The 288,358-nt window shown below is 33.0% G+C and overlaps 23 protein-coding genes and 2 long non-coding RNA genes across 30 annotated transcripts; 15 read left to right on the top strand and 10 right to left on the bottom strand.

Annotated features, from left to right (window-relative positions):
* Positions 1 to 1,112: 1,112 nt before the first annotated feature.
* Positions 1,113 to 6,172, bottom strand: LOC130646198 (dnaJ homolog subfamily B member 1-like). Its single transcript, XM_057452353.1, has 3 exons — positions 5,942 to 6,172; positions 3,308 to 3,491; positions 1,113 to 2,721 (listed from the first exon to the last, which is right to left on the bottom strand). The coding sequence occupies exons 1-3, from the start codon at positions 6,098 to 6,100 to the stop codon at positions 2,063 to 2,065; spliced, it is 1,002 nt and encodes a 333-aa protein (XP_057308336.1). The 5' UTR covers positions 6,101 to 6,172; the 3' UTR covers positions 1,113 to 2,062.
* Positions 6,173 to 9,431: 3,259 nt separating this feature from the next.
* LOC130646196 (ATP-dependent DNA helicase PIF1-like) lies at positions 9,432 to 20,703 on the top strand. The gene is made up of 15 exons (XM_057452349.1): positions 9,432 to 9,615; positions 11,384 to 11,447; positions 12,370 to 12,510; positions 14,694 to 14,792; positions 15,090 to 15,212; positions 15,643 to 15,922; positions 16,043 to 16,080; positions 16,193 to 16,257; positions 16,715 to 16,793; positions 16,875 to 16,908; positions 17,119 to 17,180; positions 18,618 to 18,747; positions 19,226 to 19,332; positions 19,410 to 19,574; positions 19,759 to 20,703. Exons 1-15 carry the CDS (start codon positions 9,552 to 9,554, stop codon positions 20,570 to 20,572), a joined length of 2,265 nt encoding a protein of 754 aa, XP_057308332.1. The 5' UTR covers positions 9,432 to 9,551; the 3' UTR covers positions 20,573 to 20,703.
* An 898-nt stretch (positions 20,704 to 21,601) lies between these two features.
* LOC130646197 (putative aminopeptidase W07G4.4) lies at positions 21,602 to 38,205 on the bottom strand. Of its 3 annotated transcripts, none has more exons than XM_057452352.1 (19): positions 38,065 to 38,205; positions 27,555 to 27,703; positions 27,414 to 27,479; positions 27,216 to 27,298; positions 26,535 to 26,661; positions 25,995 to 26,081; positions 25,860 to 25,903; positions 25,667 to 25,766; positions 25,517 to 25,592; positions 25,354 to 25,436; positions 25,045 to 25,109; positions 24,795 to 24,834; positions 24,650 to 24,725; positions 24,093 to 24,211; positions 23,731 to 23,814; positions 23,604 to 23,661; positions 23,481 to 23,530; positions 22,836 to 22,967; positions 21,602 to 22,085 (listed from the first exon to the last, which is right to left on the bottom strand). In XM_057452352.1, the coding sequence occupies exons 2-19, from the start codon at positions 27,699 to 27,701 to the stop codon at positions 21,957 to 21,959; spliced, it is 1,566 nt and encodes a 521-aa protein (XP_057308335.1). In that variant the 5' UTR covers positions 27,702 to 27,703; positions 38,065 to 38,205; the 3' UTR covers positions 21,602 to 21,956. The 3 variants fall into 3 exon arrangements, with proteins under 3 accessions (XP_057308335.1, XP_057308333.1, XP_057308334.1); XM_057452350.1 differs by lacking the exon at positions 38,065 to 38,205 and adding an exon at positions 35,744 to 35,909; XM_057452351.1 differs by lacking the exon at positions 38,065 to 38,205 and adding an exon at positions 28,247 to 28,269.
* Positions 38,206 to 51,703: 13,498 nt separating this feature from the next.
* Positions 51,704 to 53,855, bottom strand: LOC130646195 (uncharacterized). Its single transcript, XR_008982764.1, has 2 exons — positions 52,933 to 53,855; positions 51,704 to 52,830 (listed from the first exon to the last, which is right to left on the bottom strand). It is a non-coding gene; the product is annotated as an uncharacterized LOC130646195 (long non-coding RNA).
* Positions 53,856 to 74,643: 20,788 nt separating this feature from the next.
* LOC130646194 (uracil-DNA glycosylase-like) lies at positions 74,644 to 87,976 on the top strand. Of its 2 annotated transcripts, XR_008982763.1 has the most exons (10): positions 74,644 to 74,850; positions 77,977 to 78,375; positions 78,453 to 78,504; positions 80,809 to 80,907; positions 80,983 to 81,025; positions 82,136 to 82,224; positions 82,522 to 82,586; positions 83,227 to 83,340; positions 85,515 to 85,693; positions 87,648 to 87,789. XR_008982763.1 is itself a non-coding variant. In XM_057452347.1 (9 exons), the coding sequence occupies exons 2-9, from the start codon at positions 78,007 to 78,009 to the stop codon at positions 87,798 to 87,800; spliced, it is 984 nt and encodes a 327-aa protein (XP_057308330.1). In that variant the 5' UTR covers positions 74,646 to 74,850; positions 77,977 to 78,006; the 3' UTR covers positions 87,801 to 87,976. The 2 variants fall into 2 exon arrangements, 1 of the variants encoding a protein (XP_057308330.1); XM_057452347.1 differs by lacking the exon at positions 85,515 to 85,693 and having other exon boundaries at positions 74,646 to 74,850; positions 87,648 to 87,976.
* Positions 87,977 to 89,020: 1,044 nt separating this feature from the next.
* LOC130646193 (uncharacterized) lies at positions 89,021 to 91,691 on the top strand. Its single transcript, XM_057452346.1, has 2 exons — positions 89,021 to 89,843; positions 90,195 to 91,691. The coding sequence occupies exons 1-2, from the start codon at positions 89,839 to 89,841 to the stop codon at positions 91,309 to 91,311; spliced, it is 1,122 nt and encodes a 373-aa protein (XP_057308329.1). The 5' UTR covers positions 89,021 to 89,838; the 3' UTR covers positions 91,312 to 91,691.
* A 12,443-nt stretch (positions 91,692 to 104,134) lies between these two features.
* Positions 104,135 to 108,047, top strand: LOC130646189 (replication termination factor 2-like). Its single transcript, XM_057452343.1, has 3 exons — positions 104,135 to 104,348; positions 105,889 to 106,073; positions 106,630 to 108,047. The coding sequence occupies exons 1-3, from the start codon at positions 104,176 to 104,178 to the stop codon at positions 107,193 to 107,195; spliced, it is 924 nt and encodes a 307-aa protein (XP_057308326.1). The 5' UTR covers positions 104,135 to 104,175; the 3' UTR covers positions 107,196 to 108,047.
* Positions 108,048 to 109,431: 1,384 nt separating this feature from the next.
* On the bottom strand, positions 109,432 to 114,411 carry LOC130646191 (dihydropteridine reductase-like). The gene is made up of 8 exons (XM_057452345.1): positions 114,229 to 114,411; positions 113,907 to 114,096; positions 113,100 to 113,187; positions 112,956 to 113,008; positions 112,740 to 112,848; positions 112,551 to 112,634; positions 112,325 to 112,472; positions 109,432 to 109,573 (listed from the first exon to the last, which is right to left on the bottom strand). The coding sequence occupies exons 1-7, from the start codon at positions 114,313 to 114,315 to the stop codon at positions 112,367 to 112,369; spliced, it is 717 nt and encodes a 238-aa protein (XP_057308328.1). The 5' UTR covers positions 114,316 to 114,411; the 3' UTR covers positions 109,432 to 109,573; positions 112,325 to 112,366.
* Positions 114,412 to 114,431: 20 nt separating this feature from the next.
* On the top strand, positions 114,432 to 120,575 carry LOC130646190 (ataxin-3-like). Its single transcript, XM_057452344.1, has 3 exons — positions 114,432 to 114,590; positions 119,421 to 119,500; positions 119,625 to 120,575. Exon 3 carries the CDS (start codon positions 119,627 to 119,629, stop codon positions 120,452 to 120,454), a length of 828 nt encoding a protein of 275 aa, XP_057308327.1. The 5' UTR covers positions 114,432 to 114,590; positions 119,421 to 119,500; positions 119,625 to 119,626; the 3' UTR covers positions 120,455 to 120,575.
* A 2,443-nt stretch (positions 120,576 to 123,018) lies between these two features.
* LOC130646188 (sideroflexin-1-like) lies at positions 123,019 to 127,418 on the top strand. Its single transcript, XM_057452342.1, has 11 exons — positions 123,019 to 123,234; positions 123,379 to 123,549; positions 123,920 to 124,018; positions 124,391 to 124,466; positions 124,957 to 125,042; positions 125,126 to 125,186; positions 125,256 to 125,322; positions 125,471 to 125,520; positions 125,852 to 125,901; positions 127,013 to 127,060; positions 127,180 to 127,418. The coding sequence occupies exons 1-11, from the start codon at positions 123,062 to 123,064 to the stop codon at positions 127,274 to 127,276; spliced, it is 978 nt and encodes a 325-aa protein (XP_057308325.1). The 5' UTR covers positions 123,019 to 123,061; the 3' UTR covers positions 127,277 to 127,418.
* Positions 127,419 to 129,066: 1,648 nt separating this feature from the next.
* Positions 129,067 to 135,538, bottom strand: LOC130646187 (transcription factor coe2-like). 2 transcript variants are annotated; one of them, XM_057452341.1, is made up of 14 exons: positions 135,434 to 135,538; positions 134,903 to 135,027; positions 134,392 to 134,609; positions 133,434 to 133,489; positions 133,089 to 133,162; positions 132,310 to 132,378; positions 132,144 to 132,225; positions 131,588 to 131,845; positions 131,375 to 131,501; positions 131,210 to 131,298; positions 130,775 to 131,035; positions 130,446 to 130,665; positions 129,987 to 130,172; positions 129,067 to 129,884 (listed from the first exon to the last, which is right to left on the bottom strand). In XM_057452341.1, exons 1-14 carry the CDS (start codon positions 135,434 to 135,436, stop codon positions 129,823 to 129,825), a joined length of 1,830 nt encoding a protein of 609 aa, XP_057308324.1. In that variant the 5' UTR covers positions 135,437 to 135,538; the 3' UTR covers positions 129,067 to 129,822. The 2 variants fall into 2 exon arrangements, with proteins under 2 accessions (XP_057308324.1, XP_057308323.1); XM_057452340.1 differs by lacking the exon at positions 135,434 to 135,538 and adding an exon at positions 135,200 to 135,355.
* Positions 135,539 to 138,872: 3,334 nt separating this feature from the next.
* On the top strand, positions 138,873 to 140,903 carry LOC130646185 (uncharacterized). Its single transcript, XM_057452337.1, has 2 exons — positions 138,873 to 139,146; positions 139,271 to 140,903. The coding sequence occupies exons 1-2, from the start codon at positions 138,896 to 138,898 to the stop codon at positions 140,688 to 140,690; spliced, it is 1,671 nt and encodes a 556-aa protein (XP_057308320.1). The 5' UTR covers positions 138,873 to 138,895; the 3' UTR covers positions 140,691 to 140,903.
* A 13-nt stretch (positions 140,904 to 140,916) lies between these two features.
* On the bottom strand, positions 140,917 to 143,832 carry LOC130646186 (gamma-glutamyl hydrolase A-like). The gene is made up of 2 exons (XM_057452339.1): positions 143,038 to 143,832; positions 140,917 to 141,398 (listed from the first exon to the last, which is right to left on the bottom strand). The coding sequence occupies exons 1-2, from the start codon at positions 143,729 to 143,731 to the stop codon at positions 141,115 to 141,117; spliced, it is 978 nt and encodes a 325-aa protein (XP_057308322.1). The 5' UTR covers positions 143,732 to 143,832; the 3' UTR covers positions 140,917 to 141,114.
* A 1,030-nt stretch (positions 143,833 to 144,862) lies between these two features.
* Positions 144,863 to 146,242, bottom strand: LOC130646143 (sorting and assembly machinery component 50 homolog A-like). Its single transcript, XM_057452283.1, has one exon. The coding sequence runs from the start codon at positions 146,240 to 146,242 to the stop codon at positions 144,863 to 144,865; it is 1,380 nt and encodes a 459-aa protein (XP_057308266.1).
* A 3,316-nt stretch (positions 146,243 to 149,558) lies between these two features.
* On the top strand, positions 149,559 to 152,098 carry LOC130646183 (uncharacterized). Its single transcript, XM_057452335.1, has 2 exons — positions 149,559 to 150,019; positions 151,145 to 152,098. The coding sequence occupies exons 1-2, from the start codon at positions 149,850 to 149,852 to the stop codon at positions 151,890 to 151,892; spliced, it is 918 nt and encodes a 305-aa protein (XP_057308318.1). The 5' UTR covers positions 149,559 to 149,849; the 3' UTR covers positions 151,893 to 152,098.
* LOC130646176 (protein MMS22-like) lies at positions 151,880 to 198,537 on the bottom strand. Its single transcript, XM_057452328.1, has 25 exons — positions 198,468 to 198,537; positions 195,653 to 195,760; positions 191,954 to 192,023; positions 191,530 to 191,661; positions 191,327 to 191,446; positions 190,140 to 190,345; positions 189,070 to 189,164; positions 188,854 to 188,973; positions 188,123 to 188,189; positions 187,555 to 187,667; positions 186,875 to 186,943; positions 186,559 to 186,669; positions 185,978 to 186,192; positions 184,922 to 185,569; positions 184,260 to 184,782; positions 183,825 to 183,938; positions 183,605 to 183,742; positions 155,005 to 155,051; positions 154,853 to 154,931; positions 154,451 to 154,509; positions 154,204 to 154,298; positions 153,777 to 153,822; positions 153,593 to 153,650; positions 152,107 to 152,243; positions 151,880 to 152,020 (listed from the first exon to the last, which is right to left on the bottom strand). The coding sequence occupies exons 2-25, from the start codon at positions 195,729 to 195,731 to the stop codon at positions 151,975 to 151,977; spliced, it is 3,387 nt and encodes a 1,128-aa protein (XP_057308311.1). The 5' UTR covers positions 195,732 to 195,760; positions 198,468 to 198,537; the 3' UTR covers positions 151,880 to 151,974.
* Positions 198,538 to 199,107: 570 nt separating this feature from the next.
* LOC130646178 (hexosaminidase D-like) lies at positions 199,108 to 253,742 on the top strand. The gene is made up of 3 exons (XM_057452331.1): positions 199,108 to 199,169; positions 250,342 to 250,454; positions 250,886 to 253,742. The coding sequence occupies exons 2-3, from the start codon at positions 250,353 to 250,355 to the stop codon at positions 252,644 to 252,646; spliced, it is 1,863 nt and encodes a 620-aa protein (XP_057308314.1). The 5' UTR covers positions 199,108 to 199,169; positions 250,342 to 250,352; the 3' UTR covers positions 252,647 to 253,742.
* Positions 206,827 to 217,290, top strand: LOC130646180 (5'-nucleotidase domain-containing protein 1-like). The gene is made up of 13 exons (XM_057452333.1): positions 206,827 to 206,999; positions 207,118 to 207,215; positions 212,870 to 212,941; positions 213,049 to 213,158; positions 213,232 to 213,317; positions 213,686 to 213,770; positions 214,591 to 214,765; positions 214,844 to 214,896; positions 215,269 to 215,438; positions 215,772 to 215,900; positions 216,319 to 216,348; positions 216,712 to 216,886; positions 217,101 to 217,290. The coding sequence occupies exons 1-13, from the start codon at positions 206,895 to 206,897 to the stop codon at positions 217,196 to 217,198; spliced, it is 1,386 nt and encodes a 461-aa protein (XP_057308316.1). The 5' UTR covers positions 206,827 to 206,894; the 3' UTR covers positions 217,199 to 217,290.
* On the top strand, positions 223,399 to 231,974 carry LOC130646179 (solute carrier organic anion transporter family member 4C1-like). Its single transcript, XM_057452332.1, has 11 exons — positions 223,399 to 223,501; positions 226,593 to 226,783; positions 227,306 to 227,497; positions 227,772 to 227,984; positions 228,141 to 228,283; positions 228,379 to 228,781; positions 228,967 to 229,144; positions 229,486 to 229,633; positions 230,250 to 230,560; positions 230,785 to 231,002; positions 231,644 to 231,974. The coding sequence occupies exons 2-11, from the start codon at positions 226,594 to 226,596 to the stop codon at positions 231,739 to 231,741; spliced, it is 2,094 nt and encodes a 697-aa protein (XP_057308315.1). The 5' UTR covers positions 223,399 to 223,501; position 226,593; the 3' UTR covers positions 231,742 to 231,974.
* LOC130646177 (nuclear migration protein nudC-like) lies at positions 232,516 to 245,025 on the bottom strand. 2 transcript variants are annotated; one of them, XM_057452330.1, is made up of 13 exons: positions 244,838 to 245,021; positions 241,775 to 241,852; positions 241,628 to 241,672; positions 241,046 to 241,264; positions 237,069 to 237,167; positions 236,271 to 236,288; positions 235,327 to 235,395; positions 234,796 to 234,855; positions 234,354 to 234,419; positions 233,810 to 233,893; positions 233,300 to 233,368; positions 233,151 to 233,200; positions 232,516 to 232,685 (listed from the first exon to the last, which is right to left on the bottom strand). In XM_057452330.1, exons 1-13 carry the CDS (start codon positions 244,904 to 244,906, stop codon positions 232,634 to 232,636), a joined length of 978 nt encoding a protein of 325 aa, XP_057308313.1. In that variant the 5' UTR covers positions 244,907 to 245,021; the 3' UTR covers positions 232,516 to 232,633. The 2 variants fall into 2 exon arrangements, with proteins under 2 accessions (XP_057308313.1, XP_057308312.1); XM_057452329.1 differs by lacking the exons at positions 232,516 to 232,685; positions 233,151 to 233,200; positions 233,300 to 233,368; ... (4 more) ...; positions 236,271 to 236,288; positions 237,069 to 237,167 and adding an exon at positions 238,618 to 240,626 and having other exon boundaries at positions 244,838 to 245,025.
* Positions 253,743 to 254,796: 1,054 nt separating the features above from the next.
* Positions 254,797 to 258,954, top strand: LOC130646181 (4-hydroxy-2-oxoglutarate aldolase, mitochondrial-like). The gene is made up of 7 exons (XM_057452334.1): positions 254,797 to 255,245; positions 255,990 to 256,118; positions 256,671 to 256,798; positions 256,875 to 257,009; positions 257,937 to 258,033; positions 258,136 to 258,269; positions 258,802 to 258,954. The coding sequence occupies exons 1-7, from the start codon at positions 255,026 to 255,028 to the stop codon at positions 258,946 to 258,948; spliced, it is 990 nt and encodes a 329-aa protein (XP_057308317.1). The 5' UTR covers positions 254,797 to 255,025; the 3' UTR covers positions 258,949 to 258,954.
* Positions 258,955 to 261,600: 2,646 nt separating this feature from the next.
* Positions 261,601 to 265,073, top strand: LOC130646184 (uncharacterized). Its single transcript, XM_057452336.1, has 2 exons — positions 261,601 to 263,432; positions 263,982 to 265,073. The coding sequence occupies exons 1-2, from the start codon at positions 262,938 to 262,940 to the stop codon at positions 264,231 to 264,233; spliced, it is 747 nt and encodes a 248-aa protein (XP_057308319.1). The 5' UTR covers positions 261,601 to 262,937; the 3' UTR covers positions 264,234 to 265,073.
* Positions 265,074 to 266,091: 1,018 nt separating this feature from the next.
* Positions 266,092 to 267,310, top strand: LOC130646142 (trace amine-associated receptor 3-like). Its single transcript, XM_057452282.1, has 2 exons — positions 266,092 to 267,182; positions 267,235 to 267,310. Exons 1-2 carry the CDS (start codon positions 266,092 to 266,094, stop codon positions 267,308 to 267,310), a joined length of 1,167 nt encoding a protein of 388 aa, XP_057308265.1.
* A 1,759-nt stretch (positions 267,311 to 269,069) lies between these two features.
* LOC130646325 (uncharacterized) lies at positions 269,070 to 271,188 on the bottom strand. The gene is made up of 2 exons (XR_008982778.1): positions 270,825 to 271,188; positions 269,070 to 269,591 (listed from the first exon to the last, which is right to left on the bottom strand). It is a non-coding gene; the product is annotated as an uncharacterized LOC130646325 (long non-coding RNA).
* A 2,309-nt stretch (positions 271,189 to 273,497) lies between these two features.
* LOC130646141 (uncharacterized) lies at positions 273,498 to 274,586 on the top strand. The gene has a single exon (XM_057452281.1). The coding sequence runs from the start codon at positions 273,498 to 273,500 to the stop codon at positions 274,584 to 274,586; it is 1,089 nt and encodes a 362-aa protein (XP_057308264.1).
* Positions 274,587 to 288,358: the final 13,772 nt, after the last annotated feature.

The following is a 288,358-nucleotide window of genomic DNA, read 5'->3' as shown; positions in this document are numbered from 1 at the left end:
TGAAATATAATTTTTTATCAATATATTTCGTGTGAAAAAAACACAACGAACTGCCAAATAAAATCAATTTCACAAGGATTGCGGATTGAAAGATGTATATACATAACTTGCTTGAAAAAGATGTCTTATTAAATATTTCCGGCACTCAAGTAAGCGCTTATTATGAGCGCACTTATTCGAAGAGATGCGACAAATGGAAAAATCACATTAAGCTTGACCACGTTTATTCAATATTTCTATTCATACACTTTCTAACGTAATATCTGTCACCGCAGCTTTTATAACACGAAACAGTCAATTTTGGTCAAAAAGAATGTTTATATTTTTGTTTATATAACACGATTTTTAAAACTCCAGCCTTAACATGCATAAAGATTTCGTATCTTCGAGTTTTGTTATCCTTTGGGTGTCACCTTTTAAAAAAGCCGGCTAAAGTGACTAAATTTTTGCTAAGTGACTATTGATTTTTTGCCGACTAACAAATCTTATCGATTTTTTTACCGATCACCATGTTTTTCCGACTTTTCTTTTTTGTTTGGCCTTTTTCATTTTTTGCCGATTTTTTACTTCAGCGTCCTTGAAACTATAACGGCAATAAAGAGAAGACGAAAAACAGCCGTGTATCAGTCTCATTTTCTTTTTAAATTTCAAGTGAGCGTATCAGAGAGAGAAAGGAAGACGAGAAGAAAAGAAGTTAGGGAATAAGGTAGAGAAAATGTTCAAATGAAAGAAAATAATCATTGACATTCACGATTAATATAATTTTCATTGTCCTCTTGAAAGTTTTTATTGAAAGAAAAAAAGCTTGAAAATTAAAACTTGAAATGCAAAATAAAGTGACTTTTCGTTTTTGCCCTTTTTCGCGGAAGTTTCTTCCTTTAGACATTTCAATAAAGCAAAACGCAAAAGTTCTTTTACGCGAAATCATAGCCAACTTAAAAAATCTTCCAAGCTTGCAAGCAAATTTAAGGCTCCTACATTCGTTGATATCAAAAAAATTAATGACACATGGCTAGAGATTATACATTACAATCTTTTCCTGTTTGATCCCAATTAGTAAAAGTCCCACCCAACGCGAGTGTACTGTGGTTTAAGCGTGAAAAAAAGATTAATTGTCTAGAAAGAATTTATTCACGCCGTACGTAACCATAAAACGTGTGATGATAACGTACACGTCAACACAAGTTCAAGTGGAACTAAGGAGGAGGCGGTAACCAAATACTTACAAATAAATAAAAAGTAACACTCTTATAAAAACGTCAATCTCGTTCCCAGGGATTCTTTTTCTCTTTCTGATATGTGGCTGGCGCGAAAGAAGTAGTTACTAAGGGAAAAAGAAACCCTGGGGACGAGATTGATAAAAACGTCAGTTTCATTTTCATACGAAACATAAAGAAACGTAATTTTTTGGTACTTAAATTTTAACACAAAAACTTCTTGGTATGAATGGTATTAACACTAGTGTGAGAAAGGTATAATTACAATACTTAACAAAGAATTTTTTCTGATTTCACAAAGCGGTGAAAACAACTGTCAAGATTTTTTTAAGAAACAATGAAAGAAACATGAGGCTGAGATTGATGGTACTGTGAACTGCGATTACTTGCAAAATATTTAAAAAAATTTAGGACGGGAAAACTTACTCTATAAATGCTCTACAAATAAAGCTCTTTCCAAAAAGCATTTCAAAGGAACCAAGTTCTGAAAATATTTAGTTAAGAATTACATAGCTTGAATGTAAAAACTGTTTCTTACGTGTAAAGAAATATTACAGGCGAAGCTCTTAAGGGAAGGTGTTTGTGGAGGAAACTTTTGGGATACAGGGTTACTGTAATATATTCGCATTTTGCAGGAAACTTTTGAGGTAAAAATAAAAAGTAAAAAAAATTGGCGGTTCTGCCAAATTTTCAGCAAAAACTGCAAAAGTTTCTTCTGTAAAAACGTTCTTTTCTTAATGGTTCCACTAAACGAAAATACTTTTGAATAAAAATATAAATTTTAAGTATACTTTATAAATTCGTAACTACAAATGCTAATAGCATTTTCTTTCTTCTAATTTCAACTAATCCGGTAAAATTTGCTTCAGTGAATTTTTCTGATCAGGTGATAAATTTTTCGGGAATAAAATTTCAAACTCTACAATTAGATCTGCTCTCCTTTCAGGTGTTTTTGGGAGGGGCAGACCCTCTTCCTTAATAATCCTTTTTGTAGTCGGAGAAGCTTGGGAAACCTCCACTCCGATATGGCGTCCATCTATCGTCGGTACGTCAACGTGGACACCGGTCAGTGCTTGTTTCAACGAAATTTTATGTCGATAGATTAAATTATTATCTGCGTCTCGAGCGAATGTTTTGTGTGGTTTGTCAACGATTTTGAACACAATATCAGCCGGAGTGCTACCAGATGTTTGATTTCCTTCTTTGGGGAAAGTAATTTTGGTTCCTTCTTTCCATCCTCTTTTTATATTTATTTCCAAAATTTTAGGTTCGGATCTAGTTGTGTTGGTCCCAGGTACAAGAACATTCCGAGTTATTTTCATTTTTTTGGTTGCACCGGTAAAAAGTTCTTCGAAAGTAACCGGTAAATTCTGTTCAACAGCCGGGTCTTTGCGGGAGCCACCCATGCTAGAGAAGGCACTCATGTGCGGCATACCACCCATGCCTCCAATGCCTCCCATACCACCCATGCCTCCACCAAAACTTCCAAAATTTTCAAACATATCTAAAGGTAAATAATATAAGTGAGAAAGAATGTCTGAATGAAAAACTAAATCTAAAACGAAGCATGAAACATTTTCAAAAATCATTTCAAAAAATTTTCAAGGATCAACCATGAGTATTCAATGGTTTTTTAATAAAAACGAAAACAGAAATTTTAACAAGAAAAAAAAATTGTGAGCAGCTTCCATAGCCTGACGGCTTAAAATTAAAAAACAAAAAAAATAAGCAAAATTATTTTTTTAGAAATTTTTCCAATTGTTCAACTTTCCAGCAGTTTTTTAAATTCTTTTCTAGAAGTTTTAAGAAGCTTTCAGGAGTAGTCCTGCTGTGTTGGGAGTACGCAACTCTCAAAGTCCAAACATCCGTACTCAACATGCTCAATTACAATTGCATATATGATTGTAGCGCTTTTAGTTTTTTTATTAGTTGCTAAAAAAGTTGTTCGTTAGCAAACGCTTGAAAGCTGTTAGAGTACAAACATTGTAGCAAGAAAAAAAAATAATGCGCATGCGCAGATGCTACACACTGAGAGCTACAGGCTTTAAACAGTTGCTGCAACATACGCATTTCAAAAAAAAGACAATCACCTTTAAACGGATCTTCGTCTCCAAAGAAGTTGCGGAATGTTTCATGTGGATCAAATCCAGAGAAATTAAAGTCGCCAGGGTTGAATCCGGAAAATTCAGCACCAGAAAATCCTCCAGCTTGTCCTTTCAACCCTTCTTCACCGTACTTGTCATAGATTTCCCTCTTCTTCGGATCACTGAGCACCTTAAATGATAACAAGGTACCAAATGGGTTTGAACACTCACACCACAAAGCAGGAAACCTCAATTTTGTCTCTCAACTGTTGTCCTAGGATTTTATATATTTCGGTTTAGGATGAAATACCCAAATCGTAATTTTTGTCAAATTTTTGATTTTTACATCTTTGGAAAGCTTATAATTTAGAGAGTATTTACTTAAAATAGAAAAATCTAAATTTCTAACAGTAAAAAGATTAAAAAAGGAAAAATATTATAAAACAAACATTTTTTCATTTTTGTTTAAATTTTTGCTTGATAACACCCTGCGTTTTAGGCTGAAGCATTTATAAATATGGAGACAAAACTAAAAAATTAATGTTCTGGGCAAGCTGAGCTCTTAAACATTGTCTGTTTATTTTCTTAAAAATGAATTGTTAAGATTTTATCAATGAAAAGGTACGCTGTATCCTTAATAAAAAAGCATGTTGAACATGATGGTGGCATTGAATTTTTGTGTCACCTATCTATGTGAAAATTGGTCCCAAAATTTATATTATTTTTATAAACAGTTGACGCAGAATAAAGCATGCTTAATATAACCGTTACAAAAAAATATGCTGAACATGACATTAACATAAAAAGTTCATTTTTGTTTGGTGGTATGCTTCAAAAGTTTTACTTTAAGGTGACGGTATACCTTTATTGTATCAAAATATCGAATTTTTTTTATTAGTTATTTATACTAAAAAAGCGACGATCTTTCTAATGGTGAAACTATTTATTTATTTTCCGAAAGGAAATATTGACTTTATCCAAATAAGTAACTTTTTTTTCTGATTGGTTTTTCACACCTCAAATTGAATAAGAGTTAAGGGAGAATGTTTTTTCCTTTCCGAAAAGAAATTACCATCTGAAAAAAAAACCACCTCAAATCTTTCAGTTATAAAAATATATGCCATCCTGTTCTGTTTCTGCAAGTCACAGAAAAATGTTAACCGACGTAAAAAGTTCTATTTCTATGGTATTCTTAGTAAAGTCTTTGTGAATAATAAACTTTAAAAGGACAACCTTCTGAATATTCAGTGCCTTAAAAGTGTGAAGGTATCACCATCGGTATGAGTATGCTTGAAAGGCGTGTTGTTTTTTCCTATACCATCTATTACATTTCAAATCTCTTTTACAAAACTGCAGAAAGTGCTACTGTGCTGAAGCCAACGTGTTTATCTAAAAGCGATTTTATTTTTATTTTTAAAAAATCAACAATTCTCTAAATATTACATCTTAAAGACGAAAGTTGAAGTTAAAAAATGGCTTTTTTAGAAAAAGTAAAAAAACAAAACAATCACAGGGACTTGAGGAAAATTATTAAAAAATTGTTTTTACATACATCTATCACAATTTAAAAGAACCACGAATGAGATTTGGAAATGAAGTAGTTTTGTAAATGAAGTCACTTTTCTGAAGTTTTCACTTTTCTTTTCAAAAATGTCTCTGCACTTTTCAAGAGTTCAAATGTTTCAAATTATTTTTATACCATTTGATAGGTGTTTAAAAATGCTTTTTGGTGACGTATGAATGGATAAACTTTGATTAACTATCACTGAAAAAAATCGCAATTTAAAAAACCATGCTCAAAAGGTATACCGCCACCTTAACAGGGAAGTGGCCCAACATTGAAAATGCGCCAGCTGCACTTTCAACAAAATTATAAAGCAATCCACTCCACCACCCAGAAACGCTTTGAAAATTTTGTGAAATTTTAGCTGACATCAGCAAAAATTAGCAACAAGCTAGCTAAATAACCTAAAATCCGAAGTCAGGTGTAAACATTGACAAGTGAACTTTGAAAAGTAAGGATTCTGTGTTACTTATAGATGAAAAAAAATTATGGATAAAAAAATGCCAAGTGCCATTAAAAATTATAAAGGCTGAAAAAAAACGGCACTTCTTAAAAGACACTAGTCAGGGGATAATTTAATAAACAAACTCTAAAGACAGGAGGGTTTTTTGCTCATATATACTTTTGACTTAAATTAAACTATAATTTCTCACAAGCCTGTTCAATTTTTTTTACTTGTGTTTGGACTGTTGTTTATAAAGAACAGCAAATTTTAAGTAGCATAGGATATATTTAAACTGCGTATAATTGTGTTTTTCATTTCATTAATTTAAGTTTCATTATAACTTAACTAGTTATTTAAACCCATGGAAGAATACACTTAAAAATTTTTTTAAAACTAATTGTGCTTGGTATCACAAAACAGTTTGTTGTTTTTTATTAAAAGACAAACAATCAATTAAAATTTTAACAACAATAATAACAACGTTAAGTACCTGTGACTTTACCAGTGCAATAATATACAAAAACACCTGTCACAGTAACACACATTAAAATTCCCAGCTATAGCTCACTACATAGATATTTTCAGCCATAGAAAATTTTTTTCCTGAAACTGTATATAATATAAAACCTACTTCATATGCCTCACCAACTTCTTTGAAAGTATCTGAAGCACCTGGGTCTTGGTTTTTGTCAGGATGGTACTTCAAAGCAAGTTTACGATATGCTTTCTTTAAATCTGCTTCAGAGACATCTCTTGAAACATTTAAAATTTTGTAGTAATCCTTCCCCATGTCTTTGAGTAATCTTTATAATTAGATCACCTAAATGTTTTTGATCTAAAAATAAGCAATAAGCAAATTTGAATTTAACCTGAGGTATTCTTGCTTTTTTCACATATTTAGCTTGAGATTATTCTTATTTCCTTATCATTTTCAGCCATTTCCAGCTTTATATTGCTCTTATAAAATTGTTTTATTTCAAAGTGTATCTGATTTTGCATAATTTTCTTGTTTACTTAAAACATTTTAAAAAGTTAGTGATAACAAAAATGTATTTCAACAAAACACTTGCCTAGCCTTTGTGTCAATTCCGAAAGATTTACTTAAAAGAAACCAGGAGCAGAAAAGATAAACGCTCCAATTTATACATGGACAAAATATTAATCATTAGCTTTTATTTACTCATATTCAAGCCCTTCCTTAGGATCCTGGGTCTTAGTTTCCAGTATATATAGTATTTTGGAGTATTTGCATTATTTAAATGCAAACTAGATCTAACTGTCAGGGATAACTGCAAATTAGGCTATGTCTTATTAGTCTACGATAGGCTATTTAGGCAATCTATCTCTCCTAATTAGGACATAAACATGATTTTTGTTAATACATTTTTGCTATCAATAACTTTAATATTCACATATATAATTTTTGCTGCCTATCACTGTTTGTTGCATAGTAGCAACAATTTTATCAGCTAAAACCATTCTATAAAACCTCTTACAATCCAAATATATTTATCTTTATTATTTGTGCTGTCAGAAGATATAGTGTTTAGTTTGCTTTGATTTATAAACACATACGCTGTGTTACGACTCCGCTGTTTTACAATCAGGGTTGCCTTTGAATTTTCAACATGGCTGCGCATAGCCTAAATAGTCCATTTCTCGCTAATAAGCCAATGCATCATCATCATCATTCTTGGCTTAACGTCCGTTTTTCATGCTAGTATGGGTTGACCCTCTTCCAATCTGATCTAGACTGTGGATCTAAACTCAACTTCCTCTGTATCAAGTCTGTCCTTATAACCTCCTGCCAAGTCTTTCTTGGTCTGCCTCTGGGCTTTGCCCCAGGAACTATCAAGTCTCTACACTTTCTTATCCAATTATCCCCCTCCATTCTTTCCAAGTGCCCCAGCCAATTCAATCTTCTTATCTGGATAACATCTTTAATTCTACGGAGACTTAGCCTGCTTCTTAGCTCATCTGAACTCTTTCTGTCTCTCAGACTGGCGTTACACATCCACCTAACCATTCTCATATCATTCCTTTCTAAATGGTCAAGATCTTCCTGCTTCACTGCCCATGTCTCACTACCGTACAACATAACACTTCTTACACAGGCCTCATACAACCTACCTTCTAACTCAATTGACAAGACTCTGCTAGTCAACAAAGGAAGTAACTCTCTGAACTTTTTCCAAGCAGAACCTATCCTGCAAGTAACACTTCTTCCAACACCCCCTTCACTGCCCAACATATCACCTAAGTAACAGAAGTTCTCAACTATCTCTAATGAGCCACTGTTGTACATCATTGAAGCTGGAAATACTTCATTCTCTAAAAAAAGAGATCTCACCTTTGCAACACTTGCATACAAACTGAATGTCAGCTCTTAACCTTCCACTAATACTACTGCACTTTTTATGTACCCAATTCTTGCAAGTCTGACAAAAAATTGAGTTACTACCAACCCCTTTCCTGCAAACTTCAGAAGGCCACTTTCCTACTACAAGGTCACACTTGGCTGCAATGCTACTAATCATGACTTTAGACTTTTCTTTGTTCACCCTTAGCCCTTTCTCTTCTAGTCCTTTCTTCCACTTCTCAAACTTTTCAACTAATTCTTCCATCGACTCTGCTATGATAACCAAATCATCTGCATACAATAATTCCCATGGACAACCTGTTCTGAACTCCATCGACAGCGCTTCTAAGACTAGAACAAACAACAAAGGACTAAGTACAGAACCCTTGATGTACACCAACATTTACACTAAGTTCATCACTAAGTGAATTGTTAATCCTGACACAACTTCTAGCATTGCTGTACATAGACTGTACCATCGTAACTAGCCACTCATCCACACCTAATTTTCTTATAGCCCACCGAATAACTTTACGTTGCACTCTATCAAAAGCTTTCTCTATAAAGGCAAAATAGTGATTCTTTCTCTTTCCTAAATACTGGAGCCTGAGTAAAAATATTGCATCTGTAGTGCCAACCTGGAACAAAACCAAATTGCATCTTATCTATATCAATTCTAATGCAAAGACTATTAATGTATAATTTTTAGATACGCAAAGCAAACTATAGGACCAACCAAACTCTGAAGAAAGATGGCACAACTCGACAGCCGGGAGTTGTCTAATAGAGCGTGGGCCCTCATTGGGTCTGCGTAGCTCAAAATGAGCATTAAATACTCTAGGACACTCCATCTAAGCCAGGGCCCCTCCTGCAAATAATAGACAGGGTATATCCCTTGATATTGTTGGTGGGGCTACTAGCAGCCATGTAAAAAAATGCACATCTATCTATCTACAGAGTTTTCAAGATAATCGTGAAAAAAGAAAATGAATCTCTTAAATAAAAGATGATCTTCTAACTAGTCTATGGGAAATCTCATAACTATGCTATCTAGCTACTGCCCAAACTTATTGGGAGTGATAGTTTAATTTGCGGAAATTTGCAGTTGTTGCCCCACTGTCTAACATAATAGAAGCACATCGTTGTGTTGAACAGTGATTTCGTATTTAGTCTATGTGGGAAATGAATGAACCATATAACGGGTAGTTTTACCCCAAACAGGAAAAATGCTAGCTGCTCTAGCTATATATATATATAGCTGCTAGCTTACACTTATCGTGGCAGCTACAATCATGGTAGCTAAAATTATTAAAAAAGGTATTATAACGCTGGTCAGTAAAGCAAAATAAAACATAGGATGCACAGAACAAGAAAAAAAACGGAATAATAGAGGGCTATAAAATAATAAGACAACTCGTTTTCCTATTCTTCTTTTTCTTCTTCTTCTATGCCCTTCCCTTTCGATTTGTAAAAACAGTGTTTTATTTATCTTAAGCTAGCGCAGATGACTTTAAAGTCATTTGCTTCTGTAGACTAATCCCTTTTCACTTTCATTATCTTAGTTTGTCTTACTTACCCAAATTAACAAACTAAAACAACCTAAAGAAGTCAAAAATAGCGGTAAAGTGGCTATAGCGTGATGTATCGGAATCGCACATAAACGTTGCATATTTTGTAAATATTGTTAGGAGATTTTAAAGTCCGAGATCCGCTGTATATACTTGTGAAAAATACATTAAAAAGTAACCCAAAAAGGTAAACAGCAGAACGCGCCACATTATATAGCAAGCTGGAGTTACCGTTTAGATCGGTCAACACATTTTACGATAGGTTTGTGTTCGCTTGTAATGTAGGAAACGATATATTTAGAAGCTTAACAAAAATGTGGAATTCAAAGTCGATGATGATGAAGAATGAAGAAAGTTTAGTTAAACCACAACTTCAAGGTACGTCTACATAGCTAGCTAGCTAGCTAGTTTTCATTTAAAAGAGCATCCGTCCTCCAAGGCTTCAAGGCAATAAACAAACGGTGAACATCAGTGAGGGATGTCAAAGCTTTTCAGTGGCTAAGACCACAAAAATCTGGTAATTTATAGTAATTTGAGCACCAAAGACCAGTCCTCATAATCTATGAAATGCAATACTTAGCACTTACAAAAACTCATTTGTTTTCATAGCTGAAATCACTATTAGGCCATCATCAAAAATATGTTGTATTCGCATCCTCTGACCGACTCCCTTTTGGTAATATAAACCCGAGTCGGTAAGTCAGAAAAAGACCGGGAAAGATATTTTTCAAAAATAATTTTTTTTTCGCCAGAACTAATTCATGCAAAATTGACAAAAACTCACAAAAATTAATTTTGGTAAAAATTAATTCCTTTAGGGCACTCCTGTATTATTCAAGTATTCGCCCGAAAAAATCTGCATAGGCCCGAACAATGCCTGAAAAAAAAGACAGACACTAATATGATTAAAAAAAAATTTGAAAATTAAAATAAACTTACTATGTGGTAGCTAGTTTTTAAAAGAACTGTTTTGATTGTTTTTGATAAAGTTTACTTTATAAATAACTTATATATAAACTTTATTAACTCTTTTCTCTTCAAACGCTTTCTTACCAACTATCGTCCGCATGGTTAGTTACAAGGAATTGCATTTTAGGAATGTCCCGGGCTAGTTCGGAAAAGTGCGGGTGGTTTCGGGGGCAACCGCCAATTTTATTTGAAAAGTCGCCCGATCTCGCCCGTATATATCGGGCTTTTGCGGCTTATCGGCACTCTCTTTCCTGTGGCTACTGACAGTTTACAGGGCGGCAAAAATGGTCTACAAACGATGTCTATACTGTCTTGGCCCTGGGAACGAATTTGCTTGCTTCCATCTTAAAATCCCGGGAAAAATACGGCGACCAACTCATTTTTGCGGGGTCTTCAGGACGCGAACACAACATATTTTTGATGGTGGCCTTACTGGTCCTACTTTTAAATGGCTGGACGTTTTTTTAAAAAAAATTGAACCCACAGGACACCTAGCTAACATGTGCATGTGGATGGGCAAAATCCATGATGCTATCTGATCTTTGCTTGTGAAAAGAATTTGTGTTAGCATTGTGATTGTGATTTTAAGATTCGCAATTTAAGGTTTGCAATGTTCTTATTGGATAAGGATGTTCACAATATATTCTAATGATTTATCATTGTGTGTTTAGAATGAAAATGTGTTGTTTGTTTCTTAAATTTGATGTTCGTAATTTTTTGGACGATTTAAAAGATAAGTTTTTCTAGGCAAGCTTGTAACTGCCCTATATGTTTACTCACAAAATTTAATTGCAAACCGAAATACAGATCCCAAGTTATTGGGTCATTGGCAAAAAATTAAGAGGCCTGGGACGAGCAAACAAGTGTCAATTTGACCAATTCACTTTTAAAATATCCCTGTATTGATAAAGTAGGAATGCACATCCCTTAACAGGTCTAAAATTACTGGTGACAGAAAATGTCAAAATTTGCTATTTCTTAAATATGACATCATATTTTATGCAGCATAAATAAATCTTAAATTCTTTGAATGCGAATATCTTGAATAAAAAGAGTTTTTTTAATAAAAATTAAAAAGACTTTTTAACTAACTTTTTAAGCTTGATAATAAGCGTCCGATATCATTTGATACCTCAGGTTCCCTTTAAAATGTCAACACCTAACTTTTTTCTTTTAGATGCCGAGACAGAAAATCTTTCTTTAGAACAAAAGCTCGCTTTAGAATCTGTAAAAAATGGAAAGTATGGAAAATGATTTTCTTTTTCGCACAACCCTAGAAATCGCAAAAAAGGTACAAGGATTTTATTGAAACCACTATTCGGCGATTTGGTTCAGCTTTGTTGCCATAGTGATGATTGACATTTTGCTTAATTGACGCGTGGCCTTATGGTTAAGGAGTTCACTTCGTAATCACAAGGTCTGTGGTTCAGTCCACAGCGCGGGCATGTTTAGCAAATGCATTTACTACAGCTACGGGTCAACCCATGCCATGTAAGGGAAATAGGGTAGGTATTGCCGGTGTATACTTAATGCATACATTCTGAACGCAGAACCCACATTGATAACAGTGTTTCCAACACTGAAGTGGCTATATCCTGTATAAATATTCGGAATAATAATATAAAATCGCATTTGTGCTACATCCACCATTTTTATAATTTCGCAGGGTGAAAACAAACCTAGTTTGTAGGGGAAAGAATGCTAAAAAATATGGGAATTGAAGAATAATTAGCTAACAAAAGGTAACCACAGTAAAAATTTTGTCTGGAAATGATGCTTAGCTATATACATTTTGCTTCAAAAAATTATCTTTGCTCAAACTTCCTAACATTGTTCTTAAAAATCCAAAATGTGTCTAGTTCTGGACTCTCTTTAAAAATGGGAAACTTTTCACCTCCAAAAAAATTGTTATGATATCAAACTAAATCGCGGAATTCAGAGAGGGCTGTGTGGTGTTTCAATAGAGGGTAGAGGGGGTGGGGGCAGAGGTGGTACCTTTCTGTGGGGTGAATATTTAAGGGTAAGGCTAGATTCCTTGATTTGCGAAAATTACTAATGCTGTAAACCTAAAAGCATTCCTAAAACACTTGATATGTATATTTGTTACAATTATTTATGAAAAAACTTAAATTTTTCACTTTTTCTTTGATTTGTTTTTTATAGAAATGTTTTTATCACTGGCTCTGCAGGTGTTGGAAAATCATATTTATTAAATAGAATAATTAAATCACTTCCCAGATCAATCCATGTTACAGCTAGTACAGGTGTGGCTGCTTGTAACATTGGTGGGACAACCTTGCACAGGTATGCATCTAACTGTATGTATTAGTATGTCATTGTTTATTTCATATTTATTTTATTATTCAAGTAAACATTAGAGCAAAAAATGGACACCTTCTGTTCTGGTGCACAACAAAAAAACAATAATGCATGTACCTGCTGGTTAGACAACCTGTGAATTGAAGTACAATCTTTAGCCCCCTTTTGAATTCATGTCTTCACTTGGCAATTGCTGAAGCGGATGTCAATGTGTGCTGAAGCAAATGCCAAGGAATAAACAAAAGATTTTGATTCACTTGATTGATAATTAGGCTACCTTATTTGCACCTTTGATTAGTGAAAAATCTATTTTACTTGTTAGTCTTCCTGTAAGTTAAATACATGTTTTTTTATAAGCATGACACTTATAACCATATTAGGCTCAAATAGAAAAAAATTTATTGCCCGGCTTTGGAAAATTGTTTTTATGTGTGCTTTTTCTTGTGTTATGGATATTTTAATTAGACAAAGATTTTTCTAATTTTTAGAAGACTTATATAACAATACTATACTGTTCGAACTTGCCTTGTATAATTGTACCTTTAGTTTTGTTGCTGTTTTTTTAAATAGTAGAAACAGGACCATCTTGTCTTATCCCTTATACCTTAAGGATGCGGTAGACCCTTTTGACACATGTTCAGTATATTCAAAATATCTTCTTAACATGTCCCTTTTTAAAAAACATTTTTATATATTATAAAACGTTGATAAATTCCCTACGAGTATATAAGAAAATAAATTTGTTAAAAAAAAACTAGAGTGGAGAAAAAAAATTCCAAACAAAAAAACACCCTCCCTTAAAGTTTTAATAACTCCCCTCCATCAATTTTTTCCTTTAAAAATACCTTGTTGTATTGCTCTTATTCAGCTGTACAATATCTTACTACATCTTTTCAAAAAAATTATTCGTTCTCAAGTTATAATGCATTTTGTCTAAAATACTACATAAATCCACGAATTTACCTTGTTGATGAATCATTCGTCGATAACTTGATAATTATTCAAATTTCTAAATAAAAAAGCAAGAATTTGTAGCCAGATGTGTAACTGTTTCCAAAAAATTTATTTCACCAGTTTTCAATGAAATGGGTGGGAGTTACCAACGCAAACAGGCAATGTATCGGCCAAATTTCTTATGGTACCTGTGCAAAAATGTGGCATTAGAATTTTAATAATTAATGACTCAAAACATTTTCGGTATAGAATTAAAGTAAGTTAAAAATTTGTATTGATAAGTGTGAAACATGGCTTCTAAACGTAAAAATAAAAAGGATGATAATAGAAAAATAAATATTAAAAAAGCAGCATGAAAAGAAAAAGATAAATTAAGTTTTTTAACAGTATAACTTCATTTGTATTTAAAAAATGCAGAATAATTTATACCTTGTTAAAAATAGTGTGCATGGTGAATTATATTTCAATACTTCAAAGTACAGAAATAAAGAAGTGTTTAAATTTGTGACTCATATTCCTGGGAAGATCAAAGATAATGTTATCAAAAAATACATTTTTCCCTGTTTTATCCCACCAAAATAACACATTTTATAATATATTTTTTCAAAAACTTACTGAAAAACTTAGCATAGAAGTTACATCCATGAAAAAAAATTAAAAAATTTTAACTCTAAGGGTCTACTGTATCCTTAAAGCAATGTTTATTAAGGTTCCAATTTTTTGCATAAACCTAATGTCGAATTTTCACTTGCTTATAAAAAACATGTATCCCAACAAAAAATAGTAAAAATAGTTGGTTTTCTAACAACTTCTAACAATAATTGTTGGAAATTTATTAAGGAAAGTATACTGTGTTACATCTTGTGCACTAACGAACCTTTTTTATGTAAGTAGCAGAAATTAGTAGAATAATTTTCTCCAACTGAGAGTATGCTATTGCTAAAAATGCAATATAAATTGTCCTTGTAAAACAGGAGTTTGCTGTTTGGGCAAATGGTGAAGGTTGCTTTAGAATGGAATCATGTTTCGATTTTCTGTTGTTTCGTTTATTCTCATTTTCAATTTTCGGTAAAAGTTTGTGGTCACAAGTTTTACTGTTACTGCATTTTTTTAGCCCAATTTGAAGCACAGTGTGCACCAACTTTTTTTTCTCAAATATTGCATCATGTTTGCATAAGGCAGATTAAATGACATTAGTTTGCTTTTATTTCCAGTTTTGCTGGGATTGGCTTGGGTGATAAAGACGCAGATGTGTTAGCACGTACTATATTAAAATATAAACATGAAGTAAGGCAAAGATGGCAAAACTGCAAGTATGTGTTTGTTGAAACTATATTTTAAAGAATGAGCTTTGCTTTCGTGAAGAGCAGAATTCTAAAGTTTTTCGAATAAACTTTTTAGAATACATATTCTTTTGTTCAGCATTTCGTAAAAAAAATGTGATTCAAAGTAACTAGAAGGAGGGAGACAAATATTTATTAGATGATTAAACATTTTGGAATAGATAGAATTTTATATTCTCCAAAGCTTCTTTCTTTAAAATATACTGCATATTTACGTCATAAACTGTTCTGCACCACTTGTAATCTACTGTTTTGAAAATACTTTAGAGTCTTAGTGATTGATGAAATTTCAATGATTGATGGAAATTTATTCACAAAAGTTGACGAAGTTGCTCGAGCTGTTCGAGGTTGTCCTTATTCTTTTGGTGGTATCCAAGTAATTCTTTGTGGGTAAGATCTTGGCAGAAAATTGCTGACATAAAAACTTCTGAATTGTGTTGACGATTACATATTTATCAGTAGAAATAATGGTTTTGTGTGTTTTAATGGTTGTAACAAATTTGAGAATTCTCTTGGTCAACACAAGTTGAAATGACTGAATCTATGATTTATCTGGTTTGTCACAAATATGAAAGGAAAGACAGTGAAAACAAAAATTAGTGAATCAAAAAATTGCATGCAGGCATTTTGTAAACTGTTACGTAACTGCTTCCGTTCAAGATAAAATAAATCCAGTTTTATAAATTCAATTTCTATCAAGTCTAGAAATTTTGTTACATGTTATTGTTACCACTAAGCATTTACTTGAAAATATAACTATTGTTAAGTTTTATTGAATAAATGTGTTTTTAATATAATATAATTTAATATAATTTTTCAGGGACTTTCTGCAGCTTCCTCCTGTTAAGGAAAATAAATTTGCTTTCGAAACAAAAGAATGGCAAGACCTGATCAATGAAACAATTGTGTTAAAGCAAGTGTTTCGTCAAAAACAAACTGGTTTTGTATCATTGTTGAACAGATTACGTTTGGGACGTATAACTTCCATTGATATGGAAGTGTTGCATTTATGCAGTGGAACAATATTTCTTGATGATGGCATCAAACCCACAAGGTTATATCCACACAGATACAAATGTGAGAAAGAAAATCTTCATGAGGTATATGATATGCATTGTGTTTTAAAAAAGTTTCATTTTCCCAACTGTGTGTATATCTTTTTAAATATCATCTTGCTTGTATTAGTCGCGACATGCTTTTATTTTCTCGTCTTGTTTTAGTTGAGTAAATTACCTGGAAAAACGCATGTTTTTGAAAGGTAAGTAAAAACAACATAAATATTCAAACTATTAATAAATTAGAGGGTTAAATCAGAGGCTATTTTTTTATCTTTAAAACTATATACATTCTCCTGTCAATCTTATTTATAGTGATGACTGGGGATATAACGATGCTTTTTTAGAACAGTTGCAGAAAAATGCGAGATACGCAAAAGGTAATATTTTCTAGAATACACCTCTTTGCAATACATTGTTATGGCATTGTTTACAGATGAAACAATGATGTCAAATGTTCTGTGTATAATCAGTGATTTATGAGGTTAGCCTCACTAAATTCCAGTGGTATACCCTGGCAATTGTTTCTAGGAGATAGCACAAAAGCAGTTTTAGTGTGTATATATACATGTTCAAGCTACAGAATTTAAGATTTTTGCCTAACTAGACAATGGCCCCACGTTGGTGTCAAACTTACGACCTATTGGACATGAGTCGAACCTGACTGAGATAGCAACCCCCAAATCAGTCACGATGAGAATGCAAGCGTTAGAAATATACATTTTACAGCTATTTTTCAGGTTGGCCCCTGTGTTTAGGTTTAAGATCACAACATACAGAATCAAAATTAATCCCCTTTAATAAAAGATTATTGGTTCATTTTCCTCTTTTTTTTAGTATTAGAGCTTAAAGTTGGAGCGCAAGTGATGCTTTTACACAACCGATGTGTTAAATCTGGTTTGGTAAATGGTGCCAGGTGAATAAAATATCAGGTTTGACTATTAATTCCACATGCTCTTTTGGTGGTATTCTTAACGTGAAAATTATATTTTTACAGGGGAGTTGTGATTGGATTTCATTCAGTAAACCAGGTATGTGTTTCTTAGTAACACCTAGTTATCCAGCTAGTTGGTAAATCAATTTTTTCGGTATTCTGGATCACTTTGAAAAAAATCATTAAATGTCCTTATAGTATTATAGTCTTCTCCAAAAATGGAAACATTTTTATTTATACGGCCAGTGCAGTAACCTCTAGAGAAACATGTATTCAATAAAATGTTACTTGCAACTTTTCTTTCCAGGCATGTGATGAGGACGATTGTGAAGAAGATGACAGTGGAGTGATAGGATATCCTATTGTCCGGTAGATACGTTTTTTTTTAATCGGGAAAATATTACTTGGTCATTAAATTCTATAAATGCTGTGTAGCACACATAACTTCTAATTACGCAAATTACGACATCTTTTTCGTGTAGTCCAATGTGCAAAGCTGCTTAATGTACAATCTCTGCAATTTTTTGATATCCATATTATAATACCCGTATGCGTTGACTAAAGTAAGGTTCGGAAAAATGATGTTTACCACCATGAAATTCCTTGTAAGCATTTATTTTGCAGACCCCAAAAAAACTAGTTTAAAAACTTTCAATAATTAACAGATTTGTATTTCCTTGTATCGAGATATAACTGGTCCAATCATCTTTCCCTTAGCCATAATCAACTTTGCTCAGCTCAATATTTACAATATGACAAAAAAATCGGTATAATTTGCAGTGTAACTATTTTTAACTTAAGATATTAGCAAATTTCAAAATAAAGCTTGATAGGGAAAAAAACAAAACGAATATAATATAATCTTAATGGAGGATTTTTTTTAAAAAAAAAAAAGCTGCATTTATTCTCAAATGTAGGTATACTTATCTGATCTGCTTATATTTATCCATGTGTTATTCGCTGCTTGAATTCTTTGATTTGACTTTTCTGGTTGTGATTGCGAAGTTGCCTGCAGATCACAAAAAGGAACAAATTAACATTTACTTTTCAATAGTGTGAATGACAGGTTGTATTTCCAGTTATCAGAAATTGTTTCCTCGGAGAATATAAATATTTTCCTCAAAAAATTATTTTTATGTCCAATAAAGGCAGAACACAAAAACGCAACTCAGCATCAACCACATTTTATTAGTGTAGCTTATATTTCCTGTTAGTTGAAATTGCAAAATTAGGGTAGTATTACTATTGCTACTATTGTTTCATAGGTCTTCATTTGTGACATGCAGTTTCCGCATCTTGTTGTGTTTACTCTCTTAAATTGATAACTTTTTTGAAGATATTAGAACTAAGTCAGACCTAACCTAAGTCATTGTTGGCCAATTTAAGAAAAAAGCCCACGGTTTCAGAAAAGTTCGTCGACACATAAATGGGATTGCATAATCTAATGTGTATATTGAGAAAAGGAAATCGAAATGTAAACAAGCAAAGAGTGAGTAAATGTGGGTGGATGGGACTAAGTGGAGGGGGTAGGGCTGAGTGGATAGTGTAGGGCTGAGTGGATGGGGTAGGGCTGAGTGGATGGGGTGGGGCTAAGTGGAGGGGGTTGAGGGGGGTGGGTACACGGTTTAGTACTACCTAGAGTGTTTTGGAAACTAATCTATTTAGACTTAAACGATCAAAAAAGGAAGAAACATTGCTTTCATAAAGTTGTTTTTATTTTTCCAGCTATTTTTTATGTCCCCAATGAAACATAATAAAGCCAAACTGATTGTTTTATTCTGTTTTTATTAAGCATTCTTTGTTTAGATTTACTAATGGGATGGAGAGGGTAATTTCTACAGACCAATTGTCTGTTTCTGTTGCTGGCAAGACAGTTGCGTACAGAATGCAGGTACCACTTGCGCTGGCATGGGCGGTTAGTATACACAAATCTCAGGTGGGCTTGCTTCCAAAGTTCTTTCATAAATTTCATAGTTTACATTCCTTCCCGATTTAGTATTCGGCCCAACTATGTCTTTTTTGGTTAAAGAATTGCTTTAAGAAAAAAATAGTTAAATATGTTGACCCGTGGATTAATAGTTCAAGAGGCTGATCCGCAAAAAATTAACCTGCAGTTATTCTTTTGATCATTTCAAAACAAAAACGAGATCTCTTGATTTGATATCAGTCAAAATAGAATGAATGAGGCAACGGAATTTTCTCAAAAGTATCACTCTTCTTTAGACGATAGGCTGAGACATCTCAACTTGTGTGCAGGCACACTATCACAAGTTTAAAATACTCTTGTTGTAGTTTTAAAAATGGTCTAAAAGTAGAATTGTAATTCTGTTAAATTATCAACAAAAATTTGGACAATCACGTTTTTTTATGCCAAATCACCCAAACAGTTTATGTCTAACAAAAATTGTTTTTAGGGTATGACATTAGAGCGAATTGATATCGACATTGCGAAAGCGTTTGAACATGGTCAAGCGTATGTGGCTTTATCAAGAGTGACCAGTTTAGATGGGTTGCGATTGCGGTACGGTATGTTATATGTTATCGATCTGTAATGACTTCGATGACGTTATTTTAACTAAATCAATTTTTCTACTTTAGCGATTTCGATCCTGGCAGAATCACGGCCCATCCTAAAGTTATACATTACTACAAAAACATCGATCCGTCTTTGGATAAGTCGGCACAGGAAGGGGTGGAGGAGTTAAAAGCGTTTATTGAGTTGAGGAGAAATCCTGAAAAATACAGAGAATATTTACAAAGTTTGTAAGTTATCTCTGTTGTCTTCTTGAAACATAACCTGAAGATTTTTGGATTTTGGATCGATTCATTACTTATTAGAAAATTATATTCGCATTACATTTTCATTATCACTTTTTTGTTTCTTTTTAATGCAACACTGCAGTAGGTTTAAGAAGAAGAGTGTTCTATGTCCTGGTTGTATTTTTAGAATTCCTGTTAAATGCTCATCTGATACGGATTTTGAGCATAATTACTTCCAACACCAAGTAGAATCTAGTTCTTCTGTGAATCAACCAACAAAATTGTTAAGAATCGAAGATAACAATGTACTGGAGTCTCCTGGAAAATCGACGTACGCAGCAGTTAATGGCGTCTGCAAAAAAATAAAACCGCTAAAAGACATTCCTGTGAATAAACCTGTTTCAAACTCGTCACCAGACTCGGTAGAAACACCCGCGCTACTAAAAGCAGAAGAGAAGTTGGCGAATTGTATATCGGCGCTGGAAGAAATAAAAGTGGCTAATTCAAAGCGCGCGCTTAATTATAATTCTGAAGGGCCTGGATGTTCCAAAAATGATACCATAAATGTGGATGACGATTCAGATTTCGAGTGTGAACAGACTTCTGGTGTGTCAAATGTTGCTGTGCGAAGGTCTACTAGAAAAAGAAAACCTCCCATGAAGTTTAATCACGAGGTAACGATAATTCTTGAAAGCGACGAGGAGGAGGGTGAGAAGAGTACAAGTGATGTGGAACTTTTCGATGAAAAAAGTTGCGAACAAACCGTAAAATCTGCATCGCGAAACAATTCTCACAGCAAACCAAACTTCTTATCGACAATTTGTTCCGATTTATTAGAAATAAGTGAAAAAAAACAAAAACTCGACATGCCGTCATCAGATAAAGACGACGAAAAACGTGTTCAAGCCTTGTTAAAAGAAAAGCATGACTGGATAGAAGAAAAACGAAGGAAAGCTTTAGTAAGAAGATGGCAGTCATTAAAGCGGCAAAGTGTATCGTAGCTTTATCAATGTCATTAATTAGCACATTCATGCACTGTTCGGGGGTGTCCATTGCAACATGTTTTTCGCGTGTAAATAATTTGTACATATTTTTTATACCTTAAGCGCGTGATTACATTCTTGGATAAGAACAGTTATGTTTCTCTTTTTGGCTTTAAAGCTAAATTCACAATTTTTTTTGCGTTGTGACGCGTCTGGACCATGGCGTTGCATTCGGTTTACCGCAGGTCGTTATGGTAAGTAAGTAAGTAACGGGAAGTGTTATCCTCCTTGGGGATTCCATCCTAACGGTTGGCTCTTCTTCCCTCCGACTGTAACTATGTTACATTACCGCCAGAGATACGTATAGCATTGCTCTAACTTGCTTCCCTCCCATACAAGCCGGTTAGCGGTCGCACCAAATGGGCTGATCACACTGCATAGACTCGAACCTGAAACCTTAAGATTGCAAGTTCGAATGCGTTACCACTACACCATCTCCGCTGCTAAGATTGGATGGAATCCCAAACTTACATTAGGCCTTTTTCTTCACCGCATGCTGATAAGAACATGAGGCAGTTTATGTGAACAAGAAAGCGCAAAGGTCACACGGCTAGGTTTGCATTAACTACATTAACAGATGGATTTAGCTCAAGTGTAGAAGTGACTGACAACCGGTTCAAACTAGGTGGATTCCTACAACTTTTATCCAAGGCATTTTACCCTTTCGATTCGAACTCGCTCGTAATTTCAGGAGAATTATACCTGCGAAATAATCTATGCACGGTAATTGCCCTGCAAAAGATTTATATCTGACCAAGGCGATTATAATATTGAGATAAAAATGTTATTCATTGTTGTCAATTAGAATCTTCGCGTAGAAACACGTACGTTGCCCTGCCCTGCAAAAGATCTGACCAAGGCATATATATTAAAAATTTATATCGCGGAATAGGAAAAAATCAGGCAATTACGGGCGTAAGAATAATATCTAATATAAGAATATCTTACAGGGCGTATATCTATATAATAGGGAGAAAACAAGCAGTGTTTAAGATTATTATTATTAGACAATTCAAACAAGACGGTGTGCCAAAAAGAAGTAAATGATCTCATCACACTAATACAGTAAAAGACTTCATTATTTATATCCAAATTATATTTTTAAATTCTAAATTTATATTCTTTTTATATAAAATTTAATATGCGTGATACTTGCGACAGTACTTTTTTTTAAAGAATTTTCGTCATTTCCACCGCCAAACACTCGTAGACAAAAACGTAACTCGGGTCCTTTTCGCTGTGTAAAACGTTACAAGACCAGCGCATAGGGACTTAAAAGGCAGTAACCGAAAATTTTTGCAAGTCGCAAATATTATGATATTAGTTTACTAAAATTCCAATTTTAAAAAGCCTTCATTAATCTTCCGAACGCAATCAAAGGTGCTGCAGTCGGCATGCCAGGGTAAGGTCCTGATGATCCTGCAATATCCACGTGAGAATACTTCAATGGACGGTCAGAATCAATGCCATGCTAACAAAAATTTAAAGATAGTGTTAAATTTACGATGATTAAATTTATGGAAGAAACGCGAAGGTTTAACCCTCTGAAACTTTTCTTAAGGAAAGAAACTTATTTTTGTGATTTGAATGTTTTTTTGTTTTTATTAATAAAACAAGTCCTCTAGCTACTTTTTAAAGCAATTATCAAAATTTTATTCGTCATTTAGTAACTCCAGAGCCATTTTAGCTGTTTCACGAAAATTAAATCAAGCGGGCTTGCCCGTTTACCGAGATCTCGCTTGTTCCTCGTTTTCCTCATATTTTTGCTCATCCGTTTATATGGTCAAACAGGCTGGCTCGGTAAGCGAGATCTATTTCTCAGAGGCGGGATCCTGGTAGGCGGGATGAACATTCTCTCATATAAACAGTAACAAAGCGTACTAGCCCGCCTAGGCGAGATGGTTTATGATGCTCAACTAATTAAAATCTTTTGTTTTGAAAAGTATTTCTTTTGTTCTTAATGTTTTCATTGTTCAGAGCCAGCCCGCCTAAATGAAGTAGTTTTTTTATATATATAAACACAAGTTAAAAGCCAGCCAGTTTACGTAGCCAGCCTGCCTCTATATAAACAGCCCCTTAGAACGTTACCAAAAAACACGAGGGCAAAAAATTATCACGGTGATTCGCACAAAATTTGTAATTAGTTAATTTACTGTTTAAATAAGGTTTTGCAACTAAAGTAAGCCAAGTAAATTTTGTTTAAAAACCGTTCTATATTTACCTTATCGAGTCCAGAAGAGCGAATCATAAAAGCTGCAGGGAATTGGTGGCCACGTGGGGTGCCAGATGATGGTTTGTTGTTACACTGTATGACATCCTCGTATTCATTTCGACCAGCAACGAAATTGTAATCCTGTGCGTAACAAAAATGAGAAGTGGAGAAAATTACAGTCGCGTTTGATACTTCTTAAAGGTAAAAAAATACAAATTTAAAGGGGTTTGCATCCAACAGCATCGATTCGAGAAAAAAGGTTTTGAAAATAAAAGAATAAGTTTTAAGGTTCTTTAACTTTTTAAGGTTAACTCTGCTCACAAACATAATATTTTGTGAAAGGTAAAAGTTTTCTGTTCGCAAAAGTTTATATTCGCAAAGTAAATGACTAGCGAATTGTTTACAAAACGGTAGACAGAAAACTTATTACCCCTTTAACATTTTTACATTCTGTAACGTGGACAATATTTACCCATTCAGAATTTTACGTACATTTCAAGAATATTTTTTAAACCTAAACATGCGAGGATGACTCTTGCCGACCATGTCTAGTCTAGAGAATTACCTTATTTTATTTGTCAAAAATAAAATCCATTCTTAGTGTGCTTCAAATTAACCCATTAACACAACTTGATAAAATGTGTGTTCACTAACCTCTCGTCTCAACATTGAAACTTCAAATGGATTAGAAAGACTTGCGCCAACTAAAAAACAACAAAACAAGATAAGAACTGACACTCGTTCGGAGGAACTTTTAATGCGACACATAGAACATACTTTGTTGAATATGTCTTGCAAATCCCTCTACTTCTGCTGGTCCATTATCTAACACGATCTAAATTATATCCAAATTTCTTTACCTCTCAACAACAACAGCTGACACACTAACATAGGTGATACTTACAGAGTACGCATCACCCATGGCGATGATTGCATGTCCTGTCAAAGTTGCAATTGTAAACAAATGTGGCTTCACTTCTTCCAACGCCTTAAAGGTAAAACTAGTCTTGCTCACATTCTTATTGTTCTTCATAATAAATGTTACATGACCTTCACATCCAAAGTTATTAACTGTGATCTAATTACGTTTCGTAGGCCTTCAACCACAAAAATTTAAGTGTGTGATTTCTTTAAATCATTTTTAAGAACTAATCCACTATAGAAAAGAATATTTTTGTATATGGTCCCACTTAGTTTTCTTAGGCAATCCTCTACATACTATGTAATTACCTATGTGCCCAAAGTCATCAACTGTAATATAACTACCTGTTGTTTTGTGTGATGCAGCGGGTCAGTCATTGCCATTCTACCTTCAGCATCAGTGTTACCAACCCTGACTCGAACACCGGCAGCCGAAGTGATAATTTCGTCAGCAACGTAGGCATCTAATAAGAAAAAAGTAACAAGAACGGTAAGCTCATTATGTGATTTGTGGGCAGTGCGTCGGGCGTTGAAATATTACCAAAATTCCCATGGTTTGTTTGAAGTTTACTAGAGAGGAATGACTATTTCAAATCTATCGAATATTCTAAAAATAATTTAATTATACGGGATATGCCATCATGTTTTACAGTTTATAGGAATATGAAAATACGTAGCGTTCTAACTTTGTTAAATTTGACCGAAGTTAAACGCTACTTGAAGTAATGAAAAATCATATAAACAATCTTTAGAAACACGTCGACCAAAGTGATTGGTCTAAGTTCACTTCGGGTCCAATGTGATCCGTCTCTTAATGAAATGAATTTACTCCCCGTCAAAGCCTAATTTGACCAGAAAATTTCTTGCTGGAAATAGAATAAGAGTACACGAAAAGGACAAACCTGCTCCGATACTATTCCTCACCATAGCCATGCGACCAACAACTTTAACACCCTTGGGCTTCAGGTGAGCTAGCATCTAGAACATAATATTAACAACTGTTAAAAAGATGCTACTTAAGCGACAGCAGACTCAAAAATCACTTACCCCAAATATCCCAGCTACTGTTGCCGCACCACATTTGTCACTGAACAAAAAAAAAAAGACATTTATGTTGCTGTATTGTTGCACCCAAACACAGCACCATATTTTAAATGTTTCAAGGGTGGGGGCACTGTCATTGGGGAGATCCACTTTTGTTTTTCAGTAGTTACTTGTAAAAAAGGGTCAATTTTTTTTTAAAAGGGAAATTCATGTACGCATGATCTCCAACAAATGAAAGTAAAAATATATTTACCGATGCATACCAGCCATATGCCCACCGGCTTTGACATCTGCACCACCGGTATCGTAAGTTACACCCTAAATAGCAAACAAGAAGTTAGAAAATCCTAGAAAGTAAGCCTAATATGTGTGGTTCAGGTAAACACTTAATGTGTGGATAATAGATCTCCATTTGAAAACACAAGTACGCAAAGCATTAAGATATAATTTCCCAATTCCGTGAGTGAGCAAAAATTTTATCAAACTTTTAACTTGTGGTGTTACTCAGATTAAGGTATTAAGGTGTATATTCATATAACAAAAAAGAAGAAGAAAAAACAACCTTTCCCACAAAAAGATAGGTCTCTTTAATTTCATCGCCACAGTATTCTAGGTAGATTATACGACCTCTGTGTCTTTCGATGTCTAAAATACACAAATGGTTTACGCAAAAATAGTAATTTTTCCCTCTTTTTTGTAAAACTGCATTAACAAAATTAACTTACGATCAGCACAGCGGTTAACAGCAGCAAACAGTGGGTAATCTTTCTCAAAAGCATCTTGGCCTTTTGTTACATTTATCTAGAAGAAAGGTTATCTGGTGTATTGTCCAAACTACGAAGACTACATATGCCTAAACTTGTTCAACCTTTCACCTTAATACAAGTATCTTTAAACATTTTTGCAACATATTGCTCCGTCCTTTCTGCAGACATTCGTTCAGGATCAGACCCACCAATATCTCGGGCGATCACTCTACAAAAAAACACGAAAGCATAAAAATATGTGCCGGGTATTTCGAAAAAAACCTTGTGCATAGATTATGAAAGCTAGACATATATTACAAACCGTCCAATTTCGATTCCAACAGCTTTTTCAACCAACGCGTCCCCCTGAAGTTAAACAAAATATATAAAAATTTTATTAAATTAAAGCGTTCCAGAGAACTTAGTCATGAGAACTTGGTCATAATTGACTTTCTACCTCTGTTTTTTTAAGCTCCAACGAGTTGATTCCTAATTTATTAATTTTCGTTGCTTTCTCTGGTTGTGCTTCTCTGACTTCAATTGGCTAAACAAAACATCACATGCAGTTAATTGTTTACAATTTATAGTATTACCTAAAATTTGAGGGTTTCCTGTGTGTAAAATTAACCGAACACAGAAAATCTATAACATAGCCACATCTGGAAATATAATGCAAACATGCAGTAGAATATTTGTATTTCATACGGAACAAAAACTATGTTACTGTAGGGCTTTGTGGAGTTGAGAGACATAGTAAGGCTTTGTAACTCAGCATTTACACAAACTTTGTGTAAACAAGCAGAACACATATTGATTGGACAGTAACATTCAAAAAAAAATCTTCTCCAACTTCTTCTTTTACATTGTTTGTAGGTAGCAGAAATTTTTCATTTCTCGAAATCTAACTTAGATTTCCTAGATAATAAGCATGCCAAAATCCTTTGAAATGAAAGATGAATTAATAACAAGCAAAGACTAAGCAATATTTTTAACTAACCACGTATACAGCTTCACAAGCAGCTAACAAGGACACAAGAAGGGCATCTTTGTACTTTGTCGAAGTTAAATGTTGATCAGCATGATAAACTACCAGCAGTGGTGATTCTTTTCCAGCTCGCAATGCTCTGTAACATGAAATATATACATATAATATAAAAGCTCAAAGTCAGGGCAAAAATAATAATCAATGTCAGGTCATTCTCCTTAATTTTTTGGATATTTATTAAATAAATTCCTAAGTTGGCAAATCAATTTCAGAGAAGTCAATGAATATCTGTAAAGTAGCAGCTCTTCACAGACTAGGCACATTTCTTTAATCGTGCACCTTAAATTAACCTAAAACTAAAATTTTCAAAGTTGACTTACATCTACATTCCTAGTGCTATTTTATACTTTATTCATGTTTGTGTAACATGTTTTGTACACTGTATTGCATGCTGTTTTGTTTTTACCATCCAACATTATTCATAAACACCACATGCACCCAGACTTACAGAGTAAACACAAAACCATGTGGTAAGGGATCAAGTATTGAATGAATAGGACATATGCAGTAACCCGTAAAAAAGCTGTATTTTCATTTATTCAGATATTTTGTATGTAGTCCAAAAATAAGTGACAGGAATGCACCAGAGTCCAAGGTATATATATTCCGTAAAGTTTCCCCATCCCTACTTACCGTTTGATTCCAGCCAATGCAGCATCTTGGTATCTTCTTACGTCATCATAATCACGATTGACTGGGCCAGTGGGAGACCACACCTGACCACAAAAATAAAATTACAAATCTATACTCATTCAGAATGAGCAGTATTTTTCATCAAATTTAATAAGTTTACTGAGCCCTTTTAACTTGAAAACACAACTGTTCCCCTACCATAAATTTGACAGCACCTTCTGCTAAACTAGTTGCTGTTACATTTGATAACACACTTTGATCATTCTAAAAAAATTATTCATGAGTCAGCACCATCAAAAACATGCGGTTAATATCAGCTTTAGAGTTAAATGTATTTACTGCTGACAATGCTTTTATTGCTTGCAAATATGGTTTAGTAAATGCAGCATAATGCTCCTGTTTCAAATTTTCTCCAACAACTACTACAGAGTCGTAAGCATCCGTAATCGCTTCTGCATACTCGATTGTGTAACTTAGACGAGCCATACCTAAGAACAAAAAATCTGGAATACAAACAATATTAAATCCATTATTGAATACTTGTGGTAGAGTTAACTCTTTATATACCAACTCCTCAGTTTGTGGATTGGCTGTTAGATAGAGGTTAACAGTTAAATGGTAATAAGCTGACCTGAACAAACTCCATCACCTGTTGTCCAGGTGACCAAGGAGCACATTTATCAATTAGACATGGTTTGCAGCCAAAAAGTTAGCTAATAGTGCAAAACCACACTTTTTAAAGTCTGGAATAATGCTAAGGCAATCAACAATTAATGTATCTCAGCCATCAAACTAAAGCTGGAGAACTTATACAGATAGCATAGAATACTTCATCCTGACAACAATTTCAAGTACCATACTTTTACAAACACTTTTATTACTTCCTAAGCTAAAAAGAATACTACGAACACAGCCATTGGTGAAGTTGACTTGTTGCTTAACCACAGTGCAACTAATTCTCTGCCCCATTAAAAATAAATCTACTCTCCGAATCATGGTTGCAACCTTATGTAAACATTAAACTTACTAACATATCATAGTTTACCCCAACAAACAGAAGGATGCTGCAACTGTCTACACAGAACTAATGTGTTATCCACTGAGTTCCAGTTATTGGTAAATGATAAATGCAAGAGAGATGAAGTGGTGAGAAGCGACTTTTATAGTTCTATGAACAAAAACCAACAGTTGCAGTTGAAACTGATAAAAAAAGGACAAAGTGTTGACTTTCGGGTATCCCAACGCAAAAAAAGCACAATAAGATTATATGCAAACAAACAGAAAATGGTCCGTGAGTCCATGAATTCAGATCACCTGCCTCAATCAAACTTTGAGCAAATGAAATATAAAAATGAAATAACTGAAATACAATTGGAATTTGTTGTCAACTGATGGAAATACAGGCAGTTTATTCTGTGAAGGTTAAAAATCACTTTAAGGCTTTAAAGAATCTCAGTGACGAAAGAACTGCTGGCACAATATATATATATTTATATCAAAACATAGTTTTACTAGCCTACAAGGAGTCAGGTGAGCCATACATGTCTCTGTTCAAAAACAACAAAAAAAAAGAGAAATTTGTTAGAGACCACTGAAGCATCTGATAATGCTCTTGAGGAAAACCGAAAACTTTTTTCTGCTGATGTCAGCATTTTTCACATGATGTTATCAGAACTTTTAAAATTGTTAAGAAACCATTACCAATATAAAATTGCACTTAATATTTTGGCATTTTATTTTTATTTTCTGTTACAAAAAAAAGCTCTTGTATCATGAAGTTAGGTGTTCTGTGCATTTGTTTATACCAAAACAACAATCCATAGATGAAGAATTAGCACGAACCACACATTTTCTTCTGGTGGTGATGTTAGGATAGTGGCAATAATAGTGACATGAATGACTTATAACATATCTTCCGTTTTTGCACATTAAAATTGACATAAGTACCAACAAAATCCAAGCATTAAAGAGTATATGATGAAGGTAAAAAAATAAAAAGGACAAGCCTGTCAAAAAACAACAAATAAACCTACCAACTTATCAAAATTGCTCTGAATGTCTTTTGATGGAAAATATTAAATTTGAGTTTATTTACTGAAACAAAATGGATTGTTGAACAACACCTTAGATAGGTTGAGAGGAAGTATTTTAACAGCCTGAACTAAATATATATATTCTAAATTTAATTGCCACATTAAGACTGTTAATGATCATACCTAAGAACAACATAATAATAAGGTATATAATAGACGAAAAAGGGTAACTGAACATTTATAAACCACACAAAAAAGAACATAGTTAAGGCTGAAATACACTATCATTTTTCAATGATCATTTTCCAATTATCATTGAAAAGAGACAGTGTATACAGAAAAAAATGTCATTTTTTACACTCTCATTTCCAATGATCCTTAAAAATTAAAAGTTGAACATGTTCAACTTTTAATTTTTCAATGACATTTTTTTCTATTGTTTTAAATCGAATCCATTGTTCTCACACAAATGTTTGTTGCACGTGATATAGGTTTAAGGCGTAAACATAGTTGAAAACAAAGATTTGAACAAGATAATTCACCCGAGAATGAAGACGAAAGAAGCGACTGAAAATTTTATTGAGATTTGGAGAAACCATCCCAGTTTGTGGGATACGGGACAGAAACGAGAAGGGAAGAAGTCACAAGGTATTCAAAGGTATCCCACATGATAAAAACTTCAAAGTTGCCGCTAGTTTCACTTTAGCAGAAATTGGGTCTCGTGAATGCATTGTTTTTTTTTCTCAATGTCAACTTCTATGAGATTAAGGAGCTCATCAAAAATATTCGGCGGCATTCTTAAAAATCGCGTATACTCTTCAATTTCCTCCACGCGCAGTTCATACATGAGAGTATTGTGCCAAGTTCATTTCGACTATTTAACCACGGCTTCACCCATACATTTCTTTGCTTTCTTTTCCTACGTTTGACTCTCTTTTTTAATAATATATACACAGCAACAGCAGTTGCTATTTCTTCTTCAGAGTCCATAAGAAAAACATGCTCAAGTTTTATGTTTTTAATAATAGTGCATTTGCGCCAAAATTTGTCATTTTTGATGTCATTGGAATGTATCATTGAAAAATGATAGTGTATTTCAGCCTTTAGATATTAAACAAATCTGATAATATAAACTGACTGTAAACAAACATGGCGTATATGGTGGTGTGACAGAAAAAATTACATAGGACGATAAAAACTAGTTAAACTTGCGAGAAAAGGTGTGTACACAATTTATATTCCTGCTTATAAAATATAGAGCGCATGATTTAAGCAGTTTGCAATTGAGAATATTTATATAATATTTATATAATTAAGAGATTGTTTTATTTTTTTTTTTAAAAAGCAATTTTTGCATTCAATATATTTGTATTTAAAGATTTTTAGACTGGATTATGTTGCATAAATTAAGTCACATTTGAGAAATAGCATGATATGGGTTGATTTAGAACTGTTAAGACGAGGAAAGGAATTGTTGTTTTCGGTAAAGCAGCTACTAACATTGGTTACTTTAATCAATCAATATTTTTTTTGCTAAAAACACTACAATTTCAAGCTGCAGAAGACGTTTATTCAAATTACTAAAGAAACTTTTGCTTTCAGCTATGATGGATTAAACAGGCCCAAAATTTTGTCAAGCTTATTCGCTAAGTTCTAACTGTGAAAAACACTTATAACATTTTACAAAAAGATGAAAAATTTAAACACTGTTTTAAACAATGTTTATCAAACATAATATACATGCTTTTGAAAAAGAGGATTCATGTAAAATAAAGCTAAAACAAAACATGCATGTTTGCAGAGAAATTCATTGTAAAATGATAGCTCATTCCAGTTAAAATGCGCATACATGCAGCCGACAACAATGGCATACCCATCCTGGGTGTATTCCTTTGTTTGACAGAAATTGACAACACTGGCAGGTTAATTAAAACTCATCAAATAACATAATGTAACAGATGACCCAGGCAAGTGTTTATCAGACAAAAAGCCTCAACTTTATTCTATCCTTTTTTCTAATAATTGGAGAGGCCTCTCCTTTGATCAACCATATCAACTCCTTGATTGAGAGAACTAGACCTCTATACTACAAACAGAGACATTGCAGACATAAGCACTACATCTCCGTTTAAACCTGAAATTAGCTTCCGTCTCAAAGTAAGGCAATTTGAGAACAATTTTAAAATTAGTTACTTGATTACTATGATATTAGTACGTTTAACTACCAACTACAACCAGGTAATTTAAAAAAAATTTTTACCAAGAACTTCTCCTAAAACCAAAAATTCCCAGGGCGTAATCCAGCGTTCTCAGTAGCCGCAGCTATTTCCCAATTAAAATTTATCTCATTTCCCAACTTATTGGAGGAGCCAATTATATTTACTACAAAATATGGGACTTAAGGTGTGAGTATACGAAAAAATGGGTTTTAAAAAATTTTTTTTTCAGTGATTAGATAGAAAAAGATCTGGGCTTTAAAATGGTGCAAAAATATTTTCAAAAAAATGTATTTAAGACAGCTTATTATCCCCCCAAATTTTTTTTTTTCATAAATTACTTTTTTGTTATGTGATAAAGATCAAATATTTGTTCACACGTATTCATCTTGGGTATCAATTTTTACTACTCAATTATGTTCAAGGTTATAAATGATAGCCAACTCAAAGAGGAAAATGATTTTCGTATGTAGTTAAAAGATTCTTTTGAAGTTTTTCTCCTATTTCCCATAAGGATATTTTCTTTTTCTTTTTTGTCTTCCGAAGTTACATATAATTTACTGTGAAAAATATTGCAAAACTAGTTTATAAGTTAACAGCGAATAAAAATGTTCTATCGTCATAAAGCTTTTATATCATCAAAAAAAAAAAATCAAAAAAAATCAAAAAAAAAATACTTGAATCACCAGCTAAAAGAAGATTAAAGCAAAAGGTTTTTACTGCCGATCGTCAAGCTAGCACTAGTCAAAAAGATTTTTGTTTCTAGAGTTTGTTTTTGTTTTATCCATACTCAACTGTTTATAATTGCGAAGGTGAGTGAACAGGTGCAGCATAAACAGAAGATGTGAAAAAAAATTGTTAACAAATAGTCGTTACCATAGTGATAAATTATTATGCAGAAGTATAAGATTTTTGTAAGAAAATAAGCTCTTTTTCACAGTGTTAAATTTTTAAGAGAGTATTTTTTTAAATCTCTTTTACAAAACTATAAAGGATGTGGGGTGGAAAGCACGGTTAGCGTGGAGAGGAATGTTTGATCTAAAACGCTTTTTTTTATTTCTTGAGAATGAGTAGAGCGTGAGTTATGATGAGTTTTCTGACAACTAGAGACTTGTTGTGGGGAAACATGATTAAGGAAAATTGAACTGCGAATGGGGTTTTCCTAAGAAAGCTAGAAAAATGTTTGCTGGCAAGGGTATTATAGAACGGATTTTATCAGCAATAGAAGAGAAAAAATTATTGAATTCATTTGAAATTTGACCAGGATTAGAAGAAACAAAACCATTGATGTTCAGGGAGGTGGGAACAAAGTTATTACTTTGTTTTAGTGAGATAATGGACCTTACACCTTTCCATACATTGGATAAATTATTGAGATTATTATTAAAGATTCCTATAAAAATTACACTTACTTTGCTGGCAAAGAGAAACAATCCTATTACGATATTATATTTTTCTTTATGAATAGCTTTCTGAATAGGATTTCTACAATGCAAAAAGATCTATATAGACGATTTCTAACCTCGATTGAGCGGATGATACCACAGGTCATCCATGGAGAATTGAACTTTTCGCTGTACTTTTTACTTGGGGATTGTTTAAATGGCGCATGGAGATCTAGTAGTTCTTTAATTGCTTTGAAAAAATTATCAAATGTGGCATTAACATTTTGACAAGGTATTTTCAACACATCATCCCAATTAACCTTATCAAGATCATCATGAAAAGCACATTCATTAAAGTTCCTCCAATCACGGCTGCAAATAGGAGTAGGATTATTTACAAGTCTGTCACTCTGATTTAGTACAAGAAATTGCGCAAAGTGATATTACCAGATATAGTACTGGTTTCTGATGATGAACAGAAAATGTTGTCAATTATAGTTTGGAAGAACGATGTAATACGAGTTGGAAGACTGATATGAGGTAATAAGGTAATAAGGAAAAAGAGGAAATAATGTCAAAAAAAGTTAGTAATACTTGGAATAGAAGTAACTTTTAAAAGGTTAGCATTGAAATCACCTAAAAGGATTAATGTTTTATTTTCAAGTGACATCTTTTTCCAGAAGGGGTGTAAGGAGTTAAAATCAGTAAGAGACATACAAGGATGTCTATATATACATCCAACAACAACCAGTTTATTTTTATGTTGGAATTCAATAAATTTTGATTCAAGTTCTTTTGCTCTATATGTAAGAGCATCTAAATCGGGCCAACTAGAATATTTGATATTCTTAGATACATATAGTAGGGCACCACCTTTCCTACCTTCACAGGGAGTATGCTCTAAAGAGTAATTGTTAAGAAAATAGTTTGATGATGGTACATCTTGATGAAATTTTGTTTCAGTTATACCAATGACATCAAACTTGTGATCCAATTCGTCAAGACATTGCTTAAGTTCACCAAAATGTAACGATAAAGAACCAATATTCAAGTGAAAAAAAGAAGTATTTGTGGAATGTGAATTCTCAAAAGAGAATTCATTAGAATTATAGTACTTGCAATTGACTACAGACATATCCGTATGTTCGCTCATAAATTCAAAACAAAACAAAAGCATAGCAAGAAACATTGTTTAAAAATAATACTCTGAGCGAGAAAAAATTTAACGCAAAGGCCATTGAATTTTAACAACAAAACTAATTATAGTAACGCGATTTTAATCTTGATATATTCAAAAAACACAAGCTCCTTTAAAAAATAACAAATCCAATGATCAAAATATTTAAAAAAAACTAATGCTACTTTTAAAACTTTTAGTAATATTTCTTTATCATCGAAACATATTTTTTAACATAAAAGTTCTTTTAAAGCAACGTTTAATAACGCAAACGGAAAAACCCTACGTTTGGGATAAGATTTTGAAAACAAATTAAATTTTAATACCGAAGAAAGAAAAAATCTAAAAATATAACTTTTGACGTTCTGGAAAGAACAAAACACTCATTGTGAGAACATTTGTTTAGATTTTAATACCGTAGAAAGAGTCTAAAAATATAACTTTCGACGCACATAAAAGGTGAAAACGCTTGTTGTGGAAACATTTTGTTCTGGTGAGAATAAAAAGATACAAAGTTAAAAAGTGTTTTTTCTAAAAAATAAATCTTGGAAAAAGAGTTAGTACAAATCAATGTTTTAACATTATTTGAATTTTCTCTTAAAAGATTTAAAAAATGCTTCCAACAAACAATGCTTCTCACTGTCTATTTAAGTTTTCGCACAAATCTTTTATTTAACAAAACTGTCAAACAATGGCTTGCCGTGTCACATTGGTTAGAGTCGATAACATTTTAAATACCTAAAACACTATCTAACGAAGCTTTCCTATCGCTGCTCTTTGTTCTTAAATTTTTAAAATGCGATCTAAAAGAGCATTTCTATCACCGTTTTTCGTTTTTAAACTTTTAAAATGTGATCTAAAAAATCATTTCTATCACCGTTTTTAGTTTTTAAATTTTTAAAACGTGATCTAAAAAACCATTTCTATCGCCGTTTTTCGTTTTTAAACTTTTAAAACGCAATTTCTATCAAAATTAAAGTTTCAATCTTTGTTAAAATATAATTATTTTCTATCGCTTAAAAGCTTTATTTAACGCGCACAACCAACAATGCCTTCTCGTTAGTTTATTTAGTTTCCATGCAAAACTTTTATTTAATAAAACTATTAAACAATGGCTCTTCGTGTCACATTGATAGAGCTGATAACATTTGCAATTATGCTATTGAGAATAGTTATGTTAACACTATTTAACAATAGTTACACACAGTTATAATAAGCTATTTTTTCTTCAAGAATCTTTTGTTTATTATGCGTAAGTTTATGACTTACAAGACTCGCAAGGTAATTAATAAGAACAAAAGACAAACAACTACCACCTCCGAGAAAAAGGTGTGAAACTTGAGCGTACGCGTACGCTTCCATCTGGACTGTACTGTAAATCTTCTAATCTTACTTGAATTTATCTTGTCTGTTGTGAATATCTAAACACTGATGATATACAAATAATCAGGATAATCAGGGTGTAGTAGTCTTTTTAAAAATAAAATGCGTACCACAAAGGTAAACATATATATTTCCCTCATGTTTTTACATGCTACCATCCTTATTTAAGCAATAACCCATCTTTTACACGGATTATTATATATTATTATTATTATTATTATTATTATTATTATTATTATTATCCAGGCTTTTTTTCTTCATGCTAAAACTGGAACATTTATATAAAGCACAACTAAGATGCATTTTGTTTCTTATCTAACTACTTTTTACTAACCTTCAGCACCTTGTATAAGGTTGTTTTCACTCTGCTGCGAAGAACGGAGAATGGTAAAGGGCCCTGGGAATAAAGTTGGTATGGACCCTGCACAAGATTTCCTACCCTGGTTAACATGTGGAGCATAACTTATTTTTTTGCTTGCAAACATAGGGATCTATTCTGACCCAACTTAGAACACGGCCCGTCTTAAGACAGGACGGACCATCTTTGGACACGGTGTCCCATCTTTTGACACGGTGGCCCATCTTTTGACATGCTGCCCCGTCAATTGACGGGCCATGACCAACTTGCGACATGGCGTTAAAAGATGTTTGCATACTTCAAGACTTTGTATTTAACATAAACTAACTCCAATAAAGTGAAAAAACTGAACTGCTCCAACTTTTGCCGAGATATTGTTGTATATGGCTAGCTGAGATTAAATCAAGTTATGCATTTCAAGATTGTTGTGGGTAGCAAAAACAACACTATTGGGCAACTCTTGGTGCAAGACCATATCTGCGAACGCATTTTAAAAAGCAATTAGCTAGAGACTTCCTTGTTGAATGATTGGAGATTTTTATGTGCATAATGACTAGCTAAATAATTATGACTCATATATCAAAATATAACATTTAGCTCAGTGTAATCTCATATTATATATACAGCAGGTAGCTTAACTAAGCTGTTGTTTAAAGGTTACCTCCCGCTAAAAATCAAGTTTAGCTCATATGAAAGATCTTTGAAAGTTGTCTAGAAATCTTTTTATTTTTTTTCAAAAATCTTTATCCGTTCTCGAGATATTTGTCTTAAAAGTAGCGCTAATTATGCGAAATTGTGACGTCATGAATATGCATTGAGCATAATTATGGTAACTAAATAAAAAAAAACTATGTAAAATGTTCAAAACCCGTCAAAGTGAACGGACAGAAAATATTTTTAACTCTATATTGCTTTTCAAAAATGTTAAATTAACTCCCTTGCAGAGCATACTCATGACATCATGCATAATTAGTTAATCTTCTTAGTCCAAATTCTAAAGAACCAATCAAGGATATTCAAATTCCTAGACAACCTTTTAAGCTCTTTCATATGAGCTCAACTTGATTTTTCACGGGAGGTAACCTTTAAGCTATTTTGCTATGTTTATTTTTCAATATAATATTTGATGGAATTATTGCAACTTGACCTATTATGTAACTTGAGAGCGAGAATCGTTTTGGCTGGGGCATCCATGATTGAAATATTTTGTTATATATTCAAGAAACAGAAAAACTGACTATGATTTAAAGAAATATTATAAGTTAATTTATATTTTATGTGATCGGTGAGTCCTTAAGCTCCCATTTGAGCTACAGAAATCTTTTTTGAAATTCCTGCCCAAATGGACAACAGCATTATGTGGGGATCAAACACACAACCACTTGGAAATGAGTCATACGCTTTACCGACTGTGCTACTAATATTTGTAAATTTATGTCTGTGTTTGTTCAATTTTTAAGGAAAAAAATTATGACATTGTATTTGTGTTGCTAATTACTTCAGCTATATTTGTAATAGATTGTATTTAGAGAATTCATGATTTATTTTCCTCTGTATATTTTTTGTTTTCTTCTCCTCTCCTATGACACTGCATTTGTCCACAGTTGGACCAGACCTGTCCTCAATTTTTTTAAAATTTGAAACAGTGTGTTTCCCATGTTACAAGGCTTAACTTTAGTCTGGGAGTCTTCAGACTGACCCATGTTGTAGCTGCAAAAACTGTCAAAAGTTGGATCTGACCTTTTTTTACTACGATTTTTGAAAACACAAGTGCCCTTTGTCAATAGTTGGGCCTGTCCCATCCTATGACACAGTCTTCTAAAAGCATGGGAATTGTTTGTCAATAGTTGGGCCTGTCTTATGACACATTTTCTAAAATTGCAAAAGACCTTTGTGTACAGTTAAGTATGTCTCATCTGATGACACGGCTTTTAAAAGCAAGAGATTCCTTCGTCAATAGTTGGGCCTTACCAACTTCTTAAGACGTATTTGCATACATTTGTCCAAAAGTTAGGCCGGGCTGTCAATAGATGGTTCATCCCAATTGCAAACGCACCGACCTGTCTTTTGACGGGCCGGCCTGTCTAAACACGGGCCAGTCCCGCATCCAAAGTTGGGCCGGTGTCCGTAGTTGGGTCAGAACAGATCTATTCCTATTCTGAAATCTTTTATATATTTTTAGCCAGCCAGTCAGATCAGAGTGAACACATTTGTTAACAAAAAACTCCTGTGCTTTCGTCTTGCAAGACCTCAAGAACATAAGCAAAATTAAATGTAAATAATTTAAATATAGCTACCATTTAAATCACTGGTAAATAAGATCGTCCCCTATGAACCTTCACGCGTAACACTGGCACAAAAGTGAAAGTGTTTCGAGTAGATACCGACAAATTGTAATTATAATTTACAGAACAGAAGAAAACCAAAGTGGGTAAAAGTGTGCAGAATTGTTCCATTCGGAGTGTGCAGCTATACGGAGTACGGCTCCGTATAGGCATGCGTATACGAAGTATAACTTCGTATAGCGACATGTTTACTCCGTATAGACGGAAATATTTAAATATCTCAAGGCCGCGAGCGGCGCGGACAGCTTTGAGAGTATAATGCCGAGACTGGTTTGGCTAGACATTAGCGAATGCAGCATGAGCGTCGAAGTCTAAACTAAGCATTCTAATTAATAATTTACTCTATTCCAGTTTAGAAAATTGTGCCTAAAACAAGCAAATAATTTGTGTAAGAAGAAAAACGTCTAAAATATGAGACAAGCATGCAGGTTACCAATTACCGCAGATAACAGTTCCATCTAATAAAAGTTCGAGTTACCGGGTGTTCGAGTTACCGGCAGTCAAACTGTATGATGTAGTTTACTATTTGCGTTTTGTATATGAAGTTTATTTTTATGATTTCCATTATATTCATTCTAAGCTTTACAACTTTGTTTTGTATGTTTCTATATGCAATAAAACTAACCATGCAATCAATAACTTTTTATTATGTAACTTTAAAATTGTGTACTTTTATACCAGCCTTTGTAAACCTTAACTCATTAACAATACATCGAATTCTGCTCCTACCAAACATGTCACACTCCGCATACTAAGCATCTCACATTCCATATACTAAGCCTGTCACACTCAGTATAGCAATCACGTCACACTCCGTATATCATGCTTCGTATATGAAGCATGTCACAGTCCGTATGGCATACTCCGTATAGAATACTCCGTATGGCATAGTCCGTATAGCATACTCCGTATGGCCTACTCCTGTTAGTAAATTCTGCATACTCCCCATAGCGAATTCTGGATAACATACTCTCGGTATCTCAAAATCTATAGCTATGCCATAATCCTTTTTTTGCAATCAAAATAATGTTCCCACACTCCGTATAACTACAATGTATGTTTACCATGGATAAAAAGTAGGAAAAATGACGTGCTTGTCTTTTTAACTTGTTCTTTATGGTGATTATTTTTTATTTTTTTTCGTAAATAGTTTTAAACAGTCATATATTGCAATATTTCCACTTTAAGAACATTCGTTGGCAAACTCCGTATAGCTAAACCAAACTCCGTATAGCAGCTATACGGAGTATTACTCCGTATAGAAAACACACTCCGTACGTCACAGAATTACTCAAAATTATGTGGTTCTTGCACTCTAACTAAAGGTAAACACTAAAGATCGGGAAGCACTTCATGGAAGGATCCATTTAGTCTGTGAATATGTCGTATCCGACATTGTCGTATTCTTCCAACGACATCCGACACACGACGTTAAGCAATTTATCAACGTCGTAATGTTGTTAGCACATAATACTGCCTAGTATACATACTAGTGCCTAGCATAATATCTTTGTAATATACAGTAATACAGTGTAGTACATAGTAATATCCCGTATTTTACACTGTATTACTTTGTAGTATATTCAGAAATACACTGTAATGCCTTGTAGTATTCGGTAATACACTGTAATACCTTGTAGTATTCAGTAATACACTGTAATACCTTGTAGTATTCGGTAATACACTGTAATACCTTGTAGTATTCAGTAATACACTGTAGTACTTAGTAATATACTGTAATATTGTGTAGTATACAGTAATACACTGTAATATCTTGTAGTATTTAGTAATACACTGTAATACTTTGTAGTATTCGGTAATATACTGTAATACCTTGTAGTATTCGGTAATACACTGTAATACCTTGTAGTATTCAGTAATACACTGTAATACCTTGTAGTATTCGGTAATACACTGTAATACCTTGTAGTACATTGTAATACCTTGTAATATTCGGTAGTATACTGTAATACTTTGTAGTATTCAGTAATACACTGTAATACCTTGTAGTATTCAGTAATACACTGTAATACCTTGTAGTATTCGGTAATACACTGTAATACCTTGTAGTACACTGTAATACCTTGTAATATTCGGTAGTATACTGTAATACCTTGTAGTATTTAGTAATACACTGTAATACCTTGTAGTGTTCAGTAATACACTGTAATACTTTGTAGTATTCAGTAATACACTGTAATACCTTGTAGTATTCAGTAATACACTGTAATACCTTGTAGTATTCGGTAATATACTGTAATGCCTTGTAGTATTCAGTAATACACTGTAATACTTTGTAGTATTCAGTAATACACTGTAGTACTTAGTAATATACTGTAATATTTTGTAGTATTTAGTAATACACTGTAATACTTAGTAATATACTGTAATACCTTGTAGTATTCGGTAATACACTGTAATACCTTGTAGTATTCAGTAATACACTGTAATACCTTGTAGTATTCGGTAATACACTGTAATACCTTGTAGTACACTGTAATACCTTGTAATATTCGGTAGTATACTGTAATACTTTGTAGTATTCAGTAATACACTGTAATACCTTGTAGTATTCAGTAATACACTGTAATACCTTGTAGTATTCGGTAATACACTGTAATACTTTGTAGTACACTGTAATACCTTGTAATATTCGGTAGTATACTGTAATACCTTGTAGTATTTAGTAATACACTGTAATACCTTGTAGTGTTCAGTAATACACTGTAATACTTTGTAGTATTCAGTAATACACTGTAATACCTTGTAGTATTCAGTAATACACTGTAATACCTTGTAGTATTCAGTAATACACTGTAATACTTTGTAGTATTCAGTAATACACTGTAGTACTTAGTAATATACTGTAATATTTTGTAGTATTTAGTAATACACTGTAATACTTAGTAATATACTGTAATACCTTGTAGTATTCGGTAATACACTGTAATACTTTGTAGTATTCAGTAATACACTGTAGTACTTAGTAATATACTGTAATATTTTGTAGTATTCAGTAATACACTGTAATACCTTGTAGTATTCGGTAATACACTGTAGTACTTGTAACATCTAACTGTAATATTTTGTAGTATTTGGTAATACACTGTAATACTTAGTAATATACTGTAATACATGTAATAGATCTTTGACGGTTGCGCAAAGCATTCTGGGTATTTTTTCTTCCCAGCGTGGGCTGGTTCACATATCACATGGAACGTTGGCTGCAGATACAGATGTAGATACGGATACAGATAATCTTTTCTGGGAATGAAAGTTTACAAAAATTGAACTGAATAAATACAAGGAAGTATTAACAAACTATCACAACCAGCAGGGGACCTCTCAAAACAGCCCGAAGGCCAGTTAAAAGATGCGAGTAGGACCCTATGCAAAAAAAATTGTACAAACTTCAATACTGCAAGAGCTCTGATTGCTCATGAGCAAAAAGTAAAAGCCACTGCTGAATATACAATTTGCTTCTGCGTAACATGCGAAAAGACATTTGAATCAGACGATGCGCTGACTTGGAATGTTTGGAAGGGTAAGTCGGTTTAAAATAAATGAAACAAATACCCTTATTTGGTTGGTTCGTTTCTTATGTAATTTCGAATGTTTTTTTTCCTTCGAAATTCGAACTGTATATTCTAATTTAAGTAGTTGTGGAAGGAAATTTGTCATTGATATTCTATCATGTGCAAAATTTGATTATTGCTTTAAGACGAGAATAGAATCCAGGTAATAAAATAGCTACTGACTGGTTTTGATCCTGCCCTGTAAAATACAAAGCCATTTGTCAGACCTTGGAGCATGTGCAATAACTTTGACCTCCAGGAGGAGAAAATCCCTCTGACAACTACAACAAAAAAGCTTAAAAAATGTTCCTTTAAAACAAAACTTTGGCTGCGAGAAAGAGTAAAGCTAAGTCTGTAACCTTAAATTTTGATAAAGCTGGATTTAAAAGCAATCCAGTGCAATTCCCTAGAGACAAAATTAGGGGCCTTCAAAAAAACTTTTGGTTCCCGTTAGCGGGATATCGCCGCTAAGATTTGGACCCCCTCCTCCCTCTTTTAGCAGATTTCTGTCCGTGAAATACATACATTTGGATAAATCTTAGAAGGCTCAGGGGCGTGTTTTGTAGATAAAAGTTATCGGAATTGATGACATGAGACATTATGCTCGCGAACGAAGAATTTTCAGGCCACAAACAAATTTTTGAAATTTCTCAATCGTTCGCGGATTCTTTTTTCAAACTTGAACCCCCCTCCCTCCCTTAGCGCCAATATCCCGCTAACAGGGCCCCAAAAAATTTTTGAAGGCCCCTTAGGGCTCAATTAGGAAACTCTGATTGTATTTCGGCCACAAGAACACAAATATTGCCCTCAACTGTTACTGACACAACTTCAGCTGCCATTCTCCTTTCGGTTTTGCTGTAATGGCAATGTTGATGCTTTGCGCACTTTTTTCCCTTTATTCCGCCTACCCATCCTGTGCCCAAAAGGTACGTGGAAATAATTAAGAAGTGCTAGTATGTTAACTTTGACCTGCTTCTTCTCCTATGCTTAATGCTCTTTTAGCCTTGCATATTTCGATGGATGATATAGGTGAGTATGACCTGAATGTAAAAACAGTGGCAGTGGTCACAATGTCTCCCTTATAAGAATGACCACAAATAAGTCACACATAAGGGTTAAGTCCTGGTGTGTTGTCTTTTTTCTGCATCTTTGCAAGGAAATGATTACATACAACACTTTGTAACTTAGTTTGCCAATCAATATAAGTTTTTTTGCTGTCTACGCATTTGACCAACTCCATTGCTTGCACATGGCTAGTGATCCAGCACGTTGGTTAATGCATAGATGACCTTTTACAGTACATGCATAGTGCCTCATTGCTTCCTTCAACATCATCCTCGCAATCCCTCTTCATCTCGCGTCCAGGACCATGACCTGTTTTTTTTCGTTTCGAGAAAGGGCATTTTGCGTTCACCTCTCCAAATCGGTTGAACAAAGGTTTGTAAATTAGTTGAAGTGGGATGTAATAACTAAAACAGGTAACTACCAGTCTCCACAGAACCAGCAGTCCCTGTAGAACGACCAGAAAACCAACAGCGAACCAGCAGTATCATCACAGAACCACCAATGAATAAATAGTTCCAATATTAAACTTCCACGCCAAAGTGAGCGCAACGAAGCTAATTAAATACATAACAGTCGAAGACCCTACTTTCCACTGGCTATTTCGTGTCCCTCGTACACAAACTAACGGTCCTCGTGCAGGTGAATTTTAAAAATGACTCTCAAAGTGTTATAAACTTCATTCTACGTAAAAAAAATAATCACAATACAAAAAGTCGATCTTTTGTTATTCATTTCATAAAAATTCACGATTTGAATCAGCAAGAAAAGTGTTGTTTTGCTGGAGGTAACATATGTATTTTAGACGCTCGTTAAAAAAAGATGGTCGTCGTATTACCGAGTTCTATGTTCTAGCTATTGTTGTTATCATGGTAATCATTAGCATTCCTGATTGAAATTACCGAAAAAGATTGAAAGGTTGGTTTGTTATTTATTGCGTTGAAGAGTAAATTGCAAGGAAACAGAATGAGTCTTGATTTTTTAATCCCAGAACGGTATAATTTGGATAATATTTCACTAATATAGTGTATACTGTGAATAGATCTGTATTCTTTATTATTGCATAAAGCCATACATCTAAACCTAAAAGATATAATGAACATAATGACAATCTTGCCACTACATTCTCTCTCAATAAAACAAAATCATAAAGTATGTTCAAGAAAAGAAACTGCAAGACGCAGGAACACAATGTAAGAATGCTTTTAAAGTGTCATTTGGCATACTGTTATATTTGTTTTAATTAACCAAAACTTAACGGTATTTCAACTGTTCTCTACCGGATAGTATACGTAGCAGGTTTTCAGCTGAAGCAGTGCCTTTCGTAAGACAGTCAGCAATCTGATCACTTGATTTCGTAAGAATGAGTTCCCCCATTTCTCCTTTTTCAACCATCTCACGAAGTGCACGAATATCAATATACAATCGTTTATCTTCTATGACGTTGGTATTTTTGACTGCTTCCGCAAGTGATTTATTTTCTGATTTACAGATAATTGGTATATCAACTGAAAAAATCTCTTTAATTAGGGATCTGATCAACATAGCATGTTCCGCACCTTCTAAGAGAGCCATGGTTTCCGCACCCATGGCGCTTTTAACAGCCCATTTTAACTTGTGAGATCTCCAAATAATTGGCGGAATTTTGCTTTCACCATGCAGTAGCAGAACAAATCCACCTTGTGAGCCGCCATTAATTAAATTTCCATGTGATGCATCACTGAAAAGTATGAGCGATGATGCTTTAACATCTCCAGTGTTTGAAATAACAATCTTTACTTCAGTTTGCTGCAGATGTTTCAGCTGCTTGTTAGCTCTACGAGCATCAGCAACTGTTCCATGTCTTATGCGAGTGCTTAAATCACAGGCAACGTAAGCAGCATCAGGTCTAGTTTGTTTTGCTGCCCATTGAATTTGACGTGCTTCATATCTTGTAAGTGGAATTGTAGACGTACTATTGGTCAAATTAATTGGTGAAATGTTACTAATGTAATTATGCTGATGAATAATTACTGCACCACACTCTGTTTAATTTCTAATCCCAAAAAGTTAAACGACTTTGAATTCTCTTTACTAAATGAGAATGTCTTACGTAAATGTGCAATGATAGTGTCATGAAACAAATCACTTCCAACGAAGAAGCAATCGTCAACATGACAGCAAATTACACCTTTGAGAGTTTCTTTTCTCCAGAAAAATAATGCATTGTCATAAATGCTTCTTGTAGCTCCAACTTTATCGAATTCGTTAGATAATGTCTCATACCAAGCGCGTGAAGCGTCGCACAAGCCATAAACAGGTGTTTTTAGTTTCCACAACTTGTCTGTGTTAGCTTCTGGTGGTTGAAGAAGATGTACGACTCTATCCATCTTGGCACCTTGAAGAAACCCAGCTTTAATATCAAGACTGTAAAATTTTCCATCCATGGGTTGCACCAATATTACACACAAGACGAAAGTTCTCCTTGTTTACAGTTGGCGAGTCTGTTCGTATACCAATAGTGTCCTCCTCAAAACCTTGTGCCACTAATCGTGCTTTAATTTCTGTTTTCCCATCATGACTTTTCTCAGATATCGCCCAGTGGGTTGTGGTTATGTCTTGCCCTTTGTCTTCAACTTCATCATAAACATTGTAATCACGCCATTTAGTTAATTCTTTATGTTGAGCTTCACTAACATCACATGACGTTTCTACATTATATACTGACTCTGTGTTTACCTTTTCCCAATCCAAAATGTTTTCAAAGTCAATTGATTTCATGGCTTTGGTTTTAACATCTTTAACATTCAACCAATTCTTATATGCTCCAACTCCAGATTTTCCTACTTTACCAGCACGACTAACAACCATAAATTCAGCAAGTTTATTAGTATCAGGATCAATAAACCTAACCCTGTCAATGACTGTTCATTGCGAGGTGTGTTATAAACTTCTTGCTCAATGCTTGATTGATGTGTTGTTTCAACCTGAGCATGGGAAATAGCAGGGATCTCATTTGTATTTACGGCATGATCACTAGGAATGTCATCAAGTACAACTTCTGACGATGTGTTGATATCAAAATCGTTTACGCTTTAAGCAACCCATTCGCTACGCTGTTTGAAATCTCATCAAAGCAATCTTCTTCTTTGGTTGTAGTTTTCTTCACTTGAGGGTTTCCACTTGTGCTTTCCTGACAACTACGGTGTCCCTTCACTGATTGCAAGTGACACTCGAACGTAAGTTCCTCCATGTTTAACAAGGACCTGTTTTCCATCAATGCCAAGGACTACACCAGGTCCTCTCCACTCTTTCTCTCCACGTCGCTTATAGTATACCAATTCACCATTATAAAAATCTGCTGGTAGATGTCCGTGTTTGATGACTGAGTGCTGTTTTAAGATTCACTTTCAATGAATGCTTTGCGAGCAACATGCAGGGCATTCAGATGATTCGCAATTAATTGACTGGGTGTAACTGTTCGAAGAACAGGAGGCTTGGCTGTAAGCACAGATGGGAGATTTGGATTGCGTCCAAATACAAGCTGATTGAGACTGAATCCACGGTTATTATGCAACGCATTCTTGGCACAATTGGCCCATGTAAGTGCATTTTCAACAGAACAACTAGTGTTGTCAACAATTTTCATAATCATATTTTCCAGGATGAAATTATGATGCTCACATACACCATTTGACCATGGAGCTTCTGCTGCTGTTGTACACACTCTGTGTTTAACAGTTCTGCTACATCTCTTTAAGGGGAACTCCAGTAAAAATCACTTTTTTCTTTTTGCTATATACGTGCTCAGAAAGTAGTTACACATCTTTCGTAGCGATCAAGTTTCTATTCTTTGTTTTTCAAAAAAGAAGCTTTTTTTATGGAAGGACATGCCAAATATTTTCAGGGGGTAAATGTACTCATTTTCTTCAATCTTTGTAATGTTTAAGGCTGCATGTGATGCTGATAATGCAGTTTCTAAAACAACTTTGTCAAAACAACTACTTATAAGTCAGTAGCTTCTGCAACGCATTTATGACCTACCATAATCATAAGAATGATTTTTATTTGTACAATATTAATACTCGTGTTTTACCAACTTATCACGACCCGAACATTATTCGATCTTTCTATCACGAATTTGAATGGTCCTCCATCATGGTGAAAATTTCAACGTTACATAAAATTTGTTTGCATTTGTGTGCAAAAAAGCACGTGCGGATGAAAAATATTGCTGAATTGTGAAATAAAAATAAATTGGCTTGTAAAGTAAGAAAGTTTTTTTACTGAAACAAATGATAAAGTTTTTGTGATAAAAAGAATGTTAAAAAAAAGCCAATTAAATATATTTTCTATTTCTTTAAAAAATATTTTACTCAGAACGTTGTTTTGAGTTAGTAGAAGACACCTCGTCACTTTGCATCATTATTAATTTCTCCCTTGTGAGACACAAGAGGTTCGAAGTCGTGTGGCTGTAGCTTTGTAAAGTCTTTTTCATGAAGAGATTATCCTATTCTTTGTTTATCCTAATTATCCTATTCTATGTTTTCTAAGTTAAAATCTTCGTCATTACTACAAGACGTTTTATCAACGAACAATGTAAACACTAAGTAAACAAACTTTTAGAAGGTGTGCTGCTGAGCTCACGGACTGTCTGCACGATGTGACGTATGCCTATTTATTCGGACCTAGTCCTCTCAACTTTACGCAACCTTGCAAATTTATTTAAAATTGAAGATGTTTACAGACCCCATTAAGGTATAAATAAAGATTTTTAACGATTGTAAAAGGTTTATTCTGACATATTTATGTATTGTCTTCTTAAAATAACATTTTTTTCAAATATTTTTTTTCACTGGAGTGCCCCTTTAAGAGCTCATTGTTGAACTCCCCGCCGTTGTCTGAAAAAATCGAGTTTGGTGTGCCAAAAATAGCAACCCAGTGCTTGAGAATTGTGTCTACGATAATTTCCTTATTCTTGGATTTGATAATTGTTGATGCACTGTATCTACAGAACACATCAATCATATGAAGTATGGTTAACTTTTTATGATTAACTGTCAGGAATTTTAGGTCCATGGCAAGGCATTCATTGACATCTGAGGCCATTTGTAGTGAGACAATTGGCCCTTGATCGAGCCTTCATATATATCTACTGCATGTGTCACAAGCGTTTGTAACATTGTCAATTTGCTGAAATAACTCTTTATCTTCAACATTTTCATCTTGGAGAAGAGTTTTCAGTTTGCTGCTGTCTATGGGATGTCCAAACTCTTTGTGAAGCTTTGTAGCTATTTTGCATTTTTCTTCAGGTGATTTTACAGTGAGATCGTTGACTGTGAATATAACTCTGGTGGCATTTACACCAGGAGATGTTTTGTTAACAGCAACTTGCTTAGGTGTAAGAGGTATACAGTAATGGCCATTTGACGTGTGTTGTAAAGGAATGTCTCTTCCAAACATAGTGACTTTATCATTAACAAAATCAAGTTGGCTATTAGCTGCTTTCAGACTCTTTTTTGATAACAATAATGGTAATTCACAATCGACAACATCAGTAAGAATATGGGCTTGCATTCCAGCCATATTAACAGGGATGTTAACTTTTTTAACTGAGGGGAAGCTTCCACCTGGCCCAAATTTAAAGGACTTGTTACTCTTACTTTCAGCTAAAGCTGTCCCTTCTGGCATAGTGTCTATGTAACAGTCAAGCCAATTTTTACCACAAACTGTCAATGAACATCCTGAGTTTAGTAAAGCACAATTCAAAGACTCAGACACAACTTGCTCCATAAAGCATTGTTCCACACCCTTTGCGAAAAACTGCACATGTACTTTATCCTGCCCTTTGCTTCCTTTATTCTTATCAGGACAGTCATTCATGAAATGCATTATAGATTTGCAATGGTGACATTGCAATGGATGTCCATCAGGACCATTAGGGTTGTACTGGCTTCTTTTAGCACTGAAATATTTACCACCTCTGCCACGTCCACGAGTGTTCCAATTGTTAAAACGTCGTCTGTCAAACTTTTGACCATATAATACTTCTTGCTCAACACCAATATCATTACTGTCTCTACTACTTTCACTTTAAGCACATTGATCATAAATGGCTTTTATCTGTTTTTTCATAGAGTCGTATGTGAGGGAAGGAACCGTAGCACGTGTTAGTTCACGTGTAGCTTTCGGTACATGTGCATTTTTTAGTAGTTGATATGCAAGAACTGCAGTTGGTAACTCAATTTTAAAACTCTTAAGTTTTTGATTCAACTGTTCAAATTCATTTACATAATCACCAATCGACATTGTCTTGGAACGGTGAAAGGTCTCAAATTTTTCGTAAGCATTGAACATTGCTTGATCTTCAGTAATGCCATATAGTTCTTTTATTTTATTAACAAGTTTATTTAAACCATCTTCTTCATTCAATTCTTCTTTCGTTAAGGCTGACGTACTTCTGAATTTAAACTCAAATAAACAACTGGTCCTTGTTTCTTCTTTGGAAGTTCTGTAACTACTTCCCATAAAATCCCCATCTTCAGAAAATTGGGGCAATCCATACTTTTGTGCCATCATGATTGTTCCAGTTGCCATCTTCTTAACTAGCCTCTGCTACCAGAATGTGAATAGATCTTTATTCTTAATTATGGCATAAAGCCGTACATATAAACCTAAAAGATATAATGAACATAATGACATATACTACTAATTTATTCTCAATATTCCCGGAAATAAGGGGCGGGATAGTAAATTCTACCGAAATTTTGCAGTTTTTTTTTTTTTTTTTTTTTTTATAAGGCATGGAGCATTTACAGCGATCGCTATTCTGATGATTCCGTCAACTATTGTTTTTTCTCATCAACATTTTCTGGTGGTTCTCAACCAAGACTACTCGTTCTGTCATAGTACTGCCGGTTCGCTGCTGGTTCTCTGGTTGTTCTACGGAGATTGGTGGTTCGCTGCTTGTTCTGTGGTGGTTCTGCGGAGACTAGTCGTTACCTGTTTTAGTTATTACGGAAGTGGGAGCATTGTCCATATTTTTACAACATTTGTATCTGAGGAATAAAAAAAGGGCATGGCATGATTTACATAACTTAGGCATAGCCAAGGATCATTGGACCTTGTTTAATGAAATAGGTATTCAAAAGTATAGATTTCATTGCAATTACAGTGGGACCACTTATCACAATAATTGCTTAAAATTGCATGTCTGTTGTTTTTAACTGGTTTTCCACACACACTACAGGGAAACTGTATCATTTACACTTTAAACAGAAAAAGTAACAAAGAATAAATCGACAAAAAATCGAAAGTAAAAGCGATCACAGAAAATGAGAAAAAAAGAGAAGATAAAAAACATCTACTTACAAGAATTACTCCTGGCACCATTTTAAACTGGAGTTATTACGATAGCAGAGAAGCAGTGATGGGGCCGTTAAGATTGTACCCTTGGAACATCTCATTTAACTGGGATTTATTAAAGATCAAAACTAAAAAGGCGTCTAGGGCCTCAATCTTGACAGTCCCACCAGTGAATCAGAACTAGAGATAAGACTGTCACTGTATAACATATGCACATTGTACCAGGAATTCCATGAAAAAAACAACACGAATGAACCTATATTTGTTAATTTGCGCATGCAATTTTTTATTTTTTATTATTCACTTATGGAGTGGTTTAAAAGTGTTAATATATTAACGAAACACATTGCTTTGTCGTTAGAAGTAACCTATAGCAAATATATACTGCAGGAATACATGACAAAGGGAGGGCTATGTCATACCATGTTGTATTCACTGCGATCATCTACTATTTTGTTTGCTATGTCCATCCGCCCCTCCACATGGCCGCAGACTATATTTTTACGGCAAGTGATATTTTCTCCGTAACGATTGTGTTTTTTACTAAAAGACATTTTTTTTAAACTTCAGTTCCATTTCGATCTTTTGCTCCATACAATTCTTTTTTTGTACGCAGCGTGTCCATAGATGTTTTAAAAAAGATGATATTTCCAATTACTTTTAATTTTTTTTTAAATTTTTTAGAATTTGTGCATATAATGTTTACAAAATCAAGATTTTTAATTTTAAAAATGTTACCACAAGATTTTTAGTTGTGTAAATTCTCAGTGATCTGCTGTTATAAGACCAAAAAGTAACTTTTTGAGGAAAATTATGATTATTGGTATAATTTTCATATAAAAATTGATTCTTCCAGGATACAATTTCTGGCAACAATAAATTTTTAACTGTTAAACGTCATAATACGTAATAAAGCCATGCTATTAATAGTATACATTAACTCTGGAAATTTGCTATTAAAAAGTTTAAATTGATATGTTTTTTTCGGTTATCTGTTGAATAATAATTTTATAAAAAAATTAAAATATTTTTTTGAGAAAAACGTTAGTTTTTTAAATCTGATGTGGTGAAAAGTAGGCCAGAGTTGATTTTTTATATAAACAGAATACTTTTTTTAAATATATTTTCTATCAACATAAAAGGTAGCTAATTCCATACTGAATACATGTTCCAAAAGAGCTAGTGCATTTGCATTTATTGTTGAAAAAAGAGGCAGTGTATGGCATCTTTTCAAAGATATCTGAGTTAAGCATATAATTAACTTTTTGTAGCCTGAGCTAGATTGAATTTTGTTAACGAATTATTTTAATCTTATTTTTTAAAGCAAGAGAATAGTGTTGTGTGCTCACTTAGTAGTAAGAATGCTTTGTCTTAAAAAGTTGTTTTTTACATTTATGATACATTTATCTTTGATGTTAACATGCTTTATTAAATAAAATACCAGTTATGCCAATTGAAATACAATTGCTCAGAAGATATTTTTTGTCTTGTATGAAAGAAATTTGTGAATACTTTAAGGCAAGAAATTCTATTGTTTTTTGCTCACGTGATCAGTATTGAGAAATCTTTAATGTTAGATGTGGTCATGCTGGCTTTATGTTTATTGGTTGATTTTAATTCGGTTTTGCACTGGAAAATTATTAAATAAGAAACTCAATTTTAATATCTCGAAGAAAACTTAGTTAACTAGGCTAGAAATGTCTGAAATCTGGACAATCCTTGTTAAGTTGAGACAGTGTAGAGATATTGCTAACTTGATACCATAATTATTCAAATAAGTAGTCAAATTTTTATTCAGTATATTGACTTTCAGGAGGGTCACATTATATGTACAGGTAATATTGCCAGTTGAAATACCCCTCTCTCTTCAGTGAGCTAATTTCCTACCTTTTTTTATTATTGACTTGTGTTGAAAAATTGAACAAGCAACACCAAATTTCGAAAAATTTTATGACCCATTTCAATTTATTACCACCCCTCATATTAATAATTAATAGCTTTTTCTGCTATGGAACTTATTATGCCAATAATTCAAACAAGCTTCACAGAGTAATTTATTTATTTATCATAAAGATTTACACTTTAGTAATAAGTTACTGCTATAATTGCGTGTTCTGATAAAGAAACCGACAAAGACATACGTATATATAACAAAAAATATACATTGTGACTGAAACAAATAACATAGAAAAACAAAAAATTGAATAACACTTTAGTCTGTAAACTAAACTCATTTCTCCCTTTTTGATATTTTTCAATAAGAGAAGCGTACAAAAAAATTATAGGGCAATAGCGAAAGCAGGGAAGAAAGACAGGTATTTTTTCTAATACCACTCTTGAAAGACTCAAAGATAGGAGTGTTTAAGTAGACGAATCAAGGGTCAAACATACACCGAGAAACAAAATTATAAAAATATCAAAATAATAAAAATTATTTGCAATTAAAATGACTCATGACTCTATTCCTAAAATCTGCGACTGAACCTGTTACCGTATCTCTATGGGCAGTGTATTGAAAATTTTTACATCCGTTATAGAAAAGAAGCCAGATTATTTTGCGAGCTTAAGTTTCACTTTAGGAATAAATAACACTATAGAGTTTTGACAAGTATTTTGACAATGGATTATAACTCTCTAGATCTTTACAAATATTACAACCTAAACATTTCTTTACAAATCCAAAAACATAGTTCAAGTCCAAATCCAGTAAGGTATTTCCAAAATCAAAAATTTCTCTCTAAAGTAAAGTATAATCCAAGTTTAAAATCCAATGCCAATATGTTTATAATGCACAAAGTAGCTACACAATTTTAAATATCTAAATATAAAATGAAGTTACCTTTAACCAAGCATTAATTACTAATTACAGCCTTATAGCTAGCTACAGTACAGTGTCCTAAAAGCATTTTTGGGAGACCTCTAGCTAGCTAGCTAGTTTAAAGGCTTTTAGGATATATTAAGTTGCCTTTATTGTACAAAAAGAAATTAAAAGTACAAATAAGTGCCTAATAAAAGTTTTTTTCAAAATATATATCATAAAATTAGTATCACAAAGATAAAAACAGATATCAAAAATCAAAACTGTCCTGCCGCCAGCAGTTTCACAAGGCAAATGACTGAATAAACGTGAAGTCCAAAGTTCAACTTGCACCACCGAGTTCCGCAAATTCATAATGGCGCATAATCTCCGAAATGGTCTATTCAGAGCTATACGCTATCTTGTGAACTGCCTTGGTCAATTAGTGTTACTAAAAAACCTTTTAGAAATAACTCAACAAATTTTCCTGTTTTGCAAAAAAAATGCTACAGTACTATTTCTTTTTAGGAGTCGAAATACACGCAATATTAGCTAAATCAAATTCTATTTACCCTATTATTAACTAATAGCTATTTTCAACCGGTTATGAGAAAGTCGTAGCGTTCAATGGCTAGAGAGCTTTAAGAACGGGCCTTGTACAGTGCAATATAACTTAACTTCGTAGCAACCATATCGTCGTTATAAATGTAGACAATTAACATTGCCGGTAAAACGTGAAAGATGCAGTCATAACTCAATTTTATATAGCTAGTTACATTATATTAATAACTATGTTTCTCCGAATAGTTTATTTATTTATTTATTCATTTTTTATTCATTCATTTATTTATAATGAATATTTATACAGTATAAAACATCGTCTGCTATTGAAATGTGTCCTATAAATATTAGCAATATTAGTTTTTCTAACAGCTACGAACAAAAAAAGTCCATATACTTTTTTATCATTGTTGTCATGAGGTTTTAGTTTTAAAAATATTAAAAGTTCAAAATCAAATTACACTGCTTCCTATAAACAGCAAAAAAAACATGACACAATTATTTTTCTAAAATATCGTTTTTATTTGTGTATGGATAGTTATCCAAATCTACTGTTTGTTTTAATATCTCTCCTTTGATAAATGTATGTATAGGTGTCCCACATTCCAGCAAACTTACTGTGTTAAGATAAAAAATAAAGTATTCCATGAATTGAGCTGTTAGAACATCTAATTTATTATTTTGTACAAGCGTATTTGCGACTTTTTTCCAAAATCTCCTTTTTAGTGGTGTATGGATGGGCATCAAACATCACTCCTTGTTTAGTGTCTAGCATAAAGTTTTCTACCAGGTTAGCGTGCTGAATATTTTAATTCGCGAGAAGGGTAAATTAAAAAAATGCGTTTTTTAAATGATGCATGTATATCGATAGAATCTCTATTTTTATAAGGTATGGATGGATCTCTCAATTTCTTGGTTGTTTACTAAGGAGAACTAATGTTGTATACACAGGTCTGCTACGACATACTGTATGTTTTTTCCGCCTGAAGGAAGGTTTTGCAAAATTTCCTTTTAATATTGTATGGTGGTATGAATCAGTCTCCCCTGTTCCTGCTTCTTACTGAGTGGGATAAAGTCTTCCTGTGAATTCACATGTTAGGACATCTGATATTATCTAAATCTCCTTTTTAGTAGTGTATGGATGGATATCTAACTTTTTATTCAGCGTGAAAAGCAACTTCCAAAATTCTCATTTTAAATGATGTATGGATGGGTCTCACACTCTCGTGCCTGTTTTCTGAGTGAAATAAAGTCTCGAATTGGCCGACCAAGAGATTTAATACTTCACCTTTCGCGATGTCGTTTTTATCAGATCTCTTTGTTAGGTTGTATTGCAGGATCTTTTGCTCCCTTGCCTGTTTACAGAGTAGAAGAAAGGTTTGTTTATTTGCTTACTAGAACATTGAACATTTCATTTGGTGCGAGAGAGCTTTAACAAAATCTTTGATGTATGCACATGCAATGATATACGCACGCGTGTGCTACTCGCCCTTTCGATTTTTGAATAGAAAAAAGTGATCGTTTGACGTTTTTTTATTCTGTTCTTTTTTTATATTGCGTAAGGTTATTCCCCAAAATACTTTTTTAATGATGAATTGATAGGTTTCGCTACTTGTCTAATTGTTTTTTAATCAGAATAAGCTTTTCCTTGTTTAGCTTCACAATACATTCAATATCGTATTTATTGCGGGAATAGTTTCCTAAATTTTGTTTTTAGTATTGTATGTGTAGGTATGGATGGGCCTGGCTACTTGCCTAAATATTTACCCTAATAGGACATCTTCCCCTATTACTTAATTCAGTTCGCTTGCTTGTGTATTGACTAGAATGAAGTTTCCCCTTGCTTTTTTGTACAGCATGCGTTTTCGAACAAGCTCGTTAAAATTTAGAACAGTTGTACACGTTTCATGTGATCTAAATCGACGAAATGTTAATTCAAGATATTTAGTAGGCCTAAAATTTTAAATTTTGTTCAAGGATGAATTTCACGTTGCAAAATATTAAATGCGTACGATCATGGATGGAGGCGTTGTTTTATAAATGGCAAGCATATGCTATAACCCATTGGGTAATTCATTACTCTGCAAGTAATAAAAGAGAAACAGTTACATTAATACATGTAGTCATGCTGTCGAGCATGGTGATACATACTAACTTTTTGTTGCCCTTCCCTGACCTCTTCCCAGACCTCTTCCCAGGTTAACTTGTATTATGTTTCATAAGTACAACGTCGTCCCGGGTCTAGGTTGTATTTAAATTAACGTGAATTTTTTAAAAAATTTGCCTAAAAAGCAAAAATAGCCGAATACCAGTTGGCTGCAACAAAAGTTTTCAAATAGCTGGCTACACCCTTTACTTTAATAAAAACTTTGGCGAAGTCTAAAGTTTGTTAATTCAAGGAGACAACAGTTTCAATAAACCTGTAATACTTAGCTAGGGTTTTTAACTCACAATTAATTTTGTAACAACAAGCTTTATGATGTGTTTTTATTTGAAGTGACATTGAATTTTGTGAATTCCAAGCAAATGTCTATTGTTGTAAAACCATGAAAGTTATTGGTTCGAATCCAATCCATCTTTGAAGGTGGTAGTTCAAATGGAAGAACAACATGGTGTGCAGTAATTAGTTTCATACTGCAACAAACAATAATCCAAATCAATTCAAAATTTAAAATTCATACAGTTATACCCTTTTTCCGTCTCTTTGTGTGCAAAATTGCGGTGAACAGAATAAGCTCCATTAATCTACAAAAAAATCGAAGGTTCAATTCGATATCGGGGTATTTTAATTATTTTTAATTGCCATTACTAATAAGAACCGCCGTACGCTTTGTTACGCAATCTTTTGTAACCACATCATCAAGTTCTATCCATGCCAGTACCGATAAGTAACGATATGGATGAAATTCTTATTTATCTTTTGCAGCTTTTTTAAAATGGAAACAAATCAGAAATTTAAGCTCTTCGAATTTTCTATCGTGATTAATCAAAAGTTAATGGTTCGACAACGAAGATTTGAACAGTCAGATTTAAATAGTAAAGTTGTTGGGTTGGGTTTTGACAAGGTTTAAAATGTCCTCGTTATGACTTTTTTGACTTCTAAGGGCTTTGTTTTTACAACATCCTCACTATAAAAAACGGACAATATATCGATAATGTAGAATGGATATTATGTCCATATGCACTGGAATGAACGGGCTTCTAAATATTGATATATTGACCATATGTATAAAAAATGGATATAATGATGATTTTTTCAGGAGATCCAAGAATCCATATAATGTAGAGACCTGGTGACCATGTCAGGTCGGAGCGCATCGCTTCTGCGTCTATCCGCTGCACTGCAGGGCGCTCCGCGGTTTACGGACTACTGCATCCTTGTTCCCCACCCTCTACCCTGTTTTCAGACAAGGAAATATAACACTAAGATTTATTTATTTACGCCATCATCGGTATCTACAAACTTGAGAAGCCGTCACTTACACTAGACAGCAGAGGCTGTAGCCAGGATACCCAGCTCAACCTTCCACAACATTTCATATTATAATTTATGGCTGGCCTAGTTATTTAAGCTTTCTTTTATAGAGAAAGAAAAAATGATTATAAGGGTGGTTTGAAGGGACAACGCTGGGTCTCCTGGCCAAATTTATGGCTAGACAGACTGAAAGCCTTTGGAGATGGCCAGCCAGTTAGGCGTGTACAAGAGTTATCTCACCTTCTTTTTTGCCTCCAGCGGTGAGTTAAGGGGCCATTAATTCATACTGTATATTTTACCGTGGTCACTCACAAACAGAGTTGTTTGCCATGGTATAGACAACCGCACCAAACTAAATTGCTTAAAAAGGATAACTATCATAACACAGGAACTCACAGTAGAGTACTAAACACAAAGTAAAAGGCTAAGAGTATAAAATATCAATTGTTTAATAACAATCTATGAAGTTTTCTATAATGGAGGATCATTTGAGACTTAATTAATCAGCATCAGATAGTTTGTTGGGAAAGGTTGCTGAATATTGTTTCATTATTTAAAAAAATGAACGCCGAGCGAATGTAGATTGAAGGTGGTTGTATATCTAGGTAGCTTGTGAGTGAAGTGCAGAAAAATTATATTTCGAGCTAAAAATGATTCCTTCCTGACCAATATAGTGAATTTCAAAAGGAATAATTGAAACAAGGACGTGTTGAAATTTCAATAAACACATTGAAAATGTGTATGTACTTTTCATGAAACAATCGCATAATGGTGCCATGGCGAAAATTTATCTCACAAAATTTAATTTCACTTTTCGAAATTCTTCTTCAATTCAATTCAATCTTGCAAAGTTTCTATGATTAAAGTAGGTAAGATATATTCTATCATCTGAATATATCTTCTCTCTGAAAAAGATCTAGCAAAATGGGAAAGTTGCTCCGTGAAAAATTTAAAAATAACAACAGCTAGCGAAAAGGACAACGACACCTTATTTCATGGGCAGAAGCAATGCATATAAGGACAAACAAGAAACAAAGAAGGCAGATAATAAAAGGAGAATTGAATTACATAGTATGTAAATCTGTGGAGACTCTGATAAAAATTATAAATGTTGAAAATTATATTGTATGGTAGTAAAACTTGAGAGCCAATACTGTTTATGTATAAAATAGAAGTAGAGGGTTTAAATTTTACAACGAATGCTTGATGCTGAAATATTTTACTCAATGTGTTTTTATTTCTAAATATATACAGTATTAGGATATGGTTATTAGAATTAGGGAACATACTATATTTTTATCTCAAAATATACAGATTTTTTTGGCTTGATATTCAAAAACATTTTGTCTGTTGTTTTGAATTTTGGATAGTGAAACAAACTCCAATACATTTTTGTTGATGCATGTTGTGTCATCATACTTTATTTTTTACTTTTTCATATTTGAAGGAACACATTCAATTAGCATTGGATTTATTGGCTACAATGCCGCCATCACAAAACAGTTCTCAACTATGGGTAGACTTCATGAAGTGTCATCCCAATGGATGGAAAATACCGGAATTGATGGTAAGTAGAATTGTTGTTACATTTCTTGTTTATTGTGAAAACATTCGGATAGAGGTACTGTAGGGCTCAAAAAATAGTGGCAACAACGAAAATATTGTTACACAAAAATATCTCCCAATGTATACTACATCGTATTTTTTAAAGGATTGTCGATGAAATTTAAAAGAGTTGTTCTGATTGAATTAGAGCTGTTGAAAAGATGTGAAGAAGAAGTCGGCATACTCAAAAAAGAAATGTCTAGCTACTTGCTTCCTTTTTGCTGCTTGAAGAAACTCTTTACGTTAAGATTTCAATCAAGAACTACGATATTTTCGATTCTCACTTTTACCACACGCTTGTCTTATTCGTACGGAGATTAGAAGACAATGTGAAAGTGCGCGAAAAAACTATAAAAACCCAATTAAAATTAATGTGACGTGACGGGTCTCCATCTCCGAGACGGATCTTCATCGTTTATGTTCAAAACAGTTTTCTTCTTCTCCTCCTCACTCACTCCACGCAGCATGTTCTATTGTTTGTAATCAATTTATATTATCAACTTGTGTCAAGTCATTAAAATATGTTTCTGAACTATAAAGGGAATAAAGAAATTGAGTTTGTTCCAAAGTCTTTTAGCCCGCATTCATTTCATTCTACTTCAATCAAAACTATTAGCTGTATACTATTTCAACTATTTGTAGAATATATTTTTTTAACAAGTACTTATTTGCTTCTTATAATAATACAAGATGTATAGTATACATAAAACTAGCTCACCTCATACGTGGCACTGTATTATATATATTCATTTGTGGAATTAAAATGGAAATCAATCACAATGGGCTATCAAACAGAAAGTGAATGTTTCAAAATATCATTCCGGGCATGCTATGTAATATATTAAAAAGGATGGCCACAAGCTTGATCATATTTTTTTTGAAGTAATCACATAAAAAACTTTCTATATTAACAAAAAGCAATATATAAAGAAGTAGTAATCTTCTTGTGAAACATTCTGTGATGCCACAGATGCTAATGGTTTTGACTTTCGTAGTGCATGAGCATATTTTTTGAAAAAAATAATTATTTGAGGAAACTACAAAGAAAAATTGAGTTACTGTCAGTACAATTATATACATTATGAGAACCATCATAAAACCATTCAATAAACCTGAAAGTATAATTCATAACTTCAGTCTATGAAATACACAAACACATTTCATCAAGAAACTACAACTACAAACTACAATCGTTCAATATATATTAACAATTGTTTCACAAAAAAAACGGATTCTTCTATATTCGAAAGCATAACAGATTAATCCTTAACGAAGACGACGTGATACACGTTTGCCTAAAGTTCATTCCAGTATATGTTAACAAGTTTTAATGATGTGAAACAAAAAAAGGTTTCGTTCAACCAAGAGATAATCGCTATGTACAAAAGTATTCAGGCCTCAATTCATCGAAACAAGACAAGTAGAGTTCGTATATGTGATAATACATTAGACACAATTCATTTCCGGCCAAAATTAGGCGAAACGAGAGAAATCTGCAGGGCTTAACTGATAATGCCATAGACAAGTGCCGACTTCGGTGTTATGAAAGGCCCAATTCACCAAAACAACGGAACCTGCTATGTATGGATTGCTTCTAGAAACAGGACCATTTTCCTAAAATTTTTTTCAACGACCTAGCTCACCGAAACAATCAAATCTATTATGTACGGATTCCTTTTAAAAACAGGATCCTTTTTCTGAATGTTTACCAATGGCTCAATTTACCGAAATAACCGAATCTGTGATGTATGAATTGCTTCTAGAAACAGAAGCTTTTTCGTGAATGCTTAACAATGGGCCAATCCACCGAAACAACTGAATCTGTGATGTATGGATTGCTTCTAGAAACAGGAGCTCTTTCCTGAATGATTATCAAAGGTCTAATTTGCGGAAATAACTGTATCTCTTACTTATCAGAGGCTCGATTTACCAACATAACCGAATGTGTTATGTATGGATTGCTTTTAAAATCGGGAATTCTCACCTGAATATTTTGTGAAGGCAATTTTGCAAATGTTAGCCAACTTTATGTGTATGGATTGCTCCTGACTTGCCAATTCTTTCCTAACTTTTTTGTTAAAGCCTTACAGATGTAAATTTCTTCCGCCCTTAAAGGAAATAAAAATCTGATATTAAAGTACCACATCAAATGCGGTTGATTAACAATTAATATTAAAAATCAAATAGAAGAATAATTTTAACAAAAGAGCTTTGGCTCTTTTGGGATAAGGCAGTTTAGAAGGGGATTAAACACAAGACGACGATAAACATTTGCGTAGATATTTACGCTCCATCTTATAATACAACCACTATGTATATAACACCAAATGTCAATAAGAAAACAAATTAATCAAGTTCAGAGAGCACAGAAAACGAATACAAAAAGTTGTATCCACAAGGTTCCAGCCCTGCTCAGTTTTATGGTACCGCCAAGGTTCACAAGATACCACCTAATTCTACAGTAGCTGACGATTTACCATCACGACCCATCATATCGAATATCGGATCTGCTACTTACAACACATCAAACTACCTCGCGAAATCTTTAACACCGCTGACAAAGTCAACATATACTACTGAAAGCTCTTTAGATTTTATATTATCATTGAAAGGAGAAAAGATACCTCATAATTACAAACTAGTACCTTTTGACGTCACTAGTTTATTCACCAACGTTCCGTTGGAACAAAAGATAGACATAATATTGCAAAAGATATATGCTGAAAAAGTTATAGAAACAAAAATTAAGCGAGAGGAAATGAAACATCTATTAATCTCATGTACAAAACATGTACATTTCAGTTTTAACAACCAACTTATATTCAGGTAGATGGTGTAGCAATGGGCTCGCCTCTAGGACCAGTCCTAGCATATCTTCATGGTTGAGTTGGAGAATGAAATAGTCCCAAAATTAGAAAATTCAGTAAAATTTTGGAAGAAATATGTAGATGACACTGTTAATGAAAACCAGATAAACAATGTGCTGATCACACTTAATAGTTACCATTCGAATATCCAGTGAACATATGAAGTTAAAAACGATAACTACATAGCCTTTCTTGATGTAAAAACACATCTATTTATCGAAAAGACACGAACACTGACATATAAATGCACTAGAATTCATTTGCATCACGCCCATGGAAAGTTGAAACGGTTAAATGGTTGGTGTTGAGAGCGTTTAATATATGCTCTTAATCACAAGATCTGAAATACGAACTAAATCACTTAAAAAATGTGTTTATAAAAAACTTATCCCGAAGCAGTTGTATCTAATGTAATTAATAACACACAGCGAAATTTCAACATTCAAAATGCCGACACTGTTTCTGAAGAAGACACCAATGAATCTCCAATAACACCTTTCATGGTTTTTATTCTGTCAAGTCTGGCTACGGAAAATAAATAAGGTTAATTTCGTTTAAGAAAAACGAATTAGAAAATAATGGTAACTGCTTAGTAAAGCGTCTAACACTTTTAAACAGTTTCTATCAGCCAATGTCAAGCCACGCATTGCTGATCAATGTAAAATGTTATGTTTGCTATTTTCTGTGAAATAGAACCAAGGATGAACACAACATGGTGTTGTGTACAAATATACTTGTCCGGTGGAATAGTGCGATGCTACATACATTGGTGAAACAGCCAGGAGGCTTAATGAAAGATAGACCACCAAAAACGCGATAAGAACTCTCACATCCTAAAACATTCAGTCATTGAGAATTACCAACTTGGTGAACAAAAGAACTTCAGTATTTTGATAGATAATGTTCACCACTTTAAAAAGAAAAAAATAGCTGAGGCCATGTATATTTGTGATAACAGTCCCACGCTTAATGTACAGGGATTATCTGTTCCATTAAAATTGTTTTAAGATAAATATTATTTATAGTCAAGGGGAGGAGTGAATTTGTGCACCGCGCGGTGGACGTTACCCTCACCAACGGTATATAGTTTATATACCTTTGGGTATGCCGTTATGTGTTATATGTTTCGTTAAGTATTGTTTTATACGTCCTCTGTGTATTGCGTAGTTGTTGAAAATTATATTTAAAAAACGTTTGAGATAATTGTAACAATTTACGTTGATAATTGTCTTGTAGTAACAAGACGAAATATCCGTTAAAATAAAATAAAAAATGTCATCATCAATCAAACTTCTCGTATTTATTTTTATTGTGAAGTTATATACCGAATTAATATATAAGACTAATTAAGCAAGAACATATTTGTTAATATCGATCTGCTTGTGCTAAGGCACTTGCCATTGTATAACTGGATGTCAGTTGAGCTTGCTGCAATTTTTGGTTATATAAATTGGCAAAACAGTAACAGCTAGTGGATTTCAATAATCAGTTTCTTCACTAAAAAACAATTAATCTTTAAGAATCTTGCTATTAGATCACAGAAATGTTACACAAAAAAACTTTGGAAATGAATACAATTAATTTGGAAACTATGAATTTTAGGAAAAGTAATAGCAAACAGAGAAATATATCACCTAGCAGTCATAATATGTATTGTAAAGAAACAAATAACAACAACATGATCAACACTAACATTTTATTCCAATACATGGAAAAAGAGTTTGGCAGTACTTTTAAGCTCTATCATGTGTACAGGTAGTGGCATAAAAAGACACCTTAGTCATTAAAGTTACTGCAAAAAAACTTTCATAACAAAAGAACCATCCATTATGTAAATTCTCTTACAATTCTGCCTCAAACCACTGATGGTGATTTATATTTAATGTGGTCTGTGCTCAATGGATTTCAGGATGGACCAGGTTTCCAGTGTTTAGCTCCCATTGCTACAAAAATCTTTATGAAATGACAAACTAACTAGACAATGGGGGGACATTGAACTTATAATCTCAAGTAGAGGAGATGATTCAAACGCTCTACCGACAGAGCTGCACTAAATCCATCATCTTTTTAAGAACTTATGGGAACACGACCTTATATTTGCTGCAATGATTTCCACAACATAGCTTAGTACACCTTTTTTGCTTGACATGACATTCATACTCTTTTTAGAAAGATTGCAGTTCCCGAGCATTAACAAATGCAAAAATAACATTTTGCATTGATTATAATGTTTTGTTAGAAACAGCATCCATACTTTTACTAACAGCGCGTGAAACCGCCACAGCATTGACGCAATTCTTATATTGATTTTCACCACACAGTGTTCTGTTAAAGGCACATAAGACGTATATTGGTTCCATGGTTACAGAACTCTCATGCACACATTCGCTAAAATTTTCAAGAGGGGAAAGCAAATACGCAAATAAGCAAATAAAATCGTATTTGTCATATTATGATAATGAAATAGAGAAAAAAGAGCTAAGTGAGGAGGAACTAGAAGCAGCATTTCATTCTTTGCAAATCAACAAAAGTCCTGGCTTTGATCAAATCAGCAGCAATGTCTTAAAGAACTGTTTCAATGAACTAAAATCTCCACTACTGCATATATTTAATTCATCTCTAATTACAGGCATTGTTCCTAAAAAGTTAAAAATAGCTAGAGTTGTCCCAGTCTTTAAAGCAGGAGAGGTTTGTAAAGTATCTAACTACAGACCAATTTCAATACTCCCTTGCTTCTCGAAGATTTTAGAGAGAATCATGTACAACAGGGTTTATTCTTTCTTGAACAATAACGATATTTTGTATAATAAGCAATTTGGATTTCAAGCAGGTCATTCAACTGATCACGCAATCATTCAGTTGAGTCAGGAAATATTTCAAGCCTTTGATGAGAATAAATTTACAATTGGGGTCTTTATTGATCTCAGTAAGGCATTCGATACAGTCAACCATGAGATTCTATTAGAAAAACTAAAAAATTATGGCATAAGAAATACATATCTCGCATGGTTCAATAACTACCTCTTCGAAAGAAAACAATATATTTCTTATGACGAAGGAAATACTAACTACAGGATTATAACATGTGGAGTACCTCAAGGGTCAATTTTAGGGCCACTGTTGTTTCTTATTTATATCAATGATATATTTAGAGCATCTAGTGTCTTAAATTCAATTTTATTTGCTGATGATACAAATTTATTCTTTACTCATAAAGATATAAACGTGCTTTTTGAAACCACTAACCTAGAATTGGCTAAATTGGCTGATTGGTTTAAAGCGAATAAATTATCCCTTAACACTTCAAAAACTAGATATACCTTTTTTCACAAACTTAGTAAAAAAGATAAAATACCTCTTAGGTTACCTGGATTAGTTATTGATCATGTAAACATAAGAAGAGAATATTCAATGAAATTTCTTGGAGTTCTCCTAGACGAAAATTTAACTTGGAGAGAACATATTAAATTAGTGGAAAACAAAGTTTCCAAAAGCTTAGGAATCTTATATAAAGCCAGTTTCGCTTTGAATAAGAACTGCTTAAGAAGCATATATTTTTCCTTTATACACTGCTATTTAAACTATGCAAACATTGCATGGGGTAGCACTAATATAACAAAATTAAAAAAACTGCACATTCAGCAAAAACATGCCAGTAGGATTATATTACGACAGAACAAATGTTCCCATTCTAGACCATTGCTAAAAGAACTGGGTATTCTTAACGTATGTCAGCTAAACATTTTTCATGTCCTTATTTTCATGTATAAGATTAAAAATTTAATAGCACCAAATATATTCATTACATTATTTAAGAAAGTTCAACATAAATATCCAACTAGATTTTCAGGTAATAATTTCCTTCGGCCAAAAATCATATCTAATGTAACAAAATTTTCAATATCAAACCGAGGCCCAAAACTCTGGAGCATGCTTCTAAACGATGAGATAAAAAGCATTCCATCTACAAAACAATTTAAAATTGCACTAAGAAATCAGCTGTTACGAAGTAATAACGAACAAGTCTTCTTCTGAAACAACACTACGTGTGATAATTAAACGCTTTCTTTTATTTAACATAACATTTAATATTTTATTAAGTTTTTAATTATCAATTTTTATTTGACGCTCTTTTTAATGACGGCTATGTAAGGTGTGAGATGATAAGACTGCATAGTCTTCTACTTACTCCTGCCATTTTATTCTACGTACGTGATACAGTTATGTATATATATATGTATATATATATATCCTAATGTAGAAATTTATGCCTGTACTTATGTGTATGTAGAACTTGTATCTGTAATTTTGAAATAGTTGTATGTAAATTTCTTTTGGCGAAAAAAAAAAAAAAAAAAAAAAAAAAAAAAAAAAAAAAATACACAGTTTGTGCTTGCTATCAACGACACAGTATCCATAAATTCGGCAGATTTTTTTAAAAAAATTATATTTGGCGCACTTTTTTACATGTGTTGTAAACGACTCAGCATCCATACATTTCTTAGATTGTTTTTCACTGATCATTCACTCGTTCGTTGTAATGTAATTAGTTTCTCCACTAAAAAACAAAACACAAAACAATAAAGTATTGAAGCAATTATCCGGAATTTGCAGACAATACATAGAGGTCTAATAGTACTCTAAAAGATGTGTTCACATATTTCTATTTGAGGAGTCTAAAGCAATAAAAAAGCAAGGACTTACATTTACATTGTATGGATCTTCGTTTAATATTATTCTTTTACCAAAAATACAATTTAGCAAAGCAAAAAAATGAATGCCAAGATTTAATCTAAATATAACGTAAATATTTCTTAATAACCCTAGAAGGACACTGGTCTCTGCTTCATGTACAATAAAAATATAAAGTAAAAGAACGTTTTAGTCCAAAGTAAAAGTCTGCATAACTTTTTAAACAGTTGTGTGAAAGTTTAACAAACATTTAAGAAATTTCCTCAAATAATTATTTTTAACGTTGCAAAAATAAGAAATATAAAAACATTTATATATATGCAAATAGTAATGAATGGAAACATTTAAAAAGTTTCCTCAAATAATTATTTTTTAATGCTGGAAATATATAAATAAAAAAACCCATCTATTCATGCATGCAGATAGTAATGAATGGAAACTCGTTGTTCTTAATTGAAAAAAAAATTTTATATAGAAAAATCCTAGTTGGTACACATTGCATTTTTGCTGTTTTTTAGGCTGAATCAAAAAGAAAAACATTTATGTGGAGTATTTGTTCCACTAGTGCTATTGGCTTTATACCATAGGTTATAACTGTGTGCCGTTTTCATGAATACAAATAGGTCCAGAATCAATTTTTAAAAGCCAATTGCTCTTTTCAAGTACAAGTTTCAGGAATTTCATAAAGTTTCTTCATTGACGGTATTTTTTGGGCTTGGTGACTTGTTGATTATATTTTCAGCCTGAACACATATGTATTGGTTTTGACGCACAATCAAACACTTGCAACACTGACACTGGTCCATTGTGGCCAAAAAGTAGCGATGTATGTCACTCACTAACTGCAATGCTTGTTGATTCTTTTTTCCTTATTGCTTTATAAAAATCCAAACAATGTTTTCAATTCTGTTGACATGGTCACAAAAAGACAAATAGAAATAACAGACTTCGTAGACTACACATTCATTGAGAAAATTGTATTACATCCAGAATATTAGAGAACTCCATTTCAATTAAATTTTAACAAAGTTTTGTGATATATAGTATGATTTTCATTAAGTATATGCGGGAATATTGGAATACCATGCTTGACTCTGTACAGTTAATCAGTTAAAGCTAAGATGTTAATGGATAACAATATAGAACCACTGAATTATGTTTCACATGAATTAAATTCCATGTGGACTATTTTTTTTTGTGGATGCCACATCGTCTGTAATTAGTTTGCAGATATTTTTTGAGCTGATTAATTAATGTGAATAACTGTTTTTTATAGACAGACTTAGTTCAAATCAAGTGGACTTAATTTGACAATTTTTTTAAACAACAATACCATGAATTTTACCCATGCTAAACATAATTCACGGAATACAAACACTGTGATCAGTAGGAAACGCATGTTTGGCCAATGTAGCTTTGATACACAAAGAAATATTGACATAAATTCTGTATTTTTTCTTAAAAAAAACAAAAAAATGTTCCCTGATTTTTAAAATGTATGTTGGGTTTATAGTTAACGGACTAGTTTTTATGTGTCTTGAGCCATCGTGACAACGTTTTGCAAAATAGAAAATGTTTGGTGGCTAATCCTGCTGGAAAAGGTTTTAATATGGTGTAGTTATTTCGTGCTTTTTTCACCGCTACTTGTGAGATTTTAAAATATATGTTCAGGTAGGGGGTACAGTACATCTGAATAAAGCACTCCGCCATGATGTGTGACGGTTTAAGTGATCCAACTGGCATTCAATGTCTTATAAATAACTCAATTTTATTTGAATCGCACTTGCAGAAAACTTCTTTCTATAACAACTCAACAGAGTTTTAGTATAACGTATATCTGCACTAATCACTAGATGAATGGCAGGGTTTAACTGCATTTAACGCTCAAACTGTCGTTTAACATAGATATTGAGGTCAACATACCCATACTCATCGAAAAGGATTGGAATGAGTACTATTACAGGGAGCTGTTACAATTCAGGCATGAGCCATCTAACGAAGTGGACGGAAATGCAATAGCAATAATAAGAACTGATTCTTTACAAAACGGACAAGAAAAATTGATTGACTGGTTTGCGAAGAAGATTGAGACTGTAAAAGCAGACATTTCCTGTAAAGTTTTAAAGTGTTTAAAATAGATATTTTAAAATTAAATGCTTATCTCTAATTTTTTGGATTGTACGCTAATTGAAGAGAAAAAAAGCCTATAGTTGCCATTTCGTGCAAAAAAATTTGTCCGCTCGAGTGTCCGTTAATTAAGTGTCCGCTAATTGAAGAGAATACTGTATACATTTATTTTCAGCAGCATTTTAAGCTCTACTCAATAAAGGCGACGGGGAAACACGGGGAAAATTTTTTTTTTGTGTATTCACTAAGTAGATTTTTCTGCGGGCCTTATCGACTAGTGTAGGTGCTTACACGATTTCAACTGAGTTAACTATTTTTATTCGCTAAACGACAAAATTACAAGACGAAATTTAAGCAACAAATTACACATGTAAGATGACATAAAATATAATAAGAAATAAACACTTACTAGATATATAGTGGCGTAAGCCAAGCCAACTACATGTGAGAGAAAACAACTAAAACAGATGCTGAGATACAGGACAACTCCTGTGATGTATGAAAGAAAAATTTCACTCAACAGCAAATTTAATACAAAAATGTATGTTCGACTCTGTCATTACATGTTGAAGACTGAATGCGCAGAAAAAAGATGTGCAAGATGTGCAGAAAATTTAACTAAAAATAGTACCAAAATTACAATTATTCTCTTTACATAATTAACACGGGACAATACATCACAACACAAAACTAACAAAATGCATCTTGTTCTCCACCGCAGAGCGAACTCTACAGCAGAGCACATACGCGACACCACAAGGACAATACAAATGACGTATCAAAATAAATGTCAATACGGCCGGAAATTCATGTAGGCTGTTGTTTTGTGAGCTACTTTACGTATCCGCACCCTAAGCAACGTTCATTTACACATATGCGCATTAGAAAAGATAGAATTATCACATTTATGTTATCTTAAAATAACTCGAGTTATCTTACAATCAAGACATTTATGTGAATATACACGCATTCCGAAATCACATTAATAGAGTTATCTTAAGATAGCACTTGTTATCTTAAAATAACTTTATTAATGTGACTTTTGAATGCCGTAGGGCTGAGCCGAAACCAAACCATCGCGCTATCGCAATTAAAAAAGTATTTTTAGAAAAAACAACTTTTCTTTTTTATTTCCAGATCTCCTTCCTGGTTATTTGTTGAAGTTGGATCTGTCAGGTTAACAATAACAAATTTTGAAGAGGTTTTTCTGTTTGTGTAAAATCTTTCTGACGCTATACGTTAATTATTTACTAAGGGTAATCAATTTCATTGTAGCGCGCTCTCAAAATGAGCCCTAAAAGAAAGCCAGCCCTTAGCAAAAAATGGCTATAAATATTTCATAAGTTATTAAATGTTTCAATCCAAATATTAAATTATTACGGTTCTTGACATTCCTTTACATTTCGGGGATCGTGTGCGCGGGGTTGATGATGGGCTATGTTACGGTAATCCCCTAAAAATAAGTTAATAAAAAGGGAGAAGAAAAACGCGAATGGTCTGAAAAAGATCCTGAATCTAAACATAGATCTTGATAAACGTAGGTCTCTTTTAATGTGTTTCTTTGTGAACTAAAAAATCTCACTATAGGAGTCTCAAAGGCTCTTTATAGGAGAACAGAGGTTTCTACTGTTACATGTATGTTAGCAATTTATTATGTATAAATATGCCTCAGGGTAAGATATCAAAGTTTCCAATAATCTGTTAGGTTTACTGAATTTTGTTTGATCTGACCTACATACTAACTATGAGTATAGCCTAACGCAACTATGACATCATAACCATTGAAACTTTAAATTGCTTCTAGTCAACATTAGAGTAAAAATAAATAATAAAAACATGTCTGTCATGTCACATCATACTTCATTTTAAGTGAAGAAAATAAAAAAAAAAGTTTGACCTTTGTTTCCCATTACCGCGAACGTTTGTCTGTTTTATAAAAATAATGTTTTGAGTAAAAAATTTTGGAATGAATTTCTCTACAAATTGTCATTTTGCTCGATATTCAGCAAATTATAAAGTGTAACCTTTCTGGAGTATGGCATTGAAAAATAGGTGCAACTTACACTCGTTTTTCCGTAGTATATTTCGTGCACATTAACCAATCACAGAAAAACTTAACCACATAAGAATATAAAAACCATTTCCGTTAAGGTGGATTTCCACTTAAAATCAAACAAATCGAAAAAAAACAATAAAAATACTGAAATTTGATTAAATATCTGCTAATTATTTTGTTTTTAAAATTTTTTTTTCTTGAAAGTTGACTGGCTTTAAACCTTTCTGCTTTCTTAGCATTGAAATAATCCACTCCGCCGCTATTCCTTTGCAGGCTTAATTTTGTTTTAAAAAGATTTAATCTTTGACGTCAGTTAACTAGAGAATTGATATTAAAACTGACTGAACTGACTTGAACAACGCTCAATCAATAGTCATGACTATGCCAAACCTACAATCTTGGGCGACGTTTTTGGTTATAAAATATGGTGTAGGTAGGACCAGCTCATACACGTTGTTAACATTTCTGAAAGTACTGAGAGAAAAAGATATTTTTATTTTCCCATTTTTTGCTAAAATTGACCCAGTCCCAAGTCATTTAACGTACAAAACGCCTCAGATTATTCTGGGGCCTGTTAACAATACAGTTGATAACTCCAGCATTCATTTTATCAAATCACTTTCTCGAGTCTCTTGAACTTTCGTTAATACTTCATGGAGAAAGACATAAACAGAAAAATAACTGATACAAATATAATCTGATTTCTAACATATATACATTGTGCTTTTAAACAATTTTGGCAGAGCTACATATCAGTCCAGAACCTTTAGGACTGTGAAATATTTCTGCCAAGTAATTGTAAAAAATGTTTAGTAAAATAAAAAAAATAATAAACCTTTGTAAATAAGCAAAATAGAAAGAAAATAAAACACTTCAACACTACAAAACAAAAGTAAGTTCAAATAAAAAAGATATCGTTCTAAATTTTAAACACTTTCTAGACAAAACAGTGATTTTATATATGTCCTTTTTGTTTTTCGACCAATAACAGCCTTGACAAATTGTGCACTTAATAAGGTTCAGCATAATTAACGCAATATATATCTACGATATCTCCAAAATTACATAAGATGTAAACTACATTTATTAAAACGCTTAAAAACGTATTTGTCCGAATCATGCTACTAGACACAAAAAGTTATTAAACAAAACAAAGAAGCACGACATTTTATAGTTTGTTACCACTTGCTATTTTAATATAACGCAGTAAAAAAAAGAGGTAATTCAGCACGTCTTTTATCTCATTTTCTTTTCCGCTTCCCTTCCACCCTCTCATTAGCGCTCAGGCTGTCAAATAGTATAACGCTTTCTAAACGAAGTATAATACAGCTAGTTATTTATATACTAGTTTATACTTCATGCATTTTTAGCACAAAGTGTAGATTATGAACGATTAGTTAGTGCAACACTCCAGTTCTATAAAACATCGCCTAAAAATTTTCTAAAGAGATTCTATTTCGTCGCAATTTTTTTTTATACGCCGGTTTTTACAACGGGAAATGTAATTGTTTTGTTATGAATTGGTGTATTGGTATTATTTTGTTTTAATCTGCAACATTTTTTAAAAAATTAGGGTGATAAGAATGCACGAAAAAAACTTCGATATTTCGACTTACAAGAACACCGTCAAGGAATATTAGAGCCAGTATTAAACACTGCAGGACCTCTGAAGCAAGTTATATATATCCTAACATGGGGAGCAATGATTAGTGCATATTATAGTATCAGGATACGAAATTGTAGGAATCCCGCAATCCCCCCTTGCCTCTGCATTCCACCACGCCACACGCATATCGATGTTAAAAATTCCCAATTAGAAATATTGTCGTCCCAAAGTTTACAAAATTAAAGATAATCTTTGAAGCTCAAAAATAAACAACTTAGCTTTGGTCTAATTTAGGTAACGCAGTAGTGTTCATCTTATTAGCGTATAGATATTTAAAAATATAAAAAATCAAACAAAAACAATAGGGATAATACTAATGATTTGTCAAACTACAGAGTACCACTGTTTATTCAACATGCTGTCGTCGAGTGTTTATTGTAGCCTCTTTGCAACGGTTGTTGGTTTTCGACTAGTGACTTACACGAAAGTCAAGCTAATGGCGGGGGAAAATGTATGATCACTGAGGACAAAAACAACAAACTTAAATCATCTTAAATATCACACTGGACATCCAAATACAAATGACAGAAAAGTCCCATATATAGCTTTATTACCCAGGTAAAGGGCGGCATGTCATTGGTTACAACTTACGTCATAGCGGGCAATAGCAACCGTGTTTAAAGTTTTAATAATCCATATAACAACGTATTACTATTATTGTATTACCGAATACTACAAGGTATTACAGTATATTACTGAATACTACAAGGTATTACAGTGTATTACCGAATACTACAAGGCATAACAGTATATTACTGAATACTACAAGGTATTACAGTGTACTACTGAATACTACAAAGTATTACAGTGTATTACCGAATACTACAAGGTATTACAGTATATTACTGAATACTACAAGGTATAACAGTGTATTACCGAATACTACAAGGCATTACAGTGTATTACTGAATACTACAAGGTAATACAGTGTATTACCGAATACTACAAGGCATTACAGTATATTACCGAATACTACAAAGTATTACAGTGTATTACCGAATACTACAAAGCATTACAGTATATTACTGAATACTACAAGGTATTACAGTGTATTACCGAATACTACAAGGCATTACAGTATATTACTGAATACTACAAGGTATTACAGTGTACTACTGAATACTAAAAGGTATTACAGTGTATTACCGAATACTACAAGGCATTACAGTATATTACTGAATACTACAAGGTATTACAGTGTACTACTGAATACTACAAAGTATTACAGTGTATTACCGAATACTACAAGGTATTACAGTGTATTACTGAATACTACAAAGTATTACAGTGTATTACCGAATACTACAAGGCATTACAGTATATTACTGAATACTACAAGGTATTACAGTGTACTACTGAATACTACAAAGTATTACAGTGTATTACCGAATACTACAAGGTATTACAGTGTATTACTGAATACTACAAAGTATTACAGTGTATTACCGAATACTACAAGGTATTACAGTATATTACTGAATACTACAAGGTATTACAGTGTATTACCAAATACTACAAGGCATTACAGTATATTACTGAATACTACAAGGTATTACAGTGTACTACTGAATACTACAAAGTATTACAGTATATTACCGAATACTACAAGGTATTACAGTGTACAACTGAATACTACAAAGTATTACAGTGTATTACCGAATACTACAAGGTATTACAGTGTATTACTGAATACTACAAGGTATTACAGTGTACAACTGAATACTACAAATATTACAGTGTATTACCGAATACTACAAGGTATTACAGTGTGTTACTGAATACTACAAAGTATTACAGTGTATTACCGAATACTACAAGGTATTACAGTATATTACTGAATACTACAAGGTATTACAGTATATTACTGAATACTACAAGGTATTACAGTGTATTACCGAATACTACAAGGCATTACAGTATATTACTGAATACTACAAGGTATTACAGTGTACTACTGAATACTACAAAGTATTACAGTGTATTACCGAATACTACAAGGTATTACAGTATATTACTGAATACTACAAGGTATTACAGTATATTACCGAATACTACAAGGTATTACAGTGTACAACTGAATACTACAAAGTATTACAGTGTATTACCGAATACTACAAGGTATTACAGTGTATTACTGAATACTACAAGGTATTACAGTGTACAACTGAATACTACAAATATTACAGTGTATTACCGAATACTACAAGGTATTACAGTGTATTACCGAATACTACAAGGTATTACAGTGTATTACTGAATACTACAAGGTATTACAGTGTACAACTGAATACTACAAATATTACAGTGTATTACCGAATACTACAAGGTATTACAGTGTATTACTGAATACTACAAAGTATTACAGTGTATTACCGAATACTACAAGGTATTACAGTGTACAACTGAATACTACAAAGTATTACAGTGTATTACCGAATACTACAGTATACAATACGGCATATTACTAAGTGCTACAGTGTATTACTGTATATTACAAAGATATTACATTAGGCAGTAGTATGTATTAACAACATCACGACGTTGATAAATTGTTTAACGTCGCGTGTCGGATGCAGTTGAGCTGTCGTGAGGAAAGGAATACGACAATGTCGGGTAAAGGTGAGGTTGTGTTAGAGGTTCAGACATATTCACAGACTATATGGATCCTTCCATGAAGTGCTTCCCTAAAGATCCTGTAGCAGTTTTTTACAATGCGTGTATCAAGAAAGAAATGGAGAGAGAGAGGGTTAGCAGGAAAAAAAAGATCCCTAGCTAGCTAGCTACATCTCCACAAGGTCGACTCTAACAAATATAGCCAACTAAAGTTTATCCAGACGACAATATTGTTTACTGTTACTACTGCACCTTGAGTTTGTACACTGAACAGTTGCTGTTGTTCTCAATAAGAAACGTAGGTTCAGATGGTGTTTTTAGCTTCGCAATTTTATTTAGGAAAATTCTAGCTGGCTAGCGTAAACTTTGAAACTTTAAAACAAAATTTGTGTGATAAGTTTCAATACAATTGAATCCCTCCAGGTTCAGGCCACAAAACATAAAGTTCAAGTTTCCTTTTTTGCTACACAACAACCCTTAAGGTCTGACCATTCAGCATTGAGCTCTCTGCAAAAGAAAACAGCACCTTGGGCAGGAAAAAGATTTCTTGTTAGGTCAAAAATAATGAAAGAAATAACAAATTTTTATGCCAAAAAAACATAAATGGAGACAAGAAACAACTGATGTGTAATTCAGTCAGGAAAAAATGCTATAAACCTTTATGGAGATAATAATGACCCCACTCAGTTATGTAAGTGGTAAAGTGTAACACTTATCATCTAGGGGAAATAGCATGTACGCATTTAGATTTTATAGATTAACTGTCCAGCAAATTTTACAATAGTTTTGCATTTTCAGCAATGTGAATGTGGGCTGGCTTTGTGTCCCTTTTTTTAATAAAGGTTATATCGAAAAATTTCTTGAAGAGGTATTGTTTGAGTGTTGTAACATTTTCTTTTGTCACCTCATTTCAAAGTTGAGTTGGTCTGTTCGGTATATTTTATGGACAGTCAGGATGGGATGGATGTTGGCCAATACATTGAAAATGGAAATATACTAAGCAGGATGTTAAGTTACATGCAACCATGCGATTAACTTTTTCGCAGAGTGGTTGAATGGTAGAAAGTTTGTTAATTGAAAAGTATTAGTGAATAGCCTGAATAGATGAGTGTTGATCCCCAACAGCACACACTTATTTGTGGTAGAGGGGGTTTTCCTTGATGTTTATTAAGGTAGAAGGATTTAAATTCTGTGAAGCAAATGCCATTTTCTCTGTCATGAAATATTCATTCATGATAGTTGGTTCGCACTGTTTGTTGAAAGTTCGGCATCAATTTTGATTTTTTCTGACGTGTGTGTATAAAGTCCCTTTTCTTTCTCTTACGAAAGATGAGCGATTGGTGCTTCTATTGAGTCTTAGGTTTTTTTGCGGGTACATTTTTGCCAAACGGTTTATGGTGTTGCAATGTTGGATTTTTTGCCTCATGCAGGACAATTGGTAGCGTAGATAGATAGATGTGCATATTTTACATGGCTAGCCTCACAAATATCAAGCGATATACCCTGTCTATTATTTCCAGGAGTGGCCATGGTCCTAGAGTATTTAATGCTCATTATGAGCTACACAGACCCAATTAGGACCCACACTCTACTAGACAACTCCTGGCAACATCCAACGGCCTACACAGTTTGCCATCTTCCCAATTTCCCTCACATGGCTTGGATTAACTTGGGCTATGGTAATATTCACTCGCCCATGTTGAATCGCCATCAAGATAAATCGAACCCCAGTCTCCCGCACAGAGTACGAGAACTATAACCACTAATCTATGGCGCCATCTTTTACCGAGCTTTTGAAACACAGCCCAGAATAAACTCACTTGGTCATGACATAATAATATCTATACAGTCCATTTTGTGAGAGGCGTGCACGCCTCCACACACGGGCAAATTTTGTCCAAATTTTGTTTTCTTTATGTCTGCGAATAGCTTTCTAAAATTATAGAAATTACGACAAAAGCTAAATATGAAGTCAGAAGATGATTTAAGAAGGCTTTAAAACCCTTATCGTTAACTTAAAATTTTTTCAGTGTACGTAGAAAACTGCATAGTTAAAATGCATTAAAAAACAAAATAATGAATTATTACAGATCGTCTTTAACAACGATGTATGGAAGATTCTTTCTTATGTTTTTATAATTTGATTATCCATTTTCATCTCCCAATCATAGTGTGCATAATAAAATGAGTGGCAGTAATGGGGAGGACAAAGTTTCATGTGCCTTATTAATTGTATTTTTTCACATTTTTTGTGGCCACCTGTTGTATGAAAGTAATGAATATAAAAAAGAAAAGAAAAATATCATTCAAACTAAATTGTTACATTTTTTACTGTTTTTTAACAGCACTAGCCGTTAACCCGTGGAACAATCCACGGGTTCCACCGTCCTTTTTATACCGCATTGCGTGCGTCTCGCTACTTGCGCAGCTAAGCTACCACTTTGCGTGACAGACAGACAGACGTATATTTTAATATAGATTTATCACTTAAGTCCTGGGCACTAACTTGTGAGATACATGTCAATAACACCTGAAAATGATACCTGCCATACTGCTCTATTACGAGAAGCAAATCATTTCAATATGCCCAATGTGATTGCAAAGATATAAATAGATTAGAATAACATTCAACGCAGAAGAAAAATTGATCTCCAGAATTGTGTTTTAGAGAGAGTAAGGTCTTGTGTTCTTTTAAAAAACTTTAAATTTGTGTTATTTGCGTAATTTGTGAAAGGAAGCTGTCAAATATTTATATGTTTTGTTCAGTAGCCTTTTTTGATTTTATAATTCAAGCTTTTATATATATTATATAATCGTCTTTCGAAGAAATAAAGTTTAAAAACAATAAGTAAAAAAATAAAAAAGTCTTTGATAGTAAGGGAATATGATTGTAGTGAGGAATTTCATGATCCATCCTTAGCATTGAAATATTAAATTTTGTTATTAGCCACGCTTCAACTTTCCGTAATTTAATTTATTTTAAATATTGTTTGTTCCACAAGTAGGCTGTAAACTTTGTTAGAAATTGCTCTTCGCATGTTCCCCATGTCAAAACCAAGCTCCTGGGCAGTGTAAGGGATAAAGGAATTTTGGTCTTACTTTTGCTTCTTGAAAATTTAAATTTTATCATCACATGCCTACCTAAAACCTTACAAAATGGCATGTCTATATTATTCAATGACAATACCTGAACAGATAAGTGGTAATATTTTTTAAGGGCTTCCCAGGTCTATCTTCTTGCAGCGCCATGTTAAAATAGGAAGTATTTAAATCCAATTTATCCAATGCATATATTAGGTAAATTATATTTAGAGCTACAATAACAAAATTATCAAATATAAAGTTAATTTCAACAGTTTCGCCTAAGCTGTGCACATATATAGTTTTGAAATCTTTTGAATCTTACTTCACTTACTTTAAACAGATTTTATATTTGTGCAACAAAGAACTGCTGATGCTTACAATTCTATTGAAATCAAGGAGTTCATATCGATACAAAGTAACACAAATTGTAAACAAGTTCATGATGCCTCCTAAATCTAAAAAACAAGATAACAAACAAAAGAACATTGCATCGTTTTTTACAAAACCTGGAAAACGAAGTAGTGATAATAAAAATAACGATGACACCCCATCCTCTAAAAAGACAAAAACAAACCTGGATACTTCTCCACCACTTTCACCGGATCAAAGGAAAAGAATAGAAGAAAACAAGAAAGAAGCTTTAAAAAAACTGGAACATAATGCACAACAGGGAATCGACATGGGACATTCATGGAAAGTAGCCTTACAATCTGAATTTACAAAGCCATACTTTCAGAAGGTAAGTGATTATAATTACTGGAACAGCATTACAAAATGAAATAAGGAAAAATTATAAAATTTTTTTATTTTACTTAGCTTCAAGATTTTTTAATTGCAGAAAGAAAAAGAGCTACTATATATCCCCCTGGTAAGGACTATATTTATATATATAATATACTTTTGAATTTTAATGTTCTATCAGATTACAAACATTGTCATCGTTTTATCATAAGACTAAATTATAAAATTTTGATCAAAGAAAAAAATAATTATTAAAAGTTTTAAATATGTTGTAAATTTATGGTAAAAAGCTTTTGCATTCTTGCTCAATTAACTACCATCTGAAATAACCTTAGAAAAATAAATACCCTCCTAAAAATATAAACTTTAACTGTTTTCTTAATTCTTATCCAGCTTTGAGGCATCGGATTTGAATTCCTGACAAGAACTAAAGGAAAGATTTAATTCAACAGTACACCTTATGCATTATTTATCAGATTTAAAAAATTTTAGTTATCCCTTAAATTTATAGTTTAAATTACCTTAAGTGGATAAATTTTGGTGAGGATTAAATTTGGCAAATTTAGTGAATTTCGGCGAAATTCGCCAAGTTAAATACCCGCCGAAATTTTGATAACTGAATATTTGCCAAAATTTGATAACTGAATATTCGCCAAATTAAATACTTGCCAAATTTAACATAATTTACTGTTTGCCAAATGAAATCCCCGCTAAAATTTATCCACTTAAGGTAATAAGAAAAAAATAGTTGGCATAAGTATAAATATATATGTATATTTAAAAAGCTCAATTTCTGATAGGCATGGTTAAGGCTACCGTATTTTCCGGTGTATAACCCGCGGGTTATAAGTTTATTTTTACGAGCTTCACCTTTGGTGCGGGTTATATTGTGGTGCGGGTTATGTGATAAGTTTTAAATTTTCTGTCATTTATTGCAAAATTTAAAGTTTATACCGTATTTTCCGCTATATAACCCGCACATTGTATAACCCGCAGCTCAGCTTTTTTAGGGAGTTATAAACTAGATGCTATCAGATAGCCCGCACCTTCGTATAACCTGCATAAAATTTCAATCAATGTGTTTTACTAACCCGCACCTTTGCATAACCCGCATCATGTTAAGAAAAAAATTCAGCATATTTTTACTTACGTAATTATTTTATAAACATGTTCGTGTGTTCTGTTTTTTCATGCTGGAGACAAGTTGGGGGACATTTAAACTCGTGAACCCCAACCACGAGAACCGAGTGTCTGAACTAGCGAATCTCTTAGTCTTAACTTCGTTGTCTCCGATTGCCGAAATAATAATGAATTAAAATTAATTTGACAAGTCGATCTTCTGCTAATGCCGACAGTACTAAATCAGACAATGCTGTTTTCTTTTTATTTGTAGACATTAGTTTCAGCCATTAATAACTTTTGCTTCCTGCAATTAAACAAACAAACAAATAAAAAACCATTCTATCAAGTTATAAGCATAAACTAAAATCTCTGTTTTTTATGTATTTTTAAGTTTTTTTGGCATAAAAATAAACAACATAATAATTATTACGGATTGTCTGTAACAGCAATGTACGGAACATTCTTTTCTAATGTTTATAGAATTCTGTTATCTATTTATATCTCAGCAATCACAGTGTGCATAATAAAATAAATGGCGGCAATGAGGAGGAGATAGTTGCGTGTGTCTTATTAATTGTATTTTATATTTTTGATTTTCAGGTAGCGAAGATAAGAAAAGAAAATTATTATCTGTACTTTAATTTTATCATTTTTCAAATTTTTTAACAGGAATTAATAATTAAGTCCTGGGCACTAGGTTGTGAAATACGTGTCAATTAAACATCGCTGTTGCAGACAATCCGTGATAATTATATGCCAAAAAAACTTAAATATACATAAAAAATAGAGATTTTACTTTAGGTTTATAACCTAATAGAATGGTTTTTATTTGTTTGTTTGTTTAATCGCAGGAAGCAAGAGTTATTATTGGCTAAAACTAATGTCTACAAATAAAAAGAAAACAGCATTGTCTGATTTAGTACTGTCGGCATTAGCAGAAAATCGACTTGTCAAATTAATTTTAATTCATTATTTCGGCAATCGGAGACAAGGAAGTTAAGACTAAAAGATTCGCTACTTGTCTCCAGCATGAAAAAACAGAACACATGCACATGTTTATAAAATGATTAGGATAAGTAAAAATACGCTGAATTTTTTTCTTAACATGATGCAGGTTATGCAAAGGTACGGGTTAGAAAAACACATTGATTGAAATTTTATGCGGGTTATACGAAGGTGCGGGCTATCTGATAGCATCTAGTTTATAACTCCCTAAAAAAGCTGAGCTGCGGGTTATACGATGTGTGGGTTATATACTGGAAAACACGGTAAATCTATTTTACCTGAGGCTTAAGTGTATTTCTTTCAGAAAAACATGTGTATAGTTGGACAAGATTTTGTGACATACAAGACCTTAAAGTTGTTATTCTTGGACAAGATCCGTATCATGGACCAAATCAAGCACATGGTAAGTACAGTTAAGTAAATTGTTTTTTTTTATAATATCAGTAAGATGTTTTTAATTATATAATAATGAATTCAGGTTTGTGCTTCAGTGTACAAATTGGAGTACCTGCACCACCAAGGTTGGTTTATTTATGTTTTCTTTGTATTCAAGATTCAAATTTATGAAACATGAAAACGAAAAGTAGTTGGTGATTAAGCCAAGGAAAGTTATTAAATTATCTATTTTGTATGGTAGCCTTGGAAACATGTTCAGTGTGTTTTCTGCTCAAAAATGCAAATGTGCCTACATTTTATAAACTTTAAAAACGAAAAGCCACAGTTTTAAATTATTTTTATGGGAGTAGCAACCGCCCTTAGAACAAACAATAGACTGATTTCTGTATCGATTTATCATTCTGCGAAATATACACACCAAAATACAGAAAAACATAAAGAGAGATTAGTTATGGGTATGCACCGCACTAATGCAGATATGGTTTGTTTACTTGCATCATGTACAAAATTTTTAACGTTTGGCAATAATATGGAGTAATAGTATGTATCTGACAGATATATTTTTTTATAGTTTGCTTATTATTCTTGGTGTTAAATGAGCTAGGTATACTATAGCTATAGCTGTGAATTATGATGATATGAATAGTTGTCTTCTTCCAAACAAATGTGGAATTTCAAGGTTATCAGAATTGGTGATGTTATTGGCATATATATAATTTTGTCCAAAAATGCTTGTCCCAAACTAAAGAAGACAACGTGAATTTTTCTTAGGTCAAAAACGAAATTTGTATCAATAGCGGAACAACAACGGATATGAAAATGGGTCTATTCAAATAAAAAATATTGACAAATTTATGGTTTATGGTCGAATTGACAAACAATGAACTATTTTTTAATAGTGAAATGAAAAATAATGAAAATTAGCGAAATTGCATTGTTTTCTGTGTAAAATTAACAAACAAGATAAAAAAAAAACTTGTGCATGCAGTCATGCAACACAGAAAATGATCTTTCCTTGGCCTGAAGTCTTGGTCTTTTATACAAATCTTTCTTTCAAATTGTCTTTGATAAATTTTCTGCAGGATTTATTCCTTTTTCACAGTTATACTACATTTCAGGATTTGAAAAAATCATTTGTGAAGGTTTCTTTTTTTCTTCTATTTTTACATTGCATTGTATCTTTCTGGAATCTTTGTTTATAAAAATTTGCATGCCTAACTTCTCCTGTTCTTTAGTCTTGTCAACATGTATAAAGAATTAGCAAGCGACATTTCAGGATTTAAAAAGCCAGATCATGGACATCTAGTTGGTTGGGCAAAACAAGGTACAACTTTTTGATTCACTTTTTTATAATGTTAAACAACAATTAATTCTCCAGTCAGTATATATAAAAGAGCACTTTATTTCATGTACTTCGCACAAATTTGAAAAATTATTGGGTGCTACATAACTAATTTAACACTTTTAATCTTCTGTGATGCAATGAAAAATCATGTAATTGTCAACTCATAAGAAAATACGTACGGAATACATGTACTGATATAACCCTCTTTAGTTAAATCAGTTGTAAATCACGTGTTTTCTCTTCTGCAATTTATTACATTGACACCATTTTATTTAGGTGTGTTGCTACTGAATGCATGTTTAACCGTTGAAGCAAGTAAGCCGAATTCTCACAAAGATAAGGTTGGTTGATAGAAAAATATTTCAAAACTATTATGCGTTTTTTATTTATAAGAATATATTTTTAAGGAATTTTAATTTAAACGAATATTAGCCTGCATTATGATGGTTTTTTAACCCTTAAAGGCCGAGACCTGCAGATATCCGAAAATTGTGCAAAAACCTTACAGTTGGACCCCCATAACTCCTGAGTTCTAGGTTGTCGTGAAGAATGTTATTTTAAAAAACGAGGCGCCCCTTAAGGGTTAAGTTTGCTACATGAACGGGATCATAGCACTTCATCGTAGTTTAGGGAAATAATTAATTTTCATGTTATTTGGGAAGCACTGTATTGTCGAAAATTTTGAAGTTAAGCAATCTCTCGATTGTAACCTTAACTGAGTTATTATGAATAAAAATAAAAACAAGTAGATTTGCACACGAATACCTCTTTTCAGTTTTAATTCTTTGCAATGATGATTATCACGATGGAAGTAGTACCACAAATTTTTATGTCAATGTTATAAGATTTTGAGCATTGTCAGCATAAAATTGTTGATAGTAAAAAAAACTAAAAATTCAAAATATTCCAATGTAATGCTATTATTTGAAGAAATTTAACAAGGAATTTTTAAATGTGTTTGGATCAACTATGTAATTTTAGGGTTGGGAGAAATTTACCGATGCCACAGTAAAGTACATCAACGATAATTTAAATAATGTTGTGTTCATCTTATGGGGAGGATATGCTCAAAAGAAAGGAAAATTCTTGAACAAAGTATGTTCCGTTATTTATGTAACTTATTTATCTTAAACAAGTTATCATTACCTTGTGCTTCTGTTTTGCTTTTATTTGGCTAACTTAACATATTTTAACCCATTTTTTCATGCTAAAACCAATGAAGTGCAGAGAGAGAGAGAGAAGTAGGTTACATCTGCTGCAGTGACGTGCACATTTGTGAACATCGTTAAATACCCGCCATAAAAACCTCAGTCCAGAGAAGAGGTTATCTTTACTTTGTACTTTTAGGTTCCAACTAGGATAGAAGAATTTATACAAGGATTTTCACTCTAAAATTGTATAACTTTTAGGAGTTTAAGTCTCACATAGAGACGGGTATGCTTGATTTTTTGAGTTGTGTCTTGTTCTTCCATTCGTTTCCTCGTTGATCAACTTCATATTCTGCTTCGTGGGGATACTATAGGAAAAGTTGCTTGTTTTGTCTTCGTAGGTACTTTGAGACAGCAGTGTACGACTATTTTCTGTGCCTTTCGGAGATGGCTAGCTCCAGCAGGGATTTTTCCGCGTTCTTGGGTTCTAGTCCGCGATTATGTTGTCAACTATAAGGATCATCTCTTCACTAGCTATACTTGACGATAATTTTTCAATCCATTCAAAACGCTGATCTTGTAAGTTTTTTTAGGTAGATATATTCAGCGAGGCTCGCTCAAGGGACGTAAAGTTTCATCTCAGGTTAGGACAGAGGATGATCATGTTATTGAAGTGTCGCTTGTATTCGCCATCGATGAGGTTTTTCTCGCTCCAGTCGGTCCGGTAAAAATAGCCGTGTGTGGTTGTCTCGCTATGTCTAATATTTATCATTATCAGTATTCTGGACTGTGGAACCTACCATTTAAAATGTTAAGCTAAACATCGCTCCGAAGATAAACATAACATCGGATATTTCCATCTGCTTTTTTGGTGATGTGCAAAGTTATCCTATCGCTAAGGCGTTGTAAAGCCTGCCACTACCATGAAGTCCTGGTTCATGAAATTCTTGATTGTAACTTTCCTATTGTGATTTCCGAAAAGATTGATGATCTGCTGCTGCATGGCGTATAAGTATAATTCGAACGTCAATATAAAACACCACGTTTACCCCTGCATTGGCCTTGTGTTTTGCGGGATCTGCAAAGAGGAGAAGGACCCCCTTAAGAGACTCAGCTAGGGTATCAATCTATTGCCTTTTTCTAATCAGTACCAGTATAACCGCTCGCCATAACCTGCAACGGTCATATTGTATCGTCATTAGAATTAATATTGTCATTAAAATTATTTCCCTGTGGAATAAAGTCAGAAAAGGTTAAGTATTACGCATACTCTTTTAGCCAAATATTCCCGAGGATAAGTTCTACCCATGTTGTGGAAAACATGGTTTTCTTATCGTCGTGCTTTCCTGCTTTCTGCTTGCGCTCTCCTACTTGGGAGTAGTCGAAGATGACCCATTTGCGGCGGATTGTGCTTCCTGCTATCGGTAGCACAAGCGGTAACATTAGGACTGATCTTTGGATAGAAACCGAAGGAGAAACTCCATGAGTCCTCATTGAGGTAAGTCCTGAACCAAGATAATCCTTGCGTTGACTCTGCCAGCTGCTGAAGGTGCTTGTGCTGCGCCATCATTGCTCAGCGCCAGGCACTTCAAACTCACGGCCTAGCTGCTGGTATTTTTATTGGTTAAAAGGGTTTTAGACATCAAAATCGTTCCGTCCTAGGTAGTACCGTGCCAAACTGTGATGAATTTTGCACACTTGAAAGTATGTATGAAAGCGATAGACATTAAGAGCCATAGGCAACGCAGTTCAGGTCCATTGAGATTTCACAGGCGAAATCCTTCATTGCCACCAAGTGCGCCAGAGAATACAGGGGCGAAAGCCAAACCTTTAGATTGCGAAAAATAGATTGAACAATATTTTGAAGGAAGATTGAAGAGCGTGATAGTGCATTAAAAAAATTTTAAGATGCATCGTACCTTAATTAAATAAAGTGATCACGCCTTACTAGAAGTTAACATCATCTCTACCGGATGCAGACTTTGTGCATTATCAACAGGTCTTCTTTGCTATATGTGGTTATTACACTAGCCATGAGTGTGGGCCAAGCTGATCTAAAAACAGTTCTAAAAGGCTAGGGGTAAAGACTACTCGCTGAATTGAAATTAAACTCTATTGTAGAATTTATGTCTGAGGCTATCGAAATTAGAGTCAAAGCTCACGACGAATTAAGCGTGATTGTACAGGAGAAATGGCGTTATATGATGTTAAAGTAACAGATGCGACAGCGTGCACAACAAATTGTGACGATACCAACGAAAAGAAATATGCAGAGCTTGTGGTAAAAGGTCGACAGGAGGGTAAGGACGCAGTTTTTTTTAAAAAAATTCAGCTGGTGTCCGCATGTAGGTACTACTTAGAGAATCCTCCGCAATACGAGCCTAGGTTTTGTGGGTGCGGTAGTTATCGCGACCTACAAACATCCCCCGTCATGACACCTCCCCCGTATCTCGTCGATTAGCATGCCATCATCGTGAATTATGTCTTGCGCGTTCTTTTTTAGCAAGTTGATTCGTGTACACCCTAAATTTCTACGCAGGATGTGCAGTATGGACCATCCGTTAGCGTGTAAGTGTTCTTAAACATGACTTTCCGAACTCCCTTTTATGCCTAAACTTTCTGATTCTTTCGTCAAGTTGCTCATGTTTGTTTCTCGAAATCGTCTTCGAACTGCCGCTTGATTCACTAAGATAGCTAGCTCCATACATTAGGATCTCCTTGCACTTACACTCTTCGAGGCAGATTTATGTGTGCTAATTTTGTCCTTGCACATACAGGCCTGCAGTTTTTAGGACCGCGCTGTGGTACCTCTTTTTTGTAAAAATCGGTACGTATGTTGTCTTCCCATTGCTTTAGCTTCTCAGATATGACTTCCCTTTTTGACAAATTCAGAATCGAACTTGTCAACGTTCGCTCCTCAACCTTTCTCCATACCTCCACCTCCATATACTTTATCAATCACTCTCGGAGCATATGTTTTGTGGGTCTTTATCAATAGCGGGGATAGCTTGCCTCTAGTGTCTTTGCCATTATTTGTCATATAGGTGCTTAGTACTAGGTTTTCGTCATTCACGTCCTCAATCTTGCAGACGAAAACAACACTGTAAAAGTCTTTACTTGACAGTTTAATTTCTAAATTGTAACAGAGGCATCCTCTTTTATTTAGTACTTATTCTGGATCCAATTAACTCAACTGACGGAACTTTTTTTATTTCTTACATGTGCAATTTTCCCCAATATAGGTGATCTATTTCATATGGTAGGGTCAGCAAAATACTTGGCCTCTGTTACAAGCCCACACCCGCGCTTGCATCTGTTGTACACATCAAGTACCTTTCACAATTATCACATTCTTGTTTTATCGCTTCAAGGGATGCCTAACCGCGAAGCTCCATAATTCATTCATTCTCATTTTCTAAATAACACGGGCAATAGGCAGCGATTTGTTTCTACTTTTTGTTCTTTCTGATGGAGTTACTCATATTTCTGTGCTTCCCGTTGTGGGGCTCGTGTGTCGTCAACACACTCAAACATTTGATTTGTGACGAAGCAATCTGGAACGTACCAGTGGGTCTCAGAATCTTCCTCAACAGTTTTATCGCACGTATATCTTGAGTCTTTAGCTTATTAATAACACATTCGAGGTTGTATTTATCCATGTTCACAAATGTGCACGTCATTGCGCCAGACGTAGAGCCTTTGCTTCCAGTGCGGCTTGTCTTTAAACCTCGTCTAAGTCATGCCAGAGACTATAACAGTGTAAATCTATCCTTTCTACTAAACGTTCAGCACAAGAATAAGATTGAGATGTTAGGTTTGCACGACTTTTGTAGTTCAAATAGGAACAAATGCTTCCATTTGAAATACAAGTGCAGTTTAAATGCATTGGCGCTCCTTCGTAGGACCCTCGTTTATAGCAGTAACAATAGGAACTGACTATCCTATCCTAGGTAAGTAATATAGTAATATCTCACAGAAGCAACTCATTTAAAAATTTAAAATGTACTTCTAAATAATAAATATGCAGGGTGTTAGCTAGCCTTTTTTTTCGTCCGTTAGATGACAATTTCTAATTAAAAATACTAGTAGCTAGTAATACTACTAAAAATAATGAATTAAGTCATCTTTTTTTGTATTGACTTTTATTCCCTGTTACTTTATAATTCTTACAAGTCACAGAGGTGTAAATATTTACTTTAGGCAGTCATAGTTTCTTATGAAATAATACTTTAACTTCTTTTATGCTATATTTAGAGCCGCCACCTTGTTTTAACTGGCGTACATCCTTCTCCATTGTCTGCTCATCGTGGTTTTTTCGGTTGCAAGCACTTCTCGAAGGCGAATGAATATTTGAAGAAAAACAGAAACAAAGAAATAGATTGGTCGTATTTGCCAGCCAGTTTGTGACACTAACATTGCTGCAGCATAGTTTGTATGTGCGACCACACTAGACGCTTCACAAGAAATTTTTTAGAAAAATTACTTGACGTTACTTGTAAATCAACGTTTTATATTTTGTTCATAGTTTTGTTAATACTACAAATAGAGTGGATGTGTAAAAAATAGAAGTGGAGAAATTGTAATCTCTATATATACTTTTGTTGTTCGAGAGATAGTTTTGGAAGTAGGTAACGAGGGCATGGTGCGTAGAATTAATATAGTGTATATCTGACCCTATTAAACATATCCATCTATATTTATCGAATGTTTACTAAAACTGTTTGTTGGCAGTACATTTTAATGAAGCGTGATCTCACACCAAAACAACAAGCCTAAGGACTTTAACAATCTTCGCAAGGACGGCAATATAACATAACAAGTGAGGACACTTTGGACTAAATGACTCAACATGAGGTCTAAGATATTTAGCTTGAAGCAGATTCCGCCCTCCACCCCATTAACTTTTGATAGGCTTGACCAAATAATTTTTTTTGTCTTTAGTTCTGGAACAAATTTTAACATTCTGTTTGAAGTGTAACATATTTTCCATTTTTTAAATATTTTACATAAAAAACTCCCGAAAATTGCCCGAAATTTTTTCCCGATTTTAAGTTCAAATCGGAAAATGGGATTATTCACGTGTGCACAATTTATGAAATGACAACTCCAATTGTGAACTTGACAATTTCTGTACTAAAGTAGGGCCAACCTTGGCATCAAAAATAGGCCACAGTGCAAAATCCTTCAAATCGTATTTGTCATATGATATGAAATGGAGAAAAAAAGCTAAGTGAGGAGGAACTAGAGGCAGCATTTTATTCTTTGCAAATCAACCAAAGTCCTGTTTTGATCAAATCAGCAGTAATGTCTTAAAGAACTGTTTCAATGAACTATAATCTCCACTACTGCATATATTTAATTCAGTTCTAATTACAGGCATTGTTCCTAAAAAGTTAAAAATAGCTAGAGTTGTTCCAGATGTTTATAAAGTATCTAATTACAGATGAATTTCAATACTTCCCTGCTTCTCTAGGATTTTGGAGAGAATCGTGTACAACAGAGTTTATGCTTTCAACAATATTTTGTATAATAAGCAATTTGGATTTCAAGCAGGTCAACTGATCACGCAATCATTCAGTTGAGTTAAGAGATATTTTAAGCCTTTGATGAGAAGAAATTTACAATGGGGTCTTTACAACCTCGATCCCAGGACAAGTTGTCTCTTTTTGAATATCGGACGGCGAGACGAACATGGCCCTGGTGGAGGCTGGTCAAAAATCTTTGATTTTCGCAGATTTTTAATTAATGCACTCGTGTCTCGTTTATCAGGAATTTTATACTTCCTAGTCTTTGGTAAGCGAGTTTCAATTTAATTATTAGGGTCTGGATTTTATCGTGATCGATGGAAATAGAACTTTTTAGTGAAGACTGGACCTTGAAGGCTTAAGGTCGTGATGGCTCTAACCTCCAAGCTCTAACGTATATTGATATTTTAAAGCGAATATCTTTCGCATTAAATAATTACATTTTTCAGTTTTGCCTGAAACCAAAGCAAGTCATATGTTTGGAAGCTTTGTTAAAGGGGAATGATGTGGTGGCAGTTCTGCCTACTGGATTTGGAAAATCAATTATTTTTCATTTACTTGCTGATCTCTTCCCAGTTAAAAATGAAAAGAATATTGTTTTGGTCATCAGCCCTTTAACTTCCATTATAAATGATCAGGTGAAATACTTGAATGGGATTGGTTTTTCTGCTGCTGTATTGAACTTGGAACAGAGGAAGTTTAAGGCAGATGAGAGCTTGTTTGGAAGTAATGATGCAGCGGAGGACGACCATGATGGTACAAATATTACAATTGATTGTGGTATTAAAAACGGAGATATTAAGATTTTATTTGCCCATCCAGAATCCTTTTTATCTGATCAAGGGCGTTCAATTTTAAAGAGCAAAATTTATCAACAAAATGTGGTAGCTTGCGTGGTTGATGAAGCGCATTGTGTTGAAATGTGGTAAGTAAACTAGCTCTAGCTGGCTATTCAAGAATATAGATTATAAAATTATAAAAAAACTTTGGTGGTTTTTAAAATTCATTTTATAAAATAATAATGAAGTACTGTAGGTATGTATATAGCACATATCATATGAAATATTTAACAAAACTGAATATATACAGTATAAAAATCTGTTATATATATATAGCTATATGTAATATATATATGAAAATATATAATGAAACTAATATAAACGAACATATCTTTTGACAAGTTGATAATATATATCTGTTGGTACATAATATAATAAATTGCTAATATATTAGCTATACAAAATTTTAAAAAAAACACTCCATTTATATGTTTTAGGGGTGCTGAATTTCGTGAAGATTTTGGAAAATTATGCACACTGAAAGCTCTTTTTCCAAGCACACCCATGATTGCTTTGACAGCAACTGCACCCCCAAGTAAAATAAAAAATTTAAAAGAGAAACTATGTTTCAGTCCTTATTGTAAGGTTGTTGTTGCAAATCCAAATAGAAAAAATATATTTTTAAAGAAATTGCCAAGACGCGGAAACAACTTTGGCTTAAGAAGCTATGACGATATTTTAGTTCCCATTGCTAAAGAGTTAAATAAATTACGGGATGATTATCCCATGACAATCATTTACATGAAGCTAAAATATTGTGGCTATGCTTATTCGTTATTTCAGCAAACAGTAACTCCAAATAACACAAAACTATTTTGTCAATTTCATGCTCCTCAAACATCTAGAATGAAGAAAGAAATCTTAGATGAAATTACAAAACAAGATTCGTCTATTAGAGTTGTGTTTGCAACCACAGCACTCGGGATGGGTGTTAATGCACCAAAGGTTACTGAAGTTATCCACATAACGCCTCCAGCCAATATTGAATCTTACATGCAAGAAATTGGTAGAGCTGGAAGGCGTGGGCAAAACTCAACTGCAACATTGTATTACAATAATGCAGATATTGCTGTTAATAAAAATAATGTTGACGATAGCATGAAGTGCTTCTGCAAAACAGATCTGTGCTTAAGGAAATTTATTCTAAATTTCTTTGGTTTTAAAAAATATGAACAAGATAATTGTTGCTCAAATTGTACAAAGTCTAATTTGCTGATAAAAGAAACAACATTACCTTGCCGTGATTTAGTATCAGAAGATGCTTTTAAATGCTTACAAACTGAGCCGAAAGAAATTATTGAAACTTGGAGACTTTCGCTATTGACTACCCTTGATCAAACTTATGAACTTCCATCTATCAATAAAAATTTGGTTCAAACACTATTGAGTAAACTTCCATTTATAAGATCTAAAAATGATCTGTTATTTGAATATGATGTTTGGGATGATCAATATGCTACCACCATATACGATAAAATAAATAAGTATGCCTTACAGTGCCACATTGCAGCTTTGAAAGGGGAACAATGCTCCAACCGGTCTGTTGGTGTGTGATTCCCAGCTAATAGGGATTTCGCACCAGCGAAACGGACTCGTGTCAGCTGATCACCACTAAACATTATTTTCATGTCCTTCATTGGATCTTCGTTGGTAAACACAGTATGAGAATATGATTGACCTGGCTCAGCTGTGTTTTCAGGTAATGGTGTATTGTCGATAATTGGCATGTCAGTCAGTTTACCAGCCTTTTGGTATATCTCTGCAATCCATTTCTCATATGTTCGCAGGATCTCGACACAATCTGCATACCTTGCTTCATTTGCATCAATGATCGGCATTGAAATTATTGTTGACTTTTGGGACATTTTGTCACTAAATCTGTTGTCAATATGATCTGGGATTACTTTTTTTAAAAATTTAAATTTTGGGAAAAACTCAACCAGAATTCTTCCAATCAGAACCTTTGTTGTCTGTCTGTAACATTCCCATTCTGCCATATTGACAGCAAATTTCTTCCTGTCCATATATCGAATATCTCCAATTGGCTGGTTGTTTGGAAGATGGTCAAAAGGAATTCTGTTTGCGATTAGATTTGTTGCAAAAAGATGGTAATCTTTGTTGTCAACACCCTTTCTTGTCTCCACTAGTACTTTCAGATCCCAGTTATCGCCGCTTCCTCTGAGTGTTGTGTTGTTTTTCACTAAATCAATCGCCTTTTCCATATAGTGGCTTCCAATCAAGTTTAACAGATTTCCTTTCATCTTGTGTGACAGGCATACTCCTAGTTTGTTGAATCTTTCTTGTAACTAGAATATAAGTACCCAACATAGCTTAATTTAGTTGTTCGTTATGTTTACTTATATCCAAAAACATGTTTTAATGAAAAGTTTTAATATATATATATATATACATTTAGAATTTTTTGGATAAATTTTCACCTTTCTATAAAAAGCAAAATAAGAACAGAAACTTTTTCTATTAGTCGGAGTTAAAATCTCAAGAGCATTTCCCATTATTTACATCTTACATCTACTGACTTATATATTACCTTTTTGCTGCATCCACCCTCAATGATCAAAACAGTGTTGACTCTCTGATATAAACTAAGTTCATGCCACCGCATTTGCATCAGTATGGAATATATGAAACAAAATTTGTTTTTAGTTTCAAGTACAATATCCTTTTGCCCACACACAGCACTAAGAACATCAACAAGTAATGGATGATTTTCTTTGATCTCAGCCCACAGTTTTTCAATATTAAAATTTTGCATCTCTTCATACCCTTTTTGTGTAAAATTGATGGTTTTTTTCTTGTGGCAAGTTTTTTACAGGAACTTTTCAAATTATTAATATAATTATTTTTCAAATATGTAGATATAGTTGGACAGTGGTTAATGATTGTATTTGCTACTACCATATTATTATTGGATTTAAGCGCTGTTTCCAGTTTTAATTTTTGCATTGCTGGTATATTGTCTTCGGGAGAAACAATATTGCGTGGTTGCAGTTGTGTGGTAGGAACTTCAGTTAACTCCTTGTTTTCAGCAAAGTTAAGTTGCTTTCTAGATTTTCCTTTTTCGTTCTTTTTCTCACTTTCAATAGTTTGATTTTTCTCGTTATGCGGAGACAATATGCCACGTTTGACAGACACGTTTTGTCGTAACTGAATTTGATTCAGTTGAATATTTTTCCGAAAGTCTGACATTTTCTCGACAAAGGTGACACAAGACTGACATATAACAGTTGGAAGAGCATCCAGTTCCGTTGTTCTTAACCCACATGTTAGACTTATTTTGTTCTCAATGTTTTTGTTTTTTCCAATATTGCTGAATATTTTTATAAACAAAGATTTTTGTTTTAATTTGGCACATAACCTGCAGAAATTTCCATCATTGGAAGTGTTACGAAAGTAAATCTTCTTAGGAGTAGCTGGCTTAGCCATTCTTCTATACCTTGAATAAAAAAAGAAAATTTTTATATTTAGCAATATAGATGTATATATATAAATGTATAGATAGCTTTGTGTTTTTATCTTATATATAATCCCTTCCCATTTTAAGAGTTAACAGAATTCTTGCAATATGTAAAATCTGTGTAATTAGCATGGAAAATACATCCAATCCTTTATCTGTTTTTGCGTTGATGTAGCTAACTGCGCTTACTTTGTATTCTGATGTTCAGTAGTAATAATAATAATAAATAACTAGTAGCTATCTATCTGTAACTATATATATGTCTACACTTCTTGTTTTATAACTAGCTAGCTCTAGACAATCTCTTGGTCAGTTGCTAATATTAATTTGAGCATAAGTAGCATGTAGTTACATACAAGCACATCTGGACTGAGAGTTAACTAGTTAAAACTAATTGAAGCCATAAAAGTTTCTTGCCAAAATGTATTTTTCAAATATTTTTTTCTGATACAAAACATGTATGCACAGTGTCGGCCATCTTTATTGTTTACAGTTAGTTTCAGCGTGAATATTTCACGGACCGAGTGACGTTTTATCTTTCGCATAATTAGGTGAAATTCTCGACCAATCACGGCTCGGAATAAAACCAGCCTCCTCCAGGGCCTTTTTCGTCAGACCTATCAATAAGCGCAGCGCCGATGAGAGACAAAAAGCCCTGGGAACGAGGTTGGGGTCTTTATTTATCTCAGCAAGGCATTCGATACAGTCAACCGTGTGATTCTATTAGAAAAACTAAAATATTATGGCATAACAAATACATATCTGGCATGGTTCAAGAACTACCTCTTCGAAAGAGAACAATATATTTCTTATGACGAAGGAAATACTAACTACAGGATTATAACATGTGGAGTACCTCAAGGATCAATTTTAGGACCACTGTTGTTTCTTATTTATATCAATGATATATTTAGAGCATCTAGTGTCTTAAATTCAATATATCAAAAATAAAATTGTATCACTAAATTTTGTGAACAGTGGTAGTAGGTATGTTAGGACAACCTCGTCCCCAGGACTATTTGCTTCTCAACGGCGCTGCGCTTTCTGACGCCACGGTAAAAGGTACTGAGGTCAAGCTTGATGTTAGGATAGATTGATTGTTAGTTTCTAAAATTTGCGTTTTTTGATGTGTTCGGATAAATTATCAAAATGCAAAATTAAATCTGTGGCCACTTTATTTTAGGATTAGGTTGAAAATTACCTATGGTTTTTGATGTATCCATCACGGTGTATATATCAAAAGATTGGAACTGTGAGACATAACACACAATCCATCTTTTTTCGCTGCTGCTGCGCTGAGTCGAAATCCGCACATATGGTGTACAACAACCTCGTTTCCAGCGCTTGTTGTCTCTTTATTTTGTCTCAGGACGGCGAGACGAACAAGTTCGTATCGCCGTCTGATGTTATTATTTTATGTTACAGTATAGTGCACTCTCAAATAAACCCATGTTAACAAAAAATTATAATAAGTACCTTTTGGTTAAAAAAAATTGGAGAAAAATAGGTTTTTACCATAACCTAATGCCTTGGGGGTTGGTTGGATCTACAAACTAGCTATACACAATAGTAGAACGCGTGCACACTGTCTAAACTAAATAATGTGCGAGTCAGCGAGCTTCTCACGACGTAACTGCGTTATTATTTATTATTTTATTACCTGTAATAACTAGGGAAGATTATATGCGGTATAATATCAGCTTTATTGGGGGACAAGCTGTTCGATCGAAAACAAATATTTGTATATTTGAAAAAATTAACTAACCAAATTTGTTCCAAGAAAAAAGGTTCGACGCTAATAAAACAAGCTACAAATAAACAACCTATCAAGATCAAAAGAAAAGGCCACACACTTAGCGTCAACCTCGTTCTCAGGGCATTTGTCTTGTTTATAAATTAATAGCACAACTTCGTCCCCAGGGTTTTGTGGCCCCTGAGCCGTTATTACGGAGTGATCAACTTATCAACAAGGCAAAATGCCCTGGGAACGAGGTTGTTGATAGCGGCCACTCCGTAATAACGGCTCAGGGGCCGCAAGACCCTGGGGATGAGGTGTGCTTGACGCGGGATCACGTCAAGCAGTTGCCGCGGGGACCCGAGATTCATGGGTCCCCGAACTCTTGCTTGCCTCCCTGGCGTATTTAACATTTCTGCGGTAGTGATGTAAACAAGATGGCAGTTTTTTTTCTTGTTTTTTTTTACATCTTACATTTTTTAACCCATTTATTTTCTTTTTTGAAATATTGTAGCTGGAGCTTTTTGACTTAATTTTGTACTTTATTCTCATTCTTGCATACATTTTTTATTACAGCTAGCTATAGCTAAGTATTTTCAGTCATTTTCACTCAATAGATTTAAATTGGCGCCGTAGATTAGTGGTTATAGCTCTCGTACTCTGTGCGGGAGACCGGGGTTCGATTCCTCTTGACGGCGATTCAACATGGGCGAGTGAATGTTACCATAGCCCCGGGTTAACCCAAGCCATGTGAGGGAAATTGGGAAGATGGCACACTGTGTGGGCCGTTGGATGTTGCCGGGAGTTGTCTAGTAGAGCGCGGGCTCTAATTGGGTCTGCGTAGCTCAAAATGAGCATTAAATACTCTAGGACTCTCCATCTACGCCATGGCCCCTCCTGGAAATAATAGACAGGGTATATCCCTCGAAATTTGTGAGGCTAGCCATGTAAAATATGCACATCTATCTAATAATAGGATTTTCCAATCCCATCTTTTGACATGCTGTCCTGTGAATACACATTTATGATAATTCAATTGTACATGCGTTTTTACAGCTCTCCATCGATTTACAATATGGGGAAAAGGGAGGTAAAAACATTTTTTTATTAGAGTTTGTCAGAGATGAAAGCGTGTTTTCTCCAGTTTTTTAACGAGGGTGCCAACTCGCTGAAAACGCTATATATGTGAGGGTGACAGTTTTTTTCATGGTTTTTGTCTGTAACCGCCCGAAAAATCCTGAATCTGTCCAAAAGCGCTTGAGTTGCGCCTGGAATGCAACTTTGGTGAGCTCATTATTCTCATTTAAATTTTGTCGAGAAGAAGGAAGGTGCTAATTTTGATATTGTACTTACAATTTATTATTTGTGGGATTTTATTACAGCTATTTATTGAATATATAAATGAATAAATAAGAAATACAGTCTTCCGCTACCACTGCTTGACATTGAAAGAATAATAAATGTTAAAAAAAATTGTTGTTTCAGGTTTCTCCCGGCGAACTTTTAAAGTTTTTTAAAAATGATGGAAGATGTCTGACAGCCCTGTGGTTTTTGCGAAGTTTCTGACAATCGGCACCCTCGTATTTTTAAACTTTCTTCCTATCAATTTCTTTCAAATTTTCAGGAAACGTTATTAATAATAAGATACAACTGTACTTCCACGGCAAGAATAGTTACCACAAAAGAACGTGTTTTTTCCTTATAAAAGTGTGATGTTTACCTCCTCCAATCGCAAAATAAGCTGTAATGGAGTGTTAGTTTTCCTGAATTCTCGTAAAGGTGTATTGATAGGCCAAGACAACCTTTTACACATCAGTAAGATATATTTGCATATATCCAGACCTTTAACATAAATTAACTCCAATTATACATAAGCTAGATAAATTGAACTCCTGCCATTTTCTATGGTGCATTCTTGTAGCTATATAGCTATAGCTTTCTGAGATTAAGTACGAGGGTGAACAGACCCTGGATAAATATCCTGGGGGGTTTCCCAGGTTATTCTAGTGCTTTTCCCCGTATTTCATAACTCAGATTTTACCCTTGCGCTCAATAAACATAAAGCTTAAAGGGAACCCGAGGTATAAAATGATGTTGGACTTATATTATAGAGTTTAAAAAGTTGGATAACAAGTCTTTCCAAATTTTTTAAAAAGCGTTTTTCATTCTCAAGATATTTACATTTAAAGAATTTCAGATTTAATTATGCTGCATAAATTATGATTTCATATTCAAGTAGTAGCAAATTTTAAAATGTTCTGTCATCAATAATTTTAGACAGACCGTAATTTCTCAAATTAGCGCTGCAGCACTAATTAAAATTTTATGGTTTTACATGCTGCGCTTATTAAAGGGCGATGCTAATTGATAGCAGCGCTAATTGAGGGCTGTGCTAATTAGAGGGTGACGCTAATTAGAGGGCGGAAACTATTTCAAAGTTTTAGATTTTTGGTTTTTGAAGGTTTCGGGTGCAAGTACTCAGTTTCTTTTTGAAGCAGTGGATCAATTTGTCTTCGCTGCCATTGATCTCTAAGTTTAGGGGGGTAAGTTTTGAAAGATTTAATAATTAGCTCTTTCATTTCTCCAACCAGATGATTCTAATTCAGTGATAGCAAAATATAACTGGAAAGAGGAAGAGAGAGCTTGGGCTTGTAGTTCCAACTAAATTTAAATGCTCAACGATGAATAAAAGACTTTCAAAGGTCCTTCATGAAGAACTGGAAAAAAAGAAAAAGAAATGTATTATCTTGAACTAAATGAAGAAGATTTTGTTAAGAGAGAGTAGAATTTAAATAATCAAGTGTGGCACTAATTACGAACTTTAAACTTAAGGTGCAGCGCTTATTGGATGGCGGCGCTGATTAGAGCAAATACGGTATTAAGGAATGTGCATTCAAACTTTATCAATGCATAAATATTATAAAGGTAAATTAATTACCATAAATTATTTTGCCAAAATTACACTTGTTTGCTCATTCCAGGCCTCTCAATTTTTTTTGCTGATGACCCCATAACTTGGGATAAATGTCCACGGTAGAGGATCGGTATAAAAAGCAGAAAGCTAGCTAATTCTAAATACTTGTTACCTCTTGCTGCAAGACCAGATCTTTAGATTTTAACTCATATATAATATTGTAACACAGCTTACAAGATAGCAAATGCAATTTTCAAAGTATATATATAATTACAGACTTGCTTGTTTTTAACTGGATTGTTATGCGTATAACTATGGCACTAGAGTTATCGAGACAAGGTGATAAATTTAAAAGGTTATCCCTACAAATAGTTTTATAGAAATTTTATACAAGACTAGCCATAGAGGCCCATATATATGAGTGCTAGATTAGGCAATTTTTTGATTAAAGTTTTTCGTCCAATAACTCCAATAACGTCCAAATTATTCCCGAACTGGCTGGAATTATATCCGAAATGTAAAACAGCACTTTTATTTTCATTGAATAGACCAGAAAAAAAGAAAACCCTTACAGTATTAACTATATATTTATTACTATGCTTATATATTTCAAATTGTATCAAATAAAACAAATAAAGAAAATTTTACTACAGTTAGTAATCTTTTAATGAAAATCCTGTCACCAGAAATCCTGTCACTAGAAATCCTGTCACTAGAAATCTTGTCACTAGAAATCCTGTCACCAGAAATCCTGTCACTAGAAATCCTGTCACTAGAAATCCTGTCACTAGAAAAGGCATTCATTAACCCATGCAATTCTTGTTGTGATAAGCAAAGTAATGTTGACATATATAAAACCAAATTTTTTTTTTAATTTTTAAAATGGATGTGGGCTTTGTTGGGCAAAATTTTTTACTTTTTTTTCAAAGATGCTGAACTCACCAAAAAAGCATATTTTGTGCTGTTTTCCAGTGAGCAGACACCATAGTTATCTAGTTTATTTTATTAATTTAAACTTGCCAATGTATACAGCAGACTAGGAATTAGGAGCTTAGATTTGTTGGTTAGATCTAAACTCTCAAAATGTGGTAATTGTTGGTGACATAATTTGTGTTGACCATTAGTTTAGCTGTGTGTACAATTAAATAGATTATGTATATTAATAGCATTTGCAAAATTTTGTTACAGTCTCTAAAAGTCCCTGAATTATGCGCCAATAGTTAACTTAGAGGATAATCTTTCAGGTTTGGGGTAACATGTGTGAGTTGATCTTCAGACAATTGCCTACAGTTGTTTGCCTTGTCAATAGATAGCCATCCCAACTTCAAATACCCATCTTTTTACAGGCCAGCCATTGTGTCTAAAGTTGGACTGCCATCCATAGTAGGTCAGAACAGACCATTTATGCTGTTGCTTCCAATCAAATTTTGTTAATTGATTCTTACCTTGATGAGGTAACTTGAAGGCTTCACCAGTCTCTAATTCTATTGTATTGGTTACTGAAAGATAACAACAGAATTAACACAAATCGCAATATCAACATTGCCACCAGTAACACAATTTTAAAGCCAACACAAATAGAATATCAAATTACATGCTACAACTGTTTGTCACAATCAACATGACAAACAAATTAAAATCATCAAAAAAAAACACAACGGTAATCACTACAATTAATTATTGTAGAGATATTTTGGATGTCTCCAAAACCTCAAGCAACTTGTTTGGAGACGCTTCATGTTTTGTCAAGCAGTCAGCTAATTGGTGTTTTCCTTCAACCCACTTGACAGTAATCTCATCTTGTTCCATTATCTGCCTCAATCTGGCTATATCAACTTGCAGTCTCAAATCCTTTGTGACATTTGTCGTTTTCAAGGTTTCAAATAATGACTTGTTGTCGATAATACAAGTGATCTTTGGAACCTTCGTCAACTTGCAGATTTGCTGTATGACATTGGCCAAATAAAAACTAGCATCAGCTCCTTCACTCAGAGCAAGTGTTTCCGAAGCAATTGGGCTTTTGGTTACCCTTTGTAGTTTCTTTGATTGCCAGCAGATTGGTATAACTTCGCTTAGGTGTTTCACAAATATGATGAATGCACCTTGTGATGATCCACACTTTAAACTGGCGTGAGTTGCATCTGTGTAGCAAATAATTTCACAATTTTTCATATTTGCAATTTTGACAATGGTTATTGCAACATGCTTGCTCTTAATTTTTCGAATAATCTTGTTGGCATCTTTCAAATTTTGAACTGTAGGTTCCTTGCCATAATTAGACGTTTGGCAACTATCATAAGCCACATCAGGGCGGGTTTGTCCGGCCACCCAAGCAATTTGCCCACTCAATGATCTTAGCATGGTCTTTTCCTTTCTAGTCAATTTTCGTTCATTGTTAACATCATTTTCAATATTAACAGTTATCAAAAACTCTATATAGCTCACTTGATTAATCTTAATTTGGCTTTTAAATTGATCCACATCTAAACCTAGATACTTGAAGGTTGAGCTCGATTGCGTACTGATTTTGAACGTTTCGAAAAGTTTAGCAATAACATCTTTGTGGAAAGCTGGACTACCACCATACACAAAGTCATCAACATGGCAAACAAGAATTCCAGTGATTTGCTTGCCTCTATACCAGTAAAACACAGCAGGGTCATAGGTACACATTTCACCACCAAGTTTCAACATTTCACTTCTCACTCGTTTGTACCATGCTCTAGATGCATCGTTTAACCCATACAAACATCTCTTTAGTTTCCACACTGTTCCCAATGACAATGTGTCTTTTGGTGGTTGTAGAAACAGTTCTCTTTCAATAGCATCTCCCTGAAGAAAAGCTGCAGTGATATCAAGTGAATTGATCTGCCAATCATTGCTAACTATGATAGCCATGGCAAGTCGAAGACTTTGTTTGCCACAAGTTGGAGAATCTGTTCTCAACGAATGTGAATTTTCCTCAAAGCCTCTAGCCACCAATCTAGCTTTCACAACCCTTTTTTCACCTTTAAATTTCTCAGTTATGACCCATTTGCTTGATACAGTTGCTTAACCAGTGTCTGGAACTTCTTCGAAGACATCATTTTCTTTTAAATTTTGCAATTCTCTCTCCTTCGCATCAACTACTTCCTGTGAAAACATATCGACATCACACATATAGACAGGGAATTCCGGATTTTCCAGCTTGACCCATTTGGACACATCATTCCAATTGATGCTTTTTGGCTTTCTATCACCATCATTAGGCACATTAACCCAATTTTTATAAGTGCCACTTCTTTTGGGTTGTGCTGAGAGAACTTTTGCACAATACCATCTCCCATTTAGATTGTATTTGATGTATGATTTTGCTTTTGGTTTCGATTCAACTTTCTTGGATTCTGTAGATGGTCTTCTGAAAATGTCACTTGTACAACCACTACCTTCGTCTTCTTCAGTTTTATTATTGTTATAAGTATCCCTGTTTTCCTCAACTTCATTTTCACTTGTGCCAGAATCTTCTTGGTCATTTTCGTCTACATTTCTAGCTTGTTCTTGATGATATTGCTCTACATCTTCAGAATCATCATAAACATCAATCACATTCTTATCAGCTGTGTCATCATCATCATCATCATTATCGTAATCATCACCGTCACAATCACCATCATCATCATTATCACAATCATTGACACTATCGTTCATATCATACAACTTATTCAAATGGCCTTCCTTCCTCTTGACATGATCTGACTTGAATTAACTAACTTTATAATTTTGGCTATGTTTCATCAACTGACATGGATGCACTCGGTAAAAGTTACCACCATGTCTGACAAGCACCATTTGACTATCTTGTCCCAAAACCACACCTGGACCTTTCCAACCCTTGGTGTTTTTGCGCTTGTAGAAGACTTTTTCCCCATTCAAATACGTCTCATCAGAATATGTTCTAACATTATGTCTAAGCGCTCTTTTAATTCTCTCACTGGATTCTGCTTTAATGAAATTCTTCCTTGCCTTATGCAGAGCAGATAGATTTTTTCTCACTATTTCATAGTGGGTGTGTTCACATTATGGTCAAATACCAATTGGTTTGGGCTGTAGCCACCATGATTCTGTAAAGAATTCTTTGCGCTGATGGCCCATGCTAGTGCTACGTCTGGTTCACATTTTGTATCTTCAATTGTCTTGAACATGGTCTCTGCCAGAATTTTATTATGTCTTTCCACAATACCATTGCTGAAAGGAGATTCGCCTGCTGTTGTTTTTGTCTCAATATTGAGCTTTTCATTCATTTCTTGTAAAACCTCATTCGAAAATTCACCACCATTGTCAGTCAAGATTGTACTTGGTGATCCGAAGTATGCAATCCAAAATCTAAACACTCTACTGACGATGACATCTTTATGTTTCGATTTGATAAGACATCCAGCAGAGTAAGGAGTTGCAGCATCAATGATATGTAAGATGTGTTGTTTATTATGTTCATAAACTTTTAAATCCATACATATTACTTGATTAAAAGTGTTAGCCAGAGGTATTCCCACAACTGGTCTACTGTATGGCCTTTTATATTTGTGACATATTTCACAATCATTGCAACATTTTTCGATGCATGACAAAAATTCCTTGTCATACAAATTACTATCCTTTACAAGTAGACAATTTATACTTGTTGCCACCTAGAATAACTGGTATTATTAGATTTCTTCTTTCCATCACCAAATCTATATATAGAATCAGTACTATTTGAAACTACAGCATTTTTATCTGATTCAGAGAGAGTCACAAGATATTCATCCATCTATTTCTCCCCAGCCACTGTCTTTGTACAGCCAGAATCCAAGACACCTCTACCAAAGGATTCTCCAACAAGACAATATTGCCGTTGGTCTGGAGAGGCTGCAAAAAGGGTGATATGGATCTCATTTACATCTTGTTTCTTTTCTGTAGGTCTATTGTTCCGTGATCTGAAACCTTTTTGCTCTTGATTTCTATGAGGACATTTGTTAGCAAAATGTCTTGTTGATTCACATTCATGGCACCTCATGAGTTTCCCATCCTTATCAACAGGATTCGTTCTTGAACGTGTATTCCTTGACAAGCTGTCCTTGGTATCAGCATGAAGCTTTCCATAAAAGCATTCCTGTTTCACAGGAAGAGCTCCCAAATGTGCAGCGTCTTCTGCTGTGTTCAGTTCTCCAAATATCTTCATGATTGTGTCCTTCATATTCTTATACTTGAGTTCTGCACAAGTTGTACGAGCCAGTTTTTCATTTTCTTCAGACATATTCGCAGCTGTGAGAAGAAATTATGCCCTGACAGCTTCAGGCAATGCCATATCATATTTGGATATCTTATTGTAGAGTTTCTCAAACTGCACAATAAAATCAGGAAATTTGTCTCCACTATTCCTGTTATAGTCATAAAGTAAATGCTCTTGTGCTTTCATCTTTCATATATTGAATCTAGCTTAGATATAATCTTGCCCAAACCATCATCTGATCCAACATCTGCAGGTGTCAGGTCGCGTCCTGATCCCGTGCCCGACCAGTCAGTGACAGGTATACAGCTGGACCTTGCTTTTTCTTTGGTAGTTCTGTAAACATCTGCCAGATCTCCAAATCGTTCTTCCAACTGCTATAGTCATCATCCTCTTTAAACGCTGGTGGAGCCTTCAATGTTGTTGTTGCCATTGTTCACATACTACTTCACCAATTGGTTTGCACACATACGTGTCAACAAATAGCCAACAAAAGGGAAAGTTATCTCTCTTACCTTAAGGAACACATCCGGGTGTGTGCCCTCAATTGCTTTCTTTCAACTCAAATGTCACTCGCACAATGATCATAAATACCAGGCCAGTTGATCTGTACCTTTTAACTCTGCTACCATTGTTAATTGATTCTTACCTTGATGAGGTAACTTGAAGGCTTCACCAGTCTCTAATACTATTGTATTGGTTACTGAAAGATAACAACAGAATTAACACAAATCGCAATATCAACAATAAAATTTTATAAATCTAAAACAAAAAGTGGAACCAGGATATATTCTTATGATATTCTTAATCAAACCTATTCTCAACTTTAATATTGTATAAGAAAGCCTTTTCTTTAAAAAAAGTGTGTAGATTAAGATTCCAGCCAATAAAATTAACAACATTTTTCATTGTTATATTTTTTGATTCTTTTTGAGGTGTGTGTTTGCACAAGTCTTTGGCATTCGTTTGTGCAAATATATCTGCAACTACCAGCAAATGTTGAACTTAGTTGACTATATTGTAATTTTAGAATTATAATTAACAACATGGGTTGCGATGGTGGTACAATTCCGAAACGACATGAGTTGGTTAAAACTGCCAAAAGACCGGAACAAAAAGACAAAGATATGGATAGAAGTGCCAAGTGGTCAAATTGCACAATAAGTCAGCAAGCATTAACAACACCTATAATGACTTGTGAATTGGGGAAATTATACAGGTATATCTTTTTATCTTTTATGAATACTTGTACTGAACTTTATCATGCTTTATTAAATGATGTGTTGGTTCTTACATATTATAGGAAGTAATTTTTATGCATTTTTTAAATTTGTTTTTGTTAAAGAACTTTTTTTTGAGTCAGTTATTTAAGATTTTGTTAAAAATTCACTTTTTCCAATTGAATAAAGATTTAACTTTTTTGAGGAAATTCTTTTTAAAAAAGCATTGCCTGGACTTTTTAATATCTGTTAGAACTGTTAGATTTCCCTGCCCTAACTATCCACATTTTCAGTCCTTGATTTTAGATCCAGTTATCATTAACAATAAAAGGACTACATTTTTGTTAATGCACGATGCTTTTTCAAGATGCAAGTTTAATGAGTTAACTCAGTTTTAAAATTTGCAAAAGAATAGTTTTAGATTTTTAAAATTTATTAAATGTTTGGCTACAGAAATTTAGTTTCAATCTATAAATTTTATTCTATAAATCTATAAAAAAAGATGAAATTTATTTTGTTTACTGTTTTAGTAATATTGAAAATTGATTACCAATCTTAATTACGCCGCCCTTAAGTGGCGTTAATTTTTACTAGTTGGCATAATAGCTGACACAAAGAAAAAGGACTAAGAATATGGCTTTTTTTTAAAGAGCAGTGTTAATTTTTAAACCCTCAAATCTGTTATTGACCAACCTACATTACGAATCACCTTGATACGCTGAAATGATTTTTGTTGCAGTAAGGGCCTCACAAATGTATTCTTTTCGGAAACAACATTGAGTGAGCGTTTTAGAACTCTTTAGATGCTGATACAGTTAATAATCCATCTTGCATGATGAGGCTTTACTTAGCCGGACATCTACTTTACCGTCGTGTAGGAAATCGTCTTTTTTTAACCTAGGCATAGGTTTAAGTGCTGCAGAACTTGCTCCGCAAACCAATCTTATACCTTTCTGTGGCGTAGCATTTGGCACTCTTATTAACCGAAATATTAGGAGGTTGAAATAGATTCGTATGTTAGTAGAGACTATCATGTATAAGAGAAGCAACTTAGAAAAACATAAAATTATACTAGCAAGTAACGTCATATTGATACGTTGCAAGATTACAATTAGTCGAATCGATAGTATTGGTGACGTCACAGTTGAACACATACCAAGAGAACTGTCAAGATTTGTATGTTACTTTCTGTATATGGAATCCTCCAGAAGAAGAAAAAGGTAAAGCATATAAAGAACGTTTGTTAGAAGTCAAGTCGCACAATGGGAAGGATCAGTGTCAAGAAACAATAGATCTTGTGCAAATATATAAGGTGTTGTTTAAGAAAACTAAAAATCCTTTGGAGCTTTAATTCACTCATTAACCTTCCAATTAGAGCGGCGTAAAAACACAGGCTTAAGTGGCGTTACACTGAATTTCTCAAGTAGCAGCGTAAAAAGGGCTGGCGTAAAAAAGCGCCGATGAGGTACAATTATTTAAATGGGTTTATTACCTTATTTTTTTAAGAAAAAATGGAAATGTAAATAAATCTATTTTTAGCAAAGAATCTGTTATTGAATTTCTTCTTGATCGTACAATCTGCACCAGTGCTCAACATATCAGAAATTTAAAGGATGTGAAGCAGTTGAATTTGACAGAAAACAACAGTTTTGCAAAGCGTTCGTCGGAGTTAGCTGACCAGTATTATGATACCCACACATCAAAATACGTGTGTCCTGTCGTCGGTAAGTTGTTTTAAAGTTAAGACGAGCAGATTGTCAGTTAATCTCCTTTATGTGTTAATTTTGTATTATCTGCGTTTACTTTTTTTTAGTTTTTTTTTTAACTTTTGTAGCATGAAATTTTTGTTAAGCTGAGATTTAAGCAAGTTTTATCCAAGTTTCCACACTCTCTTTTAATTGTTTCACATTATATATAAACTCTTCAAATTATCATTTGTTTTTTTTTTACAAACCGCGAAAATAAATTCCGCGATGTTCTCGCTTTCTAAAGTTAAATTTCTCAAAACTTCTGATTATGATTCCTATAAACTCTTAAGGTCAATATTCAATGGTAAATAAGAAATTCTAAATCTGAAATTATACAAAAAGGTTCGGCTCAATTTTATTTTTTATCATCCGCGTTAATAAATTCTCGCAAAATTCATTAAATTTAATGAATTTAGTCAACAGCGTTATTTAATTCTGCAAAAATGCAAAAATCCGGAGCTTTCTTGAATCGTGAAATTTTTGACAATTAAGTAGCCATAAAAGCACCATAATTTTGTATCATATTCAACAGGTTTGGAAATGAACGGTAAATACAAGTTTTGTGCAATTTGGACATGTGGTTGCGTGTTATCTGAAAGAGCATTGAAGGAAGTGGAGACTGAACTTTGTCATAAATGCGGGGAGAAGTTTTCGAAGGATAATATCATTGTGCTAAATCCAGATGGCGAAGATGTGGAACATATGGAAACGAACATGAAGAACAGACGAGAAAAAATGAAAGCACTTCGTAAAGAAAAAAAGGAGAAGAAAAGTAAAAATTTGAAAGAAGAAACTAAAGCCACTAATGGTTCTCTCTCTACGGCTCCAAACGGATTCAAGATGCCTGCCCCTCCAGCAGCGATAGGTTTAAAATCTACTTCTGCAAATGGGGAAATAAAACGCAAGACTTCTGTGAATGGGGAAGTGAAAACCCACTCGAAAAAAGCAAACAAAAGAAAAAGTAACGAAAAATCTTCTGATGAAGTGATAGACCATACAAAAAGCAAAGTCTATAAGAGTTTGTTCACGTCAGGCCAAAAAGATCGTGGTAGCGATCAAAAAGCTCATTGGATCACGTACAACCCTTATCATTTGTGAATCATTGGTGTATTCATACTTTGTAATTATTTAAATTTTTATCATCACGAAGTTCTCTAAACTTTTCATGACCAAAACTAAAGGTAATATTTTGACGGAACTCCGGATAAATATTTAGCATTATCTGAAATCAGTTGAGTCTGGATTTTCGAACACCGGATTTTGTAAATTCCCTGATTTTTCGAACTTTTCTTGCGGTCCCTTAACCTTGCATAAACAGAGCCTGATGTTTTAACCAGGATTGCTATTCGAATTCTCCGAGTTTTCGAAAAACATTTTCTTGGATGATGACGATAAGGGTATTTAATACTGTAATAAATGTTATGTATGTTTGCTAAGTTTTTTTAGCGAGTATATCTACAAATACAAATTCTACATGTCCTTTTAACATAAAAATGCTGGGTATTTTTAAGCCTAAGCCGTCACCTTTGTTCAGAGCTTTCCCGGTCACCCGAACATTATATTTATTATACTGACTTGTTTTTTATTCGCTTTTTGGGCTACCCTCAATTTCTCGAAACCCCGATTTTTCAACCCTTTTTCTCGATCACTTGTGAGTTTAAAAATTGAGGTGCTACTGCATCTTGTAATTTAACTTTTTAATTAGTTTTTTTTAGACGAATTTATTTTGTGTTTGCTACGTGAGATCTCTTCCGACCTCAAACTTACAAGTTACAGGCATATCTTTTTGTCCATTTACCAAGTTCAGCAGTTGTGTAAGTGTGTGAAGTACATAACTTATTTCAGGAAAGTATTATTTATGCTAAAATTTTGAAGCCTTGTATCTGTTGACATGCGCATAGCTTGGTAGGGAAAGAATTCTTATATGAAATACATTATTCTAATAACGCATTTCTTACATAGAAAATATCTGAGAAATCGCATCCTTGATGGTTCCCGTTTGTTTAACATGCACGACACTCGTTTTTTCAAGGGTTAACCTTTACGCAACACCTAAAAAAACGTCTCGACATAAAGATACTGTCTGTTTTGAGGGGTCAAAAATCCGTAATGTTTTTTTACTACGATGCAGAATATCTGTTATCAAAATGTTTTTGCTTTCGCTATATTAAGTTGAAAAAACACTACTACTTTTTTGTAGTTATTTGCAGTCTTATCGGCTCGAAAGTGGCGAAAATGACGATCTCAAAATATGGTTTTAAGACAATTCTCAGGATTGGATTTAGTTTATTATAAATTTTTTTAAAGGTAGGCCTGATAATGGCGAATTTGCGGAGAAAATAAGTCAAAACGGTTCGAATGTGCGAAACTTTCTGGGGATTGGATTATTAGTTTTCTCTGTTTTTAATCCGGGCAGTTCGTTGAAGTTTCACTTGTTTACCGTGGTCGATAAGTGCATTATATCAACAAAATAATGAAAATAATAAAAATAATTTTGAATGCATAAAAATAATGTTTGGCAACCACTTTGATTTTTCTCAAGATTGTGAGTGGGCTACGTCTGAAGCGGCGACGTACTGCAACCTCGTCCTTAGGACTGTACTATTTTTTAATAATAATAAAGACCCAAGACGAGAATACAAAACTTTTCAAGCAAAAAGACGCTAATACACGTGCTACTTGTTTTTAATTTTTTTTACTGGTTACAGAAACTTTGACGAAAGTTGATTAGTCAATAAGAACTCGGGAATATGGTCTGTGGATAGGCTTGATTCCGAAACAAAGAAGACGTGTGTTTACAAACGTTCAATGGAGACAAATGAAGAGTACTAAAGCGAAGAGTAGTAAGGGACAGGCAAATTACCTTAAATGCGGTTGTCGGTTGCTGACAAAAAGAAGCGCGGGAACGCGTGAATAGTGTCACTTTTTGAAAGAAATAAAAATACACATTAATTGAAGACAGCATTTTATCTCTTTTATTTAAAAAAAAATCCCAACATGGGCAAGAAGTTAGTTCTCGCGATGTTGAAGTTAAAATTAGATTTTATTTACGCATATATTTTTTTCACGCATATCAGATTTTTATTATGACATTATTTTTACGCTTATAAGTTTTTTTTACGCATATAACATTTTTTTTTTTACGTATTATAACATTATTTTTATGCATATAAGATTTTTTCTTACCAATCGGCCACGGTACTTGTTGACCCATATTTTTTTTTTTTTTTTGGTCATTAAATCAACCGGTGTTTCCATTCTAAGCTCTTCTAAAGAAATGAAGGGATTTAATGACTACATTTAATAAAATAAAAACATTGAAAACTATGTTAAATACGGTAAAGTCCCACATCGTTTACTGTTGTCTTATAGGTGCTGACTACAAGGTTGGGAAATTAAATTAAATTCTGGATTGTCGGTTCCTTTTTTGAAAACCATGTTCACACTTCTTGTTGGTATTCTGATTCCAAATTAATCTAAAAAAATAAAACTTTCTCTGGATGTGCATTAAGTACCTTGAAGTGGTCAAGCTACATTGCTACTTTTTTAGATGTGTAGATTTGATTTGGGTTATCATAATCATTTTTGCTTTATTTCAAACTCCATAAATATATCTTTCGTGTTATTAATGTATGCGTGGGCGTTATTATTATTTTTTTTTAATTTTGTTTTTGCACTTTCACTCCCACAAGGTTGAAAGATTCTACAGCACGTTTTTTATTAATTTATTTTCACAAAAAGGATAAAAACTTTAGATGCAAAATGCAAATCAAACGCTGTGATGTCATTCATCTTACTTTTGCCCTCCCTCCCACGACAAGCTACACGCTTATAGGTTGTGCAATCAGTAACGCTTTACTTGATAGTCAACTGATGTTCTCAACATCTTATGTACCCTCACATATCCCACAACAGACAATTCCTAGAGTCTTCTCATCCCCTTTCGATCTTCTAAATTACCAGGGTGAAAGTGTAAACTGGACTTGCATAACGAAAACCTCCAAGCAGTCAACTGGGAGCGGGAATTCCAAGATCTTGATGTACCGGACATGCTGAAGGAATTTTACAACATCTGCACCAAGGCATCAGAAACACATGCCCCATCAAGAAAGATAGAACAAACAAACAGAAACAAAATTCCAAGAGAGAGAATGGCACTCATGAGAAGACGAACCAGGGATAAACAGAGAACTAGTACGCGTTACATCGCCATCACGTACTGATAGGCTCCAGGCAGAACTCATTCAGATTGAAAAGTCACTACAACTCTCATATAGAAATTCAACCATTATGCAAGAAGAGAAAGCCGAAGAATCAATAAAGCGCAACCCAAATTCTTCTTCTCCTACGCAAAAGTTCGTAAAAGTTAAATCCACTATTGGTCTTCTAATCGACGAGAGTGGGAACTACATCTCTGATTCAAAAAATATAGCCGACATGCTACTGACGCAGTACTGCAAGATGTTCAGCACACCAAAACAGTACACAAACAAACAAAACCAAAGTCCAAGCAAACCCTCACTACAAAACGTGATATTCGATGAAACACACTTCATTAAGACAATCAATGAACTCTCAGCAAACTCCTCTTCTGTTCCTGATGGCTTCCCATCAATCCTATTGAAAAAGTGCAAAAACGTCATAGCCACCCCACTCAAGCTGATTTGAACGAAATCATTTGAAGAAGGAACCATTCCAGACACACTAACCAGTGCTATAATAACCCCAAAACACAAGAGTGGAATCAAAAATAAAGTTGAAAACTACCACCCAATTGCCATAACTTCTCACATCATAAAGGTCCTTGAAAAGGTTGTCCAAAATCAAATTGTGTCATTCATGGAAGAAAATAACCTGTTCAACAGCTCCCAACATGGTTTTCGTGGTGGACGGTCATGTCTGAGCCAGCTTCTTGATCATTTCGACAACATTCTACAAATACTCTGCAACAACTCAAACCTGATGTTGTATACCTGGATTTCGCAAAAGCATTTGACAAGGTCGATATGGACATAGCCCTTAAAAAGATAGAAAACTTAGGTATCAAAGGCAAACTACTTAAATGGCTGAAGTCCTTCCTAAAAAACAGAACCCAGTACGTCTCAGTAAACGGTCACCACTCGCGTACCACAAGGAAGTGTGCTTGGATCGCTCATCTTCCTGATCCTTATGGGGGATATTGATCTTTCTGTAAAGGACGCATCACTCTTAAGCTTTGCAGATGATACAAGACTTATAATGAAGGTTAGCTCTAAAAGTGACATTGAAAAAATGCAACAGACCTAAAACTAGTCTACGAATGGAGTAAACAAAACAACATGATGTTCAACAATACAAAGTTTGAACTCCTGCAGTACGGAAAAGACCTAGATCTGAAGTCAAAGTACAAAACAACAGCATCAACACAAATCCAACCAAAAACACAAACCAAAGATCTTGGAATACTAATGACAGATGAAATCCCTTGTCATCCCTAGACTTGAGTACTCATTTTAACTCCGGTCTCCTGCTAGAAAAGGACAAATCAAGGCACTAGAAGCTCTGCAATGGAGCCGCCTAAAAAAGATCAACTGTATACACAGAATGACTTACAACGACGCACTTAAACAGCTCAAATTGTACTTGTTACAACGACGACGTGAACGCTATCAAGCCGTATACAGTTGGAAAATAGTTGAAGGCATTGTCCCAAACCTTCACCCAACCATGCAAACCCATGCAACACAAAGAAAAGGGCGTCTCTTTGAACTACCATCGGTGCTGAACAATTCCACAAGCTTCGCTAAACTACACAACAGCTTCCGTTATCAAGCTCCAAGAACCTTCAACGCCCTGCCCAAGTCTCTAAGAAGCATCACTTCATGTCCAGTTTAAAAGTTTAAAACAGCCCTCAACAAGTTTCTCCAATCCCCGGGACAAATGAAGCCTCAGAAAACAGTATTATCAATGTAGTTCGATCTAATCCTCATCCTCCTCTCTTTAGAGATGGAGTAGAAGAAGAGGAAGAAGTGACTGACGTTGGTCGTCTACGACTGGCGTGAAGCTACAACTTCAAAAGTTAACATAAGTAACATAAGTAAGTAAGTCCCCTTCCTATGTATTTGTAAACGCTATGCTGTGTACTCTCTGAAAATATTAAATCGTAATGTGCTTAATGCATCTTTTTAAGAAAGTTTTAATTTCGTTACAAAAATAATAATAAATACAATCCACCGAAAAATCCACACCATACAGTTAGCAAAGTCTCCATGGCTTCATTAAGTGACAAATTATTTTTCCACACATTCCAATGCTGTGTTTCCATCTTTTGTAATTAACTTCACCAAACTTCCTGATGCAGGTCTGTTTATGTTTTCACTCCATTCTGTAAACATTCTATAGATGGAATGCATTAAATTGGACAAGTAAATTACACTGGAAAATCTGAAAAAATCAAATTTAAAATTTTCTTACGTTGCGACATACTCTAATGGTGTCCACGTTGTCTGGTCTGCATCAGGCATAAATTTTCTGTTCATAGGGGTATCCAACGTAACCCTATAAAAAGCATTTATATAAACCTTGGTTAAAACAATCAATAAATCACAAGTATTAATTCTTTTAACAAGATTTTCTGAATTTTATTTATAATTATTTACTTACGGTAATATGGTAGCGATGACTGCATTTTCAGGAAGTCCCCCATTGTCCGCAGCTAAACTTTTCGTAAGTTGATGTACTGCAGCCTTTGCCATTCCATAACCAATCATTCCTACAAAATAAAATTAACATACATTATGCATCTTCTTACTATGTTTCTTACTATACTATGCTTTATTAAAAAAACACTTTGGTAGCATAACAAACAAATTTATTTACCTGCTGTACCCGCTAACGCAGGTACGGCACCGGTTAACTGAAGCACTCCTCCCCTGTAATTATTAAAAGGTTTTTTGTGAGCTTAAACCATAGAGAAAATGTTTGTTTAATGTTAAATCAGTAAATTGGTAATCAAATCATTACTGTTTCAGATAAGAAGATGCCAAACTGGCAGAGATACATGATGACCAAACACTTTGTTTCCACATCAAATTTGAGTTTTTTATAAATTCTAAAAATATTAAAAATCTGGTCAGAACATTTAGTTACTATATAGATAGATAGATAGATAGATAGATAGATAGATGTGCATATTTTACATGGCTAGCCTCACAAATATCGAGGGATATACCCTGTCTATTATTTCCAGGAGGGGCCATGGCGTAGATGGAGAGTCCTAGAGTATTTAATGCTCATTTTGAGCTACGCAGACCCAATTAGAGCCCGCGCTCTACTAGACAACTCCCGGCAACATCCAACGGCCCACACAGTGTGCCATCTTCCCAATTTCCCTCACATGGCTTGGGTTAACCCGGGGCTATGGTAACATTCACTCGCCCATGTTGAATCGCCGTCAAGAGGAATCGAACCCTGGTCTCCCGCACAGAGTACGAGAGCTATAACCACTAATCTACGGCGCCACATATAATTGGAAGAGTTAGCTACAGTTGCTTAAAGTTTCCTATAAGCACATTTAGTAAGGCAGAAAAAAATGTCTACCAGGTAAATTAGTAAATTAGTTATCTCAATTTAAATATGAATAGCTAGCGATCTGTTGTTAAGGATTTTCTGTCTGAAGTATTCTTTTTGACAACAAAAACATGTGACGCTTCACTAGCTAAATGAAAATTTTTATTAACAATCCATATAATTTACTGAATAATTCACAATGCCTACATGTATATAGTTTCAGCAGTTATTTCAAGTTCATTTGTACAATTTAATTTATACCTTTTGATGCAGCATTTCCACCTGCCCATCCACCTGCAATACAGAAGATTCCATCTAATTTTTCATCTTGTAAAACTTCTGCAAGTCTTTGTTGAACCTGCTCATCTTGCTTCTCCCAGTTATTTAACTCCGTGACAATAATATTTGCATCTGCAGACTCGTTTGGAGATAAATCAATGCTGCAAACCCACTAAGAAAAGAAAAAAAATGTCCCAGGCAGATGTTTCAGTTTGTCCTGCCAGTACAATAGTGATCTTAAAGTTTTGGAGTCTGAATCCGTTTCGTTAGATCAACGAACTTAACAAATGGAAACAGTACTTACAAAATTTTTAGCCTTAAATGACTGTACACAGACTGCTCCCAGAGCACCTTTTCCACCGTAAATCAACACTCGCTTTGCAGCCGCCATTTTCGAGAGAAAGACGTAATGCAAAGATGATACTTTTACCACCCAGCTGTTAAGTAACGTATAGAATTTGGTCTTTATGGTCTAAATTGTACTCCCTGTTCGAACATGAACATGAAGGCAGCAAGCTGCAGCGAGCAGCAAAACTTCAGATCTCGGCATTTTGTTTGTTTACTTAGTTGCTTTTTTAATCTAGAAGGACTTGTAGGATTTATTCTTTTTATATCAAGCTCTTGTGGAGTAATTTTGTTGTGGATGTAAATGTGCGAATGGCAAGGGTAGCTATACACCTTAACCTCTTAGTCTGGAAACTAAACTCATCATTTTTCCCTTTTTGATATTTTTAATGAGAGATGATAGGTCTTCTCTTTTTGCAAGTTCAAACAAGTTGTAGTAGTTGTCAACGAATAAGACCACTAACTACACAATTCATAAAACCTGACTATGTGTATTTATATTGTATTTATGTGTCTTGTTTTTGATGAAACTGAACATCAACTTCCCACGCCCCACAGCATCATGGATTCACCAATCTATAAAATCTTTATTATTATTATTATTATTATTATTAAAAGACTATATTCTGGCATATCCATATACAAATATACATAGCTCTTCATCCAGAAAATTTTAAACAAGGAGATTAATAAAATTTAAAATATATGTATATATATACATTATGCTTACACTAAAAGAAATTTCTAATATATATTAAAAAAAAAAAAAAAAAAAAAAAAATACTAATGATAATATTGTTAAAAGAAACGGACGAGAAAACAAAAACAAAAACAAAAACACAGAAGAGAAAGTGCGCGGTTTGAGTAAGGAAAAGTCAATTAACGCATAACAACAGAATGATCCACAAAAATTTACTTAATTTCTTTCAGTAAAAATAATTTTGTCTCTCTTTTAAATGTTATCAGCTTTTTAATCGAGCGAATGTCTTTAGGAAGTCGATTGAAAGACGTAGTTGTTACATCTTCGAAAGTGTTTTTGCGAAGTGATGTCTTTAATCGAATTTCGTCAGCATTTCGAAGAGTTCTTTTGTGAACAACAATTTCATTTTTCAAATACTTTGGCCAATTATTCTGATGAACACTTTTAAAGGCTGTGATCATCAAATGCCATTCTCGTCTTTGTTTAATAGGTAACCAACCTAAACGTGTTATATCTTCAGTATGGCTGTACTTATTCCATACAAAGCTGGCTGCACATATCATCACTTTATGCAGCTTTCGAATTTGGATGGCTGTTAATGGAATATAAACAGTGTCGTTAAAGTCTAACTTGCATGAACTTGTGAAGTATCTCCACTTTTTCTTCTGGATCATCTATAGCGTATATAACTGATGTCGGTAGGTTCGAGAAATCCGACACAAAAGATTCCCTATCAAACTGCCTTTCATCTCTTATCATTTTATATCGAGGTTTAAACTTATCGTATTTAATGTTGATGATAGCGTAAGGTCCATCATGGTCACTAATAGTTTCGCATGGTAATACATCAGTATGTGCGATTTTGGTATTATTGTTAATTATCATATGATCGATCAATGTTGCGCTTAAAGGAGTCGTCCTGGTTGGCTTTGATACTATCTGTTTAAGGTTAAATGCAGATAAAATATTGTTGTACTGTCTTACTTGGCAACATTCTGGTTTGAGAAGATTTATGTTTATGTCCCCTGTTATAAGTAGCAGGCCATCCCATGTTGTTTGGATATAAGTTATCAAATCTTCAAATTTAGTTAACCAGTCAGAAAAGGAGATGATTCTTTCCGAGCGGTATATGACCCCAAGAAGTAGTTTACTATGCTTGTTTCGGCCATCTACCTCGATCCATATATGCTCTAAATTTTCATACATATCATTAATATCCTTTCGAATGCGATATTTGATCAAACTGTTCACATAAATTCCAACACCCCCTCCTCGAATTTGGTCTCTATTCACATATTCCATTGAGTAACCAGGTATACGGACGTATTCCAATAAATTAGCATTATTTTTTAGCCATGTTTCGGATAAGCAAACAATGTCGAATGGGTGGTCATCCAATAATACCAGTAAATCGTTAAAATTAGATGTCATCGATTGTGTGTTTATGTGCAGTACTCTCAATTTTTGATAATGTTCATGCAATGCGTGTTGATGACTGCTGTATGTTGCACCTGAAATAGTTGATGAAATAGTTGAATTCAAATCATTCTCTCGCGCAAACGGCATTAATAAGTGTGTACAGTCAGTACATGTCCACTTTACCGGACTACAATTCATTATGGAATGTGTCAAGTTGGTATCGGCACATTTTGCATGAGTTCGATTAAAACACATTTCACAGGCGAGCTGCTTTTGATTTCGTCTGATAGTTGCTCTACATTTAATGCACTTAGTTGCTTGGGGTTTGGGCCCTGGGTTGGTTTCCACGTCGCCACTTTGCAAAATAATATTAAATGTAGCACACGTATTGTTATAATAGGAGACTCTTGCTTTACCTCTTTTAATAACGTAACTATAGCTTCTGTCACCTTTTACAATCGTTCCATTTATTTCAATGGTCTCAATGCTATCGTTAAAATCAATACATAAAGTAATTAGTGATGTTATTAATATTACGGCATAAGACATTGTGGTTACCATGGTGATATAGAGTGTTGATAAGAAGTTTTGCAAATTGTTGCAATTTGCCGGGACGTGTAATACCCAAAAACGTTTAAATTTTCTGCATATAAACCAACTAATCCAAAATAATCTTTGTATAAGCAATAAAATTACTTCGGAATGTATAAGAGTCGCAATTTTCGTCGATAGCCACAAATAGAGTATGATTTCCTTAAAATCTCTTATATGGCATACGTAAATCCAAAAAAACTTTTAAATTCTTTCCATATAAACCTTTAGAGGCCTAGTTTTATTTCAAACGTCTTTATTCTCTTCTCGCATAATAAATATAATTCAGTCGACATAATCTTTCCAGTTTTAGCATCAATTCGTCGCACGAATTAATTCATGCCTTGATTTTCTAGTTGTATCTAGATAAATTAACAAAATATTCAACTGTCAAGGTCTAGATAGCAAAATAAAACAAAATATTTATTAGGGTGGTATATCTCGACCATCGTGTCATTTAGTTGACTATTAAAGGGCATGACTTTGTCCAAGCAGGCCATTTTTTCCCTCATTATTAGGCTGAGTGCCAAAAGCGAAAAATCCTTTGAAGTCTGGTTAGAACAACAGTTTAACAACCTTTGAAGCAGTACAGCACATCATGACTCCAATAATTCTTAATTGTTGGGAGTTTCACAAATAAGTAAGGAAAAATAATAGTTTTTTTTGCAAATAATTCCTCTTATAAAAAAAAAGTGAACTTTTTATGGTAAAATTATTACGGTTTGACGTCATAACACTTTTTTTGGAAGGTGAAAAGTTTCCGTATTATATATAAGTGAATAGAGTGCAGAGCTATACACATTTTGGAGTTTTAAGAACGATTTGAAGGAAGGAAGTTTGAGCAAAGATAATTTTTCGGAGCAAAATCTAGATCGCTAGCTAAGCATCATTTCCAGACAGATTTTTATTCTGGTTACCTTTCGTTAGCTACTAAATCTTCCATTTTCACATTTTTTAGCATTTTTCTCCTACGAAACTAGGTGGCACAGTGTGCCATCTCCCCAATTTCCCTCACATGGCATGGGTTAATCGGGGGCAATGGTATAACATTCACTCACCCATGTTGAATCGCTGCTAAGGGAAATCAAACTCTGGTCTCCCGCACAAAGTGCAAGACTTATAACTACTTACAACGCCACAGTCTTCCAGCTGAACGTGCTAAAAGATCAAATATATATGTAAATCTTTAGGTTTATCATCTTGGAAATAAATCTTGGAAGAAAAAAGACAGGATTCTTCCAAAAAAAATGAAAGTATTTATTATCAACCCCCAAGGTTTCCATCCTAACAGCATAAATATTTTTTAATGCTTTTTAATTTCTATATATATTTTATACATATCTTATAAAATTTGTTGTAACAAAGGGATATCTACACTCTCACATCATCCCCTAAGATGTTACTTGGTGCCAATTCTCATAAAAATTCCAGTAAACGCTGTGGATATGCATACTGCAACTCACCTATCTCCTTGTATATGTAATCATCTTGCAAAGAAAGATGTTATATCTAAAAAACAATTTTAAATTTGATTCCTAAACGTGAACAGATCTCCAGTCATGACGTATTTTTCAGCGAATTATGGTTTGTAATTCAATAAAAAAAGTTAATGGAAAATATCTTCAAAATGCAAAATAATTACACTATAATTTTCAGACTGTTTTAGATCAATGTTGTTGTGATTAAAAAACTGTAAACATTGATCATAAAAAACTAAAAGTTTTGTAAATGGGGATGCATTAGTTAATGTCTTCAATTTTATTTCGTTTCCAATAATTTTTATATCATCTGTTAGGTAATTTTATCAACTTTCAGAAAATATTATATACCTTAAAGGTAAATTATGCCAATAAACTTATTTTCATCGCCAGGATCTACTTCAGCCCATCTTGACTTACTTTCCCCATTTTTTTTTCTCTGCCTTTGTTAATGCAGGTGCTCTTCCTTGATCATTTGTTGCAGGTATTTTCCCTTGATCATTTGTTGTAGCTATATTGTACACTATTTCTGAGGTCTTCTCCTTGTTATCCTGATGTTGATGATGAACCACCTCTTATTTCTCTTACCCCTTTCATTGTAGGTCTTAATTCATAATTTAACTTTAAAGTCACTATACACTCTACATGATTCCTTTCATTTTCCATTATTCTACAAATATCCTCACTTTTTCTACAATGTAGATTTAAGAATAGGATAATGGCAACAAATATTTTTAACTTTGTTGGTGCATTTATTTATTTCATTACAAATATTTCTATGTGATATTCTGCTATCAATGTGTCTTGTAAAAATGCATAAAAAATTAACAGCCATAAAAATTGAAATTATATAATATATGTGTTAAAAAATTTAGTTTTAAAATTTATCCAAAAAAAAAATGAGAATTTTGTGTTTTTATATAACTTTCAGCATTTGTTACGTTTTGTATTCTTATTTTACAGATGTGTTTTATGTGGCAGGAAGAAAAATGGCGTACTTTGATGTACTTAAAATTATATAGATAGTCCTGGAAGTCCTGAAAGTATGCTGAAAAATTATAAATTTGTATATACTTAAAAATAAACTTATTCTATATACTTGAATTGTATTTAGTCTATAAAATTTTTTATGTAGTGTATAGTTCTATGTATGTTTTTTATGTTTAGAAATGGAGTCAATATTTCATGAAAAACAGGAAGGAGCTTTGTGTGCACAACATTGTTTGAATTCACTACTACAAGGGTCTTATTTTAATGCTGTAGATTTAGCAACCATTGCTAAAAACTTGGATGACGCTGAGCACCAAAGGATGGCAGAAGGTAGTGTAAACTCAATAGAATATTATAATTTTATGCAACAGCCTTCTTCAAACATGGATGATAGTGGATATTTTTCCATTCAAGTTATTTGTAAAGCTTTGGAGGTGTGGAACTTAGAAATGATACAATATAATAGTCTAGCTGCTGAGCAAACACGACAAAATCCTGTTGCAGAAACTGCCTATATATGTAATCAACAGAACCACTGGCTGACAATACGTAAATTAGGGCAACAGTGGTTTAATTTAAACTCGATAAAGTCGAACCCTGAATTGATTTCTGACACATACTTAAGTTTGTTATTAGCACAACTTCAGGCCGAAGGATATTCTATATATGTCATTGTTGGAACATTTCCAGAATGTGAAGCTGAGCAATTACTTAGACTTTGTCCTGTGTCAACAGAAGATTATAAACAGTTTGCAAATTCACAACGTTTAAAAAACTCTGTAAAAAAGGAAAATTCAGAACAAAGCGGTAAAACAAGTGTTATTGACTCTGAACCAGCAGTCCCTGTAGATGCTACTGCTGTTCGTGACAAGCGTTTAAACTTTTTTGAGAAACTAGCAGAGAAAAAATCAGAGCCAAGTAACGAACCAATGAATAATGTGAATGATATGTCAGAAGAAGAGATGTTAAAAGTAGCAATGGAAATGTCCTTGGAACCAATGGAATAATTATAACTAACTAAACAGTGTTTTTATTGAAAATGATTTTTATTTAAAAAATGGAGAAAACAAGTTAGTGTAACTTTCTAGACATCAAATAATAAATAATTGCAATGCTGACATCAAAATTGCTTTCCTGAATTTTTTTTAAGCCTTATATACCAACATTTTAACTTTAAAATGCATGTCTTATTTATGTAACCTATTTCAAGTGTAATTTTAGACATGATAATTGGGCTTATATACATTGGACTTAAATATTTATGTTTGTCGTCACCCATCCAGGTCTTAAAATAATTTCAGGTAAATCAAGAAAATTTGTTTATTTTTATGTACAAGATTTTTATGTTTAATGTACAAGATAACCACTTCCCAAAAATTAATAAGTGAGGTTACTGAACTGTTAAGGTTATATAAAGACATATTTCAAAATCATCACCAGCTTAATGTTCATTTTCTGTGCTAGCGTGTGTTGGATGGGATATTTTATATTTGAACATAATATTTCTTTTACAGGTCTTACCTTTTACCTCCATCAACAAGCCTAAGTAATAGTTCTTAACTAACTCTAAAAGGCCACTATCGTACATCATTAAAGCTGGGAAACTTTATTGTTAAACCAAAATGAAATAATGTTGAAACCTCACCTGGGTGACAGAAAACAAAATTATATTTAAACCGAGCCTTAAACAAGAGAAATATTAGTTTTCAGGTTCCGAAATTTCCACGAGCAGAAATTTCGGTAAATATTGTAAATTGACATCTCATTTGAGAAATTAAAATCTAACAAAAATAGTTTTCTGCTTGATTCGCGAAAACAAAAACTCGCAAACAAATAAATAAATCCTTACCAAAAAATATATATAATTCCCAATTTCAAATAATCATTTTTAGAAACCATTTTTCGTTTCAAAGTTTATGTAACAAAACATAATCTGTTTTCAGTTAAAGGTTTGAATTATGCCCAAGTTATGGAAAATATTTTCCCACAAAGTATCCAAATTGATCTATTCGCGAAAAATATTTTTAGAGAAATTCTATAAATTTTTGTGAATGACGTGATTCACAAAAATTTCTGTCATGAAAATATATGAAAAAGAAGTGGAAATTAAGTTGTATTTATTAGATGTTTTGTAATTTTTGTATTTTAAAATGATAAAATAATTAAAAAGCCTGGTTAATACTTATTGTTCTTTTCGGGAAAAAATTAAAGATTATAGTATGTATGTATAATATAAGAGTTTAATTTTTTTACTTTTCTCAATTTTGCTTTGCCTTAACTACCCAGTCACGTAGGGGATATAAAAATATTTTTGTTGTCTATTTTAACCCAGCTTTTCTGTAATTAAAAAAAAATAAATATAAAATTATCATCTTCTAATTTTTAATTTTACATAGTAAAAATAAGATTTCAGCTGTTAAGTTGACTTCTGAAGGTTTCTGATTACCTATCTGTGGTTATGGATGTATTTTTGGATATATGTATGCTAAACATAATGTGTTGTTTTGAAACGACAAATCATTGAAGCATATAAATTATTGCTGAATTTGTGTTTACTTAATAGTGTTAATACATTTGTTTCCTCTGTACTTGGTAAACAATTGTTGAAAGAACTTCTTGTTCTGTGTTTATTTGTTACTACATTTGTTAAACTTCTTTGTATATATACATTCAGAAATTGGTTTATAAACTACAAAACCTTTTTTTAATTGCATGAGCTCAAAGTAGAAATGCATTAGAATTAAAAAGACAGGTTAATTTTTCTAATTTTTTTTTGAACATGTCTATTTTCTTTTCTTTTAAATACTTGAAAGAAAGCATCCCAAAATTGTATCATTTTTTTATTAAAAACACAATTCTTTCCTGACATGTTTAAAAAATAATTTTTGTATACTTTGTGCTCCCATGCTAAGGGTTGTTTATATGGAAAGTACAGTGGAAAATTACCTGAAAAGGGATAAATGCTTCATGCTTCTGTTCAATTTTCTTTTAAAACGTTTTATTTATTTATTTATTTTTTTGTAAAAATGGGACAAAAATGAACTTTTTTAGTCCTATTGTTAACAACTATGTTTGAAACCAACATTGTTTTGATTTTCCAATTTAATTTGTTTTAATATAATTATATGCATAAGTTCAATAAAAACTTGTTTAATCAGCTAATATTTAGCTTAATATTTTATCATTTTTTTGTTTAAATTCTGTTTATCTTCACTTAATTGGTATGATAAGTTGTTTGACTGATTGTGATAATATCATTAAACCGTCACCATTCTTTCTTTTTTTTAAATCTTTAGTTCGTGTTTGCGGTTATTTATTGTGTAAATAAACATACATATATTTTGTATAAGCATAGCAATTGTAAGGCTGGACTCAAAGTGAAGAAAAATTTTAACTATAATTACAGCCTTTCCCTCTATGAAGTAAGATATCAGAAATAAATATCAATTTTTGTTTTTTAGTTTTGAAACATATCATAATTTATATATTTTCATAAGAAATTTTTATGAGTCCAATTTTCCTAGGATAAATTTTTGGTTTAGTTTGATTTGGTTTTAAATTTACTAAATAATAACATCTACCTAATATTTCCAGAATAAAAGACTTATTTTGATATGACAGAAGCTCCAAAGGATTCAAATGGTCGTTTAGTAATAGACAGCCCCAGATGGTTACAAGACACATTCACTGGTCGAGCAAAACATTTTTTTAATGTCACTGACCCACGAAATCTTTTTGCTAATGATGCAACTTTAGAAGCCGCAAAAACATTAGTTGAAAAATACAGGTAAAAAACATTCTTAGACCTCCTAAGCAAAACCGAAGTCTGGTATATATCAAATCGTAGTACTAAATTTATTAGAATAAGAAAACTAATATATACGTACTCCAGTTTAGCTTTCTGCAGTTGCATATAATAGTTCATTTATAGACTTGGTGTTGAACCAGCTGGCACTTCAGATGAAGAAGTATGGAATGCCAAGAAAATATATTCCTCTGCATTTCATCCAGACACGGGTGAAAAGCAACTTCTGATTGGTAGAATGTCAGCACAAGTACCAATGAATATGACAATTACAGGTGCTATGATGACATTTTATAAGTATGTCACTTTTATATTTCTGACTTTGCCTAATAACTGATTTTACATGCCGACTGTGCTTACTTCCATGTTGTTTGAGAAATTTATAAAAACTGCGAAGTATCTCTAAAAATAACTTTTGTATTACTCGAAACATTTTTAAATGGTTGAAATTTTCTGTAAATTCAATATAAAATTCCCTATGATATCCATATGATATCAGTAAAATAGCTATTTGAGATCATTCACAATTTTTTATTTTGCATTTCTCAAAGTCCTATATGCTAACATTAATTCCACCATCTTTTCTTCTGTAAACAATTTGTATCTTAAGGTGATTGTTTCATAGCGATGTTCTCTGGAGAATCAGCTTTAATATTTTTTTCTACAGAACAACACCTGCTGTAATATTTTGGCAGTGGGTTAATCAGTCTTTCAATGCTGTTGTGAATTACACTAACAGAAGTGGTGATCAACCTATCTCTACAAAGTAAGACTGTTCAAGTTTCTACTTCTTACAATAAATAACTTTTAATAAACAAAGGTGGGGCCGTCTACGATGAAGAATAAAGAAAAACAAAGTTGCCATGCTGTGTTTAGCTCTAAAAGAACTATTCTAAATTTTTTGGTTGATTGTCAGATCTTTTGACGAAGCAAAAATATCATTAAAATACAACTAATAAAAGAACAGTAAAGCCGATATAATTTTTTCCCTCCATATTTATTTTGACTTTTTTAAAGTCATCACTTTCGTTTAATTTTAATCAATTTTTCTAAAAGCACCTGATTACCTTCTCCGTAGGCATTAACATTTGATGTGTAAATTTTTGAAGTCTCATCTATCAATACATTGTCTTTTTAGGATGTTGTCGCAGGCGTATGTATCAGCCACAGGTGCTGCATTAATAGTTGCTTTAGGTTTAAATTCCATGGTGAAAGTAAGGATTTTTTGCTGTAAGCATAAATGTTTTTACACAAAGATAAGTTCAAAGTTATTTGTAGAACTTATCTGCAAAGGATTGTAGAAATATTTTTTTTTGGATTTAACAGGCGAAAAATATGCCATTTTTCGGTTTTTGGTCATAGCTACAAATAATATAATGTCTATCTTGTTGCATCCAACTTTACGTCTGTAAGCCAAATGATATTTTCGAGGGAATCCCGTGGATTTTTCTATGGGATAACGCTACAAATTCAGTATACTGTAGAATCAAAGTGAAAAAACCTTTTATTAAAGTTTGCATAACACTTCATTTAATGGCAAAGTAAATGTTTGGTTTTCATGGAGGTTGAAATAAAAATTTACAGAGAAACCTTTTTGCTGATCTAGTGAAAACCTGCAAAAATGAATTTTGCATTTATTTTCTGCACAAAATTCTTTTGTAAAAAAAAGAGTAAAGTACTTGATATACTTTAAACTATTTTTAGTCGTTGCCACCACTTGTAGGAAGATATGTCCCCTTTGCTGCTGTCGCTGCTGCTAACTGTGTCAACATACCTCTTATGCGACAAAGGTAAAATATATTTAAAAGAATTGTGGTTCTCAAGGTCGTTGAAACAACTTCAAGTTAAATAATTATTTTTTGCGTATGTTTAGAGAATTGTTGCATGGTATACCTGTGTTCGATGACAATGGAAATAGACTTGGTGAATCAAAGGTAAAGGACTGTGTTCTGTTATACGACGTGACAGCATAAGTCAGACGTTTGTCTCACTTGCTTTTGTAGGTAGCTGCTCGCCATGCTGTGGTGATGACTGTCTTTTCAAGAATTGTGATGGCCTCACCTGGAATGGGTAAGTGAGGATTTTTAATAATGATTAAAATAATTTCTGTTTAAAGCCGATACGACAGAAGGACTGGGTTATAGCTACTATACTTTAACTGTTTTTGATGCGAGTTTGAAGGAAATTCATTGATTTTTTTGGTTTGTTGCTTTTTTAGCTATTCCTCCAATCATAATGAATATTTTAGAAAAAAAGTCTTTCATGAAAGTAAGTTGGTATGCCTTAATTCATTAAATTTTCGCACTTTTTTAATTTTTATATAATGTTGCGCACCTAGATTGAGCACATTTTTTTTACTTACGACTTTATGTGCACCTACTTTTTTTTCGGAATTTTTTTTTGTTATATAAGCTTCTTGTTGCATGTCTGTTAAAATAAGAAGGTCTGCAAAACTGTAGCTGCTTTTGAAGTCTCTGTTGTTTATCACTTCACGCTGGCTTTTGCTTACAAGTTTTTTTTGAAGGATATAAGCCTCATGTTGCTTATAATAAAAACGTGTATATTAATAAACCATCCTGATTTTTGACAACTTTCTTAGCGTATGCCATGGCTAGCAGGTCCACTTCAAATTGGAATGGTTGGATTTATGTGAGTATATTCATTCCACATTTAAGTTATTTCTTTAAAATAAATTTTATGCAAGGGAGATTGAGAGTTGTTCTAATAAAAAGATGATAAATATTTGGCACAATTTTGTTGCGGTTACAAATAGTCATGAAAATGAATTTTAAAATAAGTTATAATTTTTATTTTGTAATTATTTTTCAATCTGTTTAGCTTTTTTTCAAGTTACTTGGCCCACTTGTAAATATTTTGTAAAATACCTTGAAAAAAGAAAAATTTTAGTGTCAATCAAGCCATTTTGATTCTTATTATATAAGTACCTAGGACTACAAATAACCATAAAGGGGTGGCGTAGTTGACCAAACCCGCCATATATGCCCAGACTCTTTTTTATTCATAAAACAAATATTTCCCTTTCGAGGTCAAGCTGGTGATATTTTACAGACACAAATCAAAAAAATATATATTCTGGTCGTAATTTAATTCCAAATGCTCTGAGCTATACTAAAAATGATCAAGACCTCGGGCTCATTACAAATAAGTAAAAAAAATAGTAGCAGTTGAATTATGTTTAACTAGTCGGTAACCCCTGAAAAAATTCACGGGTTCGCCTGTTCTTTTTATACCGCATTGCGTGTGTCTCGCTACTTGCCGTACCATTTTGCGTGAAAGACAGACGACAGACAGACAGATGTATACGGGTAATTTAATATACCCGTATACGTCTGTTAGCCCGTGGAAAATCCACGGGTTCGCCCGTCCTTTTTATACCGCATTGCGTGCTTCTCGCTATTGCGCAGCTAAGCTACCATTTTGCGTGACAGACAGACAGACGTATACGTGCATTATAATATAGATATATTTTTGTATGTTTACATATTGTACTCCAGTCTGTAAAATACACGAAATTCCGTGGAAAATAAATGATTGATTCGATTCCCTTTGACGTACGGTTTATGAATATATACAGGATTTTCTTATAACATTTTAAGACATTGGATTACAAAAAGACACTGTCTATTTGTAATCCTATGTCACACATTACAACACGGTTACATTTGTTGATAACTCCTCTTCAAGTATAATTCTTTCACTCGATTATCTGTAATTTATTCCATACCACTTTGTATTTCAGCCTGGTGTTTGCCACGCCTCTATGTTGTGCGATATTTCCGCAAATAAGGTAACAAGTTCCTCAAACTTTTATATTTCCACAAATAAGGCAACAGGTTCTTCAAACCTTTATTGCGAATTGTTTAAATTTTGCAAAATGTGTCATTTTTTTATTCCTTTATCGTGTAGTTCCATAGCAACATCGAAACTCGAACCAGAATTACAAGATGCCGTGCGCAAAAAAAGAGACGATCTACATAGTGTATATTTTAATAAGGGTTTGTAATGTTATTTTATACATACATTACGAAAATATAGTTCTTTGAATTTTGTAACACTACCTAGATTTTTTATTAAAATTTCATCTGGTTATTTATTTAAATTGATGGAATTTTTTAGATGATTTTTAATTCAAACTTGTTATTAAATTTAAAGTGTTCCTCTTCTTTTCCTCTCTTATTTAAATATCACGACCGCACTTTTATATGATGAGATAGTATGTTCAAATATAGCGATGTCTCAGACTTAATTCCGAACACTCTCTTCACAAAATTCGCATTAACTCTGCATGAAAATTTTTGCAACCCGGATTTAAGTATCTATAACTTTCACTAAATTATCATTGTTTTTATTATATTTGTTTTTATTATATATTTCTTAAACCATTACCAGCGTGTGGGCCTTCAACAGAACGCATTGGTCTGTTTGCCAGTATTGTCACCAGAAAATGGAGTCGGTTTGCAAGTAATTTGAATTTGAATTCTTGCCGCAGCTCTTCGCAGCTTCATGGGAGTGCATTCTTCCAGGATAGTCAGCACATTGGAAAAATTGAAAAGGAAAGGAAAATTAGCTTTTCTGATAACTTTCCCCACAATTAAATTTATTTAGTTTACACATTTGTAAATACACTTTCCGTTGTCACTGAATATCATGGAAATTCTTTATACAGTTGACTCTCAGTAACCCGAACCTCCACGGGATCTTTGGTAAGACGAAAGTCTGTTACAAAGTTTTGTTTAAGGTTTTCAACCTGCTCCAGGGCTTACAATCTTACCATTGTCAATACAAGAGAGCAAATTTCTCTTCCATGTGTACTGAAAATGGAGAGGTCTTGCATCGTTTCCAGCCATTCGTTGACGAGGTGGTGCCGTATTTTTATCGTCATTTATTCGATTTCTACAGAAAAAGCTTGACGAGAAAAGTTCAACCTGTAGAGGGAAATTCCTCTGAGGGGCCCACAAATTTGTTTGACCAATTGACATATTCGGGTTTCCCATTCGAGTTCGAATTATAAAGATTTTTTTAGCTTTAGAAGTGTGTGTAGGATTAAGGCCCTGACACATTTCGACCTAAAAGATGTTCCAGTATTCGAGTTATCGAGAGTTTAGACTACTTCCAGTGCTCCAATTACAGCACCCGATTGAAGTCATCTCCACTTTCGTCTTTTTCAAGTTTAAAATCTTCCTCACTCAACACATCAGATATAATTTCTTCGTCATTCATTATCGATTCGGCAGTCTTGACGAAACAATCCATAAATACCACATCTTTCGGAGAACTCCGAAGGGTCGACTGTCAGTCTTTCTAACTGGTCTTAAGATCCTTGAAAGGATCATCAGTATTTAGTTGGCGTCAGCTTGGTTTTTATTCAAAATCCTAGCATTAACGAAGCAGTTGATGACTGAGCTGGACAGGCAAAATATATGATATGAAAAAAATGAAGCAGCAACTATTTAAACAGAAGAAATTAAAAAAAATTAAGCCAAATTAAGTTACCCGAAGAAATATGCAAAAAAGGGTTAGCCGGTGTGTGATTTACCGCGAGTCAACTCTATTAAAAAAAAGATTCTAAAATATTGCGGGTCAATACTTTCTTCTGTTGAATGCTGACTAATTATAAGTACTTATGATCGATTACATTACCCCTTTTTTTTCAGTCTGAACTAGCTAAAATAGTTCTGGAGTTTTGTTTTTTAAAATTTGCTGCCACCATGACTTCCGACAAGCAAAAGAATAACGTGTAAGTTTTATGGGATTGAGGGTTGACATCAACTCGAAATAAAAACACAAATCAAATTACTTTGTAAAAATAAAAATTAATAAAACACAATAAATTAGATACACAGCATGTACATCAATGTTGTAAAAAATATTTTAAGATTCTCGACAATGAATCTTAGAAAGTTTTTATTTTTGACTAGAAAGTATTTCATAAAAACTAGTCACAAGTTAAATACCTTGTCGGCCATTTCACGAGGAACCTTGCAAATCTCTCTTTATGAAAAAACTTTTTAAAAAACCAAGGGGTACAATTTTTTACTAAGTCGCAAAATATTAAATAAATTCAGTGTCACAGGGGCAGACAAGGTACGATACTCATTGGCATAAATATAAACACACTTGTCATACGGAATATATTAAAATCTATATATAAACACTGTAACAGAAAGAAACACATTGCTCAAAGCATCCGATTACAAAATTTACAAAACAATAGCTTGAGTTAAGCCTACTTATATAAGAAAAAGTAAAACCCTATCTCGTTTCAAAAATCTTTGGAGTAACGAAAGCTGTTGGAAAGTTTTTATGTAAGGCTATTTCTGGATTTAGAAAGTACTAAAGTTGTTCTAGAAGCAAACTGGGAAATTATCTGTCCTGGGCATCTTTATCTGGAACACGACCCCCCATGCACATTTCTAGCGCCATTTTTAAAATAGCAAATTCACTGACCAATATTTTGCCTGTTGTATGCATGTGGAATTTTTAAAGCGCAGCCATACCTATACCTTTTTGTTGGACTATATTACAAATGGTTATTGAATATCTCAAAATTTAGTTAGTGATGGATTGGTATTGTTGTTCGTCTTCGTAACTTGCTGATGGAATATTAACATCTAAAAAAATTAAAGCACAAAATTTAGTGTGCTGAACACGAAATATCACAGGGCTGATCATTCCCTGGTTTTTTTAAGGTAATGGTTATGTCACCAATGTACCTTGTATTCCGTTAGGCGTAACACTCGGACTTCCTTCTCTTATTTGTTGCGGAGAGATTTGCTGAAAGTTGTTTTGCTTTTGTTGTAAGTTGTTTGTACTACCGAACTGAAAGACATTGTTTGAACCATTGTGAGTTGGTGGTAAGCTCTGTGGCGTTGGTGGCAGCATTGGGGAAGCTTGAACTCCTATAAAACAGAATATGGAGGGTATTAAATAGACACTAATACCCTATAAAAACTAAAAATGACGAAATTTATATAATGGAAATTTTAACGACTTATTTTTATTGCAAGTATTGGCTCTATCTACGACTTTGTAAGAATACTTGCAAGAGACACGTACATCATTCCTTTGACGTTTTTTCTTATCACACAAGCCATGAATTTATTGTGTATATATGAACTAGAGGAACTTAAGGCTATTTTTTTTAACAAAACAAAATGTTAATGATACGTCACCTTGATTCGTTCCATATAACGAGTGCTGTGTCGAAGTAACATTCATTCCCGAGTAGCCGTACATCATGCCCATGGAGTGCTTGTTAGGACCGAGAAACGAAGAAGAATTGATTTGTGTTGGAACAAAGGAAGTATCGTGAGTCATACTCGGTTTGTAACTGCTCGATTTCATGTCCATCTTCATACGTTTATCTGGCTGGTTGTTGTTCTCATCACGCTCCTAAATTATAAGCAAAACAAAAATATAACTTAAAGCCGAAGTATTGCTCACTGTGAACTCTAACATTTAGGTTCAGGCAAATCCGATATAATGATATTGGAAAACAAACCTCAGTAAATACGTCATCGTTTGACCCTTCCATGCAAGTGTCAGTCACCATAATATCTGGACGTTGTTGCGCACGGGGTGGCATCAGCATGGCTGTTTGGTAAGGATAATACGGCGACGGCGGTGGATAACTGGTGGAGTTGTTGGGCATCGGTCTCATTGCGTTCATCATAGTTTGCGGAGTTGGTGATGGGATAAACGACATGCCTTGGGCAGAATAAATTGATTCCACCATGTCTGCAGCTCTTTTTAAAATGATTTCCTGGAATTAAACATATTTGTAGTTAATATTCTAGGTTATTTTTACCAGCATGCGAACATAGTAGGTTCAAAGTGGTACGTGGGGAAACACAAGGTCAAACATATATCGGACAGTTGTACGCTAAGGACACTTTTCAATCTCGAGTCGACTATATACAGACTTTGGCGTACTTACTTTCGGTACTTTCTCTGGATCTCCTTGATGTCTTGGAAGCAACTTTGTTAAACGCTGGAATCCGTAATCGATCGATGGTTCATTTAACGCTGAAATGAAGATATTTTGATTAACATACTATTTTTAGCATTGCTACAAAAAATAAAAATAATTGGTTCTACTTACAATTATAAATAAAACACCCCGGTGCACCGTGAAAGATTGGGCGTGAATTAAACGCTAAGACAACCTCTACCATTCCTGGCATCGGATGTGGTGGGACAACCACACGAAGTGCTGTTTGAGAAAACACCTAGAGAAAGGAAGAAGGAAAAAATTATCTCAAAATGAAAAGCATGGTCCCGACTTTTAAAAGTTAATTTTGACTCGATGTTTTACCTCGACGCTCCATACAAGACAGTTACCAAATATGACTTGTAAGCCTTCAAAAAAATTCTCGCCGATAATGATGACTTGAGATCCTCCGCTTGTCCATCCTTCCGATGGAATGAGAGCTTTCACTAGTGGTGGAGCTTCCATTGGTTCCAGTTTGATTTTAGATGACGAGCGGCGACCATGCTTGGAATTGTTGTGAACAAACATATTTGTTGAGATCGCGATAGGATCCTTCATGTCTGGTGTCGTTGCTATAGCGATCTATAGTAAACATACATTACATTGCCGATACATTACATAACCATATTTATAAATGTATAAGGTTTTGTTCTATAACTAAATATTGCCACCAGTTTTAAACTGTAGCTAGTAACAAGTTGACGTTTAATTTCAACATTGTATTAAAATATAAACTATGTAAACACCGACAAACATTTATGATTTTGTTGCTCGCCAACATGTTGAACTTGTGAGAAGACAAGGATGGCAAAATCTGCACCCATTTAACTAAAATATTGCACAGGTTGACCTCAACATTAGGTACTAAAATAAACAATACCTGAAATCGCCTCATATCTCTCGGATTTCCAGCTGTTTTTAAACAATTCTGATTGCATTTCATGAAAAACTTTACAAAATATCTAAAATGGAAACAGTCACTATAAATAATACAAAATACCTCCATTCAGATAGGACATGGGATGGTCTACTTTTAAAAAACTAACCTTTCCACCACAACACAATCAGATGGTGTTTCGTTTCGATTGCCACATGATTTTTTGTCACAACAACGACTAAATACAAAGAAATAAAAGATATTAATCTTAGCAGAAATTTTATTCAGATACATACAGTCTAGCGACTTGAAACTGTGGTGAGTGAGACAACAAATTGATTGTCTTGTTTATTCTAAAAAGTTCTTATAAGAATTTACGCCGATTACCATTCTTAGATTGCATTAGCATACTTAATGTGCTTAATCACAAGATGTTTGCTCAAGCCAAAACACCAAATACTGTGTTTCCTCTATTAACCGCCCGGGCACTTATTACATTTTTATGAATTTCAAGGTGGCGGTTATTTAAAGAGGACGTTTTTAAAGAGGTAACGGTTATAAAATTATTATGAATTAGAATGGTTGTCTCACTCTTCGGTGAAGGATTCGCAATACCGTACCGAAGAAACAAGGTCTTTATCAGACGTTTTTTGCTCAGCTAGTTATATTGAACCATAATAAAATCAAAGCTACCCGACCCGCCCAGAAGCTTCTTTTATAACACGAAGAACCTTTGTTACTTTGCAATAACCGCCCGACTGCGAATATCGTACCTCTAATAACCGCCCGACTGCGAATATCGTACCTCTAATAACCGCCTCGGGTGCTTATTTAAGAGAGGCGCCTATAAAATTATTTCTAAACTTAGAGGCAGCGATTATTACAGGTGGAAGGGGCGCTCAATGGGGGGAGTTGGTGCTAAAAAGAGGAAATATGTTATTAACTAACCTGCACATAACCTCATGCGTCAACAAAACGCGACACATCTCTGGATTTTTGTCTTGGCCTTCATACTTTATTATCTGTAAAATGGGTTACAATGATTTGGTTAACATAGTATGTTTACATCCAAAAAAGGGAGGGGCAATTTTCAGCCAGCACAAATACTGTTACTTCAGATTTGGCTGGACAATTATTTGTTCCGTCACAAATTTAAATGACAGCAGTCAATGTGTGTTTTTATCACAACAAGATTCACAATCTTTCGTTTCATATAAGACATTGCGAGATTATTAATTGTTGTTCGTTTCTATTTAACTTTTTGACAAATAATTTTTACTAGTGATAACTTACCTCTCCGCTTTGCGAGTCGATTAATTTCACGTATATATCTTGCTCAGCCTGATATCCTGTAATTCAAATAAAAACGAAACTTAAAAACAAAGAAATAAAAATCATTGTCCAAGTAACTAAAAATTTTAATCACAGTAGTCTCTCTAATTAACGAACACTCTAAAAAGCCAATTAACGGACAAATTTCATTACACTGGACGAATCCTAGTCAAAGTCTCATAGAAAACTTTTTTAAATAGCGGACAAGAAATTCGCGGACACCTCAAGAAATTTTTCAAAGTGTTTAAGATTTTTTTTGGTCAGAGTAAAAAATTATCGTTTATCTACTTTTTTTTAATTTATCTAGTTTTATATAGTATAGTATATAGTTTGTTTTGAAACAAAAACGTATTTTTATACTTTTACTAAGTTTTTTAATATTTTTTCTAACCTCAAAATACATCAATTTTTTGACTTAACAACAAAAAAATTGCTAAAAAATATTAACTTTCTAATAAGCGGACAGATTTTTTACACCAATGATGTCCGTTAATTAAAGAGGCTATTTTAGTTTGTTAATAATGGCAAGTTACGGGTGAAGAACATTCCAGGTTTTGCATGACTTAAGTTTAAGAACATTGTTCATAACATCTAATAACGAATTAGCTACAAGAAGGTCATATGAACATAACATATCGTGACTTTAACAAACGTTGAAGTCACGTTGATACTGAGTTTTTTATTTCAGTCTGGTAAAGTAAGCCCCACTCCCCAAAATATATTGTATCAAAACATAATCTATCGACTTCATAGCAAAGTATTGCCTTATGGAAACTAAGCCTGTTTAATCTAATTAATGACTGCTGATGTGATACTAATTAATACCGAATCTTAATTAAGGGTGGTTTTACAAAGTTTACAATAAAACAGTCTACAACAAAATTAAAATTGGAATCTGAAATCCAAGGATTTTGCTTACCATTCGCAAAGGTAAATTTCAGCCGATACTGAATTCCGTTTTTTTTCGGATCCCCTTCATCTTCATCTAGTTCTTTTATAAAACCGTTAAATAAACCTTTCTCGGTTTCAATAGGGTTGTTGTTTTTGTCGTATAATGACAAAACGAAATGAAAAAAGTTGCTCTTTCGTAAATTGGACGGCGGCTGCTTTTCAAAAACTGCTTTAACGACTTCGCAACTATTAAAGAAAGAATAAAAAATTATAGTGCAAATAAAAAATTAATTAAACACTTATCCTTAACGCTTTCTACATTATTTCATATATACCTGATAAACGACAAATTATCGATCCGTTTTATATCAGGCATTTCTGCAAGTTTTGCACACCATTCAAATTTAGACAAAAATAAAAGGAGAATGAATGATTCGTTCCAAATTTTAGATAAGAAAAAAATTCGAACGCACATTTCGAACAAAGTAGCCTTCCTTTCACACACTATCATAAACAAAATTTTGTGACGTAATACGAACCCGACTGATGATGGCGGAGGCGGTGGTGCTTGAGTTGGATGGGTAAATGTTGGTTGCATATGAGGGTAGTTTGGTTGTGGAAGAGCATCCGTGGCACAAGGCAAGATATTTCCATTAATAATATCCTATAGCGAAAGTTAAACTAATACTTTATTATCAAAATTTAAACATTATACAGAGACTCACTAAACATTGTAGATTGTTTTGTGTCATTAAACAATGAAAAAATCAAACCAAATACAGAGATAAGAAGAGAGACTTCGAAGTAACTATAAATAGTAGCAGGTATATGGAAACCTCTGTAGCCTTTGTATAAATCACGTTCGAATGGACAAAAAATGTTCTGAAATAAATGGTAGCTGATATGAAAAACATAAATTTATTTCGGAAACTCTTGAGGGAGGAATCTAAATATAAAGGAATTAAAGTACACAGCATTTCAACGATAACTCCCTGATTTTATATTGCACCGTTCTTCACTTGTCCCCTGGAGTAAAATAAAAATGAAGAAACAAGATAAACTATAGTTACCATTCTATTTTCTCCGGAGAAAACAACAAGATACTCGAAGGCGAAAAATTTCTTTCCCAATGGAGAAAGTAGGTTCTTGTACACTTACTTACGTAGCGATTAGCGCAAAATATATCGCACTGTTTTATTATTTACTCTTTCTTTGTTTTAAATAAAATTACTAATCAAATGACTGTCTTGTGAGGGCCAATCAAATATTTCGCCTGCTCTGATTTAATTGCCCGTACCCCTTCAGGGAGATATTAGTGAATTTCTCATTAGTGCCGCCAATCTATGATATTAATAGTTATCTATTGTTCCTAATTACAACCGTCAATAGAGAAATATCTCGCTTTTCGCAGAGGTAATAGACCGTGACACGATGCGTCAACTTGTACAATTATCTATTGTATTGAAACATATTTCAAATGTAATTATGTATCAAAATTTTTTGAATGCGTTAAAATGAACGTTGTACAACAATATCTACAATAATCATGTTATGATTAAAAAATTCTGTTCAACAAATGTCACACGGCACCTTCTTATGCAGGTGGACTTGGCAAAAACACAGACAACTCTTTACTTTCCCGAAATTAAATTAAAATATAATCTAAAAAAATTTTTTTGCACATTTTATTTTATCTTATCAACTTGTTGTTTTTTAATTTTTCATCCTTTTATTGTCAAAAAATGATAAAAGGCCTGGGTACGACACTAAAAAAGCGCCACACGTTACATTATGACATCACACATGCACACACAAAAATGTTGTGTGATGAAGAAAGAACGAGTCATAATAAGTAGCCTTCCCTTCACATTTGTCTATTTCCTGTTGTCAATCCCACTAAACCTCTCTGACGACGGAAGTTTTCTGTGCTTTTTTTAAGTACAAACATATAAAAGTTATAAAAAAATATCCATTTAAATTCGTTCACTGCATTCTTGGAAATGCCCGTTTTCAAGAATGCCATTGTTCAAGCTACAACAGCAAAGTAATTACAGTCTTTAATATTGGGTATATCGGCAGTTTTTAAATTTAAACTAAACAGAATCATCACAACAAAAACAATCTACCACTGGCACCTTATTCTTACCCTGTTCGTAACAGATTATTCGCGCAAAAAAGTTTGCTATTGCGCTAATTATAGTATAGAAATTACTCGTTTTGCGCAAAAGTTTAATACACGCAAAAATATAATTCTATAGTTTATATAAAAATAACGCATTCATATTTTTTAAAGCTCAGAATTTAACTATTCCTCCTTTTTACTTTGGGAATTTAACTTGCGCGACAATTCATATACGAAATACGCTTATATTGTTATTGCGCGCGAAAAAGAAAGATGACGCTACATTTGCAAATTCACAGGTCAAATTAACAAAATTTGGAATGCATATGGATCACAATTTTTTAAATATACTCGCATTATGAAACTTTTCACAGAGTCTCAAAAAAGCTGTAGGCAAATGGGCTTAGGGCCATTCTGCTGACGACATCAATAACAATAATACAATACCGGCACGTATTTATAATAAACTCTTCTCCAGGACTCGTGATAGTCAGCATAATGAATTGCCCTGAAAACGAGGTTGGTTTTTAGTACACACAGCTTATTATAAAAACGGTACTGGAATTTGGAAACGAGAAACACCCATCTGCTATACCCTGTTGCTATTTAACTTGAGTTAAGAAATCTCGAAAATTTGTAAGAAGCTCAGACGTATCATAAAATGAAAAAAAATGTATGCCAAAGAAGTAAAAATAATATCATCAACAGTCAAACACTCGTCGAAAGTGGCAGAGGAGGTCTGGTTCCTGTTTAATTCTTGACTTTTAGATGTTTTAATTTTTTAATGTATAAAAAGAGAAACAGCGATTTGCATATAAAAAATTAAGAAATTTTTTGCCACTTTTATGTCATTGAGTCTAAAGTTGCAAAGTAGTGTTAACATTGACGAAGTCGTTGCAGCGGTAAATTTAATGACTGGGAAGACTTTGCAGTTTTTACGTCAGAGGCCGGTATCCAAAAACGGATGAATATGGAAACTGAGGAGCTAAGACTACCGTTATATGATAACGAATTAGGTAGAAGCAAGAATGAATTTGCGGGAAAAGCGGAAAACATTGGTTGGTTTAACGAGGTTGCTTCCGTAAAGAATCAATCTTTAGTTAATCAAGTGAGCAGCTTGGTAGAAGAGAAAGTTTTTGAAGGAAAAGCAACGAGCAACGATTTAAATTTAAATTCAACTGATTCAAATGTTTTACACTCATTTGATCGATATGTTCAGCTTGAAAACGCTTCGCACAAAGTGGCTGGCAGTGGATTTAATCCGTTTGGATTAGCAACCATTTTTCCAATAGAAAATATATTCACTGGAAATTTAGTTGATCCTTTTTATCATCAGCAAAGTTATGGGCTTTCTGATTATTATCTCCATGATTTCTCAAGAAACCAGTCTCAGTCTTACCCTAGCACGTACGAACATATAACACAGATCGATCAAAACACCACAAAATTGAACAGAAAACTTGCAGCAATCAAACCAAAGCCTGAAGAAGGTATTTCTTTGTATAATGGCGCGGGCAACCAAGTTATAACAAGCTCATTCCTAGAAAGTAATTTATTTTGTAAGTTCAGAAGAAAGAGAAAGAAAAAAATACGCTCAGAAAAGCAAGACATTAATAAAACACGAGGTATGCTGTCAATTTATCTCGTCTTCGTTTCTTTTTGCTTTTTATTGATATAAGATCTGTTGTTTGCACCAGATCAAAAAATAGCTTACTAGCTACATCATAAATTTTTGTGACTAGAAAAGAAGAATTACAAGGTTACAAAACGGGCTGTTGATAAACGCAAGTCGAGCTAATGGCACGCGCTTCGCGACTTCGGCGAAGCGGCGAAACTATCGCGCAGTGCATCGTTGCGCTTAAGACTGAATGAATTATTAAATTAAATATTTTCTCTATTATCATTTTAATAAATGTTAATTTATTATTGCGCAGCGCAACGTTGCACCAAGGGCTAGGGTTAGAGTAAGGTTGCGAAACATTGCGCAGCGCATTACCTTTCGCCGCTGCGTTGAAGTCGCTAAGGCCATTTTTAAAGGTATGTGTTATCCAAGAACTATAAAACATATGAATATACAAGCGCGAAACACTTTGTATAGCGCGCTGCGGCGAAATATATGTGCATATGTGCAAATCGCCGTCCTACTCCAAAAGCATCAACGACGGAGATCTCACTTGGACCGTTTTGTATCCCTTTTAAATTCCAAAAAAAATGTTTATGGTTAATTCCTTTTATATATCTAAGCTCGCTCGACTCATCCTTAAAATTTGGCAAAATACGCAAAAATTTCTAAAATTAAAGCATTCAGCTTATTTTTTTTTTAGAAGTAGAATTCATGGCGCACGCAGTAGCACTACATTGTCCCAGTGAGAATGACATCAGCATGGAAGATGTTGATGAGTTTATTGAAATGATGAACCCAACTGACAATACTGAAAACACGGCGTTGACCTGTGCTAATCACCAATTACATGAAAAATCTGGGAAAGTCGAGGATGAAGTGATTGACCGAACAAGTATGAAGCCGATAGAGAATTTGAAAGAAGAGTGTCTTACTAAAATGGTGGAGGGTGAAGCAGAAGATTCGGATGATGCTGAAATTGAGCTCATGTTAACAAAATTGCTGCCAGATGCTTTTTCCATCTGGAAGGAAAAATACAGGTAAAAAAGTCAACTGTAAAAGAATCGAATACGTCTGAGATAGCAAATTATAAAACTTAATTTTTAATGTAAGGAAACAACACAAAATAACTGCGATTATACTGACTCGTTTGTCTCATTCCAGGTCGTTGGTAAAAGAGGAATACCCTGAGGCTAGCAAGACAACAATTGAAGATAAGTTACGGGAGATATGGTATCAGATCCCGGCTGAACATCAACAAAAGTATTACGATAAAGCGAATGCCATGATAAAGAGATATCGATTAAGCTTGGGTAGTTGTTCCTTTAGTAAAGCAAGAAAAAAACGTGCTTTAAAATCACATTTCAAACTACGAAGTAAAGAAACAACTGTATTGAAACCGAAGCCTATCAAAGCACGACGAATTACTAGCGAATGTGCAGATCACGATGGGTGGCAATCTACGGAAGAATGCGCTCAGGAATACAAATATGATTACTCGAAAGCAATGAGAGAGACTATGACATACAACTCGCCAGACAAAACAGTCAAAAAAAAGTTAGCTAAAATGAAAGTACGAGATAACATCATGGATTTTACTGATGAGAATGAAATTGCTACAGGATTTTTGCAGGATATTATGATAGCAAGCAATATTGCTGAAAGTAGAAGTGAATATAACAGCGAGGACTTCGTTTTTAATGATGGTTCACTGGATGTTGGGGAGTTAGACAGTTATTTGTCCGGTGGAGACGATGTATTTGGTCGTTGTGACAACTTAGGTGAGGAAATAAACTTAGGAAATCATCAAATGAAACAGAGAATTGACGTAAGAGAAGAGAAAAAACGCCGAAACAGGATGAAGCAACGAGAAAGACGCAAAAAGAAAAGAAAATTGCTTCATGCGTTGGCAAAATATTGTGATATTAAAGAAATTAGGACTTGTGATATTAAAGAAATTAGGACTGAGAAGGATGGTGAAAAGAAAAAAGATAACAGTGAAGAACTTACTGAACAATATTACGAAGAAGCAATGGGTACAACGACTTGCCAGGATGAAGGAACCACAGACGAAGAAAACAAAAGCACGAATGACAGTCCAGGAATTAAAGCAAATGAATGTATCACAGGTAAACACGACGTCGCAAAAGAAACATATGATATTATATCCACCAATGTCCACGTAAGTTTCAATGATAATATACATGATGGTGACGAAAAAATAGCTCGAAGGGAAACATGCACTAACGTTGATTCTGGGACTCCAAATCTTAATCAGAAAGGCATACAAAAAGAAGATTATATTGATGGTAAAACGTTAGTTAAAGAGAATCGTAAAAATGATAGCAAAGATGAAATAAAAGATGAAGTAGAAGAAGACAGACTGGAAAAAGAGGGGGAAATAGAAGATTTTAGAAACACCACCAATGGAAAAGAAGAGCAACAGATAAGCGAGGAAGAAGGAAAAGAAAAAATGGATGAAAAGGAAAAGATAGAAAGAAAAATTAAAAATGTCAAAAAGCAAAAAAGTAGTACTCGATTAAGGAGAACATCTAAGAGGATCCTGAATCTAAAACAAAATTAACAGAAGACGTTTGCGGGAAGAATAGTTGAGACAAATGAAAATAAATATAGCTATCACTAACAATTCTTTCTCAGTTGTAACTAACTACATATATACAGTAAGACAAAAACGTATTTTTGATGACGGCACGTGAAAAAAGACTTATAAAGGAAAAACTAGATAGGTTCAAACACAAGTTTAAAAACATGCTTTACAAATTTAAAACCACATGCATTGCAATGATACAGTTTTAGTATTCCTCTTTATCGTGGTTTAAAAAAGGTGCTAAAAATTCTTGTTGTCTATTTGTTCTCGGGTACGAATAAATATTCTAGGCAAACTCTTTCATTGATTATCATAAAGTATCTATCTTTAGGAAAATGCATTAAGAAAAATCTATCCGAGCCATATTAGGTGGAAGATTTTTCATTTAGATCAAAACCAATTAATGTTGGATTATTTCACTTCCATTACCGAACACATACACCTGTTCAAACAAAGATGTGCCACCAGAAAATATAGGAGCATATTTGAAAATTGAATGCTTTATTTCTTCTTTTACAGATTTAAACTTCTGAAAATTCTTGCGAGCTTCGTTAACGAAGAAATTAGAGAGGTATTGAGCAACAGCAACAGCCTCGGGAGAATGATTAATTGCCTCGCGTGTGGTCCATTCAAATAAATTCTTTTCTGGATGCCATTGCGTTCCATAGAATGGATACTTTATCCCTGTGTAAAGAAAGATATAGATAGTTGCACCAAACTATTTTCAAGTTTTTTTATAGGCGTTGATTTTACTCAACATCGTTCTTGGCGCTTGTTGTTCTTTTTCTTTATCGGGAAGGCGAGGCAAACACTCGCCATCCCGATATAAAAAAGAGACAGCGGGCGATTCGAACGAGGTGGGATTATACTGACGCGGGCGTGAAAGACCATGTTGGTTCCTAGCATAAAAAACAATATGGAAGAAAGCAAACTTGTTTCCTAAATTTTATCTACGACTGTGCAGACGGCCGTCCTTTCAAAATTGCCGATTTAGGAGACACGATGGTAAGAGGTAGTTGCAAGTACTGACTGGCGAAATCTTGACGTAATTAAAAAGATAACTAATTACAAGCTCGTGAGCTTGTTACAAGCTCACGAGCTTGTATTAAAACGCAAATGTAACGCAAAAGAACGGAAATTTTTGCCTCTCTGAACACTGAAACGGGAATCTCATCTTCGTAACTATTTTTACTTTCTTTCACTGCACCATTAAATACATCGATTTTAAAAATTTAGTTAAAATGTAAGCAAAAGACAAATTATATTGTAAATAATGACAAGAACGGAATTTTTTTTCGCTACGCTAGTGACAAGCCAACATAGAGAAAAATCATTTCGGAAACACTCACTATTTGTGAGAGTTCCGGTAATATATTTTTTAACTACAGCTATTTGCTTTTTTCAAATAATTAAGATTTACTCGTATATTATTATTTTTTTATTTTGCTTTTTCTCACTGAGTAACTCTCTTATACCCCGTTCTTTTTTTTTTCTGAATAGTAAAATACCTTATCGGGGAAAAAAAACTCTAGAAAAACTGGCTTAATTTTTCCCCGACCAAAATTTCCCGCCCTTACTTTTTCCCCGACTAGTACTTTCACACGATTTTTTTATACCCGACTAAGAATTTTTGTACTCATTCTCGTAGTTGTTTTTGTATGAAAAACATACATTGATAAATTAAAAAAGTTGTTCAAATTCTCTTGTGAAGTTATCTACAGGAATATTAAAAATTAGTCGGGGAAAAGTGACTTACTTGAAAAATTAGTCGGGAAAAAGTGATTTATATTTCAAAAACGATAACGTATGTCGTGTCTAGCTTCGTAATAGAAGTCACAATCTGATGGACAGCTTTTGGTAAACTTTATTCGCGAGGTTGTTTACGTAATCATACATCTTGTCAATAATTACTATTAAACATTGACAAGTTATTGAATGCCATTTTAAGATAAAAAATCGGGGTTGAGAACTATTAATATTCTTTAAAGAAACTCCATAAAAGTTGACAACGTGGTGACTGAACCAAAATAAGTTTCATAACCTTTAAAGAACGGCCCATTCTTTGAAAAAAAAAACTGCTTTTTTTATTTGCCTTTGTTGAATTCATCTTCTAAAACATAGAGATCACTTTTATGAAAACAATGTCCTTAGAGTTATGGTAGACCAACTGTGGGACTGCTGTATTCCGAATATTTGCAGGTCCCGTCCTTTGAAGGTTAAGAAATCGTGTAGGCGCAATTAAAAAATATGCTAATACTCGCGAGTATTGGGATAATTACTCTTGATCCAAATATTCACTACAAAAACAAATTAAAAACCTTACCTTCGACAGTGGAGACAAACTCAACTCCCTTTTCGTCAAAATTTGTTGACAGAACCCTGTACATGGCATTTAGTTTCAGATTTGTTCCATAAAGCTCAGGACTTATCCCAGAATGGTGCATGTTCAACGTAATCTTCTCAAACATCAAATCCTGCATCATCTTTTTGTCCATGTCTTCAAAGAGTCGACTTCTGAAAGCATGCTGAGTGAAGTTTAACTCCATGGAGATATTTTCAGCCACAACATCCATTAGAATGTTCTCTTCTGCGGCTAGATTATGTAAAGTTTCAAAACCGAGGCAAGTTCCCCATAACGGAAAGTGAACGCCTTTGTCGTTCAACTTTTTAGCTTCGTGGTAGATAACTGATGCAGTTTCGTAAAATGGTGAGTCGTCTAAAGGCGCCGCTCCTCCAGGAAAAAGAGCACCATTAATAGATCGAACTAACTTACGTACCGCTTTGGGCTTCATTGTAGCCAAGATAGGCACGACCTGAGCACCAGCCATCTCCAGATATTTGACATACGAAGCCGCAATATAACCTTCAGATTTCTTAACTTGAGGAGAAAACGCGGAATGAACTTTCTGAGTAAGCACACCAATCGTCGGCCGATTGTTGGGTTTTCTTTTCTTTGCCATACCTTCAGATGACAACATTGCCAGTAAGAACATGACGTAGATATATAATGCATTCATGTTTTTTTCTTATCTCTGCGAAGGATTAAAAGTACTTAAGCCATTTATTTGTTATCGATATTTCAGGTTTTCGAGTGAATAAACAGTTGTTCGATTCAACAGAACGCCTTTATCATGCCGAATATAATTATACTGAAAATGTGTGGCGTAGACTGTAAATACAAACATGGTTTCACAGCTTAGAAAGAAAACAAATACAGCTGGAGAAAGTTCGAGCGGAATAATAATTTCAAAGCATGAGTATTTGTTGCTTCTGTAATTCAAGAAAATATATAGCGTATTGCGCCGAATTTAGTTGATCTGATAGGGTTACTCTGATCCAAAAATAAAAAACTGCAAAGAACCCTTATGATTGGAATTTTGCTTTCATTTTGTTCAGGGGTTAAAATTTCACTGTTTGTCTTTTTGTAATTTCTTTTCATAGAAATTAATTTTCGCGAATGCAATCTTAAAGAATATTTTAAGGGTATTTAATTTCGTGAATTGAATCTAAATGTGCAAATTTAACTACCCACCAAATTAAAGGAAAAAAACTCCATGCTGAATCATGGTATAATTTGATAAAAAGAAGAAATAATAGCGACAACACCAAAATACAATAAAACAGACGAGATTGCAAAAAACATTTTTAGGACAATCTAGGTTCAAGTTAAAGACGGCAAAAGAACACGTACGATGCGAATGACTAAACAAGGTCCATTTTGTCACTTTCGCACTGCTCAAGATGTTTCATCACGCTTCTGCAGCTGGCCACAATGTCGACGAAAGAAAATATTGGTTATTAAAAATCCATAAACAAAGTACGGGTAGGGTCAAACAATTGTGAATTTACGCCTTAGTAGACATTAATGCTTCGTCAGCTTTTTAAAACTCAATCACTCTGGGTTGACAAAGTTCGAGACAACAGAGATGTTTATTTTACAGCCTAAGTTTTAGCACCTTTTGAATTTATAGCCGGCATGTTTAATTGTGTAACGTTAATTTTAAAAGGATAGAAAAAAAGAAAGTTTTAAAAGGATTATTTATTTAGCTTTAACAAAAAATAATTTTACAGCTATTTTTGTTGATAATATTATATATACTGCTATTATATGACAAACAATACATTTCGTCTGATGTCAGCTTAAAAAGTTAAAGAAAGTTTAACCCTACGCCAATTTGCCAACCTTCATTGATGATATCGCCAGGTTGCGCATTCCTTGGAATGCAATAATTTACTTCCAGCCTGGCCATACCACCAAGCATGAACATAAGTCCCAAACCGTAGGAATACCTCGGTCTTTTTATAAACTCATTCATATCTAAATTTGCAGTGTTTGACAAGTTACCAGCGTTTGCGAAGAAATGCATTCGAAATAAATCGCCAAATCCTCCTCGACCTGGTCTAAACGGTAATGGCGTATATAAATGTAAACCAGACGCCCAAAACACTTCCCCGCCCATCGAAGCTTGTAGCGAATGATTTCCAATACCCTTCATTGCAAAACCGCGCACAGAAAGCGGCCCTCCTACAAAATATCTATCATTGATTGCTAAAGGTTCGTTGGTAAGAGAGCGTGATACACCAGTGTTCACTGCTGCAGCTAGGATAATGTCTGAAAACAATTCTTTATTCAACTGGAGTTCAATATCTGTTTTCCATCCTTTGACGTTACCACCAACGCCACTGTATTCTATATTGTGTTTTAGCAAATGCCCATCCGACGGAAAAATCCAGTCGTCACGTCCGTCACTGACAAAAGAATGCCTAATTGCTGACTTCAACATGTTTCCAGCGTGTTCTCGAATGTCAAAGGGTGCAGATGGGTTGATAATATTCTCTCTCCAGATGTAGTCCCATGCTAGGGTATGGACTCCAAAAGGACTTGGAAGTGTAAAATCTAACACAAGACCTTTAGCGTCTTCTTTATATTGTGACTGCACATAATCAGTTAGCGACTTTAAAGCTCGGATAGAGAATTTTTTGTCAGGGTCATGCAGCAAGGGTTTGGAGAAAGAAAATTCATACGATGAAGAAACACTAGTACCAAATGTGGCGTTGGCTTTTAACGTTTCACCTAACCCACGAATGTTATTAACTCTTCCACCCATTGACATGCTGCCCTCATTATGGCCCACGTGGGTGCCAGCGTTTGCACTGAGACGCCTCGACTCTTTAACAAAGTAATACACATCAAATTCGCCATTCTTCTTACTATCTGCTACATCGATAAACACTTCAATTCCACGAAAAATACCTAGTCGCTCTAGCTTGAGTTTACACAAATGAGATTCTGTCATGACACTGTCAAAGGTTTTACAGTCAAATAATCTTTCCAGTTGTTTAGTTACTAATTCATTTTTCGTTACTGATAAACCATCAATGTGTATGTTTTTAACACGAGCAGGAACTTGTAAATCTATCAAATCATCATCACCTCCATCTTTATCAACATTCACATCATCATTCAGGAAGACAAAACTTTGTGCATTGTCTGCTGCTTTGACATTCTTCACCAAAGCAAGTCCCATTCTTTTTTATGATCTACAAAAAACAATACGAATATGCCAAAAGCTTTCACAAAATTCCAAAATATACACCACCTTCTAAACATGCAAAACAATTAAAATTCCACAATTGAAACATTGTATAACAAACAAAATCGTGACAACTATGTGATGTAAACCCTTATATACATGCTCAGGTGAAATGAGGCAACAAAATTTATTTCAACTGTAGCTATAAGGGTTACAAAAGAAATTCTTAGCTTATTTTTGCAGAATCTCTGTCCAAAAATTATCGAACATATTTTTTCTGATGACTACATTTTTAATTTTTAGTGAATTGCAAAAATAAGTTCTCTAAAAATGTCTTCCCAAAATCTTGTTAATGAGCACAATGATATATAGTCACATTGGCTATTCTTAGATTTTTTATTTAAAGGGAAGCCAAGGTATAAAATGATATTGGATTTATAGAGCTTAAAAAGTTGGTTAACAATTTTTTTTAAATATTTCATTAAGCTCTTTTCGTTCTTAAGATATTCACATTTAAATAAATTGAGATGTACAAATTATCTGTACAAATAATGTCTGTATAAGTTATGTTATATTTAAGTAATAGCAAATGTTGACACGTTGTTTCATCAGTAATTTTAGACCTGATAAGAGATGTGCATTCAAACTTTAATGCATAGATAATATAATGGTAAATTGATTAGCATTTTTTATTAAAATGACACTCGTTTGCCTGTACCAGGCCTCTGGATTTTTTGCTAAGGACCCCATAAGTTAAGATCTGCATGTTGATTTGGAAATCTTTAGATTGTTTACATCCATTTCAGGAGATTGTCTTTAAAATAGAAGATTTTTCTGTCAAAAAAGAAATCCTATTCGTATTCCTATGTTCTTTTTTGAGATAAAAAATTGTTTTGCATTTAACATGGAAAAACGGTAAAAGTCTCACTTACAATTGAAATATAGCAAATTTCAAATTAATTGATAGGAGAGATATTCTGAGAAGACTCTAACAATTGAGTCTCCTGTACATTTTTGCTTCATGTTAAACTGTGCCAGTGAAAAGCATTTTTGAAGCATGTCACTGCCGACTGCGATATACAACCTAATGATACCCTAACCTAATGAGTTCATCTCGAAACATAAAAAGCCAGTTGGCAGTGAACAATTTACCTAACGAAAGGTAGGAAGGTATGTCAATACGACTTGTACTCCATTCCCACTTTTCATCGTCTCAGGAGATCAATGCATCAAATTTATGAGAGGTCTAGCCCTAATAAAAAGCGAATGACAAAAGTTATTACCAGTTGAAAAATTTTACTACAAAAAAATATTGCTGACGCAATGCAGACGCAAATCAGTTAAAATGTATCTATGTCGCCAGTTTTATTGCCGACGTAAAAAAGTTCTAATTTTAAGCTGAGTAAAGCTTTACGTCATAGGCCTAAACCTAGAGTAAGAGGGTTGATCATACTTAAATTTCAAATCATGCCTCGTGATCATTTAATTTTATTTAGCTTCATGTTATTAATTAAATTAAAGCCAATTAAATTTTTACCAATTGCTTTTGTCTATTATTTGTGATTTATTATTTTTTATTTATGATACTCAGTTTCAGGACCAGTAAAATGGCATTTTCCTGGATCCAGGGTTAAAAGGTTAGCGACAATATTTTCTTCCCTTATTTTGTTGATAGTCACCCTATCTCAGTCAAATATAAAATATTTATAACCAAAAAAAATCTATATGTAACAACCAGGGATTTCAGACATGTGAGACCAAATCTGAACTTTGTTATATAAGTTAGGAGATCTTTTGTGTAGAATTACTTGTTCATTTAACAGTATAATACACTGGTAGATCAACAACTTCAGTAGTTGTACCTTTTTTATGTTTAGGAAGCCTTTTATTTTTAATTGTATCATATTCTGATAAAGAGGCTGTCTGCCCATAAAAGGTTGTTTTGTTAATCTTTTAAGAATTGGAGGTACTTGGTCTATTATTTGCAGAAAAGAAAAGGAGTTTTCAATGAAAAAATCACTATAAAAAAGCATTGTCTTTATAGGACAATGTCAGTAATTGTATTGCTGTTTCACAAAAATTTTGCTATCAGACTAATGACTTTTGAATCTCAAAGAGCATCATCTAGTATCATCTATGGCAATCTTGAAATCCTCAAATTCAATGATATTGTCTCTTTCATGATAAAATGCCTGCTACTATCCAGAATACTTTTGCAGTTGAGTTCAACCATGCCCAGAGCACTTGTGCAGAAAAGGCTGACTTGATCAATCTACCATCAATACCATTTGTTTTGGTAAAAATTCTATTAGAGATAACACCAATAAATCCTGGAATAAGATACAGACATCAATGACTAAAAAATTTGTTTCCATAGATTACTTTGGTCTTAAAAGTGATCTAAAGAAGTATTTTATTGCCTCTTATTAATTTGTAACAAATTTTCCTTTTGTTCTCACACGGTTCGTTTATCTGGTGATTATGTATGTCTGTGCCGTTTTGCGCATCCTGTGCCGTCTATTGTACTCGTCCAAGGGTGGCCTTATCCTCGTCTTAGCTTCTTCTATTAGCCAAGGTCTCCCTTCAAAAATAGTTTGTTTTTTTTCTCTTCAAATTACCAATTTATTTAATTATTCGAACTGTACAGCTATTTTTAATTAATAAAATTATCTTATCTTACATCTTATTTTATTTAGTAATAGACAATCTTCTGTACATGTTTTGATTTTTTGTGAAATACATTAAACATGTATGGATTCCAGCGTGACGTCATTTGTTTACTTCTTAGCTGGAAGCTCCTTGGCTCTGGGATTTGCGTTGCAGGAAAAAATATGCTAGGATATTGTGAAGAGAGGTATTGAGGTTACAAACTATTATTGTTGTTTAAAGACCTACAAATGGCTTTGTGTGAAAAAAATTGACTGATAATACCTTTGCTTCCCCTAAGCACCCCCCCCCCCCTTTTTCCCTGCCATGCAAGTGCCAAAGTCAAGGAGCTCAGCAGGAGAAAGAGCTATACCGCTGAAATTGTAAACAATGAAATTAATTCTATACATGCTTATTCCTTTGAATAATGTGAAAAACAGGAGCAAATTAAAATTAATAATAGGTAAATTCAGTTTATTTTGGATCTTGTGCTTTCAAAAAATGTGTACCTAGCTAGCTAATAATAATATAGCCATTTCACACGCGCTTTTGCTTTTTTACGTTGCTAGCTACAAGAATGTGTGCAAATGACATAAAACGTAAATTTTCGCTTATTGCATAGCACAGCATGAAAAATCACACAAAAATCAGAACTCCAACAAAACTCCAGTAGTGTTTGTAATCTGTGACGTTGTTGCTCCATGTTAGCCGTGGTGCTGCTCTGATGACTGCGGACAGCTCAAATTTCTAAGGGGAAAATATACTTGATAGGGAAAGGCTCCCCTTTGCGCTAGCCTCGTTTTTACTTTATTTTGTTCTTCACGAGAGAGAGACTACTCTTAGTTTCCAAAATGGCAGCCCAGGAAACATAAACAAAATTTGATTGATATAGATAGCTAGTTTCGGAATACTTTAAGACAGCATTCGATTTAGTACATTAAAAAGCTATCTTAGAATGTTTATTAGTAGCATGGCTCGTAAAAATAAGCATATGCGAAGTAAGAGCGCCGGTGATGTGAAGAAACTGTCTGGAAGAGAAACGGATTTGCCGTCAACAAAGAAATCAATGTCAAGAAGTAGTGTTTCCAGTGGAGTTCTTGTTAATGGTTCTAAAGAAGGGCTAAGGTAGGAATCTAAATATTGTGCTGTTATTTGTGACAGGGAAAAGTTTATTTAAAATCACAGGCTTTTTCCACACAAGTATCAATATTTAGAAGGGGAGCTAATAGCTACCTAGTCACGTGGATTGGGTGCTGGTTTAAAACATAAACTTTCTCGGATTTGAGCAAAATTTGCTAAAGTTTTTGCATGATGTAAAAAGTAGTATGTTTAATTTACGTTATTTTTAAAGATTTTAGAGAGGGGTGTTTTGGGCGTTACCAGCAGATAGATAGATGTGCATATTTTACATGGCTAGCCTCATAAATATGGAGGGATATACCCTGTCCATTATTTTCAGGAGGGGCCATGGCTTAGATAGGAAGTCCTAGAGTATTTAATGCTCATTTTTGAGCTACACAGGGTCCGCAGTCCACCAGACCACTCCATGCAACACCTAACAGCCCACACATTGTGTCAATTTCTCCAAAATTTCCCTCACATGGCTTGGGCTATGGTAAAATTCACTCGCCCATATTGAATCGCCGCCAAGGAAAATCGAACCCCGGTCTCCCGCACAAAGTACGAGAGTTATAACCACTAAGCTGTTTTCGTTCCTCTCAAATAAAACAAGAAGCACAGGGGTTTAACAATTTCTGCAAAAAAGGCGATATAATATAACAAGCGAAGAAACTTTACACTACGGGAATACTTGCTGAAACATCAAGTCGTTTCTCAGAAAAATCAAAGCATTTTGAACTAAAATCAGCGTTTGAAGTATAGAGCTTTAATTAAAATTTAATGATCATGACGCATTTGGAATTGAGTATAATTAACCAATCATTAATTGTTTTTTAAGAGCGACAATATATTCCATGGCGAAGCCAATTTTATTTGTGTTTTGCAAGGTGTATCCCCCTAGGGCTATTATCAGAAAGGGACGCTTTATAAAGCTGCGCGTTTTTATAAGTGGTTTTCTTGTTTGGTCCCCGAAAACCTGTACACTGTGAACAAGCCCATATATGTTGGCAAATTGCAATATTTATTCATCCATTTCTTTCAAAGAGTCAGAAATTAAATATTAACAGATCCAAACGAGTGCTTGATTTGAAGAAAATAGTTTATTTCATACTTACTTTTGGCTTTATTTAGAATAAAAGATACCAGATACCTGTCAAACACAGAAAAGACAATACACCCACTTAGAAGAAGTTTTGATGTCCCTCCAAATTCTACTGTTGCAGCATCAGGTGTTGAGCTATTTTCTAAAAATTTAAACGGACCAGACATTGCCTTGTCATTTAGTGCGTTAGAAAATGACATGGTAGAGAGAAAACTCTTACAAGAAAGATTAGATGATAAAAATAATTTAAGACATTCTTTACGCCACGAATCAAATCATTCTGATGAATATGGAGATTGGTTTTTAGATCCTATCCACAGAAGAACGCGTGTTGACGTATCACCTTATTCTTCAGCAGACAAGGTTAAAACAAAAGATATAGCTGAGGAAAAGCTACGCTATGATGAGTACGAAGCCAAATCAGATTTCTACGATAGCAGTCTGGATTCATTTCGTCGGGCAGAAGCAAATGCGATACGACATAAATTGCGTGCAGAACTTGACAGAGGTACTCCGTACGAATTAGAACTTTGTAGACTACGTTATGAAAAGCTGAAACTCGAAGAGGCTTACCTATTCAAATTAAAATGCGAAGCAGAACTAGAAAGAACTCGAGGGCCCAAACCGAAATGGTATGAACTAAAAACGAGAGCGTTTACAACAGAAATGGAAAAATACACTAATCTAATGAAAAGAAAAAATAATTGGCAAGAATTACTGGATTATCGAAATCGATTGCAAGAGATGACAGGTGAATGGTCTAATTTAAAACATTGATGGATTTCTTTCATAAAACACTTTTAATTTACATTTCATACAATACATAACTTTACAATACTTTATATATATTTAAATAATTTTAAAATTCTCCAGCTGCAAAAGACGTCAGTTTTTGCAATGAATTCCTGCGAAAGAAATGACACAAATGTAACATCACTGAACATTTAAAGGTAAAAAAACATTAAGGAAGTTATTGACCAGAATCGTTTACCGTAATTTTTGGTCCCCTCCTACTCCTCGTCTTTTCTCATCTGCTTCGACCAGTGAGTGTAGACTGTCGATAAAATTGCGTGTCAAGTCAGGTGGTAACAGAACACAAGTTGTTTCAAACGATTTCAACAATATTTCCTAAACAAAAAGTATAAATAATTTCCTGGATGTGTGTATACATCATGAGAAAATCGCTTTCTTTTGCGAAACATTTTTGCAATTTCCAATAACAGAGAAAAAAATCAACTTTATAACTAATTGCAACACACTTGACAGAGAATGCAAGAACGCTTATTGTATCATACAAGGCTGCCTTTTTCGGTTAAACATTATAATAAAAAGATCCTCTTTTACACACCGCTATCCCTACGCGATAGGAAAAAAATTATATTGCAATATCTTTGACGATTTTGATACTAAATGGCGATACATAAATCATTAGTAACAACAGCGTCGAAATGGGTGTTACAAAGATCAATTAACTTACCACCTTAAACAAGGGCAACCATACAGGAGCAGAGCTCTCAGTTCGGCGGTAGGGGCATTACGAAACAAGAACAAGGGCTACCTGCAACAGCGTTGTCAATAACATTTCATAAAAAATCGGTTAAAAGAAAAACGAGCCCAAAATTTATTACGAAATTAAAAAATTAAACAAAAGTGACGCTGAAAAAAACCCGAAAAAATTTGCTTTTTTTAAAAACTGCAAAATTGCGAAACTGACAAAGAAAAACTGTGAACAGGCAGTTAGTTGAACACTTAAAACTTAGAAAGAATTTATATTCGCTTTCCCTGTGTCCTTTTATCAGTAGTATTTTTGTGCGATATAACTTCATTAACATATTCAGCGTTCTACCCACAACCTCAAAAAGATTCATTTCGATTCGAAGGGAAAACAGCAACTTTTTTTGGAGGTTTACCCTGATCTGCTCATGTGCATTTTTCGTAAGGTCGCTATTATAGAAATGTGAAGATGATGCGGAAACTTTGAGTTGTCTAGCAGCGGCAGATGATGAAAGGGATGTAGACACAGACATTCTGCAAAGACATTTTATTTCAGTTAAAAATATGGTTATCAAAAGAATTTTTGTTTCCCCACAATGTAAGACTGCCCTGTTCGGGACCTCCTCTTAATCAAGATCCTTTGACCCCTAAATAAAAAAATACAAGGGCCATTTCTCATTAGAAAAAATACGACATGAAATTTCTTAAAGGAAGAGTTACAGAACGAAATTTTCTGGAGTCAACGTCTTAAAAGCGCCAAATTCTCTATCTTTAACTCCAATTGAATCGGTGGATATCACACATACTTAGCTATTAAACCCTTAACTTTTAACCTTCTGGAAGAAGCACTTAAAAGGGGAGTACTTGGTTATAACATATAGAACATTATAAAGAGCGGGCGACCCCGTGGATTTATCCAAGGGACACCGCCTGGTTATTTAATAATACACACAGGGGACAAAAGAATCTAGAAAGCGACGAACCTGATAGTTTGGAAGGTTATCTTCAGCAAATTTTTTGAGCATAGAATTGATCATTTCACTAAAAAGGAATTATAATCAAAAAACATATTCCAAAAAACTTAATAAAGAATGCATATCAAAAGATGGCAACAGAATGCAAATCAGAAAACGCAAAATCAGAAAACGCGAAATTAGCTAGAACTACCTGTCATAATGGCTGCTTAAAAATAACTTCTTTAAAATACGTAATGCTAAAACAAAAAAGAAAATAGTTGAAAATATCGTAAATCTGATTTAAAAAAAATAAATTTACAATGGAAGAAAAGAAGAAAGAAAGATTTGTTTATTATACTAACAAGCCGTGAAACCACAATACAGAAAAAGGGTGGCGTAAAAGTTTTGTTAGTTTCTAAAATATCGTCCAGACTCAGCCCTGTTCTTTTTATCAGCGTTCTTTTGGGTACGTGCGCTTATTTGTGAGAATGTTCACCAAACTTTTGTATCCACATCGAGGACTTGATTAAGAGAACACGGAATTTAAGTTCCTCAATCGTAGACGCAAGTATTATTATTGCGAATCAAATATTTGGCTTCCTTAATATACTCAGTACTAGAATATAAAGCATACTTACAAAGTTTCCGGATATGTGGAGGTTCACCTTTACTACCTGCAGCGTCACATACCAGTAAACAACTTAATATTTTACTCAATAAAATATGCGCCATTCTAAATGGAATATCAGAACTATGTCCTTCTTGTATCAATCATTTAGAACAGATGCTTGGGCTTAATTCCAACTTCATAAAAATATTGTTTATCTCCTGAAAAACTTCGCTACAGTCAACAAACGAAGTGTACACTAGACCACAAAAACCTACCTAGATAATTCACTTCCCTCTTCAACCATTAAAAGGATTTGCAAGACAAAGTATAAAATCTATAAAACAAAAAAAAAAAAAAAATGCAAAATTACATATAGTAGCTGCTGTTATATCGAAGACTTGTTTGAGTTAATGAAATTATTACTAATTCGGAATGGTCGCTAGTTCAATATTTAATAATTTACGTTAAAAAGTTCCAGTTGAAGGAGGTTCATAAAGTATTGAAGTAGTAAGGAAAAATCAAAGCTAAAACAAAAATGTTCGAAACTGGGGTACTCCCAGTTCATTGTTTGTTTGGATTCACAAAGAAAGGGAGCATTCAAATTTGCGGATCTGTACTGAGTTTCCGGACGATTCTTAAAAAAGTCTATACTAGCATATTAAAAAGGATTCACTAACTGATGCTAATTGTTTTGGATCCTGCCGAAGGTGAAGATAACAGTCCCTCACATGTGTCAACACAAAATTCCGATAATCACTAAAAATAATAGACACAATGTTCAACTACTTGCCATGTTATTTAGTCATTTGAAAAGAATGAAATGGCTTACCCTATTGATTTCATAAGACCCGGAGTATGTGAATGTTTCAAAGGTTCCTACAAATTAAAAAATGTTAGTTATAAAAGAAAAACAAAAAAGGCTATGAAACAACAATTGTAAAATAAAACATGAAACGGTTGATTTAATGCTAAAATAGGCGCTCCCAAGAGTTTTTGCAATGCGCCATTATGCTAAGGTAAAGTATGACGTCATTTTTAACCAATCATATCTACTCCATTACAATTCACTTGACGTCAAATAACGAAACTACATAGCGTTCATGAAAAGAAGTGGAAGACTAAAGCTTATGCAAAGTTAGTATTATAAATATGCACTGTTACACAGAGAGAAACAGTTCCTATCCATTGTGTGTCCTTTTTGTTATAAGCATTAGCGGGAACTATATAAAAGGCACAGTGTATGCTATCGCCTTCATAAGAAAAGTTTTAACCATTTGAGAAATTCGAATTAATCTATCAAAGTTTGACCATAATGGTCATTTCCAATTAGATCACAGTTGTTCGCTATAAATCATTTCTACAACGCTCAGGATAGCCCTGGACGTAACAGATATCGAGTGTAGCCTTAAAAGCTAGTGTTTTTACTTTACCTTCTATTGGCAAGCCAACGAGAGCAGATGAGAACGGCTCAACAAGTTTGGCAGTAGTTCTCTTTAAAAATATTAACACTTATCTGTTCAGTCATTGTCATATAGATATTATAATGTCATGAACAAGCAAGTTTGTTCTAGGCTACGTTTCGACAAGTACAGCTGTCATCGACGGACAATGAGTGAAGTAGATAATTAGTTGATCGAAATCAACCAATCAGATCACAGCAATTAAAGTAATTAACTTTTTTACGGGCCTAAATGGAAGCAACAGATCAAAATCTTTCCTTTTTCTTAAAGTTCGCTTAATGTTATGTTTGTATCAAACCATTTTTTTAAATACTCGCTTTCCGAAGTGTGTAACCATATTTCTTGAAGTCGTTTTTTTGGGTTTTTCCTCATCAAGAGTAAAAAAAAATTAGCTTGAGTTAGGATTTGATCAATCATAAAACAAAAGAGAGGAAAGGAAATAAAAAGAAAAAAAAGTAACTTAAAATGGAGAAAAAAAGAAGTAAGCTGAAATGGATAAAAAAGATATACAAATTTGCCACAACAAGATGTCTTAATACCTTCAACTCCACGACGAAAGTTATTTAAATAAAATACGAACGCGCAACAAATATCCCATTTTCAATCTGTGAAAACTAAACCATAAAGGAAACAATTTACGCAGAGCACGAAACATCGAGGTAGATCACCAACCTTCTTCAAACAAAATCTTCCGGCTGAAAAAATACGTCACAATACAAATGCACCAATCAAAATCCGTAAAAATGTGCTAGTTAATTTGACGTCATTTAAAGAAAATCAAAAAACACACCAACTGAAATCAACAGAAAGAGACGCAATAAACCACAGGATGTTTCTCTGCTGATGTTACACAAAAATAACAACGCGAAGTACAATGATCAAATATCAATAACAAGTATGTAAAAAGGTAGTACGACATGTTAAAGATGAAAGGTAAACACAGCGGTCTTCGGAAGGTTAATTCTTTCTGAAAAATAAGAAATGTGACATCTATTTTTTAAGTAAGACAAAGAATGTGAGCTTAATCCGGTAACAACCAAAAAAGGAAAAAGGTGGCAAAGTACAACTTTGGCAACGATTCAATATGGGCGAGTAAATGTTACCACAGCTCCGGGATAACCCAAGCCATGTGAGGGAAATTGGGGAGATGGCACACTGTGTGGGTCGTTGGATGTTGCAAGGAGTTGTCTGGTAGAGCGCGGATCCTAATTGGATCTGCGTAGCTTAATATGAGCATTAAATACTCTATGACTCCCCATCTAAGCCATGGCCCATCTTGGAAATAATAGACAGGGTATATCCCTCGATACTTGTTAGGCTAGCCATGTAAAATATAATAACACTTATGTGCCGCTCAGTACATAAATATTAAGTGGACGGTAAAAAATAATTTTAAAACTTGGATCAGATTAGTTATTTTGAAAAGACATCTGAGAAGCATAGCAAAAGTAGCATTAAGTATGTCCACAGAGTTAATACATAGTAAATGCATATGTAAAATGATAAAAATATTATCACAAAGAAGTCAATTTTATTAGGTAATGCTTAAAAAGTGTAGGCAAAATGTGTAGTTTATAAGCCACATACAAGATGTAGGAAAAGGTCCCAAGGGAATACTTTGGTATTATATTGCGAAAATGTGCATGTCGTAGTTACACCACATCAAAGTATTAAAAAGCGATATATGTGTTCAATTTCATACGAAAAAGTCAATTATACAAGAAGTGTGAAAAGGCCAATAGAATTATTGTTTGGTAATGTTTTGGTGTTATATTGCAAAGATTTGTATGTGGTAGTTAAACCATATGAAATTATTAAAATGCGATATGTGTGTTTAATTTATTACGAAGAAGTCAATTATAAAAAAGGACGAAAAAGTCCACAGAGTAAGCATTTGGTAGTATTAATAGTAGTACAAAGTTAGGAAGTGTATTTTATCGTAACAGCATATGAAATTATTTAAAAGCAATATATGCTTTTAATCTATTACAAAGAAGTTAAATATACAAGAAGAATTAAAAAGCCCTAAGAGTTATTATTTGGTAATGTTTTGGTATAATATTGCGAAAATAGATGTTGTAGTACACCATAATAAACCATTACACAATATGAAAATATTAAAAAGCGATATATGTGTTTAATTTATTACGAAGAAGCTAATTATACAAAAAGTATGAAAAAGTCCACAGAGTTATTATTTGGTAATGTTTTGGTATAACATTGCAAAGATGTGTATGTGGTAGTGACACCATATGAAATTATTAAAATGCAATATGTGTGTTTAATTTATTACGAAGAAGTCAATTATAAAAAAGGACGAAAATGTCCACAGAGTTATTATTTGGTAATGTTTTGGTATAATAGTTATTATTTGGTAATGTTTTGGTATTATATTTCAGAAATGTGAATGTCACAGTTACGTCATATGAAATTATTAAAATGAGATATGTGTGTTTAATTTATTACGAAGAAGTGAATTATAAAAGAAGTACGAAAAAGTCCACAGAGTTAGCATTTGGTAGTATTAATAGTAGTACAAAGTTAGGAAGTGTATTTCATCGTACCAGCATATGAAATTATTTAAAAGCAATATATGCTTTTAATCTATTACAAAGAAGTTAATTATACAAGAAGAATTAAAAAGCCCCAAGAGTTATTATTTGGTAATGTTTTGGTATAATATTGCGAAGATAGATGTTGTAGTACACCATAATACACCATTACACAATATGAAAATATTAAAAAGCGATATATGTGTTTAATTTATTACGAAGAAGCAATTATACAAGAAGTGTGAGGTAATGTTTTGGTATTATTTTGCGAAGATGTGTATGTGGTAGTGACACCATATGAAATTATTAAAAAGCGATAAGTGTGATTAAATTAATACGAAGAAGTCAATTATAAAAGAAGTACGAAAAAGTCCACAGAGTTACTATTTGGTAATGTTTTGGTATTATATTGCGAAGATGTGCATGTGGTAGTGACACCATATGAAATTATTAAAATGCGACATGTGTGTTTAATTTATTACGAAGAAGCTAATTATACAAAAAGTATGAAAATGTCCACAGAGTTATTATTTGGTAATGTTTTGGAATAATAGTTATTATTTGGTAATGTTTTGGAATAATAGTTATTATATGGTAATGTTTTGGTATAATAGTTATTATATGGTAATGTTTTGGTATAATAGTTATTATATGGTAATGTTTTGGTATAATAGTTATTATTTGGTAATGTTTTGGTATTATATTGCAAAGATGTGTATGTCGTAGTTACACCGTATCAAATTATTAAAATGTGATATATGCGGTTAATTAATTACAAAGAAGCTAATTATACAAAAAGTATGAAAAAGTCCACAGAGTTACTATTTGGCAATGTTTTGGTATTAGTTTGCGAACATGTGTATGTGGTAGTGACACTATATGAAATTATTAAAATGCGACATGTGTGTTTAATTTATTACGAAGAAGCTAATTATACAAAAAGTATGAAAATGTCCACAGAGTTATTATATGGTAATGTTTTGGTATAATAGTTATTATTTGGTAATGTTTTGGTATAATAGTTATTATTTGGTAATGTTTTGGTATAATAGTTATTATTTGGTAATGTTTTGGTATAATAGTTATCATTTGGTAATGTTTTTGTATAATAAATATTATTTGGTAATGTTTCGGTATAATAGTTATTATTTGGCAATGTTTTGGTATAATAGTTATCATTTGGTAATGTTTTGGTATAATAAATATCATTTGGTAATGTTTCGGTATAATAGTTATTATTTGGCAATGTTTTGGTATAATAGTTATTTTTTGGTATTGTTTCGGTATAATAGTTATTATTTAGCAATGTTTTGGTATAATAGTTATTTTTTGGTATTGTTTTGGTATAATAAATATTATTTGGTAATGTTTCGGTATAATAGTTATTATTTGGCAATGTTTTGGTATAATAGTTATCATTTGGTAATGTTTCGGTATAATAGTTATTATTTGGCAATGTTTTGGTATAATAGTTATCATTTGGTAATGTTTTGGTATAATAAATATTATTTGGTAATGTTTCGGTATATTAGTTATTATTTGGCAATGTTTTGGTATAATAGTTATCATTTGGTAATGTTTCGGTATAATAGTTATTATTTGGCAATGTTTTGGTATAATAGTTATCATTTGGTAATGTTTTGGTATAATAGTTATTATTTGGTAATGTTTTGGTATAATAGTTATTATTTGGTAATGTTTTGGTATAATAGTTATTATTTGGTAATGTTTTGGTATAATAGTTATTATTTGGTAATGTTTTGGTATAATAGTTATCATTTGGTAATGTTTTGGTATAATAAATATTATTTGGTAATGTTTCGGTATAATAGTTATTACATGGTAATGTTTTGGTATAATATAGCGAAGATAGATGTCTATGTCGTAGTTACACTATATGAAACCAATACAAAGCAATATATCAGTTTAATTTATTACGAAGAAGTCAATTATACAGGAAGAATGAAAAGGTTTACAGAGTTATTATTTGGTAATGTTTTGGTATTATATTACAAAGATGTGGATGTCGTAGTTACACCTTATCAAATTATTAAAATGTGATGTATGCATTTAATTTATTACGAAGAAGCTAATTATACAAAAAGTATGAAAAGTCCACAGAGTTATTATTTCGTAATGTTTTGGTATTACATTCCAAATATGTGTATGTCGTAGGTACACTGTATCAAATTATTAAAATGTGATATATGCGTTTAATTTATTACAAAGAAGCTAATTATACAAAAAGTATGAAAAAGTCCACAGAGTTACTATTTGGTAATGTTTTGGTATAACATTGCAAAGATGTGTATGTGGTAGTGACACCATATGAAATTATTAAAATGCAATATGTGTGTTTAATTTATTACGAAGAAATCAATTATAAAAAAGGACGAAAATGTCCACAGAGTTATTATTTGGTAATGTTTTGGTATAATAGTTATTATTTGGTAATGTTTTGGTATTATATTTCAGAAATGTGAATGTCACAGTTACGTCATATGAAATTATTAAAATGAGATATGTGTGTTTAATTTATTACGAAGAAGTGAATTATAAAAGAAGTACGAAAAAGTCCACAGAGTTAGCATTTGGTAGTATTAATAGTAGTACAAAGTTAGGAAGTGTATTTCATCGTACCAGCATATGAAATTATTTAAAAGCAATATATGCTTTTAATCTATTACAAAGAAGTTAATTATACAAGAAGAATTAAAAAACCCCAAGAGTTATTATTTGGTAATGTTTTGGTATAATATTGCGAAGATAGATGTTGTAGTACACCATAATACACCATTACACAATATGAAAATATTAAAAAGCGATATATGTGTTTAATTTATTACGAAGAAGCAATTATACAAGAAGTGTGAGGTAATGTTTTGGTATTATTTTGCGAAGATGTGTATGTGGTAGTGACACCATATGAAATTATTAAAAAGCGATAAGTGTGATTAAATTAATACGAAGAAGTCAATTATAAAAGAAGTACGAAAAAGTCCACAGAGTTACTATTTGGTAATGTTTTGGTATTATATTGCGAAGATGTGCATGTGGTAGTGACACCATATGAAATTATTAAAATGCGACATGTGTGTTTAATTTATTACGAAGAAGCTAATTATACAAAAAGTATGAAAATGTCCACAGAGTTATTATATGGTAATGTTTTGGTATAATAGTTATTATATGGTAATGTTTTGGTATAATAAATATTATTTGGTAATGTTTTGGTATAATAGTTATTACATGGTAATGTTTTGGTATAATATTGCGAAGATAGATGTCTATGTCGTAGTTACACTATATGAAACCAATACAAAGCAATATATCAGTTTAATTTATTACGAAGAAGTCAATTATACAGGAAGAATGAAAAGGTTTACAGAGTTATTATTTGGTAATGTTTTGGTATTATATTACAAAGATGTGTATGTCGTAGTTACACCTTATCAAATTATTAAAATGTGATATATGCATTTAATTTATTACGAAGAAGCTAATTATACAAAAAGTATGAAAAGTCCACAGAGTTATTATTTCGTAATGTTTTGGTATTACATTCCAAATATGTGTATGTCGTAGGTACACCGTATCAAATTATTAAAATGTGATATATGCGTTTAATTTATTACAAAGAAGCTAATTATACAAGAAATGTGAAAATGTCAACAGAATTATTTTTTGGTAATGTTTTGGTATTATTTTGCGAAGATGTGTATGTGGTAGTGACACCATATGAAATTATTAAAATGCGACAAGTGTGATTAAATTAATACGAAGAAGTCAATTATAAAAGAAGTACGAAAAAGTCCACAGAGTTACTATTGGGGAATGTTTTGGTATTATTTTGCGAAGATGTGTATGTGGTAGTGACACCATATGAAATTATTAAAATGCGATAAGTGTGATTAAATTAATACGAAGAAGTTAATTATACAAAAAGTATGAAAATGTCCACAGAGTTATTATATGGTAATGTTTTGGTATAATAGTTATTATTTGGTAATGTTTTGGTATTATATTGCAAAGATGTGTATGTCGTAGTGACACCTTATCAAATTATTAAAATGTGATATATGCGTTTAATTTATTACGAAGAAGCTAATAATACAAAAAGTATGAAAAGTCCACAGAGTTATTATTTCGTAATGTTTTGGTATTACATTCCAAATATGTGTATGTCGTAGTTACACCGTATCAAATTATTAAAATGTGATATATGCGGTTAATTAATTACAAAGAAGCTAATTATACAAAAAGTATGAAAAAGTCCACAGAGTTACTATTTGGTAATGTTTTGGTATTAGTTTGCGAACATGTGTATGTGGTAGTGACACCATTTGAAATTATTAAAATGCGATAAGTGTGATTAAATTAATACGAAGAAGTTAATTATACAAAAAGTATGAAAATGTCCACAGAGTTATTATATGGTAATGTTTTGGTATAATAGTTATTATTTGGTAATGTTTTAGTATTATATTGCAAAGATGTGTATGTCGAAGTGACACCTTATCAAATTATTAAAATGTGATATATGCGTTTAATTTATTACGAAGAAGCTAATTATACAAAAAGTATGAAAAGTCCACAGAGTTATTATTTCGTAATGTTTTGGTATTACATTCCAAATATGTGTATGTCGTAGTTACACCGTATCAAATTATTAAAATGTGATATATGCGGTTAATTAATTACAAAGAAGCTAATTATACAAAAAGTATGAAAAAGTCCACAGAGTTACTATTTGGCAATGTTTTGGTATTAGTTTGCGAACATGTGTATGTGGTAGTGACACTATATGAAATTATTAAAATGCGACATGTGTGTTTAATTTATTACGAAGAAGCTAATTATACAAAAAGTATGAAAATGTCCACAGAGTTATTATATGGTAATGTTTTGGTATAATAGTTATTATTTGGTAATGTTTTGGTATAATAGTTATTATTTGGTAATGTTTTGGTATAATAGTTATTATTTGGTAATGTTTTGGTATAATAGTTATCATTTGGTAATGTTTTTGTATAATAAATATTATTTGGTAATGTTTCGGTATAATAGTTATTATTTGGCAATGTTTTGGTATAATAGTTATCATTTGGTAATGTTTTGGTATAATAAATATCATTTGGTAATGTTTCGGTATAATAGTTATTATTTGGCAATGTTTTGGTATAATAGTTATTTTTTGGTATTGTTTCGGTATAATAGTTATTATTTAGCAATGTTTTGGTATAATAGTTATTTTTTGGTATTGTTTTGGTATAATAAATATTATTTGGTAATGTTTCGGTATAATAGTTATTATTTGGCAATGTTTTGGTATAATAGTTATCATTTGGTAATGTTTCGGTATAATAGTTATTATTTGGCAATGTTTTGGTATAATAGTTATCATTTGGTAATGTTTTGGTATAATAAATATTATTTGGTAATGTTTCGGTATATTAGTTATTATTTGGCAATGTTTTGGTATAATAGTTATCATTTGGTAATGTTTCGGTATAATAGTTATTATTTGGCAATGTTTTGGTATAATAGTTATCATTTGGTAATGTTTTGGTATAATAGTTATTATTTGGTAATGTTTTGGTATAATAGTTATTATTTGGTAATGTTTTGGTATAATAGTTATTATTTGGTAATGTTTTGGTATAATAGTTATTATTTGGTAATGTTTTGGTATAATAGTTATCATTTGGTAATGTTTTGGTATAATAAATATTATTTGGTAATGTTTCGGTATAATAGTTATTATTTGGTAATGTTTTGGTATAATAGTTATTATTTGGTAATGTTTTGGTATAATAGTTATTATTTGGTAATGTTTTGGTATAATAGTTATTATTTGGTAATGTTTTGGTATAATAGTTATCATTTGGTAATGTTTTGGTATAATAAATATTATTTGGTAATGTTTCGGTATAATAGTTATTACATGGTAATGTTTTGGTATAATATAGCGAAGATAGATGTCTATGTCGTAGTTACACTATATGAAACCAATACAAAGCAATATATCAGTTTAATTTATTACGAAGAAGTCAATTATACAGGAAGAATGAAAAGGTTTACAGAGTTATTATTTGGTAATGTTTTGGTATTATATTACAAAGATGTGTATGTCGTAGTTACACCTTATCAAATTATTAAAATGTGATGTATGCATTTAATTTATTACGAAGAAGCTAATTATACAAAAAGTATGAAAAGTCCACAGAGTTATTATTTCGTAATGTTTTGGTATTACATTCCAAATATGTGTATGTCGTAGGTACACTGTATCAAATTATTAAAATGTGATATATGCGTTTAATTTATTACAAAGAAGCTAATTATACAAAAAGTATGAAAAAGTCCACAGAGTTACTATTTGGTAATGTTTTGGTATAACATTGCAAAGATGTGTATGTGGTAGTGACACCATATGAAATTATTAAAATGCAATATGTGTGTTTAATTTATTACGAAGAAATCAATTATAAAAAAGGACGAAAATGTCCACAGAGTTATTATTTGGTAATGTTTTGGTATAATAGTTATTATTTGGTAATGTTTTGGTATTATATTTCAGAAATGTGAATGTCACAGTTACGTCATATGAAATTATTAAAATGAGATATGTGTGTTTAATTTATTACGAAGAAGTGAATTATAAAAGAAGTACGAAAAAGTCCACAGAGTTAGCATTTGGTAGTATTAATAGTAGTACAAAGTTAGGAAGTGTATTTCATCGTACCAGCATATGAAATTATTTAAAAGCAATATATGCTTTTAATCTATTACAAAGAAGTTAATTATACAAGAAGAATTAAAAAACCCCAAGAGTTATTATTTGGTAATGTTTTGGTATAATATTGCGAAGATAGATGTTGTAGTACACCATAATACACCATTACACAATATGAAAATATTAAAAAGCGATATATGTGTTTAATTTATTACGAAGAAGCAATTATACAAGAAGTGTGAGGTAATGTTTTGGTATTATTTTGCGAAGATGTGTATGTGGTAGTGACACCATATGAAATTATTAAAAAGCGATAAGTGTGATTAAATTAATACGAAGAAGTCAATTATAAAAGAAGTACGAAAAAGTCCACAGAGTTACTATTTGGTAATGTTTTGGTATTATATTGCGAAGATGTGCATGTGGTAGTGACACCATATGAAATTATTAAAATGCGACATGTGTGTTTAATTTATTACGAAGAAGCTAATTATACAAAAAGTATAAAAATGTCCACAGAGTTATTATATGGTAATGTTTTGGTATAATAAATATTATTTGGTAATGTTTTGGTATAATAGTTATTACATGGTAATGTTTTGGTATAATATTGCGAAGATAGATGTCTATGTCGTAGTTACACTATATGAAACCAATACAAAGCAATATATCAGTTTAATTTATTACGAAGAAGTCAATTATACAGGAAGAATGAAAAGGTTTACAGAGTTATTATTTGGTAATGTTTTGGTATTATATTACAAAGATGTGTATGTCGTAGTTACACCTTATCAAATTATTAAAATGTGATATATGCATTTAATTTATTACGAAGAAGCTAATTATACAAAAAGTATGAAAAGTCCACAGAGTTATTATTTCGTAATGTTTTGGTATTACATTCCAAATATGTGTATGTCGTAGGTACACCGTATCAAATTATTAAAATGTGATATATGCGTTTAATTTATTACAAAGAAGCTAATTATACAAGAAGTGTGAAAATGTCAACAGAATTATTTTTTGGTAATGTTTTGGTATTATTTTGCGAAGATGTGTATGTGGTAGTGACACCATATGAAATTATTAAAATGCGACAAGTGTGATTAAATTAATACGAAGAAGTCAATTATAAAAGAAGTACGAAAAAGTCCACAGAGTTACTATTGGGGAATGTTTTGGTATTACATTGCAAAGATGTGCATGTGGTAGTGACACCATATGAAATTATTACAATGCGATATGTGTATTTAATATATTACGAAGAAGTTAATCATACAAAAAGTATGAAAATGTCCACAGAGTTATTATATGGTAATGTTTTGGAATAATAGTTATTATATGGTAATGTTTTGGTATAATAGTTATTATTTCGTAATGTTTTGGTATTACATTCCAAATATGTGTATGTCGTAGGTACACCGTATCAAATTATTAAAATGTGATATATGCGTTTAATTTATTACAAAGAAGCTAATTATACAAGAAGTGTAAAAAGGTCAACAGAATTATTTTTTGGTAATGTTTTGGTATTATTTTGCGAAGATGTGTATGTGGTAGTGACACCATATGAAATTATTAAAATGCGATAAGTGTGATTAAATTAATACGAAGAAGTTAATTATACAAAAAGTATGAAAATGTCCACAGAGTTATTATATGGTAATGTTTTGGTATAATAGTTATTATTTGGTAATATTTTGGTATTATATTGCAAAGATGTGTATGTCGTAGTGACACCTTATCAAATTATTAAAATGTGATATATGCGTTTAATTTATTACGAAGAAGCTAATTATACAAAAAGTATGAAAAGTCCACAGAGTTATTATTTCGTAATGTTTTGGTATTACATTTCAAATATGTGTATGTCGTAGTTACACCGTATCAAATTATTAAAATGTGATATATGCGTTTAATTAATTACAAAGAAGCTAATTATACAAAAAGTATGAAAAAGTCCACAGAGTTACTATTTGGTAATGTTTTGGTATTATATTGCGAAGATGTGCATGTGGTAGTGACACCATATGAAATTATTAAAATGCGACATGTGTGTTTAATTTATTACGAAGAAGCTAATTATACAAAAAGTATGAAAATGTCCACAGAGTTATTATATGGTAATGTTTTGGTATAATAGTTATTATATGGTAATGTTTTGGTATAATAAATATTATTTAGTAATGTTTTGGTATAATAGTTATTACATGGTAATGTTTTGGTATAATATTGCGAAGATAGATGTCTATGTCGTAGTTACACTATATGAAACCAATACAAAGCAATATATCAGTTTAATTTATTACGAAGAAGTCAATTATACAGGAAGAATGAAAAGGTTTACAGAGTTATTATTTGGTAATGTTTTGGTATTATATTACAAAGATGTGTATGTCGTAGTTACACCTTATCAAATTATTAAAATGTGATATATGCATTTAATTTATTACGAAGAAGCTAATTATACAAAAAGTATGAAAAGTCCACAGAGTTATTATTTCGTAATGTTTTGGTATTACATTCCAAATATGTGTATGTCGTAGGTACACCGTATCAAATTATTAAAATGTGATATATGCGTTTAATTTATTACAAAGAAGCTAATTATACAAGAAGTGTGAAAATGTCAACAGAATTATTTTTTGGTAATGTTTTGGTATTATTTTGCGAAGATGTGTATGTGGTAGTGACACCATATGAAATTATTAAAATGCGACAAGTGTGATTAAATTAATACGAAGAAGTCAATTATAAAAGAAGTACGAAAAAGTCCACAGAGTTACTATTGGGGAATGTTTTGGTATTACATTGCAAAGATGTGCATGTGGTAGTGACACCATATGAAATTATTACAATGCGATATGTGTATTTAATATATTACGAAGAAGTTAATCATACAAAAAGTATGAAAATGTCCACAGAGTTATTATATGGTAATGTTTTGGAATAATAGTTATTATATGGTAATGTTTTGGTATAATAGTTATTATTTCGTAATGTTTTGGTATTACATTCCAAATATGTGTATGTCGTAGTTACACCGTATCAAATTATTAAAATGTGATATATGCGTTTAATTTATTACAAAGAAGCTAATTATACAAGAAGTGTAAAAAGGTCAACAGAATTATTTTTTGGTAATGTTTTGGTATTATTTTGCGAAGATGTGTATGTGGTAGTGACACCATATGAAATTATTAAAATGCGATAAGTGTGATTAAATTAATACGAAGAAGTTAATTATACAAAAAGTATGAAAATGTCCACAGAGTTATTATATGGTAATGTTTTGGTATAATAGTTATTATTTGGTAATATTTTGGTATTATATTGCAAAGATGTGTATGTCGTAGTGACACCTTATCAAATTATTAAAATGTGATATATGCGTTTAATTTATTACGAAGAAGCTAATTATACAAAAAGTATGAAAAGTCCACAGAGTTATTATTTCGTAATGTTTTGGTATTACATTCCAAATATGTGTATGTCGTAGTTACACCGTATCAAATTATTAAAATGTGATATATGCGTTTAATTAATTACAAAGAAGCTAATTATACAAAAAGTATGAAAAAGTCCACAGAGTTACTATTTGGTAATGTTTTGGTATTATATTGCGAAGATGTGCATGTGGTAGTGACACCATATGAAATTATTAAAATGCGACATGTGTGTTTAATTTATTACGAAGAAGCTAATTATACAAAAAGTATGAAAATGTCCACAGAGTTATTATATGGTAATGTTTTGGTATAATAGTTATTATATGGTAATGTTTTGGTATAATAAATATTATTTAGTAATGTTTTGGTATAATAGTTATTACATGGTAATGTTTTGGTATAATATTGCGAAGATAGATGTCTATGTCGTAGTTACACTATATGAAACCAATACAAAGCAATATATCAGTTTAATTTATTACGAAGAAGTCAATTATACAGGAAGAATGAAAAGGTTTACAGAGTTATTATTTGGTAATGTTTTGGTATTATATTGCGAAGATGTGCATGTGGTAGTGACACCATATGAAATTATTAAAATGCGACATGTGTTTAATTTATTACGAAGAAGCTAATTATACAAAAAGTATGAAAATGTCCACAGAGTTATTATATGGTAATGTTTTGGTATAATAGTTATTATTTGGTAATGTTTTGGTATAATAGTTATTATTTGGTAATGTTTTGGTATAATAGTTATTATTTGGTAATGTTTTGGTATAATAGTTATTATTTGGTAATGTTTTGGTATAATAGTTATTATTTAGTAATGTTTTGGTATAATAGTTATCATTTGGTAATGTTTTGGTATAATAAATATTATTTGGTAATGTTTTGGTATAATAAATATTATTTGGTAATGTTTTGGTATAATAGTTATTATATCGTAATGTTTTGGTATAATAGTTATTATTTGGTAATGTTTTGGTATAATAGCTATTATTTGGTAATGTTTTGGTATAATAGTTATTATATCGTAATGTTTTGGTATAATAGTTATTATTTGGTAATGTTTTGGTATAATAGCTATTATTTGGCAATGTTTTGGTATAATAGTTATTACATGGTAATGTTTTGGTATAATATTGCGAAGATAGATGTCTATGTCGTAGTTACACTATATGAAACCAATACAAAGCAATATATCAGTTTAATTTATTACGAAGAAGTCAATTATACAGGAAGAATGAAAAGGTTTAGAGAGTTATTATTTGGTAATGTTTTGGTATTATATTACAAAGATGTGTATGTCGTAGTTACACCTTATCAAATTATTAAAATGTGATATATGCATTTAATTTATTACGAAGAAGCTAATTATACAAAAAGTATGAAAAGTCCACAGAGTTATTATTTCGTAATGTTTTGGTATTACATTCCAAATATGTGTATGTCGTAGGTACACCGTATCAAATTATTAAAATGTGATATATGCGTTTAATTTATTACAAAGAAGCTAATTATACAAGAAGTGTGAAAATGTCAACAGAATTATTTTTTGGTAATGTTTTGGTATTATTTTGCGAAGATGTGTATGTGGTAGTGACACCATATGAAATTATTAAAATGCGACAAGTGTGATTAAATTAATACGAAGAAGTCAATTATAAAAGAAGTACGAAAAAGTCCACAGAGTTACTATTGGGGAATGTTTTGGTATTATTTTGCGAAGATGTGTATGTGGTATGACACCATATGAAATTATTAAAATGCGATAAGTGTGATTAAATTAATACGAAGAAGTTAATTATACAAAAAGTATGAAAATGTCCACAGAGTTATTATATGGTAATGTTTTGGTATAATAGTTATTATTTGGTAATGTTTTGGTATTATATTGCAAAGATGTGTATGTCGTAGTGACACCTTATCAAATTATTAAAATGTGATATATGCGTTTAATTTATTACGAAGAAGCTAATTACACAAAAAGTATGAAAAGTCCACAGAGTTATTATTTCGTAATGTTTTGGTATTACATTCCAAATATGTGTATGTCGTAGTTACACCGTATCAAATTATTAAAATGTGATATATGCGGTTAATTAATTACAAAGAAGCTAATTATACAAAAAGTATGAAAAAGTCCACAGAGTTACTATTTGGTAATGTTTTGGTATTAGTTTGCGAACATGTGTATGTGGTAGTGACACTATATGAAATTATTAAAATGCGACATGTGTGTTTAATTTATTACGAAGAAGCTAATTATACAAAAAGTATGAAAATGTCCACAGAGTTATTATATGGTAATGTTTTGGTATAATAGTTATTATTTGGTAATGTTTTGGTATAATAGTTATTATTTGGTAATGTTTTGGTATAATAGTTATTATTTGGTAATGTTTTGGTATAATAGTTATTATTTGGTAATGTTTTGGTATAATAGCTATTATTTGGTAATGTTTTGGTATAATAGTTATTACATGGTAATGTTTTGGTATAATATTGCGAAGATAGATGTCTATGTCGTAGTTACACTATATGAAACCAATACAAAGCAATATATCAGTTTAATTTATTACGAAGAAGTCAATTATACAGGAAGAATGAAAAGGTTTAGAGAGTTATTATTTGGTAATGTTTTGGTATTATATTACAAAGATGTGTATGTCGTAGTTACACCTTATCAAATTATTAAAATGTGATATATGCATTTAATTTATTACGAAGAAGCTAATTATACAAAAAGTATGAAAAGTCCACAGAGTTATTATTTCGTAATGTTTTGGTATTACATTCCAAATATGTGTATGTCGTAGGTACACCGTATCAAATTATTAAAATGTGATATATGCGTTTAATTTATTACAAAGAAGCTAATTATACAAGAAATGTGAAAATGTCAACAGAATTATTTTTTGGTAATGTTTTGGTATTATTTTGCGAAGATGTGTATGTGGTAGTGACACCATATGAAATTATTAAAATGCGACAAGTGTGATTAAATTAATACGAAGAAGTCAATTATAAAAGAAGTACGAAAAAGTCCACAGAGTTACTATTGGGGAATGTTTTGGTATTATTTTGCGAAGATGTGTATGTGGTAGTGACACCATATGAAATTATTAAAATGCGATAAGTGTGATTAAATTAATACGAAGAAGTTAATTATACAAAAAGTATGAAAATGTCCACAGAGATATTATATGGTAATGTTTTGGTATAATAGTTATTATTTGGTAATGTTTTGGTATTATATTGCAAAGATGTGTATGTCGTAGTGACACCTTATCAAATTATTAAAATGTGATATATGCGTTTAATTTATTACGAAGAAGCTAATTATACAAAAAGTATGAAAAGTCCACAGAGTTATTATTTCGTAATGTTTTGGTATTACATTCCAAATATGTGTATGTCGTAGTTACACCGTATCAAATTATTAAAATGTGATATATGCGGTTAATTAATTACAAAGAAGCTAATTATACAAAAAGTATGAAAAAGTCCACAGAGTTACTATTTGGTAATGTTTTGGTATTAGTTTGCGAACATGTGTATGTGGTAGTGACACTATATGAAATTATTAAAATGCGACATGTGTGTTTAATTTATTACGAAGAAGCTAATTATACAAAAAGTATGAAAATGTCCACAGAGTTATTATATGGTAATGTTTTGGTATAATAGTTATTATTTGGTAATGTTTTGGTATAATAGTTATTATTTGGTAATGTTTTGGTATAATAGTTATTATTTGGTAATGTTTTGGTATAATAGTTATTATTTGGTAATGTTTTGGTATAATAGCTATTATTTGGTAATGTTTTGGTATAATAGTTATTACATGGTAATGTTTTGGTATAATATTGCGAAGATAGATGTCTATGTCGTAGTTACACTATATGAAACCAATACAAAGCAATATATCAGTTTAATTTATTACGAAGAAGTCAATTATACAGGAAGAATGAAAAGGTTTAGAGAGTTATTATTTGGTAATGTTTTGGTATTATATTACAAAGATGTGTATGTCGTAGTTACACCTTATCAAATTATTAAAATGTGATATATGCATTTAATTTATTACGAAGAAGCTAATTATACAAAAAGTATGAAAAGTCCACAGAGTTATTATTTCGTAATGTTTTGGTATTACATTCCAAATATGTGTATGTCGTAGGTACACCGTATCAAATTATTAAAATGTGATATATGCGTTTAATTTATTACAAAGAAGCTAATTATACAAGAAGTGTGAAAATGTCAACAGAATTATTTTTTGGTAATGTTTTGGTATTATTTTGCGAAGATGTGTATGTGGTAGTGACACCATATGAAATTATTAAAATGCGACAAGTGTGATTAAATTAATACGAAGAAGTCAATTATAAAAGAAGTACGAAAAAGTCCACAGAGTTACTATTGGGGAATGTTTTGGTATTATTTTGCGAAGATGTGTATGTGGTAGTGACACCATATGAAATTATTAAAATGCGATAAGTGTGATTAAATTAATACGAAGAAGTTAATTATACAAAAAGTATGAAAATGTCCACAGAGTTATTATATGGTAATGTTTTGGTATAATAGTTATTATTTGGTAATGTTTTGGTATTATATTGCAAAGATGTGTATGTCGTAGTGACACCTTATCAAATTATTAAAATGTGATATATGCGTTTAATTTATTACGAAGAAGCTAATTATACAAAAAGTATGAAAAGTCCACAGAGTTATTATTTCGTAATGTTTTGGTATTACATTCCAAATATGTGTATGTCGTAGTTACACCGTATCAAATTATTAAAATGTGATATATGCGGTTAATTAATTACAAAGAAGCTAATTATACAAAAAGTATGAAAAAGTCCACAGAGTTACTATTTGGTAATGTTTTGGTATTAGTTTGCGAACATGTGTATGTGGTAGTGACACCATTTGAAATTATTAAAATGTGATAAGTGTGATTAAATTAATACGAAGAAGTTAATTATACAAAAAGTATGAAAATGTCCACAGAGTTATTATATGGTAATGTTTTGGTATAATAGTTATTATTTGGTAATGTTTTGGTATTATATTGCAAAGATGTGTATGTCGTAGTGACACCTTATCAAATTATTAAAATGTGATATATGCGTTTAATTTATTACGAAGAAGCTAATTATACAAAAAGTATGAAAAGTCCACAGAGTTATTATTTCGTAATGTTTTGGTATTACATTCCAAATATGTGTATGTCGTAGTTACACCGTATCAAATTATTAAAATGTGATATATGCGGTTAATTAATTACAAAGAAGCTAATTATACAAAAAGTATGAAAAAGTCCACAGAGTTACTATTTGGTAATGTTTTGGTATTAGTTTGCGAACATGTGTATGTGGTAGTGACACTATATGAAATTATTAAAATGCGACATGTGTGTTTAATTTATTACGAAGAAGCTAATTATACAAAAAGTATGAAAATGTCCACAGAGTTATTATATGGTAATGTTTTGGTATAATAGTTATTATTTGGTAATGTTTTGGTATAATAGTTATTATTTGGTAATGTTTTGGTATAATAGTTATTATTTGGTAATGTTTTGGTATAATAGTTATCATTTGGTAATGTTTTGGTATAATAAATATTATTTGGTAATGTTTCGGTATAATAGTTATTATTTGGCAATGTTTTGGTATAATAGTTATCATTTGGTAATGTTTTGGTATAATAAATATCATTTGGTAATGTTTCGGTATAATAGTTATTATTTGGCAATGTTTTGGTATAATAGTTATTTTTTGGTATTGTTTCGGTATAATAGTTATTATTTGGCAATGTTTTGGTATAATAGTTATCATTTGGTAATGTTTTGGTATAATAGTTATTATTTGGTAATGTTTTGGTATAATAGTTATTATTTGGTAATGTTTTGGTATAATAGTTATTATTTGGTAATGTTTTGGTATAATAGTTATTATTTGGTAATGTTTTGGTATAATAGTTATCATTTGGTAATGTTTTGGTATAATAAATATTATTTGGTAATGTTTCGGTATAATAGTTATTACATGGTAATGTTTTGGTATAATATAGCGAAGATAAATGTCTATGTCGTAGTTACACTATATGAAACCAATACAAAGCAATATATCAGTTTAATTTATTACGAAGAAGTCAATTATACAGGAAGAATGAAAAGGTTTATAGAGTTATTATTTGGTAATGTTTTGGTATTATATTACAAAGATGTGTATGTCGTAGTTACACCTTATCAAATTATTAAAATGTGATGTATGCATTTAATTTATTACGAAGAAGCTAATTATACAAAAAGTATGAAAAGTCCACAGAGTTATTATTTCGTAATGTTTTGGTATTACATTCCAAATATGTGTATGTCGTAGGTACACCGTATCAAATTATTAAAATGTGATATATGCGTTTAATTTATTACAAAGAAGCTAATTATACAAAAAGTATGAAAAAGTCCACAGAGTTACTATTTGGTAATGTTTTGGTATTAGTTTACGAAGATGTGTATGTGGTAGTGACACTATATGAAATTATTAAAATGCGATATGTGTTTTTAATTTATTACGAAGAAGTTAATTATAAAAAAAGTACGAAAATGTCCACAGAGTTATTATTTGGTAATGTTTTGGTATAATAGTTATTATTTGGTAATGTTTTGGTATTATATTTCAGAAATGTGAATGTCACAGTTACGTCATATGAAATTATTAAAATGAGATATGTGTGTTTAATTTATTACGAAGAAGTGAATTATAAAAGAAGTACGAAAAAGTCCACAGAGTTAGCATTTGGTAGTATTAATAGTAGTACAAAGTTAGGAAGTGTATTTCATCGTACCAGCATATGAAATTATTTAAAAGCAATATATGCTTTTAATCTATTACAAAGAAGTTAATTATACAAGAAGAATTAAAAAGCCCCAAGAGTTATTATTTGGTAATGTTTTGGTATAAAATTGCGAAGATAGATGTTGTAGTACACCATAATACACCATTACACAATATGAAAATATTAAAAAGCGATATATGTGTTTAATTTATTACGAAGAAGCAATTATACAAGAAGTGTGAGGTAATGTTTTGGTATTATTTTGCGAAGATGTGTATGTGGTAGTGACACCATATGAAATTATTAAAAAGCGATAAGTGTGATTAAATTAATACGAAGAAGTCAATTATAAAAGAAGTACGAAAATGTCCACAGAGTTATTATATGGTAATGTTTTGGTATAATAGTTATTATATGGTAATGTTTTGGTATAATAAATATTATTTGGTAATGTTTTGGTATAATAGTTATTACATGGTAATGTTTCGGTATAATAGTTATTATTTGGCAATGTTTTGGTATAATAGTTATTATTTGGTAATGTTTTGGTATAATATTGCGAAGATAGATGTCTATGTCGTAGTTACACTATATGAAACCAATACAAAGCAATATATCAGTTTAATTTATTACGAAGAAGTCAATTATACAGGAAGAATGAAAAGGTTTACAGAGTTATCATTTGGTAATGTTTTGGTATAATAGTTATTATTTGGTAATGTTTTGGTATAATATTGCGAAGATAGATGTCTATGTCGTAGTTACACTATATGAAAACAATACAAAGCAATATATCAGTTTAATTTATCACGAAGAAGTCAATTATACAGGAAGAATGAAAAGGTTTACAGAGTTATTATTTGGTAATGTTTTGGTATTATATTACAAAGATGTGTATGTCGTAGTTACACCTTATCAAATTATCAAAATGTGATATATGCATTTAATTTATTACGAAGAAGCTAATTATACAAAAAGTATGAAAAGACCACAGAGTTATTATTTCGTATTGTTTTGGTATTACATTCCAAATATGTGTATGTCGTAGGTACACCGTATCAAATTATTAAAATGTGATATATGCGTTTAATTTATTACAAAAAAGCTAATTATACAAGAAGTGTGAAAAGGTCAACAGAATTATTTTTTGGTAATGTTTTGGTATTATTTTGCGAAGATGTGTATGTGGTAGTGACACCATATGAAATTATTGAAATGCGATAAGTGTGATAAAATTAATACGAAGAAGTCAATTATAAAAGAAGTACGAAAAAGTCCACAGAGTTATTATTTCGTAATGTTTTGGTATAACACTGCAAAGATGTGTATGTGGTAGTGACACCATATGAAATTATTAAAATGCGATAAGTGTGATTAAATTAATACGAAGAAGTCAATTATAAAAGAAGTACGAAAAAGTCCACAGAGTTACTATTTGGTAATGTTTTGGTATTATATTGCGAAGATGTGCATGTGGTAGTGACACCACTTGAAATTATTAAAATGCGACATGTGTGTTTAATTTATTACGAAGAAGCTAATTATACAAAAAGTATGAAAATGTCCACAGAGTTATTATATGGTAATGTTTTGGAATAATAGTTATTATATGGTAATGTTTTGGTATAATAGTTATTATATGGTAATGTTTTGGTATAATAGTTATTATATGGTAATGTTTTGGTATAATAGTTATTATATGGTAATGTTTTGGTATTATATTGCAAAGATGTGTATGTCGTAGTTACACCTTATCAAATTATTAAAATGTGATATGCGTTTAATTTATTACGAAGAAGCTAATTATACAGCAAGAATGAAATGGTCCACAGAGTTATTATTTGGTAATGTTTTGGTATAACACTGCAAAGATGTGTATGTGGTAGTGACACCATATAAAATTATTAAAATGCAATATGTGTGTTTAATTTATTACGAAGAAGTCAATTATAAAAGAAGCACGAAAAAGTCCACAGAGTTATTATTTGGTAACGTTTTAGTATTATATTGCCAAAACGTGTATGTCGTAGTTAAACCACACGAAATTACTAAAAAGCGATGTATGGTTTTAATTTATTGCGAGAAAGTTTAAAAAAACCAGAGTTATTATTCAGCAATGTTTTGGTATTACATTGCGAAGATATGTATGTGGTACTGACACCATATGAAATTATTAAAATGCGATACGTGTGTTTAACTTATTACGAAGAAGTCAATTATAAAAGAAGTACGAAAAGGTCCACAGAGTTATCATTTGGTAATGTTTTGGTATAATAGTTATTATTTGGTAATGTTTTGGTATAATAGTTATCATTTCGTAATGTTTTGGTATAATAGTTATTATTTGGCAATGTTTTGGTATTATATTGCCGAAATGTGTATGTCGCAGTTACGCCATATAAAATTATTAAAATACGATAAGTGTGTTTAATTTATTACGAAGAAGTCAATTATAAAAGAAGTATGAAGAAGTCCAAAGTTATTATTTGGTAATGTTTTGGTATAATATTTATTATTTGGTAATATTTGGGTATTATATTGGAGAAATGTGTATGTCATAGTTACACCTTATCAAATTATTAAAATGTGATATATGTGTTTAATTTATTACGACAAAGCTAATTATACAAAAAGTATGAAAAGTCCACAGAGTTATTATTTCGTAATGTTTTGGAATTACATTGCAAATATGTGTATGTCGTAGTTACACCGTATCAAATTATTAAAATGTGATATATGGGTTTAATTTACTACGAAGAAGCTAATTATAAAAAAAGTATGAAAAGTCCACAGAGTTATTATTTCGTAATGTTTTGGTATTACATTGCAAAGATGTGTATGTAGTAGTTACACCTTATCAAATTATTAAAATGTGATATATGTGTTTAATTTATTACGAAGAAGCTAATTATACAAAAAGTATGAAAAGTCCACAGAGTTATTATTTCGTAATGTTTTGGTATTACATTGCAAATATGTGTATGTCGTAGTTACACCGTATCAAATTATTAAAATGTGATATATGCGTTTAATTTATTACGAAGAAGCTAATTATACAAAAAGTATGAAAAGTCCACAGAGTTATTATTTCGTAATATTTTGGTATTACATTGCAAAGATAGATGTGCATGTTGTAGTTACACTATATGAAATCAATACAAATCAATATATCTGTTTAATTTATTACGAAGAAATCAATTATTCAGCAGAATTGAAATGGTCCACATAGTTATTATTTGGTAATGTTTTGGTATTATTTTGCGAAGATGTGTATGTCGTAGTTACACCTTATCAAATTATTAAAATGTGATATGCGTTTAATTTATTACGAAGAAGCTAATTATACAGCAAGAATGAAATGGTCCACAGAGTTATTATTTGGTAATGTTTTGGTATAACACTGCAAAGATGTGTATGTGGTAGTGACACCATATAAAATTATTAAAATGCAATATGTGTGTTTAATTTATTACGAAGAAGTCAATTATAAAAGAAGCACGAAAAAGTCCACAGAGTTATTATTTGGTAACGTTTTAGTATTATATTGCCAAAACGTGTATGTCGTAGTTAAACCACACAAAATTACTAAAAAGCGATGTATGGTTTTAATTTATTGCGAGAAAGTTTGAAAAAACCAGAGTTATTATTCAGCAATGTTTTGGTATTACATTGCGAAGATATGTATGTGGTACTGACACCATATGAAATTATTAAAATGCGATACGTGTGTTTAACTTATTACGAAGAAGTCAATTATAAAAGAAGTATGAAAAGGTCCACAGAGTTATCATTTGGTAATGTTTTGGTATAATAGTTATTATTTGGTAATGTTTTGGTATAATAGTTATCATTTCGTAATGTTTTGGTATAATAGTTATTATTTGGCAATGTTTTGGTATTATATTGCCGAAATGTGTATGTCGCAGTTATGCCATATAAAATTATTAAAATACGATAAGTGTGTTTAATTTATTACGAAGAAGTCAATTATAAAAGAAGTATGAAGAAGTCCAAAGTTATTATTTGGTAATGTTTTGGTATAATATTTATTATTTGGTAATATTTGGGTATTATATTGGAGAAATGTGTATGTCATAGTTACACCTTATCAAATTATTAAAATGTGATATATGGGTTTAATTTACTACGAAGAAGCTAATTATAAAAAAAGTATGAAAAGTCCACAGAGTTATTATTTCGTAATGTTTTAGTATTACATTGCAAAGATGTGTATGTAGTAGTTACACCTTATCAAATTATTAAAATGTGATATATGTGTTTAATTTATTACGAAGAAGCTAATTATACAAAAAGTATGAAAAGTCCACAGAGTTATTATTTCGTAATGTTTTGGTATTACATTGCAAATATGTGTATGTCGTAGTTACACCGTATCAAATTATTAAAATGTGATATATGCGTTTAATTTATTACGAAGAAGCTAATTATACAAAAAGTATGAAAAGTCCACAGAGTTATTATTTCGTAATGTTTTGGTATTACATTGCAAAGATAGATGTGCATGTTGTAGTTACACTATATGAAATCAATACAAATCAATATATCTGTTTAATTTATTACGAAGAAGTCAATTATTCAGCAAGAATGAAATGGTCCACATAGTTATTATTTGGTAATGTTTTGGTATTATTTTGCGAAGATGTGTATGTGGTAGTGACACCATATAAAATTATTAAAATGCGATATGTGTTTTTAATTTATTACGAAGAAGTCAATTATAAAAGAAGTACGAAAAAGTCCACAGAGTTATTATTTGGTAATCTTTTGGTATTTTATTTCAGAAATGTGTATGTCGCAGTTACACCATATGAAATTATTAAAATGAGATATGTGTGTTTAATTTATTACGAAGAAGTGAATTATAAAAGAAGGACGAAAAAGTCCACAGAGTTAGCATTTGGTAGTATTAATAGTAGTACAAAGTTAGGAAGTGCATTTCATCGTACCAGCATACGAAATTATTTAAAAGCAATATATGCTTTTAATCTATTACAAAGAAGTTAATTATACAAGAAGAATTAAAAAGCCCCAAGAATTATTATTTGGTAATGTTTTGGTAAAATATTGCGAAGATAGATGTTGTAGTACACCATAATACACCATTACACCATATGAAAATATTAAAAAGCAACATATGTGTTTAATTTATTACGAAGAAGGCAATTATACAAGAAGTGTGAAAAGGCCAACAGAATTATTGTTTGGTAATGTTTTTTATTTTCCATGATGTGTATGTGGTAGTTACACTATATGAAATTATTAAAATGTGAACACTATATGAAATTATTAAAATGCGATAAGTGTGTTTAATTTATTACGAAGAAGTCAATTATAAAAGAAGTATGAAAAGTCCACAGAGTTATTATTTGGCAATGTTTTGGTATAATAGTTATTATTTGGTAATGTTGTGGTATTATATTGCGAAAATGTGTATGTCGTAGTTACACCTTATGGAATTATTAAAAGGCGATATATGCGTTTAATTTATTACGGAGAGGCTAATTATAAAAAAAGTATGAAAAGTCCACAGTTATTATTTCGTAATGTTTTGGTATTACATTGCGAAGATAGATGTGTATGTCGTAGTTACACTATAGGAAACCATTACAAAGCAATATATCTGTTTAATTTATTACGAAGAAGTCAATTATACAGGAAGAATGAAAAGGTTTACAGAGTTATTATTTGGTAATGTTTTGGTATTACATTGCGAAGATAAATGTCTATGTCGTAGTTACACTATATGAAACCAATACAAAGCAATATATCAGTTTAATTTATTACGAAGAAGTCAATTATACAGCAAGAATGAAAAGGTCCACAGAGTTATTATTTGGTAATGTTTTGGTATAATATTGTAAAGATGTGTATGTGGTACTGAGACAATATGAAATTTTTAAAATGCGATATGTGTGTTTAATTTATTACGAAGAAGTTAATTATAAAAGAAGTACGTTGGTATTACAGTGTGAGGACATTGAAGAAAAGAAGTCAAATTACAGACATAAAGCACGAAGAAAGGCCAAAGGTATATTGGTTGTTATTATTTTATTTAGTTACAACAAAATACATCGCCCAGGAATATATTTTAAAGTAATTTTTTAATCTTTATGAGAAGTGCAAAATTACATTCACAGTATATAAGGGTTTGCAGTTTATAAATGGTTTTTTTATTATCATTGTACTCTTGAATAAAAGGTAGCTTAAATTTCTTAGCCTTTTAGTAGATTGTTGGCAGGTTCTTACACATTAAATTAGACATTAGGCATTATATCTTTTACAATTGAACACAAAAATGCAAGCAAATGTAAAGGAACATGCCTAGAAAATAAAGATGACATTGCTGATGCAAATATAACTATTTAAATTCTTTTCTGTTCACAGTTTGCTTAACCACATTTATTTTCCAACTCTGGTTTATGTATCACTGTCTTCATTGTCATGCAATATCGAAGTTTGGTGTAAAAATTTTTTCCAGTGACGACTTAATACAAAATGAAATTATCCGCAAAGCAATTTTTAGTTTCTAATGTCATTCATTTACAGGTTTTAAGTATGCCGTATAATAATATAAAGACTGTTTCTGTCTGTCCATCTGTAACAGGCAAAGTAAATATTTTGTCATTTCCCTTCGATGTAGTCGAAAAAGCACAACATCAGGAGCTTAAATTTAAAGGTATAAAGTCATTACACTGCAGCTAACACTTTGAGGCCACATAACTTAAAAACAGGGTGGTGACACCAGTCATTTTTCAATGTGTGGGTAACTAGGGACAACATGGGATCAAATTGGGTCATTTTCCAAACCTTGTTCCCAAACCCGTTTTGAAAGGAATGGGTTGTATGGCGTCATCATAAATACTTTAAACCCCAATATTTCTGCAACCTTTTGTCAGAAGTCCATGATCCTATACATTTTCTTGATCAGTGTTTCAAGATCTGTAGAATGAAGAAAACGGGTATAACATTTTTGCATTTTGACTGGCATCTCTTTAGGTGTTCGTCGAAAACATATGATCCTACACATTATTTTGATCACTGTTTCCAGCTCTAAATATTAGGGGCAACAGGCAAAATTTGGAAAAAATAAAATCTGTGTATTGACGGGTCCTTGTAGACGTCATTAAAATTCAAGTGATGTTTTTTTTCCATTGTTGCATTGCCTAAGTAGATTTTCCCACTGACTAGTAAAGTATAAATGTAAACATATAATTTATTTTACAGTTCCTTTTTCATTGAAGTGTATGCAAACTATCTTGCATCTTATTGTTTAATCTCTTACAATAATACGGAGAGTGTGTCTGTGTATCTGTAACAGGCAAAGTGGATGTGTTCATTTTCCTTTGATGTAGCCGAAAAACTTATGTCTCAAATGTTAAATTTTCTGACGTTACGGCGCGACGTCAATAACATTACTTTAACGTCAATAACCTATATTAAATTATTGAAGCAATTACAGCGCAACCTAAAATTTTGAGGTCAAATTACTTGGAAACGAAGTGGTGATGTCAATGATTTTTTACCGCGTAGGTAACTAGGCACCACCTAGGACCAATTTGGGTAATTTTCCCAAACCTGGGTCTACGAATCCGTTTCGGATTGGACGGGTTGACGACGTCAGCAAAATTTTAAAAAAACCTTATATTTCAATAACCGCTCATCAAAAGCACATGATTATATACATTTTCTTGATTAGCGTTTCAAGATCTATACGATGAAGGCAACAGGTTTGGAAATTTCGAAAAAATAAATTATTTGCGTGTTTTGGCAGATCCTTGCTGACGTCAAAAACATATGATCCTATACATTATTTTGATCAATGCTTAAGTTCTACACAATAGAGGCAACGTGAAAACAAGGTTCTAATATTTTTTGTGGATATGTTGCTTTGTATTATAGACATTTTCAGGTCATCAATATTTGACAGTTCCTTTATCATTTAGTACTGCATTTAGTAACTTGTCAGTAATATATTGCCGCATTTCTCTTGGATAAAATACTATGTCAGTAAAGAAATAATCCTTTTTTTGTGTGTTAAGCTGAGTTTTGTTGTCAACAAGCAAGTCAAGAACCAATATCAAGGACAATACATCTTCCAAGAAACTCATTTTATTTGCAAAATATCCACATATCCAACGCATTCAGTATTTCCATTTAAAGCTATAAAATGACGATAATTAACTTTTGAAATGTGATTGATTGCCCAAAGGTAGTCATACAAATTTTTAAATTCTAATACGTCATATGGCTTACTATGTTTTACAAAGTTTGTGCTATGGAAAGCCTCTTTACTTTGACTTACTGGTATATTTTCTCAATGTGTGTTTTGAAAAGTAAACATTTATTTACTTACTAAAAAAGGATTCTTCAAGCTCTGGTTCATATAACACTGAACACAGGAAATTGTAAAATATCTGGCAAAAATCTCCTTCATTTTTCTTACAACAAATTCATCTTTTTTGATATCCAAAGCTGACAAGCCACACAAAAACTAATTTAATAAAAAGTAAAAGTTAAATGAACAACCAGGCACAAAATAAGGGGAGCTGTAAAAAATTTGAACATGTACTTACTAAAACTAAATGACACTTTATTGCCTGAACAATTATATTTGGCAATGGTTTCTTTGTTGAAATTAATGGAAGCACAAAAAAATCAAGAATTTGCGGCAACAAGCATGAGGAAGTCTAAAGTAAGAAAAGAGAAGATTATAAGTCATTTTAGTTGTTGTTGTTGTTAAGATGATTCTATTTACCAAAAGTTACATAAAACAAGGCATTAAAATTCATTTTCTGTAATTTTAATGTTTTCTGGGATGTTGGACCCAATCATGGTTTTCATGGTTTTTCAATACATGAAATTTCATATACCATGGTTTTCTTTTCCTGATAATGTATTTAAAAAAAAAATTAAAGTTACATAACAGAAATATTGTGACAACAAAATCCAATTTAGCACATGGAAATTTGAAGCAAACAAAGCAATAGAAATAATAATGTAATACAAACCTTGGAGTATAATGCTTTAGCGCAGTGCTTCACCAGATTGCCACAAATCTTAAACAATAGGTGTACTGATTTTTCACACAGTTTTACTAAAATAACACTTTCTGAAATTTTGACAATATCAGAAAAGTAGAATTGGATAGCTTGCTTTAAATTTGCCATTTCAACGACAGATGTTAATGATGCATAATCTTTTCCAAGGTTAGCAATAAATTGTATCAAAATTTGCACAACATCTTCAAAATTTGAGCAACTCTTGGAGTAATTTCTAGTTTTTAACTGAATTAAATTTAAAACAGATTTAGACAGGTCTATAACTGACTCTGAAGTATCTAAGTCTGTTAAAATGCAGTCAATCCAAACTTTAAGAAGTTGTTTTATATCATTTTGTTTCTCCAATAATGCAATAATGTCAGATGATGAAAGAATTTGACTCAAATATGAAGATTTAAGGGCTGCTTGATAATCTCCAAAACCAAATTCTTTGATTAGCTGATAAGCTTGATCCTTAGAATCTAAAGATGGGCTAAAATAAAAAATAACAATAACAATAACAACAATAAAATAATAAAAATAAATTTAATAAACACTAAAATCACAAACAGTGACTTAATGTGGAAATACCAAAATATAAAATGTTAAATACAAAACAATCATGTTTTTACCTATCCGAGATAAACAAGGTCAAACCAGCCATTATTTCAATTGCTTGAATAGAAGGACTCTTTTTCACAACACTCTCCAGTGGCTTATAAATATGTGTCATTATAGATGTACGAACATTCTGACAATTATTTTGCATAACCAGAGTCGACAATAGCATGTTATTGATATGAGAAAAAACTTTTTTTCTTTGCAATTTGAAAGTATTTATTAAAAGTTTTGAGTATGCCTCAAAAATAAGACCAGCTTGTGAAGCCTTAGTCTTTTCATAATCATAACACATTTCAACAGTATCCAAGTAGCAACACACTAGCTCCCAGGCTTCCTGCTGTGATTTTGCATTCCGGTTCTTTTGAAGGAGATTATCAACTAAGTTGTCAAATATGATGGTTATGTTGGCAATAACAACTTCCGCATTTAAGTCCAGATGTAGACACAAAAAGAGGGCTATGAACTGACTGTGCATGATTTTCTTTTTTATGCCAACTGATTTCTCATTAAACTGAATAAAGGACAATAGCGTCGACATCTTAGTTGCCAATTCTTCGGACCGTAGTGTGTAAATAAGAGCTGTGAACAACGAGTTGAATTTATCAAATCCATCTGCATTAAGTTCTTCCATACGTCGTCTGTGGAATTTGGAATAAATCCTACAAAAAATAAATCATTCTTTTTAGGCTGTATAAAGAAATTAGGAATTTTTACTATATCAACTTAAAAATATGACTTTATGTAGGAAGCACTGATGAAAAATATATTTTCTTCAATTATTAATTTTTTTATTTTATTACAAACAAGGCACAAACAACAGACTAGCCACTTTATTTAAGATGGTTCATAACTATATTGAGCATAATACATGTTGTAGGCGTTTTTTATAAATTGTAACCTTGGCAGCTGTGAACTTAAAAACGTAATTAAAAATGGAAATAAAACAATTTTAAAAAAAAGGTTTGGAAAAAACTTAAAGGCGAATTTAGAGTCTAAAATATAAGTCTTAAAATATAACTGTGATGTGGAATTAACCAAAATGTAGGAGACGTAAATTTGACTTATACCTTCCTTTGATTTGCGCCAAGCTTTGTATTGCATTAGTGTCTTCAATTTTTTTCAAAGTTACGACAACAAGACGTAAAAACATTCTAAAACTGTTGTCTGTAGATTTACTGTTATCTTCCAAGGAGGAAATGCATGCTTGCATAGTCGTCAGTGGTGATGCTTCCACCATAACAAAGTTTGTTATATTTTGAGGATTAATTTTGTCACGTTTATTCTAAATATGTGTATGTTATCCAGATAAGAAGATTGAATTGGCCGGGACACTTGGAAAAAATGAAGGCGGATAATTGGGTACGAAAGTGTAGAGACTTGATAGTTCCTGGGGCAAAGCCAAGAGGCAGACCGAGAAAGACTTGGCAAAAGGTTACAAGGACGGACTTGATACAGAGGAAGTTGAATTTAGATCTAACACAGTCTAGATCAGATTGGAAGAGGGTCATTAATATACCCCGTCCAACCCATGCTAGCATGGAAAACGGACGTTAAGCCGAGAATGATGATGATAATGTTGTGTAATGTAGGTCAAAAAAACCAAAAAAAACATATAAATGAGTATAAAACGTTAGTAAGTCCTTTTTACCCAAGTTTTATTAAAAAAGTCCAAGAACATGTTGAAAACAGTCAGTCGGACAGACCAAAATTTTGTGACAGTTATACAGCTGTGTAATTGTGACTTGATCATGACTTCATCCTAAAAAAAATTATTGCAAATAAAAAGGCCCTTTATTGGAAACAAAGTATAAAATTTATAGCTTTTTGTGCCAATCAATCTTGCCTCACTATTTTTTAAATGCTTTGTTAAATACGTTCTTCTTTTTCAATATTGTTAATAATTCATGCCCAGGAATGAAATTATATCTCTAGCGACCCACTATAGTGTTAACTGGGAAGCTTACTGTATTATCTCTACTGAGCGATCCTTGGATTATCTCTTGAACAGCAAACCAATTGCCTGGAACAATAAGCTAAACAGAAATTACAGAGCTGTTCTACAGTCAAATTGTATATTATGCATGGTGTGTAGGTTTGTTGTTCAGGGGTTAACAATTTTTTTTTCATTGTACATACATGTACACATATTTTTTATGCGTTGTATGTTTTTTGCAATGCATGCAAAGAAACAACGTATACATCCTGTACTGTTTGGTCATACTTATCCTTTGTAGCAGAGGATAGAAGGTTTTTGTTTGGGTTTAGAAAATTAATTAATTTTTTTCATTTTAGATAAACATGTGTTTATAAAATTTCAGCAATCTACTAAAACTCAACAGAAAAGAAACTAGAACAACTGAAGAAATTATTTGAATGCAGATATTTGTTAGTTTCTTTCTTAATTACAAGCATAATAAAGCCACAATAGTAATCACCTTTTTTGATAGCAATCCTATGGTTTTGCATTTGCATGTCATTAATTTAATTTATTTGGTAAGGATATAGGTCATGTATAGACAGAACAAACGCTTTACAGAACAAGCGAAGTCCAATCCTTGGACAACTGTAAGGGGGTCAAGAAAACAAGAAATCTGATAATATAAACGGCAAATTCATAGCAATGTTAAATTTATAAAGCATATACCTTTTCCCTAAAAGTATTCTTTCCTGTCACATCAAACCAGTATAATGATGAAATATTAGAAAGAATCCACAGCTTAAATTCTGCAGTTACATTCCATTTTACTTCTCTAGGTCCTATACAAAAGATTTATATGATGGCAATTCATCAACCCATTTCCTGTACTGTTTAGAGCTCAGAATGCTGATCAAGAAAATGTACAGGGTCATGTCCTTTTGACGAAACACTGAAGAGATATTAGGGTTTACAGGTTTTTTGATGACATCATAAATCTGTCTGTTCCAAAACGAGTTGGTTGACCCAGCTTTAAAAAATTAGTCCTATTTTGCATTTTAGTTACTCACGTGGTGAAAATAACTGGCGTCACCACCTTGTTATAACTGCATGGCAATGGCTTCATTAATTTAAATTAAGCTTTGACATTAACTTAATATTACTAAGGTTGTGGCATTTAATTTGTCCATTAACATTTTTTTAACAACTTTAAGAAAAAATGAATACATCCACTATGGCTGTCACAAACTTACTGTACATGATAATTAAAAATTTGTTTTCAAAGATGTTTCTTTACCATGTTTTTTCTGTAGCTCATCTGTATCTAAACCTTTTAACATCATTGACACCACAGACCAGAATGACTAAATCAATAATATATAAATATTTAATAGATTCATATTATTCTTACACACTTGCCATAATTATACTGTCATTGCAGCCTTAGCTTGTGTTTAAGCTTTTAATGCTATAGTTTGTGGCAAATTTTGCACAATTTTACACTTTATTTGTTTTAAATTTACCTGTATCAAAAAATGACTAAAATAAGTAATGTTTTTTTGCATAAAATTTATATCTTTAAATAAAATCATATCACCAAAACATAATTTTACAGCATGCTTAAATAAAATGTGCCTTTTTTTGATTGCACTAGGCAAACAATACAGGCAAGAAAATTGAAAATGGCAGCATGTCTGCAACAAAAGAAGGGGACATTACATTCAAGTTTTTTTTAAAAAAAACATTGTCTTATGGTTCATGAAGATAATTAGTCGTTCAGAAATAATAAAATATTAAGCTTGGTTTGTGGTAGTTTAATGGTTCATGATGGTAGTTTGGTAGTTTAATGGTGCATGAGTCCAACTCTGAAACTCAAAAATAGAAATATTTTATACTTTGTATGATATCAAGGAATTAAAAAAATTAGAGCTTCGACTTTATTTGTAATTTGACAACCACTTTATAGACTTAATATAATCTATATAAGGACACGTTAGAAACAAAAAAAAAACAAGTATAGTAACAAACCTGTAAAGATACTGTTTTTGCTGAATCATCAAGAAGATGAATTAAAACTATCCAGACTTGCTTAACACAGGAGCAAGGAAAACACTCGCTGGACTCGTTAAGTGAACTTTGTTGTACATACTACAAAGAAAATGAAGATGTAAACGCTGATGGAAGCAAGTGGACAAACAAATACATGTACCAAAGAAGAACAGATATATATGTCCATATACTTACATAGCAATATAATAAATTGGACAAGCAAGACAAGTCCCAAACAAGTTTTGTTGACACCTCATTAAAATATGATATAAGTTTAGTACTAACAGGATCTATAAAATCACAATAATAAGTATAAAGTTTATATTATAACGAATTTTAACTTACTTTATAAATGTTAAAAAAAGACAAAACATGTCCAAATTGTTGCTAATTAATCATTTTTTGTACTTCTTAAAAATATAATTTTTCTTGGTAAAAAAAGGGCTTTATTATTATTATCATTAGAAAACATTTAAGAGGATATACAATTCACTTATTTACAAAAAATGACTGTTATCAATTTGCGTCCTATATAAGGATAATTCATGCAAGGTATAAATTACATCCTCAGTCATGGGTCATGGGTCCTGGGTACTTATCACATCCAAAACAACACAGGGAGCATTTTCTGTGCAAGTCCTATAGCATATTGTGACTTTGAAACACTGTTTATCTCTTATAATAATACGAAGCGTCTGTTCATCTGTGAATGGCCAATTCTCTTATAATAATACGAAGCGTCTGTTCATCTGTGAATGGCCAATTGATGTGTTCATTTTCCTTTAAAGTCAGCAAAAAATGCATGTCTTAAATAGTAATTGACTAATTAAACGTCGCAACGTCAATAACATTAATGTAATTTCTTAATCAATGTTTCATGCTCTATATGATGAAGGCAACAGGTATACAATTTTCTAAAATAATTTATTTTTTTGTATTTTGGGCCTTACCGACCAGTATATCAATAAACCATGTTTTTACTATAAATGGACCATAATGATAAACGATTGTTGATTACACAAAAACGCAATTTGCGAGTACAGTAAGAATTAATTTTATGGATAAGGCTTTGAGAAATGTTTTCAGGATGATTTGTTTTTATACCAAAGATGAAATATAAAGTAGTGGAACACAAAATATTTTTTCCTCATTTTTCCTTGGCAAGTTTTGCTTTTTTAGATGCTAATAAATCAGATGCTAATAAACTAGACTACAAAGGTTCTATTTAAAAGTGACAATAATACGTATTGCCCCAAACTACTTACATCTGCATAACAGTTTGTATGCAATCATTAATTCAAGAGTGCTAAATTCTAGATGCATATGAAACAAGTGTTGCTGATTGGATAATCTTCTACTTTTTAGCCAATAGGACATTGGTAGTTGTGCAGTTCTTCCAATCGACGAATGTAACAACAGTAACTCATGCAAAAACTTTTCAATTATTTTGCTGTTGCTGTATAGTGAATGGCTATAACATGAAACAGAAGATTTTTATACATATTGGCACCTAAAAATCTGACCACTAGACTAGATTTACATGATATAGATATATTCGTAGTATTAGAAATTAATTATGTACAGGGAATAATCTATCAAAAAAAACGCGTAAAGTACGCCTGTCTGTCTGTGAGTATAGCTATAGGTTAATTTAATAAGTTTTTTTCTTGTTGCTACCTTTATGTTACCAATATCAAAACAAATGGAGCTAAGTGAAGTTTAGGTTATATCAATTTTAGTTATAAATATTGTTTGTTAGGATCAAGCCTAAGTTGGTATGATTACTAAATAGGGATTCCCTGTATATAATGGCAGTCTTGTTTGTCCACAATAATTTGCAGTTAGCGGAACCAGATATAATTGATATAGCCATTATCAGGCAAGTATTAATTACTTGAAGGAAAATCAATAGGTCACGGTTGAAAATAATTGAAACCAGAGTTTCAGATATGATTGATATGGTTATACAGGTGGAGCAAAATACAGGGGAAGAGCTCTAGATGTAGTAAAGCAAATTCATATTAGGAACCATAGTGTAAAGCCAGTCTCTCTATCAAATCTTCAAACCCTTAGAACAGAACTTTCATAACTATTTTACCATTCCCTGTTCAACTTGACTTTTAGCATTGCTCTACATAGACAATACCATATTAACTTAATAAGAAATAAAAAAGAAATTCACACCTAAAGTTTGTGTTTTCATTGGGACCAACAGCAATTAATCAGAGTAAATCAGAAATTTGATTTTCTGCTAAAAGCATTTGTGGAACTGGTAGGACAGTTACGAAATTTTAAAGCCAACCATACTACTTATTATTGGTCAAATTATGGGCCGTAATGTCTAAACATTGTATTTGCTACAATCATGACAGTGGGAAAAAATAGAAAGCAGTTTTGAATGCATCTTACTCAGCAAAATATACAAACAACAAAACTAGTATTTTTATCCTACTTTTTAACAAACTCTTGGCAAAACTGCATCAGGTACAGCAAGTCATGCCTCACTTTTTCTCCACACTTAACATCTTGTGGACTGGTTTCTGCTTCTCTCATCAATTGAAACATACTGCATCTGGATGTGCAAAAAAAAAAAATAAAAAAATAGAACTTTAATTTTAAATTTTAAAACGATACAATGAAAATTCAAACACATACCTGGCTAATTTAAAAACCTGTTCCCTTTCAACATCGGTAAGTAAAACTGATTTTGCAACAAAAGTAAGATTAAAAAATTTAACAATAAATTCTTTGTGATATTCTTTAGTTTGTGTTGAGGTTTGTAGCAATCTAAAGTAAATTCTTAAAAATTTGAAGGACTAAAATGAAGCATTAACTTATTAAAACATAGCTTAATAAATTTGGAACTTGTCACTTAAAGAAAATTTTAACACAATTAATTAAACACGAATAAGGTTATCAAGAGGAAACTTCTTAAATGATATAGTGCAGGACCAAATAATTGTAAACAATTGCCAGTCCGTAGTTAGGATAACCATATTTTTTTTAAATACATGCAAAATAACATTTTTACTTTGGGTTAAGCCTTTATAAGATAGCACTAACTCTTATAATCACACACCTGGACAGGTTTCCATCAGTAAGAAAGCCAAACGGATGTGCTTCATGGCAAGTGAACATAACATCAGTTCCTAGAGAAAATAAACTCACCTGCATTTATTAACAACTGATATACAGAAATGTTTGCACATTTCTTGCCTACTTTAGGCTTTTTCAATAAAATTTTAAAAAAGCAAGTCAAGTGTTAAAATTAAAGGTGTGTTACATTGGCCAACTTCTTATAAAAACTGTTATTTTGCACGCACTATCTGCTACTTTTAAGTTTACCTGAAAACCCATATTATACCCTCTTTTACAAAAATACTTACAATTGCACAGAAAGGTGAGAGCAGAAACGACAAGGTTTTATAGGACTAGACATTGGTGTCTTCATAATAAATAGTTGCATACATTAATCTTAAAATATATTTCCAAAATTTCAGTAAAAAATCTTAAAAATATAAAAACACTAAACAAATACTGATGATAAAAATGATGTGTTTGGAGTATACTTGTACTGGGTTCTAACTTCTAAAATAAACACAGTCTCAATATATTTATACGCAATTTGTGTAATTTATATTAAAAACTTGTTTCAATTTATTAAATGTTTCATATCATTTTATTTTTAATGCAAATTTTTTTGTATCATCAAAAAGATAAAGTTTACCTAAAGTCCATATATATAATTTGGAATAAAGCTTCTATACAATTATATACAACTAGAATCCTCTGTATCTTGAAAAAACTTACAACACAGTAATTGTAATTTTTGAAAGTTACAGTCTGCATTCTTTTATATTTATACCCGCTGAAACAAAACGTCTAAAAATATGGGCAAGTGTAACAAAAATAAAATAGAAAACACAAAGTTTAAAAAAATTAAAAGTGTCCAACAACCGTTGCGAAAAAAGCTAATCTAATAAAACTATATGTACTTGGTTTGCCCATGCCAAAGTCATACAAAGAAGGTTATAACATATATTTGTAACATATCATACCAAAATCAGCTATTCAGTCTATTGCATACTGCAATCCTTCCAAAGTTTTACACAAAATGTAAAAAAATCAATAGTTAACAACACATAGAATGAAATAGTATAGTGAATGAAATAGTATAGTGCATTCTGCCCTCTCTACCTCAATACTTTAATCTGAAATATCAAAACGAACGGTTTAGTAAAGTATTTTGGTAAATTACATATATTCTTGAATTGCATTTCAACCTCCATACAACAGATACAACAAATTTCTAAAATAAAAATTGATTAATTGGTGTGCCATGCTTGATAACAATGCTGCGTTTTAAAATTTATGAATCACACAAATTAATGAACGATCGTAAACGTAACAGAAGTAAACATTGATTTAAATTTGTTTACATTTTGTTATGTTTATAATAATGTCAACAACATTGAATCATCCCACCCTTTAGTGTTAAAAACAGTAGCAACTGAAAAACTAATTTTCATTGTTTATATAAATTCTTTTCTAGGAGACATACACGCCGTTTCATATAAGAATATTGTTTTTTGTTTTAGCCTCAATATTCTTAACCTTTTGACAACTCAGGCCTGGTCGTGAGTTTTGCGGCATTGCGCACCTAAATTAATTTAGGTGCGCAATTAATTTAGGTACATCTTTAGAAACATTTTATCGCAATTAACACTTCATTTAGTTTTCGTACCAATGTTTTTTCTATTTTGTTTAAGTTTACAACCTTTTTTTTTTAAATAAACTTAGTTTGCAATAAAATTTTCAGGGTAAGCTTGCATAGGCCCTATCTGTTTACCCACAAAATTTGATTGCAAACAGACATGTAGATCCTAAGTTATGGGGTGATCAGCGAAAAATTAAGAGGCCTGGGACGAGCAAACAAGTGTCATTTTGTCAAAAAAATTATGTTAATCAATTCACTTTCACAATATGTATGCATTAATAAAGTTTGAATGCACATTCCTTAACAAGTCTAAAATTACTGATGACAGAAAATGTGAAAACTTGCTACAGTACAGTCTGAATGTAATCTACCACGTACACCCTAATATCACACCTTTGCGTGGAGGACGGCAGTCGTTTGCCTTTTGTTATAAATAAATCCCTTAAGGGTTTTGCGAGTTTATATTTGCGTGATAAAAAACAATGCTCTCGCGAAGAAATATCGAAGCAATTATATTTCTTGTAATAGCGAGATGCATTGTGTAAATGTATTGATAAACTATTCCCTTAAGTATTAGCATGAAGTAATTAAATAATAAAAATCTTACGCGAAGTTTTATAATACATTGCACGAGAATGTATTGTTGATTTAATTACTTAAAAAGATTCCAGCGCGTTTAATGTAAAAAACATACGAGAAGCATTGTTGTTCACAACTATTAAATGCTGCTTTTCGTTTCTAAATTTTTAAAATGCGATCTAAAAAACATTTCTATTGCCGCTTTTCGAAACTTTTAAAATGCGATCTTAAAAAACATTTCTATCGCTGCTTTTCGTTTTTAAACTTTTAAAATGCGATATAAAAAACATTTCTATCGCCGCTTTTCATTTTTAAACTTTTAAAATGTGATCTTAAAAACATTTCTATCCCCGCTTTTCGTTTTTAAACTTTTAAAATGTGATCTTAAAAACATTTCTATCGCAGCTTTTCGATTTTAAACTTTTAAAATGCGATTTAAAAAAACATTTCTATCGCCGCTTTTAGTTATAAACTTTTAAAATGAGATTTAAAAAAACATTTCTATCGCCCCTATTTGTTTTTAAACTTTTAAAATGCAATCTAAAAAAACTCTTAATTACTGCAATTAAAAACTTCAAAAGAGTTCGCGCAAAATAGATCCCTAAAATTGATGATCTTGTAACCTATTGTGATTAAACAATCGATTGCGTGAAGTCATTGTTTATCAGCGAGGCAATTATTTTCTTAAAAAAACAAAAGCTATCGTAATGTTATTGTTCTGTGTAACTATTCATGCGAAATTCGCGTCCGCGGTAGATTACATTCAGACTGTACGGTATTACTTAAATATGACATCATTATTTATGCAGCATAATTACATATGAAATACTTTAACTGAAATATTTTGAGAACAAAAAGAGCTTTTTAAAAATTAAAAAAAAAATTATTAACAACTTTCTAAGCTCTATAATATATGACCAACTTCATTTTATACCTTACGTTCCCTAAAAAAACAAAAGCTATCGTAATGTTATTGTTCTGTGTAACTATTCATGCGAGTTTCGCGTCCGCGCTAGATTACATTCAGACTGTACGGTATTACTTAAATATGACATCATTATTTATGCAGCATAATTACATATGAAATACTTTAACTGAAATATTTTGAGAACAAAAAGAGCTTTTTAAAAATTAAAAAAAAAATTATTAACAACTTTCTAAGCTCTATAATATATGACCAACTTCATTTTATACCTTACGTTCCCTTTAAAGTTTACTTTTTTATGCATTACTTACGGTCACAAACTCAGTACAAATTTTTTAATTCGACAGTTAAATATTGCAAGGCAACAGAAATAAAAACATTTAAATTTTCTGAATATCTGAAATTTGAATGCTCACAAAAAGTGGATCACGCAAACTTGTTCAAAAAAATTCAAATTTTATATTTCTTAACAGGTGGTCTGTTTTCCTAGAGACCACAATATATTGTATTGTGTTTTAACGCAGTTTGAACAGCAATATAAAATGACTTGTAAATACCTGACTCCCTTGTATCCTCTTCTGAACCAGACAAGGATGATGTATCAGAACCACTCCATATTACTTCTGGGTCGTCCATTATGTATAATTCTTTACATTGTCATTCAACTAAAAGAATAGTTTAAGTTATTTCTATGAAAAGCATGAAAACATATAAACAGACAAAAAGATTTTATCATTTCAAAATATACCAGAAATTTCCTAGCCAGAGAAAATTTGTGAACAAGTCATTTATTCCATGCAAAATGGTGTCCTGGGGTGGATGGTTTGCCTTGAAAAATCTTACTACCTCCTATTTTAATTAAAACAGATCTGAACGCACATTTGTCATTATTAAGAGCAATGTTGTTCTTTTACCATAAACTGTCCTGCATCTTTGTGTAATATTTGCAATTTTCTTTGTCCTATTATTATTATTATTATTATTATTACTCTTTGGTTTGTTGGGGAAAATGGAATAGTATTTTCTCTCCCTATACACTTTACCCTCTTTACTCCCCCATTTGGTAGCCTTTTGTGGCGCCGTAGATTAGTGGTTATAGCTCTTGTACTCTGTGCGGGAGACCGGGGTTCGATTCCTCTTGACGGCGATTCAACATGGGCGAGTGAATGTTACCATAGTCCTGGGTTAACCCAAGCCATGTGAGGGAAATTGGGAAGATGGCACACTGTGTGGGCCGTTGGATGTTGCCGGGAGTTGTCTAGTAGAGCATGGGCTCTAATTGGGTCTGCGTAGCTCAAAATGAGCATTAAATACTCTAGGACTCTCCATCTACGCCATGGCCCCTCCTGGAAATAATAGACAGGGTATATCCCTCGATATTTGTGAGGCTAGCCATGTAAAATATGCACATCTATCTATCTATCTATCTATCTATCTTCACGTTACTATTAGCTTCGCTATGGTGTTGGTCCCCAGCCATTGAATATAACTATGTGTAACTATTTATATGTATTATACCTACTGTAATTTCAACTTTTCTATGGCAAATAAATAAATTGAATTGAATTGAATAATCACGTTTTTATTTGTTTTCTTCCTATTGTTAATATTGCTATAGCTAAATAGTTTGCCTATTTACCACCTGATATTCCAAAATTAAAATCTTGTAGCCATAGGGTACAAATTAGGTAATTAACTTTCTGGCAATGTTTAATCCTCCAAATAAACAATAACAGGGCACTACAATACTAAGTGCAAGGTAAACACTAATTCTTTTCTTAAAAAGTATTAAAATTGTGTTATATAGTATGTTAGTACTACAAGAAGCGAGGTTGCAGGAATTCCAGCGTGAAAATTCCGTTTATATATACATATACTTGCTTTTAATGATATAAAGCAGTAGCTAGGCAGCTAGCTAGCCAAATGCTTTTTATCTATAATTTCTCACCACATGTACCAAAGACACTTGCCAAAACCAGGAAGCAAATTGAACTTATTGGAGAAGCAGCAAGTAGCTTACTAGCATATTTATTCACAGAGGTCAGTGTGTTATTCCCTATATCGTGTGTTGACAATCCATTTACTATTGAACTAACTTATGTGCAGTAATCCAAAAATCCTTGTAGTAGTGTGGCCAAAGCTATGGTTTTAGGTAATCCCAAGAGGGTGCCGATAAGTCACAAACACCCGCATATATAAGGGCGAGTTCAGGGCGACTTTTCGAATTAAATTGATGGTTGTCCGCCGAAACCACCCGCACCTTCCGGAATACGCTTGCGCTCGCCCGGAACATTTCCGAAATGCAACAACTTGTAACATAAACATGGCGGATGACAGTTGAAAGAACGCGCTTGAAGAAAAAGGAGGTATATAATAAAGTTTATATATAAGTTATTTATGAAGTAAATCTTATCAAAAACCATAAAAAACAGTTCTTTTAAGAACTTAGCTACCATATAGTTAGTTCATTTTAATTTTTATACTTTTTTAAATAAATCTTTGAGAGTCATTTATGGTGAATCTTTTTTGGGGGGCATTTTTTGGGACTATGCAGGTTTTTTCGGGCAAATACCTGATTTTTTTTAAAACGCTGAACTCGCCCGAAAACGCCCGCACTTTTACGGCATATACGGCTCATCGGCATCCTCGTGTAGTTTCATCAGCAGTTAGAATAATAGAAAAAACAATTTTCTTTCTTCAACTCGTCATTGTTATTGTTGCTAAAGCAAACGCAAAGGATCCTCATGATTCATGAGGTGATAGATGAGTAGCTACAGATTAGATGTTGCTACGACAGCCTACTTGAGAGTAAAAGTTTAGCTCTCTTGCTAGTTACTTAGCTAGCTATAAGGAGCCATCTGGTAATAACCTTTTAGTCACTGATTTTAAATTTTTTACATGAAAGGGATAGACGCGTTTCTCAAAGGGAGTAAGAAGGAAGTTTTGTCAAAAAAATAGGAGGGTTGGCACATAATGATAACTAATAAATTTCAAATACAATTCATTACTTCGTGGCGCCGTAGATTAGTGGTTATAGCTCTCGTACTCTATTCGGGAGACCGGGGTTCGATTCCTCTTGACGGCGATTCAACATGGGCGAGTGAATGTTACCATAGCCCCGGGTTAACCCAAGCCATGTGAGGGAAATTGGGAAGATGGCACACTGTGTGAGCCGTTGGATGTTGCCGGGAGTTGTCTAGTAGAGCGCGGGCTCTAATTGGGTCTGCGTAGCTCAAAATGAGCATTAAATACTCTAGGATTCTCCATCTACGCCATGGCCCCTCCTGGAAATAATAGACAGGGTATATCCCTCGATATTTGTGAGGCTAGCCATGTAAAATATGCACATCTATCTATCTATCTACTGCATACCTGCATACTTCAAGCCCCTAATTCCCGCAAAATTATTCCTGTCCGTAGCTTTTAATAAAGTTGATTTAGCACCAGGCATACTAGATATCTAGCTCTTAATTTACCTAACATTATGTCGAATTTGCTCGAAATTTTAAAGCAGTATTTTTGCTATGTTTCAAAATACCAAACAACATTGTAGGCATACTGAGAAGAAAAGGCACGTGTTGCGTGTATGTTGATCTCACTAATTTCGACAAGTATATCTTGTTGATTGTTTTCAGGAGAGATCACAGAGGGGGTTTTTAGAAGTACAGATATATTTGAAATCTTTACTCAACTAAACAGCAGCCTTTTTGTAGCTATCTTTGTGATGATGATGATCGAACACACGACTTCTCCAGACAGGGACACGTGGTGAGAAAGCGCTCTAACAACTGAGGTACCAATTGCACAAGATTTATTGGGATTAACTAATTAATATGATAATTAACTATGTTTTTAACTCACAATTGCCACACAATACTTCTTGTTGAGTCGGTTTCTATTTTTTACAATTCTTAGTTTACCAACAAGTAATTTATTTGAATAGGATTAAAAGGTTTCAAGCATGTAAACCTGGATCCGAGAATATGCAAAAGTTACACATGCCTATAGTGTACACATGCCAATAGGCGCGACAGATAAAAAAACTCACACTATTTCTAGGTCCCTGAATTTAAGGTCCCTGAGTGTAAGGTCCCTGAGTGTAAGGGAAAAGTATAACTAACAAAGAGAGTCAAAAGGTATATAAGACAGCACGTTGAAGGCTGTACCAATCCGGTAAACCAGCCCTACCAGTTTAACACTTGCTGTGAAAGTGAGAAATTATAACCGGAAAGGCTGTAACCGGTAATCAGCCCTACCAGCTTATTAACATTTGCTGTGAAGTTTTGGTTAGAGTTGAATTGGTGAGCTTTGTCCTTAAACTATGTCTGCTTTCAAATCTAAATGTGAAATACCAGCTCGACGAGAAAATAGACCAACCTGGTATAAAACTCACGTAAAGCTGAATGAAATTTTGAAGAGTCGTAAACCCGAAGTAATTTTAATTGGTGACTCCCTTGTGTCTAATTTGTCAAGGTACAATGCTGTATGGGACAACTACTTCACACCACTCAATACCACCAACCTTGGTATTGGTGGGGACAAGGTAGAAAATGTATTATGGCGAGCTTTAAATATCAACCTTCCATCATCCTGTAAGACTGTAGTCATTCTTTGTGGTACCAACAACCTACATAACAGTGTACCTAAAGACATTGCGGATGGTGTAACATCTATAGGTATCACGCTTCGTAAGAAAAAAGCAAACTTGAGGATTATTGTGTGTGGAATTCTACCTCGTGATTTCCATATTTCTAACTTATGGAGAAAAATAGATGATGTCAACTGTTCTTTGAGTAAAATTTGTACAAAGAAAAACCTTGAGTTTTTAATGCCAGAAACGGATTGGGTATGTAGAGACAATACTCTAAATATGTCTCTGTACTATGGGGATTGCTTACATCTAGTCAAGAAAGGTAATGAAAAGTTGGCCTTATCTATTACTTCGGCCATCAAGATAAACACTAGTAGGATAAATGTTTGCACTAGTGAACATAACTGTAAAAAGATGAACAATACAACCAAAATACCATTTATATTTCATGAATGTGATTATGTTCATCAACCTCCAGTAAGTGCACAAACTGAAATTCCTATTAGATACGAAAAAAGGCTGAAAAAGAAACGCGAAAAAACAGTAAAAGTAACTAAAAACTGTGAAACGAAAAACTAGTGAACCTACTCGTAAAAAGGTACCAACAACGACAAGTAATACGGAACTTAACAACTTGTTTCGTGATAAATTAACACAAGGTAAAAGGAAAACGCAAACCAAAATTTTTAATTTTCATTTATTTTTTAACATAATTTTCTGTTTGTTTTTTATTAACTGTTCAATTTCAATTTTTGAAAATATTAAGCCTGAATTTGTAAATAGCACTATATTAAATAGTAAGACAATTTTACCTGTTCATAAATTATTATTCTCACCTTTTTATATTTATAATCAAACCTTTGACGGTTTGAAAGGAGAAAAAAACAGTATTAACCTGCAGGAAGAACTGGCCAATAACTATACAAACATCTACATTCCTGAAAATATTTTTATATTTTTCGTTTTCATCATAGTTAACTTTCTTAAAGTTATAAGCTGTAGAAAGAGAAACTTATTGCTTGCATCAGCTGGTTGTTTCTTTCAAATTGCCATAGTTACACTTGTTGTACATAGTTATCACAATGAAGTTTGTAAATACTCCAAACTTGAGCGTTGTAACAAATCATCTTTCTTCGTGCCTGAATCTGTAGCTCTTTGTAACGAAATTACTAATAAGAACTTAGAAACTAACATCAAGTACTATATGTTGTCTTTTCTTGTTTTAAGCAGGAAAAACCAGACAAACTATCTTTGTTCATTGATTCTTCTTTCTAGTGACATAAGTCTAAACCCTGGCCCTCCTGTGGATATGACAACTGTGAATGAGGACTGGAACGTGTTCAAGAAGCGAGGGTTTCATATGGCTCATGTCAACATTAATTCGCTTTTACCTAAAATTGATGAACTTAGGGCAATAGCGGTCTCAACTAAAATAGCTATTATTGGTATAACAGAATCTAAACTAGATAATACTGTAACAGATTCTGAGGTATCTATTGAAGGCTATAACCTCCTTAGATGTGACAGAAACAGGCATGGAGGAGGTGTTGCTTGCTTTATTAGAAATGATATTTGTTACAATTCTCATAAGCGACTTTCAGAAAATTTGGAATGTGTCATGTTTGATGTTTTATTTCCTAAAACAAAGCCTTTCACTGTTGGAGTGTTTTACAGACCACCAGATCAAAAATAATTTTGTCAATAATATTTCAGATGAATTTACTACATTAGATTTTGATGAGAAAGAATTCTATCTCTTGGGAGACTTTAATATCAATACTCTTTGTAATGGTAGAAGTATTTTTAAAATGAATAAGACAGCACTTAAGAGTGATCATGTCTCTGGATTGCAAAAGCAATATGTAGAATTTTATTCGCTTTATGGCCTTAAACAATTGATTGTTGAGCCTACAAGGGTAACTTGTGCTACTGCAACAGTTATTGACCACTTTTTAACAAATTGTGTTGGTAAAGTTTCTCAAAGTGGAGTTTTAAATGTTGGACTATCAGATCACCAAATGATTTTCTGCACCAGAAAAGTCAAAAAAGTCAAGTTTAATACCCACAAACATATCAAATTTCGATCTTTTAAAAACTACACAAAGGAACAGTATCAGGGTCTCCTAAGGGGTCGTCTACAAATTTCGTATGATATTTTATACGAATATATACGAATTTAATTGCTTTTAATTCGTATAAAAATCGTATACAATTCGTATAGTGTTAAATAGTTATACGATTTTTAAAAAATCTAATACGAATTTTATATGATTTTCATACGAATTGTCATACGAATTATATTCTCTTTTATACGATTTTCATACGAATTTTCATACAAATTATATTCTCTTTCATACGAATTGTCATTCGAATTATATTCTCTTTTATACGAATTTTCATACGAATTATATTTCGTTTTTAAACTTTTAACATGCGATCTAAAAAAACATTTCTATCGCCGTTTTTCGTTTTTAAACTTTTTAAAATGCGATCTAAAAAAACATTTCTATCGCCGTTTTTCGTTTTTAAACTTTTTAAAATGCATTCTAAAAAAACATTTCTATTGCCGTTTTTCGTTTTTCAACTTTTAAAAATGCGATCTAAAAAAACATTTCTATCGCCGTTTTTCGTTTTTCAACTTTTAAAAATGCGATCTAAAAAAACATTTCTATCGCCGTTTTTCGTTTTTCAACTTTTAAAAATGCGATCTAAAAAAAAACATTTCTATCGCCGTTTTTCGTTTTTCAACTTTTAACATGCGATCTAAAAAAACATTTCTATCGCTGTTTTTCGTTTTTCAACTTTAAACATGCGATCTAAAAAAACATTTCTATCGCCATTTTTCGTTTTTCAACTTTTAAAAATGCGATCTAAAAAAACATTTCTATCGCCGTTTTTCGTTTTTCAACTTTTAAAAATGCGATCTAAAAAAACATTTCTATCGCCGTTTTTCGTTTTTAAACTTTTAAAATGCGATCTAAAAAATATTTTATTTTGAAACTCATATACGAATTTAATACAATGTCAAACGATTTTCTTTTTTTTAAAACCATACGCATCTAATTAAAATCTCATACGAATTTTTTGTTAAACTCGTACGAATTTAACTCATACGAATTTAATTTAAAACTTATACGAATTTAATTTAAAACTCATACGAATTTTTTTAAACTCATACGAATTTAATTTAAAACTCCTACGAATTTAATTTAAAACTCATACAAATTTAATTTAAAACTCATACGAATTTTATACGAATTTAGAAAAATTTCATACGTATTTAATTACTGTATGGCAAAAGAAAATTCGTATAGCATATACAAATTTTTTTGATACGAATTGCTACGAATTTTGTAGATGACCCCTAAGGGATACAAACTTTCCAAATTATAATGAGTTCACGGACATTGATCTGGCCTACTCTGATTTTTTGACAAAACTAATGTCAGTAATAGATACTATAGCACCTACTAAAGAGGCCAGAATTAAATGCAACTCCCAGGAATGGTTTGATGGTGAGATTGCAGACAAGATTGCTACTAGAGATAAACTTTTTAAAAAGTTTAAGAAGTCAAAATTAAAAATTGATTCTGACCTCTGGAATGAAGCAAAAAGTAATGTGCAAAATTTGATCAATAAAAAGAAAAAAGAATACTATAAAAACAAAATAACAGAAAACACAGGCAAGCCTAAGGAACTATGGAAGACTCAAAGAAGTCAGATCCGAACTACTGTCTAAAGGATGAGGATGCCTTACATTTTGATACAAAATCAAAACTAGAGATATTTAAGAACTTTTTCTCTGGTCTAGCAGATGAATTTTCTTTAAGGATGGTGCTGATGTTCTCTGCAGACCAATAACTCAATTATGTAATCTTTCTATCTCACTGTCATCTTTCCCTAGTGAATGTAAGATAGCTAAACTTAAGCCACTATATAAGAAGGGATCAAGAACTGATCCAAAGAATTACCGCCCTATATCTTTGCTTCCTCTTTTTTCTAAAATTATTGAAAGAGTGGTCCATAACCAAACACAAGCTTTCTTAGACGAAAACAATATATTATTTAAATTTCAGTCTGGCTTTAGAAGCTGTCATTCAACAGATTTTTGTCTATCATATATACATGACAAAATTTCAAAAGGTTTTGATGCAGGCTTGCTGGTATGATCCTCATTGACCTACAAAAAGCTTTCGATACCATCAACCACTCCATACTTTTGGAAAAATTAGGAACTCTTGGATTTTCAAATGAAGTAATTCTTTGGTTCAGGTCTTACCTTGCAAACAGAACATTTTGTGTGTCAATAGATAACTTATCATCTAATCCAGGTAAACTGGAATGTGGTGTTCCCCAAGGTTCTATCTTGGGTCCACTTGTGTTCTTACTTTATGTAAACGATATGCCACAAGCTTTAGTACAATGTGATCTTTTTCTCTACGCAGATGATTCATGTCTCTTATTTCAACACAAAGACATAACTGAGATGGAAAATGCTCTTAATACAGACTTCAGTAATTTATGTGATTGGTTTGTGGACAACAAACTCAGCATACACTTTGGTGAAGATAAAACTAAGTCTATTCTTTTTGCCTCCAGGGGAAAAATTAAGAAAGCAGAAAAACTTAATATTTCCTACAATGGAGTAAAAATCAAGCAGCATACGAAAGTTGAATATCTTGGTTGCATCTTTGACCAATCGCTGTCTGGTGAGTCAATGGCCTTACATGTGATTAACAAAATTTCTTTATCGTCAAAGCTCATTTTTGAACAAGGATCTGCGACGACTTCTTTGTAACTCTTTAATTCAACCACATTTCGACTATGCCAGTACTGTGTGGTATCCAAACCTGACAAAAGTTTTAAAAAAGAAGCTCCAGGTTGCTCAAAACAAATGTGTTCGCTTCTGTTTACAAAAAAGTAGCAGATCACATGTAGGTGCTACGGATTTTAAGGAAATAAATTGGCTACCAGTTGGCGAAAGGTTTAAAGTATGCGTAAACAATCATGCATATAAATTTTTTCAGAAAAAATGTCCTCTGTACATGTCTGATGTATTTATTCCATCAAGTCATAGAAGAGCTTCGACTCGTTCATCATTCCAGAGGCTTGAACAATCTTGTGTAAAAACATCCCAAGGTCAACAGTGTCTTTCCTACCTTGGACCCTCCTTATGGAATACTCTTCCTGAGGGTCTTAAAAGATCTAGTACTACAAACAGTTTTAAACACAACCTAAAAAAGCACTATTTTGATGTTATAACGAGAAGGGACTCAGATGATTTTGTGAATTAAATTCATATGATCTTTTGATAATCCTTTCGTTTTCGTTTTGCTTATCTTTTTTTCTATAAGGGTAGAAATGGACCACAATGGAAATCTCACCTTGGCTTGTTTTGTGTTATCCAGCCATCAAACATATCAACACTCAGGAAAATTGCATTTAATTTTATTTTATATTTTTTATGATACATTTTAATATTATATATAGTTTATTATTTTATTTATTTGTTTTCAATTTCTTTTTCTCTGTAAATATTTTTAACGATTTTATAATGATGGCAAATATAACTTACTTACTTACTAGGCATCAAAAGTTTTTTAACTGTCACAGGTCATATTTTACAACCAATTTATTTTAATTATATATTTGCAAAATAAGCAAAGAAAGAAGAGGAAATGTTTTCTAGGTGTAAGTTTAATGGCATATATTTGACAATTATGGTATGTCAAAATTATTGCACTAAAATAGTGGAACTTTTTTTTAAATGAATTTAAAAATTTGTTTAAAATTAAGGATGTGCTTGTTATTTTGTGTATGCTATTAGATGCACATATACGTTGTGTTAACGCAATTTACGAAACCTGATGCTCCTTTATGCACTACAGTATAAGGGTTTTAAGAAACAGTTATTTTTCACTTTTACATTTTCAACAGAAAAAAGCACTTTAACCATGTGTGCATGTAGGCTGTGTTTGTAACAATAATAAATAATGATTGATTTAATGAATGTTATTTATAGCGATGTAATGTAGCAGTATAGTGTTCAAACTAAATATAAATTATAAATATAAATACAAATTACTTGATATAAAACATGAATTGAGCATATAAAACTCTTACTAACTTACCTATAAAATATGAGTGATAGATTGAAATTAACAGCCAAGAACTTGAAGTTTATTGTAAAGTATTGTAAAATATTGATTTGATTGATATTACGACGCTCCCTAACTCACTTTCTTAATTGATAAAAGTGTGAGAAATCGTATGAACAACTGTATGATAATGATTGCGCATGTATATATAAGCACAAAACCTAAAACTATGAAATACACGTTTGGTAATTAAATTTTTACACATACATGAGTTCACAGTACAGCAGTACCAGGGGACATATACAAGTGAAATTAAGTGATTAAATATGTCACTATGGAAACATACATTTAACGTGGTTATGAAACAAGTACAACAAAATGGTAAGACACAAATAATAAAACAAACAGTATTCGTTATTGGTATTTGTATATGTACATTGAAAACTACAATGTGTGATTAACTTACCGAATCCACCGGTATGGTCTTTAGTAGGCCAACATCAGGGCCGTTTTAGAACTGGGGCAGATTACACGTCTTATCAATTTCTCGCATAACTGTTGAGGCTTTACATAATTGCACTGGCAGCCAGGGTTTTTATGTGTATCGAAGTTTGCCTTAAAGGTCACTCAAAGAATGCATGTACTTTATATTGTTTCTTTATAGATAGTCATTTTTAATTGCTGTCTTAACTAAAAAATAATCTTGTGAAGCTGCTTAACTGCTTAACTTCTCTGTTTAAAACCGCTTTCGTATGAAACCAAAATATTTCTGTGTTTTATTAAAAACTGCTTTGTATTGAACTCTAAGCATGGTCATGTTTTGCTATAAAACTGTATAGAATATAAAGCAACACCTCACCTTATTTTGTAAACTCTGTACATTACAGTATTTTATGATGATACTATCACTATTGAAAAAAGGTGATACACAGAGTTGAAAAAACTTTTCATGCCTCTGTTTTTAGGTGGAAATAAAACTATCCAGCTTAAAAAAATTTAAGTGGAATATTACCTGGCCAAATGTATACAAAGTTATATATTTTATTCTATTGTGTTGTATTTAGTCAAAGATATATTATTAATCAAATATTCCAAATAAGCTAGAAAACAATGGATTTAAAAGAAAAGTCATATTTTTGTTTAAATGATTATGACTGTATTGGAGTGGACATGGATCACACAGTCATTCAATATCATTTGCCAGAAGTATTTAAGGTATGTAAATTTCGGTAATATATAGGTTGTTCTTATTTGCTGTGATTAGATGCTACTGTGTGAGAAAATGTTAGTAAATACATGATCTTCACAAACAAGTAATTTTTTTTGCTTTCAGTTAATTTATAGAGCTTTAGTGGATTTTCTTGTGACTGAAAGGAATTATGATGAAAACATATTGCATGTTGATAATTTCACAAAGCATGAAGATTTCAGGTGAGTTGCCTAGAGGAGGTATAAAATGTCTTTTTAAATTTTTTAAAAAGCTCTTTTCGTTCTTAAGATATTCACATTTAAAGAATTTCAGATTTAATTATGCTGCATAAATTATGTTGTCATATTTAAGTAATAGCAAGTTTTAACATTTTCTTGTCATTAGTAATTTTAGACCTGTTTAGGGGGGGGGGGAATTAAAACTTTATCACTGCATAGATATTATAAAGGTGAATTGATTAACATTATTGATCAACTTATGCTGGTACGATATATTCTGAGAAGGTTTCAATAAAAAAAACATATATTTAATTGCTGTAGTTCCAATAAAAACACAAACTTGGAGTAGAAAATTTATTTCAATTTTGTAAGAATAAACTGAGGATAATTTGGCGGAGTCGGGTAAGGATGCTAGGCTGGAGAGAAGATATTGTCTCAAGCTTGCGTGCGTGTTCCCAATCAATTCGCTCTTCTCCACTACATCCAGAGCTCTTCTTCTAGTAGTGTTTTCTGGCTTAACTAATCTCTCAATCTTATAAGCATCTCCTCTCCTGTGATTCCATTTCCTCTATCATACCTCACAAGAACCTACTCTTTATGAGCTCTAACTTCTTATGCATTTCAAACCTGTTATTAACGTCTTGGTGCCCCACCTCTGACTGTCAGCACTGCATCCGCTTGCTGTTTTTCCCCAGTCAACTGTCCTGCTCGCGTGGGGCACCATCGTACATTTCCTCACCTGTAATTAATTCACCATACTCTTCCAGGGGTGCACGCCCATCTCTACACTTTGTGCCTGCCCAAGGCAGCTCAGCACCCCCAAATTCCCCAAATGAAAATTCATTATCTATGAGGCAATATTTTTGAAGACCACTACGACGAGATAATTCATCATGCCATAACAGGCTTAACAAATTGACATGAAAAAAAATATGTGCAAGTGCCTATAAATTAGCCTTTTATAATTATATAAAGACATTATAACGCAATTATCAGAAATAAACATCCCACAACTTAGTCACCGCATCAAGGTGAGCCATGTTGCCACTCCACTTATGCAATGCGCTATTAGATAAATGAATACAGTACAGTCCAGATGTAAGCGTACGCGTACGCTCAACTTGCAAAAATAATTGCTTTCATTAAAAAAAAACAATAGGATGGCGAGTTCCTTTCAAATTGCGCAAAAATAATTGCTTCGTGTTAAAAACAAATGCATAGCAAGAAACATTGTTTATAAACAATACTCTGCGGAAGAAAAAATTAAATGCGAAGGCCATTGAATTTTTATTTGTTTTAATAACGAAACTAATTATAGTAACGCGATTTTAATCTCGATATATTTAAAAAACACAAGCTCTTTTAAAAAACAACAAATCCAATGATTTATATATTAAAAAAAATGCTACTTTTAAAACTTTTAGTAATATATCTTTATCGTCGAAACATATTTTTTAACATGCGAAACTTTTAAAAGTTCGTTTTATAAAAAGCAACGTTTAGTAATGCAAACGGAAAAACCCTACGTTTGGGACTTTTCGAAAACAAATTAAATTTTAATACCAAAGAAAGGAAAATCTAAAAATATAACTTTTGACGTTCAGGAAAGACCAAAACACCCATTGTGAGAACATTTTGTTTTAAATTTTAATACCGAAGAAATAGTCTAAAAATATAACTTTCGACGTGCATAAAAGGAGAAAACGCTCGTTGTGGGAACATTTTGTTCTGGTAAGAATAAAAAGATACAAAGTTAAAAATACGTGTTTTTTCTAAAAAATAAATCTTAAGAGTAGTACCAACTTAAAAAATATTAATAAAAAAAGAGCTATAAAATTACATGAAGTCACTGTTATTTAGTTTCGGTCGTTGCAAATACTCATTCATAGCATTAACTGCGCCTGCCCAAGTCGATTTTTGGTTCGTTTTTGAAACATCAAAATACCGAAAAACTATCTGCTTAATATACTCGACTTTTTCCCTGTTGAAAGGTTCTTTTTGAACTTGTTTACTGTTCACTATTTTGTTCATACCAAAAACAATTTCTTCCCTTTCTCTCCTCTACGGTGAAAATCTTTTTCATTAGTCTTGTCGCAAAATTTCCTATTTTGCCACCACATTGATTGCGCGCATACAAGATGACGTCGTCGGTCAAATATGAGTTGGAAGGAATGTGATTGAAACTGTGCTGTGGAGGAATAGAAAATGGCTGGTGCGGTGGAGAAAATGGCTGGTGCGGTGGAGAAAATGGCTGGTGCGGTGGACAAAATGGTTGGTGTGGCGGAGAAAACAGTCCATGCTGTGGATAAGGTGAAATGTATGGCGGCATATTCAAATGATGGTTTGAGATAAACGGAGGTGGTGGTTGATGAATTGAAAAGGTTGGTGCAATTTGCTGTCTAGGTGTTGGTGCAGGTGGCAAAATTAGTTTAGCTGGCGAAACTGGTTTAGGTGGCGAATCTGGAATTACAATGTCAAAGTCATCCATGAAAGAGTTGTTTTGTGGTTGTTTGTCTTGCTGCTGAGTAATTGGTGCTTTTTTTTCCTCCTGTTGTGCGGCTTCTGGTTGATTTGTTGTTTGTTATTGTTGCTGCTTGCGTGGTTGTAAAGTGATCTAAAAAAGCTTTTCTATCAAAATTAAAGTTTCAATCTTTCTTAAAATATAATAACTTCTATCGCTTAAAAGCTTTATTTAACCCGCGCACCAACAAAGCCTTCTCGCAAGTTTATTTAGTTACCACGCAAAACTTTTATTTAATAAAACTTAAACAATGGCTCTTCGTGTCACATTGATAGAGTTGATAACATTTGCAATTATGCTATTGGGAATAGTTATGTTAACACTATTTAACAATAGTTAGGCGCAGTTATAATAAGCTATTTTTTCTTCAATAATCTTTTGTTTATTACGCGCAAGTTAATTACTTACAAGACTCGCAAAATAATTAATAAGAACAAAAGACAAACAACTACCGCCTCTGAGAAAAAGGTGTGAAACTTGAGCGTACGTGTACGCTTACATCTGGGCTGTACTGTATATCTTCTGTAAAAGTCACTAGACCACCTACCAAGTGTTTTTATGGCTGAGTCAGGAATGCCACACGAAGCTGCTGTAGAGGCCCCACCAATACCGAAACTATGGGTATTTAAATGCAAAATATCTCTTAGACTAACGTACAAAAATGCTGAGTTGTACTTCCGGATAATAAAATCCCCATTTGATAAAAGGAACAATGGGCAAGCCTTAACCTCCCCCCCCCCCCCAAAATAACAGGTAATTTCTTACCTTTTACTGGGCAAAATTTGTGTTCAATCATTGCAAGACGAATTGTGACACCTTTCCGAAATGGATCTGTTTTGGATGCCTTGATGGTTAGCTTTACGTGAAGGTGACAGGTGAATTTTGGGATCAAAAAATTTTTTTGATGGTGTAACAAATTCGGATACATGCAAAACCCCCAAAAAATGGGACAAGGATGAGAGCAGACCATAATGCTTTGGCATGACAAGTAAATTTAGATTCACGAATAACTTTTAACATTTCGTGCAGATGAGCAGGTGTAATAGGCAATCTCATAGTACGGGAATGTGGATGGCATCTGTAGATACCTCACATAACGTAAAATAATTTAGCCATTGAAGATATGTTTCATTTATAGCCTTGCATCTTGCTATGATATTGGATGCTAGACAAACAGACTTTTATGGTTGAGAATTTAACGTGATATGCCATGTACGACACAAAAAATTGTAAAGTTAATAGGTACCATGACGTTTTTACAAAATTGTTGGAATGCCCGGATACCAGAACAATAAGTTAGTCTTGTGTTTGGTGAAATGGAAGAATACAAGTAATAATTTACAGACTTTTCAACAGATTCCAAACAGGTGAAGGAATGACTGTGGGACACCTGTCTGCTTTCGTGCATTCTTTTTTGAACTTGCTTACCTGCAACCGAGAGAGTAAATCTGTATAAATATTAGAACGACCTGGGACATGACAAAGCAACAGATTTATGTTACGTTGAGCGGTAAAAAAGATTAAGTGACGTATTAATGTCATTATATCTTTGCACTTTAACCGGTGTGTGAACAAATCAGAATATGGGGAAAATTTTTTTTGGGACTGAGCTTAGAGGACCTGGATGGGCAAAAGATAACGAAGTGACTCTTCTGACAGAAGTAGCAACAGTGGGTGAAGGAACAGTTTGGTTGGCAAGGAAGTGCTTTGTTGAAGGATAAGCAACCAGGTCTGTCTGGTGCCCATGATTTGCTTGGGACATTCCGAAACTGTGTTGATGATTGTGCTGGACCAGTGGATTTATTGGGTCATTGCGCGGCAAAGTGCCCAGAGCCCTGACACCTAAAGCATCTGCCTAACCTGGATGTAAGTGACTTTATACATATTAAACAAAGTGTCGTCAACCATGTCCCATCTGCCGCTAGCAGTTTGTTGGCCAGTCGCATATGATGCAATTGATCATATTCGTACACAGAAGAGAAGACATATTGTGAAGCAAACTGAGTGATTACGGTTTGATACATCAACATTTGATGTGCAAGATTGGGTTGAAAACAAACCACAAACCTCAAATAATTTGTCCATGCTGACATTCAGGTGTTAAAATCTTTCACCCTCCCTTTTCCAGTGGTCTTCTGGGCTAACGAAATCCTAGGAGTACCCTCCACATTATTGATGTTAATGTCAAATTCCCCACTCTCACCCATCATGGGAAGAGAAGCACAGGAAGATGCAGCAGAAGGTGGCAGAAAAGAATCAAAATTAATGTACTCTCCCTTCTTAATCTTTTCTACAACATGTTTGGGGATTGGAGGAAAACTAACAGTGTCCATCAAGATGATCAGAATGAAATTTTTGAAATAAGGCTTGTGCCATAGTCATTTTTGATAGTCCTTTAACTGGCATGATGTGTGAATTATATATTAAAGTGAGGGATTCTTTACCGAGTTTGGCCCATTCCTCCACTGTTTGCATTTGAGGCTCCCTCACAACATCAACAGGCTGAAAAAGTCTACCGCTTCCTTGATTACTTTTCTTTGTAGACATAATTGCTGCAACCAACAGGATGAGGGGTAGCAATGTCCAAATACGAAAATTATTTCAGTTAAGCAAGTTATTGCTACTACTGGTGAGAAACTAAATCAGAGTAACTCTCTCCTATTTATAGGGGGTCCCTGGATTGTTATGGTTAGACTATACCCAAACCTTTAGTCCCCTACTCTAAAGTATCCACAACAAGAAAGTTGCTTCAAGTTGTGACACATAGCTTTGATTTGGTTAATTGAGACAAAGATGCCTTGAGTGAGCAAGACAACCTTGTGTACCCTTAATGATGCATTTGCATAGCAACTATTAAGTATTGGAAACTGCAATTAACATGAGCTAAACTGTGTTTAGTTCCATGTAGGTTTTTTTGTTAATTCTCTTGCAATAAGAAATAATTTTTGTAAAAACATTAAATCAAAGAAGATTTTAAAAATTTAATCTTAAATAGTCAGGATAGTATTTGCAGTATTGCAAGGATAGTATTTGCAGTATTTGCAATATTGTTTACATACACGTCAAACACATTATAAAATCCACTAAAAGTGATACATTATGAAATCATACTGTATATACATGTTACATGTTTTAGTTTAAGAGGATTGGTATTTGATCATCATAAAGGAAATTTTTTAAAGATTGATATGAATGGCTATGTCTTGAGGTAAGAAGTAATTTTTTCAAGTTGTAAACAGCCATATGAGTGTACCATTATGATACTCAAGGTTTCTATACCAATTTGTTGTCAGTAAACAAATTTTGTAATTTTAGTTGCTCTCATGGCATGAAACAGTTAAGTGATGAAGAGATAATTAAAGAATATGGTGCCAATCGCAAATGGCCTCTTTTTAATGTACTAAAAGAGAAAGTTTACCATGGAGGTTATGAAATATTTCAAAACCACAAGTTTGTGTGTGGCAAAGTTTAGTGATTTAAGATTTTATTATTTTTTAGAGGGATATTCAATCATGGAGAATTTTTTTCTAATGCCAGCTGCTTCAATTGTCGGCCAGTTAATTGAGGATACTGACAAGAAAAGTGTATGTGATGTTGTTCTCACTTTAAAATGCAGATTAGTCGCCACTGAATTTAATGTCTGTTTCACATTTTAAATAAATCTAATTCAACAAAATATTTATTGGGCGTTTCAATTGCACAAATAATTCCTGCAAAATGTTTCTTTCCTTAAGGTAATATGAATTATTTTTGTTGAGTATTTAGCATGTTTAGCAGTGAAATTAGAAAGGCAAAGAAAACATTTGGGGATGAGGAGTATATGTATGTGTATGTAAGGGGAATATTGAAATTCAAAAAATCTTTTTAAATTTATTGCTTTGAATACATTCATTATTACCAATTTTTGTCCGTAATCTGTAAGTGGTGTGATTCTCAACAGTTTCTATTTTAGAAGGAAGACTCAGTTACATATGAGCACATATGGCAAGACATTATTTCAGCACTTTCCCTGAACTTTCAAGCAGCTTCTTTTGACAGTAAGTGCACGCATTCGTCTTTTAAATGTCATTGGCTCCTTTACACTTTACCTGCTTTTTGTATGTGATTTTGAAATCAATTGAAAAAATAGCATTTTATTGTTTTGCATTAAGTTGTTTGCATAAATTGAGAGTAAAAACCATTTTTTTTAAAAAAAAACGAATGGCTACTAACATGAAAAAAGTGCAACCGTCAATCTGTGGCTTGCAGAAAAATTGTTGAATAATTTAAAAAAAAATTGTTTGCGCTAGGTTAAATCCAGATAATTTTTACGGTAAGAATATTTGTCCTAGCTGTTCTGTTAAATATGGAATATAAAGTATGATCTTGCAATTTGGAATTTTTTATGAACTTACAAGCATCCAGAAAATATCAAGAAAGGCAAAAGTTTGTCTCCACAAGTAATTATATAGATTATATCTATATTGGGTTCATGTATTTGTCAGAGTTACCTTTGACAATTACAAATTAATGTTTGCAGTAGAATTACAGGATCTTAGGTTATTTGTTTAGATCCTAACTCTCAAAATATACGTATAATTTCTGATATCAGCGTGGCTATTTTTACCAAAATGTTAGGGTGCTTGTGGGCCCAGACGTTGATTATTCTGTACACCGAACGTGTTAGAAAGTGCGATAGCGCAATATTAATGCTGCTTACCTAACCTACCCATCTGAAAAAGTAGCACTTTCTAGAGAGAGAATTCGAAAGTTGGCTAATTTTTGCCAACTTTATAAATTGGCTGAAAAAGTGCCATTGTATCAATATTTTTGTGAGCGGTTGTAGAATATTTTTATGTGCAATTATTATTGTTCTAGATGATAAAGGAATGTTTTTTCCATCCCTAAAAAATAATATATCAAAGTACGTGAAAAAATGTCCACCTTCAATATTGTCTTGGATAAAAATGTTGAGAGATCAAGGAAAGGTCGTGGCGCTGATCACAGATTCGTCGCAGAACTTTGCAAGCTTGTTGATGAATTATGCTTTCGGGTAAGCATAAGTAGTTTTGCTACTGTATCAGAAATTTGCAACTTACCACGCCTATCCAGTTGTTTGTGTTTTTTATAGAGAAGATTGGAAGGAGCTTTTCGATTTTGTGGTAGCATATGCAAACAAACCAAGTACCTTTTTTGGATTTATTTTTATTTTTGTTATCAAAATTCAATACTATTTAAGGTTGCCACGACTCTTTAAACCTTTTCAAATTCGACGTCTCCCAAAAACTCAAATCTTCTTGAAAAGTAAATCTTTTACCAACTTTTTCTTCAAATCTCAATTTTAATTTTAAAACTAAAATGCTACAGGTACAAATATAATTTGTTCTTCACTCATGGCATCACCTGTATAATCTGTCTGGGAATATTCTCAAATCTCCAGGATTTTTTCCCCCCTTCTCAAATATGTTGAAAATTCTCACAAAAGTTTCTAATCTCCCTAAATTTGACTGTATAAAAAGAATGGAATGAAAAGAATCTTCGTGTTTCTACATCTAGATTTCTTTTATGAAAGTACCAAAGACAGGTCATTCCATACTATTACAAAGCCTGGAGAAATTTCTTTAACTACGGTTGATGATATTCAACCACATACGATATACAACCGAGGAAATTCACATACATTTGAAGAAGTGGTGAAGAGGCGTCTTGGAAAAGATTGTGTCAAGGTCTTTTTCAGCTTTTTAAACTAAACGACAAAGTATAGTTTTGCCAGTTGGCTTTAAAATAAAAAAGATTACAAGATAAGTAAAAGACTAAAAACTCCAACGAACTAACTTCGAATAATGTATTATAATTTGCATCAACACTGACATTATTATTGATAGCTAATCAAGTCAAAAACATTCCATACCACCTGCAAGCTTCTTCCAATTTACCTCATAAATCGTCGCTTTTTAAACTTTGACAGTTGTTGGCTAATTTTAAAAATTTCCGTGGGAATTTTGTTTTGCGGGGTAAACTGTCATGTTATCTATTTACTTTGTTTTTGTTTACCTTAGGTTGTTTACTTTGGTGATAGTATGAAATCAGACATTTTTCCACCTTGTGTTTATGCCAAGTGGGATACTGTGGCAGTGTTGGAAGAATTAGAAGCAGAAGAAGTTCATTTTCATAAAAACAACGCACAGGTTTCGTGGTTTTTGTTTCTCCATCAAATTTCTCATCGTTGTATTTCCGCCACTAAAAGCTAGGACTTTCAAAATGTGCAAAAACGTAAATTCTTTTAGCAACGAAACGTGAAAGTTGTATAGTTGAGTCTCAAGTAGGAATAAAAATGATACTAATATGTAAATATTCTAGGAAAGTTCTTTCGGTTAAAAAAATAAGTACAAATTAAATGCGATGCGACTTAACTAACTATTGCCACTTAAATGAGGTGTCTAGGTTATATGAAAATCATTCTGCATTCTAAATGACCACCTTTTCTAGGTACGACTCAGCAAGATTTGACTCATTTAAAACTTCTCTCTATGTGATTGAATTTGGTTATGTTATGTAATTTCTCGTATACACTATATTGTTAATTTTTTTTTTTTTTTTTTTTAGCCCTCGGATTGTAAAAAACCGAAGCTCACGGTAAGTGCAATCATTTCTTTTTTGTTTCTGGTTCAGGTTCTGCCATCACTCTGTTGTTTGTACATGTTTAGCGATTTTGATCTTGATTGTCGCACATGATTTCAGTTGATAAGCTGCGGGTGTTTAGTCTTTTCCTTTATTAGAAAGTATATGTAATCAAATTCTGTTTATGCACAAAAATGTCTTTGCTAAGAAACGCATTTACCGGGATATAAGGAACCTACACAAGGGGGAGTTAAAATGTAGTATTAAAAGCGAGACAACCAAAAAGTTTTTCTTCATGAAATTATACTTAGATAATATGTAAAAATTCTTCGTCATGAGAAGTGGACATGTGATATGGTTCTCGTGAATTATTTTTAGCCGTTATTAAAAGAAGAGAAGATATTAGTTGCAAGTTCACGCTGGGGTTCATTTTTCACTCACCCGCGTTCAAAAGAACAGGTCCATGCCAAACATCATCCGTTGAACACATTTTGGGGTGATTTGATTCGTAAATACAGCAAAATAGCTATCCCGCTGCTCGACTATATTGCAGGTAAGCGTGCGGGCTTAGTTTTTAAATGAAGGTTTGATTGCATCACTTGAAAAAAAAATAACCTTCGTATTAATTTTGACGATCAATAAAAGCAGACCCTGGTACACCTTGTAACTCGACAACAAGAGACGACCAAAATTTCGGTTACTCAGATTTACACCTTATGTCTCGATGAAATTATATTAATTTTTTGAATTTTGATTTTTCTGTTTAGAGTTACCAATCAATCACAAATTTCTTTCATTCTCATCTGATCAATTAGGATTTTACCCGAGTGCTCCACGGTCGATAGATGAAGATGAATGTACATAAACCTCCCAAATCATTCTAAAAACTTTTTTTAGTACGCAAAATTGCTTTTTATATGGATTTGTGTAATAACTGCAATATAATTTTGTAACTTACGTTTGTTTCTCTCTGTCAATTTTACTGACTAATAGACCTAATAACCCTAATAACCATGACTCGATAGTATCGGATAGTATCGGATAGATTTCGTGCTAAATCAATTTACATATCAGATAGCTTCTGGGCTGGGCCGCTTTCAAAACTGGTACATTTCGGATGAGATAGCTTTTTCTTTTCTTCGGTCCTTACTTTGTACATTTTCTATTATGACGTAATTATGACGTATATGTTTACAAATGGCTATTTGGCATCTGGAAACAAGACTCTGCATTGTTCGTAACTGTTTCCATTTTACTGGAACTGGATAAATTGATTCGCCGTAAAAACATATCCGATACAATGGAAGCAAGCGCTAGATTTCAAATTATAAGCTGAATGAAGTACCTTCCTGCGTTTCGCGGATACTACAATAGAAAAATATAGTTTGCTCTCATTCTCTACTTCTATACACCTAGATGTGTTATGTGATATACCTTAACTCCGCACAAACACAAGTTGCAACCATTATTAATCCGACATTTCGTACCAACTTTACACGTGTTTTTATAAGCAACAAAATTTTTCGGCTTAATTTTGTTTTAGTTTCTCTATTTTGCAGACTTTACTATTAACTTATTACTTTCTATTTAAGAGGACGAAATTTGCTTGCACGCCAATCGCCATGGTTGATTATTTACATGTTCGCCTGCGTAGGCTAGTACGATATAACTTCGCATTTATCCTTCGAACACTGCGTCATTTTTCATATGACCTGAGACACAACAAAGAAGTGTGAAAAATCTTTCAAATACCGAAAATTATCTGTAATTACAGTTATTTGTACACAAAAACTAAATTAAATTCTGTATCGAATACTTTTTCTTATCATAAAAAGAAGCAGTTCGGAAGCCACGCTGAATTTATGACACACTTCCATGGGCGCAGTGATGATGGGCGTATATAGGCAAAGTTTTTGTTTCAACTTTTTTTAAAACGACATTCGCTTCGAGCCACAGATTTCTTCAGAACGAAAACAAGTGTTATGAAGAACGCGATGCAGTAGTGTTTGATACATTTTTATGTTTTATAAAGCAGACTATTGAACGTTTTGACAGCCTGGTATGAACGCTGGAACTATCTTGTGTTAGGTTAGAAAATTTCTTTGCTATTCTAAATATTTGTAAGGAGGCATTATACCATGAAAAATTTCTTTATGTACTCCAGTTGAAATTTTTAAAATTTTCAAACATATTGATGCTGGTCTATAGAATTTGAAGAGGGGATAAAAATGATCATCTTTTCAAATATGTTTGTCGCCTAATAGAGAAAATAGTTTTAAAACAACTACTATCACTACAGTTCCTTATTAAAATTAAGAGTCTTCCTTTACTATTAAATTTATGACTAAGATGTAAGTTAGCTAGTGATTACATAGATGAGTGACAAATTTGACATCCACGTACCTGACCGGGTATAAAAACGTTGGACGAAACTATTTGTCACCAAGAGAAGATTTTTTAACTTTTGTATATTTTTGGAATTCTTTCTTTCTATGAAGATTAATTGTAGATCAAAGCAACTCCAACTTATGCATATTAAAATACTTATTATATTATATTAAAATTAAAAATCCTGAAAAAAGTGCTTTTTAAGAAATTCCGAGTTATCGAGACTTCGGTTATCCTGGATGAATTATCTGACCCGGCTGAGGGTCCGAGTTCGAAGGATTCTACTGTACTCTAACGCGCTTAGAAACTTACATGCAACATGACTCTGCATGCTTGATGGTTGGGTAAAGCACAATAGTTGGACAACCTTTCACTAGTTGAATGCACAATCAAGCGAAAGGACCAGGTTAAGCCCATCATTACCTTGCAATCCAAAGTCCAATTGAATAGAGAATCTGCCATTGTCAATCCAGCAATGTTGTTCACACGATTGGTAGCCATAGCGCAAAGGGAAAAAGAAGACATCGAAGAATTCTTTGCTTTTGATCTAACACAAGAGCCAATGTCCCTCTTTAAATAATAAGAAAACCTGACAAGCCCTCATTACGTAAAGATGTGATGAAAGATATGATGAAGCAGTGGGAAAAAATCAAATACAAATTGATCCTTATTTCGTAGTTGATGGTGGAGCGTTATTGCATAGAGTCCGTTGGATCAAAAATTCTACTTTTGATGAACTATCGCAAGTTTACGTTAGTTACGTTAGACGGCACTATAAATCTTGCACCATTGTCTTTGATGGATATGATGGTCCTAGCACGAAATCAAATATGCGACGAACATTGATGTTGTTGGTTTTAACAAAGTATCTTTTACCCAAGAAAGTTTTCCGAATACCGAAGATAACAAAACACGTTTTATCAGGCATATTAGCATAAAATTTCAGCAAGACGGGAAACAGTGAAGATTTGTGAAGGTGATGCTGATACAACAATCGTCGCTACAGTACTAAAAGACGCCATAAAAAAGCAACCAAAAAGTCGTTCTAACAGTTGTCGATGATACCGATGTCGCAATGATGCTTCTATACCGTTGGTAAGAACATCGCAGAGATGTTTACTTCTTTCAAGAGAGGTTGGATAAAGCCTGGAACATGAAAGTTTTCTGTCAGAAATTGAACCCTATCCGACAGCATATTCTTTTTGCACATTCGTTTTCCGGCTGTGATACAACGTCACGGTGAAGCATGTGAAAATAAAAAGGTTCGCTGTCTATAATTCTTCATTTTTAAAGGCAAATCTCTTCTAATTTGCCTTTAAAAGCCAGCCTTTATCTTAATAATCACTTTTTTTTAGGTATTTGATGGGTTTTTTTTCTGGTAAACTACATATTAAAAGTAGTAAGTGTGCCAAATTTCAGCTCCATATTATTTTTTTCTAGATCAGTGTTTTTTTGTTTTTTTTTACTTTAAAGACTGGACTATAGATATTTACTTGTGGGCCGTCACCACATGAGAGAAAACAACGAAATATTCGCTGTTTAGGTACTAGCGAAATAGCAATCTAAACCTTGCATGTGTCTAATACACTCTATGGCAGCACATTTTTAAACGCATGCTAGAAAGGTGTTTTAAAGAAGTCTTTAAAACCTACAAACATACACACAAATAACCAGGGGAACAAATTGCGAAAAGAGTTCAAATCAAACGTTTGACTGAAAGCATTTAAAATTTTCTCTAAGTAATGCAAGATGTATTGCGATGGTTATGTATTGAACGAGAGATTGTTTACAACATGGTATTATCTGCTATCGCAAAATATGACTACTTTAGCGTTAACATTCTTCCGGTTATAATTACGTTATGTAGCAGGGAAAAAAATGTATAAAAAAAGGAGAACGTCAAACCTTTGCGCCCATTTCTCTTTTTAAAGCGTTGAGCAGCAGATAAAGTCTGCAACTTTTTCCAATGTGCGTAGTTGGTGTTCATGGATTTTCATGATCACGAAAAGTGACTTTATTGCACTTTTAAACATATAACCGTCAAGCTTCAGGCGGATATCCAAGCTATTCTTATCCTCCAAGATAAAATTTATTAATTAGTTGTCAAGAATGTCAGTTAACACGTTCGTTAACAAGTGTTACTTACTATTCGGCTGGCAAGATGTGGCGTTTAGATTTAGTTGTCCAAAGTTCTAGAACTAATATGTAATACAAAACTGATCAAATTGTTATGCAGGAAATAAACGCAGAGTTGGACGAAATATTAATATAGATCAAGCTAAGTTTATATATTTAAATCGCATGTATCAAAAAAGTGTGTTTTTAAACATGCTTGAAAGTTACTACATTAATGCGACTGAGATATTAATGTAATACACAAACCTCGTTCCCAGCGTCTGTTGTCTCTTTTCTTATCGCTGTCCCGATGTAAGGAAAGATACTCCGGGGGTAGATAATACACCATTTGTATTCAGAACTAAACAATCTGCCCGAAAAAGTTCTTTTTTGTTGCGATATTTTGAGAATTTTATATTTATTTTACTGCGATGTATAATATTAGAGGGCCAGTTTCAAAAATCTTCCTCGTTGCAACAATCGATTATGCGAAAACAGTTTTATGTTTTCTTTATCTTTTTGTTTTGTTGGGCGGCGCATTTAACTAGGCACAGTATGTCACTAGTTAAATGTTCAACGCTCATGAATTTCAAATGTGGGGCCAGGGTGTTTTATGTTTGCTTTCAACGCATTCAACATGTATCTTATTGGTAATGATTTTAAACTGAAGGTTGAAGGTTTGTATTTTGTTGACAAAAAATATTGAAGTTCTCTATCGGGAGGTTCAATAAAAATTGCATTCAGTGATGACGTTTTAAATATTTTGAATGCACGGCCAGCTCTATATTCGTAAGGTATCTGGAAAGATATTTTGCAAACCAAGTGCGTTAAGTTGTAACAGTTCTATTCACATTTTATGATAACGGATGCATGTATTTACACTACAGGATTTTGTTGATAGGGAAGTTTTACAGCAAACAAAAATACTTTGTACTCGGTTAAAACTTAGTCATATGACTATTGTGGCTTGGTAACGAAGGAAATATTAAAATGTGGACGAACTTAAATGAGAAGTTTAATAAGTGAGTTAATATAAAACATATAGGGATAATAAATGCTATTGTTATATATATATTATATATTAAAATATTTTATTTACGTGTTGTGTGCTCTGCACGATTTTGTATTTGTGCTACGGACACACGAAATGCGTTATAAAGGACAAACGAAACTGTGGGCTAATTATTATTTTCATTATGTAACCGCCCACTACTAAATATTTTGTGAAATATTCACCCATCCTAATCATTATACAATATTTTGAATGTATTGTTATAGAATCTTGGGTGCTTATTTATTTGGTGGGTTTTTTTTTTTACTTCAAGCAACAATATCGAAATTAATGTTTGCAACATCAAATTTTCTTTCTTCTGTAAGGTACAGAACGCATATTTGTTTGTGTTTGACTGCCAAAGTAAAAAAGGAAAAAAACACACTTTCGATCCGGTTATTATTTTTTGTCAAAATTCAAGTCATATCGAATACCCCGAAAACTCGAAAATTCGATAACTCGAAAATTCGAAAACTCGAAAATTCGATAACTCGAACTATTCTTCTACTTCTTTGGAGGTTTAAGTTATCAGACTGTCAAAAAAAAAATAAAAAAAAAAATTAATTCCGCCCTTAATTAATTCCCACCTTATCTAAAAGATTGAGGGTCAAAACGCACGTTCGTCCGCAGTGTTTTTTGCTTTCTTAATATGAGAGATTTTTCGCCTTTCTTCCTATCAAAAAGCAAAAAAACCCGGGGATGAGGTTGAGTCGAAACGCAATATTATTACTCACACGTTATCCCATAAGTTATCTTAGAGACCGAAATTTTTGACTTTTGTGTAAAAAAAAAAATAGACCACAGATTTTGTTGTTGAAAGCACGGAGCGTTGTAACGTTAATTACGAATTACATTAATTCTGAAAAAGGGGTAGCGCAACTAATCCCAACAGAATCAAATTAACGCCTAATTTGCACTCTACAAATTAGAAAAATAAAAATCAATCATTCAATCAACGAATATAATCAACTTCATGAGATATTTCTGAAAAGGCGAAAACCAGAGCAAGAACAGAATAACCAGATAGACCATGATTGTTTTAACATGTGTGTTCTCTGACCACGTTTAAAATCAAAAAAATCTTACAACGCACTTTGAACTTTAATAGAGAATGGTATAAAGAAAATTATACTGAACTATTAAAAATATTTGCAATCCAAATTTATCAAGACGAAGATAAAAATGTACGATGGATCCTGCGTTAATTATAGTTAATTAATTGCCTAAATTTTTATACGATAACATCAAAAAAGATTCCCAATGTATATGAAGATTAGAAAAAACATGATGCCAGCTATTGGTGTAGGAAAAAGGTCAACTAATTTAGGTAACGTTTTCTCTATTTACAAATACCAACACATACTCTTCTAATATGGATGTCTTGATGTTTCAGACTTTCAATTACTTGTGCACTTTAAATAATACTTTATAGATTTAATGAACATCATTGGTTTCTAAGCAACATAATGTATTTTAAAAATTATATTTTTTAGCGTTTAATTGATTTTTCCATACTTTCTTAATTATTTTGATTGCTTATGTTGTGGAGTATTTTAATAAGCATATCTGCAGATACACAGTGTGTGAAGCTGTGAGAGAAAAAAAGTCAGACAGGTTTGAATTTTTTAGTTTTTGTACCTAAATGCATCGCTTAATTGTACATGTAAAAGCATCATAAAAGCGGCTGGACTATTTCAGGAAGGTAATGAAGGTAAAGTAGTGTTACTCTACAAAACTGGTGTGGATAACTTGTGTATTGAGTCCAATGGAGTTTCCTCCAATAAAATTACTTCTTCTGCATGATTATTTATTTATTTATTTATTTAACTTTTGCTGTAGTTTAATTTGTTTAGTGCACGTTTTGTTTCTTTGTCGTGAAATAAACAATAACACAAAAATGCGCTGACACTAAAATGAAAAAACACAAAAAAAAAGAAAAAACACAATTTTTTCCTCCAAGATATGAAAAAGTTTGTTCGTGCAACGCTTGGTATTTCATCTTGTCACTATACTATTATTGTGTTTTAATGTGAAAATTTTAATAATGAGATGACCAGAGCTAATTGCATGTTCTGATTGTATTGAATACTATTTTGAAGTCGAGTTAAACTGATATTTGATTGCTACACCATCCTTATAATAATGATAATAATATGTATCGTGTCAATGCAAAAATTGGGAAAAATACCATGGTCACACACACTTAGCTTAAAATTAATTGTAGAAATCTATTTTAAAATGTTTTTATCAAAAATCTAAAGAGTACTGAGTTTTTGTTTGTATTTCCTATGGTGTATATGTGTTATTATAGACGAAGCTATCACACTTTTAACTAGCTTTTTATGTAGTGCTAAAGGTGAAATTGCGTGGCACAAATCTGTCATAATGTCCAGTTATCATCATGTTAAATGCTGTTTTGATGTCCCTAAATCAGAACAAAAAAAAAATACGCTTTGTTTTTTGCCAGTATTTGGAAATGGCTGATAATGGTAGAACTTAGTAATATTGTCAACGTTGCGCACTAATCTTAGTATAAAACATATACATTGTCCCGCCCTTCTCTTCATTTAAAAAAAAATCTTCGGAAATAGTTTTCGCATTAAAACTATATACGTCAGTATGGATGTAACAAAATATATAAATCAGGTATTTTTAAGATAAATTTTTGTGCTTAGAACAACATAAAAATCTTTGTTAATCCCTGTTAGATTATAAATAGATCTACATATCAAGAACTTAAAATGAAACGGCAGAGCTTTTATGTCGTAATACTGTATTAGGATAAGAATGTAGATAAAACTATCCTTTGTTCAAATTTGCATGCTATTTTTATTAACATCTGTTGAACAATCAAATTTGTACAAATGTAGTCATGTAAATTAAACACAAATTATCAACAACCTCGGCACCAGTTCAAATTGTCAAACTATGCCTACCAAATGTAACCTAGAACATTGGTTATATAACTTAAGCAAAAAAAGACTGGGAATAAGGTTGCTATTGATATGAGCGACCAACTTATTTTAATTGGCTTAAAATACGGACAAATTACTGTTGAAATAAAGATTTGTAAATCTTAAATTAATGTGACTAATTTCAAAATCAGCATTGTGCATGCGGGGAGCTCAGCTAACTCAGGTGAGGAGATAGTTCTTTTATTTTAACAGTGACCCCTTTTTATCGGTAATTTTTCATAAGATCAGTCAAGTATACTCCAGCTTGTAGAAAAAACTTATTATTACAGCGTTACGAATATTTTTAAACTTTTTAGAAGACTTTTTGCATGCAATGTGTACCAACATATATTCAGTATATTTCCTATACAAATTTTACTCGACAGCGAGGTAGAGCCAGATTTTCACAAAATAAAGAAAGTCCATCTTAAAGGAGATTTCAGAACTTGATCAATTTTTTGCTTGAGCTTATGTGTAGAACTAGAAATAAACGCTTTAATTTATAAAGTGACGTCCAGGCTAACATGATAAAAGACATATTGTGAGAAACGACCCTTAAAAAAACAACGTCAAAACATACATGCATCACACGACAATAAAAATAAATGCACCTCGCCAATCTACATAATAATTTTACACATGGAGTAAATTGCTCCATTCTTGCCTCCCAGAGCTCTTTGAGATAAACATCGAAACTTTAAAAGTTTATCTCACAAGTATTTGGGAACGAGATTCCACCTAGCATTTCAAAGTGGTACATGCAGGGGTTGTTTATATAGCAATTCTTGCTCATCAAAAGTCTCTGGTGCAAATCATCATACTAATGGTTGATAAACAAGGCAAATATTTGATCGCCTTGCTATGCTCTAACCCTTGTGTAAGGGTATACACGGAAGACTCTGATGAGCTTAGCTATAATAGCGAGATAGCTTAGCCCTTGGCAAGTGTAAACACGCTGGCTTTGTTAACTACGGTAATGTTGACCGCAGATATTTTGATGAGCTTCGTAATAGCAAATGATTACTTCAAACATTTGTATATCTTTCGTGATTGCATGTAAATGATGTGTATAAGGCCTCGTTTATGATGCACCCTTAACCTAAAAGGCGTTTGTAATCTTTAATTTTAGTTTAAATAGCTTTGTACGTTTAATAAAACTTATGATTAAACCACTGCGTCGTGTCTTCTCAACGTATTATATGGTACCTCCTTTCTCCCCTTCCTCCCTCTCCTAATAAACTGTGCCTCTCGATTAGGAGTCCCGGGATGTCCATTTACAGTGAAGGGGCTCTTTTACTTAAGTTTAATGGAAGGAAACGCTTATCTGGATTTGAGCGAGTATAATTGAATCTATTGCAAGTTCCGTAAGATCAAGCATTCAGGGTATCTGCACACCAAACATAAGAAGAAAAGATGAGAAGACGATAATTTGATGTCTTTTTTCACATTTTTTGCGAACAAAAAGATTAAAATAAAAATAACAAACTTTATTTTAGCTTTCTTGGCTCAGTAAACAAAACATTGATGTAAACATGAATACAGTGTTAAAAGTAATATTAAAATGCAGTATGTAAAGAAAAGATATGCAAAACGTCAAAGTTTTAAAAGTTATGTAAAAATAACAATCCCGAAACTCCAAACATTTCTTTCGTTTTCTTTCTTGTTGTAAACCGCAATTGCAGCCGCTTTTAGATATAATTTGTATTTATTTTTTCGTCTTTGGTACCGTCTTGTTTTGTTTTTTGATGAAGGATGGCAGACGACAAGAAATTTCTTAACGGAGAGGAACCAAAAACCACGGAATCGAAAACAGCGCAAGACGATGTAGTTCATGATAATGATTTGCGCATGGGCATACGATCGTGGAGACCTGATTGGTTACAACGGTTTAACCACGTGAATTATTTTTTAGCAGTCTTAGCGGTCGCATCAGTGGCTCAAGGTAAATCTTTATCTGTTTAGTATAATCCTTTAGGATTAATTTCGTGCTTTTATAAACAACAGTTGTCTAAAACTTATCATTTTTAAAGCTTGAATTACTATATGCTACAACAGTTTGAAATTTAAGTTGAAAAATCGACAAATTTTTTTAAAAAAAATAAGGATAACAACGCCTATCATACATCTATCCACCTTGCTTACGCGCACACACGTAAGCAAGGTGGATAGATGTTTTCACAACAAAAAATCAACATCTTCAAGGACCCGACATTCAGGAAAGTGCTCATGCTGACATCAGCAATAATTATCATATTTTAAGAGTTTGGATCTAACCAAATCACCTGAGAGCCTAAGTTCGTTCTAATCGTTCACGAGTTAGTTTTGACAAGTTCAAAAGGCGGTAATCTAATATAGAAATAGCCTGCATATTTTCTTATAAGGACAAACTTCAAAATTAGCTGTTTTTTATTAATGCATTTCCACCAGTATTGTTGACACGCCTATTCTTTTACTTCATTTGCAGGTATTATCGTGAACGGCGTTGTCATGGTATCTTTACAAACAATAGAAAAGGAATTTGGCTTTTCAAGTAAAGTTTCTGGATTTATAGTGGCGGGAAATGACGCCTCTGCCCTTTTGATTGTGACGTTGGTTAGTTTCTTTGGAGAGCGTGGCAACAAACCAAAATGGATGAGTGTGGGAGCAATAGTCACCGGTATGTGTAACACACTTTTATGTGGCTGATGAATTAAAGTTATTAAAATTCTAATCGGTCTCCATTTAAACGGCTCGGTTAAGCAGAATTTGTTTCGTAACAAAGCCTGTATATGGCAGTAAACACAAGTCAGACTTCAAAACAGCCAATCAAAGTTCCGATTACGCTGCCATCTTTATTATGATTGAGATTTTTTTCCTCTGTTCTTTTTTTCCTATTTGTGGAGACGTCTCTTGTATGCTTTTTAAAATGAAACTAAGAATTGTTATTACAGGTTGTGGTGTGTTATTATTTGCACTTCCAAAGCTTCTCATCGGTGACTACAAACCAACAGGCTACAATGAAATTGATGTTTGCTCCGCCAATAAATCAATGTCATTGCTGGAGAAAAAATGTGTCACAGAAGCAAGTAGTATCCTGTACATAGCTATCTTTTTTGTCGCTCAGTTAATAATGGGAGCTGGGACAACTCCTTTGTACACTTTGGGTAAATTTTTATGCTTTTAATTTAAATATTTAATCTCTAAATTGTTCATATTGGTTCATTTTGGGCCTGTGCGTTGTCGCTATTGACATGAACATGTATACAACAAAAAATGATCTAAAGATATTAAAATCACAATTTAAATGCTTTCAATACAAGGACCAACTTATCTTGATGAGAATGTTTCTCCACGTGCTTCACCTGTCTATCTTGGTATATGGTTTGCTAGTACCATGATGGGACCTGGTCTGGGTTTTGTTATCGGAGGTTCATTTTTAAGAACTTTCACTAACATAGATGAGGTAAGAGGAACAATAATTCGAATTCTAGGCTTTTCTTTTTTTCGTACATTTCATTCTTATAGCTGTTCTTAATTATATTCTTAATTATATTTTAGCCCGAAGGTTTAAATCTTACCATAAGAGACCCACGTTGGATAGGAGCTTGGTGGCTAGGTTTTGTATCCCTTTTTGGTATGTTTATAATTACTGGGTTCCTGCTGGTTCTGTTTCCAAGGAAAATGAAAAACGGAAGATTTAAGCGCGAAAAATCCATTCAAAATGGCCATATGCCATCCTCAGACGAGCAGGTTAATTATACAATCAAAGGATATGTCAAAGAATGTTTCAAAATTTGCTTTAACAAGGTGTTCATGTTGTCTGTTTTTGGAATTACTGTGAAAACCTTATACGCAGTTGGCTTGGTAGCTTTCTTGGCTAAAATTCTCGTTCTAAAGTTTGGAGTTCCTCAAGAGAAAGCTGGTATTTGGCTCGGCGTAATATTGTTGCCAGCAATGATAAGTAAGTGGAGTACACACAGTATTAGTCCAAATCATCTTTTCAGAGCTTTTTCTTCTTTCTATGATGAGATTTGACAGTCTCGTGAAACCAACTCTAGGTCAAAAAACCTCGGAACGTCGTTGGCATTTGTATGAATTGAACGAAAAGTTGATTGCATGACAGGTATATCTTTAATTTCCTTCTAGTCGGCATAATAACTGGTTCACTGATGATGAGGAAACTCAAAGTGCAAGTTGCTGCTAAGACTGCGGCGAAGATCTGCGTCATCATCTCAATGTTGACAGCTTTTAATTCTTTCTCTTTTCTTATACCTGGATGCAGTAACACAAATGTGGCTGGGGTGATGGTTCCTTATCATAACAGGTAGTATATCTTTTTGTAATAAATAACATTTTTGTGGGTATTAAATTTTACAAATTTTAGCCAAATTCGCAAAATTATGTAACCACAAAATAATTTTAAAGATGATATTCACGAAAATGTTTAAAAATGAATAAAAAAGAACAACCGTTACAATCGTTAAAAGTGTGAATGTTTTATCGAGATAAGTCGTCCCCAAAAATTAAAATTATTTTGAAGTGATGGGTAAGTCTTTAACCTGAATGTTCTCGGTGGTTAAATACTTAAAAAAAAACGAATTCGAACGAGTTTATAAATTTCGGTTTCGCCTGCACAAAGTAATTGTTTCTCTTTAAATATTCCAGCACTGGTACAGACTCGCTTCATTCAACATGCAACAAAAAATGTTTATGCACTGAGAAGGACTACAAACCTATTTGCGGATCTGACGGAATTACATATCACTCACCATGTTTAGCTGGCTGTACAGTTATGCTGATTGGTGAAGACAAGGTAATATATTGAAGCAACTAAATGATTTTGTGGCTGGAAGAGCCGCGTGTTTTAAATAGTTTTCTTTAAAAGATTTTTTTTTGGCCTTTGCGTATCATGTTTGTCTTTGGAATAACGTCTGCTGAGCAAGTTTTAGGGTAAAACATTAGAGGAGCATTAAGGCTGATCTCTACTTGTTGAAATAGTTTCTGGACAAGAAAATTTATTTTAGATATTTTTTTGGGGCAGAAATTCTTTAATATATAACAGCCGCAATCTTGGATGCAATGCTTTTTGCAATTTGTTCCAACTAGTCGTTAGCCCGTGGAAAAATCCACGGGTTCACCCATCCTTTTTATACCGCACTGCGTGAGTCTCGTGACAGGCTGACAGACGTATACGGGTATTTTAATATAGATGTTTATACACGTGATGTATTTCTCGCATTTCTTATTGGCTGGAAGCAATTTATTTTCCGGGAAATTCTAAAAAAGTTCTAAAATCCGTCCAAGCCATGAAGAAATTCCAGATAATATTGTATACTTATTTTAATGCACATGTTGGAAGTTTTTCTTGTCCGGGAACTATTTCACCAAGTGGAAGTCAGCCATTATGTGATTAGAATTATGTCTTTTAGCTTCCATATTTTGGAAACTGCTCCTGCATCACACCCCAACTTAAATCCAGGTCAACTAATAAGACTGTATTCATGGCTCCCATTAACCCAAACTTGATGCGCGACACCTCAACCAATCGAACCGATCGAATGAGTCCAAAGGATGTAATGAAAATGATGATGATAAAAATGGACCAATCTTTAGTTAATCGAGCAACATTTGGGAAGTGTGACCGTGGATGTAAAAATTTCTTCCTCTTTGTTGTTATTATATGTGTGGCAATAATAATATCATTCCTTTCTGGAACTCCTCATAAAATTATGGTGCTCAGGTGAGTTAAAAGTTAAGTCGGAAAAAAACTTTATTTCGAGTGTACGGCATAAAAGTGTTCACCAGAAATCTGATAGGCACCGGTTACGAAGGTGTTTAGACTGAACCCTTAGTGGAAGAGAAGATGAAAACTAGTCAGATGTTTGGACAAGAAACTTTTATATTCTTTCAGGTATTGTCATATATTACCAGCAGAAAATAAACATTGTCTAAAAATCTTTTTAGGTGTGTTCCAGACAATCAACGGTCGTTTGCACTAGGAGCACAATTCTTGATTATGCGAAGCTTTAGTTTCATGCCAGGTCCAATATTGTTAGGAGCCATATTGGATTCGAAGTGTATCACGTGGGGTTATAATGCATGCGGAGAGAAGAAGAATTGTTTGGATTATGACATAGATGCGCTTTCAGTTAACCTAGTACTTTTAGGATGCATCACGTCAGGTATATTTTGAAAAGATTTTATTTGTTCTAAATTATCTAGGAGAAGAAGCACGGAAATTTAATTTTTACCACACTTTGTGTCAGCATTCCGTAAATGTTCCTCTTAATCAAGCACTCGTTTTGAAATTATAAGCCCCCATCGATTAAGCGCCTCTTCCCCATTTTATTACCCAGGGGCTCCTTATGCCTTTTTACACCAGGGACGTCTGGACAAGTATTCAAAAGCGATAACACGCCCTGTGAACGAGGTTGACCTGCCCAGAAGGGCGGTATCTAATTGCATTTTTTGAACTGGGCGGCATCTAATTGTAGTTTTTTGGTACGGACGGAGCAGGTTTATTATTTAAATTTGTTTGTATCTTATCTTACCCTATAAGAGGTACTTGCTTGAATTAAAAATGTGATTAATTGAAGCCTGAAAGAAAAAAAAAACATTAAAGAACCCGGTGAAAATTTGCTTTAAGAAATATATAGTAATATAATAATTAAAAAGATAAAAAATATTCTCCCCTTCCTCTGAATTAAATCTAATTCGAGAAACTTAATCTTAATCAAGTGCCCCGGGTGCTTGATAGTAATATAACAATATCACATTGTGCACTAGGTAGCCAAAACTCACTATCTTGCGTGTTTGAATTTAGTTATCGCTACAGTATTATACATTCTGGCGTGGTGGTTTTATCCTGTGGTTGACACTCCATTGTTGCTTGTGAAGGACGATGAAAATCACAACTTATAACTTAAAGACTTCACACGCATCACCTTGAACAGTTTTTGTCAATTTTTATGACTCACCCGCAGTTACAAAAGTCTCCAGCTCGCTTGCTGAAAGTCACAATCTTATCCGCTCAGAACTATAGCTGTTGAGAGATTTGCCAAGGTTAATCTACACCAAGCTTCTAAATATGTTATTTTGAAATCCTATGTTAAATTGTATTTTTAATATCGTACGACAAACCTTACTGCATCCTAGCTCTCTGATTTTTGTAGGTTTGTATTGTGCGCAAGTGTGCTTGATATTTCCCGACAAATACAGAAAAAAATACTTTTTCGCGAAAATGAAGACAAAATAAAATTCCGTTAAAAACAGGTTTTCTATAACGTTAACGCCAGAGTTGCATATTCTGACCGCTAGAAGAATTTGGATTAGTTATTGTTAGAATTTGTCCACTTGACCGGAAAAAAATATAAAAGTTTTTCAGTTTGTTTTTTTACATAAATGTCGGAAATGTCGAAAAACAAGAACTCTACAGAATCAGTGCCACCTTATTTCGTTCAATGGCTAGTTTTAGCGGAAGATATTTTTTAAAAAGTAAATGTTTATTCCAGCACTAACTTTACCCGAAGTATCCCAACAAATTTCACAACTTAAAAAAAAAACAAGTTTTATTTAGATTTTGTTTTTTTCAGGTTTTTAGCTTTTTTTGGAAGTGAGGTCAATTGAGACAAAAGCTAAACGACTATTTACATAACGATGAAAGGGTGAAATGAAATAAAAAACAACTTTTGCAAATAATCTAAAACAAATTATTTTTTTTTAAAAAAAAGAGTGCTTCTCTTAGAAATATAAGTGTACAACATTTCGAACTGAAAATCGGAAGAAAAATACCACATTAAAAGATGTTTGCGAATCACGAGATCTTGGCTTTTGAAAAGTCCATTTCTGGATGTTGTTTCATGAACCTAAAAAAAATGAAACAAACATGTATCAGCAACCAGTGTGGCCACAGATTTAAATCTTCGTAATTTTAGTTCATTCTGGTAAAAGGTGATTTTAGGAGAATAGTATAAAAACTATTTCGTATTTTAGAAGTTTTAGTACTCATAATCTAGTTCTTTAATATTTCAACGTTAGAGAAACTGTTTATTTGAAATTGCAGTAACTATGTGAATATAATTCATCAGTTCTGATGCAAGAAAAACATGCTCAATTTCACATAAAATGAAATAACACAAACGTACTATTTGAAAGAAAATGAAAGTCAGCCTATTTGAAGATTTTAGGAGAGCCCCCCTTTTGTAAGGTTATTTACAAGATTTTAGTAGGTGTGGCCAACCTTGTAACGTTTTACTTTGCGTTAAGAAAAATAACAGAGCAAGCGTTTCCACCTATGGATGCAAAAAAATGTTACATGTGCATTTAATTACTTTGCTAACATGTCTTGCTTCTTCTGTTCATCAGAAGTTGGTTTTCCCATCTAAAATCAGAAAACATGTATTTGAATGAAATTATTTTTGACATACTGCAACGTCACTACTGTCAAACAAAAGTCAAGCATTTGACAAAAACAATATACCTCTTTCTGTCTTTGATCATACATCATTTTTTCGACCATGCTTCTTGTTTCACCATCCAAATCACCAAGCTAGTAAAGATAACAATTCACTTTTAGTGTCTATAACTATCTATAACTCGGTCACTCTGCATATTCCTGCTATAGGGATTTAGTTGAGCTCCCAGACAACTTGAAAATGGGTCATTCAGAGTCCGTAGTTACTGCCTGGAGGTCACATTTATCGCATGATTTTACAAAATTTTCAGCTGACTAATTTTTAACTTCCATGTACTTTTATTATTATTACTATTATTATCGAGTCTTTGTTTTTCTTACAGAACATAGTGCGTAGCCAATTTCGAGGTTTTTTATATACGCTACGAAGTCTGCTGTTGAAATCGAGGCATGGTTCGAGTCAACTGTCCCAGTACATTTTTCTTTCTCATTATTTTTCACACTCTAAACTTACGAGAAATGTTTCTAAACCTATTTATTCCGTGACAACTATTTACAACTGGCATATCAACATACCTTTGAATTTTCTGGCTGGACTTTCTTTGTGTTTATGAGTGGGTCTGTCAACACGAGTCGATCCCACCATTCCATTTTGTTCACCTGCAGTCATGACAGAGAATTTGATGAAAAATCAGGTAATTCTAATTTCTATCCAAATAGCCTTTGTAAATCCAACACAGATTTAAAAGCACAGCGGTTAAAGTAGTCATTCTGGAAACATGCTTCAAACATTCGTTTGGATTATTAGACCGTACGTTTGTGGCAGTCATTAGTCAATTATTTTATATATTTCTGATATCCTGGTAAAATAGACCTTGATAACGAATGTTATACACACACACAAGTATCCACGTGTCAAGTAAAACTAACGGGGCTGTAAAACACCCTTCAAATATATAATAATAAATATATACTGATAAAATAGTATTACTAAATTTGGGGCAATATGATTACCCTTCTTAATTTTACAGCACAAATCAAAAGCGTTTAATTAACATGCAGAAAACTCAAATCGAGAAACATATCTGCTCAGCAAGCCCAAGAAAAAAAAATCACATACTTTCTCTAGGTTAATATGGATAAGTTTTTTATCTTCCAGTGTCCAGTAACATTCTTCCACTTTTACCTGAAAGAAAATCATAAATATACATAATCATAAATTAAAACTTGTAATCACTAAAATAACAAACTTAAAAATATGCATAACATGTACATAAAAGCAAGAAATATTTATTCTAGACACAACTGCACTGCAGCCTGATATGTGAACACACGGAAATCCAGTCCAACAAAACTTTGAAAAAGACAGTTTTAGTTTTTTCTACTGCATTTACTGATAGCCCTAATAATACCTCCCACTCATAAAATATAAAGTGTATTTTTGGAACGTCAGGTTATGACACACACACACACTTTACAACTGACCATATGTATAACATCCATAGCATACACAGTTCACATGTATGTACACTAGTAGAGAGTTGAAGAAAAATGGTGCATACCTTGTTGTATAATTCTGCGTCTATAATTGGTGGATGGCCTTTTAGAGAGACTTTTAAATGCTAAAAAAAAAATAAGGCAACAGTTACGACAATTTAACCTAATTTGAGTGACAGAAGCATAGTAAAAGCGATTAACAAGGTTGTAGTAATTTCTCAAACTAGTCGCTAGCCTGTGGGAATTTTCACTGGGAGCATGCTGTCGTGCATATTTCGTGCATCATTGCCCACCTGTTAGCATGAAGTAATGAAATTTAATCGGGTAGGGGTATCATTATAGGTGCAATTATACCGTTTTTGATTATAAAACATCTGATTTCAAAAATGGAATCATAGACACACAGTGAGTATTATACTAGACTAGTCGTTAGTCCATGGAATAATCCACGGGTTCGCTTGTTCTGAAAATTCAGCAAGAATATGGATAAAATATATCGCCTTTGGCATTTCGTGACCGTCTCGCATAGACGGGAAATATTAATACAGAGAATTAAAATATTATGACCTAAAATTGAACCAAAACTGCAAGCGTACCTTTTGTTGAAACTCCACTATGACATCTTTAGATTTGAGAGGGAATGCTACACCACTTGGAACATATAACTACATCACAAAAGAATATTCAAACTGTTAGTAAGAACAAAGAGTTAATGCCGGAAACTTTAGCCAGAAAATTATCTCACTTCTTCGTAAGAAAGTTGAATTGCTTGCTGTGTTACAGCCATATTTGTTTTTCTTATGACGTTTTGGGTGGTAATATATTAAAATGGGAAGTGAAATTTCCTGAAATTTAATGCTGTTCCCTACAATTAAGTTACCAAGAGCAGGCACATTAATCAAAAACAGTTAAATTTTGATTTCTAAATAAAAGTACGACACATCAAAATGTAGCGTAATATTTTGGTTCCAATGATTGGGAATTATGCTCTCGTTCAAATAATTTTTTATTAGTGTACTACAAAAGCTCGGTTTTCTTTACCATAAGTTTTGAGTAACAGTTGCACACCAGTGACTGATGTTATTGAAAACACACGTTGTGCAACAAAAGCAACGATGTTGTACAACAAATATTGTAGAGAATTATTTTATGTTTGCAACAATCGCGCAACAACGGTTGCTCAACAATTACGGATTTTTATGGAAACAAAGTTAAAAGTAGCTTTACTTATTTATCATACCACCGGAAGATTGTGCAATCAGATAACTGATATAATACGCGTCTCAACATTTTCAGTAAATTTCGTGATTTTAATACAGTACAGTAAAATTTGATCAACTGATCTACTTTGTGAACGTTCATGCAACGTTTCAAGTGAAATTACGATATCACAACATCAATAATGGCAGTCAGATCTTATCAGAAAAACACAGAAGCTCTTTTAGCTTGGTTAAAGAATAGAGCTTAGTTCAACAAAATTTACATCACCCTGCCATGTTTACTTACGCAACATAAAAAAAAGAAAACAAACAGAACTTACGTCTACATCACCCAGTGTCTAAAATACAAAGTTACAAAAGTTACATTATGGCAATGAATTGTTCTGACTGTTTCTTTGCAGTTTGCCCACTCCAATTTCGCTTTTTAATTCTTTGGCATTGTAGTCCTGTAGATATCATGAGTTTTCGTCAAATATTCAAATTCCTCACAAAATGCACGACTTGTGTACAAGATAGATTGCCACTTTTTTATAGAGTCAAATTTGAAGAGATTTGACAACTTTTGATGAGAATTTTCAGCCTTTTTTTTTGAGAAGATGACGCTGTTTTCATAAAACAAATTAAAGAAATTTGAGGGGATTTTCATATTTCTTTTTCAGACAATTGAGATACAGATAATGAGCGAAGAAAAAATTATAGTTGTAGAAGAGTAGCATTCTATGTATTTTAAAACGAAAACATGCGACAGGTTGAAAACTAAAATTGAGATTTGAGGAGAAAGTTGGTAAAAGATTTATTTTGAAGATTTGACGGGAGACTGCAAATTTAAATTTGAGGAGAACATAGAAGGTGAGAGGTGGCAAGCATAAAAAAATATTAGTAAAAAAATAATAATGAGAGATTCAAAAAACGTACTTGAATAAACTAGAATACTAACTCAAATTTAGGAGATGCGAGGAGACACCTTTTAAAAAAACCGCTTTGAGGAAACTATTTAAAAATTAAGGAGAACTGAGGAATTCTAAAGAGGCGCGGCAAAGTTGTAAAAAGATACGACAGCTTAAATTCGTTATATTTCGAAGTTATAGTGGAAGCGCATATTACAAAAACATATCTACCTGAACCCATCTGTATTTTTCCAAATCTGCTCCATTTCCAATATTCGGTTTCATTTTTCCTTTCGCATCTTCGTCGTCTGAATCGGAATCTTTGACATCCTGTTATAATATTACTTACAATATGAGAACAAGGTAAAAGCAACCATACATTTTTCTTTCAATGTTAGATGACATAAATTTTGATTGTACGTCAGCATAAAAAAAGGTAGAGATGTACTTTTTCACTTTGCACCAAAAAAATGACAATGGAGAAGTTGCATTATTTTTTTCGCCAGTTTTACAACTGCTTAAGCTCTCGCACAGTCGTATTAACATCTCCATTATTTTGTTAAAAAGATCTAAAATTTTAGTTGGAAACAAACTTCGGTGTATGTCCTTACAAAACTATTAAAAAGGTTTCGCATGAGGCCATGACATCACCGTATGTCGCGTATCATCGCAAAAAAAGTTGAGCTCATATGGAAGATCTTTGCCTCTAGAGGTTTTAAAAATTCAATTGCTCATATTATACATATTTATAGTAACTAAATATTTAAATTTATATAAAATGATTAAACTGAATGGCCTAAAAATGTTTTTAATTCTATGCCTTAGCAAAACCGCTAATTAACCCGCCCCAGGATTAATTTATGAAGTCGTACATTATAAATGAAATTTCGCAGTCCAAAATCAAGAAATTTTCACAAATACGAATTCATAGAAAGTATTTCATATAAAAATTAACTTGTTTTTTTTTGTGGGAAACAGAGTGTTTTCTTACGTCAATAAAATCACTCAGCCATAGAATCATTTTCTTCAGGGCGACCATATCTCTGAATTAAGCCAAAACAATCAAATTGCAGACATCGTGAAATCGTAAAAAACACAACACGCTTATTCTAAGGAAATACTGACAGTCCTTCTATTTAACACATCAGAAATTTTGACACTTTTCTACAAGGTCCGGATATCTCAGTGGTCGTGCAGCGTACTAAGCAAAAGCTGTAAATTTCATTCGCTCTGCTATCCTCAAGTGAGCTCCAAAAATGCAGTTGGTTAATCGAGTTAAGTCAGTTAATGGCGCATAGATAGTTTGTGGAATGTCATTTAAAGTGGTTAGGGACGAAAATTTAACGATTTCGGTATTTTTGGTCCCGCGAAAAATATTGTAACCGCTTGATACTTAATATATTATATATATCTAGGGAAATATTTATTTTGTTATCTTTTTTGTGGGAAAAAGATTTCCTTTATATATCACTCACATTCTTATTGTATAAGATTTCGTGGAGTATTTCGTTTACCAACTCTTCGAATCGATTCAAAACCATGTGGCTTTTATTGTTGTTGACATTTTTATGGTATATCAAAAGGTTATTAAAGAAATAATAATAAACACTCTTGCCTATTGTTAAATCTCGCGAAAAAAGGTTGGAATAAACATTAACAAAAATAATTTTTTTTGACAAATTTTAGAAGGGCAATAATTTTTATTTCTTTAAAGGAGACATTAATTTAAAAATAATTTTTACCTTGCTTTGTGGGAAATTACACGCTGTACTATAGAGGATTGCTTTAACAACACTATTTATTTCTACAATGTTAAATTTTATACACAAATAAATAACTCAACAACAATAATTTACAGAATTATATTCATGGAAACGACATTTCCACTAGCACAAGATTTTCACTTTACAACAACAGGAAGCCTTACTGACCAATAAATAAATTTACACTTTCTGCTTCGCTCGCCACATCAGAGGATGTAGAGATCGCAACTTGTGTTGTCACTAAGCTTTCCACTACACTTTCGTTGTCTGCTATGTTGGTAGTCTCGCTACTCACAGGTACGTTGATTGTATACATAAAAGTTGGACCTTGATCACCACATGGGATTGTCATATCAGTGCTACTATCTGTTGGTGAATTCTCTTGTGTAGTATTATAACTAGCAATTATATTAACCTCGTTTTCGATTGGCCCAGCCTCGTTATATGACGCTACAACAACTGCCTGGTCATCAGTGATTTCGTAAGGTGTTGCCGCTACGCCTTGTTGTTCATGACGCATCTCGTCGTGACTGTTGACTTCGCTAATTAAACCGACATTGTCAACAATTTCGCCGTTCATATTACTTTCGCTCGCAGCAGAAGAAATAATAAAGGATATTTCATCGCTTGCAGTACCAGTTTCTTTGAGTGAGCTGGAATCTAGTTCTTTTTGTTCGACTTCTATTAGAGCTTTCAGGTACTGCGTTACAAAGGTACCAGTTCGGTAGTATAGCTCCTTCCCATTCTGTGATGAAGGTTCTAATGGGTTAACATGATCATAAAGCTCCTTCAGCTTTTCAACTGGCATTGGACAGTCACATTGCAGGTCAATATCAACAGCCGTCGTATTTGTTAGATTCGGCAAAATGTCTTTGCTTCCAGCTTCCGTATTATCATTGTGAGCATAAAATATCTGAGAAGGAGTGGCACCACTACCTTTAGGGATTGCACAAGAGTTATAACCAGTCATAAAGTCTTGCAGCAGTTTGTTGATACGAGGTAAATAAACAAAATGCAAACAAAAAAGATCGGTTTCGTTCGAAATGTTCAGCGATCCTTCTTGTTCAAGCTCAGTGAATGTTTCAATAACAGGGTTGAAGATGTGTGCGTTTAAATCGTTTTTAATGATAGTAATCCACTGTACCCGTTCGAGTTTCGTGGACATCTCGACAGACATATCACCCTTCTCTTCCACCATGGCTTTCCACACGTGTGCTTTTTCGTCCCTCTCGTCTGTACTGATCATATTAGGCCAAGAATATTTGTCTACGCTGTTTTTAAAGGCCGTCAGAATGTTGCTACCGTGACTGTGTCCGGAATGTGAAGCGATGATGAACGTCATCAGTCGACTGAACATATCAAGGGCGAACGTTATGACAATACCCCATCGTTCGAGCTTACCAACCGTATCAATTCTCCACAAGGCGTTTGGTGATGGACAGTTAGCAGGAACTTGAATTCCAGGCGCTTCGCTTTTCTTAGGTCGACTTAGCTTAGGCTTAGGTTCACCTTCGGACATTGATGTTCGAGCATTTACATTGGCTATCCCAGCGTTGCATCTTTGCATCGGCCCAGACGGGTCAACTCGATGAATAGACCTTCTTAACCTTTGCCGCTGGACACGCAAGCCACGGCCTCTTAGTAAACCGAGCAATCTTTTCTCGCCAATATGCGTGTGCTCTTTTTTAATGGCTACAACAGTAGAATCTAATTCCTGATCTGTGATATCATCAAACAATTTACAATCCTCATTCAGTTTGCGAAAACGTCGCAGTGTCCCGTTGGATATCCCCAAAGCGTTTGATACCTGACCCATGGTGAACCCAAGAGATATCAATTGCTTAGCTCGCGACACATCTATTTCTACTTTCGGGCGGCCAATTCTTTTACTTGGAGAAATCTCCTCAATTATTGAGTTTTTTGTGGGTGTTTTGGACTTTCGATTTCGCTTAGCAGGTGTGCTCGATTTTGATAGGAGCGTTGAAGAGTCCTTCTTCACTCTCATTGGTCTGGGCAGAGCAGTGTCCTTAAACAAAAAATTGGGCCGAATATAAATGCAGGAACATCAACGAAACAGGTGACCTAATATGAAGTGTGTACTTTGTGTATAATATCTTTGAGCTGTACTTGCGATGTCACAACACAAGGTATATTTACAACGTAATAACTTATACAACGGAATTTTGTGGACACACAATCAATCGAGCGCTAAACTTACTTATTTGAAAAAGAAAAAAAAAATTACGTAAAATGGCCCTGGAGCGAATTTATACGAGCCAATTTACACTTTACTGAACGCTTGGCGAAAATAAATGTCAGGTGTACTAGAAATTCTTATTAAATAAAAATTAAAACCATGAAGTCCAGTAAGTCTCGCTACCCTTTTGACTGCCTGCTATAGGCAGGGTCATGCCACATTGAAAAAGAGAAAGCTTTATTATTTACCTTCTTCTTATCTTCGGTTGGCTTTGTTTCATTTTCTTTCTGGTTGTTTTGCTCGATAATTTTTTGCGCTTCTTCTTTTGTTACTTCCTCGATTTTAGCAGAGTCACTTTTCTGGCCAATCTTTGCAAACTCAGCCTCCTCCTTTTGTTTCTGTTTTTCTCTAGTTTCTTTTAACTTTTGCTCTCTTTCCTCCTTTTCTTTTAGTACCTCTTTTCTTTTCTAAAGATGTAAGGTTTTATGATGCAAGGAAGGGAAAGGACTCCTGTGTCTAAGTGAAAAAATTTGGTAGTAAGCTTATTTTTACTTATACAAGAATTGATTTTGCAGATCATGTGTAAGGCGACTCAGGTCTTATTGTTTTTCAGGAGACTTATCACTTTGAAGTGCATAAATAATTGCAAAAATTTAATTTAAAATTTTAAAATGAAAGCATGCATTACTTTTTGTATGAATAACACTTGTTAATTGCGGTCCCTTAAAGGTTTAATTTAAATTCATTTCATTCCCAAATAACAGATGATTTTTAAGTGCAACTTTCATAGAAGCAACGCTTCTCAGAGACATAGACTTAAAAATAATTACCGTTTCAGCTTTATCTTCAAATTCCTTCATGGCATCGACAACGGTCTAATGTAAAAACAAAAAGCATATTAGGATATGTACTCAGTTTACCAGAATTCGCCACAAATAAAGAATGTGTCTATAAACTTTGAAGCGTAAATTAATTACCTGACGTGGAACACCTGGAGCTGCTCCATGAAAGAAATCTGTTTTGCGAGAGAGAAAACCAAAGAATGTTTTCAGCAGCTAAAAAAGTCCAAATAACATTTTCAGTTACTGTTGTAATTGTTTATTGCAGGGCTTTTTGGGGTAAGGTAGTTTTGCTTATCCTTAATAGGGGTTGACTAAAGTTGATAAATACTTATTTTTACCAGGTAAAAAAAGGAATCTAGAACAAAAAATTTTGAAAACCAGTTATTCCAATGTATTTCAAAAAGATTTTTCAAGGAACGGACTATTATATAATCTTTTGCAAAACAAATTTTTTTGCCATATTATTATTGCAACATTTTGTAATTTTAGTTTTTTCAGGTCTTTTAAGATAAAGTAGCCTTTCTACATATGGGGACTGGCAATTATTTTTAATATAAAAAAAAACAACAACAACAAAACAACAACAAAAACTAATGGAATCAACTACTGAAAATTAGAATACATTTCACACACAGTAATGTTTGCATGGACAATCCTGCACTAACTTAGAAGGACATTTTCGTCATGGATTTAAATTAGCCATTACCCAATGGCGATTTTTGAATGGATTTAAGTAATATGAAAAGATAATACCCTTAATTTTAATACATTAAAAAAAACTTATATTACATTTATCTTGATTTTAAATCAAGTTACGCACTGCACAGTAACAAAATGAGCACCTATTCTAAACCGCTTTTTAAAGGAGTATTAGTTTCTTTTTTTGAGTCGTCGTTTGAGCTGCCTGTCCTTGGTTGAGAGACATTTGAAGGGTGTTTGTTTGGACTTCACGATCAATTTTTCGTGGACTACACGAACAAAAATTAAACATTACACCATGGCGTCCACGATAGAAAACTTCTTTGGAAGACAACAAAGACCGTATTAGTTCATCAATTAAATCAAAAACTGACGGGAAAAAATAAATTAACACTTGTTGTTTTAATTTGTTGTAATAAAGCTAGCTAAATAATAGATTTTAATCGTTCGTGAATCAAAATGCGATATCAAAACATTTTCGTCATGGATTTAAATTAGCCATTACCCAATGGCGATTTTTGAATGGATTTAAGTAATATGAAAAGATAATACCCTTAATTTTAATACATTAAAAAAAACTTATATTACATTTATCTTGATTTTAAATCAAGTTACGCACTGCACAGTAACAAAATGAGCACCTATTCTAAACCGCTTTTTAAAGGAGTATTAGTTTCTTTTTTTGAGTCGTCGTTTGAGCTGCCTGTCCTTGGTTGAGAGACATTTGAAGGGTGTTTGCCTTTCAGGAATAATTCAAGCAGAAATGAAAAAGTTGTCTGAATATTTTTTACCAATACAGTACTGTGAAAAGGTTTGTTAACACTGTGTTCGTCTTTATTTCATGTTACGCACGAACCACGATAGCCCACGATGCGTATTTTTTTAACAGTCGTGGACTTCACGATCAATTTTTCGTGGACTACACGAACAAAAATTAAACATTACACCATGGCGTCCACGATAGAAAACTTCTTTGGAAGACAACAAAGACCGTATTAGTTCATCAATTAAATCAAAAACTGACGGGAAAAAATAAATTAACACTTGTTGTTTTAATTTGTTGTAATAAAGCTAGCTAAATAATAGATTTTAATCGTTCGTGAATCAAAATGCGATATCAAAAAATATTTCTATCGCCGCTTTTCGTTTTTAAACTTTTAAAATGCAATCTAAAAAAACATTTCTATAGCCGTTCTTCTTTCTTAAACTTTTAAAACGCGATCTAAAATAGCATTTCTTTTTGTAGAGTTCAGGTAACCTAGTTTTCATTGCCATAGACGTATTTCACTATGATGCGGTATGAGTAGCTCCCAGATTTCTGCGCATTTTGACAGGCAAAAGATGGCAGCAGAAATGGTAAACATGCAAAAAGAGCATAAAATATTACTATAATTACTCACAAAACTAAAAAAGAAAATTCGTTTCGCTTATCAATCGAAGCTCTTGTTGCCATCTTATGTCTGTTTGCTCAACAAAAATGTCCTTGCCTGTGGGGTATTTACTCGTTTATTATACATCCCTTCTGTTATTATTTTAAAATCATGTTCATGAAAGCGAGAACAGCTGTCAATCATATTTTTTAAGCTATGGATGACTATATACAAAAGTTAAGCCGAGTCACAGACAACGTACGTTTCTGATAAGATATAACAGCTTAAATAAACCAACATAAAAATGTAGCCAAAAATGTACCGATTGTGTGAATCACTTCCTCTTTGTTATATATACGCTTTTAAAAAAGCTTTTGGTGATATTACTTTCCACCTATTTTTGTCTTGATTGATTGCTTTATTTAAAAAACTCTCTGGGGGCAAGGTTGATGGTTTATTTATTATTTATTTTTATATTTATGTACTTAAGGCTGCCATTAAAAATATGTTGTGCTCGCGTCCTCCCACCGACCAACTTTTGGTAATAAAAACTAGAGTGGGTAAGTCCAAAAAAAAAACAGAAAAAAAATCGCCAGATATTTTCAAAAAGAAAATTTTTTCTGCCAAAACTAATTTATCAAAATTGACAAAAACTTGCAAAAATTAATCTGTGTGAAAATTAATTCCTTTAGGGCACTCCTGTGGCTACTGACAGTTTACAGGGCGGCGAAAAATGATCTACAAACGATGTCAAGTGTCGCTATACTGTTTCAGCCCTGGGAACGAATTTGCTTCCTCTGATCTAAAAATCCCAGGAAGAAATACACCCGACCGCCCACTCGACTCATTTTTGCCAGGTCTTCAGGACGCGAACACAACATATTTTTGATGGTGGCCTATTTGAGCTTTTTGGAACCTTGTGTTGTGCACTGGTTCAATAAACGAACTATGGGACAATTATCTGACTGCAAAAACCAGGGCGGAAACTTAGTGAATAATGAAATTTTTCTGCATCTGTTTTACAATATGTCTGCGATAAGAAAGTGTGACATAATTTCCTTTGGCCTCTCTAGCTTAAGTTCCCCTGGAAATGTAAAAACAAAATAATATTCGTATTTCATCTAGCTACCTCTTTAACACCACCTTGATGTTGCTGAGCCATAGCAAGGAGCATGCCATCAAATTTTTCTTCATCCATTACTCTAGCTTAATAACTGGACAAATAGTAACTGGAAGGAGGGTTTACTTCCAAGCGTGCTAGAAACCGCTCGACACTTCCAAGAAAAAGAGTTTATTAGGCGCCAACCAGTTCGATATGTACGACGAATTTTGAAAAATAAGTAGGACTTTTAAGACTTGACAGTTCTTAAAGATGTGTGACTTTTAGCTATTGCATCTTACTAATAGAATTACAAAGACTAATTTAAGTAAAATAATTTTTTAACTGCACGTTAAATTACAGTCTGTTAGTAGTTTATGATGATACCAATGTATCAAGTTTTAAAATAAAGCAGTCTTGACTTTACTCACTATCTTCGCAATTAAAATGGGGCGCCGTGCCAAACTCCATTGGCGTACGGCGACCTACTTTACCTCCTGATTGTGGGCGAAGAGAAGAGAAGTACTAATCTACTATGTACATGTACTTGTCTTGTTATTTTGATTTAGTAAGTGCCAGAAATAAATTTCCCAAAAACGACAAATCAAGTAAACAGGGCAGGCTAAGGTCTTCTTTCCCTTATTATATCACTAGATAGCTACATGCTGCCCATTCTAAAGATGAACAATGATAAAACACTTCAGATATTGCAATGTGTGATGCTGGAATTAAGTGAAATTATAAGAACGTAAAGGTAGCTATAGTATAGTTAGCTACAAGATTTAAGCAACACTAAATTCAGAGATATAGGATGGGCGCCCTACTAGATTAGTGGTTATAGCTCTTGTACTCCGTGTGGGAGACCGGGGATTCGATTCCTCTTGACGACGATTCAACATGGGCGAGTGAATGTTACGATAGCCCCGGGTTAACCCAAGCAATGTGGGGGAAATTGGCGAGATGGCACACTGTGTGGGCTGTTAGATGTTGCTGGGAGTTGTCTAGTAGAGCTCGGGCTCTAAATTGTGTCTGCGTAGCTCAAAATGAGCATTAAATACTCTAGGACCCTCCATCTAAGCCATGGCCCCTCCTGGAAATAATAGACATTGATATTTGTGAGGCTAGCATTCACTCGCCCATGTTGAATCGCCGTCAAGAGAAATTGAACCCCAAGAGAGCTATAACCACTAATCTAGAGCGCCACAATGTTTTAACACCCTAGCCAGTCTCAAGATGGTCGACCAGTCTTAGACTGGACAATTCAGTATCTCAAGATTGGTTGGTGTTTAGCAAAATAGTGTTTCTTATAAAGGTAAATTTTATGAATTGTCAATGCACGTTTCAAATATGATTTTATTTCATTGCTATAAAAAACACATATTTGCCCCACGTTAAAGCTGTTCTGTGATTTACAATAATTTTTTGTATAACTTCAGCAGTGAGCTTTGTTCACCTTAAGCTATTGGATTACTGTGCACATCTATCTAGTGGACTTGTCTGATTATCATGGGTGTCATGTTATAATGTTTGAGCCAACCATGGTCCAAAGATGCTATTATGATCTGGGGGTAATGATGCTGCTTTTGTGATCAAGCTTTTATAAATATTCCAAACTGGATTATTCAGAGTTCCTTCTTTTTTATATCTTCAAATCTGTGTTTTTTGATGTTAACTCCATCTGTTGCGTTATTATTTGAAACGTAAAATTTTGAAGAACATGTGTTTTTTATGTTTGTTAAATATTACACCATGTTTGTTCATTGTCTCCTATGTCTTCATTATCGTTCAATGTCTCACTTGTTTTTGTCTGTTTGTAATCCATCTCTCCAATGTATTGTTAATTGTTGTATAGTTTATTGTGTCATGTCCCAATGCGATCATTTCTTGTAATATATATATTTTTAGTTCAACATGTGAAAAAGTCTTCCTCTCAAACTCCGAGGTATAGTGAGAGTTGCATCAACATCAAGTGTCTTTACTTATTTTCAAATTCAAATTCAAATATTTAAAATTCTCAATTCAAGTTAAGCAAATTTTATCAGGGCATTCAGCACAATATTCTGGCAAGCTGGTGACTTTTATTCATGTGGCTTTGTTTTCTCATTTTCAACACACTTGCCGTTTTTGCTATCAATTATTTATCAATTATTTAAATTTAGTTTCACTGTATTTAGTTTGAACTGTTTCGAAATCATTTTGTTACAAACATGTGCCGTATTTTGTGCACTGATCTGGTTTTGGGTGTTTCGCCAGAAACCCTAACACCATTACCTCAAAGGAGGTAAAAACACGTTTTTATAAGAGTTTGTTAGCAACAAAAACTTGTTTACTCCAGTTTTTTAACTTCTTTCATATCAATTTAATTTTCAGGAAACATTATTAATAATAAGATACAACTTATGTGTACTTTTCATTAAAAACAAAACACACGAAAGAATGTGTTTTCTCCTTTTAACAATATGATGTTTACCTTCTCCAATTGCAAAATAGGCTGCGATGGAGTTTTAGTTTTCCCGAATTATTGTGAAGATGTATACCTTTTTTAATTTTAACTGAAAAAGGTTGTTAGGAAGTCAAAACCTTCAGTGTTTTTATAGTATATATATATATAATCTTGTAATATGTAATCTCAAAAACTCAAAATTATGGTACCATCTTCATTTTATGCTGCTTTTTAAGCAAGTTAAACCATGTTCTTAGTAAGCAAATCCTTCAAAAAGTGCTGAAATGTAAGGACTCTTTTGAAAAATGTTCAGCTTTCCTTAGGATGTTTTTTGTCTATTCTTATGTGTCCACAACATATTTAAAGCCTCTCAGGTCTTGTTTTAAAACACATCAAGGTATTTCATGAAATGGTTTAAAACATACCCAGGTAGTAATTCAGAAATTCTCATCAATATGTAGCATGTTATGAAATAGTATAGGTAAAACATTATTATTATTGAAGATATTGTTTCAGTTTGTCTGTTCAGTAGTCACATTACTGTGAAAAGTTTACCATTTCTTAAACAAAATAGTTTAGCAGGCGATGTTTCAGGAGATCCTTCTCCCGTCATTGGGCAAAGTAAAATGATGTTGAGCATGTATTTATACAATTGCAGTGGATCGAAATTCAAAGTTACCAATCAGGAACAAGCTGATAAATACAGTTATTTAAGGTTATTAACATTTTTGGACCTAGATAGAGATAACTACTTCTTCTGTAGGCCTGGTGACCAAATCTCAGCAAGTTGATACAAGATGCTGTTTATGTGTTTGTCATGTTATACTTCGTTGATAGTTTCTTCCCATAAAAAACACAAATTCAGTTCAAAAGGCAACACACAGAATCAATTGGTAGAATAAAATACTGCGTGTACCCATTATTGCTGTATATATCAAATTGATCTACTCTTGGTAGGACAATTTTCCACTTTGTTGCACCCTGTGAAATGTTGTCCTACCTTGTGTTATCTCAAAACAACAAATAAAAGATCGTTGAAAGTCAGTAGCTAGGACAGTTAGTAGCATTATTGTATTCACACTCCTATATGTAACTTTGATTGTTTTTTTCCTCAAATGAGAAAAAAAAGAAATTTTATCATATCATCACATCAACTTTTTTGTGGGCCTGATCTCAATAATGCTAAGGATGGGGGCTTATTTTTTTAGCTATAGAAATGATCTTTGTACTGCTCAAAACTAATAACACTTCATTATGTAATATGAAAAAATTGTTATATTTTGGTATACCTACTGCATAATATCAGAGTGAGGTTAACAAAGCTATAATAAACATGACTCCCTCACTTTTTAAAAGGGTTGGTGATCATCATCATCATTTTTTGCCTAATGTCCGTTTTCCACGATAGCATGGATTAAACGGGTATATTAATGACCTTTTTCCAATCTGATCTTGACTGTAATAGATCTAAACCCAAATTTCATGGCATCAGGTACGTCTTATTTATTTTACAAGCAAACAATCACACAATTAGGCAAGCAAGAAAACTGGGTGTCACTCTCTTGCCAAGTCTTCCTTAATCTACTTAGGCTTTGCCCCAGGAATTATAAAGTCTCCACACTTACCTGATTTTCCTCCCTCACTTACCTGATTTTCCTCCCCCACTGTTTTCCTTCCTTCTTTTTAAACGAACCAATCAAATATAAATTGCTCTGGTAACATAGCATAAAATTTGAAAAAAGCATAAAATTGCTAAGTTTCGAAGTATAAAATATAGCTAAAAACATAAAAAAAATTTTCTTTTAAAAGTGACAGGCCGGTGGTCTTTTAGTATGCATTTTATGCAGACATGATTTGTATCTTATTTGTACAAACTTCACTAGATGTCTCCTTGACTAATAGTCAAATGAAACTCACTGAATTTAAGTTTTTCTTTAAACGGCGAATAAGTCCAACAAAAAATTCATACAAATAAGCTATTTTGTTGCATATTCTGTTTTGAATTCTAGTTTTAAAATGACAACACACATGACGTACATACTTGGACAAAATATCTCAAGACAATGTAACAAATGCATATCACCTATAATAAGAAGATGGAAAAAAACTGATGCAAGTGCATATATAATCGAGCCAACTACAATGAACATTCAAAAATTTGATCCCAAGAAACAATCAATGCGAGGCATCCCTTTGTATGTATCAAGGTATAGCACAAGAGGATTTACGATACAAGGGAACAAATTATATGGATCAGTAGCATTATTGCAAGACGTTTGTTTATCTTGGAAAGTTTTATCACCTGCTGACATTACTGTTGAGAGTCTTCAGTTGTTTACAGTAGTCAATCCTAAAATTGAAATACTAGTGATAGGAACTGGGGAAAAGATGGCAATGTTGACGCAAGAGGTCCATCAGTACCTGAAAAAACACAATATTGCCTTAGAGGTTTTAAGTACACCACATGCATGCTCGACGTATAATTTCTTAATTGAAGAAGATAGAGTAACTGGAGCAGTTCTTATACCGCCAAGTCATATTCCTCTTGACTAGCCTAGTTACATCCTCACTGGTGAGAGGATTTGCCACTGGTGATGATTTTAAAATATATGAAAAGTTATGCAACTTGTTAATTAGTATTCTTGTACTGTAATACACCTGTAAAGTGATTATATTTTCTTGTGTGAATTCAGGCTGTGAAATCTAACTTAATGAGAGTTGATTCCTCTGTGATGGGTGATGTAAAACTAGCAAATTAAGTATGTAAATGTTGTAAAAACAAAAGAAGTAAAAAAGCTGCATTACAGTTTTATTATTGCACAACAACAGCACAAAATTTAGAAAAAGATTACAGACAAATTATACTAGTATCATAAAAGGACTCTGGTTTAAAAAGTTGAAAAATTACTGTCAAAACTTTATGTGATTTACAAATATGTGTTGTGCATGGTGCATTTGTAATAATTAGTGCGATAAATTAGCTGTCATAGATGCTTTTTGGGCACGTAGTAAAAAAATTATGAAGCAGATCTTTTTTTAAAAAAATAGTTACTGCATTTGATAAAAATGTTCTTAATCTTTCTTTCTTTAGAAAATAAACACATGTTCAGCAATATGAAGGTTACCAACAAACTTGACATTCGTCATGTTTTATTGGTCATATTTCTTTTGGTTTTGTTGTACTGGCTTTTAATGACAGGACCTGTATGTAAATTATTTTATACTTGTGATTTTAAACTTCATGTTTTTATTCCTTGTCAACTGATCACAATTTAAAATGGCTTTATTGTGACATCTGTTTTCCTTCTATAGATTCCCCAAGAATAACTAGACTGTAATGGAAAACACGTCTTTTTTAAATAAACCGTATAAACTTTCCTTTGTTTAGCCTATAGGATTACTTATCAAAAATGAAAGAGTTGCTTAATTTTTTTTGTTTGTTTTTGTACTGGTACTTCCTGGGGCAAATCCTAGAGGTGAACTAAGAAAGACCTGGCATTAAGACCTGTTGCCGAGAATATAAGGTAATATCTAATACAGTCTAGATGAGATTCGAAGGTTACGAATGTACCACGTCCAATCAATCTATGGTAAGGAAAGTGAAGGAATGAAGATATATACAATTGTTTCTTTAGGAGCAAAAGAAAAGCGAGATAAAGGAGGGAGAGAAAAGTGGAATAACGATTGTGGAGTTGCAGGCGAAGATTAATGAATTGCGAGAGCATGAAGTGATCCTAAAATCTAGTTTTGAACAAGAAAAAGAAGAACACAAAGCTGAATTAGGCAAAGCACAAAATACAATAAAAATCTTAAAAGAGAATCTACAAAAAAGCAAAAAAATGGATGATCTGGACAAAAAAATCAATGAAAATTCCATAAAATCAGATGCTTTAGAAAAAGAAAATATGGAATTAAAAGAGAAGTTAGCAGCCAAAGATAAAACTACACAATTAGTTCAACAAGTGACTACCAAACCATTTGTTGGACTAAAATTAGTTCATTTTGACCTAAAAGGTGCCCCACCAAAGGTTGATTATTTAATAAAGGTAATGCAGCTATCAAAATCTTATGGTGCCAATGGTTTCTTGATTGAATATGAAGATATGTTTCCTTGGAAGGGAGACCTTCGGATGTTGGCACAAAAAAATGCATACTCAGAAAAAGATATCAAACATCTTTTAAAAAGTGCAAAGGAGCAGGATTTAATTGTAATTCCTCTGGTGCAATCTTTTGGTCACTTGGAATTTGTTTTGAAGCATAAAACTTTTTCACATCTAAGAGCAAATAAGGAAATTACAAACTCTGTTTCTGCTTTAAATAATGGATCAGTTGGACTTGTAAAAAGCTTGATTGACCAGATTATTGCATTACACCCAGATTCAAAATATATACATTTAGGTGGTGATGAAGTGTGGAACATGAAAACATGTGATCAATGTCTTAGTAGCAATATGACTGACACAGAACTTTTTAAACATCACATGATACCACTTTTTAAGTACTCTCAAACAAAGAAAAATTTTAATGGTGAAAAACTTCAGCCAATTATTTGGGATGATATGATGAGGAAGTGGTCTGTCAAAGATTTAAAAGAAATGTCAAAATATGTCACACCTATGGTATGGGCATATGTTGCAAATTTAGACAACTACAGCCATTTTCCAGATGATATTTGGAAACGCTATTCAGAAGGTTTTCCTGAAATATGGTTGGCTAGTTCTTTTAAAGGTGCCCTTAAACCATGGTCCAATTTTGTTCCAATCCAACAGCATCTAAATAACCATCTATCTTGGTTAAAAATAACAACCACTTTGCAAGGAAAAGGAATAAAAGTAACAGGTATAGCACTTACAGGTTGGAGTAGGTTTGATCATTACGGCCCTTTATGTGAGCTACTTCCAGCAGGCATACCATGTTTAGCTCTGTGTTTAACTGTGCTAAGCAAAGGCAAGTTTGATGACAGGATTCATGCAGATGTTTCAGAAAAGTTAGGGTTTACTAAAGTCTTCAAGATTGATGTTACAAATTTCAAAGGATATACGCCAGAAGAAGCAAAGTTCCCTGGAGCAGATGTATACAAATTGGCCGGTGGTGTTGAAAATGCATTGGGGTGGCGAGATTGGTCATTGGTGCGTGAGATCGGTTGGACACGCCCGTTTCATTTAAAACGTAAACATGCTGGGTTCTTTGCATTAAACACAACTATTAGTGGGTTAAATAAAAGTAATTTACTGTTACGTTCTGTGAAAGAGAAAGCCCGTGATTTGCTGATCTCTTATTTTGAGGATGATGTTATTGATGAATGGATTAAAGACAAAATTGATCACTATGTGGACCTTAGTAACATGACTATTGATAAAGTGCAAAAAATCATGAAAAAAATGATGTTTGACTAGATTTTTTTATGATTTTTATATTATATCTACTTTTAATTTTGTCTATGTTGGTCACATAATATTATATTATATTCTTTTCATCCTTTGCCCTTTATCATGGTCAAATTTAAAAAAAAATGTGATTTAGCTTATGCATTCAATTTTAAACAAAAACTTAGATGATCCAACAGAGAAATACAATCACCTCAAACAATTCATTAAGTTTGTGTTATTTTTTTTCTTTTACTCCATTCACATATTTTCACTGGATATTGTATATGCCTTGAAATAAGTAAATTTTGTGTTGTAATTTTGTGGTGTGTCAGATATATATTTTTAGCTTGTAATGGGTGATAAGTAGCGATGATTTTGTCTTTCATATAAAGTCTTTCGAGTCTGTGGAAGATGTACGACTGACTAAATACTTATCGTTTATATCCTGTTTTTGCACTACACCCTTCACATACCTGCCACATTTACACGATCATGTAACATGCATAAAACAATTATGATCATGTAGTGCCAGTTGTATGTGGTAGTACATGTTTTTATGTATTTTTTTCTTCATATTTAACCATGAATTCTGCTGTTATAATTGCACAGAATGGAAAAAAAAGAAGAATGTTGAGTGGCTTGCTTGATAGGTGCAGCTTGAGATTATTGTATTTCAACAGCACTTTGTGAGATATTTCTTTTATACTCCTCTAAGATAATTTTCCACTATCAAATCTATTGATTAAGGAATTGTGTCATTTCAATCCCTCTTTGCTGACATTAGTCTCACACAAAGACAAATTAATCTCAGTACAATAAAGTTGATCACGTTTTTTCTTGAAATTTTAGCAAAAGAAACAGACAGTTTTAGAAAATTTGCATCATATATTAAACAAGCTATTTTTTTTTAATTTGAGTTGTATAATTCTTTGGAAATAGGGATATGGAAAAAATAGTTTGGGTGCTTGTAAGACATCTTGTATGGTGATTACGTTGTGTATATTATAACTATTTTAACTAGAAAATTTTGTGTGTTAAATTTAATAAGATGTATTTATCCAATAGTAGATGTAATGTTTACTATTTTGTTAGAAACAATGCACGTAAGGGGTGCACATTAATACAGGAAGATTTATTTATTTATTTGTAAAATATTTGTACAGGATGTCATTTTTTTGGAAAATTGCTTTCCAAACCTGTTCTGTTGAAAATGTAAACAGTAGCCTGTAACAAATAATGTCAATTCAAAAACGAAACGTACCCTAAAATAAGTGTGCACTGAAGTTCAATGAAGGAAAATAGTTTATGTAGGTTCCTTTTTTTTCTGCCTTTTTCTACACAACCATAGTGTATCAGCCTCACTGCAAAAAATTTTGTGTTTAGTAGGGAAAAATTTTCATCTATTTCAGACTAGTTTTTAAACATTTTGCCTTATTGTGACAAAATTCCTAGAGACTATTTCTAACTAACACATGTCGTAGAAAAAATATTTGCAGTTCACGATTTACCTCCCTTTTTGCAAGAACAAACTTTTAGGTATTCCCCAGCACTCTTTTTCCCTAACACTTTTTTTTCCTTGAATCACCATATATTGGAGAGATTATAGAAAGCGAACATGAAGAAAAACAACATAAGGTCACTGTTTTCAATAGTGGTAATGTATCATTAAACTGGTAATAAGCTTTTCTTGAAAAAACATTTTTAAGAATTTTTTCATTTCAGGTCATTTAGGAAGTTTAAAAATTAAAACTTTAATGAAATTCAGACGCTAATATTATCGTACATCTTGTTTGTACAAAATGTTTTTCCACTTGATGTATCTACCTTTTTTTTATGCTATATTTTCCGCTATATCGCCAAAAGCTCACAAGTGCTTACTTAGCCTAAATCTCTAATTTTGTGCTAATTAGAAAACTGTAAGTGGAAGAAAGAGTTGCTGTAGTAGAAAGGCAGTCAAATGAAAAGAAGTTGATTTTTAAAAAAGAAACAAATGATTTTAATTCTAAGTTCAATTCATACCTAAGTTAAACAAGTAATGGTGGGGTTCTTAAAATGTCCAAGAAAAAGTCCTACTTTGTGTACAAGGAGTGTACATTTGATGCATAATTAGTATATGATTTCCTAAACTCTCACTAACAGATAACTTAGTAGGTAAACAAGATCACAACATGTTCTTGTCTTTACAGGAGGGTGCTATTGCATGAATTAGTATGGCTGATGTAAAGTGTTTGGTGCATGGTTATTCGTTCCACAACTAGTCTTTTGTGGAGTTCATGAATATCACATAATATTATTTCTAACTTGTTTCTTGCTATTTTAAGTTTTTTTTGCCTTACTGTTATAGGAGCAAAGAGAAAGTATATTCTTACAACCATTAAATTCTGATTTTTAACTGGTTTTATAACCATGACTATGGCAAGAAGCTGTACAGTTTTAAAAAAGGTTTTTCAAAACTCCCTATGCACTTCAACAATACGATATCTCAGTACATGTTCACCAGTGCAACAAAAGTTAGATTTATGTGGAATATTTCCACCTATTGCGACCCCTTTCAAAGAAAATGAAGATATTGCTTGGGGAAAATTTGAAGAAAACCTTCAGAAATGGGACAAGATACCCTTTAAAGGTTTGTAATGATACTATAATCTGACATTAAAATGTCAGCCCTGAAGCCATATCTTATAGCATATGTTTGTAAGGCATAATATACCTTTTTAGTCTGTTTTGGTAATTTGATAACATCTAAAGCTTTTATTTCCTAGGTTGTAAATATTAAACATGCAAATCGAATGTAATTCTTCTATTTTAGGGTTGTGCCCTGCACACCCATTCTAAATAAACACATCACATTAGGACAAACATTAACCAATGATAATAACAGATTAAATTGAGAAATTTTGCATCAACAAATTTTAAGGGTTTTGACAACAACATTAGAGGCATGCTATCTCTATCCAGTCACTGCTTATTCTCACGTAATAAAAAATTGGATAGATCTGCGCCTGGTGCTATTTTCTTTACAACCCAATATAATCAAATGTTTTGAATAGTTTCAATATTTGTTACTTTTCTCATTCTTTCTGTCTTTTTTCCTTTATATAATTACAAGGAGGGTGGTAGAAACCATTCCCTAAAAACTTCAAGATTTTACTTTTTAAAATGAGTGGCCACATTGTATTAGCATCTATATTTTAATAATTATTTAGGATACCTTTGCAATAAAAGATGCTAGTTTAAAATTTAACAAAAGTTAATTGTTTAGTCAGAAAGCTGTTTTTAAATTTTAGCCTCTTAATAAAATGTAATTCTGTCTAAAATTTAAAACTGTCTTGTAAGTAGTGAAATAATTCAACTAACGCTATTAATTCAGGTTACCTTGTCCAGGGTTCAAATGGAGAATATGTTTCGCTATCCAATAAAGAGCGAGTTGACATAGTGAGGTTTGTAAAAGAGTCTGTCAAAACATCGAAATTGGTGTTGGCTGGACCTGCACTAGAAGGTAAGCATTTTTGCATGATATGAAAATCCCTAACAAAATTATTGAGACATTGGCACTTTTTTGGCCACTTTACAAAGTTGGCAAAAAGCAAATTGCGTAAATTGTGCTACTTTTTCAGATGCATAGGTTGGCAGCATTTGAAATGCCCTAGTCGCACTGTTTTACGGAATAATTCATGTCACAACCCACAAAGGCTGCAAAATTTGTGAAAAATGGGTGTGCTGACGTCAGCAGAAATTAGCACCTTTTTAAAGAGGTATCCCACCAAAGATTCTGAGCCCTAAGTTCGCTGAACATTGCTAAGTAAGCATTGCCAAGTAAGCATTGACAAGTAAGCATTGACAAGTGTAAATTGCATGAACCTAAATGGGCTATATATCTAATTGTGGTGAGGATAAACTTTCAATTTGCCACCTTGTCTCAATATATTTTTAAAAAAATTAAAAAAAATTACGCATGAGATTGGAAGAGTCTCGTTCTAAAAAACTTCAGCGTGTTTTTAAGAGGCTTCTTATTTCTCTTGTTCTTATATGAAGCTAACTTTTTTTGCAGGTACAAAAGAAACCTTGCGTTTGACCAAAGAAATGGCAGATGTGGGTGCGGATGCAGTTGTTGTCACCACACCCTCTTTCTTTAAAAACAGAATGAATTATGACGCCATGATGAAACATTATACAACTGTAATGGAACTATATTAACATTACGACGTAATGTTTTAAAGAGCTCGTTCTTTAAAAAAAAAGCTGTTTCTTTTAGATTGCTGATTTATCTCCTGTACCAGTCATCTTGTATAATGTCCCATCCAATACAGGTGTTGAATTTCCATTGAATGCAGTTTTTGAACTGGCCAAACACTCTAACATTATTGGCATTAAAGACAGTTGTGGAAATGTAAGTGATGGCCACGGTGATTTTAAAGTTAATTCCGTGACTTTTCCATAACTTCTGGAATTTCAATGACTTGTGGTCACACTGGCCTATGTATAACTTTTTTAGCGAGGTACAGTGTGTAGTAATATGGGAATTGGGAATGGTCATTCGGAGAGTATACCTGTAAAATATTAACATGTGAGCGTTTTTCCAGAAATGCTTATTCAAGCACATGTACTCCCTTAATCAAATTGTGTATTCTTTAAAAAACAGACTACTAAAACAAACATTTGCAGTGATTGCTGCGCTTACAATGATATTTTTGTATGTTATAGAAAATGAGAAGGTTGTTTGTCAAATCCTTCTGCTATTTTTTGGAAGTGTTTTTTTTTTCGTTTTATAGAATTTTAGGGTTCGGAGATAGGTTGAGAGGTGGGATTTGAAAATTATTTGCTTGCGCAGGGGGAATGCTACCATGTGCTTTGTCTAGGGATCAGAGGATAGAGCAGAGAATACTATAAATAATTAAGCATGGGTACCTGGTTAGTGTTATTAGGTGGACAGTGTTAGCTAGATCGCAAGTGCACTTTGTAAATTGTTCCAATAAACTTTTAGTACTATAACTACAAAACCTAGGAAACTATTCTGTGTTTTTTGTAGAGAAAATCAATTTATAAAATTTTCCACCCTTTTTTCTTTCCACTCATCCTGTTAGTTATAACGCCCATTTTGTTCTTATGTTATTAAAATACTAGTCATTTAGCGGCGACATATTTTAAAAGAATGCTAAAACAACAGTAAAAAAAATTACAAACGTAATGTTTTTATAATTAGCATAGATAACTGTTCTAACTGACCTGCTTAAGGGGACTTTTAATAAAAAAAACTCACCTTTGTGTTAGTTTCTTACTTGAAAAATTGTTAGAATTACACCTATGTTTTTTTTAGATCACCAATTTAGGCCACATTATTGAACGGACTTCACACGAAGATTTTCAAGTTCTTGTTGGGGCTGCGTCATTAATTTTACCTGCAATGCAATTGGGTAAGAAGTTATCGATCTCCATTGTGAATGTCATTTGGTAGACAATGTCATACTGTTTGCTTAAATTTCGGATTGGTGTAGGAACTTGATTCATCATTTCAGGCGCAGTAGGAAGTATATGTGCTTTGGCGAACATTCTCGGAGAGAAATGTTGTAATCTTTATTCTATGGTTGGTGAAAACAAACTAAAAGCAGCCACGCATTTGCAATTGTCTCTGATCGCAGCCAACCAAACAGTGAGTCTTTTCCTCTATTTGATTTATAAAACATGACTTTAAAAGTGCTTACCTTGCAAAAAATATTACAAAAAATGGAGTAAAAAATTATTACAAAAAATTGAGTAAAAAATTATTACAAAAAATCGAGTAAAAATATTACAAAAAATGGAGTAAAAATTATTACAAAAAATGGAGTAAAAATTATTACAAAAAAATCGAGTAAAAATTATTACAAAAAATCGAGTAAAAATTATTACAAAAAATGGAGTAAAAATTATTACAAAAAATGGAGTAAAAATTATTACAAAAAATCGAGTAAAAATTATTACAAAAAATGGAGTAAAAATTATTACAAAAAATTGAGTAAAAATTATTACAAAAAATGGAGTAAAATTTATTACAAAAAATCGAGTAAAAAAACCTAATATTGTTTCAAAAAGTTTACGGACACCCTATGTCATGGGTGTTAATGTTTTGATCCTATCCATTGTCACTGTACTTACAATAAAAAAAAGACAACCATAGATAACACACTCCAACTATATTTTAGGTTACTCGTAAATACAACGTACCAGCAATGAAGTATGCGATGGACTTACTTGGTTATTATGGTGGTCCATGTCGGTCACCTTTAACTCCACTTTCCGATGCTGAGAAGGCGGACATAGAAAATGTGTTCAAAGATTACATCAAGTAGACAGTATTCTTGTTTCCTTCTAATCCTTTTTGTTCTTGAAATCTAGCTTGAAGGAAATTAAAAACCTTTTAATTTAGCATAAAACTTCCAAACATTACAATACCATGGTGAAAACGTTTTCTTCTCTCTAAAACTTTCTCTGTTTTGATTCGTTGCAAAACGACTTTAGTTCCACATGATTGTTTGTAAATTTTAGTCGACAGGGCAATGTTGTTAGATTTTTGTGCGTAAATTTTACTTTTGAAAGTGACCACTAAATGAATTTTTCCAAAACTTCGTAGCAACACAAGATTGCAAAGTATTTTCATAAAAATTACGACACGTTTTATTTTTAACATGTTTCGACCTTACTAAAGTCATCTTCAGAATATTATACAAAAGTTGATACATACACTCTTTATACAAAATTTTTTTTGAAAGTTATTTAAATATTTCCCAAAAGTACAATTTTATATGAATTATACACAAGCTAATCCATGTTGACAAAATAATATTAGATAAACTAACAAAAGTTAGTTAAATGAAATTTATATACACAATTTGTTTAAGACAATTAAATATATCCCAAACGTACAATTTTTTAATTTTATTAAATGAATTTACACATGCTAAATCAATATCTAAGTAACAAAAACGATACTGAACAAGCGGCTAATACAAAACATAAAATTAAACGGATAAATTGATGATGCAATGCTTAACTTGTTTATTGAGATCTGGTTTCAACCAAGAAATATGCATACCCTCTTTGAGTTTCCTCTGCCAATCAGTGTCTGCATAATCCAAAATAGAAAAACAATTTTCGTTACATAGTAATTTACAGTTAAGATTTGACTGCATATGCTTAAATATTTGTGAGTTTTTATCAGTATTCAAATGTTCTATAACTCTACTAGAAATGTGTCTGGTGGTTTCACCCACATAGCTAGCATTACAACTAGCTCATAAAAATTTATACACAAGTCCAGATTTAAAAGATTCAGGAACTCTGTCCTTGCTAGAAAAATAATCTTTAATTTTACACGACTTAAAAACGAGGCACACATTGATTTCTTTACACATCTTATTGACAAGTTGATTGACTTTTTCTTTGGCAGTATTAGAGTACTTGCCAATAAAAGGCAATTTAAAATACCTCTTTTCTAATACATTAGTTGTCTCTGTACTGACAGCTGTAGAAAAATTCTTATCAAGGTAATTTGAAATATGGCGGTTTACCAGTTTTGTAGGAAAAGAGTTTTTTCTCAAAATTTCAGTCAAATGAATTTTGAAATTAATTTTGCAGATTGAAAAAACAAAACAAAAGGGTTATTGGAATTTACAAGAGCTAATATTGGTTATGCTGGAATAATTTTCAAATGAAAATTCAAAAACAAAAAATTCGTAGTTTTATACAATCGTTCCATTGTTTTATTTAAGTTATAGATATCGTTTTACGGAAACACGAAATGCATGATATAAAGGACGGGCGACCCCGTGGATATTTTCACGGGTAACCCGCCAGCCTATATTATAATACCCGTATGCGTCTGTCTGTCACGCAAAATGCTAACCGCAGTAGCAAGACACACAAAATACGGCTAATAAGGGACGGGCGAACCCGTAGATTTATAGTTAACGACTAGGCTCTATAATAATAGCCGTATTTTGTCTGTCTCTGCGCAAGATGGTACCTAGAGTAGCGAGACACGCGAAATGCGGTATATAAAGGACGGGCGAACCCGTGAATTTATCCACGGGACACCAACTAGTATTATTAGATTATCCACTATATTAGATTATTTATTAGATATTATTCACGCAATTCTTAAAGAATGCTAGTTTTTATGTTTTTATGATCATATATTTTCTTTATAAAATTATATGAAATTAATTAATGTTTTTCAGAAATCATAATTTTTCTAATATTATTACCTTCTCGGAAATCTTTCTGAAAAACCTGGAAAAATAAATTTGTCTTGTAAAGTCTTGGAATTGTGACAAGAACTTAAAGATGATGTCTTGGGATTGTACTAGAAAGTATTTTGTAATCGTACGGGGTTAATTATTTCATGTCTTGCAAACCTAACAGAATAAACTCCTTGGCAAGTAGTAAGAAAGCCAAATGATTAATGTTTTTCCCCAGTCCTGAAATATCTAAGAATTTGACATGGTTAGCCGTTGTGAACTGAAATTGTCCTGAAATCTGAAAACAATTTGATTTTTAGTAGACACCTCTAACCTTACCTTCATGTAAATCGCGATGAAGTGATGCAAAATTTCATAATGTTGATAAAAAACTGCAACATCCTCCCTACGAGGTTGCAGCTAGAAAATTTGGCGACTGTGTGGTTGACAATATCGGAAAAATGTTCAAAATTTGATCTCGTCAGGAATTCTCTAAAAGTAGATATTTTTTTGATTCTTTAAAATGTTTTTTTATTGTGTTGCCTCTGCCAACTAGCTTTCCACTGGTATAGGTCAACCCAGCTTTTATATTTTTCTGAATTTTAATATATTAATTTGAATAATCATCGCTCTTCCTCTTGTACATATTCTGTACTTAGATTTGAGTCAGTCAAAATGAATTTTTATCGTTTTATTGACATCCTTTTCTCTCGCCGTTGGTCTAAAACATGTATTTGTTTTGGGAATTATTAACTATGCATTTTTATAAACCATGATTAGCCTGGATACCGTGCGTGAGTTGTGCATCCTACTCTTAGGTTTCAGCCTTATGTAGCGATTTGGGAATTGGCATCGTCATAGTACTTTTAAGGTATTTTAAACATGAAGTTCATTATTTCTTTTGCGGTTTTTTTTTCACGTGTTAAGTTCCGTTAAAGATACTGAAATATAAAAATATTTCATGTTTGCTATAACATTAACGTTTTGTAGAAACATCTAGTTTTAGGCTTGGTTACACTTTTTTTGGTCATTTCGTAACATCGACACCTTTCCCTATCGATTTTTTTCAATCATTTTCCACTATAGCCCAAAAAGTTAGCAAGCTCTTACATTAACGAATGTTCAATTTGACAAGATAGAGATATTTCCAATCGCACATACGCTAACAAAAAAGCTCGTGAGCTAAACCGTGTAAGCTGGTCATTCGCGTTTTATCGGTAACCTGGGGATATTTTGTAGCTTGCATAATTCTGAAAAATTGAAGGTCAGTTTCCATTTTGCTACATTTTCTGGTACAGCGCAAAAAAAAGCTCAAACGTTTTATAATTAAAAATTTCTCACACGTGAAATAAAATTCACAAATTTCTTATTTACAGCTGCTGTAAATAAGAAATTATTAAATTTTAGGCTTACTATATATAAGCAAATGTAGTGAGAAGTTATTTCCAACAGGAATGTTAATATAATTTGTAATTTGTTTTAATAGAGATGATAAAAGGTGCTGTTAACTTTTGTAAAAATATCTCGTACTGTTCAATAAGCAAAAAAAATGCGTGATTAGCCTTCGTACCGTAGCAGGTTTGGACAGCCTATCCCGTATTTGCCAGTCAAACACGTGCCCTAGTGATTAAAGGCGTTTATGGGGACATAAACTCACTGTACCTGGACGATAAATTTTACTTACTAAATATTTGTTGGCGATTGGCAAATTACGCAATAGGTCAAAACACTGAAGTCATCGGCTATTTGCTGCTAAAGGGGAACGCTCTTCTCGTCCCTAGAGCTCTTTCAGATTGAAACCTGGAAAGTTTATCTCAAAGAGCTCTGGGGTCGAGAATGCGGGAACGCTTAAGTTTAAAAACAACAATAACAAACAACACCTTTGTATTACTTTAAATTTTGATTTGACAGGCGCGGCGCTTTTTCGAATAATCGTTTAGTCACTGATCTTACTTACATTTGTGTACCGGCGCAGCAATGTTTTGAGCAAGGCGGCTTTAGATGTTCGGACAAAAATTTGACGTTATTAATGTTTTGTCCAATTTAACGTCAAATTATTGTCACTTTGTTAATGTATCAGGGTGGAAACACATTCTGGTAAAATGGATTGCTCGTCAGAATACGTAGATGACTACGTTGATAGCCAAAATGTTCTAACAGAACATTCCAATGCCGTTCGAAAAAAGTCAAAGTTACCAGTAGTTAGCCGCGAACTGATAAGCAACAAGGAAGATTCCAGGGATATTTCCATATTAAAATCTGTTTTTTACGATGAAATAAAGTCTGGAAGGAGATTGCTGTTTAACAGTGCCGAGCACCAGAAGCGTAAACTTACCACAAATCCAGTAATAAATACGAGTGCTTTTAAAAGATTATGGGGAAGGAGAATTCGTGGTTCATTCGTTGCTCCACTTGAGCAGGCATGTCAAAATACACGTATTAAAAGAGTTAACACGCATTGTGAAGTAGTTAACAACGAAATCTTCGAAAAAAACATCACTAGTGGGATGAAAAGAAGGCTAGAAGTGATGGATGTGTGCATGAAAGAAAAAGAAGATCGAATTGAATGTATGAAAGAAATAATTGAAACATTTTTGGTACGCAAAGCTGAATCTAATTGCCATGAATTTCAAAAGGGGTGGTAGGGACAGAATTCATCTGTGGTACACGTCATAACACCATTTTTATCGTTTGTACCACACGTCATAACTACATTTCGTATGGTTGTACCACACGTCATAACTACATTTCGTATGGTTGTACCACACGTCATAACTACATTTCGTATGGTTGTACCACACGTCATAATGTTATTTTTTATGTGTCGGGAAGGGTTCTCGTGAGTGTGAATATTGGGTCGGATATTTATACAAAAATTCAAAAGAGTACTGCTTCTAAAACTAGAAGCTAAGAAAATGAGTTAATAACTTCTTAGTAGTGAATGACTATGTTTTTGTAACAGTCTGGGCATTCTCGTTTCCAGGGCTCTTTTTACGCGTTTTTAAAATTGTACTACGCATAGCGAACCTTACCATAACAAACTTACCTTGGGAACGGGGATACTGTCTGTGATTTGAAAGAACTTTTTAATGTGTTTTACTTGTGAGAAATGGTTGATTAAACTGTATCTATCATATGTGTTTCAGCGATCTTTCTCCGCATCTGTGCATCTCGCATTGACAGACTCACAACAAGCACATGGGTATCTAGATGCAGAAATAGTGTTACTTAACAAGAAATTAAGCCAACGCTGGAGAATCTTTGGTAGACACACATTGCGAGAAGAGAAGAGACGTTTGTTAGCAGTAAAAGCAGTCTTAAGTACAACAACAAAAGAATTGCAAGCAAATTTGTGTTGTCTGGAGAAGAGAAATGTAGAAATTCAAAAGTTTACTTAATTAAGAAATTCGATATTTTAAAACTCACTTTCTTATGATGTCACAAAATTTGGAAATATGAAACAATAATAAGCTTTTTAATCGGAAAATGGCGTTGGTTATGACATATAAACTTTTTATGGTTTTAAAGTTTTTTAGACTTGAAAGTTATGTTAACCTTTAGACGACGAATCGCGTAGATCTACAGTTAAAATTTGTTGAAGTTAGGGCAGTCTACCTTCACAGTTAGACTTTCCCAACTCCTGATGACTAGATTGATATGGAAATTGCTTGTCTGATGAAGAACGAATTACATAAAAGTAAGGTTCTTAGCCACCATTTGCAACTTAAGTTTTGGAAAGCAAAACAAAATACTAAAAGAGATTGTAGAAGTGCGTATCTTTCCCGTTGCAAGCAGTAGCACCGTACGAGTTTTGGATGACTATGAAGCCACTCCTGTAATGTTGTCTAAAGACTAGTTTTCATTTGTCTGCATTTTGTTAGCGAGTGCGTGCAAAATCTGTAATTTTGTCGAAGTGCGCACGCGCTAAAGAGATTGCTCGTCCTGTTTTTGCGCAATAGCGGAAATTACAGTCTAATGGAAACTAGCCTTCAGACCAAGCTACAAACTATGCATATTATAAAGACATAGATTTGCATCAATATTACAGATGATGTTTAATATTACTCACAAACAATTCAGAGTTTGTTTAATTCACTCATTCATAATGCATGTCCCATTCACTGATTTCAACACATGTGACTTACCCAGCTGCCACCATGACAGATATGTTCGATGTGTACTATGACGTCACAACACGATAGGAAACACTCAACACGAAGGGAAAACATATACCATTTACTTGGTGGAAAAGTTTTTGAATCAACGGAAATTTTAGTAAATAAAATATTTGTTCAAAATTTCTAATTAATTGTCTGGCTTACAAGAAAAGGTAAAAAAATTTTTCAGGTTTTTTCTTTAAACAACATTGTTTGTATAATTCTTTTGCAGATAAGTTTTGGACTAAGATCCTGACAAAACATACGAAACTAGAGGAATATGCGTGGATGGGCTTATACACAGGAGGGAAAAAGTGCAAGAAGGGAGAATACAGCTATAACAACGATTTCCATGTGCATTTTTTCTTAAAAAAATTATTACAAATTTTCTTTTGAAGAGGATTCAAAAGAAGAATCATCACCAGCTTTGTATTTGTCATCTCACTGCCATCTTTACTTTAATCATCACTTTGGATATAAAGTTTGCAATCTGGTGCCAGAAATTCACAATGAGTCTGTTAACGGAAATTCGCTTCTCGGGCGGTGGTGTTAAGCTACCCTGCATATACTATGTTTATACGAAAAAATAAAGAAAAAGAAAGAATTTTAAAAAAAGTGGTGGGCTTATACGTGGGTGGGTGCATACATGGGTGGGATTTATCTGCGAAAGAAAACGGTATTTTATTGTGTTTCTATTCCTTACCTACTAAATTTTTATTATCACTATCCAATATTACTGTTTTGGTTTTTAATTAAGTTAACAGAGGAAGATAGTACATCCTAAATAAATGTCAAAGTTTACCAGATGGTGAATTCAAAAACTTAAACTTTTTTTCAAACCATTTCTTAAATTAAATTTTGCACTGACTACAGCATGTTACATGGCTTTTGTATCTTTAAACATTGAGTTAATAGAATAAAATGGAGAAGAATGTTTTTAGATTTTAAAATACAAGAAACTAAATATTTGGCTCTACAGTTAATGTGTAGTATATTACCTGTTAAATGATCGTTTCTAATTTTTTACATTAGAACTTAGCACCATTTCGAAAGAAATCTCTTACACACGATAACATATGACATAGCAACTAGAAACAAAATGCATACCCTAAACATCACAGAACTGTGCTACCATACCAACTTACCAATATGCGACGAAACAACACAATCAAAAGACAACAGCTCATCACTTATGAAGACACATTTTCCAGCTATAATCATTGCATGTTTTGCATTTGCGTTGAATATCACCGAAATAATATACATTACATCGCAAAGGCGAAAACGAGCTGCTACTGAATATTTACTTCTCAGTTTTGCAATGGCTGACTCGTTGTACAGTTTCGACGTATTTGTAGGTATGTCCTTGATCATAGTTGGAAAGAAGTATGATTTCTTTGATGTTAGCATGATTGTAGTAATCGGCTATCAAATTGCACAGTTCACTATATATGCATCTATCTTTCACGTGTTGTTTATTTCATTGGAGAGACTAGCAGCTGTCGTATTTCCTTATAAATATAAACTGTTCATGAGGACTGATCGAATTAAAATTGTCATATACTTTCTTTGGTTGCTGACTGCATTACTGCAAGGAACAATGGCAGCTGTAGAATACCGCGACGGACTTTATGAATCAAGTCATCACGAAGATACTGTATTACATACAGCAAGCGGTATCACATTTTGTGCTGGTATATTCCTCTTTGGTGTTTATGGGTACATCTTTTATGCCATCATTAAGCGATCAAGGTACATGCGAAGAACAAGCGTAGATGTAAACCCATTTCAAACTAGACGTCACAAAGCAGAAATTATCGCATGTGTTACGGGTTTAATCGTTTCTGTTGGTTTCATTGTGTTTTCGTTTCCATTAGCGATCTCATTTTGTTTGCCTCACTCAAACTTCGCCATACGCGTTTCAATAGCTGCCCATTTCTTCCTCATTTTTAATTCGGTATTCAATCCCTTGGTTTACTTCTGGAGAGGGCAGTTTATAAAAGTCATGAAAAGGAAGTCCAATAGAAGAAAAGAGAAAAAGCAGTTAAAAGATGTTGACTTGTCAACTGTTTCGCCACGAAATAACACAAGGTACAATGTTTCAACCATTCAGTTAAGTAACATTATGTACGCCAGTACTTTGAGTGTGATCAACGCATCGATGCCTGAATCGTCGCGTCATCCACGATTGTAAGAAGGTTCTGAGAAGTAAAGTAAAAACATTCGTAAGTGAACATTCTAGATATAAAAACAAAACAAATATGGTTATTGATTATTTTCGAACTGCAAAAATACTGCAAATGACAATAAGAAACTGAAAAAAAGTGGTTTAACACCCACGGTCGCCTGTGAAAAGTCAAGTTTCAGAAATAGCTATTGACTTTTCTTTTCTGCTCCTCTCTTGAATCTATATATAGAATGTATTTTGAATTTCGACCTATTTCTAGTTAATTTTGCAACCCTCGTAATAATGACCGTTGACATTTTACATTTATATATTTTAATAGCAAATAAGTTGGGGACCAGATCATGCTTGATGTGGGGGGGGGGGGGGGGGGATTCTAAGCTATTGTACAATGATTTAATATAACCAAAGATGGTGAAAGTTGATGGCCGTTATTGATTAAGGACTTTTAGGTGCTTAAAATTGAGAAAAATTGACAATTCGTTTTCTGGTTGGTGAATAGTTTTTCCATAAAATAATTTATCCGACGAAAATTTTGCCTGATAAGTTATTCCGTATTGATTAACGCAACTAATATTATAACTTACATGAATGTTATTGGTCGATAATATAGTCGAATTTGGAAGCGGTGTGAAGAAAGCGTTTAAGGAGCGTTAATGCGGGATAACTATATTATCGACCAATTGTTCGCGAAAATATCTCCCGCTATTTTGACGTTAAAAGATTTCGTACAGTTCTTCGTCTGTTGGGTAAGAACGCATCATGTTTATTTATTGTGATATCGTCGGCGTTTTTTCTTAGAACTGATTTTGGTATTCCCAACCAAAAGTAGAATGAACTTTTTTTTGCAATCTTCCCCTTGTTCATCTTAATGCAGTAGGAAATTTAATTGTTTCTCTGAATTATTTATCATTGGACACATTAATTTTTATATTTTTATGTTCTATAACCTGTATTTATAAATAAATTTTTCCTGTCTGCCATGTTTTGTTTTTTTTCATTTTTTACTAAGCAGAGTTATTAAAATTGAAACATATAAAAGTTATTTCCGTTGCGTTTATCAGGGATAGACGTTTTCTTAGGTGTTGCGCGGTTGTTTGTGTGGACTTTTAGGTGTGTATTTTTCAGACCAGAAGAAAGAAAAACAATATCAAATGTTAAATCAAATGTCTTTGTGTCTTTTGACACAAAGATCTGTTTTCAACGTTTGTATTATTTTCTCACACAAAACTCACACCAAAGATGTTTCAATGAGTAAAAAATAAAAGAACATGCAATTTGTTTTTTTCGAAAAGATGCAGTTGTGACAAATAATTTTTGTAAGAATTTGTGACTATATAGATAAAAAAAATATTTTATGATAAGCAAAACTACAATTTTTTTATTCCATTTTAACGGGGCTTTCTTGGCATAAAATTATCACCCAAAACAACTTTTAAATTAATTAAGCTATATTGATGAATCTTGACAGTATAGCACTAGAAATTAAAAAAAGTTTGTGAAGCATTACGCAAGTTGCAAGCAAATTTGAAACTAGCTAATAGTTGACCCTAGTGCTTTTTGTTTCTCTTTGCTATAAAACGGCGAGGTGCTAACATTTTACTGCAGACGATATCTGGGAAATCACCAAAACTGAATATCATAGACGTAGAAAACCCTGGGGACGAGGTTGTAAAATAAACTCACCACGGAACAAAAACAACTCGTTGTGCAAAAGTAGTGATTTTTTGGCAAAAATACAATATATATATATACGGAATATTTCTTTTAAGAAGGTACGAGAAATTTAGATCGCGCGAAACTAAACATAAACGATAACTAAGAAATTTCGTACAACTTCTTTTTTACAGAATTATAAAATTAAATATTGATAACAATCACAATATTGTCAGTGGTGGCTGACGTAAATCCAACATTGATGAAGCTTTTAGCGCCAAAATCCATGCAGAGTTATACTTTCATAAAGTTAAAACCCTTATTTTGAAAGAAATGCAATACATCGAGTTGTACGATCCGTAGTGTGCGAAAATGTGACGAATTAAGGGGATGCGCGTCGTAAGGTACACTCTTTCAACCGGAAAATAATATTCGGAACGCAGATAACTTTCGGAGATAAGAAGGCGAACGAAGCAGCTTGTGGGTTCTTTTTCACGTAAAAATAACGGCACTAGTTATGAAAACCGATTTCTTGAAGCCAATGAATCTGCTGCAATGAATTTCGAAAACTCACGGGAAACAATAAACAAAAACAAACAATCTACAGAAACGAAAACAACTTATTAACTTTATCAAGATTTATAAAACAGCTTCAAATTTTTGACAGAAAAACAATAACAACGCGGGATGAAGTTTTGCTTTCTTCTTTTTATCTCACGTATTGAAAGATAACATCTCTCGCTCTCATTGTACGCAATCTAAAAAGAAACAGAAAACATTTTTATATAGTATATTACATATATAGTAAACTAAATACATTAAAATACAGTGCCTTTGAGGGACGATATTTAGAGCTAAATTTCTAAACTACAAATATATATCATTTTTTGGGACAGAGTGCTCAAAAAGTGTTTACTAAATACAATATGCTTGATATATGCTTGATATAATTAATAAAGTCATGCAACTTTGTTTACTTTGAGGGTTGTCTTCTTTTGGGGATTGGTAGTAAAGTCGGTAGAGTGTTCACTTCATATTCATATGGGTTCAATCCCACATAACAGCTGTTCCTTATTGAACAGAAATTTAAAGGGTTTTTGTAGCTCAAATGGAAGCTTTTTAGCACTCTAGAATCGTCATGTTGTCCCTCCTGGAACAATTGACAGGGTAAATTTATTGCAATTAACGAGGCTAACCACATAAAATATAGATCACTACTTTTTGTGGCCAAGACAACAGAATTAAAGGCACTGTTTTCCATTTGGAAAGTACAAATTGTACTTAACAATTTGCTCAAGGTTGCCCTCATACTTATGGCTTTTTTGGCCAGTTTTTTTTTTTATCTTTTTTAAATATTTTATATATGTCCAAACTTAATCTCACAAAAACAATAATTACATTAACGGTTGCCACCATTATCGAACAAAAGTCCAATTGGTCATTTGTGACTTCACACATCGTACATAAGCTAACTTCTTGAAAAATTTATTGCTATAGGTTTGAGTGTTGAAGAATTTAACAAGATGCGAAAGTAGGTAAACAAAGTAGAATTTCCAGGTAAGGGCACCATTTGATAAAATAGTTCAGATTTAGAACATATATCAGTAAAAAGACCCTAGTAGCAAAAGTACAAAAGTTTTTAACCACAAATGAGCAAATACCTTAAAGAATAAAGAGGTATTTTCCCGTTAGTTTTAGATTGGTGACTTAAATTTATTTCCACAATGCAACAAAAAAAAGAAGCAACTTGAGAAATATTTAAAAATCGTGTAATAAAATTTAAAAAAAAAGAGTTTTGTTAATCATTATGAATTGAATTTTCTTCTTCTGACTGTAGCTAGAGGTAGCTATCTAGCCAGCTAGCTAATGATTCGATTGAAGGATGACAGCAAAAATAATTTTCCATGGTGGCCATACGCACCAAAAAGTAATTTAGTTAGCTAGCTACATCAAACCAAGGAACGTAAATATAACTTTCAAATCATCCATACCTTCGCAACTCACTTTTCTTCTGCTGTATGAAAAGAATACCACAAACATACCAATTCAAGCTGATAATTTGGTACTTTAAAATCTTCTTTTTAATGAAGCCATAAATATAACACGTTTTTGCGCATTAAACGTTCAAATTAATATAATGTGCCTTCAAAAGGTAAATACAAGCTTTCCAAGTGCAAATATTAAGAGAAATAGCATGCCAGCTAAGCCAATTATTATCAGGACTTGGTATAAACTATGTATTTGTCTTAGGTCTGTAAAATACACGATAATTCAATTTAGCCGATAGCCGTTTTCTGATTGCTTGAGTTTACTTCCCAGTCTTTCGCTTCCGGCAAACGGAAAATCGGGAAATAACGGGGGGGGGGGGGGGGTACGAAAGACGGGGGGTAGGGGGGTACAAAGCCTGTTTACTGGCATTTTTAGCTAACATTTATAAGAGCTGCTTGGTCCAAACTTATTTGTTCTATTAGACAAAAAAATAACCTACCTTTTCGTGAAAAAATATCAGTCATATCTCCTTAAGCTGATTTTATATGATTTTTTTTCTATCGAAATTTTGAGAATCTCAATAATTCTCTTGGTATACTTCGCGTAGCAAACGTGCTCCACAATTTCGCTTCGCTTGCGAAGCTCAATTGCTTCGCAATAACCAACCTTTTCGTGAAAAAATATCAGCCATATCTCCTTAAGCTGATTTTATATGATTTTTTTTTCTATCGAAATTTTGAGAATCTCAATAATTCTCTTGGTATACTTCGCGTAGCAAACGTGCTCCACAATTTCGCTTCGCTCGCTTCGCTCGCGAAGCTCAATTGCTTCGCAATAACCAACCTTTTCGTGAAAAAATATCAGCCATATCTCCTTAAGCTGATTTTATATGATTTTTTTTTCTATCGAAATTTTGAGAATCTCAATAATTCTCTTGGTATACTTCGCGTAGCAAACGTGCTCCACAATTTCGCTTCGCTCGCGAAGCTCAATTGCTTCGCAATAATAGTACTTGAAAGTGACAAGAAAATACTGAAGTTATAAACTTTGTTGTGACGTCACATCAAATTTTCTGAGAGCAAGTGCTTTTGCCGCTGGCCATTATCGGTCGAATTGATTGTTTTGTGGTGTAAATTTTGTTCTCCAGACAAAACAGATAGTAATTAAAACCTCCTTATGGCGAACACCTCTTCACGGCGGACATTGTTTTAAAGAACAAACTCTGATCAGAAAACCTCTATAAAACGGTACGGACACTTTTTAAGGGTCCCGATTGACATTTTTGACTAAAAAATACCTCTCGATAGCGGACATGAAAAAGCAAATATTTTTAGGATTTACATTTTTCCCTTAAATCCTTCGACTTCCAATCAGTTTATGACTTCCTCACTGTTATGCAAATAAAAGTCTGAGGGCATTTTTAAACCATATTTACCTCCACGGTTGATTTTTTAGATTAGTTCTCTTCCCCCCCAAAAAAGAACCTGCACAACACTTTCAAAGTCGATTTTGCGCATAGTCTACACACAAATTAAAAGCTGCAATGTCAGCACATTGTTGATGTAGACATAAACTAGGCAGCTATGACAATGTTCTTTTTAATGCAGCCTCGATCCCAAGACCTGAAATTGAGGTTGCTTGAGAGAAAACTACGTTATCACTATGTGTAAGAACTTTTTAAAAAACAACAAGAAAATATTACAAGAACAACAAAAGTGTTTTTGTATTTTTGATTACTTTGCGTTATAATCTTTCATTAGAAGGGAAAGTGATATAAGAAATAGCTTTCTTTAATGACTGAGACGACTTATAATAACTATATAATCAACCTCTCCCCTTCTTTGTTTCAATAAGTTTTGTACTTGTCAATAAAAAGTAAATAGCAAATAATATCTATATTATAATTCCCGCATGCGTCTGTCTGTCGCGCAAAATGGTACCGCAAGTAGCGAGACGCACAAATTGTGGTATAAAAGGAACGGGCGATTCCGTGGATTTTTCCACGGGTCACCGACTATACTACACAAGTGCCTTAACTTTTTAGAAAAGATACGTGATTTGTCAAGTTTCATGTGTACCTAGTCCGTGAGTGAGTTGGAGAAAACATATCTTACGAAAAAGTAAAGCAATTAGGCGTAGTTAGAAATGTGTCAAATATTTATGTATGTAGTTCACAAAATTTTGTTTCGTAAGTGGTTTCCCACTACGCGTCACATAGATGTTTAAAAAAAGTTAAATAATAAAAGAATAGATAAGTAAATAAAGCGGAAACCTCCATCTAATAAGACAGGCAGTTTGTCCCAATTTTAAAGAAAGGTCTTACAATTATAACCCCTTGAAAGCGAACACTTCTTTAGGGCATATGCTTTTCTGATTCTTAAACAAAGTAAATCAATCGCCTTTATAAGAGAGAGAGAGGGTCAAAGCAGTCGACTTTCCAAATCGGTGGTGTTCGTTTTTCGGACGTTCCACTGTAGTGAAAAAACAAAATAATAAAAAATGAAAATAAAAATGAAAGTTCTTAACACGAAAACGAAATCAATTTTTGTAAGACTATAGCATAAATGGCGTCATTACGTTAATGACTTCTAAGGAGTACTTCAAAATGGGAAAAAATAGATTCTCTTTTTTTAACGACGGATCTGCACTTGCTCTATTGTGGAATAACAAGCACGATGGATTCAACTGTTCACATAAACATTACCAAATTCAATTTATGCAGAAACAAAACACTGGAAGAATGTGCAGATATAATTACTTCTATCTGCAACAATTTCACATATTTTCAAACCAATGACTCGTTTTTCCAAATATGTAATGGAGACTATATGCTTCCAGAACACGATCAACTAAAATGCTATACACCTCTTATTGTGATAGCTTCGATCGCATTGATATTAAACATTGGTGAACTGACTTGGTTAAAATGTCGAACCAGGAAATGTAAAATGTCTGAATATTTGATCTTAAGCTTATGTTTTACGGATACGCTTTATAGTTTGTTGATTATCGTTACAGTTATTGTAGATCTGCACGCAAGCGAGAAATATAGTATGGTCATAACTATGGTAGCTGAGCAATTGCAACGATTTTCAATTTTTAGCTCAATCTTTCACGTTGTTGGCATCTCGCTAGAAAGAGTTTTTGCTGTCAGTTATTTTATGGAGTACAAAGTTTTTATGGAAAAAGGAAAAATGAAATTATGTTTATGTGTTTTGTGGGTTACAGCAATTGTACTCCAAGGATCGATTAGCATCTTTCAGTACCACAACGGGATCGAGTATGGTCTTTCCGAGGCGTTTTATGATAGTCATAAAGTCTCAGCAGCAATAATTTTCCTTGCTGGAATAATAATCTGTTTGCTAAATCTATTCCTTGTGTGGAAAGTGAGAAAGCATTCTTTATCACTGCGAAGAGGGTCCGTAAGCAAACCTAATTCGTTTGTAAGGAGACGGAGCAGACAAGAGATGATGGCTTTTTTTACGTGCCTGTTGGTGTCACTGGGTTTTATAGTGTTCAATATGCCATTAGCGGTGGCTATTGTTGCCTTTAGAAACCCCTCAGAAGAGCTTGCCTGTGTTACACAGTATCTGTTGATGGGGAATTCCGTGTTTAATCCATTAATATATTACTGGAAAGGCTATTCGTTGCGATGGAAACGTAGGCGAGGCTCAAGAACAAATACATCTTCTACTGAAGCTGCTGGAACAATGACAATGGATAACCTTCCGAGATTCCAGTTCAAACGCAACATCGAACAATAAAGTTTTAAACGAACGCAATGGACATATTGTATAAAATTTTGTTAAATCTGTATTAGTTAATTACGAAAGAACTTGCAAAAAAACAGGACATAAAGTTTTATTTCTTTGAAAATTTTTGCCTTACCATTCCAAGGTTATATTAAACTCTGAGCTCCTTCTTGTGTTACTTTAAAGTCTTTTTTTGCTTATGTCATTAAACTTGATACATGTTTAGACATTTAAAGATAATCTACACTCATGTTCAAAATATTTTTAGAATTGAAGGGGCTGTTCATATGGAGTCGGGCTGGCTCGGTTGACCGGCTGGCTCGGCTGAGCGGGACCTGCTATTAAAAAACACATGAAAAAATAAAAATGTGTTGATATGAAAACCGAGCCAACCCGCCTTGCCGAGATCTCACTTGCATGTACCGAGATCTCAGTCAGGCGGGATCTCACTGTTCTTAAGAAACGCATAGTAAAATTAAAATGTGTTCATATGACAGACGGGCCAGTCCGCCTAGCCGAGATGAAATTAACAATAGAATATAAGAATTCTCATCAATTATTTGAAGTTCGAAATATGTTCTTTTGTCTTCATTGTTTATGAATCTTTTGTGAAATGTAAACAACTTTTCCATCCCGGCTGGCCGAGATATAAAAAACTTCATATGAACACGATATGAAAATCACTCCGGCTAGCCGAGCCAGCCAGCCTAACCGAGCCAACCGGCCTCCATGTGAACAGCCCCTAAGGCTTAATTTTGAAGATCATACTCACAAGCAATGATTTACAACGTTTCAATATCATACCCACGTTCTTTGAATTTGCCAAAGTGCACTGGTCAAGAGGGACTTAAGTTATTTGGTTTGATCCGATACCTCAAACTGCGCTAATTCTTGCTAAATTAACCAAGCCAATTTTCTCGGTTTCCTTGAAATTTGCAAATTTGCAAAAAATTTTCAACATAATATGAACAGGATTGTAGGCAAGGAAAATAATATTTTGTCGCAATGACGTCATTTCGCTTGATCAATATTTGCCTGTAGTCTGGCCAGTATTTTATTCTTAGTATCCATATATCTTCTAACCATCTGGTAACCAACATGCAAGTAATAAACACAACACAAAGGGAATTTTTATGCGCTTGCCATGCAGCATGTCTGATAGCATGCACTAAAATGTTTTCTCGTGACGCCACCTCTCACTTGCTGCAGAATGGTCTAATGAAAAACTTGGATTAATGATTAAAGTGCGATTTAGTTATGGCAGCTAGAATTAGGGGAGAGTGGTATTAGCTTTACTTTTGCCAAACGATAAAGAAGGAGATCATACAAAAAATTCCTGGGTGCAACCGTGGCTAGAAAATAGAGAATGCTATGGCGCTTTTCATCCCATCTTCAAGCAGATAAAACGATGTTAAGAAGTGCAGAGAGTATTTTCGTATGACCAACGCTAATTTGAGTACTTAGACGATTTACTTTCTAAGGATTTTCAGTAGCAGAGTACAGTATATTCTCGTTAAGTGGGACACTTAAGGGAGGAAGGTAAAAAATGTACTACAGTAGCGGGCGTTGTATTTAAGCAAATCTCTTCATAAGTAGGATGTTCATCAAAAACACGTTGCTGTTTTTTAAAAGAAACATGTTTATAAGAAACCTACACGTAGAATATTCAAAAATTAAGAAACATTTACTACTACATTCTATGTCTATTTCTGAAATAAGAAACTTGTTTCTAATTAATTCTTACAATTAATTAAAGAAGATGTTACAATCATTGCTAGGGAGAGACTTTATAACGAAAAATGTTTTATTTTTTTATGTTAAGACAAACTAGTCCGAAGATTAAAGAAACCTGTAGAACTAGCTATTTATTTGATATAAGAAACCCTTATTTTACTAGGAAAATTAAGACAACTAAGAATCTTTTAGAACTAGGCCCTTCGCCAGGTTTCTTATAAAAACAAACAAAAAGAACGTGTAGCACAATTTGTCCCAGTTCTTGACAGATTTTTTTGAAAGTCTTAGAGAAATTTTAGAGGGATTCGTAAATTCATAATCACAATATGGTGATAAGTAATTTAATTTTTCTCTTTCTATATCTTATACATGCGACATGACTGCACTCTTACGAAAAAGTTTGTTTTGTTTACAATTTTTCTTTCAAATCATTGCAATGTCTTCAGTTGCGGAAAATATTCCATTAAATGCCCCACTTAAGCGAAGTTTTTGCTCCAAGGGACTGAGAAAAAATGTACTACAAAGCGGGTGTTCTGCTTATTTGGGTTCCCACTTAATGAGAGTATACTGTACAAATATGAAAGATTCGATAACCCCTGCCGAACATGTTTCTGTGGCCTTGCGTTATTTACAAATTAAAGAAGGTCATAGATAACAGATCGCTGAATTTATCAAACGCTTAGAATGTATCAGGTTGAAAAAATAAAGTGCTACGTAATAACTAGTGACGATGCGTTTTCTCTAAAAAACATTTGATGAAACCCTATCCTCAGAAGAACCTCACGGTACACAACTGCATCTTCAATTATCGTCTTTTAAGAAAGAGAAGAATTTCAGAAAACGGATTCGGAATGCTTGCAAATCGATTGACGCGTTTTAGACATGGAAAAGGTTTCTACGTTCAGTGGCAACAGTAGCATTGCATAACTGACAGAGGAGCAAAAGTTCTGTGAGTAAAATTGATTAACCAAATGGTTTTGTAGATCAAGTTATTGAAGTGGGTAAGATCGATGAAGGTGCGTGAAGGGAAGATACTCCGACTGGCACATGGTTTTTACTTTCTAAATGACACTTACCGCAATCGATCTATCAATCAAGCCAAAACAATTTGAGATGAGTTTACCGACTATTTTGTAATGGAAGGTCCTTTACATTAGCAATGGCGTTGCTCTAGATTTGACATATAGTTACAAGAATTATTAAAATTTTCTGCAAAGACAAATAAAAGTAATAGAAATACTTAGAGTTTGATAAATTTCTAGTTTATTTGATTTATTTTAGTTCCATAGTAAAGTCGCTTTGGTTAAAAAACCTGTACGGCTTTGCTCAAGAAAGTTGATTATAAGCTGACTGTCAGGGTTCATATAACTCAGAATGTGACGTTTGAACACAATGAATTTGCAGGTGAATACGGCTGGCATTAAGAAGCCAGGGGTGGTGATTGTAGGATACCGGCATATATGTTTGTAATCGGATAAGATGAGATATGTGGGATAAACGTGGGAGCAGGGAATATACGAGCTTTATAATTGGGAGGTGCAGGTTGCTGTTGCTCATGCTCTTCATATTAAGAAAAGATGTCTATAATTTTTTTCTTTCACATGGGTCAATCCTTTTGGTCACACTGGAGCAAACTGTCAGCCACCGCTCCCGAAAAGCTGGGTTTGTTTTTCCACAGCAGATTGCTTCACTTGGAGTAGCTTGTTGATGCACTGACTCGTGATGATCAACCCTCTGAGTGATGGAGGTTGTTAATGCTTTTGATAATTCGGCTTTGGCTCATTGTTCTACACTCATTCTTCCTCACGTCGTTTTTTAGCAGTAGGAGCCCTTGGTTTATCTTCAGTCAGCGTATCAACTGTCTCACTTATTCCGCAAGTTTACTTAATAAAATCCATTTAGTTTAACTGTTCCTAAGTAATAAAATAAATAGCCTTTATTATCACCTGCGCCAGAACATCATTATCCGATTCTCCAATTCCGAGGGTTTATTATCACCTGCGCCAGAATGTCATGATCCGATTTCCCTATTCCGTTCTGTAAGTTCTTCACCGTAAACTTTTCATCACAACGATCCCTTAATTTAACCAAAAGGGATTCCCGCAGCATTTTATCTCCATACTTTTGTAACCCATCAAATTTATGTCATCTTCAACAACTGGTTTAATTTAATAAAAACATAGCTATTGTTTATTTTTTTATTTTTACATATTTTCTTAAACAAACATGTCATTTTAGGATGGTTTTCGAGTTAAATTGTTTGCATTATGGTATTATAGTGGTATTCTGGTGGCATTTTTACATTTTTTAATACACAAAATCCAAGTACCTGTACTCTCACTTCTGCGCAACTAAAATTTTCAAAGTCACTCCTTCAAAAAATGCTTTTACTACCACAGTGGACTCTCCATAACTCACGGGGAATCAGAAATCGTTGGAGCGGTTCAAGCAATGGAGAGTTTGGAAATTGGTCGTTTTTTCCCTACTACCGCAGACGCCGGCGCGTTCGAATGACTTCGTTCAATGATCTAAGGGGCCGAACACACGTAGAAAATATTTGAATCAGAAAAAAACTCTGAAATGTTTCAATTTTCAGATTGTTTGAGTTATGAAGAGCCAAAATAGCCTAATATGCTTTCAAGGGACAAAAAATATTGTTTGACTTAAGGAGATTTTCGAGTTATGGAGATTCGAGTAGTAGAGAGTTGATTATGAGAGTTTATTACTATTAGGAAATTTTCACGGTGCCTACGAATTCATTCGAGTGAAGGAACGGTTCGAGTTAAAGGGTTTCGAGTTATGGCGAGTCCACTGTAGGTAGAGCATGAAAAGAGGATGAAAATATGGTCTCGTATGTCAAAGTTGCCTATTTTAATACGGAGTTAAAGCTAGTCCATCAAATACTAAAACAAAAAATTTCAATTTCATGCTGATATCAGCATCTCTGTGCTAGATAAAACTAGAAATTAAAGAAAAGGTTGCGAATCATTACTCACGTTGCAAGCAAAACTGAAATTAGCCAATAGTTGACCCTAGTGCTTTTTGTTTCTCTTTGATATAACACGGCGAGGTGCTAACATCTTACTGCAGCTGATATCTGGGAATACAACAAAGCTGAATATCATGGACGTAGAAAACCTTGAGGACGAGGTTATGAAATAAACTCATCGCGGAACAACAACTCGTTGCGCAAAAAGTAGTGATTTTTTGGCGAAAATACAATATATGTGGAATATTTCCTTCCAGGTGCGAGATAATTAGATCGTGCGACCCAACAAAAACGATTACTGAGAAATTTTGTAAAACTTCTTTCAAAATCGATAATAACCACAATATTGTCAGTGTTGGCCGGCGTAATTTCAACATTGATGAAGCTTTAGCGCCAAGAACCCATGCAAAGTTATATTTTTATATAGTTAAAAACTTTGTTCTGAAAGATATGCGATACATTCAATTGTACAACCTGCAGTGTGCGTAAATGTCACAATTAAGGGGATGCGCGTCGTAAAGTACACTCTTTTAACCGGCAAATAATACTCGGAACGCAGACAATAATAGAGACTTTCGCGTTAACCCATTCGGAGATGAGAAGACGAGCGAAGCAGCTTGTGGTGTTAGTTTCTTTTGTGCAAAAATACCGGCAGAAGAAAATCATTGACAGAGAATCCAGAACAACGGCCAGAAAGATTAAAGAAACCATCAACAGTGTAGAACGTAACAAACACATAAACAGCATCTCGTATCAACTTCCTGAGATTTGGTTACCAGCCCTACAGAAGAAGTAGTTACCTACATCTAGGTCCAAAAATTTTAATTACCGTAATTAACTGTAATTATCAGCTCGTTTCTGACTGGTTAATTTTCATGAATTTCGATCCTCTGCAATTATATAAATACATGCTCAACATCATTTTACTTTTCCCGATGATGGGAGAAGGATCTCCCGAAACGTCGCCTACTAAACTATCATGTTCAAGAAATGATAAACTTTCCACAGTAATATGAATACTGAACAGACAAACCGAAATAATATCTTCAATAATATCAAACAGCAATACGGAGAATCCATCTTGGCAGAAGTCAGATCGCTAGAGAAATCAAGAATAAAATACGCACGATACTTTAAACATCTTCGGTTTTCTCTACGTTGTATTCACAACGAAATAACACCTAAAGATCTTCGACTTACCTGCAGAGTAAAGACTAAAAGAAGTAAGAAAATCTTACAACGCGCAAACCGCCAGTTGTTGCAAGAAAGAATCCACCTAAATCACGTAACACGTAACACCCTACATCGCCAAATACTTGATCTTGACAACACCATCAAATCGAGACTTTCCATCGACCAATATAAACAGGTTAAGAATATTCATGATAGCGTGTATGAAAAAGAAATGAGATCAGTTAAAGACAGACACCTTAACAAAGTTTAACAAAATCAATGACAGATTCAATGATGATACACAAACGGGTATAGAAAAGAGCAAATGGATTGTCAATCTCTCCAACAGACAACTCACGACAGAAGAAACAAACCTTCTATCAAAGGAATGAATTTTTGTATGACACCAGCTTCAATTCCAAAGAAAGAAATAGTTGCGAAAGTGGAAGAGGCAATTAAAGATCTACCAAAAGAAAAGGCAGACACAGTAAGAGCTAAAGTAAGTCTCACGCTACAGAAAAGCAAAACACAAAAGGACAAGTTGCAAAAATCTGAAAGAGTGTCATTGAAGAATCTAAAGAAGGACAAAGATGTCATAATCCTACCGGCAGAAAAGGGGAGAACAACGATTATCATGAATACACCTGACTACATCAACAAGTGCAACGAACACATCAACAACGGGCCTTAAAAACCTCTCAAGAAAGATCCTACAGAAGTCATCAAACGAGAAGCGAGGAACATCTTAATGGAGTTGAAGAGAAAAGAATACATCGACGATAAGCAGTATTACCGACTGAAACCTTGTGACGGACCACCACCGCGATTTTACGGACTATCAAAAATTCATAAACAGGGAAATCCAATTCGACCAATAGTATCCTGCACTGGAACACCGTTATACAACCTATCAAAATTTGTTGCTTCTATCCTCAGCAATTTTACAGCAAGTGACCACAGCAAAAACTCAAAAGAATTTTTGGGATACATCAGAGGAATAAAGATAGCAGACGACGAATGCATGGTATCATTTGATGTCACATCACTCTAAACAAATGTTCCGATAAAAGACACCTTAAACATTATTAAAGACCTTGAACGATGCGGCATTCGGTGAAAAGACGAAGATTCCAGTACCGGATTTTCTGCGTTTGGTCGAACTTGTTCTAACCAAAACATGGTATCTGTTTAATAAGAACTTCTACACTCAAACAGACGGAGTTGCCATGGGAGGCCCTGCATCATCAGTAGTTGCAGAAATATACATGCAAGCACACGAGACAACAGCATTAGTCACATCAGACAGACGTCCAAAGGTTTGGAAAAGATTTGTTGACAACGTATTCGCCATAATCAAAAGATCACAACTAGAAGAGTTCCATGAACACATCAACGGCCTACATCGACAAATCAAATTCACTGTTGAGCTTGAACACGCTTTTCTGGACACTTTGGTCAAACGCAAGAATGGTTCCATTTCAGTCTCAGTGTATCGTAAACCATTACACACTGACCAGTACCTTAACTTCGAATCAAACCATCAGAAATCTTGCAAAAAAAGTGTCATATCTTCATTACTGAATCGGGCCAACAGCGTAGTCAGCGACAAACAGGAGAGGAAAGAGGAAATTCGACGTGTAAGAAATGCATTAATCGCAAATGAATACAGTCATAAAATCATCACGCAAGTAGAAAATAAAATGAAGAGAAGATGCAGCGGAGACAACAAGGAAACATCAGCGGAATTTATCGCATCAGCATTCCTACCCTTCGTCGAGTCTTAAGACAACACACGATCAAATGTATTCTTAACTCTAAAGACACCCTAAGAAGCACTTTGTCTAAACCAAAAGACAAAGTAAACCTGGAAGAACAAAGCAATGTTATTTACGAAATCCCGTGTAAAGATTGTGATGCGGTGTATATAGGCGAAACAAAAAGAAAGTTTAAGCAACGAGTACAAGAACATATGCGCGCAGTGAGAAACGGAGATGTGAAGAAAAACGAAATTGCTGACCACAGCTGGAGCAGAAGTAATCAGTTTAATTGGGATGAGAAGAAAATCATTGACAGAGAAACCAGAACAACGGCCAGAAAGATTAAAGAAACCATCAACAGTGTAGAACGTAACAAACACATAAACAGCATCTCGTATCAACTTCCTGAGATTTGGTTACCAGCCCTACAGAAGAAGTAGTTACCTACATCTAGGTCCGAAAATGTTTATTATCATCCACAGTAACTAACGTTTAACTTTTAAATAATGTGTTGATATGGTGCAAATAGTCCTCTCTGTGGTATGTTAACTTTATTAAAACGCTTCAAGTAAGAACAACCTACAGTTATTAACTTTTACAAAGTTCAAAGTTGGATGATGGTACAAAGGGTATGTTTAGCATGTGGCTTCAGAGACAGTGAGCATGGACAGAAGTACTTGTTAAAATATACATAACACATCTGTATTATAATACCTGTATACGCCTGTTTGTCATGCAAAATAGTACCGTCAGTAGCGAGACGCACATAATGCGGTATAAAAAGAACGGGGAAACTTGTGGATTCTTCCATGGGTCACTGACTAGTCTTATATAATAATACGCCAGTTCCGTGTTTCTGTCTATCACCTTTGCAAAGTGGATTATATTCTTCAGAAATTTCTTTAACAAATTCTATAAAAGATCGCTTATAAAATTGTTCTGTAATTTACCAATTTTACCGTTAAAATAGTATTGACGCCAAAGGAAAGTTCATTAAGATTAGCGAAGCCATTGCAGTGCACTTAAAACTTTGAGGTCAAATAACTTGGAAACGAGTTAGTGACGTCAATGATTTTTAATCGTGTGGGTAACTAGGGACCATCTGGGACCAATTTGGGTAATTTTACCAAACCTGGGTCTTAGAATCCGTTTCGGAATGGACGGATTGATGACGTCATAAAAAAACCTTCAAACCCTAATATCTCTGCAACTATTTGTCAAAAGTACATGATCCTATACATTTTCTTGATCAGCGTTTCAAGAGCTATACGATAAAGGCAACATGTATACAAATTTCTAAAAAATAATTTTGTGTGTTGTCGCGGGTCTTTGCTGATCTCAGCATAATTTTTAAACCCTTATATATCATTAACCGTTCGTCAAAATCAGATGATCACATACATTTTCTTCATGAGCGTGTCGAGCTCTACACAATTGAAATAACGGACAAACTGAATTGTGTGAATTTGTTTTCGCATATGCACTCACGGCCATCTGTCGATGGAAAGAAAGTGTGCGCATGCGCCGGTTTTTCTGAAATTTGGCGTGGTTGCCGAATTCCATAATGGCTTCCTGCGTTCAAGGGATGCGGAACACAGCGAAGAATATCTTTAAAAAACATAAAATTTTAGGCCCCGTGGAAAAGGGAGGGAGCTTGGTCAGCTTTTTTAGAGAAATAAACCATGCTGGATGAATGAAAGCCCAAAATAGCAAGTTCCTTTTGCGATAAGCTGCGGTGACACATGGCTTAAAAAGACAACCTGGTTGCAACGAAATTGAATACGATATTTCAATTTTATCCAAACTAGGAATATCAGGAATTTTTTTTCTGATCAAATATAGTTTGGAGAACTTATTTTGATTGGAGCGATGTTGCTGTACTTGTTTTTCTGAGCACCATCATAGCTCAAATGTACCCAAAAAATTTTAAAATACCTAAAGTAGCCATATTTGCTATCATCTAATCAAAATCTAAATTCAACAATTCTAGTATAATAAATTTAAGAAACACATCCTAGAAACATAACATGGTAGTTAGACATGCACAGTACTGTGAGGCTGCCATCAAAATATGTTATGTTTGCGTCCTCCCAGTAATAAAACCCCGAAAACAACGGGAATTTTTTCCTTTCTTTTAGATGCTGTGATAAAAAAATTATGCAATTTTACTAATATTTAAATGAAAAGTTCCAATCATACCAATAGTTCTTTCCAAACTATTTTTAAAAGTATTGAGGCAAGACTAAGAGAAATGAAATCACAGCTTCTAGTCTTAGACACATTAAAACCAACAACCAATATTTATGCAATCAGCCAGGGGGAATTTTACATGTCTTGCATAATCGAGTTACCTTGCAGGGGCAGATCCAGTGTACGTCAGCGCCATCACGCAACTGACATAATTTTTCTAACATTCGTAAAAAATAATAGGGTACTGCGATCCTGGCGTCCCTGCGACCCTTATTTTACGGACCTTTCTTTTGTGTGACTGAGTTGATGGATACGTCAAAAAGCGACTGACATCCGAAGAATTTTCATGCAATGTGTTTGGCTTGCCGGCCGAAATAAATATTCTGATTGGTTTACAAAAAAACTGACGACTTTTAACCATATTTACGGCATTCGAATTGTGATACAGCATGTATTTTTCAATAATCATTGAATTTTTTTGTAACCGATGCCGTGTAATTTGAATTTCGGACCAAACGAAAGCAATTAAGAGGGTTTTTTCGGACAAAACGAAAGCAATCAATGACTTTTCGGACCAAATGAAAGCAATCAAGGGTTTTTCGGACCAAACGAAAGCATGCAAGACTAATAAGTAACCAAGCATGGTGTGCTGCAATGAGATGCAATAATTTTTTAAATGTACAAGAAAGATACGTAAAGTTTCATTAAATCAAGTCTTTACGTCAAAAATATAATTAGAGTTGCGTAGCTATAGATATTTGAACATATGTAGCTAGCTAGCTAGCTGCTAGAAATTTCAATGCAGAGTGGGTTATTTTTAAAGTCGTTGTTGTTGACCAAAAACTTAGAGGGTTCTGCAATTGCTTTATGTGAAAAAGGGAATGCTTTATTGTTCTTGTTATCTTGAACACTTGTAATATATAGCTAATAAAAGCATGCACCATCTAACTTTCATATGAAAAATCCTTTTTATACTTAATTTTTAATTTTCACGAAATAGGCCCAGGGCACACGTAGACTGATAATAACTTCCTGCAGATGTTTATAGCTTACTACTGGGATAATATCATCTGAGGAATTTTGATATTAGTACAAGTCTGTGAATTTTTAAAAAAAATTAATAATTCCTAACCAATTAGCCAGTCAAAGTGGCAATTTGCTGTGGGTAGTATAAAAAAGCATACTCTTCACTAATGGTAAAAATCCAATAACTTGTGCAAAAATTAAAAAAATGGCTTAAAACTTGATATGGTATAGTTTCGACCAGATCGATGAAAGAGAGCCCAATATATATTGACCTATCATTGTAGTTCTTAAGTTTTTTAATTTAGGCATTTTTTACAGCATATCTGTTTTAACACAGATACAAGTACAAAAAACATTAAAAGCAATTTTTCTGGTTGACATAAGTCAGATAGGAATTGATAAAACTAGTTTAAGCCCAAATTTTTTAACCAGTCCAAAGAAATTGTAAAGTACCAGAATGTTCAAGTTAAATTATGTTGGTACAAAAGCTTAATCATGATTACGACTACGGTTTAAGTGATAAAATTTTCGTTTGTCTTTTATTTATTATGTTATCAATACACCTTTACGATAATTCGGGAAAACTAACACTCCATCGAAGCTTATTTAGCGATCGGAGGAGTCACACTTTTATAAGAGTTTATTAAGGAGAAAACACGTTTTTTCGTGATAACTTTTCTTGCCGCGTTTTGTTTTTAATGAAAAGTACACATAAGTTGTATCTTATTGTTATTAACGTTTTCTGAAAATTTGAAAGAAATTGATTACGGAAGTTAAAAAACGGAGAAAACACGCTTTCGGCTCTAAGAAACTCCGATATTGTAAAATGATGGAGAGCCGTAGGAATGCATGTACAATTGAATTATCGTAAAGGTGTATTGAATAATATTTGAGCAAACACATTTTGCAGTGACCAACCAAAAGGGTGCATATATGTTTTATTCTGTAGTGCTACATCTTGTTGTATAATACAGAAGTTAGTTTCGACAATTTACTTATTTCCTGGGATAATTATTTTTAGCTCTTAAAGTCACTGGGGATTTGTTTGTATAGCTACATGTCTTGGCTACATGTTGGAGACAAATCACTGGTTGACGTGCTTCAACATTTTATCATTAGGGTTTTTCCTTTACCCTAAGGTATATATATAGTAAGAATTCTGTTTTACTTTCTTGCTAAGAAGGTAAGTCATTTATTTATTCCATCTTACATATGATGACACCGCTTTGTATAATTAAACTAGTGTAATACAATAGAATTTACTGTGGAAAGTTTATCATTTCTTGAACATGATAGTTTAGTAGGCGACGTTTCGGGAGATCCTTCTCCCATCATCGGGCAAAGTAAAATGACAATGACAAAAAAACATTTTACTTTGCCCGATGATGGGAGAAGGATCTCCCGAAACGTCGCCTACTAAACTATCATGTTCAAGAAATGATAAACTTTCCACAGTAATATGAATACTGAACAGACAAACCGAAATAATATCTTCAATAACAATAGAATTTGTGGGGAATGAAGCTGTTTTTACTTGTACTATCAAGCTTGGTGTAGTTTGTTTTGGTAGACTAGTTGCGGTAGCATGGTTAGTACTCCGAACACAAAAAATTTTTGCCACCCTTCACCAAATACTTTAATTTCGTAGTGGCGAGAAAATTATGCTGTGTCTCCAGACAGTACAGATACATCAAAAACCAAAAACCAAGTTTCTTATTTTCTTAACTGTGGTGCAAAGTGCAAAGTTGAAACTGTATTTACATCATTAAATGCTAAAAATACTTATGCTCAAGCTCATATTCTGTTTTGTCTGCAAGGTGTTCATGAAGGATGTGATGATAATTTTAAAGCCAACCATTCTTGTAATACTGGTTAAAACAATTCAGCTTACCCTAGTTAAGCCTACTTTAGCATATAGCAGACTGTCTATGTCTGGAATAGCCAACATTACGTTATTAAGCATTTCCTAGACATGCTGACGAGCCCTGATATTGGGCGAAACAGTCTTAAAATATTTGATTTAAACTGTTGTTTTTAATTTTCATACACTTTTTTGAAACCCTTTAAAAGATGGTTTATTATTTTCTTGTCCATTCAAAACTTTAGAGCGAAAAACGTGTCTAACAAAGCTCATAATTTGAACATTATTTAGGCCGTTTATAATGCGTAGAGGCTTAAAATAGCGAAAGTTTCCGGACCCGCCATGGATCCTGCCATGGAAGGGGGGGGGGGGCTTACAGCGCCCCCATGACCCCCCAGCAAATTGCTGCGCCCAGAACCGCTGAAATGAACAAAAGAACTGCGCCTTGAATTAAGGTATAACATAATATTTTAAAAGTTCCATGAGACTAAGTACACAAATACAAAAACATTGCAAGTCCTCAACTTCATCCTAGGGTTTAATTCACTTCTTTGGTAAGGCAAACCAGGTAAAGCATATTTTGCAATCAGACCATTTGGAATACAATGCCGAAACACGTCTTTCATTATAGAATAGCACCTTGGATAAAAAGAGGATTCTGTGTTTAGGTAATGAAAATGATGAAAATGACTACCTTATAGTAAAAAAATGAAAATTTTTACATATAATTTTGCATAATTTTAAAAATAAAAAACTTTTCATATGATGTTTAAACATTCCTTGGCTTAATATTACTGAAAAAATTTTAAAGTTCCAAACAGTCCCGAAAAAACACATAAATTTTAAAGGACAGGTGAAGCTTTGGGTTCCTTAGAACTCTTTTTAACTGACTGTAAGAGGGTGCTGACTCGCCGAAAGAACCATACATGTGAGGACGGCCATGGGTGTTTTTTAAGGTTTTTGTCTGTAAACGCCCGGAAAAGTGTGGGCCCGTTTGAAACCAAACGAATTGTGCTCAACGTGCAATGCACACATTGTTCTCACTTAAATTTTT

The sequence above is a fragment of the Hydractinia symbiolongicarpus genome, chromosome 5 (genome assembly GCF_029227915.1).
Source record: "Hydractinia symbiolongicarpus strain clone_291-10 chromosome 5, HSymV2.1, whole genome shotgun sequence".
Classification (NCBI taxonomy): domain Eukaryota; kingdom Metazoa; phylum Cnidaria; class Hydrozoa; order Anthoathecata; family Hydractiniidae; genus Hydractinia; species Hydractinia symbiolongicarpus.
This window is presented reverse-complemented; position numbering and strand designations above follow the sequence as displayed.

Bases quoted from the DNA above. Each gene is read 5' to 3' on its own strand.
- LOC130646198 (XM_057452353.1), bottom strand. From the start codon at position 6,100: ATGGGGAAGGATTACTACAAAATTTTAAATGTTTCAAGAGATGTCTCT. The intron at 3,492-5,941 runs GTAGGTTTTATA...TTATCATTTAAG, and splicing joins AAGTTGGTGAGGCATATGAA to GTGCTCAGTGATCCGAAGAA. The intron at 2,722-3,307 runs GTGATTGTCTTT...ATTTACCTTTAG, and splicing joins AGACGAAGATCCGTTTAAAG to ATATGTTTGAAAATTTTGGA.
- LOC130646196 (XM_057452349.1), top strand. From the start codon at position 9,552: ATGTGGAATTCAAAGTCGATGATGATGAAGAATGAAGAAAGTTTAGTT. The intron at 16,909-17,118 runs GTATGTGTTTCT...TTTTCTTTCCAG, and splicing joins GATTTCATTCAGTAAACCAG to GCATGTGATGAGGACGATTG. The intron at 19,575-19,758 runs GTAAGTTATCTC...TTGTATTTTTAG, and splicing joins AGAGAATATTTACAAAGTTT to AATTCCTGTTAAATGCTCAT.
- LOC130646197 (XM_057452350.1), bottom strand. From the start codon at position 35,894: ATGTTTGCAAGCAAAAAAATAAGTTATGCTCCACATGTTAACCAGGGT. The intron at 26,662-27,215 runs GTAAGTAGGGAT...TTCATGTTACAG, and splicing joins GCATTGGCTGGAATCAAACG to AGCATTGCGAGCTGGAAAAG. The intron at 23,531-23,603 runs GTATGTTCTATG...GTTGTTTTTTAG, and splicing joins TGCAAGACATATTCAACAAA to TTGGCGCAAGTCTTTCTAAT.
- LOC130646194 (XM_057452347.1), top strand. From the start codon at position 78,007: ATGCTTACAATTCTATTGAAATCAAGGAGTTCATATCGATACAAAGTA. The intron at 78,505-80,808 runs GTAAGGACTATA...TATTTCTTTCAG, and splicing joins AGCTACTATATATCCCCCTG to AAAAACATGTGTATAGTTGG. The intron at 80,908-80,982 runs GTAAGTACAGTT...TAATGAATTCAG, and splicing joins TGGACCAAATCAAGCACATG to GTTTGTGCTTCAGTGTACAA.
- LOC130646189 (XM_057452343.1), top strand. From the start codon at position 104,176: ATGGGTTGCGATGGTGGTACAATTCCGAAACGACATGAGTTGGTTAAA. The intron at 104,349-105,888 runs GTATATCTTTTT...ATCTATTTTTAG, and splicing joins GAATTGGGGAAATTATACAG to CAAAGAATCTGTTATTGAAT. The intron at 106,074-106,629 runs GTAAGTTGTTTT...CATATTCAACAG, and splicing joins ATACGTGTGTCCTGTCGTCG to GTTTGGAAATGAACGGTAAA.
- LOC130646191 (XM_057452345.1), bottom strand. From the start codon at position 114,315: ATGGCGGCTGCAAAGCGAGTGTTGATTTACGGTGGAAAAGGTGCTCTG. The intron at 113,009-113,099 runs GTAATGATTTGA...TAATAATTACAG, and splicing joins GCATCTTCTTATCTGAAACA to GGGAGGAGTGCTTCAGTTAA. The intron at 112,473-112,550 runs GTAAGAAAATTT...TTCCATCTATAG, and splicing joins CCATTAGAGTATGTCGCAAC to AATGTTTACAGAATGGAGTG.
- LOC130646190 (XM_057452344.1), top strand. From the start codon at position 119,627: ATGGAGTCAATATTTCATGAAAAACAGGAAGGAGCTTTGTGTGCACAA.
- LOC130646188 (XM_057452342.1), top strand. From the start codon at position 123,062: ATGACAGAAGCTCCAAAGGATTCAAATGGTCGTTTAGTAATAGACAGC. The intron at 123,235-123,378 runs GTAAAAAACATT...GTTCATTTATAG, and splicing joins ACATTAGTTGAAAAATACAG to ACTTGGTGTTGAACCAGCTG. The intron at 125,902-127,012 runs GTGAGTATATTC...TTTGTATTTCAG, and splicing joins ATTGGAATGGTTGGATTTAT to CCTGGTGTTTGCCACGCCTC.
- LOC130646187 (XM_057452340.1), bottom strand. From the start codon at position 135,340: ATGCTGTGTACTTTAATTCCTTTATATTTAGATTCCTCCCTCAAGAGT. The intron at 133,163-133,433 runs GTAAGTTATCAC...CCCATTTTACAG, and splicing joins TCGACTCGCAAAGCGGAGAG to ATAATAAAGTATGAAGGCCA. The intron at 130,666-130,774 runs GTTTGTTTTCCA...CTTATAATTTAG, and splicing joins ACGATGACGTATTTACTGAG to GAGCGTGATGAGAACAACAA.
- LOC130646185 (XM_057452337.1), top strand. From the start codon at position 138,896: ATGATGAACCCAACTGACAATACTGAAAACACGGCGTTGACCTGTGCT. The intron at 139,147-139,270 runs GTAAAAAAGTCA...GTCTCATTCCAG, and splicing joins ATCTGGAAGGAAAAATACAG to GTCGTTGGTAAAAGAGGAAT.
- LOC130646186 (XM_057452339.1), bottom strand. From the start codon at position 143,731: ATGAATGCATTATATATCTACGTCATGTTCTTACTGGCAATGTTGTCA. The intron at 141,399-143,037 runs GTAAGGTTTTTA...TTCTTTACACAG, and splicing joins GTTTGTCTCCACTGTCGAAG to GGATAAAGTATCCATTCTAT.
- LOC130646143 (XM_057452283.1), bottom strand. From the start codon at position 146,242: ATGGGACTTGCTTTGGTGAAGAATGTCAAAGCAGCAGACAATGCACAA.
- LOC130646183 (XM_057452335.1), top strand. From the start codon at position 149,850: ATGTTTATTAGTAGCATGGCTCGTAAAAATAAGCATATGCGAAGTAAG. The intron at 150,020-151,144 runs GTAGGAATCTAA...GGCTTTATTTAG, and splicing joins GGTTCTAAAGAAGGGCTAAG to AATAAAAGATACCAGATACC.
- LOC130646176 (XM_057452328.1), bottom strand. From the start codon at position 195,731: ATGGACGACCCAGAAGTAATATGGAGTGGTTCTGATACATCATCCTTG. The intron at 191,447-191,529 runs GTATGTGTTTGA...TTGCACATCCAG, and splicing joins CAGGTTTTTAAATTAGCCAG to ATGCAGTATGTTTCAATTGA. The intron at 188,190-188,853 runs GTTTGTTACTAT...TTATTGATTTAG, and splicing joins CAAAAACAGTATCTTTACAG to TCATTCTGGTCTGTGGTGTC.
- LOC130646180 (XM_057452333.1), top strand. From the start codon at position 206,895: ATGGATTTAAAAGAAAAGTCATATTTTTGTTTAAATGATTATGACTGT. The intron at 215,901-216,318 runs GTTTCGTGGTTT...TTTTTTTTTTAG, and splicing joins TTCATAAAAACAACGCACAG to CCCTCGGATTGTAAAAAACC. The intron at 216,349-216,711 runs GTAAGTGCAATC...AATTATTTTTAG, and splicing joins GTAAAAAACCGAAGCTCACG to CCGTTATTAAAAGAAGAGAA.
- LOC130646179 (XM_057452332.1), top strand. From the start codon at position 226,594: ATGGCAGACGACAAGAAATTTCTTAACGGAGAGGAACCAAAAACCACG. The intron at 227,498-227,771 runs GTATGTGTAACA...TTGTTATTACAG, and splicing joins TGTGGGAGCAATAGTCACCG to GTTGTGGTGTGTTATTATTT. The intron at 228,782-228,966 runs GTAAGTGGAGTA...ATTTCCTTCTAG, and splicing joins ATTGTTGCCAGCAATGATAA to TCGGCATAATAACTGGTTCA.
- LOC130646177 (XM_057452329.1), bottom strand. From the start codon at position 244,906: ATGGATGAAGAAAAATTTGATGGCATGCTCCTTGCTATGGCTCAGCAA. The intron at 241,265-241,627 runs GTAATTATTTTT...TTACATCTTTAG, and splicing joins TTGAAGATAAAGCTGAAACG to AAAAGAAAAGAGGTACTAAA. The intron at 240,627-241,045 runs GTAAATAATAAA...TTTTTGTTTAAG, and splicing joins CAACCGAAGATAAGAAGAAG to GACACTGCTCTGCCCAGACC.
- LOC130646178 (XM_057452331.1), top strand. From the start codon at position 250,353: ATGTTCAGCAATATGAAGGTTACCAACAAACTTGACATTCGTCATGTT. The intron at 250,455-250,885 runs GTATGTAAATTA...TTGTTTCTTTAG, and splicing joins GGCTTTTAATGACAGGACCT to GAGCAAAAGAAAAGCGAGAT.
- LOC130646181 (XM_057452334.1), top strand. From the start codon at position 255,026: ATGACTATGGCAAGAAGCTGTACAGTTTTAAAAAAGGTTTTTCAAAAC. The intron at 256,119-256,670 runs GTAAGCATTTTT...CTTTTTTTGCAG, and splicing joins GGCTGGACCTGCACTAGAAG to GTACAAAAGAAACCTTGCGT. The intron at 258,270-258,801 runs GTGAGTCTTTTC...ACTATATTTTAG, and splicing joins TGATCGCAGCCAACCAAACA to GTTACTCGTAAATACAACGT.
- LOC130646184 (XM_057452336.1), top strand. From the start codon at position 262,938: ATGGATTGCTCGTCAGAATACGTAGATGACTACGTTGATAGCCAAAAT. The intron at 263,433-263,981 runs GTACGCAAAGCT...TATGTGTTTCAG, and splicing joins AAATAATTGAAACATTTTTG to CGATCTTTCTCCGCATCTGT.
- LOC130646142 (XM_057452282.1), top strand. From the start codon at position 266,092: ATGCATACCCTAAACATCACAGAACTGTGCTACCATACCAACTTACCA. The intron at 267,183-267,234 runs GTAAGAAGGTTC...TGAACATTCTAG, and splicing joins TCGTCGCGTCATCCACGATT to ATATAAAAACAAAACAAATA.
- LOC130646141 (XM_057452281.1), top strand. From the start codon at position 273,498: ATGGATTCAACTGTTCACATAAACATTACCAAATTCAATTTATGCAGA.